Here is a 272688-nt window from a genome sequence, read left to right as displayed (position 1 = left end):
CTACTTAAATTCCAACTTTTGCTTCATATGCTTATACAGATATTGCAGATCATGGTCAAGTTGATTGTATTCACCATTCCTTTGTTTGGGTTCTTTCCTTCATGTAATGTATCTTTACAAGAAAATTTTTGTTTGGACACATTCTCGTACGCACCTGCACGTGCACACACACACAAATACACGCATGCACATGCACACACACGCACACACAATGATTTTTGCTACACATTATGTGTATGTGTATGTGCATGTGCATGCATGCGCGCACACACTATTATTTTTGCTACATGTTATGTATGTATGTCTGTATATTTGTACGTATACACATACACATACATGTAAATTACATATTCATATTTGGTTTATATAATGACTGACTTTATACATTTAATCCACTAAAATATTACATTGCAACCTTAAATATAGGCATGACAAAGCAATGTTACTATTAGCTAAAATAGAGTATTTATACCTAACAACATTTTGTACTGTAAGGTCGAGTCTTATAGTGAGCTATGGACATTTTTACTTACTATTGTGGATATACTTTCATTCGGTAAATTGGTTCACTACAAAAATCAGTGACAACAACATACGCTATCTTTCTATATGGCAAAGAAGTCAAATGTGAACAACACAATTAATTTCTAACCTAGGTGATTGGTTAAGTTCTTTATGAATAACATTGTCAATATTTAACCAAATAGGTTGGTCAAGTTCTTTATGAATAGAAAAATAATAGATAACTAATTGGGTGAATCTCTATAATTTTTTTTTGAGAATAATGGACAACTACTTGGGTGACTAAGCTTTGTTAAATAAGCAAGATGTAGATCTATTGGTTGAATAAAGGAACTCTTAAAGAGAACATAAAATTCATTCTTTATATCTTTATGGCAAGTGAGTTCAACCTAGATTGTTGGCTTTTTCAAAATTTTTAACTATCATTGTGGTAACTTCACGGGCTTATAGTCAGTTGCTATTTTCTCCTAGGAGGAAATCTAGTCCATTGCCTCGTGTGAAACCATCCCTTGTGGTGGTTTGTGGCCAAGATGTGCAGGAGAATGAAGACTGAACTACCTTTGTAGGGGTTTGGTTTGCAGATTTGCCAACCTTTGGCCTTTTCTTCCTAATCTTCACAAATGGGGTTTGGTATTTTGGTGGCCTCGTGTGGCTAGTAAGATTGAGCTTTTATGTTGTGCTAAAGAATTTTTTACAACATTTTTTGTTTCTTTGGATGAATTTTTTTTTGTTATGAGTAAGTTGTAGGCCTAAGATAACACTCACTATATTAAACTCTAGACCACGACTTCAACGCCCTCACCAAACCACTAAATGTGTATCCATGTGGGTTAGGCATTTAAATCTCCCCCTCTAGGTTTGGGAGGAGTAGTGCTATGAGGCCATTGGAAACTCTATTGGCCATTTTTAAAAGGTTGATGATTCCACTTCCTTCATGGGTCATTCTACCTTTGCTCGAGTCTTTGTGGATTTTGACATCTCCAAGCCTCTTAATGGAGATGCGGTTTAGATGGTTGGGGATAGACCTTGGACTCAATTGTTGGATTATGAGGGCCTCCTTTTCCACTGTGACTGCTACTTCACTAATGGTCACCTAGCTCTAGATTTCTCTTTGTTGCATTGGAAAGGCCTTGCTACTTGGTGGAAGAATGTTAATAATGACCACTTGACTATTGATCTTATAGTGGATGGCTCCTTTTAGGATTCCGATGAACCCCTTACTTCTAGTGTGGCTTTGTCGCTTCTTGAGGTTCCTACTAGGGTTACTCCTACTATGTGTCCACATTTATTTTCACTAGTTGCTTCTGCTGAGTTCCAACCTTCTCTTGCGGATTATGATTGCCTCTCTCCTAGTCATCCTATTATTCCCCTGTCTTTTATTGGTCCTCCCAAAGGGGGTCTCCTCTTGTTTACCCTTCTAGTGGGATCTTGGATGATAGTTTTGTTTGGATTATTGCTCGTAGGAGGAAAGGTCCTACTACTTCTCTCTCTCTCTCTCTCTCTCTCTCTCTCTCTCTCTCTCTCTCTCTCTCTCTCTCTCTCTCTCTCTCTCTCTCTCATGTCATGAAAAAGTAGTCATTAGTATTAGGGTTGGGACCCTTGTTTCCGGTTAGTTCTATGCTCCAATCAAAAGAATTGGTTGTTTTAGTTTAGTTTTCTTTGTCTCATTGTTGACAAGTCTTGTCCTCTTGCCTTTATAGATGTTATTGTTATGGCTTCATGCCCTTCCCATTTTATCTAATCAAAACTTCATGGTCTTATAATTATGATTTCAAAAAGACTAACAATTATATATTTATAATTTGGTACATTTAAACAACATAATGCAACTATGGATTACTTCAACTACTAGACTGGTATTTAGCTCCTTTAGGGTTTTCTACACACTATATATGTATGTCTATGTGTATATGTGAACATATACATATATACACATAAGCATACATTACATATCCATAACATGTATACATACTACATGATTAGTGTGGAAGTGAACCATAGAAAGAATGTAAACATGCACCACATAAAACATATCTATAGAGCTACAAGTTATATATGGTATTAACTACAAGATGTATGAAAATAGCCACAAAAAACCTATTAGATAGCTTGAGCAACAAGGCATTATTGGATGTAACTTTGGAAAGAAGAAATCCAACTCGGAAAAGGTGGAGATGTAGAGAGGACTTTTGAATTCAGGTTTAGGCGGGAAGCCCTATGTAGGCCTTGCAATCTAGGACGCAAGCAGTAAGGATGGATCACGAGATGCTCTTGAGATTGCAGATCCTCAGGCGGATGGCAAGGATCCAGTCATTAGGAACCCACAAAGAGGCGAAAAACCCTTGGATCCGGGTGGAGGGGGAACGACACGTGCTGGTGATATCCCAAGACAGGGATCCAATCGGGTGGATGCTTCTTGCCCTTGGTCCTCTTTGTTTGGTGTTAAACTAAGTGGGAAGTCTTCTTTCCCTGAGGTACGCAATATTTCTGACCCTGAGAAAGGGAGATTTGCAATAGAAGTTCTGGATCTTGTGATTGATCACAATATCACTTTGATGTCCCTAACTTTGGTCGGTAAATTCTTGGGTCCTAGACCTAATATTGATATTGCTAGGTGGTATGCTAGAAAAAAGTGGGCTCTTAAGGGACATGTTGAAATCTCTGCTATGCCGAAAGGAGCTCTTTCCCTCACTTTTTCTTGTGAGGAAGACATGACTAAGATTCTTTGTGGCAGCCCTTGGGTGATAGGGAAAACTACTTTGGCACTTCCGAAGTGGTCGTCATTGTTGGATCTTAATGCTTCCTTCTGTGCTCAGGCCCCTGTGTGGGTAAGACTCTCGAGCCTTCTCCTAGAATTCTGGGTTGAAGATGTCTTTAATGGTCTGGCAAGCTCTTTTGGTGAACTCCTATCCATTGAGCCAATAACAACAACTAGAAGAAGGCTCATCTTTGCAAGAATTTGTGGGTGTCGCTCAAGGAATAGATATGCCTCTCTCAATCAAGATTAACTCTAGGCTTGGGAAATGGATCCAACGTCTAGAATATGAGAGTGTTCCTTTTGCGTGTTTCCACTGCAAAAAGACTGGACATATTGCTAAGAAGTGCCCGTTGCAGGCTGAAAAGGAGAAAACCAAAAAAGAGAGAAATATGCAGTGGAAAGCTACTAATTTCAATAAGAAGGCGGAAGAAGAGATATAAAATGTTATCATTCTTGACACCTTTGAGCAAAAGGAAAATGATAATAAGGCATGCACATAGGAATCAAAGAAAGAAGATAAAGAAGGAGCCCATAATAGATTTGAGAAGGAGAAAAGCCTTGTGATGAGTAGAAGGACATAAAGGACTCGAATAGTGAGGATTCTTTTCCCAACTTTGAATATTCCCAACAATGCAATATCCTTGGAGGGGCCTCTTCCTCTGAGTCCCAGAAGTCGGTTAAGTATGTAAAGTCTACCTTTCCGACGCCACTGGCAACTTCTCTTCTCAATATAAGCTCTAAATGGATAGATGAAGAAGAAAAAATTGATGTTATGCATAAAAATACTACTCAAACCCCTCTGGATGATGAAATCCAGATTAATGACGTTATAGAGAGAAAGCATGGAGGGAAAAAGGGCCCTAAATCTACACCCCAAACTACTCCTGTGAAAACCAGGGGAAGAGCCAAAGTTGATGTGGGCTCAAATCCAACAACGCCAGGAAGGAAAGTGGCTACTCAAATGAGGGACCTGGAAGCTAATAAGAATACAGCGGATGGAACCCAACTGACCATCCATGAGGTATGTTCTTTTAAACAAATATGAAGATTATTTCATGGAACATACGTGGACTTAATGGTCTGCATAAACAAGAGACTCTCATGTACCTTGTTAGGGATCACAAACCTGATATTGTTTTGATTCAAGAAACTAAAATGCCCAAGGATAAAGTGGAAAAAATCAAAGTGTTTAAGAACTGTGGGGCTTTGGGGGGTAGTTCAGATGGTGCCTCTGGTGGCACAGTTCTCTTCTGGAACCTCCAGCATGTACATGGGAATCTTCTTTGGCTTGACAATAATATGGTGTTTGTTAGATTTCATCATTAAAGATGGAACTACTTGACTTTTATCTAATATCTATGCCTCGAATACAAGACAATGGAGAAACAAATTTTGGAAAAAGCTAGAATCTATCAGAAATCAATTCAAAATTGAAGGATGGTTGGTCATGGGAAACTTTTGTTAATAAGCTCTGAAGCCAATTGTTGATAGGCCCAATAGTCAACAAGATGAGGGGGGGTGAATCATACAAACTTAATCTTCAATATATTCAACAGATTCAACCTCGGTAGCCTTTACTTCTGAATATAACCAAAACTGTAAAATATTCAAACTCATGAATAGATAACATCACAACACATATAACACTAGATTTAATGTGGAAACCCAAATAGGGAAAAACCACCGTGGGATTTCAGACCCACAAAGAAATATACTCTTCTAGAGTATGCTCGGTTAAAAGCAAATCATGTTAAAGATTACAAACACATTGCTAGATGTGACCTGGTTAAGGGATTTCCCTCAGATCTGTTATAATCTTCACTTTGTTAGAAGTGACCTTGTCAAAGGATTTCAAACACTCAACTAGAATGTCACCTTGCTAGAGGATTTACAAATAAGACTGTTAGGTCCATTCGGTTAAGAGATTTCCTGTCACTTACATAATAAACAACAGTAATAATATATATCTGCAACTTCACATCTAAAATGCTAAAGCAGATTCTATTTGCTCAAAACAATCTAGTCATAAGACTTATCTAGTCTTCTGCTGGGCTTCACAATCTATTCTTCAATCAGATCTTCAAGCTTCAGTGCTTGGTAGTCACTTCTGTAGCATCACTGTGCATACATTTGCTCGCATGCATTGTTCATCAACAATTCCTTTTTTATAAACAATGTATAACCGCTTAATCTCCTTGATCACATTTCCCATGATCAATCTTAGCCATCAGATCTTCAAACTTGACTAGGTTCGTTGTATCCTTCAATCTGAAAAATGTTTTACCTCGCCTTGGAACTTGTATATCTTCCTTGGAACTTGTGCTAGGTAATTGCAATTCAATCTATGCTGTAGATCTAGCTCTTGATTTTTCAAGGCCGTAGATCCTTAACAAAATTCTTGCACGACATACCAATCATCTAATCATCTCCAACTCATCGGCATCCTTCATTAAGTGATGTATCCATTCATTTAATGCATTCTGTTACAACTCGGTTGTTACTCGGTAAGTACTAAACTTCACTCGGTAGACATTTTGCCTTCTTTAACCGATATCGATAACCTTAGGGTTTACCGACTAGGTTCCTTAGGGTTTACCGACTAGGTTCTTTGCTCGATGATCAAAGTACAATATTAAACTTACAATAAACAACATATGTAGGATTTTACAACAATCAAAACAACATGATCTCATCATTGTCTAACTCGGTAATAGTTGCCCATTGAATAACTTATTTCTTACCTCCCATTATCATATTCTTTCTGTGTCACTTACCGACATCTTAATTCTCATCAAAACATACTTCTAAAGATATGGCAACATCATACTGAATCAGAAAATCAATTTCTTGACATCAATGACAAAACAATATTATTAAGACAGTAAACATCCTTCTTTAGTTATATCAATAATCTCCAACAACCTTCTCAATATCCTTAATGAAATGCCAACAATCTCTCATTGCAATTGAAATGCCAACAACTTCGACACACCTCTCAAGGAGAATGAGAAATATGGTGGGATTCCTTCTCAACTTGAGTGTAGAATGGATCTGATAAACTTCATTGATAATTAGGCGCTACATGATGTAGATCTTCAGGGTGCTAATTATACTTGGACTAACTACAGAACTGGCTTTGATCTTATACATATGAGACTTGGCAGGGCCCTTATCTCCAATGATTGGTTCAACCATTACAATTGCTCCTTGAATGCTCTTTCCCATATAGGTTTTGATCACTATTCGATCTCTTTTGTGGCGGACCCTATCTCTGGGAGGAGAAATTTCCCCTTCAGATTCGAGAAAATATGGATGGCCCATCCCAAGCTTGAGGAGGCAATTACGGAATGGTGGAATATCTCAGTGCATGTTTCTGCCATGTTCCGTGTGGCTAAAAAGCTAATACATGTTAAGGATAAGGTCAAGAAATGAAATAGGGAAGTCTTTGGTGATATTTTTGCCTCCAAATCTGCGATCCAGATAGAACTCAAGGATATAAAGGCTAAATTTCAAGCTAATGGGTATGATGAGGTCTCTATTACCTCTGAGAATGAGATTCTATCTAAATATCATGATATCATGAAAAAAGAAGAGGTATTCTAGAAACAACGTTCTCGTTCTCTGTGGCTTAAGGAGGGAGATAAGAGTACTAGATTCTTTCATATGACTGACATGGAACACAAGGCGGCCAATATAATCTAAAAAATGTCTATAGGGGGGCCCTGTCTTTTGAGGAAGAGGAAATAAGGAGGGAAGCTAGACCTTATTTCTCCTCTTTTGTCGGCTGACGGAAATCTGGATAAAGGGGCTCAAGATTTACTCATTGATGCTATCTCAAGTATGACTGGGCAAGACCAAAATCAATTCCTCTCTGCAATTCCCTCTGATGCTGAGATTAAGAAGGCAATCTTCTCCTTTGAAGGCAATAAATCCCCTGGTCTGGATGGTTTCCCGATGTTCTTCTTCCAGTCTTTTTGGCATATTATTAGCGAGGATATTGTCAAGGGTGTTAAATAATTTATTGGTTCTAAGCAGATTCCGAAAGAAATTAATGCCACTTTTCTTTTCCTCATCCCTAAGATTCTGGGTGCTAATGCTCTGGAGCTATTCAGATCTATTAGCCTATGCAACTCCTTCTATAAGATTATCTCTAAGGTTCTCACCTTAAGACTGCTTTCGCTTCTTCCTGAAATCATTTCTCCTCAGCAGACTGGATTCATTCCTAGAAGGCAAATTCTTGATTCCATCATTACGGTCCATAAGAATATTCACTCTCTGGAAGATTCAAAAAATCAAGGATTCCTAATGAAACTTGATTTGTCGAAGGCTTATGATCAAGTGGACTGGTATTTTCTTCTCAGAATCCTTAAATCTTTTGGATTTGGGGAGAGGGTGCTTCAGTTGATATTCCAACTGATTACTATCCCCTCTCTCTCGGTTATTGTCAATGGTTCTCCTACCCCCTTCTTCAAGTCTTCAAGGGGCCTCAGACAAGGGGATCCTATATCCCCTATTTTGTTTGTTATTTTGGCTGAAAGTTTGGGCAGATATATCAGCAAGCTTGTTTTTTAAGGTCATTTGAAAGGTGTGAGACCATTGTCAGTTGATAGGGTCTATTCTCATCAACAATTTATCAATGACATGGTTTTGTTGGGATCATCGACTATAAAGGAAGCTAGAACCCTAAAATCGGCTCTGAATTACTATTGCCAAGCCTTGGGCCAGCTGATAAACTGGATGAAAAGTGCCCTCTTCTTCCTCAACACTCCTGAAGGTAGGCAAGGGAGAATTGCTAGAATCATGGGATGTTAGATCAGTTTGCTCCCTTCTGTCTATTTGGGTCTCCCTCTGTGCAGAAAGCCTCCTGATTCATTTTAGAGCAGTTTGGTGGATAGATTCCAAAAAAAGCTTGTTGGTTGGAACAGAGCCCTACTTAGCCAAGCTGGGAAGATCCAATTATTAAAATCCTCCCTCCAGAGTTTACTTGTGTATGCTTTGAGCCTGTTTAGAATCTCGATCAAGTTTGTTGATGTCATTGAAAAGATTCAAAAGTCTTTTCTCTAGTCGGGGGTTGTGGAGAGGAAAAGGATTTCTCTGATTGCTTGGGATAAAGTTTGTAGACCTAAAAAAGTGGGTGGCCTTGGTTTGAGAAACATTAAAACCATTAATAGATTCCTCCTCGCCAAACAAATATGGAGACCATTTCGAGAAACTGGTGAATGGAGTTCAATCTGGAAAGCTAAATACCTGCATCCTCAGTTGTCTCTCGTAGAGTTTCTTACTTCCTTTGAAGCCCCTGTTGGTTCCGCGATTTGCAATAATGTTGCTCAATATAAAATTATTGCTGAAATTGGTAAAAGATGGACTATTGGTAATGATAGAAAAGTCAATTTCCGGGAGGATATTTGGTTGTTGGAGACCCCTCTCCCGCAAGGATTGTTTTTCTCCTTTTATCCTTGTTTGCAAGGCCACATTTGGAACTAAGGTGGCTGATTATTGGAAGGATAACCAGTGGGTAAATATGAATTGCATAGACCCAACCCTTAACCCATTGATGTTGATGCTTAACTTTGTTTTGGTTGACCCTATGCTTGAGGATAGGATTATTTGGGTTGGTACCTCTACTGGTAGGTTCTCGGTGGCTTCTATTGTTCTTTTGATGTCCCAATCTCAAGAGCTTTCCCCTTGTTGGTCTAAAGCTTGGTTTCATGGTCTAATTCCCAAGATCAATATCTTCTTTTGGATCCTTCTGTAGAATAAAATCCTCACCACTGATAATCTCTGCAAAAGAGGCTTTTATCTCCCCAATAGGTGTTACCTTTGCCTAAATGAGGAAGAGAATGTTAACCATATCTCTCTGCACTGATCCTTCTCCCAATCTATTTGGTCGCAGATCTTGCGGCTGTGGAATCTGAACTGGGTCTTTCCTACTTCTATTCAAGAGTGCTTCATTGGTTGGAGATGCTTCGGCACGAACAATTCTATCAAACAATTATGGGATTTTATTATTCCTCATGTGGTATGGGGAATTTGGAAAGAGAAGAACAACAAAATCTTCAAAGATTCCTACTCCTCTCCGGAAATGGTTTTTACTAAAATCAAGCGGGCCATTTTGGAAAATTTGAATGCTGATGGTAAGCCTCTTCTTTTTAAGAACACAGATGAATTGGATCTGTTCAACAATTGGAATGTTTCTACCTCTTTAGACAAGAATGACAAGAAGGATAAGAGAGATAGTAGTAAGTGGTCTTTCCCTCCGACTGGTTGGATCAAAGTTAATTTTGATAGGGCGGCTAAGGGGAACCCGGGGTCGACTGGGTGTGGGGGAGTGACAAGAAATGAAGCTAGCTATTGTATTGCGACGGTGGCACTCCCAATGAGATCTCAGACCAACCACTTATCTGAAGCCATGACAGCTTACCAAGCTTTTACCCTTGCTAAATCTTTGGGTTCTAAAAAAGTTTGGCTCGAGGGAGATTCAAATAACATCATAAAATGCCTTGAGGGTCTTTCCCCCCCATCATGGACTATAAAAAATATTGTGTGTTATTTCACATACATATAGAGAGACCAATGCCATGGTTGACTGGGCTGCCCAACATGGTTGTTCGTGTTGATCAAATGATCAATTGGAGAGGTGAGTTGGATCTTCCTCATGATGCCCGTGTCATCCTCATTTATGACAGAGTGCATGGAAAAGAGGGAGTGATAAGTGATGATATCAACGTACTTATCAATGAAAGTTTCTATAATGAATCAGAAAGAGAGACACTTGAAGGACAAGTTGGCGTTTAATGCGGACAAGACCTTGCATGTTTTCTGGGTGTCCATTTCTTTTTCGAGGGTTGCTATTCTCTTCACTTTGGCCCTTGTTTTGTCTCTGTTCTACATTGTGAAGGGTGTGAGAAATTTTTTCGTGGATGCAATGGTAGGCAACAAGAAAGGATTGAACCGCTTACCTATGATGAATGGAAGAAGAAGCCACAAGCGTGGGCTATCTTGGAAGATGCTAAAATGACGGGGTATATGGAGCGAATTCTTGGCAAAAACCCTACTGTTACCAGATTATTCAAGAGGAATTGGAAGGAGGGCATAATTACCATAGGCAGAGAAAGGTGGAAATTGATGAGGGGATGATTGTTGAAGTTACTGGGATGCCAATGGAGGGCAAAAAATTCTACAGGGACAGAAAGCTCACAAAGGCGGCTATAAAGTGATTCCTGAAGGAAGACTGAGAGAAAGCCACACTGGTGAAATCCAGCAAGACCTACTACTCGTCGAAAGTGATAAAAAAGGTATGGAGATGGGTTCTGTTTGCAGTGATGCAATATATTACACTTGATGGTAGATACTCTCGTGTTTATGGCTATCATTTTGTGCTCTTGAACCACTTCCGCCATAAAGATATGGTGTCTATTCCTTTCTACCTGTATAGTTCCTTGAATACCAGCATACAGGATTTTAGGGCTAACCCAAATAGCAATCTGCCCATGCATGAAGGGTTAATGCTGCTTTTATACAACCATGTCAAGGCCACCTCTGTTCAACACTCTATCATTGAGCTATTGGACTCAAAAGAGGAGTCTGATAACTTAGATGACAGTGAAGATGAGGGGTCTGATACGGAGTTGGAAGATGATTTTAATAGGGATACCTCCGCTAAAGGAACAAGAAAGGGGAAGGATAAAGATATGGCTTCTAGGTCGGGCAGAAAGACTTCCGACAAAGGGGTTAAAGGAAGTAGGAATAAGGTGCAGGAGAAGGATAACTGGTTTGAAGAAGATGATGAGGATGATGATGATATGGAGACTGAAAGTGAAAATGCTACCCCACCGCCCAAAAAGAAAACCATGCGTAGTCTTGTTATCACTGAAATCAGCTTGGAGAAGGAGGATGGTACCTCAAAGACCCCTTCTACTCCTTTGGATCCTAATAGATGGACTTGTGGTGTTGAGAAAGAGGGGCAAAATGTGGTGGAAGATGTGACTCTGCCTCCTAAAGACAAAGTCATAGTTGGTGATGTGGAGACCCTAGAGAATAATGTTGTTTTTTCACAATTTAATAAAGATAGAAGCGATTCTCCTATTGCCATGCTTCATACTGCGAAGAATGGAATGATGGAGTTTTATAAGATATAAAATGGGTCTACTCGGAGATTGAAAGTCTGAAGACAAAACAAGAGGATTCTTCTAAGAAACTGGACATTCTTGAAGCTGTTGGGACAGGTAACCTCAATTCTTTGCCTAATTATCTAAAGGAATTAACAAAAGCCATCAGCGATGCAAAGGCTATTACTTAAGCTTATGGCTCCCAATTTAAGGTTGTGTAGGCTAGGTTCAATGAGTTGGAAATGAGGATTCACAGTCATGAGAATGCCCTGAAGAAAATTGGAGAACAAAGCCAAAAAATTCCAAAAGCCTCAGTTGATAACTTCAGAGTGATGATTAGTAAACTGGAACAGTTCCAGCTGGAAAAGAGCACGATAGATATTTCTGAGGGTAAGGACTTGACCCTTGAAGGTGTGGGTACTGGATCTGGTAAAAGAACCCGTGCGAGTACGAGGAAGATGGCTCAACAAGCCAAGGATTTGGATGATCTTAAGAGTGATGTTGCCTCAATGGTCCAACCGGAGAAAGAAGCAGTGGAGCTTCTCAAGAATTTTTCTTAGTTTTGTTGTTCTATTCTCTTGGTTGTCCCTTAAAAGTCGTTGTGTTGTCCCTATGTTACTTTTGGTTCTCTTGCTGGCTTTTTGTATCTACCAGCTGTTTTAGTGTGTTGTGTTGTTCTATCTAGCTTGACCTATCAAGTTTTATCTATTTTCTAACTTGATGTAAAGGATTTCAGGGCCCCTTGAAAACCTGTTTTTCACGTAATAAAAAACAAGGCATTATTGGACAATATTTTTCAAAGAGGGTTACATTTTAAAAAGAAACTATTATCTTTCCCTACAACATCTTTAAACCCTTTTACAAAAGAATTCATTCACAACATTCTCAACAAAATATTTAACTAGAAAAGTATAAAAATATTTACAGATCTAACCTGGTATAATAGCTTCCTCAATTTTTTTTTTTGTTCCTTCTTTCTTTCTAAATCCTAGTTGCCTTACAACAACTCATGCTCTCTTTCCTTCAAAATTTTCCTTAATAATCGTCTACATTGGATTTCCTCTTTTCTCTCTAATTATGCCAACATGTTGCATATATTTTCTTCACTTGCTTCGAGTAAATTTTCCACTTAAGTCTATATTATTTTCTTTCCTCTTTACTAGGCATTGAGCCATAACCGTGACGACAATTAAGAGGAGTTGCATTGGTTTTTTAGGTAAGCTTCCATCAATGCAAGAATTTAGTATTTTATGTTTTTATTTTATTTTAAAATATTCATAATAGAATAAAATTTAATTTTAATTTCGTCAATATAAAAAAATAATCACCTAGCTAGAGAATGGATTCTCTATCCTTCCAAACTACCCAATTAATGACCAAAAAATAGGGTAATCATGAAAACAACACATTGATGAATATGATCAAATATATAACCCTACAATTGGAACACTAGAAGACTTTTGACTGCTAATTGCAAATGCCAACAAAGGTACTTGTGCAAGAATCGACAAAAATAAACACTCTTACATTAGATTGACACCTTTAATTACATACAAAACCTTGCCCATGTGTGAGAAAAAACTATTTCTCAAAGGCTCATATGGTTATTTGCTATCTCGATGTGCAACCCTCTCTCCAAAGACACTCTCCCTCCAGTCTCCCTCCTTGAATGCAAGGAGGAAATGCACTATCTTAAATCCATCTCATCATCATAGTGTAGTTAACCTATTAATCATAATTACATCATTTTTACCATAATCTAACTACAAGCAATTAATCAGAAAAAATTATTTCAAAATTTTTACGTTATTAAAACTAACATCTATAATTAACATGTATTTGAATTCAGTGGTTCTATCCACTTTTATCAAAAAAAAAACATGTATTTGAATTCAAATATATATTGAAATAATCAAAATAATAGAAACTATATTATATTCTAGAATCCAGATATTTAATTTGTGTAACTTAATTATCCAAAATAAATACTAAAAAAAACATGATTTAATTGTTTTAATAGGATGTAACATTTTATCTTTCACATTAATGGCTACAAGAGATCTACGGATGCTAACAGAGACGACATCCTAATTTACCAATCCATTGTCTTAAAACTAGAGATTTAATATTAAGTATTCAATAAACATTAGATACAAGATCATAACAAAATTCTCATAAATCAGTGATCATCGTGGTCACAAAGAATGTGTCTAAGATCTAATCCATCGATTATATAATGAAGTGACAAGTGTCAAACTATCAAAAGATTTGAAATATGGTTATAGACTATTGCATAAATATAGGAACTATTATGTAAAATTAAAGATTCTTAAGTTATCTTGTGTAATGCATGTGAGAGAAGAACTTACAATTTAATATTTCATTTCCAGAATGTTTCTTATATATCTAAGGCCACATTTTTTTTTGGTATAGTACCTTTAAGGTAATAAAATATTAAATCAAACTATCCAAACCTACAAAATAAATTATAATTGTGATTCCCAAATTATGCAATGAAGTGAAGTGTTGGGTTGTCAATATAGCTTTGAAATAAATATATAGACAATTGCATAAAGATAAACGATTGTTTTATAAAGCTAAGGATATTGTCTAATGCTATACATTCCAAAGTCCTGTGTTATGCAATTGAAGAAAGATATTCTACCGTGTAAAGCAAATGAGATATAAAGATACTGAATATGTATTGAACATCAAAATTTAAAATTTATTGAGGAATATGTTAATATAATGTTTGAGTAGTGTATTACATGTTATAAAATATTAAATGTATAATAATTTAATATTATCGTGTAATGTATGTATAGTTATTTTTAACAAAAGATGTAATGCATCACGTTTCTATCAATAATATTAAGATATGTATTTAGAGTTAAGATTAGGTGGGATTAGTAGTGTGATGTCATATTCATTTGATGAGGGTGTATAATTTGGAAGTATTTGCTAGCTTGACTCACAATGTCACTACTAAAAATTAAAGTTCTTCAAAGAGCATGTAAATCTATTTTTTTCAATACAAAAATAGATTAACCATTATGAAATTACGTTAGAAAATCATAAAATAGAACACCTAACACTAGACGTATATGGACAACCCCTTGTAGGAAAAAAACCCCACTATCAAAGATAGGCTTAAGTATGTAGTAATATTCAATAAAAAAGTAAATATGCAACATAATTCCTCTTCAATCAAATATAATTACAACAAAACGTGTGTACCTACAAATAACCCATATAACTACTATCTCATGCCTCCAACTTTATAGAACAATGGGAGTAGAAAACCATAAAAGGTTTCCAAAATAATGAAGCAACAAAACCAAGGTTTTATGCAAAAATATATGACCTACATGAAAATCATATTTTGAGAATACTAAATAAAAAATAGGCAACACGTGGCTCATAACTACCTCTTCTAGACTGACCTTTATTGTTGATAGACACAAAATTTGCTCAAACGGATAGCTCAAGTCTCTCACCCTTTGAGGAAGAAATATCATTCTTTTTTTGTGCCATATCTTCCCCCATGGTGGTTTGTGGCCAAGTTGTGGTGGAAAATGAGGACTTCTCCTAGCATGAGGGTTTAGTGTGTAGATTCCCCACTCTGTGACCCTCTCTTCCTGATCTACATAAATGGGTGTTGAATTCACAAAGGCCTCTTGCAGCAGGTAATATTAAATCCTTCCTACGTGCTAAAGGTTTTTTCCATTTCCTCTTTTGTCCCATTTCAGGATAGAGAATTGTTGTTGGGCAAGTTGTGGTCTTGGGGGGAGCACTATCTTTGTGTTAAGCCTTAGTTAGCCTCCTTTAATCCTCTTACTAAGAAACTAAATGTGCATATGGTGTGTGTTATATTTTCTAACCTCCCTCTATAATTTTGGGAGCCTTCTTGTTATGAGGCCATTGGTAACTCTATTGGTCACTTCTTGGAAGTTGATGATTCTACTACATTCATGTTACACTCCATATTTGCATGCATTTATAGTGTATGTTTACATCGTCAAGCACCTTCATAGAGATGCAGTTTTGATGGTTGGGAATAGGCCTTAGAATCAACCTCTTGATTATGAGGGCCTCCCCATTAAATATTATCAGTGCATCCTCATTGGTCACCTGGCTACAGATTGTCCTCTCTCGCATTGTAAGGGCTTTTCTATGTGGTAGAAGGATGCTATTGATGAATGTTTAATTATCAATTCTAATGATCATTTGTGTGACTCCTCATAGGATGATCATGTGTCTCTTACTTCTGGTGCATCTTTAACTCCCTCAGACTCTATTGTGGAACCTTCTACCCTTCTAATGAAAATTGATTAGACATCAAAACCTCCTTGTTATTCCTCTCATGTTAATGGAATCCCTATAGGATTATCCCCACTTGTTTCTATGCATTTGGATAGTCCCTCTTAGTATGTTGATGGGCCCTCTATGGGGGTTTGTCTTCATGTTTCCCCTTGTAATGATCATTTGGATGAAATGTATCACTTGCAATGTTGTTCATATGAGGAGAAAATGTCATCATTCTTCCTCTTCCCAATTTCCCATTTTTGTGTTGGGTGATAGTTCAACTCCCTCTTGACTTGGGTTTGTCTTCATGGGTAGTTGTCTTGTTCAACAAATTGGTCGCATATGTTCCTCATTCTCTTGTTTTTATTGCTTAAGTTGTCTATTTTTTTTTCCCTTGGGGCTCTTGTTGTAAAGGGTTCAACACACTAGTTTTTTGCTTAATTGATCAAAAAATACCCCACATGGACACACCTCCAAGAAATAGTGTCTATCTCCAACAACCAACTCACATGAGACACATCAATATATCAAAGTGTGTTCTACTCTTTCTCCTAGCACCTTGAACTAGGAAAGTGATTTACATGAAAATATGTCAACTTGTAACTATCACCATCGTGCTATATCTCGTTTATGAATGCCACTAGAACTAATATTAAAAGCCAAATTAGAGAATAATTAAATAATTTTCTCTTATCCACCTAAGAGGGCATCCTTGTAACCTTTGAAAGATGTTTGGAGACATTAGATACATTATATATTAGGATTAATATTAAATATCATACTATCCTAACACTTTGCCACTTAATATTATACATTGAAATGGAGGATACGAAACATAGATTAAATAAAGTACAAGAATAGGGCCTATGGCCCCCCTATATGAAGAGAACTTATATGTTCTCACTAGTTTAGTAAAGGAATATACAACATACTCTTGAGTGTCAACCTTCTAAAACATTACCTTACCATTATTTACCATCTCTTGAACAACTTAATATTATATATAAACATGTTTAGTATGAGTGTGGTACATGTGATTCCAATCCAAATAAATAGCACTTTGACTATCAAAATGAATATGAACCACCCTACAATTAAAACCAACTTTGGAGAACAATATCTATAACCATTATCTCTTCACAAGCATGCATAGTAGCCATATAACATACTTAAGTGGCAAACAAAGAGACCATGGGCTTCTTCTTGCTTATCCATATATACTACCAAACAAAGGGAACACGTAGTCACTAGTGGACCTTCAACCATCTAAGCCACTAAACCAATCTACATAAACTAAGTTATGTACATATAATGTATTAACTTCATCATTAATATCATGATAAATAATAGTGATTAGAAGTACTTTACAAATATAAATACCTGCTCAAAATGAGTCCAATGATTTTGACCAGGGTTAGACATAAATCTACTCAAAACCATCACTACATGGGCAATATATTGTCTATTTCAAACCATTGAATACTTTGAAAGATACCAACAACAATAGAAAATGAAAATTATACATATTGTCAAAATCATAATCCAATTTAGGAAACATATGAATAAAAAAAATAGTACCAAAAATAAATAAGAAAAGTTCACAGGTCTACAATCATATATATCAAATTGCTACAAAGTGGTGTCTAATTACTTTGACTCAACAAAAGATTTCTATGGAATCAAAATATTGATTTCCATTCCAAGGATGAAAATTGTTGCCCCTAAATCCTTCATGTCAAATAAACTAGAAAGTTGAGTTTTGAACTCTTTAATCAACCTCTTATTATTACTACTAAACATGACATCCACATATAATACAATGATTAGAACTTGATCATCAATAACTTCAAAGTATACATAGTGATCATATTCATTTTTAGAAATACTCAAATGCAATACAAAAGCTTCAAAATTCTAATACCACATGCAATAAGATTGTTTCAAACCATACAAACAAAATTACGACCTAAAAATTAAATATTTCTCCCCCTAAAAAAAAAAACCATTAGGCTATTGCATATAAATATTTTCTTCAAGATTCTCATACAAAAAAGAAACGTTAGCATCCATTTGCCGAATCTCAAAATTGAAAGTTACAACAATAGATACCAAGAATCTAGTAGAAGATAAATTTGCAATAGGAAATGTTTTTTTAAGAAAATTAACTCCCTCTCTCAACTTTTAGCCCTTGGCCACCAATTTATTCTTGTACCTCTCTAACCATTCATTTAGTCTTATTTACTTTTTATACACCCACTTGAAACCAATGGGTTTTTTTCCCTTGAACAAAATAGTAAGATCCTAGGTGTCACATCTATTAAAGGGAAACATCTCCTCCTACATTCAAGACTCACTATCCTCCAAAGATAGAGCCTTCTTTAAAGATATTGGTTCATCATCAATGATTAAAATAAAAATCTATAGGATTGTACTTTTTGATTGGATTTTATTGTATCACGGATCATCTTGTAACATCTACTCATAATTACTTAATAAAATATTTAAACTAATGATTTTTTAATATAATAGTTACTTAAAGTTAAAGAGTCAAAACACATAGACTATTTTTTAAAAATATAAAAATGATTCTAAAATCATCACAATTAATGCTAGTCCATTTATATAACTTGTCAAAACTATAAAAAAATCCTTTTACATTTAGATGCAAGTACACATACACCTTCTATCTAAATATAGTATCCATGCTCTTTCATAACAAATTTGAAACTTCAAATGATATTATAAGCAAATAGTAAGAGAGGTCTACTCCTTTCAATCAACATATTGCAAGATAAATAAATACATTAATATTTGTATTAAAATCTCTACAACCTAAAGAAGAGAGAATCATTGAGGTGATATCCAACCTACAAAAAACATTAGCTTCACCATACTACTCCTCTAGAGAAGCCCAATTCATTAAAATCATTACAAAGGTTATAACGATATGTGGCCAAAATGCATTATGGAATCCAATTCACTATGTGATTCATTCACAACTAGCATACCTATATGCTCATGTATCACATGTATTTTATATGCTTGTCTATTGTTAAAATATTATGGAAGGAGACATAATCAATAAAAGTATTGCATTTATACATAGAAATTACTGACATTTAATGTTTACAACATAGAACCTCAAGCCTCACAATGATATCTTGACATTCTACAAGATGGATAAAACAGTTTCTAGAAGGAAAAAGACCATATTGACATCTGTTCAATAGTATAATTTCAAAGTAATGACATTTATTGAATATTGTGCCATGAAGGCTACTCCAAATTCCACATGTTCCCTAAATCAACTCACTACTAAGTGATTTTGAAACCAAAGGTCTTATTTTCTTGTTGTTAATTCCCAAGTCTAGAACCCTTCTCTTGAATCTTATAAAAGGTCAATAGATATATACACTAATATTCATCATATTGTACTCTTAAATAATGATATTAACCATTAAATTTGCATTCTTGCATTATGCAAATTGATTCAAAAGTTTCAATTTGTAGACTGCAATGAATAGGGTAATATTTAAACCATAATAACTTTCACATCCCTTAGCCAAAATCAAAAGTTAAATATATTATGGAAAGGTGGTAGAATGAATAATGAAACCTATACATATTTTTCCAAGAATCCCAACCATTTAAGAGTAGTTATTATTTGCAATGCAACTCACTACTTGTCTCCCAGAACAACAATTAATAGAGTCATGATGGCATTTTTACCTCTAGATCTTCCAAGCCATGTGATAAAGTTCATGGAGACCTCTTCTTAATAGTGTCTTGGAATAACAAATAGATGTAAGAGATTAGGTGGATAAAAAGTCTCCCCTTTATTTATTTGACAAACCAACCATTTGACCATAAATTTTTGAGCATCCCCTTTGATCTCTTCCTAAAGTGAGTCTTGCTTGATTCAATGATGTCTTCAAAACTATTGAATGACCATTAACATTGGACTCATGAATTTCTATGATAATATTTATTTTTTAAGAGTAGAATCATTACATAGATGTAATTGATCTTTATAACACAAAGAATTTTCCTTCAAATAAAATGTATCTAAATTGTTAGTATCACTTTGTAACTTTTGAATGAGATTACTTAAACTGACATCATTTTTCCACTTTGCTTTGGCTTTTGCTACCCGATCTAGCTATAATATTGAAATGACACACAATAAAGATCCATCCTTCTCATCATTCCTTGATAGTACACCTACCAAAATATTTTCCTTTCCTTTCTTATATGCAATCTCAAGGTCATATCCCAACATCTTAGTGACCCATTTTCATTTCTCTTTGAAGATAATCTTTGTTACAAAAAATATTTTAGGTTGTCATGGTTTGTATTAACTTTGAAGTGTATTCTTATTAGATAAGACCTCCATTATATTATTACATGAAGAATAGCTAACATTACCTTCATATAAATGCATTTGAGTCGATTCTTACCATTTAATGGATGAATCTCAAAAGCAATGGGCTAACCCTCTTATATCAGAACTAATCCTATACTATCTCCTAAAGCATCACATTTGATAATAAAATCCTTGGTGAAGTATAGAGTAGCAAGAACTTGAGTAATACACATAGCCTCCTTCAATCCCTTGAATGTTGTATAACTCATTCTATTGAAAAGAATCCTTATTTAATTGACTTGTAAGGGACATTGTTATACAACCATAGTTATTAATGAATCTTCTATAATATCCAACCCATCACTAGAAACCCCTAGATTTATTTTGGTTTTGGGAATAGGTCATTCCATGATAGCTTTAATTTTGTTAGGATCAACCTTTTCTCCATGTATAATAATGTGTCCTATTTAATCAACCTCTCAGAGACCAACAACATACTTGGAAGTCTTAGCATAGAGCTGGTGATCTTTGAGAATCTATAATGCTTGAACTATATGATGCATAATTCCCCTTACTATAAATTTTGTGATTAGAGACTATTAATATAAAATTCCTCAAAAAATTCTTAAATATGGAGTTCATAAAACTTGGAAACATAGATGGTGCATTAGTAAGACCAAATGGAATTGCAAAAAATTCATTATGACCCTCATGGATTCTAAATTTTGTCTTAGGACTATATTCTTCAAAAAATTAAATTTGATGATAACTTGATTTAAGATCTATCTTTATAAGAAATATAGCTCCATTCAATTCATCTAGTAAATGACTAGGAATTCCAATTAGTGTTGCATGACACAACAAGGTTATGAAAATAAAACTCATACAATGTGTTTTGTAATTTTGGGGTGGATGACAAAAAAAGATGAAATAATTTTCTGGAGAGATAAGAGAAAAAGGCAAATCTAGATACAACGGTAAAAACTAAAAATTAAGCAACTGCTCTCTAAGGAACAATGTATATACCCTTGTTGGGGGTCTCCAATTGATGATTTGAAGAACCATGGCAAATATGGTATCCACCTTAGCTCTTAGTCTTGCAACCTCAATCTATTTCTGTTGAAACTTCTTTTTCATTTATTCATATAATTGTTTTTTTTTATTTTGTCAGTTCCTTCTCATGTAGCTGCAATCGTTTAACCTATTTCCATAATTTTAATGCAACAAGGCAAATATAGTGTAGAAGAGATATGAGGTACCTATATATTAGCACACTAATGGCTCAATTACTTGTGTAGAGTCTTGACTCAAAATAGTTTCAACTACATCCTCTGTTTCTTTGGCAACCATCTCCACCAACCTATCCAAGTTAGTATCCTCAGGTGTCATAGTTTGTTCTACCTCAATCTCCTTCTCCTCCACATCATGCACCTTAATTTCTTCTTCATCCTAATTCATCTTCCCTGCTACATCCTCTGTTTGTTATACCACAATTTTCTTTTCAATTTATTCTATTACTACTTCATGCTTACCTATAGGTTGTGACATCTCCATTGAAACTTTTGCACCTACTCCTTCTGGACAATCTAGGATAGGTTTGTCGAATGACTTCATATTGGTATCCAAAGAGTCTTCTCTTTCCTCTACATGGGGTGACCATCTTTTAAACAAAAATTATCGCTCACTATTAGTTTCAATTCCAATGTCTAGAATCAAATTAAACATTGCATTTCCCTTAGTGTGTCCTTTCTTCTTCTTCAACCTATGCGACTTCTTTTGCTCCTTAGAAGTGGTTTGTTGTTTCCCATTTCTATTTTCTATCTTACTAGCTATGGATAGTATTTGTCCAGTAATTTAAAAGGTGATAGGAGGAGGTTTTTCTAGAACGATAGTGATTTTGTACCATAAATATGAGGTTTTTTCTAATGTTCAACAAAAAAAGGGGCAGTTTTTTGATCTCCTTCTTTTCTTTGCAATAGTAGCAGGTGCTTCTTCTTGTTCCTCTTAGTTGGTTGTAGGACCCTTGTTGGTTGAAAATTATGTACACTTGGGTAAATATATAAAATTGTGGTTTCAACCACAGTGTGTGAGTAAAACTCTTCTAATTAAGGGAAGGCTCCCCCTATCTAACTACAACTTTAAAAATAAAATAGGATGGGACAACAATCTTTCTTCTTCTTTCAAGAAAGACAATATCCTTTTCTCTTCACAGAAAAGTGATAGCGATTCGATATAAAACAATAGTAACAACTTTCAAAATGAAATGAGAGAAAGGAAATGAAGTTTCCTGAAAGCTCAAAGACTTCCGTCAATTCCTTCGGGACGAGACAACAATATCAAGCTCAAAGACTTGATTATGTGAAGTCCTATCTACCCTTTTCTATGCTAATTTGATTAAGAACAAATTATAATATTGCAAAGATTGAAATATCTCATCCTTTCTACATAAACAATGGGAATTAGTATAAGCTCAAAGACTCACAACTATTTCTCACAAAATCTACTTCTAAATTCTGTTACGAACAAGTGTAAAAACAAAGTCTTACATTTTTTTCCCAATAGAACTTCTACTTTACCTAAATTCATCTTCAATACTTGCAGCTTAAAGACTGCAAATCATATTCGATTAAGTTCTCAAAGAAACACTTGCAAGAAAGGAAATATGGAACACAGACTCAAGAATGTAGCACAAAGACTCAAAGCTTGAGCAATTTTCTTCTATTCCTTTCAATTCTTCAATTTACACATAAAAGCTCAAAGACTTCTTTGCTGCAAATTTGGGAGAGTTTTTTGCTTGTTTTCCAAAAGATAAAAATTACAATAGACCCCTCAAGTATTTATAGAAGAGGAGTCTTGAGAAAAAGGTGGGAGGATCCCAACTAACTTGAGAAATTATCTCAACCACCAAGACTTATTCAATAACTAACTATGACTTATTCCAACTACAGTCCTAACTGAACTCAAACTGTAATTGCCTTACATGTAATTAATATAGACACCCAAAATTGTCCAGTCTAATTAAATAAATATTTTATTTATTTAATTATCTAAGCTTAATTCTTCTATTAATTAAATAAATCTTTATTTATTTAATTAATTCATTTATCCTCTTCTAGCCTTATTTCTCATTTAAAAAAATACATTTATTTATTTAAATTATCCTTTTCCTAAATTAAATAAATATCTTATTTATTTAATTATCCCACTTCTTCTATTAATTAAATAAATCTTTATTTATTTAATTAATTCATTAACCTTTTCTACCCATGACACATGTCATTCATCTCTTAATTCATACACTACCTACCCCTTTCAGTATTTTATTATTTCTTTTACCTACCCTCTAATCATAGACGACCTCCTTTTACACCTCTCAATCTTATCCCTCCATTTCATATAGTGTCTTCTATATAAGAGGATACTTCCTTCATTATCAACCCTAGCTAATCAATTTATGCACTTAACTACACTACGCTTTTGACATATACGATCCTACTTGCAACCACATTCCGTTCTTTGTTGAGCTCTTGTGCACATAAAATCTAAGAGCAAATATATCAAGCAAGATCAATGGAGATAGGAAGAATGGAGATTCAAACCCTATTGGACATGTGATGGTATAATCTTTGTGATTTCATTTGATTTGCATTGTCTTAGGTAATCTTCATATGTTATGGTGGATCTTTGTTGTTGTTAGGCTAGGGTTTTGTGGTTGAATTCATTTAGCCTTTCGATATTATTGATATCCATTTTCACCATATACAATTACAAAAGTGCAAGTAATGACTTATCTTGCATTTTACAAAAAGGCTTTTACATGTAACTTGTCAAAAGAAAAACTACAACTAAAAGATTACAAATCTGGAAAAATACAACTAAGTGTTGAAAAACAATTAAGCTGCAGCACGTGAAGACATGAATCCTTCAAACTTCTGGATAATCATTCATAGTTCATCAGGATCCGGTTCATGGGTGTTCTTGGCAACAACCATGGTCTTCACAATGGTATCATGGCATCAGAGGAAAATAGAGTTGTTCTTCTCCAAGATGGACTGAATTTTATGCAAAAAGATTTGGTGTTTCATCAAAATTTGAAATGAAGCAACTGAGAATTGTTCGCTCCTCCATTCATTATGAATCCTCATCTGTAAATCTGCAAGAACTTCATCTTCTGGTATTAGCTCTCCATCCTGACTTATTATGTTGCAAGAGGCCTTTTCACAATGAGAAACAATATTTTGGAAAACTTTACCTCGTAATCTCATTGCATCATCAATCTCCTCCATGAGGGATTTAAGAACAAGGGCCTTATTTTCCCGAAGCTCTTCAAATTCCAAGTACATGACCCTGGAAGGGATAATGGCATGCTCCTGTAGAACACTCAACTATTGTTGGGGCATGGTGTACCAAATTGTCAAACTACCTTCAACACTTTCCAGATTCTTTTTAAAAGCGTCGAAGGTATGACTTAATTTCTCTTCAATAGTCTCCAACTTAGACATCATCTGAAAAATGTCTTTCAACACTTTTGCACATAGATCATGAAGTTGATCAACCCAGGAATCTAATGCTTGTACTTTCTGAGATGCCCTTTCAACTCCACCAATTGATTCTCGTGCCTCAGTAGAACTTGAAGGATTACTCACTTCATCAGTATGTTTTGTGATTTTACAAACAACTGCAACAAGTTGTTGGTTGTCCTGTTCTAGCTTGTCTTTCTTAGCTAGAAGTTCATCGCACCGCTGTACTAGTGAAGCTACAAAAAAATGAGCATCATGTTTAATCACCTCATGTGTTTGCTTACCCAATTCTACCCTTGTAACTTTGTAATAAGCAACTGACATCTCTTCAAGTGGCTTATCTGCAAGAGGTTCAATAATTTCAGCTACCTTCATCTTGTTGCTATCAACAATCACTTTGGAGATAGTCTTGGCCTTTTTAGCAACCTTGGGCCTAGACTATTTCAGTTGGTGATAATCAAAGGCATTAGGTGAGATTTATTGCTTCTTCCTTTTTGGGGTAAAAGAACTAAGCCACGAAGGTAAAGTCATTAATTCTCCTTTAGTAATAGCTGCAAGCAAAGGAGAAGCAATTTCTGTTTGAACAATTGTAGTCATCCTAGGAGGAGTATCTGTTTGGATGGCGACCATGGTTTGCTCAGTAACCAATGGGTATGAAGATTGCCTCATAAATTATTCAAAGCCAGAAGTGGAGGTATCAATCTCTGATAGCTGGATACATGCAGGAGTATCTTCGAGAACTTCCAGCACACTCTCTTGTTGATGATCAGGAGGTGGCTCATATGCTGAAATAGGAACGACATTCTAAGGAGACTCTTCCACCATTAAGTCAGGAGGAGAAAGGGGCGTCTCAATGGAAACTGAGGAAGGGATCTCATGAGGTGAGTCTGAAGCTGGAGACTTAGGAGCATCATCAGATTGCTGCCCTTCTTCTGGATTATCAAGATCGATCACCTGAACATGAAAACGTGACTTTTCCTTTCCACGAACTGTTGCCTCCTCAAGAGGAAGCACTACTGCCTGAATAACCCGCAATTTGATCCTGGTACCAGAAGATGATGTGCCTTCCTTGTTGTCAAATTTAATCTCAAACTTACGTCCAAGAGGCCCTGTAGAATCATCTTCTTTTCCAACTTTGATTTTGATGAGTCTAACACCATTACTTTTCAGTCAAGCATTGGTGTTAGCCAAGATAGGCTAAAATCTCTCAAGAATGGATATGCACTCCTTGTGTGACCATTGGATTAAAGGAAGTGGAGCTTCCTCAACCCTTCCTAAAATATATTAAGGATCAAGCACATGCCCATCATAAATCATCCCTTGTGGAATATCCTCTAAGTTCAAATCAACAACTTTCTCAACAGTAAGCTTGCAGTAATCCATCTTCAGAATTTCCACTTCTGCACAAAGATCTACCCAGATATCCTCAATACGATGCACGTGCACGAAGGACTTTTTGATCTTTTCCTTCATACCCCGGTAATCAAAATTAGCTCCGGACTTAAACCTTTTGAGCTTAATTTCCTGCATCTCAGTCTCCATAGCCTTGGCTTTGACGAATCTGACAAGAGAATACCGACCAATTTTTCAATGGGTTTGTTATAGAAATCCCCATTCCGACCTTATGTCTGACAGACTAATGGACATGCACAACCATGATCTGTCATCCCAAATCCATAAGTATGATCTTATCAGTCGGGTATCTAGGGAGCATGTATGGCTTCCCACTATAGCATCTGACTCTCATATAGGTAAAGATCGGGAATTGAAGAAACAAGCACCCATACTCATTCACTCTTTCCCATGCCTCATCTGATACCCTTCCATTCTTCAGAGTTCTGTCAAACTGACACATGAAGTAACTAAAGAATGCATCTTGAACTCTTCTGAAATGCAATCTGTTGGGTCTCAAAGGCAGCTGATCATAGTATTCCCATACCGGTATAAGCAAGCGGTCGCCCTTGGTAGAAAGACCAGGGAAATATCTGAGTGACGCTGCCAAATACACTAAGTATGAATTCATATAGAAAGTCATGGTGGAAGGGACTGCTGCAAGTTGATCGCATAAGGTATCACTGATGACTTCTCCCCATGATATATGATGGGATTGCTTTATGAACATGACGAATTGGTACATCCAAGGCTAAAAAATATTCGAATGTTCAAGACCCATCATCCCGTTGAGGAGAGTTAGGATGTCTCCAATCTCCCATTTGAAATCACATCTGTACAACTTAGCCCACCTTGAGAAGGCGGCTCGTGGCTCATGAATCCACTTGTTAATATGACCTTTGTAGCCCTTTTCTTTTTTTACATAGTACTCAGCTGCACTATCTTTGGAGAATTCCATATAAACAGGTGTTGATGGTATTATGAAGACTTTCTCAATTGTGTCTGCGTCAAGGAGTATTATTACTTCACCATCATCATTTTTAATGGTTCTTGTCTCCTTGTCAAAGTGATGGGCGCAAGCGAGAACAAATCTAGGTTCTAGGGCAGCCACTGGAAAAGAAGATGCATGATGGATATGGTTGTCCAACAACCGCTGCATATTGCTATCCTGTGGACCCTCTACCCGCTTGAAAAATTCTGACATGTCCACATGCCCTATCTCTGTATCTCTTATGTGATCCAAAGGAGAAGAGACTTGAGAAGGTGAAACCTCATTTTGGTACTTATCATATTTATACTTCATCTTCTTTGGAATTGGAGATGACGACAAATCTGACATTGAAGGACAATCTGGTATACTGTGATGAAGACTTAAAAGTGTTAAGGCAACATCATAATCAACTGCAACTAACATTTTTCCTTCTTCAAATGGGAAGAACTCCAACCCTTTCACTTCACAATTTTGTGAGAGAAGGAGGGGAAATAAATGGGAAATGCCAGGAATCTTGACTTTGACCAATTTTAGAGCTTGGGGAAAATTTTACAAGTATACAAGTTTGGAAGAGCACACATGCAATCGGATTTTTAAAATCCGAATGCAAGTATACTTGTAAAACGGTAAATGGAGAAATGAGTGAAAAATGAGAATAAGACTTGCGGGAAATGACGTGAACGGAAAGTACAGATATAGGCGTTATGGATGGGTGAAAATGGGATGATTTTGGGAATATCATTTTCATGAAAATGGGAAAAACTTTGAACATGCAATCCAGTTCAAAAAGCCCGATTTTGGAAGGATGGCCATTTTTCATCTTTACAACTTGGAATTCCAACAAAAGATGGTTAAAAATTTTAACCGTAAGGGAAGAACAATGATTTTCATCCAACTTGTAATCGGGATTTAAAATCTCGAATAAAAATAAAGAGGGAAAATGGGGAAGATCAATGCAATTCAAAAATTGCTTTTCAAAGGGGAAAATCTCTCTCACAAAACCGATTTTTGGGGAAAGAAAAACATATATACAAATCTACAACTAGAAAGGAAAATAAGAAAACAAGAAAACAAGAAAACAAGAAAATGAAACAAGAAAAGAAAAGAAATCATACCTTGTTTCAATTTGAAAATGCCTCTCCAAAAGATGTTCAATCTTTGGAAGAAAGAAGAATAGCTCTTAAATAGATAAACCGCAATCCGTAACCCTAGCCATGTTTTTATTAAAACGTCATAAGCAGCAAAACGTGGCATCAAATGAAAGTTTGAAGAGCCAAAATGCCAAAGAGGAATCACGCCTAAGAGTCCCAAAGCAAAACGCCTAAGGGAGAGATGAAAATATGGCATCAAAACCCTCCAAAACGCAGCCTTTGAAGGATAACGTGGGAAAAACATGACGTCAAATGCATCTAAAATGGCACAAGAAGTGACCAAATCTCTTTCCAACTTCAATGCCTAGGTATGGAAGGCAAAAATGCCTTAGGAGATTGCAAGTTTATGGAGTTAAAATCCCCCAAAATGTGGATTCAAGGAACCACATGGTAAACCATTTTTTGCATAAAACAAGGGTAAATCATCACAAAAACAGCAACAACGTGTTCTTTAACTCACATAAATCACCTTGCTAAAAACTCACCTCCTTACTCCTTGAATCTCTCCACAAAATTTGCTTGAAATCTTCAACAAAAACATTTCTCTTGGCTGATCAGGTTTTTTGGATGAAATAACAAGTTCAAAATTGCATGCATTTGTGAAAATCGGGTTTCTTGAATGAAATAGCAAGTTTAAAATTGCACTTTTTCATCAACAAGGCAAAATCGGGTTTTAAAAATGCAATTACAAGTTTAAAATCCTTCAAATTGCAGTTTATGGAGAAAATCAGGTTTTTTGGGCAAAATAACAAGTTTAAAATGTCACTTTATTTCATTCCTAGGCAAAATCGGGTTTTGGTTTTGGAGAGAGATATGCAAGTTACAAATTCCTTGTAAAGGGAAAATAAAATCCCTACAACAAGTTTTAATAACTTGCACACATGTAATAGGGGTTTATAATCCCCATTACAAGCAAAAGACATTAAAGTAGAGGTTTTAGAAAAGAATTACAAGTGACCTTTAAATATGTAATTTAAAATTAACTTGTAACTTGTCCAAAAAATCCCTACAAAGACTAAAAAAGCCAAAAAGCATCAAGGGGGAAATAAAAAGCAAATTACAATTATTTCAATAAAGTGCACTTGTATTTAGCCAAAAAATTCCATACAAAGACCAAAACAAAGGAAAACATTAAAACTTGCAATTCAAGGAAAATTTCCCACTTGCAGTCAGGGAGAAAAAACTCAAAATTGAAGGAAAGACATAGCAAATGAACCCAGAATGCGACGAAATTTGAAACGTGGTTCGAGGATAGATTGAGGATTAAACTGGTCCAAGGATTAGGCAAAATTCTGCCTCGGGAAGTGTGCCACAGAGTAAAATTTTCATTTTTGACAAAATTTTTATGTAATGGTCCTTCATTTTTGAAAGCAAAAATGAGGACAACAACCCTCATCAATTTTAACTTTCTTACTTTTTGAGGGTTTCAATTTTGTTTCTAGGGGAGCAAATTTTTCCTCAAACCCTTTCCTTTTTGCAGAAGGAACCTTATCCTTCCCTTTTTCTAATATGGCAATAGGGATTTTCACCTTAGGGCTTTATTGCTTGCCTTCTGATGGAATTTTCCCTTTCTCCTTACACCGTTTTTCTTTAGAATATTTTCTAGTGCCCTTAGTTTTGGGTTTAGTCATAGCTCTTTGGGCCAATTTTTGACTCCTAGTTTTGGTTGTAGGGGAGGCCTTCCTTTTCTTCTTCTTCTTGAGATGGTTCAAATTCAAGATTTGAGGAGAAAATAGAGGTATCCTTTTTCTCAATGGAATTAGATTCTTCCTAGCTTGAATTGGCTAGTTGTTTACTACTTTCACCCTTTTCCATTCCTCTAAATCTTAATTTTCTATCCATGGGACCCAAATTCAGATGTTAACCTTCTTAATTTTTAAAAATTCATCCCAACTCATATAAGGAAAGTAGATAACCAAACTTCTTTTGAGAAGAAGAGTTATCAAGCAATGATGGAACAATGAAGTGTCCTTACCTTTTTGCATTTCGATTGCCATTCTTGTCAGAAAATGAGTCAAAGAATCAAGGACATTCACCAATTGGTCATGATGCAAATGAATGAGTAATTTAAAAGTGATGTGAGTAAAGCAATGAAATCCTCCCTTCACAAGAAAAATATCCAAAAATGAATTTAGTTGCTTCTACCCACTTGGGGGGTAAAGAAACTCTCTATGTTCCTTGATGAGATGTGTCTAGAGGTGGTTCTTCTGGCCTTGCAATTTTTTGTTTGACTGAAACAACATCATGGTAGTGAGGATAATCCTCACCATTAGTTGAAATGCCTATTACTTCTGCAATAGCCATCATACTAGCTAGCATCAACTTGCAACCCTTTAACAATAGCTACATTGTCTTTTAGGGTCCATGCAAATTTGAGTTTTGTGTGTTAAATTATCCCAATTTATGAAAATACTTAAGTCATCCCGCATTCTCTAACCCTTCCCCACAGTGGCAGGCATTGCCAACCATAGTGTGTACCAAAGGTTCTTTCCTTATGGGATCTTCGCCCATTGTTCTGACTATAAATTCTGCTACAAGAATAGCCTTTCCTCAACAAATCTTTCCTCTTAACACTTTCTTACCCAACTTAGTCCTCTATCTCCATTAGACTCAACCGTTTGTCAATTGTCTATTTTATGTTTATTGCCAGTTCTTTTGCAGGATATCAAGAAAATGCTTAAAAATTCCAAGGCACGAGAAATGAATCGAAAAAAGATGTCAAAAAGATTGTGACAAAATGGAATCCAAAGACTCATGTACCAAATTTAATGAAGAGTGAAGGATAATGATGCAAAAATATTTGATTATCCTTACTACATTTTCATAATCTAAAAACTTTTTGCTAAAAAAAATTGGCATGATTTCATGACAAGATCTCGCCCCCCCCCCTCCCCCAACTTAAAGTGAGCCAAGTGTTCGCACATGCTAATGGAAGGGTCGAGGAGATAAATTTGGCAAGAGCACTAAGAATATGAATTAATGAATCGTTGAACAATACTACAAATGCAATAACAATTATGGAGTACGTGAGAAAACAGGAAAGATCGTTAGATTAGACAATTATGCATATATAAAATAATGATTATGGTACCTACGTTAGATGTTGTTGAAATGACTTGAAGTCTGCTTGCAATCAGAAGATGCATGTGTAAATCATCTTAAGTCACACTAAATTATGATGAGCTGATAGAAAGCAGATTTTTAAAATTTGTTGATGTCATGTGAATGACATGGAATGGAATATGCCATGACTAGAGTGTGAGAATAGTTGTTGAGGTTGACGTGGACGAAAATGGAGAGAGTGTTGAAAGCATGACACCTGGAAGCTGACTGTTTTCTATACAGGTCCCAAGTGCATGGCTATAGGAAATAGGGCCCTCTCACTTGTTTATGGCTTTAACTAACTAGCAGATGGTGGAAATGAAGTATTTTATCATGGCTATGAAATGTTCTGAAATAAATGAGAACTATATTATGATTTCCTACGATTTCCCAATATTGACCTAAGGCAAAACATCAGATGTTCTTAATTGTGGAATATCAGGAGCATAAGATGCTAGCACTGAAGCGACGTGTTCTTGGAAAAATTACTCTTTATTGATGGGTTTGTTATACAATCTGAGTTTGTCACTGGGTCAATGGTTTGCAACCAAACTGCACCATTTGGAAATACTAACAATCTTTGTATGGTCCCAACCATTGAGTTTGTAGTTTGCCTTAGTGATCCCTATATCATGAATCATAAAGCAGAGCCCAATCTCCTTGGTCAAATCTCTTAGTTTTGATGAATGTATCGTGTCACTTGATCTTTTGAGCCTACACCAATTCCATTCATTTAAGTACCTTTTGTTTGAATTCATCCAGAGAATTCAAATTTTCAATTGTTTCCTTTTGAGCTTGTGACAAGTCAATTCTAAGCTGCATTGTTGTTTGCAAGGTCTTATGCTCAAATTCTATAGGCATAATAGCTTTAACTCCATACACTAGCTCAAATATTGTAAAGCCTATAGGAGTCTTCCATGTGGTCATATAAGACTAAACTAATCCTTACAACTTAGGGGTCCAATTCTTCTTATGAAATGATATTGTTTTTGTAAGAATGGCTTCTAGTTCCATGTTAAAGACCTTCACTTGCCCTTGATGATGATATAGTGTAGCTTTTATACGTTGAAGCTTATATTCATTCATAAGTGCTTCAATTAGTGTGGATGTAAATTAAGGATCTTGGTCTATTACAATTTTCCTAGGAACTAAATATCTTGTGAAATTTTTTTCATATAGGAATTCTTCAAATTTGTGTTTCATTGCTCGTACCTCTACTCATTTAGTCAAGTAGTTTGTACAAACCAAGATGTATTCCTTGTTGTTGTAGGGTGGATTGATTAGTCCTATAAATTCCAAAATCCATTTGTCAAATGAGATTGAGACCATTTAGGTTTGCAAAAGGCATTTTATCTAACTTAGTTGGTCTACCCATCCCCTGGCATCTATCACACTACCTTGTGTATTTGATTGAATCACTATGAATAGAAGGCCAATAGTAACTACTATTAATCACTTTCATAGTTGTTAGTTTGGTTGCAAAATGACCTCCATGGGGCTCATCGTGACATGTATGAAGAATTCCATGTATCTCATCTTCTCTGAGGAATTGTCTCACGACATTATCTAGTCCAATGTAGAAGAAGTAGCCTAAGATCCATGAATAAGAAAAACTCTTCTCCACAAGTTGATGCTAATCCCTGGGAGAAAAATAAGAAGGCATCTTTCCAGAGACTAAGTAGTTGGCAATGTTTGCATACCAAGGAATATGAACTTGGAGGGCAAATAGATGCTCATTGGTGAAGGAGTCATCTATTTTAGGATCTAAATTTGCATTTGTTAGTCTAGACAATAAATTTGCAACTACATTTACTTTCCCAAGTTTATAAACTATTCTAATGCTATATTCTTGCATCAAGAGTAACCATCTCACTAACTTGTCAATGACAACAAGTTTATTCATTATATTCCTTATTATTGTGTGATTCATGTGCACAAAAACTTGATAGACCTTTATGTAGGGTCTGCACTTGTTTATAACATAGATGACTGCCAACATGTCCTCCATGAAACTGTAGTTCAATTTTGTTGCTTGCAAGTTCTTACTAACATAGTATATTGAATATTCAATAACCCCTTCTTTTTGTCCTAGCATTGCTCCAACAACATGGTTTGAGACATCTATGTGAATATGAAATGAGAGGTTTTAATTTGGTCCTATAAGAATAGGGGGCCTCTATTAGGACATCCTTCAACTTTTAAAAAGTTCTCTGACAAGCACCAGTCCACTCAAACTCTACATCTTTAGTAAGAAAAGAAAATGGTGGTGATGCAATTTACTAAATTCTTTAATGAATCTTCTAGAGTACCCAATGTGGCCTAGAAAGCTCCTAACATATTTTTTCTTAGAAGAAACATGCGATTTTTTTATTACCTCAACTTTCATATGATCAACTTGTATGCCTATTTAAGAAACTTGATGGCCAAGCACTACTCCCCCTTGCATCATCATGTAGCATTTCTCATTACTTAATGAGGAATTGTGATCCTTGCATCTTTGAAGCACTTGGTTAGATTAGACAAGGCCTCTTCATAACTGTCACCATAGGTGGTGAAGTCATCCATATATACTTCCATGAAATCATGTGTAAGATCTGAGAAAATGCTAAGAACTTCTCTTTGGAAGGTGGCAAAGGCATTACAAAGGCCAAAAGGTAGGACAACATATGCATAGGTGCCCCAAGGACAAGTAAATGCAGTCTTGTTCTGATCTTTTGGTGTTATGCGTATTTGATTATAACCACTAAAACCATCCACAAATGAGAAATACTTCTTACTTGCTAAAGAGTCGATAACTTGGTCGATGAATGGAAGAGGGAAGTGATCCTTTCTTGTTGCTGAGTTGGGTTCTTTGTAGTCCACATAGAATCTCCATTTTCCACCTTTTCTAGGAACAATAACAAGAGTTGAAAGCCACTAGTTGTCAAAGATAGGATATATAAATCCAACATTTAGCAACTTCTACAATTCAGTCTTGACTATCTGCTTAACTGCTAGATTCATCTTTCTCCGAAGCTATCAGATTGGCCTACAATCTTCCTTTATGTATATTCTATGAGTACAAAGATTTGGATCAAGTCCTTTCATATCTCTACAATCCCAACAAAAAAACATCTTTATGTTCCTACAACAAAGAGATTAACTATGTTTGTTGTTGCTAATTTAGCTTGATGTTAATATTAAGATGCTTTCCAAGAGTAATCTCCACCTGAATGGTGAGATGATTCATTGAGGTATCATTCAAATATGTTATCCCTAGATCAATAGTGTGTGGTAGCAACTAATGAAGCAGTTGTGCAATCAAAAGATAGCTTTCATATGAGGTTACAAAAAATAATGAATACAATGGACAGGAAATGCATGCCAAATATGATAATGTCTCCTCATGTCTACTATAATAATTTTGGATTATATAATCCATGATTATATCTCATCTTGTCTCTGCAATATTAGATCTCCCTCTATCATCATGAGTATTTGTAGAGTATCTCCCTCATTTTCTCCAAGATCAAGCCACACAACCTAATCATTTTCTGTAATATTCCCCTTAATTTTTTTTTGTTTTTAAAAATAAGAGTTACAATCAAACACCATAACCCGTTAAGGTTAGAGAAATAATCCAAACTGCTAAAAGGGAACCCTTCCACCTTTTTTTCACCGAGAGCCCAATCTGGGAGGGTGAGAGCATACGGTGTTCTGGGGATTGTTAGCACCATAAATCAAACTGAAATTAGCACAGGCAGCAAGCCGACCCCTTCTGCTTATTCAGCAGGATAGAAACTGAACTCTTGGCGGTAAACCAACCAAGGGAAATAACACGAAACTGAAACTCAATCACTCTACCACATATTTCAGCAGGAGAACATTACATTAAGATACCACTCTACCACATATTTCAGCGGGAGGACAATTGCATAAAACTTATCACTCGACCACTTATTCAGTGGGAGGACCGAGTACATAAACTGAATTACAAAGCAAGAAGGCAGCTAAGCCAACCTCTTCCACTTATGCAGTGGGAATTACAAATAAGAACAACAAGAATGATTGATCAGTATTACTGAAACAATCTTACAAAAATAGAGATATGAGATAAGATAAGAAGCTTAATGTTGATCTCAAACAATCCACTATCAAAATCATACCACACTTGAACACTAATGCTGTTCTAATTTTGCAAGCTAGAAAACACACTATCCAACCACTACCGGAAACACCAAAACACTCATAACTTTCTCAAAACTAACCGGAATCACACCAAATAAAATGCAAATGACTAATATAACATAGACAACCAATCCAATACCTCAAAATCACAATTTGAAAGCCCCGAATGTGTTACACGCATCCCAAAGTAAGTCTAAAAATTACGCTACAACAACAAACTTCAATTTACAAACAAACATTGTGATGACCACCAAAAGCCACACCAAGATAGGAGAATGTTTGTCTTCCCAATATGCTTCCAAAGAGCCGATACCCAGAACGATGCAATCACTTGGTCAAGAGGAATGAGCAAAATATGGTTTCAGCAACTCTGTGACCAACAACAAGGAAACACTCCAAAATCCACACAAAACTCTCCATAATTTGCAGAACACTCACAGACAACACTGGAATTGCAGGAACACAGCTAGGTACTATCTTCCAAGTACGAAACTGAGACTTAGCTAGAAAGCCACACTTCGAAGCTCAGATTTTCAATCGCCAAATTGACAACATAACAATGCAATTTCATAAGATATCCAAATGGGAGGCTAAGCATCTATATTTATAGTTTTTTCCCTCTGAAATTCAAATGTAAATGCTCCCAAATTCACCTCTCCAGTTTGCATTTCCTTTCATAATCACATGGCATCCAAATGACATTTCATTTCATTTTCCAAGGTGGGCGCCCAAGTTGCATTTTTACCAATAATTTTAACAAGTTCGAACTTGCCTAAGTCTTCAATAATAATATAATGCATTCTTCAAATTTCAACACCTAACTTAGGAAAATATAACATTGATATTAGATATAAATATGTCTTTTCCTAAGTCGCCCAATATATCATTAATCAGTAATAAAATAATTAAATATTAAACATTAGGATTAGGAAATAATACTTAATTAAATCACTTATGACTCCAATACTAATTATCAACAAAATTTAGGATGAAGCTAAGCAATGAAGACCACTGAACTGCTACAGGATCAGGACCCTGTCCAAAATGCTAAAAATAGAATTGCTCAATACTGCCACTTACTAAAAATAGTAAGTCATGAAATACTCCTCTTGAAAAACATGATCTTCGCACCTGAATAAAGAGCTTGGAAAGCTCAGTAAGACAACATCATCCAAACAGCCAAACCCTAACTTACTAAAAATAGTAAGTTCTCACTTCACCAAAGAATCGAATGCATGTTATGCCACCCTGGATCTCATGAAAAATCCAGAAGGAAACCATAGACAAAACTAAAGAATTCCCTCTTGGTAAACCCTAAAAAGCTCGAGCAGAACTCCACAAAAGTTGGAAACCCTAATTATCCTTTCCAAATAGCCTATGGGTCTCTGGAATAGGCCAATGGACCACTGAACTAATCACTGTGGAGAAGGGGACATTACAATCCGCCCTTCCCAAAATTGCTTGTCCTCAAGCAATGCCATCGCAACTCCCAGAAATTTTAAACTGATCCGCACCAAAGCAAGTATGATCCCAAGGTCCCATGCCCGTCTCAAGAAGAACCCACCATGCTAATGTTGCGCCACTCTGATGACATCAATGAAAACATCATGCCAAAACTGCACTAACCTCTCTTGTAACTCCAAAATGTTACCATCCATGATGCTCAGATTGAAAAATATTGAAGAATTGACATGACTATCTTGCAACATCTCATGCCCATAAAGCTCTGAGTAATCAATATCAACAATGCCACTATCTATCACAAGCCTGGGCAATAGGAAATAAATTCTACACAACACACAATCAAACTCCACCACATATTTCCCCTAGGTGTCAAGCGGAGCCATGACTGTAAATGTGGCTTCTCCAAATCTCCCTACAAATATGAAAACAATCCTTTGCAAGAGCTCAACAATCTCATCCCCATAGCTCCACATGAATCTACTAGGCCTCAATTGAATTATTCTGATACAACCATGGAGACTTTTGAAATCTCTTATAGTTCCTACTTCAAGCACCTCAGAATGATGAACCATAGAGAGCAAAGGTTCGCTGTCCCAATCATAAGTAGAAGAGAGGGCATGAAAATAACCACTTGTTAGAGCTTGAACACTTCCCATACACAAATACTGATAGCCCCAACTCGCCATACCTCTCATCTGAGACCATAAATCCGTTCTGCCAAGAGATTGTGAAATTTGAAAAAGAGTACACCAACAACCCACCAAGTCTGAAATGATTGACTTGAGATCTGATTTTAAGAAAATCAACATCCAAGAAGATGAACAACTGCTGCAACATAGGAAATCGTCATCCAAAACAACACATTTGGTCATGTCAAAGGCTGGAAAACACCTCCAAGCAATCTCCAATTGAAAGCCATTACCTGCATGACCAAATAAATTGCACCAACTCCCTGAATGAGAGAAAACCATAAAGTGAAGTGGTTAATTTGCAACCAATCAACAAGCCCAAATCTGAAAATCTGATCCATTCATTTCCAAAGAAGATGCCCAAAAGTATGCATTTGTTCAATGCTCCAATTTTGAAACAATATCTCATGGTTGCAAATTGCATCTAGAAACTCTGTAATGTGATCCAAATGGGAGGCCACTGAACTGCTACAGGATTAGGACCCTGTCCAAACTACTAAAAATAGAATTGCTCAATACTACCACTTACTAAAAATAGTAAGTCATGAAATACTCCTCCGAAAAACATGATCTTCACACCTGAAGAAAGAGCTTGGAAATCTCAGTAAGACAACATCATCCAAACAACCAAACCCTAACTTACTAAAAATAGTAAGTTCTCACTTCACCAAAGAATCAAATGCATGTTATGCCACCTGGAGCTCATGAAAAACCCATAAGGAAACCATAGACAGAACTGAAGAATTCCCTCTTGGTAAACCCTAAAAAGCTCGAGCAAAACTCCACAAAAGTTGGAAACCCTAATTCTCCTTTCCAAATTGCCTACAGGTCTCTGAAATAGGCCAATGGACCACTGAACTAAGCACTGCAGAGAAAGGGACTTGGTGAGGCTAATCTGGAGGATATAAAACTAGTTTTTAAGTGATATTCTTGTTTGAAATAATCATTTTCCTTGATTTGCATCCTATGGAAGCATTTGTTGTTGCAAGCCAGGGTCTCCCTAGGATGAGTAGATACCCCCCTAAGTTAGCCTTTGGTTGTAGGATGATGAATTCCATAGGATACTCCCAAGAGTCTAGTGCTATGACTAGATCTTCCACAACCAACTTTTGCTTAACTATTGAGCTATCAACAAGCCAAAGGACCGTGGGTGTATACCTCAAGTTTGGTAATTGCAAATTTTGCATGGTTTCTCTAGTCATCAGATTGATGAATTCCCCTAGGTTAATCAAAGTATTTGGATTAAGTATCCCATTATTTTTGACATTAACCACATGGCTTCCAAGGTTGGTATATTTGGAAACAATGACTTTACCCAACATAATATCCACTAGTTGTCCCACCACATGAATAGTTGTTAGGTCTTTTCTTTTCCTTCTTAGCTTTTTGAGGCACAATTCCTTTATGGTTTTATTATAGATAGGGACATCCTTAATTGCCTAAATTAATAGTATTTTTACATTGACATTCTTTAGATGGTCCAAAAAATCAAAAGTTAGTTTGAACTTAGGTTTTTGCACATAAAGTCTCTTTGAAAATGGTGGTGGAGGATTTTTGCTAGGCTATGGTTTAGGCAAGGAAGTCTTGCTACTTAATGGAGGATGCAAATTAGTTGAGGAGTCATTTGATGAAACTTCTATAAATAATTGTTTGTGTTGGTGTAGTTAGGGTCTTTCCATAGTGAAGGTACACATTATTAATATCTAGTACATAGGCAGGAAATTGTTGAGCACCATTAGCATAAGCATATTGCACTAGATGATTATTGGGGTTAGGTGTAGATTGTGTTGGCAATTGATTGTGCTTTGGAGGTTGTAAAACAAAATTAGCAGGGTTAGGCATTATGGCAAGGTGTGTAGGTGGAACTTGCAACTATTGTGGGTATCTAGTATTAAGATTTCCCTGTGGTTGGTTACCCCTCCAAGGTGGTTACTGCCAATTTTGTTAAGGCATTTGCCAATTAGGGTATTATTTTTTAGCTTGAAAAGGTTGTCACCTCCCAAGAGGATTGTTCTATGGTACTTCCCAAGGGTTCATCTAGCTAAGAGTGGGTTGATTTTGCCATTGATTAAAATTACTGTAAAAGGTATTGTTGGAAAAAGGATCCTAAGGCATACCTGGTTTTTGGTTCCATGGTTTTTGTTGGGAAAGGTAGAAAACCTTACCATCTTCATCTTTTAGGGTCTTAAAATCAAGCATTTCCTCTATATTTGCTATCCGTTTACACTTGCAATCTTTCTTCTTGTAACGACAACGTGGACAATCAGAATAACTTATGCTTCTTCCTACTTTATTCTTGCTTGCAATGCATCCATTTGATTAGCCATGTGGTTGATAAAAGTCTATTTCATGTTTAAGAGCGGGTTGTTGTTTTCCATTCGTGAAACTCCTATAGTTGATTTTGATGTTAATACTCTTATGCTTCAAGTTTTCTTCATTGCCGACCTAGAGTAATTTCTGGCAAACTAGCAGAGCTCATTCAAAGTAGCTTGGGTGATATTTTCTCCTACCATGAGGTTTAATGCATCTCGATAGTCTTCAACCCTTTAAAGGAAGATAAACTTTAGGGAATCTACTCCTAACTTGTTGTGCTTGTATTTCTGTAGACAAAATAAGACCGATGAATGTTGCAAGTTTTTTAACTAAGGTTGTGAGCATAGAGAAGTCCAGATGGTGTTTGAATTCTAGATGCCTCTCGATTCCTAGCAATTGAAATATGATGGTGGTACCCCTCTTGTTGCTCTTGAAAGATGTTTAACAAGTTGGAGATTTGTTAAGGAAAATGGTGTCTCAACCTTGCAATTGTATAAGGGTACTAGTGCATCTAGATGGTTGGATAAACACATATTTTTTTCACTTCAGGTGCATTTTGAGTGTTGGATAAGGAATGCTAGATTTTTCCTACTGGTGCATTTTGTATGCTACAAAAGTTCATCTAGAGTGCTTGATAGTTGATAAAGCCACACTTTATGCTTAACTTACTATTATAAATCTTGATCGTTTATCGTTAGGTCATAGATCTAACGATGGACATTTTATGTGCATTGTTTGCCCTAGAAGGCAATCGTATATTATGAGGGCATTGTATTACGATTATGTATTGTAATGTATTATAATAGTCTGATAGCTATTGAGTTGTCTTTGGATCTCTATTGGTGATGCTCTCGTGAGAAGCTTGCTCTACAAGTATATTGTAATCTGTTGTTGATTTCTTAATAATATATTGGGTGACTTTTGGAGTGTGGGGTTTTTCTCTTGAAAGGGTTTTCCCCACGAAAATCATTGTGTTGTGGTATGCATCCTATTATGTTTATTTCTATCAAGTTTATGTAATTGTTGTAAAAAAATGTAAAAGTTCTACATTACTCTCCTCTCAAGATTAGTGTAGGAAGTTGTTTCGCTACCATAATTTCCTTACAATATTAAGGTTTGAGATAGTAAGACAAATAATAGTTATAGTAAATGAAAGTGAGAGGGATTTGGGTTTTCTCAAAAAAATTGTGTGATGTTGATGTTGACCGGTGTGGTACTATAATATGTATTTGGAAACTAAAGTTTGGAATTAGATTGATATTAGAGATGAAACAAATGAAATATGAGCTTTCTATGTGCTAGGACTTGATCATGTCCAAGATTTAATTCATCTAACATGATTGGGTTTGTTTATAACTCTTATTGATTGTAGAATCTTGTTTGTGCTAAGTGTAATTTTGATTGAATTGCACTAAGAAATATTTTTGTGAGCTTCTTGTGTACAAAGAAGTATGAAACTTCCTTGATTATAGTTAGGCCCTTAGATTGATTCAAGAAAGATTAAACCAAAGAAACATATAATGTTGAATGTTGTTAAGTAAAATGCATTTGATATAAATTGAAATTGATGTCAATTGATTTTATAATGTGATTACAATTTTATTAAATATACAACCCTTAACATTCAATTGATTTTATAATGTGATTACAATTTTATTAAATATACAACCCTTAACATTCAATTTTTTTATTTTTTTTACATACAACCAACTATATCATCAAAATATTGATATTAAAATTAACCATTTTAAAATTAAGATACTAAATTACAAATACAAATAAATAAAAAATTCCTGATAATTGAATCAATGTTAATCTAAAATGAATAAAAAAATTAAGTAAAAAGAAATTTTAAAATAATACATTTATCACTTCTACACAAAATAATGCAAAACGATAGAAACGGGACACCCCTCTTTATCTAATTCACATATTGGGTTTTAGTATTCAAAATCGTTAGTTATTGACAAACGATACTGGTCCACGAATTGTCTGATGATGAATTTTGGCCGTAAGAGATAGTTATTGAAGAGGAAATCTGAGTGCTCGATTGCAAGTGAGGACTGCACAAATACAACCCAATAAATTAGTGATGGCCTTAATGGTTAATTCACAGAGTTCACCATTTATTGCCTATGACAAACTCCCTTGCTGCAAATGCAATAGATTTGAAATAATCTCATCACAAACACGATACTCACCTGGGCATCAATGCAGAAGGAAGAATTTTATGAAGGCCTACAAGTTATTGAGGGATATAAAACATTCGGGAAGAAGAGGAACATTTGGCTGGAGAGGCATTGTTGCCAGAATAGAGCTGTCGAACCCAGATGATTATGAGGTGGGGAGACTGCTAGGAAGCTATGGGTACATGAACATAACCAGGTAGCAAAGAATTTTAGCTACTCTTATATGTTAAATTGGCATTTAAAACTTGAACTCATATAAATACCAACAAGCACCCTAATTGCTTGTACTCCTGAGGTCTAGTGTTATTCTTTTGAACTTGACACCATCGTTTTGTATATTGGGCCAATATACATAGCTTTGGAGATTGGCATTACTCTTTTTTCCACCAAAGTGGCTTGCAAATTTCAAATTTGTGCTTCTCTCATCAAATGAGACCCACCATTGCCTTTGGGAATGCACATATTACCCAACTTGCAAAGTAGCCTATTTTGGATGAAGAAGCTAGCCCTCTCTTTGCTTCTGTGTGCTTGCAAAGCTTGTACTTCTAAACTACATCTTCATATTTAATGAGTAAAAAATTAAACCTCAAAATTCATCACAGTGGAAAGGACTGAAGTAGCTTGTATAGGCCTAGGAAACATGTTAGCACTATGATTAATAGCACCTTTCTTATATTTCAAAACCAAATGGAATTGCTGACGAAAGTCCATTCATTTATAATTTCTAGATAATGAATTGTAGATTTTGGAGATGATGATGATTGGTGTGTATTATGGTTTCCTTGTCTATTAGTCAGTGCTTCCATCTCTTAATCACATTGATAATTATTTATAATTCCATGTCATATGAATGATAATTTAATACAGCCCCACTAAAAAGATTGGAATGAACATATTGGTTTCCGTTCATGTTTCAAAACAATCCCCATAGCATAGCTATATGCATGTACCTCGATCTCAAACGTTTGCTTCATGTTAGGCAAGCAAGGATGGCTTCATGGTGGATTCTATCTTAGTTGTCAAAAGCCCTTTGCTGCTATTTGCTAGACGCAGATTTGACACAGTATGGAAGAGAAGCCATGTATGAAGTTCCTCATCTGCTGAACCACCTCTGCAAAATCTCTCAATCCATGAATGCCAGAAGGTGTCCTCTAAGAAAGGATAGCTGAATTTTGCTTGGGGCCAAAATGAATCACCAACCACTCATATAAACCATTCTACTCTTGAAGATGGTTTTTCGTGTGTCTAGCTATTTCATCTGATTTTGATGATATCGAGATTTCAAGTCAATCTTTGTGAAATACTTAGCATTAATCCAAGGGGTTGAGATCAAGTAGTTAAAGTATTGGGTTATAATTGTGGAGACCCAAGTTCAAATCCCCAAAGTGACATTAAGGTGTAATTCTAAGTGGTCACTCTTGGTGTTTGACACATTTGGCTTCTCATGGTAAGTGGACTATTAGAAAGAGAAAAAAGTTAGCATTATATTCTTGATCAATCGAGTCACCGATTCTTGTAAGTGGATGCTTGTTTTTCATTGTAGTCATACTCAAAGCCTTATAATAATCTTCCATGCATCATCTGTCTAGGACATCAAAATGAAAGGAGAACCAAAAGGAGAAGACCTAGGTCATCTTATCTCTTGTTTCAAGACCTAGAGCTACTGAAGTTGTTTTTAAATGTCATACCTTCCCAATTTAGATTTCCCATAGAGCCCAATATTCAGCAACTTGTTATCTGGTAGCAATTATATATCATGCCTCATTTATCTCTTTGGGGGTCCTCTTGGGTGTCTGCAATATCTCTTGGAATACCTGTAACAAATCGTCCAGTTGCTCATTTGTTTTTGGAACAGCTATTTTGAGAGGCTTCCACTTGGAGTGGGCCTCTTCTGTTCTTGGCTTTTATCAGTAACTTCACAAATTTCTTTCTTGGATTATCAGCCTATTTGTTTGGTGAGCTGAAACTGAAGAACTATTTTGCTTACCTTGGCAAGAATAAATGTGTTAAGGCCTACCATTCTTGATTAGCATCCATTGATTCTTCCTTGTCATGTAAGATATATCCCTATCCCACTGATATTCACTTCCCAACAAAATTTAATTCATATCAATGGGAATAACAACACACAACTATTTATCTCAAACGCTAAATTACAAATGGAAAACTTCAAATGACATTGCTTGCCTGGTTACAAAGCCATTTACCTTAAGATTCTTTGATTTACATCTTGATAAGGAAGAATCTTTCCTTCTCCTCCTCAAAATTGGTATCTTCTTCCTTACTTTTTGTAACTTGCTTAATTGAATTTAAGGTGCGTACCAATGTGCTATTTTCTTCATTTGAAATGACCTCACCTTTCTCTTCAACCTTGTCTGCCGTAGTCTTCTTGCTTTCTTGTTGCTGGTCCTCACCTTTGGATACAAGTGAGGGTTCAGATTCCAACAATTTTCTCAATATGATACACCTTTGAACACTTCCATATTGCTAGGAAACTGATGTAGATGCTGCCAAGTCCAAAAGTGCCAAACAGTCCTTACTAGGACAGTCACTAATCCCTCCAAAACCAAAAAAGATGTAATCACCAATCAGCAAGGATACTGCTGTTAGGTGAAGTGGAATCGGTGACCAATCCGCAGGTGAATGATGGATACCTTCTACTAACATCAAAGGCACCTCTTGAGTAGCTGGCCCACTAAGAGTGTTTTCAATCACAACTTCCTTCACAGGAAAAGAGTAATCAGCAACTAATTTTTCAGAATTAGACGAACTTTGTCCATCACCCAATATAAGATAGTGAAGGTCATGAGTATGTAGGAGATGCTTCTTAGCTTGTTGGGCTGTCAATTTGGCTTGTCGTGCTCTTGCCAACCATCCTTCGTTCAACCTCTGGCACTTGTCTATATCAGCTGTCCCAAAATGTCTGAATTCCGAGCTACTATAGGATGCACTATTATTGGCTTCCAAACTATATGCTGTCATTCCCTTAGGCTTACTATCGGATGAAGCTCTCAACACCACTTCCTTTTCATCCGCTGAGAACTCCAACTGCATCTTTTGGTAATCAAATGTGTATCTACCAATGGATTGAAGCCATTGCATGCTTAGGACCACATCATAATGTTCTAACTTGATTACATAAAAGTCATTAGTCAAAAGATAGGCCTCCAATTGAAGGCCGAGTTGTGGAACTCGTGTACTACAACCCAAGGTCCCACCACTAGCAACTGTTACCTTGAAACCCGGAAATTTCTCAACCTGTAATCCAAATTTCTCCACTGACTGCTCACTCAAGAAGTTATAGGTAGCACCTGTATCTACCAAGCAATCCACTGGCTGTCCCCTAAGAATTCCCTTCAATTGGAAGGGGTAGAACTACGGTACTCTGGACAATGAGTTAATCGTCATGTTGGCAGAAGCCAATGTATCCTCACCACCTGTATCCTGCCTCTGCTCATCCTCACCATCAGAAAAGACTTCTATAAGATGTGCCTTGCCTTTTCCAAGGCACCTATGACCTAGTTCCCAGAGCTCCTTGCATGGGAAGCACAATTTCTTCCTCCTTAATTCGTTTCGTGATTCATGATCCATCTTAGGAGCAGGTGGTGCACTAGGTAACTGTGAAGATGAACTCTGAGAAGGTTTAGAACCTTCGGAAGATTTCCTATTCTGCTGAAATGTAGAAGGTGGAGGAGAGGTATCAAGGTCCAATGTAAGCTGTATGGCCTCCTGTAAAGTCTTAGGCTTTAAAGCCCTTACCAAACCTCAAAGTCTCTCATGTAGACCCTCGATGAAAAGCATCACTACCCTCCTATCGGGCATCTCAGGCACCATCACTGCTATGCGCTAAAACTCATTAATACAAGACTCCACATGTCTTGACTGCTTCAATAGAGCTAAATCCCTGTAGTATAATTCCACATCCTTCTTGTCAAACCTGGCAATCAGTCTCTTTGTGAACTCTAAATATGAGTGAATGAGATCATGATTCCGAGTGACCAGTCCATGGTGCCACCAATCGTATGCAACAACCTCCAAATGCAGGACAACAAACTGAATGACTTCATCTTCAGCCATTGGTTTCAAGGATAAGTATATATCCAACTTATGAACCCACACTCGTGCACTAATGGAGTCACTGCCATCAAAAGTGGATAAAGTCAGCTTATCAGTAGCTTTCTTCAATTCATTATTCCACTGCTGTTTGGGCCACCTGTCATTCTGTCCCCTCATAGAATCTCGGCGTTGCATACAATATTGATGCAAAGGGAAAGCATCTTAAACATGTGCTGGAAGTCGAGCCCACTCATCGCTAGCAGCCATAATTGTATCCTGGAAAGTCATTCCATTTTGTGGATCAGCCAATGGTGGTTCATCTCTAGGAGTGAACCGAGGAAGCATAGGCGTATCTGCTGTCCTCGTATGAGTCCTGTCTCTCCGCGGTGAAAACTTCCTAGGGAAGATGGAGTCCTACTGCTGCCACGACTCCCTGCAGCTGAAACTGTCCTGCTACGACTTCTGCGCCTTCCCCTGTGATTTCCCAAATCCATCCTATCCAGTGTATCATGTAACCTGTTAATAGCCTGGGCAATTCTTGGCTGAGCATCAGCCAAGCTTCTCATGACCTCATTAGGGTCGAGCGGATTCTGTCTCTCCTGTCTGGGAGGGCTCCTGTGGCCTTTTGGAATATCACCCATAGTAGTCTCTAATGGTGGTTCAGTGACAAAGTTCAAATCCACCCAAGGTCCCTTGCGTGTGTAAAATCTGTAGGTACCAAATCTGCCCCGATGCATAGAATTACTCCAATGACCCTCAGGCTGGCAGGATCATCGCTTTGATACCACTGAAAGATGCTGACTTGGTGATGGCTCAATTCTGATTTGTTTTGTCTTAGTATCAAACTTTGACCAGCGTATTGTAGCTCGGAGTTTAAATTGCAAAAGTTTGAGTTTGATGTGTTTTTGGGGGTTTTAGGAGATATAATGAAGAATGCAAATTGGAAATGCAAGCATGAACAATTGACATCAACTGAAACTAAATTTCAGAATAACTGGCTTATTAACAGCAACTAACATTTGCAAGGAATCAAATAATTTCAACACTAAATAGACAAATTTGGCCTACCAGTGGTCCAACGTCTTGCCTGGAGGCTTCATAATTGACCTTATTGAATTAAAATACTGCTACAGGAGCTTCCAAAGTGCACCAACAGCTCCAATGTGTTTTATTCTTCTAGGAAATAATATCAAAAACAATTGAATGGATGGATAGCTAATCTGAGGCTTATTCTGAAATCTTGCTAGGAGAGAACACCAAATTGATCCTATTTTCCCCTCTAATTCGCTGTTGTAGCTCCAGTATGGTGCAATTTCTCCAAACAAACCCTTGACTTATTCTTATTGACTGCTGACAATAAATTCTGATCTATAAAACTGAACCTATACCCTTGCATTTATTTTTAATGGTCCCTAGGCAAGAGATGATGGTATGGCTTACTGCTAGAGGGTATGATCTGCAAGAAAAGCCATCCAATTTGTAAAATTCCTTACTAGGACTGATTGCAAATAAATGTGTATGTCCAGAATATGCAGAGATGCGTTATTTCATTTAACTGTTGGTTATTGAAAAGTCTATGAGTTTCATTCAACAGTATAATCCATGCATCCAAAATTAACTTTCATGCTTAATGATCAACGTAGCATTGATTGAGTGATCAATATTCAATATCATATAATTAAATACTACAAGGTGCACCTGTTGGTTCACAATGATGCAATGCCAAACTTGTTGCAGTGGTCTCCCCCGGAAGCGTTACCGCTTGCTCGTTGGTATGCAGCGTGAAGGACATGATGCCAAAGTGCTGTTGCTTCCTCTCGAACTTCTACTCCACTTATCCTTTATCGTATGGTCAACAAACACGGGTCTGGACACTGCGTGTAATCTGGATACTCACGTGATCTTTGACATTTCTAGATATCGTTACTTGCCGCGGGATCGTGTTGTGTTGGTGTCTTCACCCTGCGTTCTGGAAACACCCCGTCTCTGCATTCGGAAATCACACCAGTACTGTGTTGTGAACCCACACCCGACACTGCATTCGGCAATAACACTTCGCCCTACGTTCGAGAATCATACCCGATGCTGTGCTCGGAAATACATCCCGTTATGAACATAAGGTTTGTGTATAAATACGGGGACTCACGCCAATGCAGTATTCCACGACGTACACCAGCCGGACTCCATCCTACTGCTTAGGCCTCACGTCACCACCAATAGGCCAGGTTTTCCTGACGAAAGGGGAATTGTTCCAATTCGAATCCTGTCACTTAGGAATATAATTCTTCTTCCAGGCATATTTCAAAAGCTTCCGCCATGTCCTTTTATTCACCGCCGAAGTAGTTTTCTGAACTACTTTTATTCATAAAGAGTTTATGATATTAATTATTTATATTAATCCTCAAATTAGGATATTAATATAAAAATTAATTAATATTATGTCATTATTATGTCATATTTATTTTATTCATTTGGGGAACATTACACAATTCGCTGTTGAAGATTAATAAACTGCACAGATTTGAAGTTTAGGCCCTGTAGAAAATGTTATGACTATAATTCTGCAAATTTCGGCACTCAAGGGCCTGATCCTTAGCTTCCCTTCTATGTCGATTTGTTGTTGCAAATGTCTGGATTGCTGATTTGGTCACCAAGCTGCCCAGAATTGCTATAGATTAACTGATATTACTGTAATAGTCCCAAATGCTTCAGAATTGACCCTGAACGATCTGAATTGAAGCTCCCATATGTGCCGCTATGCTAATAGGTGAGAGGGTTTATGTCCAAACACCTGCAACCTGGAGGTTTTCGTTCCCAATTTGCTTAGAACTTCTGCTCTGCTGCTGCAGATCGATTACAGAAAGAGATTACAATAAAAATGAATGTTATGATTCCTAAACTCAACGCCAAATGTGGCTTTATGCTCACAAACCCTAAATCGCACCTCACAATGGCATCAATTAAAGATTCCATTGGAATCGTCCTTCTCCAATTTGGCATCTAACCTTGAGGGTCCACTTACCATGAAACAATTAACCACTTTTAAATCAACATTGGCCTAGGTAGATGTGCCTTGGTCATATTTTACTTTTAAACTTTATAAGTTACCTTTTCAATAAATAATTTTCTATTATTAGAAAATGGCAACTTATAATACTTTATTATAAAGTACACTCTAATTAGCGCGTCTAAGGCCAAAATTGGCAAAGTGTTGACCCCCTCTTGCACTCTCCATCGCCTCCTAATCACTGAATTCACTTGCAGAGGTTTCTAATGGGGAATCTAGGTCTCTTGAGTGATCACTAAAAAAAATGGGGACATTACATTTAGTGGGTGGGTGGGGGGAGGAATTCTAGTGTTGACCACCCACTCTTTCCAATACTCCTAATGCTCTCTCTGGAACCACCACGGGGCACCTCCGGCTCCAACTATACACTGACCATAATTCCTGGGTTGGGTGGGAAACTAATAATTGTAGTTGCTAGGCTGGGTGGGAACTTATAGGTCGAGCCACACATCGCCACCTACTAGTTCTACCTCTACTGTCTCTAACTAAAATAACAGGAACGATAATAGATCAAAAGAGTAAGTGGCTAACATAACACTATAATTCCCCCCCAACTATCTCTAAGCAACTTGCCGTTCTCCCATCTGGGAACCCTATGATTCCCACCCACCTTGTACATGAGTTCCCTTGGGGGGGTTCTCGATTTTAGCTATTTAGGGTTCTTTCGAGCCCATAATAGCATGAGACGTTAACAAACACTGGGTCCAACTGTATAGTCCTTTAGGTATGACTAAATCGCATAGGTTGCTTCAAGCAATAAATGATAACCGACTCTCTATTCTTGAGTGAGCTGCTGCTTGAAGAGGCCGCCATAGAACTATTCTTAGGGTAGTGTGAACCAAATTGAGGAGTTGTGTTTGTCCAATGAGTAGAGATTAGGTGGGATATGAACCCCCACTCTTGGGCTAGTGGTACTATCCAACCAACTAAGCACAAATGTTGGAAAAAATGGGTGGTCCCCAACTATAGAAAGTTGGGATTCTTTGCATCAACAATGTGGCTTGAGATCCAGGTGTTGGGGGAGGGGGGTACTCACCCGAGAGAAATCTTGAGTTTTCATGGGTGATCCTTTATAGTGGATGCCTACCTCTAGCCCCTACCTGAATACCACTTGGCCATTAGGTGGGGGGGCCCTGCTATTCGCCAGGGGAAACTATAATCCCCACCCAAAATTCTCATTATAGTGGCCCAATGAATATACGAGGCCCTTAGGCTATCTCCCCATCCAACACCCTTATCCCACCATGCTGCCTAGGAGTATTATAGGTCTAGTCAGGCCCTTACAACTATAAGAGCTCAATATCGCAAGATTGCTTAGATTGTGGGGAAATCCGTTACTAGTATCTCAGCTGGTCCTAGCAGCACTAAAGAAACCATCCAAGGCATTCAAAGAAGTGGCTAACTGGGAAATGGAAGTAATCATGCTCTATGCATGTTGGCCATTATTCCTATGACAATTCTTTGGAGTAAGATCCCAATTCATCTCACAGAGAAAAGATTGAAGTGGTACTTGGATAGATTTGCAATGATAAGTAGGCACTTGGATAGCCCCTTCCTTTGTGGTAGGATGTTTGCATTAAATTATTCATTACTCCCCTTCATAGACATTAAGAGCTTCCATCGTACTGAAACATTTTGGGAGAATTCTTCTATTCTATTTTGGTGGAAGTTTTGTACTAAGCTTCTCTTTAGCATTCAAGAATGGAGGGATAATGTTTCTAGGTTATTCTTGAAGACAAGAAAAGATTGAAGGTAAATAACATAAAAGATAATGCAATACAAACACAATACCTTCACCTAAAATCCTTGTTTTTCCTTAGATTGAGCTAAAGTAGAGTGCACCCTAGCTCCACTTGATTTGATCCTTTGATGTGGAAATGTGGTTGCTTATGAAACCAATAGCATGACGATAGGATTGATATGATGGGGAATCAAATTGTTGAAGATATTATAGCTACGGTTGGATTCATCTGACCAACCTAGCTAATCCAAATGTCTAATTGGCCTATCGGCCTTAGACATTTGGTTATTCAATTTACTTGTTTCAGTTAATTATGATTCATATTTTAACTTGCAGATCAATTGTGATTACCGATTGCCATGTCATGTTTACTATAGACGTATGTATTCGATTATCAACTTACATTACATAATCGATGTTTGGTTATGATCGGTTAATATCAAATTTGTTATCACATTGATTTATAATTGATTTGTTAGTGTATTGATCAAATCGATTATACATAACCGATTATAATTGAATCGGTTTGGATGTAAACCCGATTACAATTATGAATCGGCTTGTATCCCATTGCCATCAGGACTCTTGGTGTAGAGTCGCGACTTCTTAGGAAGTCATCTGGTATCATATATCAGTATGATACAAATTCCTTTGGAACGGAATAAGATCATATTATTAAGAAGTCAATAATATACATACAACAATACAATAAAGATTCAATATAACAGCAGTTCGTGAAGAGAGCAATAAGTAATAAGAGATGGATATATACAACAGTAAATAATCATTAAGATCGAATTACGTATTCACCCCGCAGATCGGATTACACCTATATGTTGTGGCAATTGATATACAACAGTCTGTGACATATACACACATTAGTTTGTGATACTCACTTACAGTGAATTCAATATGCCTTTTGCAGATTGGATTTCCACCGTGCATAGTTTGAATTGATATCAACCTGAGATTAAAGTTCAAATAAAATTTAAATTACCTACCTATTATAATCTGATCAAAATTTAACATGGTATCAGAGCAGGCTTAAGGAACGATCATATCAGATTTATAGAAGCAAGGTTATCTCCTACTATTGTATTCAAGTTCGACTACTTCTATCAACGTCAAGAAGATGAATGGAATTAGAGTTGAAGACAGACTTGAAGGAGCATGAAACTTTGTATCTTGGAAGTTTAGAATTATGCTTGCCTTGGGGGAAAATGAATTAGACGAATTCGTGAAGAAAGCCATACCGGAGCCAACCGAAGAGGATGAGAAGCTTCAATGGAAGAGAAAGAACCATAAAGCAATGAAAATGTTGGTTGACTTTGTAAAAGATCACATTGTGCCAATTATTGTAGTATCCCCACTGTATTCTGGAAATGTGGTATCAACCTGCAAGAGGAGAAAACAATTCAAACACACACATGAAACATTGCATTAGAGGTTAGAAATCCAAACAAAGCAAGTTAAATGAATCTAAACTCTTTAAAATCGTTCCATGTTCCTCTATCTCCAAGGATCTTCAAGATTCAAGGTGGCTCTCAGCTTGGAAGAGCACTTGATTCTTTAAGATGACAACCTAAAGAACGAGATTTATGATTCTAAGATCTAAATGGAATGCAACCAAGATCCTAGTGATGATTTTAGATATGAAACTAGATGATGATAGGATGCAAGATATTGATATGAAGCTTTAAACTAGTACAAAAATGATACTAAGATGAAGCTAACATGATATATCTAAGATTATAATGCTATCAAAATGATCCAAAATGTTATTCTATCAAAGAGAGATAATATTCTTAATGTTATGAGACTATAAGTTTGATGCACAAAGACTTGATTGTTTTGAAGAAGGAATGGGCTCTATTTATAGGGAAAATAGGGCAATGGATGGTTAAGATTGGATAATCTTATCAAGAGCCAGGATTGAAAGTTATCAATCCATGTTTACAATACTCACCAATGAAATGGTGACAATTTTCAACAAAAGACTGCTTGAGAGGAGATGTAAGAAGCACTAAATGCTTGAGAAGACATGAAGGTTACCTTAGGAGGTAAGGGTTAAGGTTAGGTTAATGGTTATCCATTGGATAAAGCTTTTATCCAAAGGATAAGCTCTTGTGCAAGGGTTAAAGGGATAACCATGGTCAAAGCAATGAATGCTTGATGAGACCCTTGGGTTAGATGAGGGTTGAGTTAGAGAGAAAGTCTCTAATCATGCAAAAAGGTTGAGTTAACCATTAATAGTTAGGAAGACTTTGAGGGTTAACTTGTTGAAGACATAAAGCCTTTAATGGTTTTCAAAGACTTTGGAGGCTTTGAGAAGTGACTTCTCTTTGTTTAGGATTGACAATAATTAGGAGATGGATTAGGCTAAATTGGATTTGATTAGAAGAATCTAGAAGGGGTTTAGGAGACAAGTGGGAGATGTAGGATTTTGCAAGTGGGTGGGGAAAATAGAATTTAATTAAAATAAAATTAATTTATTTCAATTGTGGTTGCAACTTGCATTTGTAGGATTTTGCAAGTGGGGGGATTTAATTAAATGTAGATTTAATTAAATGGGCTAGAAGGGAGATTTAATTAAATTTGAATTTAATTAAATGGGCTAGAAGGGAGATTTAATTAAATGGCTTAGATAGAAGAAGGGTATATTAATTAAATCTTAATTTAATTAATAGGCAATTAAAAGAATAGGGATATTAATTAAATTTTAATTTAATTAATTAGAAGAATTAAGAATAATTAAATGAATAAATTCACTTAATTCATTGTGCAACTTTTAGGTGTCTACATTTTGCCCCTCTTTGAGTCGATATGTGATCACATGTTGATTCAAAGAAAATTTGTCGATATGATGTTGTGTTGAAATGTCGATATGATGCCCTAGATTTGATGAACGATATTGATGATGCCCCAGATATGAAGAATTGATTTGATATGAAAAGTCGATATGAAGCTGATATGAAATTGATGTCGAGATTTGATATGATAATGCCCCCTCGGGAGATCGTTCGTGCACAAAAGGCATGAATGATCTCTCAAAAGAAGAAGAATGCTATTTGAAAGATAGAAGAGTGGATAGTGATGACATGCATGGGTTTGATAAGATTGATTAGATTGATTGGATTGAGATTAAGATTGATTAGATTAAGATCAAGTCTGGTTTTAGGTATAACACCTTCTGTATAAGACATGGATGATCGAGCGTCTGGTTTCAGGAATGATACCGCCTGTATAAGACATGGATGATCGAGTGTCTAGTTTTAGGAATGATACCACTTGTATAAGACATGGATGATCGAGCATCTGGTTTCAGGAACGATATATCCTGTATAAGAGCTGATCAAAACATTTGGTTTCAGGAACAATATATCCTGTATAAGAGCTGATCAAAACATTTGGTTTCAGGAACGATATATCATGTATAAGAGCTGATCAAAAAATCTGGTTTCAAGAAAGAGTCAACCTGTATAAGACATGATAGATACTTTGGAAGAATGATGAAGATATGAAAGTGAAGAAAGATTCCATGATGATGCGATAGATATGCATGCGAGGGATGCAATGATGAATGTGAGTAGATGATGATTATGAGATGTATCTTGAAAATGAGATGTATGATGATGATAATGATGTGTAGCTAAATGCAAGTTAAAAATGATGTGCAACCTAATGCAAGGTTAAGATGATAATGATGTGCAGCTAATGCAAAGCTTAATATGAATTCTCGTTCTCAATGTTGCCATCTATTGTGATCAAAGTGTCAGTGCTTCCTTTGTTTTCATCATCGAGCCTTGATTTGTTGAAAGTTGATACAAACATCATGGTATAATTGAACCATAACGACCTGAGTATAACTTACATGGATTTTGATATTGCAAGACGACACAAGCATCGAGGTATAATTGAACCAAGATGACCTGAGTGTTGCTTGCATAAACAGACAAGAGTTAACCTTTGTCCAATACAAATCCGAAATGTCCTCAGCGATATGCCACCTGATTGCTTCGTAGGACAAATTTTCATGGTAAAAGACTTCACTCACAGATAGAATACAAATAAAACATCACATTCCTTCCTTGCTTCTCTAGTCGTAAGACATCTTTGAGTCACTTAGGAGATATGATAAGCAAAAATTAACAACCATAAGTAAGCATGCATGCTATTTGGAATGTATTCTTGTCAAATAAAACATCTTGCAAATAGATCTTTGTTCAATTGAAATCAGTTCAAGTCTGTGATGTCTAGCCTTCTTGCATTGTCATTTGTCATTTGTTGGTTGTTCTGATCCTTGTTGTCTTGCTATGTGTTTGGTCTGATGTTGAAAACCCTGAAGGCAAAATGCCCCCCAGTGAGGCTAGGATTTTGCCCCTTGTTGTTGATACTACTTTGATATGGATATGTACGCTAATAACCAAGCCATGGTGGGATATGATTTGGATAACTAATTTAGATAAACCAAGGACAGTGACTACGCTAAGTATGTCCAGGATTGATAAGCATTTGTGAATTTCTGGTGATGTCTCAGATGGGTGAATATGATATGTACTATATGATTTGTGAAACATGTACTGCCATCAATTGATAAAGATAAGGCTAACTAGAACAAAATCCAGCAGTCATATTGATCTATGTCATTGTTTTGATTTGTTCGATGATTGATAAGAATGTCTGGTTTCAAAGAGTGAGTACCCCGTATAAAACCGATCTGTCTGGTTTCGAGTGTACCTATCCCTGTATAAGACATGCTGATGTTGATGTTGATAGATGGATTGATTATCAAGACTTGATGATTGATAGGAATGTTTGCTTTCAAAGAGTGAGTACCCCGTATAAGACTGATTTGTCTGGTTTCAAGTGTACATATCCCTGTATAAGACATGTTTGATGTTGATGTTGATTTCGAGTAATGAATTGATTAACAAGACATGTGATCAGTTTGATTGCAGACTTGAGAGTTTTCCTGTTGTTGAATTGATTTGATGGATGGGCCATGCGTTCATGCTTTGATTTTCAATTTTTATTTGATTTTGTCGATTTTTAGTTTTTGGATATTTCAATTTTTTGATTTTTTGGATTAGAAGAAAGATGCATTTGGTTGCCCCAATGTATAGCAAGACAAGGAACATTATGAATGGATGACTAAACCATTGAGGTGGAAATGGATTTTTTTTGTCCATAGTTTTGATTAAGATCAAGGATGGAAAAGGGGATATGGATAGAGATAGGATATGGATAAAGTGAAGCAAGATTGTAGATAGCACTGGGTGATAGAAGCAATGAATAGATAGGATAAGGGATATGGATTAGAGGATATGGATGAGGGGAGGCAAGATTGTAGATAGCACTGGATGATAGAAGCAATGAATAGATAGGATAGGGGATATGGATTAGAGGATATGGATGAGGTGAAGCAAGATCGTAGATAATGATGAAGTTAGATAGGGTAATGGATATTGGAGGAAGGATAATGGGAGATATGGTAGGAAGAATAAAGTGGATGAAATTTGCCCCCACGCATAGAGGTTTCCATTTGCAAAAAGGTGATATGTAATATTGTCACACTATTTAGCACCATCTGAATAAGTGTTCCTGAACTTTTCAAAGATAGAGACCCAACCCACACTTAGAACCTCCGGAAAATTCAACCGAACATTTCTAGCAACTGGGAAGCATACTCAAAAGGGAAGAAGAATCTCAAACTGGATCAAGGTACTTAGTATTTGATTACCCATGTGTGTGCAAGTGGGTTCATTCCGGCTCATATGATCATTGTAATCTTCAGAATCCAGCATGGCTAGCTACATGAGTTACCCTGACTTCAAAAGCATCCTGGATAGAGCCTTGCTGCTAGTGAGTGTCCATAGCCCCGATGAGGTTATCGCTGTAATCTCACAAATATTGCTCCATTGCTAGCTAGGTGTCCATAGCCCCGATGGAGTTATTTGCATGTTCCCATAGCCAAGCATTTTGATATTGCATTTCATTGCATTTTTTTTGATATTGATTTTCTTGCTCATGCTTTTGATATATTTTTTTGCTTTTTATTTTTCTTGCATTGGCTTGTAAGTGATGAAACTTACATGGGTCTAAGAATTACAGTGGCGCTGAAGCAAGATTTTAGATTTTTCACTAGCCATGTCTTCAACTAAGAGATCACAATGATTTAGAGCAATTGATTAAGTGTATGGGATATAGTAATCAAAAGATGTCGAGACCAAGATACGATAAGTGGTTCTTTTCTGGATTGAGTGTGTATCCCAACCAAAAGAAAATGTTAAAGAGGAACAACCTCGGATTTTGAAGCATTTCATGAATAGATATCTAGGAAAAGACTGAACATGAGATTCGAGCATGGGCAAGTATGTAACAAAATGACACAAATGCCTATTTCACAGATGATGAATTTATGCAAAGGTTTGAAGGATAGGGATGGAAGGATGGAAAAAAGGTGTTGGATAATAGATAGAATGTTTGAAGATTTGTGTGAGGATAGATGGAAATGTATTCAGGATGAGTGTTGGTACACAACTTGAGAAGTGATGAAGAGATGGAGGAAAATCAAATTTTGGGACATAAGGACCCAAAATAGATAGAGGAAATGATGGAAGAATAGTTTTGGAAAGATATTTAGATAGAGGGTTGAAAGAAATTCAAGATGTGTTCCTTTGTTGATATTTTCTTTTTGGATCATTTGAGGTGAATGGATTGGTGGATGGATGGAGGTAAGGACCCACGATGGATGGAAGGGAAGAAGAGTTTGATTTTGGAATGGAAGGGCCTAATATAGATTTGGAGGATGAAGAGTTTGGCTTTGGAATGAAAGGACCTAAGATAGATTTGGAGGATGAACGGATTCCTTGATCTTGATCTTGACTTGGAGTAGGATCATTTGAGTTTGTGCTTTCCTCTTGATTTGGAATTAGATTAGTGGAGGAGATGGAAGGGATATCATGCTCTTGCTTAAGAGATGGATATTCAATGAGACTCTGCTCTTGAGATGAAAGGGGATCATCGTGGATGGATTACCAAAATCTTAGGGGATCATCATAAGATTCTTGATAGGTGGGATCTTGATAAAAAATGGGATTAGATTGGAGAGCCATGATAGATTGATCTTGCTTTAGGTTAGGACTCATTTCCTTTGACTGAGTTTCCTTTTTCTTGGTTTGATAATGAATGGTCATATGAATGATCAAAGTTGATGTTTTTGATAGGTTGACGTGGAGAAATTTACTCCTTTTGGTAAGGGCCCTAGGACTAGGTTGTCTCTTCTTTAACTTAGTCTTTTGATGAAGACGACTTCTTCTCAAAATATGAGGAGTGGTCATACACAAATGATCAATGTTAATGTTGATGTTGAAATTGGATACTTCGTTTGAAAACCTCAAGCTTACTTTATCAAGTAGAGGTTTAGTTCGATTCGCCTCCACGACAAAGTGTGTCAAATGATATGGATAAAGTCTCCCGATATGTAAACTTGATTTGACAACTTGAGGACCTAACTAGGTATTGTTTTGATAGGATCTGTTGGATGGTGGAACCTTTGATCATTGTTTTGATACTCTTTAATTTTGTTGGATGAAGTCAGATCTCAAGCTAGTTGATGATTTCAAAACTCGTTCTAAGAGTGCTTTGTTGGATTTGGGAATTTTCTCACTAATGATCCTTTTCGAAGTTTTGTTGCTGGATTTGCTAAAGGACCCGAAAGGGTATTTTAAACCATTGATAAAATTTTCCCAAAGTGACTGATTTGCTCTCTGTTTTTCCTAGTTTTGATCATGCGCTAAAGCAGAGACTGAATGCGCTAATGAATGTTCAGGATGCGCTACAGGATGTTCACAATACGCTATGCTGCCTTTCTAACGCGCTGTCTTAAAATGTTTGAAACTGACTATTCTGGATGGGTTATGCGCTAATATGTCCCGAGTCCCTGCTAATGTTTGAGCTCAAAGCGCTATGATATGTCTTGATTGAATGCGCTAAGCTGGTGTCTGAATGTGCTAGACTGATGCTAAAAAGCGCTACTGAAAATTTCACCAGTATGATATTGGTTATGTGCTAAATTGTTTGATGAAAGCGCTAAGGTTAGGTTGAAATGCGCTAAAAAATGGTTGCTACGCGCTAGGATGTTGCTCCTATGCGCTAATTGTCCTGATTTCTTTGTTTCTACTATTTTTGAATTTTAACACTTGTGATTTTGATAGATGATTTCGTTTTAGATACTCAAGCTTACTAAGTCGAATAGATAAACTCTTGATCACTTGGTTTGATATTCCCCTAATCTTGTTGGATGAAAGTCTTTCCTAAAGATAGTTGAAATGTTGATAACCACCTCAAAAGATGCTTTGTTGGTTTTGGAAATCTTCTCCACTTTATGATTTTTCCTTGGTTGAATTGACTTTTGAGTTTGATTGTTGGATACTTTGCAAGATATTTTAACATTTGTGACAAGAATACATAGCACACATGAAGAAAATGGTCATCCTAATGCTAAACATTGAGTGTATGTTCTTTTGAGGATGTGTTAAAATCCTCGATGTTATCACTGGTTTGATTTACAACAAAAGACACATCAGATAGACTCTTTATTCAAGGTCATTGACAATATCATAGCCCACTAGTCTCGATACTCTGTCAGCTCAAACAACCTTGTCACCTCCTAGAGGGCGCTTGTTTTTTTGCCTTTTGCCAGAAATTAACTCAAAGTGAATTGCTTCACAATTGAGTAGTTATCTTGGGAGATATATGGTGAGTAATCTTCGGCGCGGATTCTTCCCCACCCTTGCACTATGATATTGCCAATGTTTGGCAACTAACTCAGCTCAAAGTTTCTAATGTTAAGGTTTGTAATCAAGCTTCCTGTTCGGTCTTCAGTGATAAACTCCCTCGAGAGGCTTCCCAACCTTTAGAACAAAGGCTTATGTATCTTAAAGATACTGGGGGAAGACTAATCGCTGAGCGAAACCGTTGAAGGGGACTTTCGTCAGCCTCCATTTTTGATTATAGTGGGTTGGAACACTTGGCGATAAAGCCGTTTGCCACTTAGGTCGTTCTCCTCTCACCGACCATGTAAATGGCGTTCTAAGAGCAACTCGGGAGGGCAGGCCTGCTAAAGGTTTTAAGTTCTTGAAATAAAGAAAGCATAAGAGTTGTTTGGCATTTTGGTCACCCAATTAAGGGGAGAGCATATACCTTCCACTTTCGAGACAAGGCAAACAAGATTCTTTTTATCCTTCAAGACAATGATTTGCTAACTTCTATTTGGAGATTTTGCTCCAAAAAGAATGGTGTTCCTTTTAACCCTTCATAGCAATGATTTTCTATCTAAGAAAATGAAATCCTGGTCAACAAAAGAAATCGTGATGTTGGTCAACAAAAGGAAAATCGTGAAGTCAATCTTTAATGAAAATTCTTTTTGCTTTGCACAAGAAAGTGAGATTTTTTTTATTCTTTTGCAAAAATGAAGTGAGTTTGTTTTATGCACCAAAGAAAAATGTGATTCTTTTTACCTTTTGCAAACTGAAAAGCAAGTTGTTGTTCCTTTTAAGCCCAAATGAAGTGTTTTTGCCTAACTTGCAAAAATAAAAAAGTTTGTTTTGTTGTTCTTTTTATCCATGCAATAAAGAAAAGATTGAGTTTTCTTTTAAGCACCAAAAGGAAAGCATGAAGTTCATTTTATGCATCCAAAATAAATCATGAGGTTCATTTTAAGCTTTTGCAAAAAAAGAAAGGTGAGTTCTTTTTACTAACTTTGAAAGAAAGCAAAGAAAACTAAACTAATTCCTTTTGTTTCTGCATAAAAATGTTAGAACCTGCACACAGTTAGTTAGCAAAAAAAAAAAGTCAAATCATGATGGTGGGCTTCACAAGCCTAAATTCTGATCTTGGTTACAAATTTTACAATTCTGATCTTGAAATCCCCTGAAATTTGACTAAGTCTGAAATTTGAAAGATCTTCCAAAACCTAGATTTTGCGTTTAGAGGTCCGAAACCTCTCTCAAACATCCTGACAATATATATGGAATATAAATTTATACTTAAATGTTATATTCCATATATATTGTCCTTCCACAAGCCTAATTTTTGACTCTGTTACAAATTTTTTCCTTTGTTAGATCTATGCATTAAAGTACAGATTAGATGCACTAAGAAATGATGTTTATGCGCTAGAAAAACAACTGGACGTGCTACTCTGAGGCCTAGATGCGCTAAAATAGTGCTCCTATGCATTTGACAAGCATAAAGGGTATGGGCTAAAAGAAAGATCAGATGCGCTGAAAGATGGTTTCTATGCGCTAATATGTGCCATGGATGCGTTAAAGTTTAGCACAAATGTGCTACAGAAAGTTCTGGATGCGCTATTTTGGTATTTTGGCGTGATTGTTGTCTTCTACTTGCATGAAAAACGATGTTATTTTTGAGGACGTGCCCCACGGTGGGCGCCAGTTAATGTATGCTTGGAATGTGGTATCAACCTGCAAGAGGAGAAAACAATTCAAACACACACATGAAACATTGCATTAGAGGTTAGAAATCCAAACAAAGCAAGTTAAATGAATCTAAACTCTTTAAAATCATTCCATGTTCCTCTATCTCCAAGGATCTTCAAGATTCAAGGTTGCTCTCAGCTTGGAAGAGCACTTGATTCTTTAAGATGACAACGTAAAGAATGAGATTTATGATTCTAAGATCTAAATGAAATGCAACCAAGAGCCTAGTGATGATTTTAGATATGAAACTAGATGATGATAGAATGCAAGATATTGATATGAAGCTTTAAACTAGTACGAAAATGATACTAAGATGAAGCTAACATGATATAAGATTAACACGATATATCTAATATTATAATGCCATCAAAATGATCCAAAATGTTATTCTATCAAAGAGAGATATTATGCTTAATGTTATGGGACTATAAGTTTGATACACAAAGACTTGATTGTTTTGAAGAAGGAATGGGCTCTATTTATAGGAAAAATAGGGCAATGGATGGTTAAGATTGGATAATCTTATCAAGAGCCAGGATTGAAAGTTATCAATCCATGTTTACAATTCTCACCAATGAAATGGTGACAATTGTCAACAAAAGACTGTTTGAGAGGAGATGTAAGAAGCATTAAATGCTTGAGAAGACATGAAGGTTACCTTAGGAGGTAAGGGTTAAGGTTAGGTTAATGGTTATCCATTGGATAAAGCTTTTACCCAAAGGATAAACTCTTGTGCAAGGGTTAAAGGGATAACCATGGTCAAAGCAATGAATGCTTGATGAGACCCTTGGGTTAGATGAGGGTTGAGTTAGAGAGAAAGTCTCTAATCATGCAAGAAAGTTGAGTTAACCATTAATAGTTAGGAAGACTTTGAGGGTTAACTTGTTGAAGACATAAAGCCTTTAATGGTTTTCAAAGACTTTGGAGGCTTTGAGAAGTGACTTCTCTTTGCTTAGGATTGTGACAATAATTAGGAGATGAATTAGGCTAAATTGGAATTGATTAGAAGAATTTAGAAGGGGTTTAGGAGACAAGTGGGAGATGTAGGATTTTGCAAGTGGGGGGATTTAATTAAATGGGCTAGAAGGGGGATTTAATTAAATGTGAATTTAATTAAATGGCTTAGATAGAAGAAGGGTATATTAATTAAATCTTAATTTAATTAATAGGTGATTAGAAGAATAGGGATATTAATTAAATCTTAATTTAATTAATTAGAAGAATTAAGAATAATTAAATGAATAAAATTCACTTAATTCATTGTGCAACTTTTAGGTGTCTACACCCACATCTTTTTTCAATTAATTTTCAGTTACAACACAACAAGAACTCGTTAAGGTTAGGAAATCGAAATACAATAATGCTGAAATTGTAACCCTTCCACTTTTTGATCACCAAGTGCCCAATATGGGAAGGTGAGAGCATACGGTGTTGAGGGGATCGTTAGCTTCAAATAATTTGAAATATTATAATGCTTGGGCAGCAAGCCAGCCCTTTCCGCTTATACAGCGGGTGACAGAAATACTGAAAATCACTTGGCGGTAAACTAGCCAAGGACAAGCCAAGAAATTGCAATAACAATCACTCAATCGCTTATCCATCGAGAGGACTGGGAATAAAATTAACAATCAACTCTACCACTTATGCAGCGGGAGGACAGTATTACAAATTTTAGATATAGGTGGCAAGCCAGCCTCTTCCACTTATTCAGTGGGTCTGTTTTTTTTTCCTTTACAATCCAGAAGTAGCTGTTAGTACTACTAAACAACTTTACAAATAAGAGCATGAGATTTTTAAGATAAAGAAGAAAACTGTCCAACTCAGCAAACTGAAATTATGCAATGCCAAAGCCCACGAACAATCCTCACCAAGAACACACACCATACTATTGATTTTCAGATTTTAATATGCAACCCACTCGCTGGGAAACACAGACCAACAACCCTAAAACTCACCAAAATGCTCATAACTCCTTGCGCAGTCAACAAAAAGACCCCAAAACAGATGCAAATGAAGGCTAGAAGCTAGGCGATGAAGCCATAACTGAGAAAATACACCAAACAAACTCCAAACAATAATGCACGCAAACCAAGGCACCTACAACAGGGTACGACTAGGCAAGAAGTTCAATTTGCATTTAAAATTCAATACTCAGAGTTAGGCACTAAAAACTTAGAAATATATTTGCCCATGGCATAAAGGAAGAATGAGCCATTACCCAGAACAAACAGATGCACAGGCAGAGAGATACAAATGAAAATATGCTACAGCCATACCCAAACCAACAAACTGAAAATCCACACAAAGCACTCTAGAATTAAAAAACTAATGCATAAATCTGCAACATTATCTTCAATCCACTCCTCTGAATGAAGAGCAGTCTCTGGCTCGACTAGTTGCTGTATTGCAAGCAAGAAATCAAGCTATGGCTAAGAGGTAAGCGTTCCCCGAAGCTTTCACTCTACATTTCGGCAGCATTTCATTATAAAAATTCTTGGATAGTCCCAAATGAAGGCCAAGGCACATATTTATAACTTCCTCCTCAAGTCGAACTTCTTTTCCCTCCAATATCGGATTAAACAACCACATTCCAATTTCCTTAATTTGCATTTCATTTAATTTCTCCAAAATCGCCCATTACTTGGTGGAAAATTCACTTTATAAAATTTCATTGATAAAGTGTGTTATGGCGTTTAAAGAATAAAGTGAATTATATCATAAAATTGTCTTATTTTTCCTCCTAAGGTGTCCATCTTGCCTTAACAATATATCACTTATAAAATATTTTCCTCAACCAAAAATCGCCCACATATAATTAAGGAAATGACTTAGATATCAATATAACTAAAGCAATCCCTTTTAAATAAATCGTCCAACCTTTGCCTTAAGTTATAATATAATTTAAAACACTATTTTTTCATCAAATACTGAACATGCTAAAACAAGCTCCAAGGATATGGGGAAACAAGTTGAGAGAATTGCCCTGCCAGAAATAGTCACTGAACTGAGCTGAAGAACCCTTGTTAAGAATAGCACCAAAAATGTTGGAAGGCCAACTGCTCAAACTGACCTGCTGGAAATAGCCATTTGAACAGGCATGCTGACATCCTGCTAAAAATAGTACTTAAAATAGCATATTGCTAAAAATAGTAAGTTTTTCCAAAGTGATTTTAACCACATTCTGAGCAGCCGTCGCACTTACTAAAAATAGTAAGTCTGGAAAAAGTCTTCGGATTTGTTTGCATGTCACACCATCGCGAGGCTCTCTGAAAACCCAAAAAAAACCCAGAAAAATAAGTTGTACTCGCCCCCACTTACTAAAAATAGTAAGTTCGGAAACGGATTCACTTGCATGTCACACCATCACGAAGCTCTCTGAAAACCTAGAAGGAATCCAAAATCAGAACTATAGAATTCCAACATGCAAGCCACCAAAACTGCCAAAGCATCCTCCTAGAAAATAGGAAACCCTAATTCTGCCTCTGATTGACCAATGGGTCTTAGAATTGGCCAACAGACCCCAAAACAAACTAGAGTGAAAAAGGGGACATTACATTCCGCCCTTTCCAAAATTGCTTGTCCTGAAGAAATGCCATCATAGCTCTAGAAAATTTTAAACTGATCCACACCAAAGCAAGTACAATCTCAAGGTCCCATGTCCGTCTCAAGAAGAACCCACCATGCCAATGCTGTGTCACTCTGATCACATCTGTGAAAACATCACGCCAAAACTGCACTAACTTCCCTTGTAATTCCAAAATGTTACCATCCATGATGCTCAGATTGAAAAATCTTGAAGGACTGAAATCGATATCATGCAGCATCTCATGCCCATAAAGTTCTGAGTAATCAATATCAACAATGCCATTGTCTATCACAAGCCTGGGCAATAGGAAATAAAGTGTACTCAACTCACAATCAAACTCCATAACATATCTCCCTAAGGGGTCAAGCAGAGCGATGACTGTAAATGTGACTTCTCCAAATCTTCCTGCAAGGAGGAAAACAATCCTTTGCAAGAGCTCAACAAAATCATCCCCATAACTCCACATGAATCTACTAGGCCTCAATTGAATTATTTTGATACAATCATGGAGACTTCTGAAAACTCTTACAGTTCCCACTCCAAGCACCTCAGAATGGTGAACCCAAGGAAGCAAAGGTTCGCTGTCCCAACCATAAGAAGAAGAAAGGGCATAAGGATAACCTCTAATTAGAGCCTGAACACTTCCCATAGATGGATACTGATTGCCCCAACTCGCCATACCTCTCACTTGAGACCATAAACCCGTCCTTCTAGGAGACTGTGAAGTCTGAAAAAGAGTACACCAACAGCCTACTAAGTCTGAAATGATTGACTTGAGATCTGATTTTAAGAAAATCAACATCCAAGAAGATGAATAGCTGCTGCAACACAGGAAATCGTCATCTAAAACAACACATCTTCTCACGTACAAGGATGGAAATATCCTCTCCAATGAATCCAACTCCACATAGAACCATCCTTTGCTCAGAATATCTTCCCAATCCACTATTTGATGAGCAAAAGAAACCATCAAACACATCTGCTGATTAGAATTTGAACTCATGTGTAAGCTGATCACATTGTGGATAGTAGTGCTAACACTCATTGTCACAACTCCAAGGCTCTCTGAAATATGAGCCATAGCATAAAGTTCACTGTCCTGGACCAACTTTGGAGGTAGATTGTTAAAGTTTACAACATAAACCTTCATAAAGAGAACTCCTTGAGTTTGGAAGGTCTGAAATAAACAGTAACTACTGCTGTAAATGATTGAAATCAATGAAGTGCAATCTGATTGAAGTGCTCTACATAGAGGACAACAGTAGTACTAATGAATTTTCCAATTATAAGCATGAAAGTTGAGCATTCCAATGCTCAAAAATAAATCAAAGGTGACTGAAAAACACCTCCAAGCAATCTCCAATTGAAAACCATTGCTTGCATGACCAAAGAAATTGAACCAACTCCCTTGAATGAGAGAAAACCATAAAGTGAAGTAACTAATCTGCATCCAATCAGCAAGCCCAAATCTGAAAATCTGATCCATTCTTTTCCAAAGAAGATGCCCAAGAGTATGCATTTGATCAATGCTCCAATTTTGAAACAATATCTCTTGGTTGCAAATTGCACCTAGGTCCCAAACTCTGCAATGTGATCCACCCTCATCACTTAAGTCAAAAGGAATTCCCACATCAAACTTGAAAAGTGGATTAACAAATGTCCAATCAGCATCTGTATCAAACAATGGATTATCAGCTTGCTGATTACTATCATAGTCATGCTCCACCTAAACATTTTGCTGCTCCAAAATCACTTTTTCTGATCTTAGGGGATAAAGAGCAAGATCATACTCCTCCTGAATGCAATCAAGCTCCTCCATTACCTGATTGATCTCCTTGGCCATTTCTCTATTCTCTTGCTCTCTTAAATGTTTGGCCTCATAGAGCTAATCATTTGCTTCAAGAAGTGTCTCTCGGACACTTTTGAAAGTAAGCCTAGTGGAATCAAGCTCAATGGTGAGCTCACTAACCTCTCCCCTCAATTGCTTATTCAAAGACAAAGTATCATCTGCAAACTTGGTGGCAACATCTCTATCATGCATCATGTGTAAGAAAACCAATTTTATTCCTTCCATTGTGTTCTTGATCATGTGCAAATCAGCAAGGGGAACATTTTGTTCACATTGGTCTCTTGGTGTCATGAAGATGAATTTTTCAACTAGGCTTCTAATGTCATCCAATCTAGATAAAGTGTGTATTTCATTTTCAGCAGACACCAACAATTCATTCTTCCAATCATAATCATGCAAGGCAAATGTATTGCTGTTATAATGAATACCAAAATCACAACTATCACATTGGGCATCAAAGTCTTCTAGGCTGTCACAAATCACCTGTGCCTCTTCTTTATCACCCTCAACAATGAGCTGTGAATCTAGATCAATGAGGCCATATGTCCATGCTCAAGATCAGCAACATGCATTGATAAATCAGTCATGTCATCAACACCATCAATGCCATCTTCCATACAAACATTGTTCTTTAAAACCGATACAATATTAGGATCAAAAGTAAATTCATCCCATGTTGGATCCTCTTCAAAGTTAGTTTCTTTTACACCTGGATCCCAAATGCTAAAAGACTGATTACTTTGTTTAGTTAAAAAGTGCTCACCATAGCTCCAAATATCATCCAACTTAGATCGATCTTGAATTTTCTCTTGGTTTCCACACATTGCTATTTTCACCAAGAGCAATGCTAGAACCAAGTGATGTTCCATCTTCCCACTCAAAAAGTGGATTGTCATATGTCTTCTATATACCCATCTCAAACTAAGGGTTATCATTGGAAACCACAAACTAATTTTCCAAGCTGCTATGATGAATACCAAAATTAGAATCTTTGTCATACCATCCAACAGTGATTCTATGGCTGCCCCAAGTCTCATGTACCTCCTCTTCAAATCTTGTCTCATCATCATTTTTAGCTAATTGGTGAGCATCATCATACTCAACAAATCCCAAACTATGGTTTGACTCCTTGCTAGGATGAGGTGAAGGTGATGAAACAAGGCTAGACTCAATTAGAGGGGAACCAAAAGAATTCAGACCTCCTTGTGGCTGATCTATCATAGCTGGTTCTATAATCTCAATGACAGTATCTTCTATAATCTTCATTTGCTCTTCCTTTGGAAGCACATGAGTGCATTCAACACCATCACTAGCTAAATAAGAAACATTAAGGGGTTCATCATGCACAATCTCAAATATTGATTTTTCTTCTTCTTGAATGACAACCTCATCAATGGTAGGTGCATGCATCACCAAAGAGTCTTCATGAAGCACTGTCTCAAAGTTATGTGTCAAAGCACCAACTCTATCATTTGTCTTTGTATTATAGATATTATTTTCAGACTCTTCCTTATATTTAGATTTTGCAAGAACCTTTACAAACCCCCATTTAATATCTGGATCCTTCATCAAATTAATCAATCCTTGCATTAACTCACACATAGACTTATTTGTGGTAGACATTCTTTCAAACTCTGATATGCAACCAAAAAACCACGACCCAATAGGATGGCAGGAAGAACTTGTGCTTTGATCAATTGAACACACAGGCTGGCAGGAAAACCAACTGTGATACCACTGTAGTATCCCCAAATTTTTTTTCAATTAATTTCCAGTTACAACACAACAAGAACCCGTTAAGGTTAGGAAATCGAAATACAATAATGCTGAAATTGTAACCCTTCCACTTTTTGATCACCAAGTGCCTAATATGGGAAGGTGAGAGCATACGGTGTTGAGGGGATCGTTAGCTTCAAATAATTTGAAATATTACAATGCTTGGGCGGCAAGCCAACCCTTTCCGCTTATACAGCGTGTGACAAAAATACTGAAAATCACTTGGCGGTAAACCAACCAATAACAAGCCAAGAAACTGAAATAACACTCACTCAACCGCTTATCCAGCGGGAGGACTGAGAATAAAATTAACAATCAACTCTACCGCCTATGCAGCGAGAGGACAGTATTACACATTTCAGATATAGGCGGCAAGCCAGCCTCTTCCATTTATTCAATGGGTCTGTTTTTTTTCCTTTACAATCCAGAAGTAGTTGTTAGTACTACTAAATAGCTTTACAAATAAGAGCATGAGATTTTTAAGATAAAGAACACTGTCCAACTCTGCAAATTGAAATTATGCACTCCCAAAGCCCACAAACAATCCTCACCAAGAACACACACCACACTATTGATTTTCAGATTTTAATATGCAACCCACTCGCTGGAAAACACAGACCAGCAACCCTAAAACTCACCAAAATGCTCATAACTCCTTGCACACTCAACAAAAAGACCCCAAAACAGATACAAATGAAGGCTAGAAGCTAGGCGAAGAAGCCATAATTGAGAAAACACACCAAACATACTCCAAACAATAATGCATGCAAACCAAGGCACTTGCAACAGTGTACGACCAAGCAAGAAGTTCGATTTGCATTTAAAAAAATTCAATACTCAGAGTTAGGCAGTAAAAACTTACAAATATATTCGCCCATGGCATAAAGTAAGAATGAGCCATTACCCAGAACGAACAGATGCACAGGCAGAGAGATACAAATGAAAATATGCTACAGCCATACCCAAACCAACAAACTGAAAATCCACACAAAGCACTCTAGAATCAAAAAACTAATGCATAAATCTGCAACATTATCTTCAATCCACTCCTCTGAATGAAGAGCAGTCTCTGGCTCGACTAGTTGCTGTATTGCAAGCAAGAAATCAAGCTATGGCTAAGAGGTAAGCGTTCCCCGAAGCTTTCACTCTACATTTCGGCAGCATTTCATTATAAAAATTCTTGGATAGTCCCAAATGAAGGCCAAGGCACATATTTATAACTTCCTCCTCAAGTCGAACTTCTTTTCCCTCCAATATCGGATTAAACAACCACATTCCAATTTCCTTAATTTGCATTTCATTTAATTTCTCCAAAATCGCCCATTACTTGGTGGAAAATACACTTTATAAAATTTCATTGATAAAGTGTGTTATGGCGTTTAAAGAATAAAGTGAATTATATCATAAAATTGTCTTATTTTTCCTCCTAAGGTGTCCATCTTGCCTTAACAATAGTTCACTTATACAATATTTTCCTCAACCAAAATTCGCCCACATATAATTAAGGAAATGACTTAGATATCAATATAACTTAAGCAATGCCTTTTAAATAAATCGTCCAACCTCTGCCTTAAGTTATAATTTAATTTAAAACACCATTTTTTCATCAAATACTAAACCTACCAAAACAAGCTCCAAGGATATGGGGAAACAAGCTGAGAGAATTGCCCTGCCAGAAATGGTCAGTGAACTGAGCTGAAGAAACCCTTGCCAAGAATAACACCAAAAATGTTGGAAGACCAACTGCTCAAACTGACTTGCCGGAAATAGCCATCTGAACAGCCCTACTGACACCCTTCTAAAAATAGTACTTACTAAAAATAGCATACTGCTAAAAATAGTAAGTGTTTCCAAAGTGATTTTAACCACATTCTGAGCAACCATCGCACTAACTAAAGTAATAAGTCCAAAAAAAGTCTTCAGATTTGTTTGCATGTCACACCATCATGAGGCTCTCTGAAAATCTAGAAAAACCTAGAAAAATAAGTTGTCCTTGCCCCCACTTACTAAAAATAGTAAGTTCGAAAAAGTCCTCGGATTCAATTGCATGTCACACCATTGCGAAGCTCTCTGAAAACCTAGAAGGAATCCAAAATCAGAACTATAAAATTCCAACATGCAAGCCACCAAAACTGTTAAAGCATCCTCCTAGAAAATAGGAAACCCTAATTCTACCTCTGATTGACCAACGGGTCTCAGAATTGGCCATTAGACCCCAAAACAAACTAGAGCGGAAAAGGGGACATTACAATCATCTCCAAGTTGATGAAGGCATGTGACATGTTCATGACATTAGAGGAGATGTATGAGATCAACAACACGAGTCGAGCTCTTGCAATGAAACAACTTCAGCACATCAAGACGACGAAAGGAGAATCCATCATGTCTTTCTTCATGAAGATTACCGAATTGAGAGATCAACTCTCTACCATTGGGCACACTATTGATAGCAAAGAATTAACCATGTTGGCTCTAAATGGTCTTCCTTCATCATGGGAGTCTTTTATTCAAGGGATAAGCGCAAGATCAAAACTCCCTAATCTTGATCGATTGAAGACAGACTGCATTCAAGAAGAGTCAAGATTGGTTACAAGAGGCATTGGCCAAAGCTCCACAAATGAAGATATTCATGTTCTTGCCTCGCACTCCTCAAAGAAGAAAGGTAAGAAAGGACATTTCAAAAGGAAGGATATTTCAGAAATCCAATACTTTAGATGTGACAAATATGGTCACTACATAATGAAATATCCAACCAGGACTATGCCTCAAGCTTCCATTGTGGATGTTGGTGAGACTCTTCCACAAAAGGATTCAGATGGATTCATATTCTGATTTGAAAGAGATAAGTTTTATGGCTGAATAATGTTCATGAATTTCATATTTAGTTATTAATTCATGCAATTACATTATGCGTGTTATTTGTGAAACAACATTGTCAGCAGATGTTCGCTTGCGATAAGCTGCATTTGGATATCTTGTTTTTTAAATTTCTTCAATTTACTACGAGAAACTTGTCCCTTGCATACAAGACATCTTTAGAATCACAGCCTGTTTCTTTTCAGGTTATAGAGTTTTGAAGTTCTATTTGTGATGAAGAGATTGAAATTTAGGAGGAATATGCAGAGGACTTTAGTGGAGATTCTGAGATTTTGCATTTCCAAATCTTTTATAAAACAAATATTTACCTGCAGAAGTGCAACAGTTCACTTGTAATCTCAGGATGGTCATATTCCTCCGTAGGGCACGATCTTATGACAGTAGATCCATGGTGGTTTTGGATCTAGCACTTCCAGCTGTATGAGGATCATACCAGATGATGAGAGTCTCTTGAAGCAAGATATCTTCCATGATTGGGACCTTGGAGTAGGGGATGTTTTCGTGACAGAGGGAGCAACTAAGAGGATGTGCTTCGATTGATATTCGAGGATCTTGGTCATATTGGTTCAGAGGGAGTGGACCATGTCAAGATGGTTTCTCTAGTGATCAGTCAATGGACTATGATTCATGGGATGGAGCCCCATGGCCTTTATGCTGACTCCTAGGTCATGATATTCCTGGATAGATGAATACTTGGTGAGCTTGGAATACACCAAGAGTGATGTAGACTCCAACCTTGTATTTCATGAAAGGTCAAAGCATGTGGAGATCAAGTATCACTACGTTAGAGACATGGTGGAAATGAATGCTATTCAGTTGAGATATATTAGTACCGATGAGCAAATGACAGACATTCTCACCAAGCCTCTCTCCAGGATAAAGTTTGTGTACTTTCGAGGTAAGCTTGGTATGGTAGAGAATAAAGCCCTAGCTGAGATTGAGTCTCAACAACATTGATTTGTTTATATATATATACTAATGTATTCTTCTTTTCAAAAGATGTTTAAAGTGTAAACTCTTGATTAATGCATTTCTCTTTGAGGGAGACTTGAGGTGAAAGCCCTTATCTCCACCCTTTGATATGGCTCATGGTGGATGTCATGTATGTGACGCCATGACAATATCACGTGAGAGAGTCCGTGGTGATTTTTTTCTGTACTAGTGTGTTTACCCTTTGGATAAGCCATGGTGAATATTATTGTGAGGTGACGATCTCACAATGATGAACACTTGTGCATCTTACCATCATTGTGAGGTGACGATCACACAATAATGGTTGATATCTCGTGAGGTGATATCTATGGATATGCCATAATGGTGGATATCATGTGAGGTGATATCTATGGATAAGCCATAATGGTGGATATTACATGAGGAGATATCTATGGTGGATATCACGTGAGGTTACATCCATGGATAAGCCATAATGCTTGATATCACAGTGAGGTGATATCTTTCCTTTCCACATATGGATGTAGCCATTGTGGACAATCATCACAATGAAGTGATGTAACTTGTAAAGGTTAAGAAGGATTCCTCCCTAGCTAAGAGGGAGTGTTGAAGATATTATAGCTATGTTGGATTCATCTGACCAACCTAGCTAATCCAAATGTCTAATTGGCCTATCGGCCTTAGACATTTGGTTATTCAATTTACTTGTTCCAGTTAATTATGATTCGTATTTTAACTTGCAGATCAATTGTGATTACCGATTGCCATGTCATGTTTACTGTAGACGTATGTATCCGATTATTAACTTACATTACATAATTGATGTTTGGTTATGATCGGTTAATATCATATTTGTAATCACATTGATTTATAATCGATTTGTTATTAATTGATTTGTTATCGTATTGATTAAATCGATTATACATAACCAATTATAATTGAATCGGTTTGGATGTAAACCCGATTGCAATTATGAATCGGCTTGTATCCCATTGCCATCAGGACTCTTGGTGTAGAGTCGCGACTTCTTAGAAAGTCATCTGGTATCATACATCAGTATGATACAAATTCCTTTGGAACGGAATAAGATCATATTAGTAAGAAGTCAATAATATACATACAGCAATACAATAAGGATTCAATATAACAGCAGTTCATGAAGAGAGCAATAAGTAATAAGAGATGGATATATACAGCAGTAAATAATCATTAAGATCAAATTATGTATTCACCCTGCAGATTGGATTACACCTATGTATCGTGGCAATTGATATACAGCAGTGTGACATATACACACAGTAGTTTGTGATACTCACAATGAATTCAATATACCTTCTGCAGATTGAATTTCCACCACGCATAGTTTGAATTGACATCAACCTGAGATTAAAGTTCAAATAAAATTTAAATTACCTACCTATTATAATCTGATCAAAATTTAACACAAATAGATTGAATAAGGATACAATAATGGGTGATGAGATAGAAAATTCAGCAGCATAAGTCTATGGAAGAAGTAGATTTAGATATAAAATTGGATAGCATAGCATTATGATGAAAGAAGATATGTAAACGGGATGGGAGGCCTCTCATTTATAGAATTTTCAATGGGAAAATCAAGGGCATAAGGGATGGATAGGATTTAATAAGGATTAGGGCTTTGGATCAAAGTTGTAGTCATGTGACAAGTGTCACATGAGGGAAAAGGGATAGGATTCGGAATGGATTAGGGCAACGTCCTTATGTGAATGATTGGGAATTGAAGATTTAGCATGAAATGAATGAATGAGATGAAAAGTTAGTTTGACTTTTGGCAAGTGATAAGGTTTTAGTTAGTCATGTGAGAGGGACACTTGTCACATGATAGCAAGTTTAGATTGTGATCCATGTGAGTGAATCCAATGGCTATAATTAAATGAACAAGAACTGGGGCATAAAGGTGAAGGTTAAATTAGTTATATAAATAATAAATATTTATTTAATCAATGGTTAGGACATGGTGGGATAAAAGATGAAGGATACATTAATTGAATAAATAAAAACTTTTTATCTAATTAATGGCTTAGGACAGGGTAAAGTCAAGTGAGGTTAGGTATGGACAGATTTAGGTGTCTACAATTCTCTATGGAATAAGAATAACTCTGTATTGAGCCTTTGTCCTGCAAAGAAGTTAGGAAGTGAGCCAACAATTGGAACATATTGCTTAGAAGTGGGTTGACTCCCTCCCTTGAATGTATCAATGGCTATGATCTTGTTGTTTCAAATGAATTTTCCAGATCATGGAAGGCTAGGATGGCCATGGTGAGAGAAATCAGTTCTAGAGTAACCGAAGAAGGTATTGCTACTGCCATTGGAGAATACACAAAGCTAGAAAGACCAAAAACAAAGAACATATAGATGCATTTCTCAAAGGCACTGAGAAACTAGTGAAATTCCAGTCTGGCTATCTTCATTAGGCTCTTTTGGTGTGGTGGGATGACGTATGTATTTCCTTGAAAAATATTTCACCCTTGAAGGATGTTACAAATCCATTTTTTCGGGCTCTTTCTTTCTTCTTAAATATCTAAGTCAAAAAAGATTTATTAGATTCTCTTTTTGTTTTCTCATGTCTCTTGAAAAGTTTGTTCATGATGCCCTGCTTGGAAGAGTTGACCTACCCCTTCATCAAAGCCTTATCTACTAGCTGGTCAAATTTTGAGAAAGCAGAAATTCTCCCACCTAGACCCATGAATTGGTTCCAAGTCATTGAGAAAGACAAGTTGAATAGGGTTAAGTCATGCCCTAACACAACCACTACTAATCCCTCTCCAAAAGATATCCCCTCTCTCAAGGTTGTCAAAATTAAAATCCCAATTGCTAATCAAATTGGACCTAGAACTCGAGAAGATTGCCAATTTTGGCAGTTAGCTTGTCTCTAGTCCAGGATTTGTACAATTCAATCATAAAGTGCTTTTTAACACTTATATAAAATATAGTTTGAGAAGGGGCCTTGGATGTAATTTAAAAGTGGTACATCTTAACAAAACCTTTTGCGTGGGCTCGCCGCGTGTTTGTATGGTTCGGAGAATCTTACTTATCCTATAGTTTGGCGGCTCTCTCTGTCTTTGGTTTCATTGCTTCTTGTTTTGTTTGGTTTAACAATACAACTTATCCCAGTGAATTCTATGGACCTACCGGCCCAAAGGCCTCTCTAGCACAAGCATTTACTTTTCTAGTTAGAGACCAATGTCTTGGAGCTAGTGTGGGGTCTGCCCAAGGGCCTACTGGTTTAGGTAAATATCTTATGCGTTCTCCTACTGGAGAAATTATTTTTGGAGGGGAAACGATGCAATCAAATAAAAATTAAAATAAGTTGAGGGCCCAAGGTAAAGCACCTATAAAAGAGAAGTCAAGGCTCAGTATTTAGCATCATCATTCATTTTCAGTTTTTTTTGAATTTTAATTTCAGATGTGCATTCAAGGATGAAACCCTTGGTTGACAATTTTTGTCCTTGGATTCGAGGACAAATTCACTCGTCTCTATTTGGTCTATTCTATACAAGGATCACAATTGTGCTTCAGCTGGAGAACGATTTAGATTTGCAAGCAAATTCCATATCAGTGACATTATTGAGAGTTTTAATTTTCATTCATCTATCACTGGCTGTCAATATTATTCTATGTGAAAGATTATTATTATCAATTTTTATTATAAAAATTTAATATTATTTGCTGGATATAACAGTTTTAGTATTTAAGTTCGATGCTGAATGTATACGGTCTGTATTTTTGCTGCCCCAAATCCAAGCGCAACTGTTTGAAAACAATTGCTAGCTGCTGTCCCAATTGTTCATTCCAACCTGCTCCCTCAAATAAGCTTATGGTTGTTTTTCATCTAGTTAATTCATAGTAGACTGCCATACTATTGTGTGAGCTGCCGTACGCTTTGGGTTGATAATATAAATAAGGTTCTGCTGTTATGAGTTCTATTGATTGCTCTATTTCCAGCTGCTTTAGTATTTGCTTAGTCACATCCTTACAAATTTGGATCGTACCTTATATTATTGATCACCTCTTTATATATTATGAGATTCCATACTGCCGAGTCAGTATTACTGCTTGATTATTTCAGTTATTTGTGTTTGTGGAGCGCAGCCTTTTGGAAGGTTTAATTGCAGCGTAAGTAATATATTTTGATAGAGTTTGTTTGTGGGGACCACTGTATTAGTCATAGCTTTTCCAGTGCTGCCTTTGGAAAGTATTTGGTATTGTTTAAATAATATTTAGTATTTCTAAGTTTGCTGGCCTACTAATTGCATTCTATATTTATACTTCAAAACTAATATAATTTGTGATTTGTAGAACTGTTCAGTTAGCGTTTTTTCAGTGTTTTATATTTAGTATCAATCAACCTTCAGTCTGAAAATTTTGGTTTTAGTTTTAGTCTGGGGTTTGAATTTCATTGGATTAGTATTTAATTGTAAATTTTATTAATCAGAAAATACCAAAAAAAATGTAACATTTTCCAAAAATTATATTTTACTTTCAGTTAGACACAAGAATATGATAAAAATTGCATATTGTTGAGCTCCCAATTTGGAGGCATTACATTAATTCTCTCTGTTATTACCGTGCTGTGATTCTGTAGTCGAGTTTGGGTTTTGTTGGTGGTTAGTGCAGTGGTATTCTATTTCTTGTCTCTTTTGTGTTGCAATCAATTATGATTTGTTAGATGGTACATTCTACCTTGTTTTGTAATTATTACTTTGTACCTATTTAGTTTTGTATGCATGAGCCTGATTGTATGTGTACTATGCACCCTTTTGAGGCTTGAGAGCCAAATATCAATTGAAGCTACTGTTCTGTAATTCTATTATGTCAATGTATCTTATGCTTTCTGTTGTTCAAATTTTCAGCCATTTTTGGTACTATAGATTAGTCTTTCTAGGGTTAATCAGATAACACAGGTTCTAGTAATCCATTGCACACCTTGAGTGGGTTGTTTCATATGGTATTGATATATGAGCATGGAATTGTCATTTGGCATGTGTATTAGTTTTAGTTAAGTTTATGCTCACTGTCCAAATAACTAGCACGGTAAAAAAATCTTGGCTCCTAAGTGATAAGCACTTGGCCTTAGACATGATCACAAGCAAGCCTTTAAAATATAAAAATGAAGGTAAGGACTTTTTATCTTACTGTACAAGCCAAGCATGTTGATAGTTGTGTCAAAGCTTTGATGCCAAATTCAACTACCACATGACTTCCCATCAAAGAGTTTAAGGAATCAATTTATGAAAATACAAACAAATTTTTAAAAATGTCAGTGGATCGCATTCTTGAAATCTTTGTGAACCACAATCTCCCAACTATCATGATGGGAGCAAAACAGTTGGAACTGGCTCATGTCTCTTTTGACCTTTTGAATTGAGAAGATCAAATGGTTTGTGGACTTCCATATCTACTTGTGGTGCACTTGTGAAGTTTAGACCTTTAGTAGGGCATGCTGCCATAAATATGTCTTGATGGTGTGAATGAGGTTATATATTAACTAGTTCTTAGTTAGAACCTATTCACATGTTAAGTTTACTTAGGACCTAGCTTGCATTTAAGTTAGTTGTCATTAAGTTGTCATTTAATAATGTTCATAGGATCATGTTAGTTATCCTAGGTGGCATTCTAGAGGATATGAGTCATGTCTCACTATTTAATATTTGCTTTAGGCATTTATCATTATGCATCATGCATTTAATGTTTGTATCAAGGGTAGTTGTCATCCTACCTCATCACCTTGCCTATATAAGCAAGGCTCATTTGTACATTGTAACATATCAATTCAATCATTTCCATCTCATTGAGTATTTCAATCTCATGTTCATGCAAGCTCATGTTCTAACATTCTCTTGTGGAAGGCATGTTTCTTGGTTGATCCTTTGAAGTGTGTACAACTTCATTATGGGTTCTTGATCATTCCATCAGTCTTTAGAGCATGCTCACACAATAATTCCCAGCTCAGGTGAATTTGTGGTGGGGCTCACAGAAAGGGGGGCCATGATCTTACTCAACCATATGCGGCTATTGATGGCTGAGAGAAGTTGGCAAGTAATAATTATGTTCTCTCCAAGGTTTCTATCATGCCGTTCCACTAAAAAATAGAAGGGCTAAAGACAATTTTTTTTTTTTAATTAACTTTTGAAACTTCTAAACATTGACTTAAAATTGAGAGAAAAGTGATCAAGTGATATCAATAAAGAACACACATTTCCAGCATTCATACAGTGGTGAAACTTGATTTTTTATTTTTATCTTGTGATGATTCTCTTCACGGTTCCATGGTTCCACCACAATCTCAATTCAATTGGTGAAACTTGAAATGCTGGACTGAGTAAACTCTTCTTACAGATGCATTCAAGAGGGCGAGTATCCACACATCTACTTTCATGCTTAAAAACCGACAATGAGGATTTTGGGCAGAAGCTTGATGAATGAGTTTGCCATTTGTGCTTAGCCATTAAAGTACTCCTTTATCAATACGCGACAAGAAATGGGAAAGTATACCTATGAATTTCTCACTAACATGCCCTGGACCTTTAAACATAATGACCAAATCATAGTAGTAGTGGATAGATTGATGAAAATTGCTAGATTCATTCCTTGTTCAACAACATGAAAGCTTTAGATCACAAACACCAAATTTTTTCCCTAGTATGAATTAGGGAAACATATTGTGAGTGATATAAACCCAAAATTCACATGTAACCTTTGAAAATGAAAGATCCCTGATAGATCTTTGCTGTTAACCTGCTGTAATTTTTTTATTTTTAATTTTGTTTTCCTGTTTATTTAAGTTTTTCTTACAGAACTAGACAGAAGTGCAGAAAGGGTTGTTTGTTTTTGTGTTTTTGATTGTTTAATAGCATAGGAAGGAATAGATAACAGCAAATATGAAGCAATACTGAAATAAATGAGGTATACAGCAAAAGTCAGAATTATTGCAAATCGTACCAGGCAGATTTGTCTGAATTACAAAGCCAAACAATGAATCCAATGTATTTCCCAAGCTCTCATACAAATTCGAAGTCAAACTGGAAGATGAAGAATGTTCTCCAACCCCACATACACTGGAAGTGAATACAAGCAATACCCTATACACCACGTGGTGTATTTGCTGCAAATGGCATTCCTCCAGCTGCAATGAACCACGTCTCCACTGGAAAGATGGTAGGCCACGCTGAAACCCTACTGAGAATTGATGCCTCTGTCCTTAATCACCACGCACAATGCCTTATAAGTCCGGTGCCAAAGATTGCTGAGGGCTACGTCCCAGCCAATCCTAATCCTGGGGTTTGCGTCCCAGTCTAGAAATCGCTCTCCAGAGCAAATTCATACAAGTTGTCAAATATGCAAAAGATGATGATAGAATGAAGCTCCTATCCCCTTATAACCCCTCTCAATTGCAAATCGAACCCTAATTGTCTCCAAGTGGCATGGTCTAGTGGAAATGTTATAATTTCTTATTTTAAAGTGGTCATGTTACTAGAAAATGACCTTTTTCCTCATAGACAGAAATCCGCTCACTGAATTGCCCTGAGACCAAAGAGAAAGATTTAAAGAATTTCAAGATCTTTCCAACGAGCTATCACACAATAGGATGCGCATCCAGATGAGGCCAAAAATCCCCTTATTACTCCAAAATGGCTAACAACTTAGCCTTATTTAATTATTAAACGCTAACTTAGGAAATATTAAAAATATAACCCAAATAGCCATAAAATGCCCAACTGACATTACAAACCCTAAAATCATCCTGTCACCTGTCTGTGACTGAAGTCGGAAATCAAGGATTCACTGGTAGTCTCATCCCTAAAATCTAGGGATGCTCCTAAAATTTAGGAAACAAGCCCAATCTCTCTGAAACTGAACCCAAAGAGGCATCTCATGAAGACCCAACCTTGGGCATGATCAAACCTCCTAAAAAGTAGGAACGGCCTCCTAAAAACAAGGAATGTCTCCCAACTGATCAATAACTGCTAGAACACCAAGTCTCCAACACTGAATAACCATACCGGGTCTCTGTCCAACCCTGTCAGCCTACAAGACCCCATAATAAGCTGACTCACATGTCTCTGCTAGACTGAGCTAGAGTGGGGACATGACAGAAAAGATATAGATTGACATTTGGGAACTCAAACGAACTTTAGTGGGAAGATGAATTTCAATTGAAATGGAAAGATAACAAACACTAATTTTTTTCTTTGCTTAATAATTATGGAAACATATTTTGTGTGATATAAATTCAAAATTCACATAAAAGTTTTGGGAAGATGTTTTCAACATTTGGGAAGTCAATTTAACTTTAGTGGGAGATTAGTTGCAATTAAAAGCGGATAACATAGAGTGAATCTATGCTAATGTTCAATATTATAAGTAGGAAAATACTTTGGGAAGAAAATTTGCCCTCCATAAAGTTTCTTTGTAACAAGAGTATACACTCAGCCATATGGATGAGCCCATTTAAGGCAATGTTTGGATCAATTCCCCCCAATAGGATAATATAAGATTGTCATAGGCTTCATAATGCATAGAGCTCAAGTGGATCTCTCAAGTACTTGTTTAAACATTTTGGTTCAGTTAATTATGAGTCTCCAGCTTATTTGAAGTTTGGTCAACAGATGATTGTAATGTCCTTACTAGTTAGAGATCATTAACCTGCAAAACAGATTGTTAGAACATAACAAATATATATATATATATATATATATATATATATATATATATATAAGTAATCCAAGTTGCAATCTAACTTCAATGCTCAATTAACATAATCATAATTCCTATCTAAAAAAAGGATACAATGCCATACGTAAGTATGTCCTTAGGTGGCCGTGAGGCTCACCTTCTTGGAACCCCTTGGTCCCAAGCCCTCCAGGAAATCGAAGATGAATTCGAATCCTGCCTCTTACACCCAGGCCCTCCAAGGAAGACCCTTGCCTTTCCTTGCCTTGGGTGATGCCTTCATCATCCAAGTGCACAGAGGGGATCGGTCCGACCTTTGAGTCCTGTCTTGGGTATAACCTCTTACACCCAAGCCAGCCAAGGAAGACCCTTGCCTTTCCTTGTCTTGGATGATGCCTCCATCATCCAAGTCCTCAAAGGGGATTGACCCGATCCTTCTCTTCTTGGTTGAGTTTGAGTCAACCAAGCCATGTATTTGCATAACATTTTCAATTCATAAACGATCCTTTATGTTAACATGAATTCTTAATGCATTCTTTAATTAATTTATATATATATATCAACACGATTTTTCATCCTTCACATTTGCAATATGTTTCTTAAAATACCTTGTATTCATAATCCTTCTTGATATGCAACTTATGTATATAAAATTTACAAGATTACATTTTATCCCTATTTTATGACTAGTGAATACTATACCTTACGATGTGTATAAATATTCACTAGACCACCATGAACATTAACTATCAATTGACCTTACCCGTTACCCATTGTTCATTAATTAATACTAACTAATATTAATGAGCCTTTACCCTTAATACTACCTATTAATATTAGTAATAATAAAAACCTTTCATATACTATACCTTTTATTTAATACAGGGCAAGATTCTTACCTTGCTGTCCGCTGACCTCCTTCCTTTTCCCTGCAGTCCGCTCTCCTCCCTTCCTCCTTTGACCACTGCCTCCCTTTATAACCCGTGAGGGGTTGTGTCCCCCCATGGGCCCCTTCCGCATGAAGGGGTGTGGAGGTAACCGTAGCCTAGGCTGCGGTTACCTACGCACCACTTCGTGCGGAGGTAACCCAGCCTGTCTAGGATACCTTGTTCCCCCCTTTCAAGTTAAATATTAATATATAAAATATAAATGTTAATTGCATTTCATATAATATAATATTTCTTTTTAATTATTAATTGCATTTCATATAGTATATTATTTCTTTTTAATATATTAAATATTAATTGCATTTCATATATTATTTCTTTTTAATATATTAAATATTAATTACATTTCAAAAAAAAAATAATTTCATTTTTTTTAAATATATACATTTCTTTTAAATATATTCGATATTACATATCAAGAATATATTTAAATACCTTTCCATTGAAATATTAATTATTTAAATAACATTCCCTTTATTAAATAAATTAAATATATTTCCTTTAGATTATTTATTTTAATTTATTCCTTTACAATATCCTTAACCCCGCAAGTGATTTTACATCTCGTGATACCGTAGGGGTTATCACAGTCCCTCCGTCTCAATTTTGCTTGTCCTCAAGCATCTTTAGATCATCCTCCCTTTCCCAAGTGGCATCCTCATCTGGGAGATTCCTCCATTTTATCAGGTGTTCGGTAATGGTCCGGTTCCTGAGTTCTCTTTTCCGTGTATCTAGAATGATCTCTGGGTACAATGTGAGTTTCCCTTCATCATCTAGAGAGGGTAGTTTGCTGCAAGGAACCACGTGTTGTCCGAGAACTTTCTTAAGTCGGGAAACATGGAACACATTATGTATTTTACTACTCTTGGGAAGCTCAATGTCATAAGCTACTTCTCCGATCCTCCAAATTACCTTGTAGGGTCCATAGAATCGGGGTTTCAATTTTTCAGTCCCATTCTTTTTGAGGGATGTTTGCTTATAGGGTTGCAATCTTAGAAACACTAGATCTCCGACCTCAAATGACCGTTCTATACGCTTCTTGTCAGCATAGATCTTTTGTTGGTTTTGAGCTTGATGTAAATTCTCCTTCAAGGTCTTCATGATGTCCCTACTTTGCTGCACAAAGTCTTGTGCTTTTGGTACTTTGCTCTCTTGGGTTATTAGTTCCCCAAAGCCCGTGGCTTCATAACCATACAAGGCTTGGAAAGGACTCATCCTTATTGACATGTGGTGTGTCGTGTTGTAGCAATGTTCTCCTAAGTGTAACCACTTAACCCAAGCAGTCTGTTGCCCTGTAACATAGTTCCTTAGGTAACCCTCTATCCATTTGTTTACTATTTCAGTTTGCCCATCGGTTTGAGGACGGTAACTGGTACTAGGGGTCAAGTTTGTTCCTGCCATTCTGAAGAGTTCCTGCCAAAATTGGCTAATAAACTTGCTGTCTCTGTCACTGACAATATTTAGAGGGAGTCCATGGAGTCTGAAAATTTCCTTGAAGAATAGATCTGCTATTTGGTAGGCCTTGTATTCCGTGGAGACTGCAAGAAAATGGGCATATTTCGTGAGTCTGTCTACCACTACAAAAATGCTATCCTTTCCTTGTGTCTTTGGCAACCCAGTTATGAAATCCATAGAAATACTCTCCCACTTTTGATTAGGAATAGGCAGTGGCTGAAGTAACCCAGCGGGGTGGGTGAGTTCAGTTTTATTGCGCTGACATGTTAGGCACTCTTGTACATATTTTTGGATATCCTTTTTCTGGTCTTTCCATGCATATCGTTCCCTAACGTGTTTATAAGTTTTGTAGTACCCCGGGTGTCCTGCTAAGGGGTTATCATGAAATTCTTTGAGAATTTTGCCTTTGAATCTAGTCTGAGGACTCAAGTATATCCTTCCTTTATACAAGATGAGATTTCCTTTAACTTTAAAATCTTCGTTTGGAAGATTTCCCACCAAGATTTCCTTTGTTTGTGGATCTTGGTTATATTCATTAAGGATTTCTTCCTTCCAGTCTTTTGAGATACTGGTGATGACGTTAAGATGAACCCGTCGGGATAGTGCATCTGCTGCCCCATTATTCACCCCTTTCACATATTCTATATCAAAGTCGTAGGCTTGTATTTTGCTCACCCATTTTTGTTGTCTATCATTAAGGTCCTTCTGGCTCAGGAAGAAGCGTAGGTTGTTATGATCAGTTTTCACACCAAACCTCCCACAGACAAGGTATTGGCGAAACTTGGCCAAGGCATGCATTATGGCTAGCATTTCTTTGTCATAGATAGAATAGAGTCTTTCTGCTACGGAAAGTTTACGACTCTCAAAAGCTATGGGGTGTTTCTTTTGCATGAGTACGACCCCAATTCCCTCCCTTGATGCATCACATTGTAGTTCAAACGGTATAGAGAAGTCGGGAATGGCTAATACTGGACAAGTGCTCATGGTTATTTTGAGTTGTTCAAAGGCCTGTTGGGCCTGGTCATTCCATGCAAATGCCCCTTTCTTTGTTAGATCGGTAAGGGGTGCTGCAATTTTGGAGAACCCTTTTACAAAGCGTCTATAGTAGCTGCATAGTCCCACAAATCCCCTTAACTGTGTTAAGGTTCTACGGGTGAGCCATTCCTTGATGGCTTTGATCTTCTCTTCATCTACACTTACTCCCGCTTCACTAATTTTGTGTCCCAGGTAAATGATTTCTTTCATCCCAAATTCACATTTGGAGGCTTTAGCATAAAATAATTTAGACTCCAAAATGTTTAATACCTCTCTGATGTGCAGGAGGTGTTCTTCCCATGTTTTGCTGTAAATGAGTATGTCATCAAAGAATATTAGAAGAAATTTCCTCAACTGTTGCTTGAACGTATGATTCATACATGACTGAAAGGTGGCTGGAGCGTTAGTGAGACCAAATGGCATGACCAAAAACTCGAAATGTCCATAGTGACATCTGAATGCTGTTTTGGGAATATCCTCTTCCCTCATTCTAATCTGATGATATCCTGACCTTAGATCGATTTTAGAGAAGTATTTTGCTCCATGGAGTTCATCCATTAGTTCATCTATCCTTGGGATAGGGTACCTGTTTTTTATAGTCTTTTTATTCAAGGCCCGGTAATCTATGCACATTCTCATAGTTCCATCTTTCTTCTTAACCAATACTACTGATGAAGCAAAAGGGCTACTGCTTGGTTGGATGTGTCCCATTTCTAATAATTCCTTTATGGTTTTTTCAATCTCCTCTTTGAACTTGTGTGGGTGGCGGTAAGGAGTGGTAATGACAGGTTTTGCTCCTTCCTCTAATTCAATGGAATGCTCAAATCCCCTTTTTGGGGGTAACCCCGGGGGAATGTCCTCGAAGACCTTTTTGTGTCTTCTAAGGATAGGTTGTATATCCTTTTGAATGACTTGGCCTTCGGTTGGAGATTTGTCCAAGATCATACATTGGGCAACCCACTCTCCTTGATCGTGTCTAAGGATTTTCTCCATTTTGTTGCATGATACTATTTTTGGGGAGCCGTCGGGAATTCCCTTCAATGTTATCTCCCTTCCTTCATTCTGGAAGCATATCTCTCGATTTGGACTATCCATGGTAAATCTTCCCAATGAATTTATCCATGGCATTCCCAAAATGATATCATTCTCTAGGTTTACCACAAAGAAGTTCCTTGTAATGGTATGTCCTCCCAGGGTGACTTCCAATTGGGGTATAATTTGAGTGCACCTGTCCAGGACTCCGTTGCCCATGATCACTTCAAATCCTTCAAATTCTTGGGTCTTTAATCGTCTCTTTGCTGCTAAATGTTTGCTAATGAAGTCATGGGAGGCTCCGGTGTCCACTAATGCGATTACTTTCTGCCCCTTGACAGTCCCTTTGAGTCTGAAACATCTATTCTCACTTCCTTGAGTGATTACTGCCAAAGTACTAGGTGTATTGTTTTCAAATCTGGTTCTTTTATAAGGTCTTTCCTCATCTTGTATTTCTTCTGTGTTATTTAACTATTCTCTTTTACAATCATGGCCTCTCACCCATGGGGCCTTGCATTTGAAGCATAACCCTTTCTCCATGAGCTCGTCTCTTTCCTTGCATTCATGATTAAAGCTCCAAGGTTTTTTGCACAAGTGGCAAGGTTTTTCCCTGCGGTCTCTCTGGGGTCCCTCGTTCCTGTGTGGAGTTTTGGTTGAGGTATTCTTGGGGGCATTAAATTCGACCATCCTGGTTTTCTTAAAGGCTTCTCCTAAGTTTTGTGGTTCTAGGGGTTTAACAAAATTCTTAATGGGGTCCTTCAACCCTTCTAAGAACATGTACGTAAGCCTTTTCTGGGATAGGTCAGGGACCATTACTTACAAGTTTTGGAATCGATCTACATAATCTTCAATGGTCCCTACTTGCTTAAGGTGTGTTAGCTCTTGGAAGAACCATTCGGTATCTTTCTGGTCGAATCGGCTGATGAGCCTTTGGGTAAACTCATTGTAGGTGGAGACGTTTTTGTGTCCTAGGGTAATGAGACCGTTATGCCACCAATTATGGGCATTGCCGGTTAAATGTAATATGGCAAATTTTATAGCATCTCCTTCGGTCATTGGACTGTATGATAGGTAGGTGTCTAATTTTTGTACCCAAGCTTGGGGCACATCCTTCCCTGCCCCATCAAAACAGGGCAGGGACATTTTGTTAATTTTAGCTTTGAGGTCGTTACACATTGGTTTCTTCCTTCTACTCTCATTAGTCTTGGACTCACAGAAATCCCTGAAGGAGACCACCCTCTGAACTTCTGGTTCCAACCTAGCATAAATTTGGGCGATTTCTTCCACCCCAAGTATGGCCGGTTCCTCCTCCTCCCTCACATGTTCTTCCCTAGGGAGAAAGTCTGGAATTGTTTGCCTAGAACTCTGAAGCGATCGTTCGTTGTCAGCATGATTAAAGTGTGTCTCTCTTCTAGGGTTTGACATATCTCTATTGTTGCTATTGGTACTTTGGAGGATTAACTGGCTCATTCTTTCAAATTTCTCATTGGTTTGCTCCATGAAGGTTTGGAACTGTTTGGCTAGTTGATCAGCCATTGCTTTTGCTCCTTTCTTCCTCTGATATGTGATCATAAACAAGGAACGTTTCCTACAGGATGGCATGATTATGCTCTGATAGCACTGTAATGTCCCTACTAGTTAGAGATCATTAACCTGCAAAACAGATTGTTAGAACATAACAAACATATATATATATATATATATATAAGTAATCCAAGTTGCAATCTAACTTCAATGCTCAATTAACATAATCATAATTCCTACCTAAAAAAAGGATACAATGCCATACGTAAGTATGTCCTTAGGTGGCCGTGAGGCTCACCTTCTTGGAACCCCTTGGTCCCAAGCCCTCCAGGAAATCGAAGATGAATTCGAATCCTGCCTCTTACACCCAAGCCCTCCAAGGAAGACCCTTCCCTTTCCTTGCCTTGGGTGATGCCTTCATCATCCAAGTGCACAGAGGGGATCGGTCCGACCTTTGAGTCCTGTCTTGGGTATAACCTCTTACACCCAAGCCAGCCAAGGAAGACCCTTGCCTTTCCTTGTCTTGGATGATGCCTCCATCATCCAAGTCCTCAAAGGGGATTGACCCGATCCTTCTCTTCTTGGTTGAGTTTGAGTCAACCAAGCCATGTATTTGCATAACATTTTCAGTTCATAAACGATCCTTTATGTTAACATGAATTCTTAATGCATTCTTTAATTAATTTATATATATATATCAACACGATTTTTCATCCTTCACATTTGCAATATGTTTCTTAAAATACCTTGTATTCATAATCCTTCTTGATATGCAACTTATGTATATAACATTTACAAGATTACATTTTATCCCTATTTTATGACTAGTGAATACTATACCTTACGATGTGTATAAATATTCACTAGACCACCATGAACATTACCTATCAATTGACCTTACCCATTACCCATTGTTCATTAATTAATACTAACTAATATTAATGAGCCTTTACCCTTAATACTACCTATTAATATTAGTAATAATAAAAACCTTTCATATACTATACCTTTTATTTAATATAGGGCAGGATTCTTACCTTGCTGTCTACTGACCTCCTTCCTTTTCCCTACAGTCTGCTCTCCTCCCTTCCTCCTTTGACCGCTGCCTCCCATTATAACCCGTGAGGGGTTGTGTCTCCCCACGGGCCCCTTCCGCATGAAGGGGTGCGGAGGTAACCGTAGCCTAGGCTGCGGTTACCTACGCACCACTTCGTGCGGAGGTAACCCAGCCCGTCTGGGATACCTCGTTCCCCCCTTTCAAGTTAAATATTAATATATAAAATATAAATGTTAATTGCATTTTATTTAATATAATATTTCTTTTTAATTATTAATTGCATTTCATATAGTATATTATTTCTTTTTAATATATTAAATATTAATTGCATTTCATATATTATTTCTTTTTAATATATTAAATATTAATTACATTTCAAAAAAAATATAATTTCCTTTTTTTTAAATATATACATTTCTTTTAAATATATTTGATATTACATATCAAGAATATATTTAAATACTTTTCCATTGAAATATTAATTATTTAAATAACATTCCCTTTATTAAATAAATTAAATATATTTCCTTTAGATTATTTATTTTAATTTATTCCTTTACAATATCCTTAACCCCGCAAGTGATTTTACATCTCGCGATACCGTAGGGGTTATCACAATGATCCATTAAATCTTCCAAAAATAGAGTTTAATTATAAAAAAAAACTATTTATTTGCTACTTGCTTTTTTGAATGAAGTTTGTTCTAAGATTAGATTATTGTGCTCAAAAGAAGCAATAATCCATGCAATAACCTTACACAAGTCAGGTTTTTATCTTGGGAACACTCAATGTGGAGAAAAGGCTAGTTTTGTGGTAGTGGCAATGGTCTTGATACCTTTCTTTATTACTTTGGGAAGATAATTACAACAACCAGGTATGTATTTACTGTCCTGTACTTCTTTTTGCTTCTTATTATGTGTCGATGGGTGTTTTGTGACAATCTTAAACATAGAATAATATACAGAGTATTGTATCCTCTCTTGAACAAGGAAACCTCAAATGCTAAACAATGTGATCAATTAAGGTAATCCCAACGTTCCTATTGTCAAGTCTTGACAATGCAATGGATACTCAATGAAATGATGTGATTTTGCTGGTATCACAAAGGGACTGATGCTTTTCACTTCTACAAAACAACTAGAACTTGAACATCCGATATAGCAATTTAGGTGATGTTTTCTTTCTAAACTAACTCGAACTCTTCAAACAAAAAGGACAAAAGGATAAGGTTGGAGAAACTAATCTAAGACCTATGAACAATGATGATAATGGATAGTGTTTAGATAGATGGATTCCATAAATCAAGCTTTGCTTCGCCATGATGTGATCTCCAAAGTTAATGAAATATTTTCATACTGTAAACATCCATCCAAATACCCAATGCTGGTGCAATCCAAATGAACATCCACAATCGAACTATTGCTAAAATAAGGTTCAGACTAACCATACACTGCACTTTGCAAGCAACAAACTACAAATGGCATGAATCGGAATTCCATCAAACATCTTCACATTTCTCCATTAAAATCAATGAACTTCAACTAAAACTTGAGAAGTAGAAACCATGCAAAATGTTGAAACTTCAGACAAAGATCCACCATATCTTCAATGAAAATTATGTATTGTTTCCAGCATAGTCTTGGCAACAATCTCTAATCCTCCCCTCTACTACTACTACTAGCGAAAGAACTATTCTATTATTCCTGCCTCTATTAACTATTAACCTTTACAAATGAAAAGGCCAAGCCTTTTATAGACTTTGAGTTACAAATGGAGGGCCTAGATTGATTCTAAATCAATGGCCAAGATAATTCAAAGAAGCCCTACACCTCCTTAAATTTAAATCCTCCAATGAGAAAATTACAAGTCCTTAAATACATATCCTTTTGAGGAAAAGGACCAATGAAAATTAACATAGTCTCAATGGAACAATTTACAAGGAGTAGATGATGACATTTCATTCAATGCATCCACATTTCCACTTGCTCTCCTTTGGATGAGTCAGGTTCAATAAATCCAGACATGTTGACCTTGAATTATTTGATTGGTTGAGATGAGTAGGCACCACATCAGCTTGCATATCTTGTAAACTTTCTTCTCCTATCTCTTTGTTTCAACTCCATTTCTATATCATCATAACAAAGTCTTTGCATCTCCATCGGATGAGATTCTAACTTTGATTAACTCTTTTGAAACTTCAAAATGCTTTCTTTGATCATTCCTTTCACATTTCATCTTCCTCTTTGAAATCCTTTGTGATGTTTTGCATTTCATCTCCTTGTCGTAATCGTATCTTCTATTTTGTAATGTCTTTCTTTGTCATCATCTTGCACATGTGGATCTTGTATTCCATCGAACTTGTTGAGTCCTTTATGATAGAGCAATTCGCTCCCTTGCATTTCTTGGACCTTGACCTCTTCATGTTGTTGAGATATCTTCATCTTACTCCATTGTTCATCAGTATCCCATTCATCATTCCTTGCATCAATCTTGAAAAAAGAGGAAATTTCTTGGATTATAATTGTAAATAAAATCATATGTTAATTTTGAAATCCCATGGGTAAAACGCAAGAAATCTTATGATAAACAAATGGGAGTTCAAAACTTGCATTGCCAATTCATCTTGATAAACATACTTCAATGTGAAATTGTGAAACAAATCTTAAGATGACATCAATAATTCACACAAAAATTGCTTCACAAAATGCTTCCCATAATCTGGAAATGACATTTTCATCTTAGAATATTTTCTGGAAATGATCTTTTTCAAATTTGGAAATACATGAATTTGGTGGAGAGATTGGTCAGAGATCTGCTTGTAAATCACTGGTTTTTCCTTCACAATTTGCCCTCTTCAAGCTTTCGATGTCAACTCCTTATTATCTTGGTTCTGAATCAAACATTTCCTTTTCATTCACCTGACTTGGAATCTGATTTGTATACATAAATCACATTTACTGCTGCTTCTTCTCTGCTGCGAACTGATTTGAGTTGCATTGAAAAATGACTACTTGGATTTCACCTTTATATGCATTCCATGAAGCGATTGTGTTCTTCTTTGATAAGGGCTGACCTTCTTCATGCTTTGGTGTACCTTCACTTGCACTGTTGAACCCTACACTTGCAATTTTTCTTGCACAAATTCACCCTTTCTTCTATGCTTTACTTCTGCTCTGCTCCTTAGTCGCTCTGAATTTGCTCTTTATTCTGCACTTTATTTTGCTTTGAAGGATGTGGAAATGACTTCTCTAATCTTGCTCTTCTAGGCGTTCATCATAATGATTTTAATTTCTTAACTAGGGCCAAACTAGTTAGCATTTTCCTTGTTTTTTATAAATTGCACATTACCTCATCCTCTTGTCAATCTCGCCTTCTTCATGCTTTGGCGTTTGCATTCATTTTTCTCTACACATTTTGGATGGAAATTTATTGTCTTCACCCTAGGTCGGCCTCCTTGCTTGATTTAATTTCACTATGCCTTGAATGATATAGATACAAGGTAAGTGCTCACCTTCTTCCAAGCAGATTTCACATTGCTCATGCATTTCTAAGTGAATTTCTGCCCTGCTCCACAATTTCGTGGATTTTAACTAGTCATGCACAAATTTTTTTTTGGGATTTTTGATGTTCATGTATTGATTTTTCGGGAATTTTGAGTGTTCATGTATTGATTTTCTCGGGGATTTTGAGAGTTCTTGCATTGATTTTTTCAGGGATTTCATTTGTGCATGCATAAAAGTGCAAAATGTAAGGTTGTCTTACACAATGTGGTGAAAATGCAAGGTTGTCTTGCACAAATTTTTCACAAATTTCTTGCAATTTTTTTCCTTTCTTGGAACGATTTTATTAGCAATTTGAGGAGGAAATGCATATGATGCTTTCAATTCCTAGTGAAATTGCAATACAATTTTACAATTTCTATCTTAGTCTTACATTTTGATCAAAATTGCGAAGTGGTTTAACAATGTGAAGTGGAATTTTTAACTTAGGTTTTGTAACTTCAATCGGAACTTCACCTTTTTACTTTGCCATTTTGCACAATGTATCTCATTAATTCTGGAATTCATTGCAAATTTAAACAACTTCTTTCTTCATTCCACATCGCTTATACACTTTTGTGCAAGGAATTTTTAACTTTCAAACTTAGCACTATCAAAATTTCATAACTTTAACTCTTGCAATGAATTCACTATCACAAACTTGATTTTGCAATAAATTTTCTCCCAAATATTCTTTCACAATCTCATTTTTCAACCCACTACTATACTTGACAAAACTAAACCTCTCATTCTAAGGCCAGAGGCTTCAAAAATATTGCCAAGCTAAACAAAGCAAAACACCTAAGCTAACAAGCAAAAACAGGGGTCCCCATTTGCAATGGGGCATGTGTTTACAACACAACACTATGAACAAGTGATTCCTACATTATTCCTCCCGTTCTCAATTGGTGTTTTAAATTTGTCACTTTTGTGACAACACAAAATATAATAGTGAATATAGTAAACTTGTTCTTCAAATTAGAAGGGCAATCTCCCTAAGATCTAATTAAAACTAAGAGAAACCACAATATTTACGTTGTACAAATATTCAATGTGACTTTTGTATTTAATATAAAGTATACTTTGACCTATTGATAACTAATATTATAGTGATATTTTCAGATTTGACAACTCCCGTACGAACAAATGTAACTTCCTACTAGTTAAAATAGAGATCAATGTTCAACCACAAACAAGGTTTTGATTGGAAAACACCAATAGATGCTGTTTATTGGCTAAATAAGAGACCAATTTGTTAGTATCAACACAAGAAATGATAGAATAAAAGAACACATGATTCCATAAAGTTGCCAAGGGAATATGCAAAGTTACTACCTTGATGAGCAACAAATATCAACACAAAGTTTGACAAGATTGTTCAGTTCGATTCAACTCCATAAAATGACAAATAGTTGAATGATCTCCACACAAGCTTTTGTATCATAGGCTTTACATTGACTTATATAAGTTCATTCATTAAACCTTCAAATGACAATTTTTGTAACATAAGTCTAGCATCAACTCTCATTGCATTGTATGTGTAAATGACACATATTTATAACCTTCCAGCATAGCTTCTTGAAGCTTAAAAAATTAATAAAAACAATTCCATCCTTATCTTCAAAAAATAAAATATAAAGTATTACCTTCTTTCCATTTTTGCTTCTTTTCATCTTGAGTGTCCATCTAAATCAAGGGCTTTGATCTTCTGATTTTGTCTTTAATTTGTTTCAGCTGATCTTCATCTTGGCTTGGGCGTCACTTTGAATGATGGGCTCAGATTCATCACTTTTTATCCTTTATTTCCCTTTATTTTCTTCCCTCCCTTCACTCTAGTGCATATACAAACTTAGGTGCCACTTTTCCTTTGTTTCTATCTTCGTTTTCGCAAGAAAAACATGCTATTTTGATGACTAGAAGAACTTAGGCGCCCAATTTTATTTATTTATTTAACTTGACCTTAGCATTTTAAAACATTCTAATTAAATTTTCATTGGGGATTTGCTTTTGTGGATGTCAAATTTGTGTTGATTTTGGTGCTCATTGAAGATGGACGCCAAATTGGAGATTTGGACCACTTAATGTAAAATTGGTGCTCATTGGGGATACTTCTTTATGGATGCCAAACTGGGAATGTCATACCTCAAATCCCAAAATCAAAAGTTGGCACTCATTGGAGATTTTCGTTAATGAATGCCAAAATTTGGAAACCAACGACTTGGACACCAAAACTGAAGATTTTACAATGTGACACTAAAAAATGAACAAAGCATGGGTGCTTGGAGTGCTTTTTAATGAGTTCTCAAATGATTTAATAGAAACTTTTAATCATTCATTAAGCTTTCTCCAATTTTCTATTCTTGAATGTTGCACCCTATAACCTTTGATGATCATTTTATTGCCTTTTGAAACCATTTTTATTTGATGGAGCTTGAATTTTTACAGTTGATCTTTTGCCATCTACAACTTTTTGCCCAAAAAGTAGAAAAATAAAAAAAAACAACTTTCTAAAAATGGGAACTTGTGGTTTTTATGCTTCTCATCAATCTAGGACTGAAAAATCAAAAGACAAAAATTAACTTTCTCTAAAAATATAAATTATCTTTCAAACTGATTGAAATTGCTTGGCTTGAACATTAGACCCTCTAAAGTAACAACTTCAGCTTGGAAGTTGATCCAAATAAATTATTCTGTCTCAATGTGCCAGAGACAATTTGTCTTATCCTAAATCCTTTCTGTTTGTACTTGGTATCTACCATCATAGTCTTTCTTTAAACTTCACCCAATTTTTCCTTTGTTAGTTTTGAAGTTGAAGCCTCCTTTAAGATTCATAGCTTGATAATCTTTGTGACAATCAACTTGCATGTCATTAGTAGATCAAGATAGACCAACACCGAAGGACTTAACCATTTTGATAGGAAAGATAACATAGTCGATATGGATGCAACATGAATGACCTGACATTTGGCTAAAAAAATGATTGAAAACAGAGTTTTCTAGGGGGCACCAAAATTGGTATCAGCTTTCTGAAGGATTTTCAAAATAACCTGTGATTATGTCCTAATGCTAAGTAAAATTGCATAAATCACAATAATGAAAACTTAAAAAATGTGGAAACATACATAAATAATAATAGCTTCATATAGTTTTCCATTCCTTCAAAAAAATTACAAGGTAACCTCCACAACTGATACAACTCATAGTTGCACATAAATCAACAACATGAACTATGCTGTTACATACATTTTTTCAGTCCTAAAAACATAGTCTTTCGTTGCTTCCAAAGACAAATTGTATATTAAACTTCTATCTTGCTCCTCTCTTTATACTATCTGATCTTCCAAAACTCAGCTTTATTTGTAAAAAAGCATGCTTATCACTTATAAGGATGAGATGGAAGATAAGTTTACATTTTTATCTACACTTTGTAAACTCAATTAGCTAAATAAAGGACTTTAACTTTAGTCCTTAAAAGTGAAATGCAAAATAGACCAACTTGAATCACTTGAACATTTCCACACATTCACATTGAACTTGTATGAAATTTCCTATGCGAGCTAAAAACTCAACACAATTATGAACATAATATTTACATGGAAACCCTTAGGGGAGAAAACCACGACAAACTATTGCTTATATAAAACTTCTCTTACAAAATTTGTAGGCACCAACCCACAATAGACAACAATCCCCTCAGTTCATAGGCTTTAACCTGCTGGAGGCATCAACCCTCACAACTAAGCACTAACTTAGCGAGAGACACCAAGCTTTTCTTTAGGAAGCACCAACTTCCAAATCAAAGTTCCACCTTCTTTGTTGCTTCTTCAACGGATGATGGACATTATGATCTCCTTCATATATTCACTCTGCGATACCTAGTGAAAGGATGCATCTCTTGTAAGAGAGATAACCCTTATAAAAGTCACCACCTTTTGATTATCCATTCTTTATCTTAGTCGATTCCTTCTAAAATGTTGTTTATTATCTTCAACAAATCTTTAACTATATTACTGCCTTTGTGCCCTTTCATAGGGTTGCTCCCTTTGAGAAGGATGATCGTTGCCTTTTATAACAAAATGATTACCTTCTAATACAGATTCGCTGCCCTTTAAGGTTAATCTCACTCTTCAATAATAATTGCTGCTTTATCTTTTTAATGTTAACTGTTGCCTTCTAATAATCATGATTGCTTGCTTTATATTCTTTATTTCTCTTTATTAATCTTTACCGCTGCTATTTTAGACTTTAATCACCTCTATTCATATCTCTGCCCATCCTCATATCTTGACTCACTATTGAGCGATTTTATATAAATATATTTGTATGCCATTAAACTAATATACTGTGGTCGGCCAAGCATAGCCTTATTTTAAAATCACTTCCAGGGAAATCAGCCATCAGCATATATATGAAATTATAATGGTACTTGAAACCACCTTGAGGAAATTGGCATCAATGCAATGTTGCCTGGACAATTTAAAAATCTTGTCCTAGCTTTATCTTTATCTTCATTCGAATCTGATCTCTCCTTTGACATCAATGACAATATGTAACATTCTTTCTTGACATCAGTGAGAACTATAATGTTTCCAACACTCTATAGTTTTCTGTGACAGCAGAATTCTCCCAGGCCCTGGAAGATTTTTTTGTGTGCACATCAAGACCAGAAAGCAAGTGTACAGTTGACATTCTGATTTTAAACCAAGTCAGTGTCATGAATGCTACCACAATTGTTGTCCTGACCAGGTCTCTACCACAATTGCAGTGCCCTCCACCTGCACCTTGCTCTGTGTTTCCTGATCCGTTCTTCTTTCTGAGTCTAAATTCACTGTACTGTTCAAGTTTTTGTACCCGTATACATTTTCCAGATTCATTTTGGATTAACAGGTTTGAGGGAGAAAAGGTTCTTGCTTGACATAAAATTTAGTAGCATCCAGTAAGAAATCTATTTTTTTAAATCTGCTTTTACGTATTTTGATTCTTTTTGATTCCATGTTTCATATTATATTCTGGCCTGTCTCATTTTTAAGATATTTGGAGTAAGAGAATTACTTACACTCATTTCAAGCTAACAATATGCATTCAGTAGATGGGGACAATGCTATGAACAAAAAAGGGTATCAACAGAGTGGATTTTAGTCCCATTCAAAATTTAGCTATTATTATTTTTTGGCTTGAAATTGTGTTTCCATGTACCCATTGCTCTGCATGTCTCTATAAGTTTCTCAGTCAGAGTTGATATGTCAAATTTTAGGCTTTACTTAAAGTGCTTTATTAGATTATTTTATTTCTTGATTCTCATCTCAATTGATTTTGAATTTTATGTTCTCTTTTTCTACCTCTGCAGTTATGCTTCTCCCCAAACTGGAGGCCTAGCAGCAGGTGCATTTGAGAATGCTAGTGCAGGACTGTCATTTGAAGACATTGGAAAATTGAGTGGCCAAGAAGTTGGTGAGGGCAATGTACAGATCAGGTGCATACCATGACAAGTGCTCAGTTTGCAATGCAAGGAACTTTTTGGTTCTGATAAGTTATTGATTAGGTGGTTGTTGTTGGCATTTCATGGAAACTGAAAATTTGTGGAGTCAGTACTAGTGCAGGCTTTACTCTGGACGAGTTTCTCGAGGTCCTAGGATGGGAACTCGAGTTATATTTAAGGTAGTGTACATTTGATATTCTTTCATCAATTATGCCTTTCATTTCTTGTACATTTCCATGATTATATTGTCTTGCCTTAGCCAAAGGGAAGTCAAGTCTTTAACTAATAAGTCTTTCTTGCTACTGTATTTATTTGTTAAGAAGGTGTTTCTTTTCATCTAATTGTCCAAAGAGTTCAAGCAACATTCATTACATTACATTTTAATTTTTTTGTCATCCAAAAACAAGTTTAATGTGAACCTTGTCACTAAAAGGTATAGATGCTTGACTCTACTGATAACATTGTGTTTTACTTTTCCTCCATTGAATACTCAAACCAAAGTTTTCATAAAATACCCAATCAACCCAACACGTCATGAACTAAATATTTTGTTCTCAGCAATAGTGAGGAATGAATCATCCACTCAAGATGCTTCTTGTGAAGGAAAGTTCTTTAAATGGTGCTTCTCCCATATGGCGTGAGAGCAAATAAATATCAAAGTCTTTAATTAGCAAAATGCAGAAGGAAGATGCCAAGGACATCCTTGTCTAATGTATCATAACAAAGTAAATTTTTTGACTATATACCAATTTTTTAAATTAAATGTTTATTACACAGACAATTACTAGTTGTGACCCAAAAAGACAGCCCTTGGAACTTAAACTAGAGTAAATGAATCAACTATTTGTGAACTAAAACACTTACAACAAACTTCCCATAGAAATTGTACACATTGTTTGAAAATCTTCTACTAAAAGGGCAATTGATAAAACAAACTACAAAATTTTATAACAAGTTGTGATTGAAAAACGTTTGGAGACAAATGAGAAAATGGACAACATCTGTGACATTCCTATCAACCAGGAAGCTTGCTGCAGTTCCCCCTTTTCCTGGTTAAATCCATGCCCCTTCATATCTCCATAGAAATTAATTCATTCATCGCTCCTTTCGTCTTAATCTTGGCCGATTCAAATACATCATTGTTGTGTCTTTGTCTTAGGCACCAAAGTATGGTTGGCAAAGATGAACATGGGACAGCCAACATTCACAATATAATTAATATAGATCTTATAATCAATTGCCATAGATATGAGTTGGCCATGTTTACTAGGTGTATCCTTGGGGTGTAAACTAGATCATACATATTATTATTGTCTCTTTGCATATTTTGCTTCATTCTAAGAGTTGCTTTTCCTCCATCAATCAACCTTTGACATCAATGACAATTAATCCAATAATATCAATCATACCTTTTGACATCAATGGCAACATTGTCTTCTCACCTTTGACATCAGTGACAATATCTCCAACATTTGCTTAGGCTTCAACTAACTGTGCTCAAGCTTCACATTTTTATGCTCAGATTGTGGGTGTGTTAATCAAAGCATTAGAGGTGTCAACAACTACTCCCTAGGCTTGATTTGAAGGTCTTACATTGTCAATGTCTCTAGGTGGCTTGATAAAGCAACTTGAGTGAATCCTAGTTCGGGCTATCATCCATGTCAATAGCTGCCATGAGCTTAATACCTTGATGCTACAAATTCCCTCATGGACTCATTGTTATCCTTCTTCGCATTTGAGAGTTGAGCATGTAGAACATGACCGTCCTCAGCTGGTTTGAAGTGTGATAAAAATTTAGTGTGCATGATTGCCTTGTTGCTGATGCAACTTGAAGCAAGATGATGGAAATATTTTGCTGCTGCTCCAACTAGGATTTCAATGAAAAGTTTGACTACAATATTTTAATGTGAAACTCCCAAAATGTCTCAAGTTGTAGTGAAGATTGAGATATGTTCATTTGGGTGCTAAGTGCCATCACCATGGAATTTCAAAAAATTCTTTCTCAAACCTTGTGGAAAATCATGGTGAATGGCAAGTGCCAAGGGACCAATTGTGGCTTTTATGGTAGTATGAAGTAGAGTTGGATTGTTGTTATGGGTGTTGTGTCATGTCTCCTTTTGTAATAATTTGTGTTCTAGACCAAAATGATTATTTCCTGCAAGTTTTAAAACTCGGACTCGCCACAGACTCGGCAAACCAAAAAATTGGACTCGGACTCGGACTTGTGAAAGACTCGAGAAAGACTCGGCAAGGACTCGACAAAAAAAACCCCATAGTTTTACAAAAAAACATAAAGAAATTAATGCATTTAGAGAACATAAGAGCCATAATTGAAACATTACACATGTCATATGATCTCCAAACACTCAATATTTGAAATTTCATCATTCATAGTACATTTCAAACTTTAAAATGTATAATAGAAGCATAAGTTTATAAATGTTTATAAAATTACATATAATGATAGGTCTAGATCTTGGGGGAGAGAGGAGAGACTGAGTAGAGAGTGGTAGAGAGAGGGGATAGAGGAAGAGTGATAGCGAGATAGATAGGTCTAAAATTTGAGGCAGATAAAGTGAGTGAGATAGAGAGGGCGAGAGAATGCTAATAGGAGCCTACTGATTACTGAAATTTGACTGTCTGAAAATTTAAAAGATCTTCTAAAACCTAAAATTTGCATTATAATTCCTAGAGATCTGAAACCACTCTCAAACATCCTGCCAATAAATGTTAATGCATTAGTAGCTTTTGCAAGATAAGACTCTCCTAACTCTCTACTCTATTATTAGTTTACTCATTTATGCTTTATGTTTATCAGACTATAACATTGATCATAATTATGATATTGATATTGGATAATGATGGATTAGATTGACGACCTACTTAACTATGTTAAGCGTCAATCTAAATGCTATCGGGGTATTAACCCGATAGCATATAATGCTAACCGTTATTGTTATTGTTTACTTTATATTGATCCATTATTATATGCTTTGATACCGATTCATTATCAGGTATGTTTTATGTCTGTAACAATTAACAAATGCCGATTCATGATCGGATATGTTTATAAGCACTGTTAACACTAACAATGATACCGATTCATTATCGGGTATGTTCATAAGCATTGTTAACATTAACAATGATAATGATTCATTATCGGGTATGTCTATAAACACTGTTATCATTAACAATGATACCGATACATTAATAGGTATGTTTGTAGCACAGATTAGTTATGGATCGGTTAATGTTAGTAAGGGTCACGACCAAGTGACATCTTGGTCGGACATGTCTAAAAGACATGTCTGATCAAGGTGCCACTTGATTGTGGCCATCCTACTACTTATACATCATTCAAATCAAAGGAGATGACATTGAAATCGATACATGTTCATCCTCCTTACCTGCAGTAAAAGAAAGATAGCAATATTAGTGTCATAGTCATAATATCAAAATTAAAATACATCATCCTGCATATAACTTGTCCATTAAATCGGAAATTACAATACATTTACATGGTATCAGAGCCAAGTTGATCGAACTTGAGGCTATTTAATTTCGTGAAACAAATTTAAGAACAAGTTTATATACTACATCACATTTCTTCAAATGGCCAGTGCTATCAGATTCAAAGACAGACTCGGAGGTGGCGATGATTTTTTCAGCATGGAAATTCAGAATTCAAATGATCTTAAAGGAGAACAAAGTGGATTCGTTTGTTCAAACTAAAAATGATCAACCCGAAAATGAACCTGACAAAACAGCATGGATTGAGGGAAATGAAAAGGCAATAAAAATAATAGTTGATGGGGTGAGAAACAACATAATGCCCATCATAAGAAAACATCAGACAGCCTATAAAATGTTCAAAGCTCTTGAAAGCACATTTGAGATATCAAATGCAAGTCGAACTCTAGCATTAAAATGAGAAATAAATCATATCACCATGAACAAAGGGGAGACAATCAACACCTACTTTATGCGGATATCAGTTCTAAAAGATGAACTTGCAACTCTGGACTACGAGATCCAAAGCAAAGAGTTAACACTCATTGCTTTAGATGGGTTGCCTAGTGGATGGAGCACATTCGTCCAACGCATCAGTGCAAGGTCCAAATATCCCAAGTTTGAAAGATTAAGGGATGACTGTCTCCAAGAAGAATCAAGATTGAACAAGATGGGAATGAAACACAAGAATATAGATGAAGACCTACAAGTTCTAAACACCAACTCCACCAAGCAAAACAAGAAAAGGCAGTTTAGAAAGAGAAAAGGTCGTCAAGGCAAGAAAACTTCAAAGAAGGACTTATCTCACATTCAATGTTACAGATGTGATCAGTTCGGACACTTCGTTGCAAAATACCCGGAAAGAACCAAGAAACATGCTACATTTGTCAAAGCAGGAAAGACTAAAGGGGAAGTTGACTCCAGGAAATACGTATTCTACTCAGCACTCACAAGTCAAGCTTCTAACAAAATCAACTCATGGGTGATTGACAGTGGTTCATCCAGGCACATCACTGGGTTTAGAGAAGTACTTGATTCCATGACAGAGGAGAGTGATGAGGACGTAACCATCGGAGATGACTCCACACATCCAGTCAGAGGAGTAGGAACTTGCACCATCAAATTGAAGACAGGCATAACCCTGCAGCTTGAAGGAGTACTATATGTCCCCGGCATCAAAAGAAATCTAGTCTCTATATCGGCATTAGAAGATAACGGATACAGAGTGACATTCATGGACAACAGAGTATTGGCTTGGCCAAGGAACTCCTCCATCAAGAAGGCAAAGACCATTGGATAGAGACGGGGCTATTTGTATGAGCTGTGCACGGAACCCAATCTAGCCCTAATCCATGAAGCCACTAATGCAAATGAAGTTTGGCATAGAAGATTAGGTCATCTGAATTTTAGGGCTTTATCTTCAATGGGAAACCTTGTCACAGGTCTACCGAAGTTAAAGCAAGATCATTTAGGGGCATGCAAAGGATGTGCCCTAGGTAAGAATACCAAAGGTGCATTCCAAAAGAGTACTAGGAAAACTAGCAAAATTCTAGAATTAGTTCATTCTGATGTATGCGGACCTATGTCCGTATCCTCTCTAGGGGGATTCTTGTATTATGTAATATTTGTTGATGACTACTCTAGGAAGACTTGGATCTACTTTCTGAAAAATAAAGAATCAGAAGAGATCCTCTTTAGGTTTAAAGAATTTAAATCACTAACTGAAAACCACTCAGGAAACAAAGTTAAAACCCTAAGAACCGACAATGGGGGAGAATACACATCAGATTCATTTAAAGAATTTTGTAGAGATAATGGGATTAAGAGGGAGATTACTATACCTTATAACCCCCAACAAAATGGGGTAGCAGAAAGGAAAAATAGGACCATAGTTGAAGCTGCCAAGGCCATGATCCTAGATCAAAACCTTAACACAAATCTCTGGGCTGAAGCATCCAACACTGCTGTATATATTTAGAACAGGTGCCCTCACTCCCATCTTGAGGACAAAACTCTTGAGGAAGTATTCACTAAGATTAAGCCTGATATTAGCCACCTTAGGATATTTGGATGTCTTGTCTATACCCATGTACCTAAAGAAAAGAGACTAAAACTAGAGCCTTCTGGAAAAAGAGGATTGCTTGTAGGATATAGTGAAACCTCCAAAGCCTACAAAATCTATGTACCTGGTCAAAGAAATATTGAACTAAGTAGGGATGTAATATTTGAAGAGGACTTGGCTTTCAAAAGAGCTCAGAACTTCATAGAACCTGAGATCTATGTACCTACCTCTAACTTAGATGAAAATCCTGCCCCTGAGTTTCAGAGGGAGAATCTAGATGAAACTGAAAATGAAAATGAAAACTCACCTAGAAATCTCAAGAAAAGACCACTATGGGCCACCAAAACAGGAGAAGAAGCTCAGAGGTTTGCTGCTCCTTCTGGAACCTTCAGAGAAAGCAAAAGACCTAATAAATTCACTAGCTATGTTGCTCTTATGAATGATCTATCTAAAAACGAACTTGACAATGTGACAGATGCCCTTAAACATCAAGTATGGAAGGATGCTATGTCTGAAGAGTATCAATCCATAATGAAAAATGATGTATGGGAAATTGTTCCTAGGCCAACTAAGAAGTCTGTTGTTTCTTCTAAATGGCTTTTCATGATCAAACATGCAGTAGATTGCAGCATTGAAAAATGTAAGGCAAGATTTGTAGCCAGAGGATTTTCTCAAAAGGAAGGAATAGACTATGAAGAAACATTTGCTCCTGTAGCCAGATATACCTCAGTAAGCGCTGTACTAGCCATTGCAGTAGCAAAGGGATGGAAGGTACATCAAATGGATGTAAAGACAACTTTTCTTAATGGAGAGATATCTGAAGGAGAATACCTAGAGCAACCTGAAGGGTTTGAGATCCATCATGCAGAATCTCATGTGTGCAGACTCAAGAAAGCTCTATATGGGCTCAAACAGGCTCCCAGGGTCTGGTATGAAAGAATTGACACATCTCTATCAAAACTAGGCTTCTCTAAAAATGATGCAGATCCTAATCTCTACTACAAATAGAATAAAGGTGATATGCTAATAATAATTTTATATGTTGATGACTTATTAATCTCTAGAGAAGATCACCTTATAGATCAATGCAAGAAAGAGCTATCCAAAGAATTTGATATGAAGGACTTGAGATTCCTTCATTATTTCCTAGGGTTGGAAGTATGGCAGAATCCTGACAACATTGTTCTAAACCAAGGCAAGTATACATTAGACATCCTAAAGAGATTTGGAATGCTCAACTGCAGACCTATGACCGCTCCAATGGAAACCAATCTTCATAAACTTAAAGAAGCAGCAGCAGAATCACCTTCTACTAACCCCACTCTATACAGGCAAATGATTGGGTCTCTTATGTATCTGGTAAATACAAGACCAGATATCTGCTATGCAGTAAATGCCTTGAGTCAGTTTATGTGTGAGCCAAAGGAGATACACCTGGTAGCAGTAAAACACATTATGAGATATTTACAAGGCACCTTAAACCTCGGTCTCAAGTATAAGAAAATCGATCTTAATCTACACGGATTCTCAGATTCAGATTGGGCTGGAAGTGTGACTGATCGGAAAAGCACCTCTGGGTGCTGCTTCAGTTTGGGATCAGCCATGATATCCTGGATCAGCAGAAAGCAGTCTTCTGTAGCGCAAAGTTCCACCGAGGCCAAATACATTGCAGCCTCCATGGCTTCCCGAGAAGCGGTGTGGCTTAGAAAGTTGCTTGTGGGATTGTTTGGTAATCCGATGAAACCTACTATCATCCATTGCGACAATCAAAGTTGCATAAAACTTTCAGTGAATCCAGTATTCCATGATAGATCCAAACATATTGAGATCCCATACCATTATGTACGAGATATGGTAGACAAAAATGTGATCAAATTAGAATATGTTAGTACAGGAGATCAAACTGCAGATATTCTGACCAAACCACTTTCCAGAGTGAAGATTGATCACTTCAGAAAGGGTTTAGGTATGTTAGAAAGGTAATCTACTTTGTAAATAAGATGTTGAAAATGTAAACTTCTTTTGTCATGTTAAGACATTATGGGTTTTACCCCCTGTGTTCATATCTAAGAGGTGACGATCTCTCAGATTATGAACACTTGTATGCAGACATCATAAGGTGATGATCTTATGATTCTCAAACCAGTTATCATGTTGGATCTCTGGTATGTCATGGATGTGCCATGATGGTGTTGTGATAAAACATTTGAATAAAATGTTTGTGCACATATCACAATATGGATAAGATGAGAATTTAACCATCCTCATATGTTTATCCTCAGTGTTGCGTGTTTAGGCAATACTGATATCACGTGTCTAGGTGATATCTTGTTATTATAAAATGATGAATCATTTATATCACATGGTTGGGTGATAAATACTTAGAGTAATGTTTTATATTTGTATCCTATGTCTTGATGATACTTCATATCATATGTATAGATGATATATATTCTTGGAGACTGACATTATGAAAAAGAAATGTGATGCAGGTTACTTTATCTATCTTCCAAAAGCTAAGAGGGAGTGTTAATGCATTAGTAGCTTCTGCAAGATAAGACTCTCCTAACTCTCTACTCTATTATTAGTTTACTCATTTATGCTTTATGTTTATCAAACTATAACATTGATCATAATTATGATATTGATATTGGATAATGATGGATTAAATTGACGACTTACTTAACTATGTTAAGCGTCAATCTAAATGCTATTGGGCTATTAACCCGATAGCATATAATGCTAACCGTTATTGTTATTGTTTACTTTATATTGATCCATTATTATATGCTTTGATACCGATTCATTATCAGGTATGTTTTATATCTGTAACAATTAACAAATGCCAATTCATAATCGGATATGTTTATAAGCACTGTTAACACTAACAATGATACCGATTCATTATCGGGTATGTTCATAAGCACTGTTAACATTAACAATGATACCGATTCATTATCGGGTATGTTCATAAGCACTGTTAACATTAACAATGATACCGATTCATTATCGGGTATGTTTATAAACACTGTTATCATTAACAATGATACTGATACATTAACAGGTATGTTTGTAGCACCGATTAGTTATGGATCGGTTAATGTTAGTAAGGGTCACGACCAAGTGACATCTTGGTCAGACATGTCTAAAAGACATGTCCGATCAAGGTGCTGTTGGCGGCAATATTGTACACGGAAATAAAACTAGTTAATTAAGTTGTAATTGTGTTGGTTAGTTGGCAGCCGAGGGGTGGTAGTTGCGGTGCGACGGTTGGCACTCGCACCCCCTCGGCATCTTTATATACTTCGGAATGTAACTTGTAAAGGGAACGATTATGAATGGAATAATATCTCATATCCTTATCTGATATCTATGGCGTTATTATTCTGCATTACATGCTTTATGTTTTAAGTTATTCACCCGAGAGGGTAAACATTTGGCGCTGTTGCCTAGACGTACTTGGGAATGGAAAACGCGGATGGCGCACAAACACAATGGGCCTACCCGTCGGTGAGATTAACCCAGAGGCCGACGACGCTCACACGGAACAATCGGTGAAGGGGAAATTGAACCCTCTAATAATCCCGGCACAATGTTGAGATAAATTGTGGCCGAAAGGAAAAATAATAAAAGTTTTTTTTTTTTAGTACATGGCGTGTGCTTGCTATGTACGGAAGTGATTTATGCCCAATATGTTAAATAAAGATAGAAATAAAAAATTAGAAACGGATGAGTGGGAGGTCACGCAGAGGGCCTTGATTCTAGAGTAGCAAGTAGAACGTAGACGGAGGCTGAGGCAACTTGCCGAAGGACGACCTGCCGAAGGGTGGCCCAAGGGGAACCAAGGAGGTGCAGAAGCCGACGGAAATTTCTACGCGTTGCCAGAACACCGTAGGGTGCGGAGCCACGAAGAGTTTCTCGCGGAAACAAGGTTAAGGAGAGATCTAGTCGAAGAGACTTGGGATTAGTTTAGAAACTTATCCCTTACACCACAGAGTGAAGATCACCAATGGGAACCAGGAGTGGGCGCGGGTGGGAGTGAAGGGGAGGGCAACCGTACGGGTGTAGGTGCCACACACGACAGGAAAAACACCGTACCTCCAGTCGCCCACGCAGGACACACCACCGGCGCCACCGGAGGAAGCAGCTCAGGGTCACAGACACAGGCACAACCGCCCCTAGGAAGACGACCCGGGATGGTGAGTAAACAAAAATTGCCAAAGTTCATAGGGGACGGCAAGGAAGACCCCTTACGGCATTGCTGTACATGTGAAACCATTTGGTCCACCAACGGAGTGACAAACCAGGATGACTGGGTACAGCAGTTCCCAGCCACGTCACGTGGAGTTGCCATAGATTGGTACTCCGATGTGGACAAGCAAAAAGTGGCCACGTGGGCCAATCTATAGAAGGAATTCACGGAGGAGTTTCGGTTGCTCTGTGATGACAATGAAATTGTAATGGAGATGTATAGTACCAAACAAGGTACCAAGGAGAGAGTACGGGCATATAGCAGGAGACTGAAGGAATTGCTGGGAAAAATGGAGAGTCAACTAGCAGATGGGTTGAAAAAGCGATGGTTCGTGGAGGGACTAAAGTATTCCCTCCGAAGGAAGATGAAAATCGTTCCACCTACATCGTACGAAGACGCATACAATAGAGTGATGGATCTCGAGAGCGAGACCAAGACATCGAAGAAAAAGAAGAAGGATAGCTTGTCTGAGGAGGATGACTCGTCACAGGAAAGTAGCAGCGACAGCGAGGCTGTCAAACGGGTGCAAGCGCTCTGGAAAGACATGGAGCGAATGAGGAGGGAATTCAAAACAATGAGAAGCACCAGTCGGACCGAAGGGGACATATGGTGCATGGAGGGGCACATAGAGGGTACTTGCTCGAAGAAGGCATTTTGTGAGATTTGTCAAGTGATGGGACACTCCACCAAGGAGTGCCCATACAACATGAAAACCCGAAGTACACAAATGAGCCAAGTGTTGTTCACGGAGCAGGCCACAACATTCGCACCAACGGGTACGGCCCAGCAAACCAACACAATGACATCATCTGGAGGTTATCGGGACAACAGACGCTGTGGCGGAAGGAATAGCAACAATAACAATAACGGAAGCCGTATCCAGTATGACGCCAAGGGCCGATCAATTATCCAATGTAGGGCTTGTAATTAGTGGGGGCACTTCGCCCGTGATTGCACGAAGGAAGCCACCCCTCAACACCTCTGCCGATGGTGTGGGCCAGGCGACCATGAGGACGCAAATTGCCCACAAGCAGGGGTTAATCTCCTCAACATTGAGAAGGCTGAGAAGACTGGTGAGAAAGAAGTACTGGCGATCACCCGCACCCAAATGAAAAAAACCCCTTATCCCGACCCCCGTACGGAGAAGGAGAGATTACGGGAGGCAAAGGCCAATATTGAACGTGAGATGACGGCCGAACTACGGGACAACGAGGTGGCGAGCACATCATCCCGTACGAAAGCGGAAAATAACATCATTGGGCAAGTACTACAGATGTAAGTACCTATAAGGGTAAAGGACCTTCTAGAAACAATACCACAGTTAAGAACTGCCATTTTTAGTTCCACACAAACCACTGCGCAGGCACCTTTGCGTGCCACACGGGCGGCAGTTCCGGTCAGCCCCTCGGCTGCCCAATGTTGTTGGCCTTAAATAGTGGTCAGCATCCTGCTGTAGTAGAGATGGGAATTCTCGGGGCTATCCTCAAAGACACCATTGTGGACGGAGGTTCGGGGGTGAATGTACTGCCAGAGGATACGTGGAAGAAGCTGGGGAAGCCAAAACTATGGCCACCCACGTTCAACTTGGTAGGTGCAGACCAACACGACATCAAGCCACTCGACACCCTGATGGCCCAGCCGGTCACCATTGACACGCAACCTTTCATACTAGATTTTGTTGTAATCCCACTCAAGAAGAAGGGGTACGACGCCATCTTAGGCAAAGGGTGGCTGGTTACAGCAAAGGTGAACCACGACTGGAAAAAGATGACCCTTTCTATGGAGAAAGGGGGGCGAAAGTACACCATTGATTTGAGGACCCAGGTTGTTGACGAGGAACTGGCATCATCTTCGGAATCAGAGGATGAAGGAAAAGGCGACTGGGGGGATGAAGGACGGGGCTGCAGGGAGCCCAACGACGAAGGGATTCTCAAACTAGGAGAGTGCTCCGAGGATGAGACAGGGTCATTGAACGGGCTCTTCCATTGGCAAATGGAGGATTACAAAATGTTCCAGAGCTACAGGCTCGAAGTAGAGGAACCAGAGCAAGCAACGGAGGAGGTGTACCTGCCGGAATACAGAGAGTATTGGAAGGGAGACACCCCAAACCTTGATGACGTAGATAATCCCAAGATTATTGGCAATGGTTGGAACCTTGTGTGGAAGGCCACAGCCTTCAAAATCTTTATTCTTCTTCTTCTTCTTCTTATGTACGGGAAGGAGACCGTGGTTGCCATAGAATTTGTGGTTCCAGGTCTTTGGATGGCCACTGAAAATAGACTTGCCACCAACGGGTCCAAATTGAAACCCTACCACGCGAAGCGCGCAGGTGACCTGAGAGGGCGGAAGGACATCCGAGAGGCCGGAGGGGGACCCGAGAGGATGGAAGGGGACTCGAGAGGCCGGGCAGGTGACTTGAGGGGCACAGGACCAACGCGGGAGACTCTTGGGCGAGGAAAACCGAGAAGGATGAAGGGCGATCCCAGAGACAGGGGACCCGAGCCGACGACCCTCTAGACAACTAAATTCGGAAATTTAAAAAAAAAACAAAAACGTACGGTCGTACGGGTCTGTACGGCAGTTGACCGTACGATTGGGAAAAAAAATTTAAAAAACAAAAACAAAAAATAAAAAACGTAGGGTCGTACGGGTCCGTATGACAGTGACCGTACAGTCGAAAAAAAAGGAAGCCACGGTGGGACCACCGTGCGGTGGCAACATCGACAGTGGACATCACCGCCACTAGAGACAAAAACGCACACAAAGGAAAAATACGCAGCCCACGCACGCGAAAAAAAAAGATGTAGCCGCACAACCATGCAGCTGCACAAACACACACGCAGCCACTTCGTCGTGAGTGGTCACTGTACGGTTGAACTGCGTTGGGTGTGCGGAAGGAGGACCGTACAGTGTGCACAGTTGAGAAAGTTGTCCGTACGCTGGAGGTGTGTTCGTACAGTAAGGAGGGTGTCAACCACACAGGCAGGTGGCCGCACGATTGGAGGTGTCAGTGCTGTCGTTGACCGTACGGGGAGGTTGTATGGCCGGGGTGCCATCGGGGACATTACAGTGTAAAAAACAAACAAAAAAAAAAACGACGACCAGATTGAAAAATTATTCAATGACATCTGGAGCCTGGACACTGAAAATATTGGAGTGTAGAAGAAGGGTTTTGACATCATAAAATATCACAGAAATGATGCGCGCCATGGACTTTCGTGTGGTTCTGAAGGTTGTAAATTGGATGCTGCCCCCGGACCCCGCGAGGGGCGCTGCCCCCAGACCCTGTTGGGGCGCTGCCCCTTGACCCCGCTATGGCGCTACCCCAGACCCCGCTGGGGGCACTGCCCCCAGACCCCAGTTTATTTTTGAGCTATAGTACACTTGTTGGAGTTGGACGGAGGGCATTAGAGATGTCATGGTAAGTGTTGTGGTTTTTCGTATTGTGAGAAAGAAGCCTGCAGCTAAGCATTGGCAGGGAAGCCATAAGCCATAGAGGGAGACGGATTTGGAGGTTGGGAACAAACAGAGTTTGAGGGAAGGCATTGCAGATCCGCGCAGTTGTATGACACCAAGGAGTTATTTAGTTCAATTATTAGCCTTTGGGGAGTGTGATGGAGGATTTGAGGTGTCTCCTAGCCTTTGTGCCAGCGGGTTGTGGCCACCTCCAGGCAAGAATGGTACGCTTTGAGGAACTTGGAGTATGTCTCGGCTGGACGTGAGGTTGCCTTGGTGGATGCAGAGAGGGCTCGGGAGGAGCTGACCACCAGGTTGGAGGCAGTACTAGCATGAGACGTAGCTCAGCGTACCAAGGAGTTGGATGCCGCAAGGGCAGCGCGGGTGGCTATCGAGGACAAATTGGCTAGGGAAGACAATATCATTTGAGTAGCAGTTGGTGGAGGCTGAGACTGAAAAGCATGTTTTGCAGACAAGTTTGGTTTAGGCACAGGAGAATTGTGATGCCAAAGAGGCACTTGAGCATCGGATGGTAGCAGCCAAGGGTTTTCAGGCGAGGACGCAGTAGGTGTATGGGTTCGAGGACGCAACAGGTGTATGGGTTCTAGGCTTGACTGGCGTCAGTAGTTCTGTTTAATGTCATCTCTATTTTGTATTAAGTCGTCCAGAGACGACTTCTTTTCTTTTGGGGGGGATGATGTTGGCGGCAATATTGTACACGGAAATAAAACTAGTTAATTAAGTTGTAATTGTGTTGGTTAGTTGGCAGCCGAGGGGTGGTAGTTGCGGTGCGACGGTTGGCGCTCGCACCCCCTCGGCATCTTTATATACTTCGGAATGTAACTTGTAAAGGAAACGATTATGAATGGAATAATATCTCATATCCTTGTTTGATATCTATGGCGTTATTATTCTGCATTACGTGCTTTATGTTTTAAGTTAGTAAGGGTCACGACCAAGTGACATCTTGGTTGGACATGTCTAAAAGACATGTCCGATCAAGGTGCCACTTGATCGTGGCCATCCTACTACTTATACATCATTCAAATCAAAGGAGATGACATTGAAATCGATACATGTTCATCCTCCTTACCTGCAGTAAAAGAAAGATAGCAATATTAGTGTCATAGTCATAATATCAAAATTAAAATACACCATCCTGCATATAACTTGTCCATTAAATTGGAAATTACAATACATTTACAATATATACATGAAATATAACTTAAAGTATAAGAACGGAAAAAGACATTGAAATGCCACTTATACTTAAATGTTATATTTCATGTATATATTTTGATGAAAGGAATGAGACTGACTTGAAAAAAAAGATTTAGATAATTTTTTGACTTGTTTTCCGGGTTGCACGAATCTAGTCAAAAGACTCGCACGAGTCAATTAGAAAGACTCGCGAGTCCATGGCGAGTCGACTCGTGGCGCCATTGGATTGGCAAGTCCGTGGCGAGTCCACGAGTCTTAAAACTATGATTTCTTGATTCTCACATCTCCCTTGATATCTCTTATAATGTTTCTCTAAATGATTTCGTGATTTGTTGGATAAAGGTTCTCTTACTCTTGCATTCATCTTGGCATTCATCTCTGTCTCCTCCATTGTTATAATAGCTTAGATCTTTGGTGAAATTGGATAAAACAACTTAACTGTTAATTATAGTCTCAGTCGTAACACTTAGGAAAATAAATCTGTCTCCTTATTTTTATCAGCGCACAGAAACTAAGTTTGTCATTTGCAATTTAATTAGGATTAAATTTAGTTAGTATTAACTATTAACTAACAAATTTGCTATGCTATGATTAGTTAATGCATCGTTGAGTTTATTTAAGGAAATAATCGCCGGTGTAGAAGGATCGTGGCTCCACACAGGGGTCACGACCCTATGTGGAACCACGTGGTTCCACATAGGATCGAGACCCCCTGTGGAGGCACGATCCAATGGAAACAAAAGATATATATGCGCTACCCTCTCTATTGATAATATATCGGATAGAAGAAAACAATATTGTGATCGGTAGTAAATATAATCGTTTGCTTTTCATCTGCAGAGGCAAATCGATAAGACTAATAAAATCGGTTTTACATTCCTTATATCCTACCCTAAAAATTCGAAACTAGTTGTCTCAGAATTCTGATTGCTCAGAAAGTAATAACAGTCTATTTACATTTACATGGTATCAGAGCCTAACTACTTAAGATCCGAATAGACTGAAAGCGAAGTTTACAAAATTGAAGAGTTCTAAAATGGCGAACACAATCAGATTCGAGGACAGACTCGAAGGAGCAGCAAATTTTGTGGCTTGGAATGTCAGAATTATGATAGTGTTAAAAGAGAACAAAGTAATCAAATTCATAAAAGAAGACAAGCTCGAACCTGAAGGCGAACCTGAGAAAGCTGTATGGAATGAAGGAAATGATAAAGCTGTAAAAATCGTGATAGATGCAGTAAGGGATCACATAATACCACTTATATTAAAATATGACAATGCATATGAAATGTTCAAAACCCTTGAAAGGACGTATGAAATAAACAATCCGAGCAAAACCCTAGCTCTAAAAAGACAGTTGAACCACATAAGTATAAATAAAGGTGAAACAATAAACTCATACTTCATGAGGATAGGTTCACTCAGAGATCAACTGCAAAAACTTGATTATCATGTCGAGAAGCAAGAACTATCAATGATTACCCTAAATGGATTACTTGAATCCTGGGAATCATTCAAACAAGGCATAAATGCAAGGGATAAATTCACAGAATTTGATTGACTAAGGGATGACTGCCTCCTTGAAGAATCAAGGCAAATGAAAGGGGGAAATCACAAAAATAAAGATGAGGACCTCCACATTCTGAATACCAACTCCCGTAAGAAAGGCAAGAAGAGAAAATCCCATCATGGGAAAAGCTTTCATAAGAAAGACATGTCAAAAATCCAATGTCATAGATGTGATCAGTACGGACATATGTCATTTAATTGTCTTGACAAAGTAAAACAACAGGCATCATTCGCCAAAGTAGAGAGGAACACAGAATTTGAATCTGAGAAGTTTGTATTATATTCAGCACTATCAAGTCAAGCTTCAAACAAGTCTAACACTTGGGTGATAGACAATGGATCGTCAAGACATGTCACCGGGTTCAGAGAATTATTAGACTCAATGGAAGAGGGATCAAATGAAGAGGTAACAATAGGGGATGACTCTGCACATCCGGTAAAAGGCGTAGGGACATGTACAATCAGACTAAAGTCTGGAACCTCAATCCAACTCACCGGAGTACTATTTGTACCAGGCATCAAAAGGAACCTAGTCTCTATCTCTGCACTTGAGGATGATGGATATAGAGTCTCATTTATAGAAGGAAAGGTAATGGCATGGCCAAAAACATCCACCTTCAAAAGAGCACAAGTGATTGGTTACAGACAAGGGCATCTATATGAATTGTGTAATGAGCCAAATCAAACCCTACTTCATGAAGTCACAGATCAAACAGAAATTTGGCATAGAAGACTAGGGCACTTACACTTTCGTGCTCTACCCACTATGGAGAAATTAGTCACAGGACTACCTAAACTAAAGCCAATTCATTCAGATGTTTGTAAAGGATGTGCACTAGGGAAAAACACTAAAAGTTCTTTTCCATGAAGCTCTAGGAAAACTAAAGGTGTACTAGAACTAGTTCACTCTGACTTATGTGGGCCTATGTCTGAACCATCACTAGGAAACGCATTATACTATGTAATCTTTGTAGACGATTTCTCTAGGAAAACTTGGATTTATTTTCTTAAAAGTAAAGAATCTGAAGATATTCTTAGGAAATTTAAAGAGTTCAAATCTGTTACAGAAAATCACTCTGGTAGGAAAATCAAAACTCTAAGGACTGACAATGGTAGGGAATACACATCAGAGGTATTTAAAGAGTTTTGTAAAGATGCTGGGATTAAGAGGGAGTTCACTGTACCCTACAATCCTCAACAAAATGGGGTTGCTGAAAGAAACTGCACTTTGGGGAGAAGCCACTAATACCGCTGTATACATTCAAAACAGATGTCCTCACTCTCATATTGGTGACAAAACTCTTGAAGAAGTCTTTATAGGAATTAAACCTGATATTAGCCATCTCAAAATATTTGGATGTCTTGTTTATATTCATGTACCTAAGGAGAAAAGAACTAAACTAGAACCTACTGGGCAGAAAAGGATTTTTGTAGGATATAGTGAAACATCTAAAGCCTACCGAATATTCATCCCTGGTCAAAGACAAATAGAATTAAGCAGAGATGTCATATTTGAAGAAGATGTAGCCATTAACAAAACAAGGAGTTCCAGCACACCTGAAATCCCAACTAATTCCATGAATTTGGAAGAAGATTCTCTTTCTGAAACTCAAAGGGAGCAACATGAGGAAAACACCTTGGAACATGAGAACACTACAACAGAGAATCCCAGGAAGAGACCACTGTGGGCCACCAAAACTGTACAGGAAGCAGAATCCTTTGCAGCACCTAGAGAAACATTTAGAGAAAACAAAAGACCTTCAAAATTCTCTAGCTATGTTACTCTTATGACAAACCTCATAAATGCTGAACCTTCAAGTGTCGGAGAGGCTCTTAAACAACTAGTATGGAAGGATGCCATGATAGAGGAATATCAATCTATCTTAAAGAATGATGTGTGGAAATTTGTGCCTAGATCTAAAGGAAAATCATTTGTATCTTCTAAATGGCTCTTTAAAATTAAGCATGCTGCTGATGGCAGTATAGAAAAGCATAAGGCAAGATTTGTTGCTCGAGGCTTCTCACAAAAGGAAGGAATTGACTATGAAGAAACATTTGCACCAGTTGCACGATACACTTCTGTCAGAACAATCCTGGCTATAGCAGCATCTAAAGGATGGAAAGTTCATCAAATGGATGTAAAAACTGCATTTTGAATGGAACAATTAAAGAAGAAGTATATCTAGAGCAACCTGAGGGATTTGAGGTAAATAATGCAAAAACACATGTATGCAAGTTAGAGAAAGCACTGTATGGATTAAAACAAGCTCCCAGAGCATGGTATGAAAGAATTGACAATTACTTATTAGGGATAGGTTTCTCTAAGAACATTGCTGATCCAAATCTGTATTTCAAAACAATCAAAGGTGAAATGTTGATACTAATACTATATGTAGATGACTTATTAATTACAGGCGAAGATCATCTCATTGCAAAATGCAAACAGGAACTAGCTTCAGAGTTTGAGATGAAGGATTTATGTCTACTCCATTATTTCCTTGGATTAGAAGTATGGCAGAAACTAGATGGTATTTATTTAAATCAAGGTAAGTACACCATTGACATTCTGAAGAGATTTGGAATGATGAATTGCAAGCCAATGTCATCTCCTATGGAAACAAATCTTCATAAACTAAAAGAAGCTATAGCAGATTCCAAATTTGCAGATCCAACATTATACAAATAGATTATTGGATCATTAATGTACTTCGTCAACACCAGACTTGATATATGTTATGCAGTAAATGCACTCAGTCAACACATGGTTGAACCCAAAGAAATACATTTGGTTGCAGTAAAGCATATATTGAGATATCTACAAGGTACCTTGGACTATGGACTTCATTATGAACACACTGCATTGAACCTACATGGATACTCTAATTCAGATTGGGCTGGAAGCATTATAGACAGGAAGAGCACTTCAGGATGCTGTTTCAGCTTAGGATCAGCTATGGTATCTTGGATCTGCAGAAAACAATCATCCGTAGCTCAGAGCTCCATAGAAGCTGAATATATAGCTGCATCCATGGCAGCTAAGGAAGCCGTATGGTTGAGGAAACTGATAGTAGGACTGTTTGGTAAAAGTCTGAAGCCTACAATCATTCATTGTGACAATCAGAGCTGCATTAAACTTTCAGTGAATCCAGTTTTCCATGATAGATCCAAGCACATTGAGATCCCATATCACTATGTGAGAGACATGACAGAGAGAAAGGTAATAAGACTGGAATATGTCAATACAGGAGATTAGACAACTGACATTCTCACCAAACCCCTAGCAAGAGTGAAAATTGATCACTTCAGGAGGTATCTTGGTATGGTTAAAATGTAATTGATGCATATAAAGATGTTTAAAATTTATGTAAATTTCTTGATCATATAATTAAGTATATGAAGTATGTAACCTTTCCCTATGTACATTTCTAAAGGATGACGATTCTTTAGTTAATGAACACTTGTATTTTAACATTGTAAGGTGACGATCTTATAAATGTTTGAAAGATCATATAAACTGAAAATCTGAATATCAGAAATATGATACGTTATAGTAGACATTATGTAAGCAGATTAATGTCAGTGCACATACTATAACAAGGATATCAAAGTGAGTATATCCTTAGTATCACAGGCTGATACTTAAACTTGGATATCAAAGTGAGTATATCCTTAGTATCACAGATTGATACTTAAACCTGGATATCAAATTGAGTATATCCTGAGTATCACACGATGATACTTCACATCTAGGTGATGTAATTCTCATGAGATTAGTGGTGAGCTCAATTAAGTTTTAGGTCTATACTCCTAAGACTAAGAGGGAGTGTTAATTATAGTCTCAGTCGTAACACTCAGGAAAATAAATCTGTCTCCTTATTTTTATCAGCGACAGAAACTAAGTCTGTCATTCGCAATTTAATTAGGATTAAATTTAGTTAGTATTAACTAACAAATTTGCTATGCTATGATTAGTTAATGCAACAAATTTGCTATGCTATGATTAGTTAATGCATCGTTGAGTTTATTTAAGGAAATAATCACCGGTGTAGAAGGATCGTGGCTCCACACAGGGGTCACGACCCTATGTGGAACCACGTGGTTCCACATAGGATCGCGACCCCCTGTGGAGGCACGATCCAATGGAAACAAAAGATATATATGCGCTACCCTCTCTGTTGATAATATATCGGATAGAAGAAAACAATACTGTGATCGGTAGTAAATATAATCGTTTACTTTTCATGTACAAAGGCAAATCGATAAGACTAATAAAATCAGTTTTTCATTCCTTATATCCTACCCTAAAACTTCTAAACTAGTTGTCTCAGAATTCTGATTGCTCAGAAAGTAATAACAGTCTAGTTACATTTACATTAACGATTTTTTTACCAAAAGAATATTGATGTGTCATCAATGATTTATTTACCTTTGACTAACAAAAGGAGGCCAAGAAATGGAGTTTCGTAGGGTACTAATGTAATGTCCCTTATTGGGATATTCCTATATTTTTCTCCAAGCACCTTGTAAATGCATAGGTCTTCTTTTTATGTCAATCTGATCTGCTGCCTATACTCAGATATATATATATATATATATATATATATTTGTGTGTGTGTGTGAGAGAGAGAGAGAGAATCCTTTCTATTCCAACAGATCTGATTCTCTAGTTACTTATTTAATGTTTCCTTTTCTTTTCCTTTGATGCTTGCTTGATTATTCTTTGCAGATTTGAATTTGTGTACTGATCTCTTTGATAAATGTTCATATCGTTCTTCCAGATTTCTTATAATTCTGGTTTAGGTATGCTCCTAAATCTACTTTTAATGCTTCAGATATTTTCTTCTATTCCATGGATCCTTCTCAAATGAAAATCTCTCCCCTTTATATCATCCAATGTGAGGGAGAGTCACACCTCTTCATAATGGTCACAACCTTTTAGCATTACCACCCTTCAAAAGAGTCACGACCCTTCAACATTTCTACCCCTTTGAAAGAGTCACTTCCTTATCTTCTTCCCATAAATGCTTCCTTAATTCCTTTGCTCCCTTCTTTCTTCCTTCATCCCTTTTCTCCCTAAATGAAATTCCATTCTCTCCCTTTTATATCTCATGTTTGAGGGAGTCACAACTTTTCATTTCATGCCTTTTGACCATTCATTAAACTTTATTTCAATTATATTAAATTTTATTTTTTATTCTTTTATATTTTAATTTATTAGTATTATTTATTAATAAATTCTATTTCAACAAGGGGACATTACATCCAACACATTCCCATTGGAAGTCTCAGCCCTTTTAGAAGCTGCACAACTATGAGGGGTGTCAAGAGACTTCTAAAACATAATCTTGGCTCATTTCTCCTCATTTGTGTTGCAAACAAAAGTTTTTTGACAGCAGGTTGAAGAAAGGGTGAACAAAGTTTGGCTTCCAAATTCAAATAGGAGGAGTTGAAGACTGATTTTTGAAGCTTCAACAAGTGTTGCATCATCATTTCCATACAATTGCAAGCTCCCATTGGCTACAAGAGGTAGGTTTTTTTAACATTTTTTTCCAACTATTTTTGTTTCACAAATTGTCAAACAGGAAACATTAATTTTTTTCATTATTTTGTTTTTGTTTTTGAATATGTTTATGTTATTTCTTGCCACAGGAACTAGAATGGCATCTACCTCTTCCTCCGTTGGCAATGAACAAACAATTACAAAACAAAGAAATGATCCGAATTCTCCCTTATGGAAGTATGTTGATATTTTAAACCCACTTCCAGGAGGTGGGGGATTTCGTTGGAGATGTCAAGGATGTGGCATTGAACGTAATAGTTCATATTATCGGGTGGTAGGCCATTTGTGTGGAATAAAAGGAAGAGGCATCAAAAAATGCCTTGGAAAAGATGGTAAACCTATACCAGATGAGATAGTGATGAAATATTTTAGGGAGAATGAGGAGGCAGAAGAGAGAGAAGCCCGTAGATTGAATCAAACTGTAGCAAAGAAAAAAAGGGGAATGCAAGCCCCATCTAATCCCGATGTTGTAGTACAAGACCACCCCTTCTTTTTCACAAATGAACTTGAAAATGAACCACCCTTGACACGCAAAAGAACAAAGGGGCCTTTAGAAACCGCATTTCAAAATGAGAGTAGAGATATTGCTGACCAAGATATAGAAAGGTGCATTTGTGCAAATGGGTTGGCTTTCAATGTTGTTCGCTCCCCATATTGGAAGCAAATAATAAAAAGTGTTAATGAAGCTCCAAGAGGGTATAAGGGCCCAGGTTATGAGAAGGTACATGGAACATTATTGGACAAAGAGGTGAAGAGGGTTGAAGATGTATTGAAACCCATAAGGGATTCATGGGCTGAGACAGGTGTAACAATTGTTTCAGATGGGTGGAAAGATTCTAAAAATTGTCCCTTGATCAATGTCATAGGGGTGTCCCCTAAAGGGGCAATGTTTTTGAAAGTTGTGGATTGTGAGGGCCAAGTAAAAGATGGCCAATTTATTGCAGAAATTCTCATCTCCGCCATTGAGTTAGTGGGACTCCACAATGTTGTCCAAGTCATAACGGACGATGCAAGAAATTGTAGAGCTGCTGGTTTGTTGGTTGAGGAACGCTATGATCACATCTTTTGGACACCTTGTGCGGTCCATTCACTCAATCTTATGCTACAAAGGATTGGGACTAAAATAAAATGGATCACAGATGTGTATGCAGAGGCTGAGGACATCCAGATGTTCATCACAAACCACCACGTGTCTCAAGGGATTTTTAGATCCTTTTCGAATTTGGAGCTATTGAAGGTAAGTGAAATAGTAATTTAATTTTTCATTTTCTGATTTTTTTAATTTCAATGTTCATAATATCATTGTGTAAGCTATATTGTGTATTATTCTTTAAAGTTTGGCTTTATTTTTTAATCATTTTGGCATTAATTTGTGTTATAGGTTGCCGAGACCCGTTTTGCATCAAACACAATCGTCTTAAGATCACTTGTGAAAGTTAGAGTGGCACTATGCAATATGGTGATCAGCAAGAACTGGACTGTATGGAAGCAAAGTAGCAGTGAGAGGGCAGAAAAAATTAGGGAGAGAATATTGAATGAAAAATGGTGGGATCTTGTTACATATCTCCTAAGTATCACTGAGCGCATTATGAGTATGATTCGCTATATCGACATGGATAGGCCTTGCATTGGTGAGATTTATGATGGCATTGACTCAATGCTTGAAAAAATAAAGTTCACTATAAATGCAAAAGAGAATGACCTCGAGGAGAAATTCTTCAAAGAATGAAAGCAATTATTGTAGAAAGGTGGAATAAGATGACCACTCCTTTGCATCTTCTTGCCTATGCCTTGACACCAAAGTACTTTAGCAATCAGTTTCTTGATAAACCAGGAAGGATTCCACCATGGAGAGATCTAGAAGTATCTGATGGGTACAAGGCAACATTTCTTAGACTATATCCTGATGATGATTTGTGAGATATTGTTACAAATGAGTTCATAGAATTTGCAAATGGGAATGGTCTAAGTGTTGCGGCACTTCGTCATAGATCCAAGAAGGATGCTCATAGCTGGTGGTACTTCCATGGTGCATGCTTCCAACACCTACAACCCCTCACTGTAAAAGTTATATCACAAGTTTAATTAATTAAAATTTATTACAAGTTTATTTATAGTTTACTTTGTCTTCATAGGTTTCTAGTAATTTTTAATTTTAATTTTATTAATGTATAACTTTAATTGTTTACTTTGTCTTCATAGGTTGCTAGTTCATCTTCTTCAAAAAGAAATTGGAGCACATACTCTTTCATCCACTCAGTAAAGTACAATAGGTTGCTATCAAAAAGAGCGGAGAATTTAGTATTCCAACCTACGCTTTCTTTCACAAAAACAATGTGACTACACACAAGGGGAAACGAAGATGTGGGATATAGAGCCAGAGCATACCGATTTGGATGCTCCCGCTTCTCAGCTTCTTGCATTGACACTTGATGACTTGGAGGGCGAGCAAACTTATAGTGCAAGTGCAAGTGGCGTTGGATCATCTAATGTCAATGTCAATGATGAGGAGGATGAGGAGGATGAATTAGCTGATCCATTTGATGATTAAACTTTATATTGTTGAAATTTGAAACAATGATACTTGAATATTTTGTCATTTTGATATTAAACTTGATGTATATGATGCTATTATGGTATGATCATGATGCTATGATTACAAGTTTATGTTTGTTTTGTTGTTTATATGATGCTATGTGACATGCTAATCTTAATTCATGCTTATAGGTTGCACAAATATAATATATATATATATATATATATATATATATAATTTACATGTTTTTGTACTAACGAACCCAAACCCCTTTTCAAAATTTTGCCGTACCAGCATACCGGTTCTTCGAAACCGAACCGGTGTCCGAACCTGAACCGACAAGCTAGGAAATTAAAGATTAAAGTTGATTTTTGAAAATCAAAAGTGGACATGGGATTTGGAAAGTAATAAAGATTTAAAGTGTTATTTTATTTGTCAAAAAGGTGGACGTCCACTTGAGGAGAAAATAAAGAAATATTTCAAAAGGCTTGTAATGTTATTTTATTATCTCTATGTTGCCCTAATTTCTGAGTGAGATTTTATAAATGTGAGTTTTGGCTCTCATTTCCATGTGCTGAATCATATTTTGATCATAACTCATGGAGGAAGGAATATTGGCTTTTGGGTATTGTCTCGTTCCTCTTTCCTAGTCTGTGTTTGCCATATACGGGTAAACGATTAAATGCAGAAAGTAATTGCACAGAACATAATGGAAATTTATTAAAGAACTAGTTTCTGTATTAATTCAACAATCCATGTACATCAAGTGCTTATAACATTACACCTAGATACGACTATCATGATGATACTAAGAAGGAAAGGTATGCAATATATAATACCCGAAGGGGTGTGACTAACCGTCGTGTCCAACTGCCCTTCGGGATGACTAACTAACTGACTGCCGTAACTCATTATTACCGACGACAACATGACAACATAACATAATGATTATTCTCGACAACATCATCCCCCCCAAGAAAAGAAGTCGTCTCCGGACGACTTAATACAAAATAGAGATGACATTAAACAGAACCAAGGTAGAGAACTGCAGGAACTGCTGACGCCAGTCGAGCCTGGAACTTATACACCTGCTGCGTCCTCACCTGAAAACCCTGTTCTGTTACCATCCGATGCTCAAGTGCGGATGTCACCATTATTGCTTCCGCAAGGAGTTCTTTTTTCCTTGACATCACAGTCCTCCTGTGCCTAAACCAAACTTGTCTGCAAAACACGCTTTTTAGTCTCAGCCTCCACCAACTGCTACTCAAATGATACTGTCTCCCTAGCCAATTTGTCCTCGATAGCCACCTGTGTTGCCCTCTCCGCATCCAACTCCTGGGTAGGTTGAGCTAAGTCTCATGCTACTATTGCCTCCAACCTGGTGGTCAACTCCTCCCGAGCCCTCTGTGCATCCACCAAGGCAACCTCACGTCTAGTCGAGACATACTTCGAGTTCCTCAAAGCGTACCATTCATGCCTGGAAGTGGCCACAACCTTTTGGCACCAAAGAAACGGGACTCGGACTCGGCTCGGACTCGGCAAGACCAAATCGGTCTCGGACTCGGGACTCGGCGTCAGACTCGGCTCCAGACTCGGCTGGACTCGGGAAAGTGAAAAACTCAAAAAATTTAGAGATTTTTTAAGATTTAAAACTTGTTTCATGCACCCTTTATTGAATAAGACACAATAACATCATCAAACTTGGCTCATTTCATTACATAATACATACACAAGTATACATCTATGATCTGTCACATAAGCATAAACGCAAATTGTAGCTGAAGGAAATAACAAACATAGATATATAAATATTGTCAAATGTATACAATATTACAAAACTCATGGAATAAAAAATCCATGTCATCATATGATCATCATCAAATGTTCCATACAAATAACAAAGGTAAATACATCTACAAGCCTATGGCGCAGAGGAGTCTGCACCCTCCGGCCCCGACGTCGGCTCCGATGAAGGCCCCGGCCCCCTACGAAGGCGTCTAAGGTAGGTCATAAATGATTGGGCAGCCATAGCCGCTCCTCGTGACACCATGCCATGCTCACCAACATCAGGAACATCTGTGTCGCTGTCACCATCTGTGTCACTATCACCATCTGCCTCTGAATCTCCTCTCTCTGCTCGTGCTCTCTGCTCCTCCTCTGCCATGGCTACAGCCTCAGCCTCTATATCTACCTGGTCGATCCAATCAGTGTCATCATCACTAAAGACAGCCACAGGATCTGTCTCAATGGCCCACTCTGCCTCAGGATCAACCTCATCTAGAATGATAGGAGAGATGTCAGCTAATGCATTCTTTCTCATTCTCAGGCGGAGGTTGTAGTGAACAAAGATAAGATCATTCATCTTCTCCACGGATAATCTATTGCGCCTCTTGGAGTGTATGTGTTCAAACATACTCCAATTGCGCTCACAACCAGATGCACTGCATGGTTGGCTCAAGATGCGAATGGCCAACTTCTGAAGATTTGGTGTCGTTGGGTCAAAAAAGCTCCACCAATTATCTGAGTTTGAAATGAGAAAAATAAATAAAATCAGTCTCTCATAAACTCATTTAACAATATACAATAAAACTAAAATTAAGCCTTACAATTTATTTTTACCTGGCATCATAGTTGTCCTACTTTCTTTGGCGATAGGACGAGAAAAGGTCTCCCCTTGTGCATTTGAGAACAACTGTAGCTCTCGCATAAGATCTGTCTGAGTACAACCAACAGGTGCCATCTTCTCCATGACTGAGTATAGCCCATCAAGGACCTCCGCATCAGCCCTGAAAGTAGGGCTAAAATGGAATGTCGGATTCAAATAATAGGCTGCTGCATGGATGGGCCTATGAAGCTGATGATGCCATCTCTTATCAATGATCTGCCAAATGGGACCATACTTGCTCTCATCTCCTACATAGATAGATTTGATGCCCTCTTTCGCCCTATCCATGCCCTCATATATGTAGCCCATTGCGGGCTTTTCTCCATCCGCAACTCGCAACAAAACCACCAAGGGCTTAACAAACTGTAAAATTGAAAATATTGTGTAATTTAAAACATGAGCAAATAAGAGAATATGATGAATAAGTTATAAAACAAAAAGTTAAATAAAAATTGTAGAATTTATAAAAAAATTACCTTCACTATCTCATCACAAGGGCTCCAAAAGCCTCGCTCATCAAAAATGCAGTCTGCCATATCTTTCCCTGCTGGGGTGGCAGCATAGGATGAGGAAGACCACTCCTCACCAACAATCATACGTCTCAAGGCCATCTTACAACGAAGCATGGACTGCAATGTGATGAAGTTTGTGGCAAATCTTGTGATTCCTGGACGAGCTAACTCCTTATGCTCTGTGTATTGTCTCATAAGAGCCAACACCAATGAATGATTATATACAAATTTGAACACATTTCTTGCCTTTTCTACACATGTCTTGACCCATGGAAGTTTTCCAATATCCTCTAACATGAGGTCAATGCAATGGGCGGCACATAGAGTCCAAACTATAGATGGGCGCCTCTCCATCAATAGTCTGCCTGCAACAACATAATTTGTTGCATTGTAATTAATGAGGTTACAAAATAGAAATTAATTTGCAAACAAAATTAGTTTGTAATCAAAAGTTTACCTGCAGCAACATAATTTGGTGCATTGTCAGTCACCACCTGTACCACGTTCTCTTCACCCACCTCATTAATCACCTCCTCTATTTGCTCACATAGGTAGGTGGCATTCTTGCAATGGGCGGAGGCATCAATAGACTTGATGAAAACGGTGCCCCCTGAAATAAAAAAATAAAGCAAGATCAATGATCATTCAATAAATCATTAAATGAAAAATAAAAAATTAATGCCTAAATGAAACTAAAATTAATCAATCACCTGCGGAAGAAACAAGAAAATTAAGGAGAGTTCTATTTCTCCTGTCTGTCCAACCATCAGTCATGATGGTGCAACCTTTAGTGCTCCAGATTTGGCGTTGATCACCCAATTCTTTCTTCACATCATTCACCAATTCAGTCAAAATGGGTCCCCTCAAATCAAACTCAGAAGGGGCTTTGAACCCCGCCCCACAAATGGTAAGGGCATCAACCATTTCTTGCCAATAAGGTGACCTGTCACAAATAATTTTAATGAGATAAGTATGTACTATGTATAATGAACTATATACAACAAAAATTAATACGAACAATCAAATTATAAAAATTAAAACAATCAAACATAAAACATTTACCTGGCTGTGAAGAATGGAATACTGCCATAGATCCAAAATCTGCCAACTGCCATTTTAGCAGCATCATGGACCTCCTTGTTCCAACCCATGCTCTCAAGTGACTGTTGGGACCCAGGAGTAGTGCGAGGTGCAAAAAAGGTATCCAACCTAGATTTACGAATCCTAGGTCCAATGCTAACACTCCCACTACCATTGCCAGTGCTAGGAACATGAGAAGGGGCAGAGGCACTGGCACTGGCACTTATAGAAGCAGAACCGGAAGCATGAGTAGTAGCAAAATGAGTGGGACGATATGAAGGTAAGGAAGAAGGCCCTCCAACACAACCTAATTGTGTCCCTGTTCCTAAAGGTGCATGTCTCCCAATGACTGTGAGATCCTCTTTTTCTTTCCTTTTCCTTTCAATTTCTTCAACCATTACATAGCAATCACGTACGGCCTCAGTGACTGCTTTTGTGCATGGGTCGGCATCATGCCCACGCACACCAGCAATATGGTATTTCAATCTATATATGCCTCCATGGAATATTGTTTTGCAAAATATACACTTTGTTTGCCCTGGAAAATCCTCATGATATTTCCAAGCAGGGTCCTTTCTAATGGGAGGTCTAGAAGAGGACATTGTATGATTGTTTTGTGAAACTTGAGGCAAATAAGAATGTGAAGGTTGCTGCAATAAAACATTACAAATGCAAAAATAACTTAAGACATTCATTCTGTGTTGTGCATTCATAATTTCATTCTCATTGAACATTTTTTTCAAAAAAGCTAAAGTAGGGTTTGCAATTTTTTTTTTTTTAAATTGTAGGGTTTGTCAAACCCTACTTTAAAAAAAATAAAATTACAAACCCTGGGCCTACATAGTAACATAGAAAAGATTTTGGAATAAAATGTAAAACTTTCAAAAAAAAAAGAATAGAAAAATGAATTTTTGCATATAAGAAACAAAAAAATCTCAAAAAAACAATGTTACCTCTTAGAACTCTTGAAGAAAATTGAAGAAATTGAAGAAATCTTCCTTGCTGGTTTTTCTTCAATGCACCCTTGTTATTCTTTTTATCTCACTTTACTCCTATTTTTGCAAATGAATGAAATGAAAGTCACTTTTAGGTATAAAACAAAAATAACACAAAAAAAACAAGTCAAAAAAACCATTTAAAATTGTTTTTTTTAAAACTTTTCATTGACTTCGCCGCCGGCCGAGTCCCAGGCACGGGACTCGCCGAGTTTGGCGAGTTTGGGCCAAACTCGCCAAACTCGGCGAGTCTGGCGAGTCTAGCTCCTGGACTCGGCAGAGTCCGAGTCCGAGTCCCCAGGACTCGGCGAGGGTGACTCGCACTCGGACTCGCCGAGTCCAGGCGAGTCCAGGCGATATTCGTTTCTCTGGGCACAAAGGCTAGGAGACGCCTCAAATCCTCCATCACTTCCTTCAAACTCTGTTTGTTTGCAACCTCCAAATCCATCTCCCTCTATGGGTTATGGCTTCCCTGCCAATGCTTAGCTTCAGGCTTCTTTCTCACAGTACGGAACAACCCCAACACTTACTGTGACTTCTCTGATGCCTTCGCCCAACTCAAAAGTGTACTGTAGCTCACAAATAAACTGGGGGTCTGGGCGCACATCATTTTTGTGATATTTTAAGATGCCAAAAACCTTCTTCTCCACTCTAATTTTTTCAATGTCCTGGCTCCAGACTCCATCGAATGATTTTAAATCTGGTCATCATTTTTTTTTTCACGTGCCATCACCACCGTTTATCTTATCCCTGTCGTGCCGTGGTATTTTTCCTTTCACCATCTGTTAAACCGCCGCCACCGTGCTCCTTCAGGCCTATAGACTGTAATGTCTCGAGCCCGTACAGAGGTTATCTGCCGGACGATGGAGTGAACCCGTACAGTGACTGGGGTCACCCGAAGCTTGTTGTCGTACGGTGGATGAATACCCGCCGAGCTCCACCCTAGGCCGGTGACCTTTGTCGACGGTGGTGCACCGTACGGGGTCCCACCGCACGACGGTGCACCATATGGTGTCCCACCGCACAGTGGTGCACCGTACGGGGTCCCACTGCACAGGGCCTCACCGTACGAGGTCCCACCGCATGGTGGTGCACCGTACTGTGTCCCCCCACACAGTGGTCGACCGTGGTGGTTCCATCGTACGGTGTCCCATCCCACGGTGTTCTCCCTTGGTGGTTCCACCGTACGGTGGCCCCCCGATGGTGGTTCCATCGATTTTTTCCCTTTTTTTTTTTTTTCAATTTCCTAATTTATTTGTCTAGAGAGTCTTTGGCTCGGGTCTCGTGTATCTGGGATCACCCTTCATCCTTCTCGGTTTTCCTCGCTCGAGAGTCTCCCGCTTTGGTTCCGTGCCTCTCGAGTTGCCTGCTCGGCCTCTCGAGTCCCCTTCCATCCTCTCGGGTCCCCCCTTCGGACTCTCGGGTGTCCTTCCGGCCACTCGGGTCCCTTGCGTGCTTCTCGTGGTAGGGTTTCCATTTGGACCCGTTGATGGCAAGTCTATTTTCAATAGCCATCCGAAGACCTGGAACCATAAATTTTACAAGAACCACGGTCTCCTTCCCGTACATAAGAAGAAGAAGAAGAATAAAGATTTTGAAGGTTGCGGCCTTCCACACAGGGATCCAATCGTTGCCGACACGAATGATCTTGGGATTATCTATGTCATCGAGGTTTGGGGCGTCTCCCTTCCAATATTCTCTGTATTCTAGCAGGTACACCTCCTCTGTTACTTGCTCTGGTTCCTCTACTTCGAGCTTGTAGCTCTGGAACATTTCGTAATCCTCCATCTGCCAGTGGAAGAGCCCGTTCAATGACCCCGTCTCATCCTCGGAGCACTCTCCTAGTTTGAGAATCCCTTCGTCGTTGGGCTCCCTGCAGCCTCGTCCTTCGTCCCTCAGGTCGCCTTCTCCTTCACCCTTCGATTCCGAAGATGATACCAGTTCCTCACTAACCAACTGCGTCCCAAGGTCTATGATAAACTTCCTTCCTCCATTCTCCATAGAGTGTTCTTCTTCCAGTTGTGGGTGGCCTTGGCTGCCACCAGCCACCCTCTCCGTAAGATCTCATCATACCCTTTTTTCTTTAGTGGGATTACCATGAAGTCCAATTTGAAGGGTTGCGTCCCGATGGTAACTTGCTGGCCCATCAGTGTCCCGATGGGTTTGATTCCATGTTGATCTGCTCCCAACAGATTGAATGTAGATGGCCACAGTGTCGACTTCCCCAGCTTCCGCCACGTTTCTTCTGGAAGAACATTCACTCCTGATCCAACATCGACGATGGTATCGGTTAGAATGGTGCCAAGGATACCCATCTCCACAATGGCCATGTTCCTTCCAGTGTTAACTGCCAGCAGCATGGGGTCTATTGCAGACCCCCCAGGAACATCTGTGTGGTGGTTGGTATTGGTGCGTGGTTGGAAGAGATTATTCAACAACGCCATTCGTAATTGAGGCATCGTCTGGAGGAGGTCGTGTACCTTCATAGGAAGCTCTAGTTTTAAGATTTGATTTAGTATAGCCTCCTCTGCCTCCAGTCGGCTGGAAGTACCCGCCGTACCCTTCACCTTCGCCCTTTCTCGTATTTCTTTCTCAATTTCTTCCCGTGCTTCCCGTACCCTTTGCTTCTCCATCTCCGGGTCTGGGCACATTGCTTGTCTAGCTTGGGCACGGGTTACGGCCAACACTTCCTCTTCTTTGGTTTCCTCAATATTGAGCAAGTTGATGCCGGACTTCGGGCAGGTGGCATCTTCGTGGTCTCCCGGTCCACACCATTTGCACAAATATTGTGTGGCCTCTCCCTTCGAGCAGTCTCGGGCGAAGTGCCCCCACTGGCTGCACACTCTGCATTGTATCATCGGTCAGCCTTTGGAGTCGTATTGGATCCGGCTCCTATTATTATTGTTGTTTCGTCCTCCCCACCGGTTATCTCGGTAGCCTCTCGATGTTGCACTGTCGTTCGCCTGGGAGCTGCCGGTACCGCCCGATGTAGTTGGTTGTTCCTGCGTAAGCAATACTTGTTGGTTTCATGTTTTCATGTTGTAGGGGCATTCCCTTGTGGGATGCCCCATAAACTGGTATATATCACAATAGGCCTTCTTTGGGCAGGAGCCTTTCGTGTGGTCGTCCGTCTTACATTCCGTGCACCAAAGCTCCCCTTCGTCGGTCTTGCTCGGACCTCCCTTCATAACCTTCAGCTCTTTCATCATCCTCAACATGTCCTTCTGCAGGGCTTGCACCTTTTTGCCTGACTCGCCATCGCTGCTGCTTCCCTCGGAAGAGTCATCATCCTCGGACGAGCTATCCTTCTTCTTTTTCTTCTTGGATGTATTGGTCTCGCTCTCGAGATCCATCGCTCTATTATATGCATCGTCGTACGAGGTTGGTGGAACAATTTTCAACTTCTTCCAAAGGGAGCGTTTCAGTCCCTCCACGAACCATCTCTTTTTCAAACCATCCGCTGGTTGACTCTCCATTTTTCCCAACAGTTCCTTGAGCCGCCGACTATAGGTTCGGACCGTCTCGTTCTTGCTCTGCTTTGTGCCATAGATTTCGGTTACTATTTCATTGTCGTCTCGAAGTAGGCGGAACTCCTTCTCGAAGGCTTTCCGCAACATGTCCCATGTGGCCACTGCAGTTTTATCAATATCCGAGTACCAGTCGATGGCAACTCCCCGTAATGTCGCTGGGAATTGCGTCATCCATTCGTCCTGGTTCATGACACCATTGGTCGCCCATATGGTTTCGCAGGTTCTGCAGTGCCTGACGGGATCCTCCTTCCCATCACTGGTGAATTTCGGCAGCTTCTGCCTATTGGCCATTGATGGGGGTTGTGTCCGTCGCGCACCCGCACTACTCCCTCTGGCGTCGGTGGTGTTTCCTGCTTGAGTGACTGGGGGTACGGTGTTTTGTCCGCCATGTGTCTGCGGCTCCTCCGCACCTATGGTCGTACGGTTGCCCTCACCTCCATTCTCACTCGCGTCCGTTGCTAGCTCTTTTCGGTGGTCCTCACTGTGCGGCGTAAGGGATAAGTTCCGGAACTAATCCCGGGTCTCTTCGACCAAATTCCTTCGTAGCCTTGTTTCCTCCAAAAACTCTTCGTGGCTTCTCACCCTACGGTGTTCTGGTGACGCGTAGAAACTTTCCTCAGCTTCTGCACCCTCCGTGATACCTCCTTGGTTCCCCTTAGGCCACCCTTCGGCAGGTCGTCCTTCGGCAAGTTGCCTCAGCCTCCGTCTATGTTCTACTTGTTGTTCCAGAATCAAGGCCTTTGTGCGGCCTCCCACTCCTCAGTTTGTGCTTTCTTATTTCTATCTTTGTTTAATAGGTTGGACATTAATTCCCGTACATCCCCATAAATACCAACAATACATGAAAATAGAACACTTCTTTATTAATTCATCCCGTTAGATACAATTTGTGTCAATAGTATGACACCATTATTATAGAATGTTCTTTATTCCTCCTGGAGGTTCAGGATTCAATTTCCCCTTGGCCTCGTACCATCACGCTCCGCTTCCTAGCGACGACTGTTTTCTTCATACTGTTGGAGGACTTGTTGGCGTAGCTCTTCACAGGCAATCTCCTCCAGGCGAGTTCGTTGTGCCAGTGATGCTTGTGCAAGCAATCGGGGGAGGTGGTTCATCAACCGATTCGCTGTGGGGCTAACTTCCAGTGCGGTCCACACTGCACTTGTTGGGACGTCAGGCTCTATGGCCTCCCTTCGGACGTAGGTCTCGATGGCCACCTGAAGCAGGATTGAGAATTCCCTCGTTGCAGTGTCTTCTCCATCGTAGAGCTCTGTTTGCGCATCGTTGGCCTCTCGGTTAATCTCACCAATGGGTAGGCCCATCGTGTCTGTGCGCCATCCGCTCCTTCCTTTACCAAGTATGTCTAGGCAACGACGCCAAATGTTTGCCACATACGGGTAAACGATTAAATGCAGAAAGTAATTGCACAGAACATAATGGAAATATATTAAAGAACCAGTTTCTGTATTAATTCAATAGTCCATGTACATCAAGTGCTTATAACATTACACCCAGATACGACTATCATGATGATACTAAGAAGGAGAGGTATGCAATATATAATATCCGAAGGGGTGCGACCAACCGTCGCGTCCAAGTGCCTTTCGGGACAACTAACTAACTGACTGCCGTAACTCATTATTACCGACGACAACATGACAACATAACATAATGATTATTCCCGGCAACAATCTGGGTGACTCATTTTGATTGTCATTTGCTGGGTTTGAGAGGAATCTGAATTCTCTAGTCAAATCACCCTTGGAAGCAGGTCATACAATCCTTTCCTTGGCATGTGGGGTATTAAGGTGCTCAAAACTTTCATTTTCGACTGTTTAAATCTGCTCTTTGGTGGCGCCCAGGTATAATAGAGGTGGGTTTGAGGACATGAAAGGATTGGGGGTACAGAAAATTATTAAAATAATATATAGCCAAATTGCCCCTGCAGATCCAGTGCATCTTTTGGCAAGACAGAAATTTTTGTGTGTTTATTCTTCATCTTATTTTGGGAATTTGGCATCCAAGAAGTTTATAGAACCTTGTGAAGATGATAAAGAACTAACCAGCTTTGGGGCCTTTAAAAGAAAGCTAAGGAGAATGTATTGTTTTAACTTTTTTCAAGTGGATCTGAAATTCTTCTTGATTAGCTTAATTTCCAGGTCTGCAAATGTAATTGCATTCTGATTTTCAGATTGTATGCTTGTGCTTACTCATGAATTCAAAGTGAATTTGCTGGTCTATGCAATTTGCTTTTTTTTTCTTCAAATGCAGTGTTTCCTATGAATGTTCTTAAATGGTGAATGAACTTGCAAAGAAAAAAATAACAATCAGCAAACAGTCATATTGGCGTTCCATACTTGAAAACATTTCAAAAAAAAAATCAGGGGCATACATTACAAATGAGCTCCTTTCCACTAGGTTGCTCACTATAGGGGTTTTGCCTTGTTAGTAGGAGGAAATTTTGAACAATCATCGACTTTATGTCCTCTAGCATAACATTGTTTGCATCTAATCACTGTTCCTTCATAGTCCACCAATTTGTTCCAAATTTTGGTTCCAGCGTTGATTCCAATTTCAGCTAGTAAAGGTTTGGAAAAGTCCACCAAAATTTGTGTGTGGGAAAGAGGAGTGAATGATGAAAGAGGATTGAGATTTTGATCTAATCAACCCTAAAATGAATTTCCTATTGAAGAGAAATAGGAAGAATCCTAGTAATGCAGCAGCATTTTGGATGTCTTATCTAAATTGGAATATCAATAAAGATCTTTGTGAGGTGATTGAATTGTGGGTACCATAATTTTCATGCATAGGTAGGATTTGTCCAAAACTTAGGGGCCTTGTTGAAGCAACATTGCCCTGTCCCCATTAATTTCATAGATCACAAAGCAAAATCTTTTAAAATGGGGGCTGATGCAAATTTCAACCTCCAGGAGAGGTTACCAATTTTTTAGGATCCACTTATCAATCTCCACTGAGCTTGACCAAAATTTGTGAAAGTGGCAAATCTGAGTGTGTTCTTTGTGTATCACTTTGTTCAAAGTATCTTCACCATGATCAACTATGGGAGGATCCTCATGTTGAATTGTGGGTGGAGTCTTCCCAACTTATCATGCACCTCCTTATGTTGACCAAACTTGAGCATTTTAAAATTTTGCCCCAACCTTGCTTCTTGAAACATAAGATGTTTTATCACTTGCAACACATGATCCATTTGAGCTGTGCACATATAGGTTGTCACATTAAGCCAAAGAATGTTGTTTAAGAGAGGGGTATAGAGAGATAGATACTTTATGTTAATTTTGAGATCAGATTAGGAGAAAGTAGATAGAAGATAATTCAAACACAATGGCACAGCATATACCCTGGGAAAACCTTCCAACTTGAAGGTGAAAAAAACCCAGCAATAAATGTTGCTTATTATATTTACAAGTTGTCTTTACAATAGGTTCACTTCACTCCTTGAAGCTAGGCTCAAACACTTGATAACACAACCCGATCTGAAAGTGTTGGTTGATGGTCACAATGCAAACCACAAACTGCTGAAAATATGTTCGATCTGCTGGACATAATATTCAATCTGCTTGTGTGTATCCAAACTGCTATGAATGATATTTGATTTGCTGTAGATGGATATCGAACTGCTGAAGGTAAACACGGACTGCTGTAGGTGATTCGATCTTCTTCACTATGTATTCATTCCATGATTATGGAGAGAGGGAGACAAACTATATATATATACATGTGTGCATCCAACCAACACGTCTATTCCAAGCAACATGACTTCTACCAAAAGTCGGCTCTACTCCAAACATCACGTCTTCTCCAAGGATCTAGTTAATGCCAAATAACACATCTTCATTAAGGGTCAGGTTTATTTGCAAACAACATGATTTTCCCAAAGGTGGCGAGCTTAACAAGTAGTTATATTTCCTTAACAAATCGTTTTATCTATTTGCAAATATAAATGTGTAAAGTCGGCATCATATATTTAATGAATTGGTTCATATAAATGTCTAAGGCCATTAGGCCAATTAGACATTTATGTAGTCTATGTCGGTTTGAAGGAATCCGACATAGCAACATTATCATTAACACTCCCTCTTAGCTAGGGAGGAATCCTTCTCAATCTCTGTTGTGATATCCACCATGGCTACTCCCATGAATGGAAATGCAAATGAACACAAGTTCTCATCACATAATTACTCAATGTGATGTTGTCATCTCATCATGACATTCGCCATGGCTACTCCCAGAGGGTGAATAAACACAAGTGCTAAGTCATGGAGTCTCTCAGATGACATCCACCATGGCTACTCCCAGAGGGTGGATCCACCATGTCTACTCCCAGAGGGTGGAACAAGGGCTTTCACCTCAAACTTCTCTCTCACAAAGAAGAATGCATTAACAAGGGCTTGCACCTCAAACATCTCTCACGGAGAAGAATGCATTATAGTACATATCAAGAAATTACTGATGCTGTGTAATATTCCCACAAATTTTATTTTTATTTTTACAGCAAGACAACAATCACACCAACCACCTGTTAGGGTTAGAATAATGTTATCCAAACAACTAAAAGGAACCCTACACCTTTTGATCACTGAGAGCCCAAATTGGGAGGGTGAGAGCATACGGTAGCAGGGGATTGTTAGTAGCAAACTGTTGAAAGTATTGATTACAATAACGGGTGGCAAGCCAGCTCCTTCTGCTTAACTAGCGGGTAAACAAGATACTTGGCGGTAAACCAGCCAAGGCAACAAGAGCACACTCAACACTAATCACTCTACCGCAATGTTTCAACGAGAGGACTGAACACAACAACAAAGCTCAACTCGATCGCTTATGCAGCGGAAGGACAAAATTACAATTATCCAATGAAGGCAACAAGCCAGCGTCTTCCACCTTTCAGCAGGAAATACAAGTATAAAGTAGGAATAATTGATTGTTCAGTACTACTGAAATCAGCCTTACAATAAGTGTTCCTACATTACACTGTTAGCATCCATGAAGCATACATTCTCAATGTTATCAAAGAAATGATCCCAATCAACTACAATGAGAACTACGGAGATGACAAGCCAAAACCACTACTAACACCAATTCTGAAATTCTGAAAATGCATGGAAAACTCACCAAACCAACAAGCTATGGACACACTAATATGCTAACAAATCATCCAAATCAACTCTGAATTGCACGAGAATGGAAGCAAATAGAAGGTATAGCATAGACGATGAGATCCAAACCTCAAACCAGCCACACGAACACCACAAACGCTCAGCACACAACCCGAGGCACCAACAAAATGGTACAGCCAAGCTGAAAATTTCGATCTGCGACTAAAAATATGAATCTCCAAATCTTAATCTGCAAAATTGTGAACCTTATCGCCCAGGGAGTACAAATAGATAGAGCTGATACCCAGAATAATGCTCTAAACACATAGGCAGCTACAAATAAAACTCACTTCCAGCCAAGTATGCATCAGCAACACCAAAAACACAGCAGCAACATAGAAACTCCAAAACACACACTGAAAACTGAATCAAGCACTCCCAAAAATGTCACCCAAAATAGACTATCTAGCTAGGTGTTGTGTCTCAAGTACAAAACTAAAGCAACTAGGAAGCTCTTCCAACTTCGAAGTTCAGTCACTAACCATTCCAACAACATAACAGTGTACATTCTCAAGATGATGAAATGAGGAGCCCATACCTTGTATTTATAGATTTCTCCCTCTGAAATTCAAATGCAAATGGCACCCAAACTCATCTAAAACTCACTTCATTTCATTTCATGTCACCTCAAGACATGGCGTCCCCTTTCCAGCTTCCCTAGTCGAACTTTATCAAGGTGCACAAGTTCGAACTTTGAGAAAATAACATTAAGTGTTAAAATGACTTCATTTGGACACCCACCTGACTTAGGAAAATAGAATGGGATTTTGGATAAATAACATAATTTTCCTTCCTAAGTCATTCCTCCAAAATATAATCAGTTGGAATAATTAAATATTAAACTTTAGAATTAAGTAATAATATTTAATTAGCAATTAAAATCAACCACTGATTGCTGCCAAATCAACCATGTGAACAAAGGTGCCAAAAACACTAATGTGAACTGGATTGGAGCTCTGCTCAAGACTGCCAAAAATATCACTGCCTGAATTGACACTAAAAATAGTAAGTCATGAAAACAACTCCGAAAGACATGCTCGTCAGACCCTATGAGAGAGTTCGAAAAACCCAGAAAAACTGTACTATCCAGTCAGCTCAACACCCACTTACTAAAAATAGCAAGTTCATATATCTCAGAATTGAATGCATGTTATACCACATGAAACTCTTGAAAAACCCAGAAGGAACCCACGAACAGAAATGTAGAATTCCCACTAGACAATCCTCAAATGGCTCGTGCAGAACTCCACAAAAATAGGAAATCCTAATTCTCCATTCCAATCAGCCTACGGGTCTCCCAAATAGGCTAATGGACCACTGATTACTCCTCACTGAAAGGGGACATTACAGTCCGCCCTCCCCAAGATTGCTTGCCCTCAAGCAATCGCAAGCTTGGATGCTGCAAAATCTACTCATTCTCCCAAGTAGCATCCTCAACTGGTAAGTTCTTCCATTTCACTAAGTATTCTCTGATGGTTCTCCTCAAAAATCGTTCTCTGACATCAAGGATTTCCTTTGGAATGAGCACCAATTCTCCCTCTTCATCCAAAGGAAGCAAATCTGTGGAGACCATAACATTGTGTCCAAGCGCCTTTTTGAGGTGTGACACATAGAAGACATTATGTATTCAGTTACTCACTGGTAGCTCCAACTCATAAGCCACAACTCCAACTCTCCTGATGACCCTGAACGGACCATAAAAACATGGCTTGAGTTTTTCCACTCCACTCTTCTTAAGAGTACACTGTCTGAAAGGTTGTAGTCTCAGGTAAACCATATCTCCAACCTCGAATGAGCGCTCAACTCTCTGCTGGTCAGCGTACAACTTTTGTTGGTTTTGCGCAATCTGAAGGTTGTCCTTCAATGCCTTCAGAATATCTTGACATTGCTGAACCATGTCCTTAGCCTGAGGGGCTCAGCTATCACCAAAAACCAAATCGGCAAAGCTAGGAGCCTCATAACCATATAGCGCCGTGAATGGTGACATCCTGATGGACATGTGATAGGTAGAATTATAACAATATTCACCCAAGTGCAACCATCTCACCCATGCTTTCTGCTGGTTTGAAACGTAGTTTCTGAGATAGCCTTCCAGCCATTTGTTTACTATCTCCGTTTGTTCTTCAGTCTGAGGGTGATAACTCGTGCTCGGGGAAGCACAGTACCACACAATCAGAAAATCTCCTGCCAGAAAGTGTTTAGGAACTTGCTGAGGCAGCCCATGTAGCCTAAACACCTCATGGAAGAACACAACAGCAACCTGTGCTTCTGTAAACGAGTTGGTGATAGCGAAAAAGTGAGCAAATTTTGTTAATCTGTCTACCACCACGTAGATACAATCCTTCCCACTAATTCTAGGCAACCCAGTGATGAAGTCCATAGAGATGCTTTCCCATTTCTGACTGGGAATCAGCAATGGTTGCAACAAATCGGCAGGTGCAGTGTGCTCGTCCTTGTTCTTCTGACATGTATGGCATTCCCTGATGTACTTCAAGACATCTTTTTTAAACCCTTTCCAAGAGAATCTCTCTCGGATCTGCCTGTATGTCTTGAAAAACCCTTGATGACCAGCAAGGGGTATGTCATGAAAAGTTTGTAATACCTTCTTCAACTTAGATTCAGGTGGAAGAAGGATTCTACCCTTATACATTATCAAACCATCCACCAAACTGTACTTTTCATCATGAAAAGTACCCTCAATAAGGCTGGTTGCAAACTGATTTTTGGCATAATCAACCAGCAACAAGTCTCTCCAATCAGCAGTGAGCTCACATAAAGAGCTCAGATGTGGTCTCCGTGAAAATGCATCTGCCACTGTTATTTTTCCCTTTGACATACTCAATGTCAAAGTCGTAAGCCTGAAGCTTACTAACCCACTTCTGTTGCCTCTCATTTAGATCTCTCTGGTGCATGAAGTGCCTAAGATTGTTCTGACCAGTCTTAACAACAAACTTACTCCCCACGAGATACTGCCTGAACTTCGCAAGAGTTTGCATTATGGCAAGCATTTCTTTATCATATATTGAATATAATCAGGTCCTCTCAACTTCCTACTTTCAAAGACAATAGGATGCTTGTCTTGCATAAGGACTGCACCAACACCTTCTCCTGATGCATCACACTGAAGCTCTAAGGGCTTGGTGAAATCTGGTAAGGCCAAAACAGGGCATGAACTCATAATTTCCTTGAACCGATCAAACACAGTTTGTGCCTTTTCTGACCACTCAAAAGCTCCTTCCCTTGTGATATTTGTGAGGGGGGCAACCAATTGAGAATATCCCTTCACAAACCTTCTGTAAAATCCACATAGACCCAAGAATCCCTTCAAGTGTGTTATCTTATCAGGTGGTGGCCAATCAATGATTGCTCTAATCTTCTCAGGATCCACCTTCACGCCTTCCACACTGATGATGTGACCAAAGTAGAGTAGCTCTCTCATTCCAAATTCACATTTGGACTCCTTAGCAAATAGGGATTCAGACTCTAGTATGCTGAGCACTTCATCCAAGTGCTGCAAGTGCTCCTTCCAAGACTTGCTAAAAATGAGGATGTCATAAAAAAAATATGAGCACAAACTTCCTTAATTGCTTTTGGAAGATCTTGTTCATGCAAGACTGGAATGTGGCAGGAGCGTTAGTCAGCCCAAAAGGCATGACAAGAAATTCGAAATGCCCAAAGTGGCATTTGAATGCGGTCTTCTCAACATCTGATGCTCTCATCCTGATTTGATGGTAGCCTGATCTGAGATCTATCTTTGAGAAAACCATTGCATCATGTTGCTCGTCAATGAGCTCATCAATCCTCAGAATAGGGTACCGATTCTTGATGGTTTTCTGATTTAGTGCTCGGTAATCCACGCACATACGCATGATCCCATCCTTCTTTTTCACCAATACAACAACCGAAGCAAAAGGGCTCTTGCTTGGCCTAATGTAACCCATGTCCAGCACCTCCTTAATGGCTTTCTCAATCTCTTCCTTCTGCTTCTTTGGGTATCGATAAGGAGTAGTCATAATAGGCTTAGTGCCTTCTTCCAACTCAATGATGTGTTCAGTACCATGCTTAGGCGGTCCACCAGGAGGTGGACTCTCAAACACCTTACTCCTTTTTGTAAGCAAAGCTTGAATGTCATCAGGATAACTTATCTTTTCTTCAGGTGAATTAGATGGCATGATCATACACTCAAGAAATCTACCAAGAGGTGGTTTCCCAAAGACCTTACTCTTATCTATGATTAGTGCTTGAATGTGTGCAGAGTAGCTTCCCTTGTCTTCAAGTGAACTTGACGACATTATCAAAGACTCTATTGCCCACTCCACTTGGTTATGGTGGATCAGGCTCTCCACCCTCTTCAATGAAACAACTCTAAGACCACCATTTGACATTCCTCTCAATACCACCTTCTTCCCATCAGACATAAATTTCAGCTCCATGGTTTGCAGTTTTAATGTGATCTCAGCCACTGAATCCCGAGGACTGCATCATCAGTCCTTCCAATGTTAAGCACAAAGAAGTCATCTCTAATTTCATTATTTCCCAACTTCAGAGACATGTTGGAAATCATTCGGTTGCATGATATAGTGGAGCCATCAACTACCATGACTTTGAAACCTTCTACTTCCTCAGCCACTAGCCCCCTCTTCGCAACAATTCTCTCATCAATGAAATTGTGAGTCGCTCCTGTGGCAATGAGAGCAATGACACGATGTTCTCCTATCACTCCTCGAACTCTAAAGGACTTATTTTTGTGAATGCTCGAGAGTTGAGCAACCACTCCTCTATCTTCTGGCTCACTTTCAAGCCCTTCTGGAGCCTCTTCATACTCGCTGTCCTCATTTTCAGTCCGCTATTCTGAATTTTCAAAATCTGATCCATCAGTTGAATAGGACTCCATTTGGTGTAAATTGCCCTTCCCATGACATTTATGTATTGGGGCCCAAAGTTCTCTGCAAGAGTAGCAAAGATTCTTCCTCCAGAGCTCATCATCCATTCGAGAAGGGAACTTCTTGTTCTGATTTGAAAACTTCTTCTTATCCTTCCAGAAAGGAAAAGGCTTGGACTGAAATTTACTCTTTGGGGCAGCCAACTCCATACTCCTAGATTTCTTGATGGCCTCCACCAAGGTAGGCAGATCGAAAGCTTTGACCCATCCTTTCAAGGGCTCTTCAAGACCTTCTGTCAATAGAACAACTAGCCTCTTCTCTTAAATGCTACTAACCATAACTGAGAGGTTTTGGAACTCAGTTATGTAATTGTCCAAGGAGCCTTGCTGTTTGAGATGAGCAAGCTCTCTAAACTTCACCTCCGGATCCTTAGAATCAAACCTTTCAATCAGCTTGTTGGTGGATTTAGCATAGGTGGTTATCAAGTTATGACCAAGGGTGACCAACCCATGGTACCACCATTCGTGAGCAACTCCATCCAAGTGTAAGGTGGCAAACTTGATGGCTTCTTCTTCGGCCATAGGCCTCAAGGACAAATAATTGTCCATCTTCTGCACCCACGCTCTAGTTGTACTCTTACTACTTCCATCAAACTACAGTAACCCTCCCAAGAGCTTGTTGATAATCTCTTGGAGTGGAGTATCGATTATCATACCTTCCTTCCCTCCTCTTCTTTTGATTCATGTATTGGTCAAGAGACAAGACATTTCGGATCTCTTGGGGAAGTGATGCATACTCCACAAAATTAGCCCGGATCTCATTAGCCAAAGGGACTTCGACTTTATGAGGCGGTGTTTCACTTGGAAGGAAGACTAGTTGCAAAGGTCTTGTTACCGATCCAATAGGCATTCCACTATCGTTGCTACTATTGTTGCTGCCATTCCCATTACCACCAAAGTTGTTGGAAGTGCTGACATTATTTCCACTAGTATTTTGATTCTGGTCTTGACTATGTCCTCCTCCAGCATTCTGTCTAAAGGTGGCTATCATCTAGGACATCATGTCCATCATAGTAACAAATTTTTTCTCCATTTTCTCCACAGCCACAGTTGCATCATTCTGACCAAATATTCTTTCTCCCATTGAATCCATTGAATCTACTGAATCAACTTCCTTATCTCTGTTTCTCAGAATCTCTGAAAAGGTCTCTTCAACTGACACTGAAGGAATCTGATACTGCTGTCGTCTTTGTTCTCTATTGTAGTAGCATATGTCTCTGTCACTCATGGAGAACTCTGATCACTTTGAATTCACAGGCTAGCAGGAAAACCAGCTTTGATACCACTGTAATATTCCCACATTTTGTTTTTTTTAAATTTTTACAGCAAGATCACAATCACACCAATCACCCGTTAGGGTTAGAATAATGTAATCCAAACAACTGAAAGGAACCCTACACCTTCTGATCACTGAGAGCCCGAACTGCGAGGGTGAGAGCATACGGTAGCAGGGGATCGTTAGTAGCAAACTGCTGAAAGTACTGATTACGATAATTAGCGGCAAGCCAGCCCCTTCCGCTTAACCAACGGGTAAACAAGATATTTGGCGGTAAACCAACCAAGGCAACAGGAGCACACTCAAAACTAATCACTCTACCGCAATGTTTCAGCAAGAGGACTAAACACAACAACAAAGCTCAACTCGACCGCTTATGCAACAGGAGGACCATTACAAACAAATATCACTTGACTGCTTATGCAACGGGAGGACAAAATTACAATTATCCAATGAAGGCGGCAAGCCAACCTCTTCCACCTTTCAACGGGAAATACAAGTATAAAGTAGGAATAATTGATTGTTCAGTACTACTGAAATCAACCTTACAATAAGTGTACCTACATTACACTGTTAGCATCCATGAAGCATTACATTCTCAATGTTATCAAAGAAATGATCCCAATCAGCTACAATGAGAACTACGGAGATGACAAGCCCAATTCTGAAATTCTGAAAATGCACAGAAAACTCACCAAACCAGCAAGCTATGGACACACTAATATGCTAACAAATCATCCAAATCAACTTCGAATTGCACGAGAATGGAAGCAAACTTAAGGTATAGCATAGACGATGAGATCCAAACCTCAAACCAGCCACACGAACACCACAAACACTTAGCACACAACCCGAGGCACCACCAAAATGGTATGGCCAAGCTGAAAATTTCGATCTGCAACTAAAATTCTGAATCTCCAAGTCTTAATCTACAAATTTGTGAACCTTATCGCCCAGGGAGTACAGATAGATAGAGACGATACCCAGAATGATGCTCTAAACACACATGCAACTACGAATAAAACTAACTTCCAGCCAAGTACGCACCAGCAATACCAAAAACACAATAGTAACATAGAAACTCCAAAACACACACTGAAAATTGAATCAAACTCCAAAACACACACAGAGGCTGAGTTATGGGACTAGAAGACTTTTCAAACTCTTTTTGGTCTTTTAGTGCTTCCGGTTGTCCTTTATGGCTATGAAGTGTGGGGCAGCAGTACTTATATCTTGCAATGGAAACAAATTGAGAAAATTCAAAAACATTTGATTACAAACAAGTTCAAGCTTAAAAATTCAGTATCTTATGACATTATGTTGAGTGAAGTGGGGGCAGCACCCATTGAGGCTATTGCTATGACGAGATTCATAAGATATTTATAAAGAATCGAGAAAATGGATGACGACTGATGGCCTAGGATTGTCTTTAATGATACTCTATGAATAAGAAAGAAGACTTGGATGCAACAAAATAACAAATGGTTAAGTAAATGGAATATCTACTTGAACGCGTGCCCCACCAATAGCAAGGAGATAAAAGCATTTGTTATAGACAAGTTTCGCAAGTGCACTTGGGATAAAAACCTTGGGAGAAAGAAAAAATACTATATTGAAGAGTTTAACCCCACTTGTAATTATCAGCAAAAGACGTACATAGGGGCCAATATTCCTTGGAGAACCAAAATCCTTATTGCTCAATTAAGAACTAATTCTCACCAGCTTCATAGTGAAACCGGTCGTTGGAAAAGACCTAAAGAAGATTGGGAGGAGAGAGTGCATTTTCTGCTCAACAGGTAAAGTGGAAACGGAAAAATGCTTCATTTTAGAATGTGAAGCTTTCAAGGACAGTAGAGACAACTATATTAACATCTTGACAGCTAACTCTTGGGACAATCTTTTCAGTGAGGGAATTGTTGAGAAGCTGGGAGCACTTATCATCACACTGCATAAAAAGAGAGCTGAAATGCAGAAGGCAATCAGTGCTTAATTCAATGCGGTTGGCAGTTTTGTCCCATAGGCTATATTTAGTCTCGTGGACGTTAAAATAATTTTTTCTTCTTCTTCTCCAAAAAACGTCACTCGAAATCAACTATCCAGGTAGGTACTTGTGCGTTGCACACGCTCCCTGTCGCCGACAAGGTCCCCTTTCCTTTTTTTGGGCCTTTCCGTCTTCGCCCTGTTGAGTTCCGCGCAGAGTATCTCGCGTCCTTTTGAGCGGGCCTGTGATCAGTCCGTAAGATGATGATGTTGAACGGAGGAGCTTGTGAATCCATGAGGTCAGTTGAGCCTTCAGGAATGAAAATTCCAAGAGATTGTCTAAGCTTGTAAAATTGCCTTAGATAGGCGTGGGATGATAGAGACTGGCGAAATCCGCCAAGTAAAGGATAAAGCGTCTGAAGGTTGCATGAGGACCCAAAGACGCCGATTTTCGCATAAGGATATAAGAGAGATAAGAGGGTGCAAAGGTGTAAATTTTCAAAAAACCTCCTTTGTATCCTGAAATTTGCACTAAAAGGGAGGGATTACATGATGTTTTAGAAGTTTGCAAGATTTGTATGAATTGCGATTTTCGCCAGCTAAAAGGTAAAAGGGGGGCGAAAGCCTTAAAGTGCCCCAAAGTGCCAAAATTGACAAAACTCACCCAAGTGCCGAAACTTGCACTTTTTAGTGAAAACGCAGTAGATTTTAAAAGTTTGCAAAATGAGCAGAAACCCCAAAAATCGCCATATGGGGGTAAATTGTCAAAATGATAAAGTTGGCAAAAGACCCAAAAAGTTCGAAATTGGCAAAAGGCCCAAAAGGTCCGAAGTTGGCAAAGCACTTGAAAACTCCGAAGTTGACAAAGTGTCATCAAACGCCGAAAATCGAGATCCAAGCATTAGGTAAAGATTTCGAAAGGTTTGAAAAATACTTCAAAGTGCCGAAAAGCGCTATTTGGAGGAGAAATGATAGAAAGGTATTAAGGTTCAAACTTGCAAACTCCTTCAAAAGTCCGAAATTTGCCATAAAAGGAAAAGTGCGTGAAAGAAGAAACTCGCAAAACTCTCCAAGTTTACTGAAGTTCGCGTGAGGGCAATTGTGAAATGTAAAACCTTGTGGAAATGCCCCAAAGGGCCGAAATTCGGACTTTTAAGTGAAAATGTGAAAAGGTAAAAGTTGGCCAAATGCCCCAGAGGGCCGAAATTCGGACTTTTAAGTGAAAATGTGAAAAGGTAAAAGTTGGCAAAATGCTCCAAAAGGCCGAAATTCGGACTTTTAAGTGAAAATGTGAAAAGGTAAAAGTTGGCAAAATGCCCCAAAAGGCCGAAATTCAGGCTTTTAAGTGAAAATGTGAAAAGGTAAAAGTTGGCAAAATGCCCCAAAAGGCCGAAATTTGGACTTTTAAGTGAATGTGAAAAGGTAAAAGTTGGCAAAATGCCCCAAAAGGCCGAAATTCGGACTTTTAAGTGAAAATGTGAAAAGGTAAAAGTTGGCAAAATGTTGTAGGATTTGAGAAATACAAATCCACAGAACCCAAAGAAACCTGCATGCAAGAAACCTGTCACAAAGAAAGAGAGAGAACGAATACAAGGGTTTTGGCTCTGACAAAGTGAAAAGATTTATTATCAGAGAAAAATGAATCAAGAATATATGAAAAATACAAGAGATCAATCCTTATAAAGGAGATCAACACCGAAAGGAAAACCTAACCCTAAGGTGAGAGCATTTAATAATTAAATATTAATTATTAAATGACTAACATATGCATAAAGGGAAATCTTAAGAGGAGAGTAAAGTTAATTAATTACTTTACTCTAACACCCCCCCTTAAGATGAGCTACAATGCAGCTACAAACAATGCAGAAGAAAGCAAAGGAACTACAATGCAAAAGAGGGTCCCGGCAACAAGGCCTGATCAGGTACCCGAATACAAGAAAATCTCTATAAAGCGGAGTAAAGGAGAAAACCCAGTGGGAAAAAACTCCTCTCCAAAAAGAGATAAAGAATCATGCTGAAAAGAAAACATGAAGGAAGGAAGGCCTCACTGAGACCCCCCAAGGACAACTTCCTTCACCCCAAGCATGGAGCGCAACTGAAGATAGCGCGGAGATGCCAAAGGTTTAGTGAAGATGTCTGCAACCTGCTCCTCTGTAGGAATGTACTCCAAGATGAGAGAACCATCCTGAATCAACTGTCTGATGAAGTGCATGTGGATTTCAATGTGCTTTGTTTGCTGTTGCGAGAAATGTGAATGGCACTCTGATTGTCACACCAAAGAATAGTGGGACAATCTGGAGGAAACCCAAACTCTGTCATCAACTGCCAAAGCCATAAAACCTCCTGACTGGCTAACACTACTGCACGGTACTCAGCCTCTGTAGATGATAATGTAATAGCAGACTGCTTCTTGCAAGACCATGTAATAGGACCAGAACCAAGGCAAAAAACGAAGCCAGAAGTAGACTTTCGATCATTGACATCACCAGCCCAATCGGAGTCAGTGAAGCCAATGATGTGAGGGGATCCTGAAGTGTAGTGAATGCCATAATGTGTGGTGCCCCGAATGTACCTCAAAATACGTTTGGCTGCTTGCCAATGGCTCTCATGAGGATCATGGGAGAACCGAGAGACAAGGCCAACCGCAAAGGAAAGATCAGGACGAGAATGTGTCAGGTACAACAAACTGCCAACCAACTGCCTGTATAAAGTGGGGTCTACTGAAGGAGTAGAGCAAGTGGAAGACAAAACAACACCTGACTGAAATGGAGTGGGGGCAGACTTGCAATCAAGCATGCCAAATCGCTAAAGCATATCAAGAGCATACTTCTCCTGAAATATGGAAATCCCATCCGAAGACTGAATAACCTGTAGACCCATAAAGAAGTGCAAGAGACCAAGATCTGTCATCTCAAACTGCTCCATCAAAGCTCTCTGAACACTCTGAATCATGGAGGATGAGCTACCTGTAAGGATGAGATCATCTACATATAGCACAAGAATCAAAAGATCACCCTCCTGACGCTGAATATACACTGTGTGATCGGAATGATAACGTGTGAAGTGAGAGGAAAGCAAGAAAGAGTCCATCTTCTCATACCAAGCCCTGGGGGCTTGTTTGAGACCATATAATGAACGACGAAGTCTGCAAACCAAAGAAGTGTCCTGCACAAATCCCTGAGGCTGCTCCATATAGATCTCCTCATGTAGGTCTCCATGCAAGAAGGCACTCTTCACATCTATCTGAAACATTGTCCATCCCTGTGAAGCTGCAAGTGAAAGTACCAGGCGTATAGAATTCATCTTGGCGACAGGAGCAAAGGTTTCAGAGTAGTCAATACCCTCTACCTGAGAAAACCCCTTCGCAACAAGACGGGCCTTATACTTATCAATAGAACCATCTGCAGCATACTTGGTATGATACACCCACTTGCACCGAACCAACTTTCTTCCCTTAGGAAGAGGACAAAGATCCCAAGTATGATTCTTCATCAAAGAAGAATACTCCTCATCCATGGCCCTATCCCACTCAAGGTGTCCTGTCGCCTTTGAAAACTTTTGAAGATCATTTGAAATGGCATAACTCAAAAGACTAGAACCAGATGTCTGAGCACGAGTGCGACGAGTATCTGAAGGATCACTTGCCAAAGAACCAGCTGCATCAACAGTATCACGGGCCCATCTCGGCAAAGACGGAGCAACTGGTGGTGGTGGAGAAGGTGGATCATCATCTACATCATCCTCAAGAGATAAGTAATCCTCAAGAGATGAAGAGGAAGGAGTAGGCAATGAGGGAGAAGCTGGTGATGGAGAATCCATCGGAGGATAGCGCTCATCAAACTGGACATCCCGCCGAAACAGGACCTCTCTTGAATTAGGATCAAACAATCTGTATGCCTTAACATCCTCACAGTAGCCAACAAATATGAGGGGTCGGCTCTTCCTCTCCATGGCGTCCGCTGAGCATCAAGAATAAATGCCCAAGCCTCACTACCAAAAACTCGGAATGTAGAAACATCAGGCTTGACATGGGTCCAAGCCTCCTCAGGAGTCATATGTCGCAATGCCTTATGAGGCATCCGATTCTGAATATAATTGGCACAATTGACTGCCTCAGCCCAAAATGAAGAACTCATAGCTCGTGACTGTATCATACAATTTGCCATCTCCCGTAAGGTTCTGTTCTTTCTCTCAGCAACACCATTCTGCTGAGGGGTGTAAGGAACTGTAAACTGATGCTGTAAACCATGCTCAGTGCAAAAATCTTTGAAAACCTGATTAACATACTCCCCCCCATTATCTGTGCGTATCCTCCTGATAGAAAGTCCAGATTGCTTCTCCACAAATGTCTTAAAAATCCTGAAGGAGTCAAAGACATCCGACTTGTACTTAAGAAAGTACACCCATGTACGTCTGGAGAAGTCATCAATAAAAGTGAGCACATAACGGGCCCCTGAAAAGGAAGAAGTCGGAAAGGACATAAGATCACTGTGTACCAACTCTAGGGCTGCCCTAGCACGAGAGGCTCGACCCTTAGGAAAAGGATCTCGATGATGTTTGCCAAGGACACAACCACGACATACACCATCCGTACAAGAAATCTGTGGAAGCCCAATCACAAGTGCCTGTGTACTCATCTGCTGTAGATATCTGTAATTGACATGGCCAAAACGCTCATGCCAAAACCTGCTCACTGAATCTGCATGGGCTATAAGAGAGGAACCCACAGTGTCTGAACTCTCAAAGCCATCAAAACTATATAAGTGAGATGCAAAATCCACACTCCTAGTAGCCACGACCAAGTTAGGATCATGAAGATCTCGAATAACCACATCATGAGGTGAGAACTCAACTGTCTTACTAGAGCCAGAGTGGCAAATCTGATAAATGGATAGAAGGTTTGTTGAAATGTCAAGAACCAAAAGCACATCCTGAAGACAATCACCATCCAATGAAACAGTACCAGAACCCTGAACGGAAAGTTGTGCTGAGTCACCAACTGCAATATGTCTAGTGCCGGTAGGGGCAAGAGTGGTGACCAAATCCTCTGTGTGTGTCATATGGTGAGAGGCACCAGAATCTAGAATCCAAGTGGATGCTGAGGACAATGCTCGTGCAGAAAGAGCATGACCTTTCCCTGTGGGCTGTGAAGGAGGCTGAGGTGCACTGATATTATGCTGCTGCATGGCTTCCTCCAAAGCCTCTAAACGTTTCCAACACCTGGAAACGGGATGTCCTTCCTTGCCACAAAAACTGCAAGGATCACCAGATTTTTTCTTAGTCTTGGAGGAAGACTCACCAGACTTTGAAGATTTGCCCTGTTTAGAATTGGACTGTGGTTTTGAATCAAACTTAGGTGGTGGCTTGGAGGGATTTTCACTAGCCTCTGAATCTTTCTTAGGCTTCGGTTTCTGCTTCTGTTTTCCTTTGGAGGACTGGGCTACCAATGCTTGGTTTGTGAACCTGAAAGTGAATCCAACTGCTTAAGCTTAGCTTGCTCACGAGTCAGACGATCACAAAAGACCTCAAAAGAAGGCATGACATGTCGAGCACCCAAGGCATCCATGGTGGAATAGAAGGTCGTAGAGAAGATCTGAAATGGACCCCGAAACTTGGAGAGGATCAGGAAAATGCACTCTGTATCAGTCTTAGTCTTACCACAACCCTGCAAGATAGATCGTTGTTGTTTGAACTTCATCAGAAAGTCCTCAATAGAGGGAAACGAATCAGGTACCAAGGAAGTTAACTCTGCCTCAAGCTGCAAAGCTCTGAACTCGTTGACAGTACCAAAAAGTCCATCAAACTTGGTCCAAATGGCTCGAGGAGTGAGGCAACCCTCAAGATGAAACTGGAGACTGTCGGAAATGTGTAAAACCATCAATCCCATAGCCTGATCCATATTGTTCCTGTGCTGCATAACCTCAAAAGGACATGTCAATTGAGGCTGAACCTCATCCAAATAGGACCATAACCCTCGAGACTGGAGAAGAGTCATCATGCGACCCTTCCAAGTGTGGTAATTATGCGGTGTGAGAGATTCAATAGGTCTGTCGGCCATCCTGTGAACTGTGCCTCAACTGCTCTGAATTTTTTGAATTATTATTAAGTGGTCTTTCAGAACTAGACAGAAGATGCAGAAGGGGTTTGGTTGTTTTGTTTTGGTGTTTGTAGATTCTGGTTTTCTGATGTAAATAACAGAAAGGAAGAAAAAACACCCCCCCACAATGCAAAAAACCAATCCCCAGTACAAACTGAAAGCCTAAAAATGATAGAAAGCAGTAACGGGTTGAGACAAAATTTTGAGCACCTGAAGAATTTACTGATGAAATAGACTGTAGATCTGGAAAGAGCACAGAACCACCTTTCCGACGCCTATTCGCTTTCGAAAAACGGAGCAAAAACGAGCAAGTTATGCCCCTCGGAGTGCAAAAAGGCTCATCAGACTTTGACTGCGAAAAAATGCAATCAAACTGGAGAAATATGAAAAAATTCCTGCACCATTAGAACGGGCTCAGAGTCAGCTTTCCAACGCCTATTCGTTTTCGAAAAACGGAGATCGGATGCCCGATTTATGCCCGATTTTGTAAAACAGCTCCAAAAAGGCCTAGATGGGCCCTTATAGCCCTCAAGGGCTTAAAAAAAGGAGGCCCCTGATCCTCTGGGCGACCAGGAGCTGGCAGCGCGGGGGCGGCGCAGGGGCGGCGCCGCTGGTTCCGGCGGAGAGCGGGAGGCGCACGGGCGGCTCGGGGGCGGCGGGCTTCGCCGGCGGCGCGGCGGTGGCTGCCTGGCCGCGGTCGGTGGAAACAGCCGGTGGCGGTGGCCGGGCAGTGGCCACCGGGCTGCACACCGGTGGCGCGCTGTTTGAACTGGCGACGCGTGTGGTTTTAAAAACTGCGCTTTGTTTTTTAAAAAAAATTTTAATTTTTTTTGCCTTGAACTGCGTGCCCTGGGGCCGTACGGCCTTGGGGCAAATTTTTTTTGCCTTCTGAAGCAATTGTGTCCGAATCGGACGAATTTTATATGAAAATAGGGGTTTTTGGGCGCTGTGAGCACAACGGTGAGGTCCATTTGGGCTCAAAGTGCACCGAAAAAAAAATACCCCCCTATTCCAAAATAAAAAACAGAAGACAAACACAGATCTGATGCAACCAAAACCTAGATCTCAAAAACTTTCAAAAGTCTGAACAAGCTGCAGCAGATATGGCTTTGATACGATGTAGGATTTGAGAAATACAAATCCACAGAACCCAAAGAAACCTGCATGCAAGAAACCTGTCACAGAGAAAGAGAGAGAACGAATACAAGGGTTTTGGCTCTGACAAAGTGAAAAGATTTATTATCAGAGAAAAATGAATCAAGAATATATGAAAAATACAAGAGATCAATCCTTATAAAGGAGATCAACACCGAAAGGAAAACCTAACCCTAAGGTGAGAGCATTTAATAATTAAATATTAATTATTAAATGACTAACATATGCATAAAGGGAAATCTTAAGAGGAGAGTAAAGTTAATTAATTACTTTACTCTAACAAATGCCTCAAAAGTCCGAAAATCGCATTATGGAGGAAGACTGAAAGAAATAAAAAGTTTGAAATAGCAATCCAAATGCCAAAATTCGCACAATAAGGGTAAAAGTGCGAAAAGAATAAAGTTTGCAAAGCACCCTAAAAATGCCGAAAAGGGTGAATACTGTGAAATGTTTTTAACTTGACAAACTCCTCCCAAAAGGCCGAAATTCGCATGTTAAAGGGTAAAAGCTAGAAGTCGAAAGTTTAAAACTTTGAAAAATACACCCAAATGCCGAAATCGCATTATGAGGTAAAAGTGCGAAAGAGTTTAAAAAGTTTCCAAGAGCCTCCAAACCCCGAAATCGCGCCATACAGGTGAAGTCGCAAGGTTACGTAGCTTGCAGAAAGCCCCCAATCCCCGAAGTTCGGCATCCATAGGAAGATCGTGGAGTTTTAAAAGACCTTGCAATCACTTTCAATCCGCCGAAGTTCGCGTGAAGCGAAAATCCCGAAATGTAAAACCTTGCGGAAATGCCATAGACCCATTTTTAACGCCATAGGGAAAAACGCAGAGATAGAGTTTTCAAAAAACATCGCAAAAACCCCCACTTTCAACACAGGAGGTAAATCGCCAATTCCAGCCCAGGTAAAAATTGCTAAGTTCTAAATTTCTAAAACCGCACTTCTCTCTCCAAATTTTAGGCACAAAAATCTAGAATAGGGAGTTAACCGTAAAAAATTCAAAATTGCAAGTTGTGCGGATTCGCGCCATTCATTTTCGCCAGGTAAGTGTGCTTCACCTCTCTCAATCATTCGAAATATTTGCAAAATCAGATAGATGTATGTGCAAAATAAATTAAACTGATTAAATCCGAAACCGCATCTTTTTCCGTTTATAGGGCGTCATTCAAAGCAATTAGATCAGAGTCTGTTCCTAAGAATCAACTAGAAAACGCATTTTCAGACTTTGAAAATTTCTCAAGCTTTTGTCCATTTTGAAATTAATGCCTAAGTATAAATTCGCAATCGAAAAGCTTCATAAATATTCATGTTTAAATCAATCAAGCTTTTAGCTAAAGATGTCATGTTGTTCTTTCAATTCGGTTTTTCAAATTGATCCTTGTACGTTGGCATATCCTTTATCTAACCCACTTTACTTCCTTTATAAATTGCCTCGTAATCCGCGTCTAGCTGTGTAGGGTAAATGCCTAAATCGGCGGTAGAATCATCAAAGACGCCTGTTGTAGCCGAGACATCTCGAGCATCCAAATTAGATATCCCTCATAGAGTCGAAAGGATGAAGTATCAGTATCAAAGAGGGGGATTGTGGGAGTCAAAAGTTCAGAGTGTCTAGGACAATGTCGGTGATACTGACTTGGGCCATATTGATATCCAAGATTTCAGAAACCGAGTCTTCTCCCCTGACACCTATGTGTTGACGTGTATTTTGTACACAATCATACACAGAATAAAATACCGACAGGCATCTTATTCTCTCTTGAGAAAATAGTCTCTAACTGCTGAAGATCTGCAAAAAGGATCAGTTAGATAGACTCCAAGGTTCTTTTAGTGGGGTCTCCACGTGTGGACAAGCTTTTAGTGGTATGATGTGATTTGCTGTTTCCTTCAAGGCTTCTTACGGATTCAATAGTTCGAAGATTTCACTAATATAAAAAGAACTTTCAAAAAATGGAAAAAGATAGGGTTTAAGAGGTCTAATCTAGCCTAACCCTATGAACGACTTAGCATGAATGAGATTTGGCAAGACTCAACCAACTTCAATTTTGCCATAAGATAACAACTTAATTGAAATTAGTGCGATCTTCTAAGGTAATAATGGTATTCAATGCATCAAAGACCAAGGACACTACTACGAAGGTACATATCCTAGATGCGAAAATGCTTGAAGGTTAAGGACTCAAAATGTTTTCCAGTCGACCACGCAAGGCGTTCCTACAATCAGCAAGAAGCTAGTGGTTTGGATTGCGAATCCTACCAAATATCAAATCTCACACTTAGCCTTTCAAATTAACAAACTACTTTGATTGAGCGAGATTCAAGTACATCCAACAACCATGAAGATAACTTAAGAAATTTGCAACAAAACACCATAACTTCAATATTTTATTGATTTCCAAGTCATCATATACAACAATTGCTTGAACTTCTCTCTTCAAGACTCAATCTTGCTACAAAATAAAAATTGCTTACAACTCTAATTTCTCAACTCTATTCTCTATTTCTCTATTGACTATTCTGTTACAAATGAAATGAAAAATGGGGGTATAAATAGCATCCCCAGTTACAATGAAAGGTCCAGATTGAAAGTAAATCAATGGACAAGATCATGACACCTAAACCCTAATTAGGGTTTGTTACAAATGACCTCCCTTTTACTGAACAATATTAAATACATAGCCAAATATTAAATTTGGCACAAAAATCTAGGAGGTATCAGCCAATGAGAAATAAGATGTCATGTCATCTGTAACAACCTTTCATCTAGAATCTTATTCCCTTTCCAATTCTCTTTCTTAGCATATGCAATGAATTTTGTCACGATTCCTTCGATTTCTGTGCTTGGAATCTCGGGAAGATTCTTGATACTCTCTTCTAAGTGGATAACCTGATCAAATGCATCTAGAAGAGCTGTGTCCCAAGTAGGTTCAAGTTCCTTTGTTCTATCAATCAGGAGCATGGTGGCATACATTTGATCATACTGCTCATCTGTAACATCTGCGTCCTTGCGGAAGATGATCTTGATTCTATCTTCAAATTCTTGTAAATCCACATCTGTCTCGACCTCGATCCTTCTGCCAAGAATGGTACGAAGTACCTCAAATACTCTGTCCTGGATCGGATTGATCACCTCCTCAACTTGACCACATCTAATACTGATGTCCTCAAAGAGAACACTCTTTATATGGAGTAAGGTTGACCACTGAAACAAACTGTGAGAATCGCCTTCCAAGATCTTCTCTTGTGCTAAAATTCTTCTGGACGTATGTCTTATAACTTTCAAGACAGGAATGACAACGTCCTTGGTATGGGCAAATGCAGCTACTGTTGCCATCAATCTGTGGATTATCTCAAGAACTTGGATAGCCTGGTGGGTGATCTTCGACATCCTTGTAATAAACTCAATGGCCACCGTGTGAGATCTATCCATCCAATTACATGTACGCTGGACCATATTCCTGAATCTTTCTGCTTCATTGATTGATTGAAGGGGCAATGCCTGCAATGGTGATCTAACTGGATCCTGACGTCCCAAAGGTTCATTGATGTGACTGAAATATGTTCTCCATGCACCGACCTCTTTCTCAAGCTTTCTATTCTTCTCTACTTCTTCTCTAAATTTATCCTTCAATGCCTCAAATGTGTCGGTGGCATCATCTAAAGTCTGCTCTGCTGTGGATGGTCCTAACTCAATAGTTTGTATATGATAGTCTTCTGCTAGGATCTCACCCTCATATTTGTCTGCCGCCGGTGTAGCTATCTGCAGTTTTCTAGATCCAGTCTCATCTCGAATCATCTTGGACATCTTTGTAGCCTTCTTCTTCTCTGTTGTCATATGTGAGCGTCCAACAAGGCTCTCTAGATCGATTGCACTGTCCTCGTCCTCAATTACGATCACCTTAGTCAATCTTTCCTTCAACCAATCTGGGATATTTGATCTTGTCTCTTGAACTTGAATTTCTTTGTGTACTACTTCTTCTTGTCTGGGAGGAGATGTTACTTCATTATCATTATCTAAATCATAGTCTTGGAGAGATCCATCGGATGAGACATGCTGTGCCTGTTCTTCCTCCTGTCTATCATTCTGTACCATCGATTCCATGGATTCTTCCACTCGAACTGTTCTATCTTCTGGCCTGGAAGAAGTACCTGGTGTTTGATCTTTGTTAGCACCTTGCTTTTTCTTGGAAGGCTCTTTCTTTTCTGATCTTTCCTTTCTCTTTGAACCTCTCGGATGGAGATTGCCCTCACTGGCACATCGAAGGTTACCTTCTCCTGAATTCCTAGGATTAGGATTGCCTTCACTAACACTGGCTCCACCTTCGGCTGGCTTTTCTTCCAAAGTAAAAGACATGGCTATGCCTTGTTCTCTCAACTTCTGATGTTGAATGTCTACCCATCTGCGAGTACAAGACAAGACTGGTGCCATCAAATCATCTAAATCCACGGCTTCGGGCTCATTCCAATTCAAACTTATTGTTTTGCTCTCCCTATCATATGAAGATTGGATGTGCCTGCCGTTGTCCTGAGCTTGGTCGGCTACTCTGTAAATCTTACATTTCCTGATGAAATCCAAAGGCAATCTAGAATGTATCTTGCGTTTTACTTCAAGATCATCTAGGAGATTCATCATAAAATCTTCAATTTGGTACTCATGTCTAAATCTTCTACCGACTGTCTCCTCTAAATGTCCATGTGGATCAAAACTATTCCTCCAAGCAAAAGATGAAAAAGGATACAAGGCTAACTCCCTCTCTGCGTCATCCATGGCTGAGACATTGGGACATACCTCAACTGAATTACCCAAAATAATAGGTACCTGAACTCCATTCTGATGTCTGTGTCTGAATGCCTTCACATATGCTGCCAACTGCCTTGTTACTTCAAGTAACACAATCCTGTCTGTCGGGTATCTCGGCAACATATATGGAGGTAAAGGACATCCATACACTCTAATGTAAGTGAACTTGGGAAACTGAATGAACCAAGCACCGTACCTCTTGATTAACTCCTGGGCATCCTGAGATAATCTATTGTGAATCCCTCCTTGCAACGTCCTTGTGATGTTCATCGTGAAAGTATCATTGATTAACTTGTAGTTCTTCCCTGGTGGATGATGCAAGTGGGTATAGGATTCACAAACTCTGACCTCGCCGGGTCCTCTTCCAATCACTCCTCTGTGGGGTAGTCCTGCGTACTCAACGCTCCTGATTAAGGCATAGATGACATATGAACTCATGTGGAAGGACTTAGTAGCCCTGAGTCTTCTCAACTGTACGTCTAAGCAATGGCTAATTATCCTAGCCCAATGTATTGTACCCTTTCCTTGAACAATCACCTGGATGAAATAAAACATCCATTTCTCAAAATAGAAGGCATGAGGTGCTCCTGTAACTCTGTTGAGCATGGTAATCAAATCTCTGTACTCCTCTTGGAAATCGATCCGGTGTGGTGTGTTCGGTACTTTGCTCAGACGGGGACGACTCTTGAGTAGCCAGTTCTTGTTGATTATGCTTAGACAAGCATCTGGATCATCATCGTACACTGATCTGGCTCCTTCAATGCTCTTGTATATCATGTCCCTGTGCTCTGGAAGATGGAAGGCTTCACTTATGGCTTCCTCTGAAAGGTACGCCAAAATGTTTCCCTCATTGGACACAATTGTCCTGGACTGTGGATTGTAATGACGGGCACACTCGATCATCACCTCGTGGCACTGAATAGCTGGAGGAAAACCGGCCGCCTTGATAATGCCACTCTCTATTATTCTCCGGGCGACAGGTGATGACTTGCCGATGTAAGGGACCTCTCGGAACTTCTTCATGCTAAAGTTCCCCAAGTTTGTATCTCCAATGTTGCTCCACTTGGACACGATCTTGGTCTCCACCTCTTCAGTCTTCTGATCTTCTTTCATGAGAGCCGAGCGACTGGTGGATGCTCCCGCCTTTGGGGTCGCCATACCTACACAACATTTCATTATAAGAAATAGATTTTGCAATAAATAACGTAGATAAGAGAGATAGATTTTAGGAAACCTCATGATAAGTCCCTAAAGTTATCATTTCCTACAACGATTGAGCTAAGAGATTTTAAAATTCAAAATTTGAAATATGACGATGAATGAATAAAACAATAATAATTAAATCGCCATACCTCGATAGAGAGCTAACTCTAGAATGCAAAAACAAAATTTGCCTAAGCAAAATTGAGGTATAAAGATAATCTTCAATATGATCCCCTCAAATTTGATTTCGCCACCTCTGGAGAGAATGTGATCTTCAATTTCGCACAAATAAATCACCAAGTCCTTAGCAAATTCGCCTTAGGCGTGGTCTTGGATGGATCTTCAAATTCGCTCTACCTTTGATCTCCAATGCAATTCGCACCTCTTCCAACACACTTCGCACGCCTCACACCACCTTGGGAATGTCTACGCCACCTTTGGTTTGAAGTCGCACCACCTTTGGAATGTCTAAGCGCGCCACCCTGGGTCTTCAATGCAATTCGCACCACCTTTGGAGTGTCTTTGCCACCTTGGATAAATAAAACTCGCACTATATTCGCCTCTTGTCAACTCGCATAAAGGAAGGTAAAAATAATGATGTAGAAAATGATAATTCTACCCCCTTTATATAGCGCTTGCATCCTTTACCCCTTAGGCCGACTTAATAAAAACAAAACCATTTTTTAAATGATTTGAAATGAAATAACAAGGCCGACCTCCATATATGAGCGCTCAAATCGATTTTTTTTTATTAATTAATTAATTAATTAATTACTAATGCCTTGCGTTTTTTAATTGCAAATTTCGATTTTCAAATAAGGCAAAAATAATTAATAAATGTTAACGCCACATTAAATGCCAATAAAAATGGATTTTTTAAATTTTAAATTGATTTAGCATTTAAAGTAAATTCGAATTGTTTAATTTGGCGCCCAAAAATATGTAAATAGAGGGACGTACCTCATCGCTCTGGTCCCTTGATGAGGGACAGGAGCGATTCACCATCTTTGGCATGATTCTTGTGTTTTCGACGTTTAATTCCTTCATTTCCACGTCCCAAATCGATCATCTGGTGGTCTTTCGAACTTGAATTTCTTCCTTGTGCGAGCAAGTACATCCTAGGACCATTATCGCCCTGGTCCCTTGGAGAGGGACAGGAGCGATCTCCATGTTTTTATGTTCATCTTGTATCTTTGACCTTCGAAAAATCATTGCTTGTGTCCTTTGCGCTTATTCCCATTCGCTTCATTATGTGTTTGGACGTATTTAAAGGGACCATCGCCCTTGTCCCTTGGAGAGGGACAGGAGCGATCCATGTTTTCTCCTTGACCTTGGCAACTTTACACTTTGATCTCCTTTGCAATGTCCTCCAAATGTCGTCCTTCGCATTTCCTATCTTCATGTCGCCTTGATCTTTGAAGGAACGTGAGTGTTTTTAATGATATCGCCCTGGTCCTTGTCCAAAGGACAGGAGCGATGGGAGACTTTTACCTCGATTAGCAATGTTTGGACGTTAAAAACTCTTGCAAATTGTCTTCAAACGATGCCTTGGACCATATGCTATCTTAAGACGTCTTGACTTAGCTTGATCTTGAAGCAAAACAAGGAATCCAAAGCAAATCGCCCTGGTCCCTTGGAGAGGGACAGGAGCGATCTAGTCTCCATGCTCAAAATGATGATCATTTCACGTTCAAAATTCTTGTTTATCATCTTTTTACCATACCATGGACCTTCCAAAACATTGCAATGTATGGTCCTTACGTAAATTTTGCATGGATTAATCCAATATATCAATATCGCTCTAGTCCCTTCCTGAGGGACAGGAGCGAAGTTCATCATAACATGCTTGTTCTTGTTTGTACCGACTTGCAATCATCTTCATTGCGTGGAATGATGTCCTTTCGACCCTCTTGGTAGCTTGAAACTTGCTTGTCTTTTGAGATCGGTGCTTTAATAGAAATATCGCTCTGGTCCCTTAGAGAGGGACAGGAGCGAACTAGGTCTTTATAGTGCAAATCCTTCCATGTGATGACCTTTGCAACGTTGCGCTTGATGGAAATGCCTTGAAATGTCCTCGCCACCCTTCGTCCTAACTTGGATCGGCCTTGAACCTTGGAGGGACGACCTTGAACTCTGGAGGGACGCATCATCACCATTGTATCGCCCTGGTCCCTTGGAGAGGGACAGGAGCGATCCTTCCTTTGTGGCCTTCATCTTACTTTGCCAGGTTCCAAGTTTATATTCAACGGAGTCGTCCTTCTTCACTCTATCCGCCCATGCCTTGACATTGTTTGTAATTTTGCAACAAAGGCAATTATATCAAAAATCGCTCTGGTCCCTTGGAGAGGGACAGGAGCGAACTAGGCATTTAATGCTGGTATGGACGTCCCAAAAATCTTCAATTTATATTCAATGCATTCATCTCATGTTCTCCTTCGTTTTTGAACGTAAACTTGCCTTGACCCTTGTCTGGATTTTGCAAAATGGAGGAAATCGCTCTGGTCCCTGGGAGAGGGACGAGAGCTACAAGGTACCTCGCCCTGGTCCCTTGGAGAGGGACAGGAGCGATTTAGTCAATATAGGTCATTTTCCTTCGTTTTTTGCATCTCAAATTATATTCATTTGGCAAAGTATCTTCCTTCGGACATCCTCAAATCATTAAGTTTTCAAAATCTTGCAAGGACAAGGCGAAATTTGAATTGTAGCTCCGGTCCTTCACTGAGGGACAGGGGCGATTTTCCTCCTGGAGGCATTTCTGTGCTCATGAAAATCTTCAATTTATATTCAAATGAAAGATCTTGTCGTTCTCTATCATTTCAAACGTAAAATTTGTCTGGACTCTGTAGGGACGATGAGATATTTGAAATTGAGCTCCCGTCCTTCACTGAGGGACAGGAGCGATTTTGCTCCTACAGGCCAAAATAACAAGATTTTTCACATTTTAACACTTCACGAGGCAAAAACAAATCAATTCCGATGCCCAGGATCAAACTTCAAAAAAGTCAAAATTTGGTCAAAATATTCAGTCAGACAAAAATTCATATTGACGGTCATCATTTAGACAAGTTTAAGCTCTACATGAACATTCCAATTGAAAATTAGACCATTTTGGCGAATTCATTGCATTCAAAATTTGCATTCTAGAAAAGAAGCTCAAAAAAACTCTTAAAAGTGACTGGATTTTGGCTTGAAAAGGCAATATTTAAAACCCTAAGGCTTAGCCCTAAATCCAGACAACTAACGGACTAACAAAACCCTAAAAACGAAAGCGAAAACAAGCGAAAAACAAGCAAAAAGAGGGGGTCCCCATTTGCGATGGGGCGATGTGTGAAATGGTCACAACACTATGGCAGGCCTAGGCAGATGATGGAAAGTAGCATTGCCCAAGCGGCAGGATTTCCTCCGGCACTACAAAACTATGAGTTAGTAGTAGAGGCTGCCCAACATTACCAACCAGGTTCCAGATTGGTGCTCCTCGAGGACATGGTCCTCGCTAACTTCACTCTTGAAGCCATTGGTGACGCATTTGACATTCCCTTCCCAAACAATCCCATAGCCATGACTATAGATGAAGCGTAGAGGGCGTATGATATGAATCCCGCCAGATGCAGAACACTGATGAATGAAGAGTGGTACAAGGAGAAAAGACCTCCAAGCATCAAGGATTGGGAAAAAGAATGGATGTTTTACTTCATAGAGTAGGTCTTCACTGGGAAATCCAAGTTTGACTGGGCCTAGATCATAAGCGACAACATCCACACTCAGCTGATCGAACTTGAGACAAAGAAATACTTCACTATGACCTCCTATTTGGTCTACATGTTCGCCAGGAACCAGCCACTGCCAGGTTTGATAATGAAAGGTGAAATTTGCAAATGGACCTGATCAGGTAAAAGTATGTGATTGTTATCCACAGCTACACTATCAGGATATAGCTCAAAGAGAAAAGAACAACCCTGCCTATGCAATTGGTCAGCATGAGCGTGTCAATGACGCCTTCACAATGCGTCTGGTCAGGCTAATGCAGGGAGGACTACACATAGGGCTCTTAGAGCAAGCTACTATTTTAATACAGAGGTATGGGGCTTGGTTCATCCAATTCCCAAGGTTCTCCTACATCCGGATAGTTGGCTTTGAGGGTGCCCCTCTCTGACTTCCACTGTACCCAACTGACAAGATAGTTCTTCTGGAGGTCGCAAGGTAGTCACGTCCGGCAAGCAGCTTACTCAGGGACAGGAAGGAGGCTGGATTCGCATTCCCCATGATTATAGGCAACCAGGATGTCCATCTAAAGAACCCATCCCAAGCGGAGGAATCCTTTGCAAAGCTGACCTCCTATGGCCTACAAGAGCATTTTCCGAGGAAATGCTTTGATCACGACAATCTGGCTAAGAGGGCCTATGGCAGGCGATACAAAGCAAAATAATCAGTTGAAGATTATTGGAAGAACTGCTCTGATGACTATGAGGTTCGAAGGCGCGAATATTCAAGGCTGATTGTGCAGCAAATGCGACTTTTTGAATACCGTCGGATCCCAGATCAACTCATAGATTCAGGAAATTGCCTGCAAGCCCGGGAATTTGAGCCAGTAAGGCATCTTTTGCCAGGCATCGATTGGTCGCAAGACCCGATCACTGATTTTGAGGCGGTTATGGCAGCCCCAGGAAGATATACTGACCAATGGTTGCACCAGCAGATTGAGCGACTGATACATGAGGGAGTCCAATTCACCTACCACTTAATGGGTAACCTTGATTCTCAGTCCTCCGAAGATGAGGGAACTTCTAGTGCACCTAAGGAAGAGATCGAAAAGCCTGAGAAAAGGAAGAAGGCAAAGGCCAGCAAGGGAACTCGGACATCCAAAAGGACAAGAAGGGAAAAGATCCCTATTAGGAGACCAGAGGTCACTTCATCGTCAAAGGACCCTAGTTCGTCCGATGACGTGGTTGAACTAGATTATATACCTGCTCCGCCTTCCCAGAGTGATATCGACGCATTTGGAGCTGATGATCCTCTTGCACTCGACATACTGGATGCCGAGCTAAGAGCCATTGGATCAGTCGAACCAAATAATCAAATTGAGGAAGGAGAGATTCCATACACTCAGGGGATCAAAGTGCATGAACCCACCCAACAGAGCCGCCATGAATTGCTGCTCCAAAATACTACCAAGGATGACTCCACTGTTGAAGGAGAGCAAAGGACAGATGATACTCGCAGGCCTAAAAAGACTGAAGAACAACCATCACATGAAGGCACCAGACAATTGTTCAATGAAGTGGGAGAAAATTTGGCTGCGAGCAAGGAACTTGACACTTTCTCTACTCCTCTTGTAACAAAGCAGCTGCAAATTTGTGATGAGACGGCTAAGAACATCAAAGAATAGAGTGCGAATTTAACCATAGCATCAGCCCAGATTGTGCCTCAAGAATGGTTAATTGCCCGAGCTCAGCGCAAGGCCGCCACCAAGCCACCCATTGATTTGGAGGACATCTTCTCACGCATAGACCAAGCTAAAGCCAAGGGGAAGAAAAAGCCCAAGGCATATTCCAGAATAACCAAAGATGAGCAAAGGAACCCTACTCTTCACATCACCACCCCGCCTGTAGACAAGCCAGCAGATCAGATTACATTGGCTGATTATAGCATCACAACTGTCCCCATCGGATGAGCCACTAAGGAACAATAAAAGGAGGAATTCAGGGATTCAGTACAGAACATACTCAGGCAACTTGAAGGGATATCAGCTGAAAAGAGCATGTATCAAGCTCGTGCTGAGCAAGCCGAGGGGTACATTGACCAACTCCTAAGACCATTGCATAATGCCCTTGAATCCCATATTCTCCCGACAGCATTGGCACAGAGGACCACGACAAAATTTGAAGGAGTACAGGATACAGCCAAGGCTGTTAGGGAATGGATTCGAAGTCTCAAGGAGAAGGGGGAGCTAATCATTAAGGATGTAAAGAAAATGGCCCACCACCGAGAAACCGTTTTGGTCAAATTGTACGAGATGAAGCAGGAATGCCTCATAATTCATGAAGCTGTTACTACAACTCTTCCCCTCATGACGACTCTTTTCTGGACGCATCCGCGGATTCTTGCATTGCCCGACATCTTGGAACCCCACGACATTAACACTTTCAAAGAATGGTACTGGCCCATCAGCATGAAGAATGACAGAAAGGCCACTATTAACAAAGAGCAAGAGATATGCGAGGAAATTCTGAAGAGCACAAGGGACCTTGGTGGAATAATCCTCCGATCAATGGTTTTGGGTTGTCAAAATAGTTTGTCCGATCCCATAATCCATCCAGACTGGGAGGATAGATTAAAAATAGATAAGGTCGCCTACTCTACAGAGGACCTAGATTTTGCTAGTAAATTACACTCTGATATTTTGAGCTTTGAGGCTAATTGATATTTTGAGCTTTGAGGCTAATCGGTCCAGCTGGCAGGACGGTTTGAAACGCATAGATCATCATTTGGAGAGCATGCAGTATAAAATTCATCATCCCCCTATGCCTCAGTTCGGTTTGCTGTTCCAGTTATGCATCAAGTTCCAGAGATATGTTAGTGAAGAACGTGCAGCAGGTCGAGACTCGTGGCAGGAATATTTGCATGGAGAGGATCAATTTTTGGTAAAGGGATATGAAACTGGAAAAGAGAAAGTGCTTTCCTAAAGTGCTTTTTTCTTTTGAATTTTGAAAAGTGCACTTTTTGGCCAAAGGGTCATATTTGACTTCCAAGTCAACTATTAATGTAAACTTTATGTGTGTGCACCTTTTTGATTTATTTTGGATAAGTTTTAATTACCTTCTTGGGTAGTGTTGACGTGTATTTTGTACACCATCATACACAGAATAAAATACCTAAGGGTATCTTATCCTCTCTTGAATAAAGCCTCTAACTGCTGAAGATTCGCATGAAGGATCAGTTAGGATGACTCCAAGGTTCCTTTTGGTAGGGTCTCTACATGTGGACAAGCTCCAGTGGTATGATGTGATTTGCTGGAATCACAAGGGGACTTACATTGAACTTCCGATCTGCTTTGCTGGACACAGGCTCTTACTAACTTAGATTAAAAAAAATGGAAAAAAGATAAGGGTGAAGAGAGGATCTAATCCTAATACTAAGAATGTAGGAGCAATGATTGATCTTTGACAAAACTCTAACTAGGTCTTGTTTTGACATCAATAGAACATCTACACAAGACTAGTGCGATCTTCTATGGGAAGCTTTATGATGTTCAAATCATCACCGCAGACATAGATACCATCCAAGTTGATGCATATCAATGAAGAGGCAACAAATTGAAATTGAGCTTAGGCTGAATGATTCCAGTTGACTACACGAGGCAAGTCTGCAATCAACAAACTGCTAGTAGTATGGATGTACGAATTCCACCATCAATCAATCACATTTCCTCCATTCATCTAATCATCTACCATCTAAGATTGAAGACTCAACAAGAAACCATGCAAATTGCAAGAAAAACGACATATTTCACCATTACTTCAATGAAAATGGAGTTTGTTTACAATCAATGGCAACAATTTCTTGCCTTGTCCTCCTATTCTACTCTAATTGCTATTCTATCAACTATATTCTAACTCTTCCAACTATTTACAACTTTCTCTAATCATCTAAAATTAACCCTTACAAAATGAAATGCCTGGGCTTATATAGTGCCCACAATACAATTTGATGGCTTAGATCAATTCAAGATCAATGGCCAAGATTTTACAATGAAAACCCTAATTAGGGTTTGTTACAACCATTACATAACATTTAATGCTTGACCAATGATAAAATTGTATTGCTTGGACACATGTCCCTTTTAGAAAAATCGACCAATGGATAGTCGGGGTAGGTACATCGGAGTTTGTGCCACCTTCCATGAGTTAAGTACATTGAATCTGGACATGCTGAGATGGACTTCACTGATTGGAGAAATGATGACTGGGATGCCACCTCATCTGACACTTGAAGCTTGCTAGATATTCAATTTGATGTCGTTGAGAGGCTATCTTTAATTAACTCTTGTTCTAACTCCTTTTGCCCTTGATGTGCAGGATGATGTACCTCGCCTTGGAACGCTGGATTGGAAGAGGTCGCCCTTGTCCTGGCTTGATCGTCCTGGCGAAGACCGTCCTTGATCCGGCTTGATTTTCCTTGAAGAGACCTCCATTTGATGCCTACACAACATTTCAAAATTAGTACCATGATTTAGCAATACATAACATAAATTAGAGAGCAATTTTTTAGGAAACTTAATGATAAGTCCTTTATTAATCATTTCCTAAAAAAACGATTGAGCTAAGGAAAAACAAAATTTCAAAATTAAGGCAATGACAATCAAAATTTGAAATTAAAACAAGAGATCTTGCCATACCTTACTTGAGAGCTTAACTCTAAAATGCAAAATGAATAAAATTCGCCTAGGCGAAATTGAGGTATAAATAGTCTTCAATGTTATCTCCTCAAAAGATCAATTTCACCACCTTTGGATTTCAACGTGATCTTCAAGTCTTGCCTCTTTGACAATTCGCTCAAATGGATCTTCAAGTTCGCCTTAACAAATCCTCCTAGTCTCGCACCTTTGACGTGGTCTTCAATCCTTGACAAATTCGCTCCAACGAAGTCTCCAAGATATCGCACCACCTTTATTAGTAAACTCCAAATCGCACTTCTCCCTTGTCTTCCTTAATTCGCATGTAGAAGGATAAAATGATGATGTGAAAATGAAATCTTCCACTCCCCATATATAGCGCTTGGATTGTATTTATCCCTTAGGCCGACTTGAGGATATAAAACAATTTTTTAAATGATTTTTAAATGATTTAGCAAGGCCGACCTCCCTTTGTAGCGCTTCAAATTCGATTTTTATTAATTAATTAATTAATTATTAATGCCTTACGTTTTTAATTTGCAAATTTCGATTTTTAATAAAGGCAAAATAATTAATAAAAGATCAACGCCACATTAAATGCCAAATTAAATAGGATTTTCAATTTTTTATCGAACTTAGCATTTAAGGAAAATTTGAATTGCTTATTTGGCGCCAAAACTATGAAAATGAGAGGGATGTACCTCATCGCCCTGGTCCCTTGGAGAGGGACAGGAGCGATCCTCCTTTTGTAGCCTTTATCTCACTTTGTCAGGTTCCAAGTCTATATTCAACGGATTCGTCTTTCTTCACTCCATTCGTTCATGCCTTGACATTGTTTGTAACTTTGCAAGAAAATCAATTATATCAAAAATCGCTCTGGTCCCTTCCCGAGGGACAGGAGCGAACTAGACATTTAGGACCTTTGTGGACGTCCAAAAAATCTTCATTTTGTATTCAATGCGTCCATCTCATGTTCTTCCTTGCTTTTGAACGTACACTTGTCTTGACATTTGCCTGGATTCTGTCTAATGAAGGAAATCGCTCTGGTCCCTGGGAGAGGGACGAGAGCTACAAGGTACCTCGCCCTGGTCCCTTGGAGAGGGACAGGAGCGATTTTGCTCTTGTGGGCCTCATTTCACTTCATCACCTTCGAAAATTATATTCAACGGATTCGCAATGCCTCCTTTCATTCATTCATGCCTTGAGATCGGTTGAAATTTGGCGAGAAAATCATCTACAACAAAAATCGCTCTGGTCCCTTCCTGAGGGACAGGAGCGAACTTAAGCATTTTGGTCCTTTGTTGACGTTTGATAATCTTCAATTTGTCTTCAACGGGTTCGATTGACCTCCTTTCTTGCCTTCGAACATAAAATTTGCTTGATCTTTGCCCAGATCGTACCTTATGAAGAATTTCGCTCTGGTCCTTCAGTGAGGGACAGGAGCGAATTTGACCCTCTAGGCAAAAACTTCATCATTTCGTTGTTTTTGATCAAGTCTGGATGCTCTATCATGCTCATTTCGTCCTTCACCATGCCTTTGATGTCTCGATTCGTCCAAACAAGGTCAGGAATGGCTTAACTAAGCATTTTCGCTCTGGTCCCTTGGTGAGGGACACGAGCGATTCGCCTTGGTCCCTTGGAGAGGGACAGGAGCGCATTTCGCTCTGGACCCTTGGAGAAGGACACGAGCGAAATTTGACTTTTCGCACTCTCAATCAGGATAATTTAAGTTATATTCCATATATACTTTCAGGATGTTTGAGAGTGGTTTCAGACCTCCAGGAGTTATATTGCAAAATCTAGTTTTTGGAGGTTTTTTCAGTTTCCAGACTTAGTCAAATTTCAGGGTCAGGACATTCCAGACTTAGCCAAATTTCAGGATCAGGACCTCACTCAAGCCGGACTTGCTTATCCATGTGATCTCCCCGACAGCACTTCAAGTTATATTCATTTGATAAAATGTACCTCTTTGGACCTTTTCACATCGTCAAGACGTTAAAATCCTGCAAGGACAAAGCAATATTTGATTTTAAGCTCCGGTCCTTCACTGAGGGACAGGAGCGATTTTGCTCCTGGAGGCATTTCTGTGCCCATGAAAATCTTCAATTTATATTCAATGGAAAGATCTCGCCTTTCTCCATCACTTCCAATTCGTAATTCATCTTGACCCTGCAGGAATAGTAAGATATTTGAAAACGAGCTCCCGTCCTTCACTGAGGGACAGGAGCGATTTTGCTCCTACAGGCCAAAATAACATGATTTTACACATTTTAACACTTCACAAGGCGAAAACAAATCATTTGAGATGCCTAGGATCAAAAATCAAAAATGTCAAAATTTGGTCAAAAATATTCAATTGGACGAAAAAATTCACATTTCATCTTCAACACTTAGACAAATTTAAGCTCTGCATCAACATTCCAATTGAAAATTAGACCATTCTGGCGAATTCATTGCATTCAAAATTGGCATTCTAGAAAAGGAAAATCAAAAAGCTCCCAAAACCGACTGGATTTTGGCCTGAAAAGACAAAATTTAAAACCCTAAGGTTTGACCCTAAACCCAGACGACCAACTAACTAACAAAACCCTAGAAAAAGCAAAGTGAAAACGAGCAAAACGGGCAAAAAAAACATGGGTCCCCATTTGCAATGGGGCGATGTGTGAAAACGTCACAACAGGTAGTTATTGCTCCCTTTGGGGTAGTTGCTGATATTTACCCTCCATTTATGGGTATGGGTACCCTTTTGTAAGGATGAATCTGGGCCACTTGTTTAGATTAGATCTTGGCCATTCATCCATTATTGAAGCTTATTTAAAGGGACTGGTTTTCCCTCATTTTGTAAGAAGTTCATGGATTGTTGCTGAAGCTTTGGCTAAATTTACAAGCAGAGTTCCCAAACTCACCGCGAGTGAGGCAAGTTCGCCGAGTTGGCGAGTCGAGCCAAGCTCGGCGAGTTTTGACCATAACTCGCTTGACTCGCGAGTCAAGTGAGTTATGGCAAAACTCGCCGAGTCCAAGTTCCAAGACTCGGCCACGACAGGTCAATGTTTTCACTTGTTTGACAAGTTAGTCTCTCCGCTAGGATTCATATATGGAATATAACATTTAAGTATAATTGACATTTCCTTATGTCTTTTCTCTTTCTTATACTTTAAGTTATATTCCATATATATTGTCAGGATGTTTGAGAGTGGTTTCGGACCTCCATGAGTTATAATGCAAAATCTAGTTTTTGGAGGATCCTTCAAGTTTCCAGACAGTCAAATTTCAGGCCATTTCAGGATCAGGATGACATTCTAGACTTTTAAGGCAAGTTCACTCTGACCTTGAGGTAAGGGACGAGACCTAGGAGGACACTATGCATTCAACCAAGGTTTGATTTAGCAACTTGAAGCGTGACCAAATAGTACACAAAGACCCTAGGAATGATCTAAATAACCCCTAATCACTCAATTGACCTAACCTCCTTCACTCCACCTTGAGGAGATCCACCTGATTTGATGACCTTTGAGAAACTCAATCCCTTCAATGCAAAGGTTAAGACACTAAAACGACCAACAACAAAACTAAAAGAGCTAACCCTAGAAAGCAAAAAGTGGGGGTCTTCATTTGCAATGGGGCAATGTGTGAGTACCTCACAACAGGGATGTTTTTTAAAATTTTGAAAAAAGGGGGTGAGTTGGAGACATTTCCTACCTGTCCCCACATCCCAAAAATTCCCCCATGGGGCACAAGGTTATTTTTGGCAAGGGACATGTCTCTGAGGAGCATATTTTCAAACCCTTCTGGCCTCACAATTCTCCCTTCCATCCAACATATATATAGCCTAAAAACTAAGAGGTCCAAGAAAGACCAAGGTCAACTATAGTCCCAAGGTAAAACCTAAGTTCAACAAGCACACTATTTAATGCTAGCATACACAAGCACTCCTTATAGTTTCCAAGTGAAGATGTTCATGATGTCTCATGTTGGTGCTCCCAAAATTTCAATTTGGCCAAAGAAAATACTAAACAGAAGCCCCAAACCAGTAGATACTCTACCAACATGCCTTTCATGGCATAACAAGCTAGCACACTTTATTTGGGCTTTATTCAATAATGGGTGCATGAAACAAGTTTTAAATTGTTAAAAATCTCTTGATTTCAAGGGTTTTTTTATTTTGCTGAGTCGTTGCCAAGTCATAGCCAAGTCACGAGTCGAGTCGGCCTTGCCGAGTCCGAGCCGAGTCCGAGTCTGGGAACTTTGGTTAAGGCTGTTTCAAGTTTCCTTGTGAGTGCATGGTCTCCTTCATTAATTTAGAATTTTCAGTTATGTTTCTTTCATTTCTCTATAGCATTTTCTAGATAGACATTTGATAGAATCCTTGTTGTTCATACCATTAGGGGATGACTGATTGTCTTTCCTTCTGTATGGTTAATCTGAACCTTTCATATGCTTAGTTCGGTTATTGAATATTCACTGAATGAATGTTAAAGTTCTGATGTTGTATTTAGTAGCATGAAAACTCAATTTTCCATTGAAGATCTCACTAGATTGATACAAGTATTGTGCTTAAATGGCTGGTAATTTTTAGTCTAGTTATTTGGAGGTGTCTATCTGTTTTCTGAATAGGCTATCCTAGTTAAATAATTTAGACTTTCTGTACCTCTCTTTACTTATCCCTTTTTTTTCCCATATTTTTTACCAAGAAGAATCCGCAGTCCTGTTGAAACAGTATCATGCAACTGAAACCAATCGATAACAAAACTGTCGAAGTTTTAGGGAACTCATCCAACAATTATTCATATCACTATAAGTCCCCTTTGTGTTTCCAGCAAAACACATCAAACCACTGAGTAATCCCACAGTCAAGACCTGACAATCGAAACCTTGAGGTCGTCCCCTTTGATCAAATGAAAAACAGCATTAGGGATTTCCTTATCTCAAGAGAGGATAGGATACTCAGCGAGTACATTCTATTCTGCGTTGGCTGGACGGAGTTTGCACCAATGCGACTTTAGACACATCAACAGTACTATGTGTCAAGTAGGAAACTGAAGCAACTAGGAAGCTCTTCCAACTTCGAAGTTCAGTCACTAACCATTCCGGCAGCATAACGGTGTAAATTCTCAAGATAATGAAATGAGGAGCCCATACCTTGTATTTATAGATTTCTCCCGCTGAAATTCAAATGCAAATGGTGCCCAAACTCATCTAAAACTCACTTCATTTCATTTCATGTCACCTCAAGACATGGCGTCCCCTTTCCAGCCTCCCCAGTCGAACTTTATCAAGGTGCACAAGTTCGAACTTTGAGAAAATAATAATTTTTAAAATGACTTCATTTGGACGCCCACCTGACTTAGGAAAATAGAATGGGATTTTGGATAAATAACATAATTTTCCTTCCTAAGTCATCCCTCCAAAATATAATCAGTCGGAAAAATTAAATATTAAACTTTAGAATAAAGTAATAATATTTAATTAGCAATTAAAATCAACCACTGATTGCTGCCAAATCAACCATGTGAATGAAGCTGCAAAAAACACTAATTTGAATTGGATTGGAGCTCTGCTCAAGACTGCCAAAAATAACATTGCCTGAACTGACACTTACTAAAATAGTAAGTCATGAAAACACCTCCGAAAGACATGCTCATCAGACCCTGTGAGAGAGCTCGAAAAACCCAGAAAAACTATACTATCCAGTCAGCTCAACACCCACTTACTAAAAATAGTAAGTTCAGACATCTCCTCATAACTGAATGCATGTTATACCACTGTGAAACTCTCGAAAAACCCAGAAGGAATCCATGAACAGAAGTGTAGAATTCCCACCGGACAGTCCTCAAATGGCTCGTGCAGAACTCCACAAAAATAGGAAACCCTAATTCTCCATTCCAATCAGCCTACGGGTCTCCGAAATAGGATAATGGACCACTTATTACTTCTCACTGAGAAGGGGACATTATATGCTGAGACTCCCTCTCAGCAAGTGCTTCATTCTCCACAACTCCAAGCTTGTCTGGAAAGTGCACAAACTTTACTTTGGCAAGAGGCTTGGTGAGAATGTCAGCTATCTGTTCATCAGTACAAATGTATCTCATCCGAACAACATTCCTCTGTACCATATCTCTGATGTAGTGGTATTGGATCTCAACATGTTTTATTTTGTCATGGAATACTGGATTGATAGATAGCTTCACACAACTTTGGTTATAACAATGAATAATTGTAGGCTCCAACGTTGTCCAAACAATCCTGCAAGGAGCTTCTGAAGCCACATTGCTTCGCGAGTTGCCACACATGCTGCAATGTATTCAACCTCTGTGGTGCTTAGTGCCACTGAAGGCTGCTTCCTGCTACACCAGGAAATCGTAGCAGATCCCAAACTAAAGCAATAACCAGAGGTGCTCTTCCAATCAGTAACACTCCCTGCCCAATTAGAATCAGAATAGCCTCGCAGATTCAGGTCCACATTGGAAGAATATTTCAAACCATATCCAACTGTGCCACACAAGTATCTCAAGATATGTTTGGCTACAACTAGATGTATCTGCCTTGGTTCACACATGAACTGACTAAGTGTACTCACTGCATAGCAAATATCCGGTCTAGTGTTAATTAGATACATCAAGGATCCAATCAACTGCTTGTACATGGTAGGATCCACAAGATCTGAACTAGCTGCAGATTCCCTCGATTTCTTCAAGTTAGTTTTCATCGGGGTAGACATAGACTTGCAATCTAACATTCCAAATCTCTTCAAGATGTCAATGGTGTATTTTCCTTGACTCAGGATAATTTCATTAGGCCTCTGCCATAATTCCAAACCTAGAAAGAAATGCATGAGTCCTAGGTTTTTCATCTCAATTTCTGAAGTCAACTGCTTCTTGCATCTAAGGATGAGATGATCTTCCCCAGTAAGGAATAAGTCATCAACATATAGAACCAAGATTAAAACTTCAACATTGAATACCTTGAAGTAAAGATTCGGATCAACATCATTCTTGCAGAAACCCAAACTCACCAAGTATTTGTCAATCCTTTCATACCATGCACGAGGAGCCTACTTAAGACCATATAATGCTTTCTTCAACTTGCATACATGAGACTCTTTCCCATGAATTATGAAACCTTCAGGTTGCTCAATATAGACCTCTTCCTCAATTACACCATTGAGAAAAGTTGTCTTCACATCCATCTGATGTAGCTTCCATCCCTTAGCTGTTGCGATGGCAATGATGGTTTTGATGGAAGTATAGCGAGCAACTGGAGCAAATGTTTCTTCATAGTCTATTCCTTCTTTTTGAGAGAAACCACGAGCCACAAATCTAGCCTTGTACTTCTCAATGCTTCCATCAATTACATGCTTAATCTTGTACAACCACTTGGAGGATACAACTGACTTTCCTTCAGGTCTAGGAACAATATCCCGAACATCATTTTTAATAATGGATTGGTATTCTTCATCCATAGCATCTTTCCATACTTGCTGCTTTGAGGCTTCCTCAACATTGGAAGGTTCAGTCTCAATAAGATTACACATCAATGCAACATAGCTAGAGAATCTTTGTGATCTATTACTTTCTCTGTGCCTCTAGGGGCCGTGAACTTTTCTGCCTCTTGCATAGTGTTCCTTGCCCAAAGAGGTTTCTTTCGATTCACAACAATATCTCTAGGCCCATCAGTAGGATCCAAAGGTTCAATTGGATCATCATCTGCTATAGGTTCAGCAAACTCCCTCTGAATCTCAGGAGTATGATCAATGTCCATGTCTTGAGGAGTCTCGTGATTTTCATCATCTATCTCCATGCATGAACCTTTAGATTTTTTGAATGCAACATCTTCCTCAAATGTAACATCTCTACTCACTTCTATTTGCTAACTAGGAATGTAAATTCGGTAGGCTTTAGAGGTTTCACTATAGCCCACAAATATTCCTCTCTTGCCAGAAGGTTCCAACTTGGTTCTTTTATCTTTGGGTATATGAACATACACTGGACAACCAAAGATCCTCAAGTGACTGACATCAGGCTTAATCCCGGAAAAGGCTTCTTCTAGAGTCATATTCTGTAATATCTGATGAGGACATCTATTCTGAACATACACTGTTGTTCTAGAAGCTTCTGCCCAAAGAAAGGTTTGAAGCTCTTGATCATGGATCATGGCTTTTGCAGCTTCAACAATGGATATGTTCTTTCTTTCTGCAACCCCATTTTGTTGTGGGTTGTAAGGGACACAAAACTCCCTCTTTATCCTTGCCTCAATATAGAAATCACGAAAGCTACCAGAGGTGTATTCACCTCCATTATCAGAGCTTAAGACTTTAATTCTCTTTCCATATAAGTTTTCTACATGAGCCTTAAACTCTTTAAATCTACCTAGAACTTCATCAAACTCTTTAGACTTTAAGAAATAAATCCAAGTCTTCCTAGAGTAGTCATCTTTGAAAGTTACATAATACAAAAATCCACTTAGGGATGATATTGACATTGGACCACATAAATCAAAATGTACAAGATCTAAAATTTCTTTTGACCTACTTTCATTGCTATGAAATGGACTTTTAATATTTTTACCCATAGCACAACCTTTACAAGTACCATCATGTACATGACTAAGTTAAGGAATACCTTTAACCATCTTCTCTAATGATGGAAGAGCCCTCAAATGTAGATGCCCAAGTCGTCTATGCCATAGTTCGTTAGAACTGGAAGAGTCATGTAGAAGAGCTTGAACTGGATGAGTGGAAAACTTGTACAAACTCTCATGACGATTCCCGATTACACGAGCAGTCTTGATGCTGGAGTTCTTTGGCCATGCAAGAATTCTCCCTTCTGAAAATGCTATTTGATAACCTTTATCCTCCAAGGCTGAAATAGACACAAGATTTATCTTGATTACTGGCACGAATAAGACATCGATTAGATGAAGAGAAATTCCAGATTCTAGGTTGAGTGATGTAGCACCAAATCCTTTCACTGAATAGCATGCATCATCTCCAATGATCACTTGGAGATTAGACTCCCTTTCCGCCAAATCTGAAAGATGTTCTCGATAGCCTGTGATGTGTCGAGAAACTCCACTATCAATTAGCCAAGTGTCACTTTGTGTGGGAGCATTACTTGATAAGGCAGATATGAAGAGGAATAAATTAGAGTTGTCTTCTGCTTCCTTTTGAGTTGAGACTTCATTAATGTTTGCCATTTGTTGCTTAGGCCTTGTCAAACAATCTCTTGCATAATGACCAAACTTGTCACATTTAAAGCACTGAATGTGAGAGAGATCTTTCTTCTTCTTCTTTGAATCAGGTTCAGAATCTGATTTTTGATCTCTATTCCTCTTGAAGTTGCCCTTCTTCTAATTTCTTCCTTTCTTGGTAGATTGAGTGGCAAGAACATGAGTGTCTTCATTTTGAGAACTTTTGACAATTCCCCTCGCAACCAATCTAGATTCCTCTTGGATGCAATCTGCACGAAGACGATCAAACTTAGGCAATTTGAATCTCCCACTTATACTTTGAATAAATGGCTCCCAAGAATGAGGACGGCCATTCAATGCCAACATGACAAGATCTTTGTCTGCCACTAGGTCTCCAATAGCGCTTAGTTGATCCCTCAGTTCTGAGATTTTCATGAAGAATGACATGACTAATTCTCCTTTCGCCATCTTGACTTGATGAAGTTCTTGCCTCAATGCAAGAGCCCTACTTGTGTTGTTAATCTCATATAGGCCTTCCAAGGTTTGGAACATGTCTCTTGCAGTTGTCATCTTGGAAATGAGAGGCACTAAGTGATCCCTCACGGAGTCAATCAATATCTTTTTCGCTTTTATGGCATTCTTCTTGAATTGAAGTTTCTCCTCTTGATCTTCTAGCTCAAATAAGTCTTTTTCCTCCACAAATTGAAGAAGATCATTTTCTTCAAGTGCAATAAGCACTCTAAACTCCTATGAAGTGAAGTTTGATGTGCCTTCAATCCTATCATCGACTTTAAGTCCATTCACCATTTTCACTTGCAAGAAACTACTCCTTAGAATGAGAATAAATTGCTGCTTATAGAACAATCTGATCACGATCTACTTCACCATGGCTCTGATACCATGTTAATTTTGAGATCAGATTAGGAGAAAGCAGATAGAAGATAATTCAAAGTTCAAACACAATTGTATAGCATATACCCTAGGAAAACCTTCCAACTTGAAGGTGAAATAAACCCAGCAATAAATGTTTCTTATTATATTTACAAGTTGTCTTTACAATAGGTTTGCTTCACTCCTTGAAGCTAGGCTCAAACACTCGATAACAAAACCCGATCTGAAAGTGTTGATTGATGATCACAATGCAAACCACGAACTGCTGAAGATATATTTGATCTGCTGTAGATAATATTCAATCTGCTTGTGTGTATCCAAACTGCTATGAATGATATTTGATCTGCTGTAGATGGATACCGAACTGCTGAAGGTAAACACGGACTGCTGTAGGTGATTCGATCTGCTTCACTATGTATTCATTCGATGATTATGGAGAGGGAGACAAACTATATATATATCCATACATGTGTGCATCCAACCAACACATCTATTCCAAGCAACATGACTTTACCAAAAGTCAGCTCTACTCCAAACATCACGTCTTCTCCAAGGATCTAGTTAATGCCAAATAACACGTCTTCATTAAGGGTCGGGTTTATTTGCAGGCAACACAATTTTCCCAAAGGTGGCGAACTTAACAAGTAGTTATATTTCCTTAACAAATTGTTTTATCTATTTGCAAATATAAATGTGTAAAGTCGGCATCATATATTTAATGAATTGGTTCATATAAATGTCTAAGGCCATTAGGCCAATTAGACATTTATGTAGTCTATGTCGGCCTGAAGGAATCCGACCATAGCTACATTATCATTAACACTTTAGAGGGATTAGAATTGTGTGTTGTGTAATGTCCCCTTCTAGCATGTGAGCAATTTTTTAACCATTTCTTATTTTCCAAAGTTTTCTCATAAGCTGATTGGCATTGGAAAAGGGAAAATAATTTAAATATTATAGTTGTCAAAAAGTTACTATTCAATATTTTAATTGAGAACTTACATTTAATTATATTTTAAAAAGGTGTTTTAAGTGTGTAGATAAAGTGTCGCTAGACTCAAGGTGATGAAAAGTGGTCATAAGGATTACATTATTTTACTAAGAGAAATGCATTTTCAAAAAAGCAACAAAAAACAAGAAGCTTTTTTATAAGAAAAGTAACGAAAAAGGAAAAAAAATTTTTTGGAAAAAGCAATGAAAAGTTTTGAAAAACCAACAATAAGGCAAAATGGGTTTTTTTGAAAAAATAGTGAAAAGTTACAAAAGGAGTTTAGGTCTTGAGAAGAAGGGTTTCTGATTATTTTTCATTTTCATTTGCGTAGAAAGCCCTCTTGGAATACTAGTTTTAGGGACAAAAACCCTCCTAGCCAGTAAGGTGATTTCATTGTGAGATTACATTTGTGCTACAAGTTGAGTTCTCTCTATATGTTTGGTAAATTGAAAATATTTGATGTATTTTGAGGAAGTTTTGATTGCTAAATGTTATTGATACAATTTTGTTGAAGATTTTTACATGTTCTAGGAGGATGGTTGAGATTTGTGGGCCGTACCATTAGTACTTGGCCATACCATGAAGATGAGGGTGTGGAAATGTGGGATGTGAAGCGCTCCATTTTAGGAGATCATTCTATTTTTTTTTGTGGCATCTAAGGGTTATTATATGACGCCAATCCTTAAAAAGGTGAACATTGGTGATTTTGGTGATCTTTTATTGAATTTGTAACTGCTGTACCTTCTATACCAGTAGCATTCGTCCCTATTACAGACCTGCAAATAGCCTGATCTCTATTTCAGTCTGATATCAATTTGTTTCAAACTTTCATGTGTTGGGGGTTCAGTATATGCATGATTTTGGGAATTACATCAGTTCATACTTGTTGAGGTGTGTGCTGAGCACATTTGTGCTGGTTTTTTGAGTGTTTATATTGCTGATCAGACCTGATTTTCAGTGTTTATCAATCATAGAGGTAGTTTGCCACATTGTATTTAAGTTTGGGCAACCTACATTAGCTTGGTCATGTGTATGTCAATGATTTTCAGTCTACAATTGGTGAGCAGCTTGTTGTTTATGCTTTCTAAGTATATTGAGTTAATCCTTGTACTTGTAGCAGTTCATACTTCTGATCAGAATAATAAATCAGCTTGTTTTTAGAAGTAAACTTCATTTTTATGCCCTATTATAATGTATTTCATACCCATATTGTAAGCTCCAGATGGTAATACCGCTGAAGTAATATATTTGTATGCATTTTTTTTGGTAAAGATGGATGGTTTACCATTAGTTCATATGCATACTATGCTGATAGGTCTCGGTTGGTTCATTGCTAGACCCAGTGTATTTCATTAGCCTGTTTTGGAATTGAACAAGCTAGTGTAATCAATCACTTTTTCCAGTGGCTTGCATTAATGCACGCTATCCCTTGAAAAAGTGTTGATTGAGGTTGGTTGTGCCACCTGCGTGCTATGGTTGGCTTGCTGCCATTTCATTCTGTTTGCATACGTGTAGTTATTAGTGTGGTTGAAGCAGTGCATGCTATCACCTTGCACACTCCAAGATCTAGGTGACTAGAAAGTGTAAAGGCATTGCATATGCATTTTATATCTGAAAATTTTCAAAAAAAGGGGTGGTTTGTTACATGCTGTCATTAGGGAAGGCTTGATTGTTGAAGGAGAATCCACAATCTTTGCAAATGATGCCCAAGCAGAATTGTTGCTTGCTGGAGGATTGGAAAAGACAAAAACAGGAGTTGCCTAAGATTAGAAGTGTGGCGTATCATCAGGAGCTTTTTGTCCCAAAGCCCTAGGTCAAACTTGTCTATCCTACATACCAAATGCCCACAAAGCCAACCTATCATAATTCCTAGGCTAAAGGCCTTGCAAAGCATCCTTAGAACCTTGAGTGAAAACTAAAGAGGAGAGCCTATTTCTTGAGGAAAATAAACGAGTACCACATGAGAGATTGTTGGGAGCACTTGAAGCCATTTGTATGTATATTAAAAAGACATTAGAAAATATAATAAAGTGAATAAGACAATTATCTATGTTGGCGGCAATATTGTACACGGGAATAAAACTAGTTAATTAAGTTGTATTTGTGCTGGTTAGTTGGCAACCGAGGGGTGTGTTGTGACCATTTCACACATCGCCCCATTGCAAATGGGGACCCCTGTTTTTTTTGCTTTTTTAGGGTTTGTTTTTAGGTTTTTTAGGGTTTTGTCAGTTAGCCTTTGCATTTTGAGTGTCGCCAAGGGGATCACCTGGATAGCAGGTCCTGCTTGAGTGATTTCCTGATCCTGAAATTTGGCTAAGTCTGAAAGTCCTGATCCTGAAATTTGGCTAAGTCTAGAATGTCCTGATCCTGAAATTTGACTAAGTCTACAAATTGAAAAACCTCCAAAAACTAGATTTTGCAATATAACTCCTGGAGGTTTGAAACCACTCTCAAACATCCTGAAAGTATATATGGAATATAACTTAAAGTATTCACTTATACTTAAATGTTGTATTCCATAAAATTATCCTGACAGAGAATTCAAAAAGTCAAAAATTGCTCCTAACCCTCAGAGAGGGCCCAGGGCGAGATTTTGATTTACTTCATTTTGCAATGGAAAAGGACTAAGTTTTGAGCATGAAAGGGAAATGAATGACTTTCTCCACCCACCTGAAGAAGTTTTGGCTAGAAATGATGAAGGACCTTGTTGAAAAGTCAAAAATCGCTCCTGACCCTCAGAGAGGGCCCACAACGAGAAATCTTATAGGGGTCATTGCTAGCCTTATTTGGTCGATTTAAGATGTCAAAAGCATGGTGAAGGATAGAATGAGCATAATGAGGTATCTAGACTTGATCAAAGATGATAAATTGAAGGAGTTTTGCCCAGGAAAGGAAAAATCGCTCCTGACCCTCAGAGAGGGCCCACTGCGATTTTCTTTGTGTGCACATTTTTGGACCTTTCTTGGACATGAATTTTTATTCATAGCAAAGAACAAGACGATATCTCCCTTGGCAAAGTGATTTTTAGATGAAAAGTGAAACATTTTGGTCCAGGTAGCAAAAATCGCTCCTGACCCTCACTGAAGGCCCACAACGAGAAATCGCTCCGGACCCTCAGAGAGGGCCCACAGCGAGAAACCTATAATGGGAAATTTTCGTCCAAGTTTGAGGAAAGCTAAGGTTAGGCATGGGTTTGAAACGATGTTTGAAAAGCCTTGAAGTGAAAAGAAGTCGTTGAGAATCAAAATTTTGAAGGCAATTACAAAAATCGCTCCGGACCCTCAGAGAGGGCCCATAGCGATTTTCCAGTTTTCTCTCCTTTGTTTGAAGAATTGAGGCAAAATCTTGCTTGGACAGGAGGAGGACGTGATATGTTATGCCTTGGAGGTGATTTGAAGATTAAAAGATAAAGGAATTTGCCTAGAACCAAAAAATCGCTCCGGACCCTCACTGAAGGCCCACGGCGAGATTTTCAAAAAATGCATGTTTTCTTCAAAATGGTGCTAAGGCAAGGTTAGGATAAGGGGAAGAAACCTCCAAAAGCGTGATGAATATTATTTTGCCTTTGAAACTTGATGATTTTGGTTAGAAAATGAAAAGTTGCTCCGGATCCTCAGTGAAGGCCCACAGTGAAAAATCACTCCGGACCCTCAGAGAAGGCCCATAGCGATATTGTTGAAAATCCTCATTTTACCTTGCAACAACAAAGCAAATTTGGATGGAGTGGATAAAGGAAGGATGTTGCTTAATGACGAATGAAGTTTCAATGAAAAATGATGAAGAATCAAGCCTAAAATCAAAAAGTCGCTCTTGACCCTCAGAGAGGGCCCATAGCGATTTTTCAGGATCCTCTCCTTTGTTTGAGGAATTGTGACCAAATCTTGTGTGGATAGGAAGAAGAGATGATATTTTATGTCTTGGAAGCACTTTGGAATCCAAAAGATGAAGGATTAAGAGCAAGATTGAAAAATCACTCCTGACCTTCACTAAAGGTCCAGGGCGAAATTGGTGATATCCTTCATTTTTTATTGAGCGTTGATATTCCTTAAAATTCACCAAGTTGCTAACTTTGAGGCCTTTGGAAAGGCTAAATCAAATTCACATTAAATTAAAGGCATTTTAATTTAATAAATTAATTTTTAGGCCTTGAAATAATCAAAAATCCACTTTGGAGGCATTAAAATTAATTTTCAAATTTTAAATGAAGGTGAGCGCTCAAATACATTTATTTGCTTTTACAAGCAAGTCGGCCCCCTTTTTTGGAATTTTATTTATTTTAAACCTTTTTTTTGCCAAGTCGGCCTAGAGGGAGCAAAGGGGTGAGCGTTGTATATATTGGGGGTTTGTTTCATATTTCAAATCATTCATTCATCCTTTTTCAAGTGCAAAGTTGAAGTGCGAATTGGAGGAGCGAAATCTGGCTAGATTGGAGCGAATTTCTACTAAGTGTTGAAGATCAAAGAGGGTGGAGTCTATTCTTTTTGAAGCTAGAGGAGGTGCAATTCATCCAAGGGAGAATTTTGATTTAAATTTTGCTTAGCAAAATCCATTTTTTTTACATCATTTCTTAGAGTTTAATACTCAAGAGGAGGTATGGCAAAATCATCTTGACACCCTTGTTCAAGGTATGATTTTTAGACACATTTGTTTTGGAAAATCTAAGTATTGCAGGGTTAATTAGGAAATGATAACTCAAGATTTATCATGAAGTTTCCTAATTAAAATCTTAAATCTTCCTTTTATGTCTAATTTCTACACTTCAAGATATAATGCTTAGGAACTAATTTTGAAATGTTGTGTAGGTATCAAGATGGCGACTCCAAAGCCCAGAGGATCTACAAGTCGGCAGGTTCTCATCAGAGACGATCAAGCAAGGATAAGGGCAACCTCCTCCAGTCTAGCATCGACAAGACGGCCTTCTTCGGTCAACTATCATCAGGAATGACTTCTTCCAATCCAGCATTCCAAGGCGAGGTACATCATCATCCTGCACATCAAAGACAAAAGAAGTTAGAGCAAGGATTCATTGAAGAAGCAGATAGTTCCAGAAGAGTTAATTAAATCTAGCTTCTCAGCATCACCAAATTGGATATCTACCAAATTCCAAGTGTCAAATGAGTTGGCATCCCAATCATCACTTCTCCAGTCGGATTGGTTCACCTCAGCATGTCTAGATTCAATGTACCTAACTCATGGAAGGTGGCACAAACCTCTATGTACCTACCCCAGCTATCTATTGGTCGAATTTTCCAGAGAAGACATGTGTCCTAAAGATGTAATTTTATCATTGGTCAAGCATTAAATGCTATGGTTGTAACAAACCCTAATTAGGGTTTTCATTATTGAATCTTGGCCATTGATCTCAAATTGATCTTAGCCATCGAATTGTATTGTGGGCACTATATAAGCCTCGGCTCTTCATTTTGTAAAGGAGATATAGTTAGAAAGGAGTTAGAATAGAGAGTAGTTAGAAGGTGATTAGCCAGTTGATAGAATAGCAATTAGAGTAGAGTAGAGAGAGAAGGCAAAGATTGTTGCCAAGATGTTGTTGTAAAAGACTTGTAACTTCATTGAAGAAATGGTGAAATTTATGAGTCGATTCGACAATTTGCATGGTCTCTATACTTCTCATATTTGATTTCATGTTATTAGATGAGTGGAAGAAATGTGTTTGATTGATGGTGAAATTCGTATATCCATACTACTAGCAGTTTTTTGATTGCAGACTTGCCTTGTGTAGTCAACTGGAATCATTCAGCTTAAGCTTAACTTCAATTGTCGCTTCTTCATTGATATGCATCAGCCTGATGGTGTCTATGCCCACAGTGATGATTTGAACATCATAAAGCTTTCCTTCGAAGATCGCACTAACCTTGTGGAGATGTTCCTGGGATGTCAAAACAAGACTTAGTTAGAATTTCATCAAAGATCATTCATTGCTCTTACATTCTTAGTATCAGAGTTGGATCCTTTTCTCACCCTCGTCCTTTTTCCTTTTTTTTCAAATCTAAGGCAGTGAAATCTTGTGTTCTAGCAATATTCAAAGCAAATCAGACGTTTAGGTCGACAAGTGTAAGTCCCCTTGTGATTCTAGCAAATCACATCATACCACAGAGAGCTTATCCACACGTAGAGACCCTACAGCGAAGAACCTTGAAGTCACCCTGATTGATCCTTTTTGCGATATCTTCAACATTCAGAGGCTTTACTCAAGAGAGGATAAGGTACCCTTGGGTATTTTATTCTGTGTCTGATAGTGTACAAAATACACGTCAACAGGGTGGCAGTTGCGGTGTGACGGTTGGCGCTCGCACCCCCTCGGTATCTTTACATACTTTCGAATGTAACTTGGGAAGGACAATTATGAATGGAATAACATCTCTTATACTGTGTCCGATATCTATGGCGTTACTGTTCTGCATTTCGTGCTTTATGTTTTAAGTTATTCACCCAAGAGGGAAAACATTTGGCGCCATTGCCTAGACGTACTCGGGAAAGGAAGACGTGGATGGCACACGGACACGATGGGCTACCCGTTGGTGAGGTAAACCCAGAGGCCGACAACGCGCGAACAGAACTTTACACAGGAGAAGACACCGCAACGAGAGAATTTTCAATTCGGCTCCAGGTAGCCATCCAGACCTACGTCTATGGTGCGACGGTTGGCGCTTGCACCCCCTCGGTATATATACTTTCGAATGTAACTTGGGAAGGACAATTATGAATGGAATAACATCTCTTATACTGTGTCTGATATCTATGGCGTTACTGTTCTGCATTTCATGCTTTATGTTTTAAGTTATTCACCCGAGAGGGAAAACATTTGGCGCCGTTGCCTAGACGTACTCGGGAACAGAAGACGCGGATGGCACACGGACACGATGGGCCTACCCGTTGGTGAGGTAAACCCAGAGGTCGACAACGCGCGAACAAAACTTTACACAGTAGAAGACACCGCAACGAGAGAATTTTCAATTCGGCTCCAGGTAGCCATCCAGACCTACGTTCGACGAGAGGCGACGGAGGCAGAAATCCCACCAAGTGTTGTGTGGACAGCGTTGGAGGTGAGCCCGGCAGTAAATCGGTTGATGAACCAACTTCCCCGGTTGCTTGCACAAACATCGCTGGCACAACAAGCTCGCCTAGAGGAGATTGCCCAGGAAGAGTGATGCCAACAAATCCTTCAACAGTACGAAGAAAGCAACCGACGGGAAGCGGAACGGGATGGCGCCAGGCCAGGAGGGAATTGAAACTTGAACTTTCTATATTCAAATAAAAGTGTCATTGACACGAGTTGTATCTGACGAAATGAATTAATAAAGACGTGTTTTTCGTTTTTGTATTGTGAATTATGGAAATGTGCGGCAATTAATGCCCAACCTATTGAATAAAGATAGAAATAAAAAAGCAGAAACGGACGAGTGGGAGGCCGCACAGAGGGCCTTGATTCTGGAGCAGCAAGTAGAATGTAGACGGAGGTTGAGGCAACTTGCCGAAGGACGACCTGGCGAAGGGTGGCCTGAAGGGAACCAAGGAGGTGTCACGGAGGGTGCAGAAGCCGAGGGAAATTTCTACGCGTCACCAGAACACCGTAGGAGCGAAGCCACGAGGAGTTTTTGGAGGAAACAAGGTTACGATGGAATCTAGTCGAGGAGACTCGGGATCAGTTTAGGAACTTATCCCTTACACCACGAAGTGAGGATCACCAAAGGGAGCCAGGAGTGGGCGCGGGTGAGAACGAAGGGGAGGACAACCGTACGGCTATAGGTGCGACACACGGCAGGCAGAACACCGTACCCCCAGTGACCCACGCAGGACACACCACAGGCACCGGAGGGAGTGGTGCAGGGGCTCAGACACAGCTACAGCCACCTCAGGGGAGACGACCCCCATCAACGGCGAGCAAACAGAAACTATCGAAGTTCAACGGCAATGGGAAGGAAGATCCTGTCCACCATTGTCGAACGTGCGAAACCATATGGTCAGCAAACGGTGTTACCGATCAAGATGAATGGGTAACACAATTCCCAGCAACCTGGAGGGGAGTGGCCATAGACTGGTACTCAGATATGGATAAGGCCAAAGTCGACACATAGCCCGACCTGAAGAAGGAGTTTGGGATAGAGTTCCGCCTCCTGAGAGATGACAACGAAATAGTCGCCGAAATCTATGGAACAAAGTAGAACAAGAACGAGACTATCTGAGCCTATAGTCGACAGCTAAAGGAACTGTTGGGAAAAATGGAGAGTCAACCAGTGGATGGGTTGAAAAAGAGATGGTTTGTGGAGGGACTGAAACACTCCCTCTGAAAGAAGATGAAGATTGTTCCACCGACATTGTACGAAGACGCATACAATAGAGCGATGGATCTCAAGAGCGAGACCAAGACATCGAAGAAAAAAAGAAGGATAGCTCATCCGAGGAGGATGACTCTTCACAGGGAAGCAGCAGCGATGGTGAGGCTGACAAACGGGTGCAAGCACTCCAGAAGGACATGGAGCGAATGAGGAAGGAATTCAAAACAATGAGAAGCACTGGTCGAACCGAAGGGGACATATGGTGCACTGAGTGCAAAGAAGAGGAGCATACAAAGGGTACTTGCCCGAAGAAGGCATTCTGCGAGATTTGCCAATTGATGGGACACTCCAAGGAGTGACCATACAACATGAAAACCTGAAGTACGCAAATGAATCAGGTGTTGTCCACAGAGCAGGCCACAACATCCGCACTAGCAGGTATGGGCCAGCAAACTAACACAACAGTGCCATCTGGAGGATACCGAGATAACAGACGCGGCAGAAGAAATAACAACAATAACAATAACAGAAACCGGATCCAGTATGATGCCAAGGGCCGGCCAATGATCCAGTGTAGGGCCTGCAATCAGTGGGGACACTTCGCCCGCAATTGCACAAAGGAAGCCACTCCTCAGCACCTCTACCGATGGTGCGGGCCAGGTGACCATGAGGACGCAAATTGCCCTAAGCTTGGTGTAAACCTTCTAAACATAGAACCCACAAAGGTAGAAGTATTGGCAATCACCAAGGCGCAAGCCAAAAAGGGTGCATACCCAAACCCCCGCACGGAGACTGAGAGAGTGCGGGAAGCAAGAGACGAGATCACAAAGGAAATGGTTGCACAAGGGCAAAACAACCACCAAACTGCAAGTCCACTCCAGACGAGGGGAGAAGAGGAAATCTTATGGCAAATATTGCAGATGGATGTACCCGTGAGAATTCAAGACCTCTTGGAGACCATGTCGCAGCTAAAAACGGCTATCTTAAACTCTGTACCTTCACAGGTGAAAATGAGGGAGGTCGTGAGCCCCACAGCCGACTCTGCGTTAAGGGAGGTCTTAAGCCCCACGGTCGACCCCATGTTGGTAGTCAACAGCGGACGCCAACCGGCGGTGGTAGAAATGGGCATACTTGGGACTACCTTGACAAACACTATTGTGGACGGAGGGTCGGGAGTAAATGTGCTCCTAGAAGTGACATGGAAAAAATTGGGAAAGCCTACGTTGTGGCCCCCCACGTTCAACCTACTAGGGGTAGATCAGCATGGGATTAAACCCCTTGGTACCCTAATGGGCCAGCAAGTGATGATTGGCATGCAGCCATTCGTGCTGGTTTTTGTAGTAATTCCCCTGAAGCAGAAAGGGTATGACGCCATTCTCGGGCGTGGGTGGCTCATTGCAGCAAGTGCAAACCATAACTGGAAGCGTAATACTCTTTCCTTGGAAAACGTGGGGAGGTAGTACGTGATCGATCTCCGTACGCAGATGGTGAGTGACGAGTTAGCATCCTCCTTCGACTCGGAATCGGAGGGAGACCAGTTGGGGGAGGGCGGAGACGGACGCCGCATGGAGCCTAGTGACGAAGGGGTGTTAGAACTAGAGGCATGCTCAGGGGACGACGGGGACTCCTTGAATGGTCTCTTCCATTGGCAAATGGGAGACTGAGATTTTTACACCCTCGTGCAATGTATTGAGCATTGAGGAAGAACCAGATGTATTTCCCCGAGAATATGGCAAGTACAAGGAAAGGGAGGCCTCGGTGAACGAGACACCGGCACACCAATTCCTGAAGGGGGAGCCCATTAAAAACCAGGAAGCCAATTTAAAGGAGACAAACCTCGGGGGGATGAGTGACCCCAAGATCATCCTTGTCGGAGATGACTAGAATCTAGTGCTGAAGGCTACAGCCTTCAAAATTTTCCTTGAATACAAGGATGTCTTTGCATGGACGTACAAGGACCTGAAGGGCGTGCCCCTAGAGTTATGTGTGCACCGAATAACATTGGTACCGGGAGCCCATCCGGTAAGGAAACGGCCTTACCGTATGAACAAGAATTATGCTGCACAGGTGAACGACGAAATTGAGCGGATGTTGGAAGCAGGCATAATCTTCAAAGTTCAGACAAGCGAATGGGTGTCTCCCATTGTGATTTCCCTCAAGAAAGAGGCCAATCAGATCCGGATCTGTGTAGACTTCCGGTGTCTGAATGCTGTCACTATTAAAGACCCGTTTCCCATACCCTTCACCGACAGCATCTTGGAGGAAGTAGCTAGATATGAAATCTATTCCTTCATGGATGGGTTCTCTGGGTACAACCAAATATCCATCGCGGAGGAAGATAAGTTGAAAACAACCTTCGTGGTGGAGGACGATGTGTATGCATACAACCGAATGCCCTTCGGTCTATGCAATGCACCGACCACCTTTCAGCGCATCATCTTGCACATCTTCGACAAGATGTCGGTGGGGAACTTCAAAGCCTTCGTGGACGATTGGTCTATTTAGAGCAGACATGAATCCACCTAAAAGCCCTTGGGGAGTGCCTAGAGAGATGTCAGAGGGCACGGTTGGCCCTCAATCCGAAGAAATGTAGATTCATGGTACCACAGGGAAGATTGTTGGGACACATTGTGTGTAAAGAAGGATTGAAAACAGACCCGGACAAGATTCGGGTAATAGTAGAAATGGAACCGCCTGCGGACGTCACAGGGATAAAATCCTTCCTTGGTCATGTGGGGTACTACAGGAGGTTCATCAATAACTTCGCTCAGGTGTCCCACCCGTTGGATAGGTTGACACGGAAAGGGGAACCATACATCTGGACAGAGCCACATAGCAAGGCCTTTGAAGAGCTAAAGACGAGGTTGATGGGAGCACCCATACTGGCATACCCGAATTGGGATAAGGAATTCCACGTTCATGTGGATGCCTCAAACTATGCCATCGGGGCTACATTAGCCCAGGTAGGAGGACACGGGTTGGACCACCCCGTTTATTTTGCGAGTAGGTTGCTCTCGAAGGCTGAAAAGAACTACAATACCACGGAACGCGAAGCCCTCGGCATGGTCTATGCCGTACAGAAATTCCATCATTACCTACTGGCTACACCATTCACGTTTTACATAGACCACCAGGCACTCATGTGCTTGGTAAACAAGCCTATTATCCAGGGGAGGATAAGCCGTTGGCTATTGCTACTACAGGAGTTCACATTTTCAATTGTGGTAAGACCGGGGCAAAGCCATGTCATAGCTGATTAGCTGTCTCGGATTAAGTCGAGGGAACCGCCAGAGGGAGTAAATGATGATTTTCCGGATGTGCACTTGTTCCAAATAGCCATACTCCCTTCGTGGTACAAGAAAATTGGAGAATACCTGTCGATGTCCCGATTTTCGGAGGGTATGGCCCCAGGGGAACGGAGAAAGCTCGTATTAAGGAGTAGGACTTTCTCTCTCATCAACGATTTACTCTACAAAATGGGGCTAGACCAGGTATTAAAGCGTTGTGTCATGGAAGAAGTCCTGAGTGTATTAAGGGAGGCACACGAAGGACCCACAGGTGGACATATGGGCCCAGACACTACAGCCCGCAATGTGCTTCTGGCAGGATTGTGGTGGCCAACCGTACATCACGACGCTAGGGAGTGGGTCGTGGGGTGCGACACTTGCCAACGGGTGGGCAAACCTCTAAAGCGGTACTTCATGCCCCTCAACCCCTCGCATGCATAGGAACTCTTTGAACGATGGGGACTCGACTTTGTAGGTCCTCTTAAGGCCAGCCGCACGCAACGGTGCCGGTACATTGTGGTTGCGACAGAATACTTGACTAAGTGGGTGGAGGCGAGGGCTCTCCCGGATAACTCGGCAGTAAGCACGGCGAAATTTATTTACGAACAAATCATTACGCGATATGGTATACCTATTCAGTTGACCAGTGACCAGGGGGGCCACTTCGTGAACCATGTCATACGGCTGTTGACCTTAGAGTTTAAGATTTTTCACTCATTATCGAGCCTGTACTACCCACGTGCCAATGGCCAGGTGGAGGCCACAACCAAAATATTGGTATCGGTAATTTACAAGTCCTGCGGGGTAGAAAAGGAAGATTGGGAGGAGAAGTTACCCTCTGTACTATGGGCCTACAGAACGACTTACAAGGTGACCACGGGTCAGACTCTGTTCCAGCTCATGTACGGGCAGGAAGTGGTGGTGCCAGCGGAATTCATGGTGCCAAGTCTTCGCATTGCAGTAGAGAACAAACTCGGGGATATGGAGAGCCTGAGGGAGAGACTGTATGCCCTAAGTAAGTTGGACGAAAAAAGAATGTTGGCACAATGGGCCACAGAGGCGTCCCAGCAAAGACGGAAGGTCTGGCACGACAAGCATCTTCGACGAATGAATTTCACTCCTGGGCAATTAGTGTTGAAATTCAATGGGAAGAACGAAATCAAACCAGGAAAATTTAAAGTGCGATGGCTAGGGCCCTTCAAGGTACGCGAGGTCAATACCAACGGGGCGATTAAGTTGTGGGCGCTGGATGGGAAGGAGGTGCCAGACGCCATCAATGGATCGAAATTAAAATAGTACCATGAACGGGCTTCCAATCCTGGACCCTCTAGAAGAAATAATTAAAAATAAAATAAAAAAAATACGTACAATTGTACGACATTCGACCGTATGGTAAAAAAAAAGAAGGGGGGGCCACGGTGGAACCACCGTACGATGGGACCACTAGCAGTGGTAACCACCGTGGTGCGATGGTATAAAGCCCGCACTTAAAACAAAGCCCCGCAAACACAAAACGCACCACGCAGCCCACGCAAGGGAAAAAAAAAAGGAGAAGGAACGCAAGAAAAAAAAGAGAAGGAGAAGGAACACAAGGAAAAAAGAAGGCGAAGGAAACCCACAACCGTCATGCACGAAGAAAGACACGCAGCCCAGCCCGCACAGCAACAACCATACACAACAGAAGAAGGTCGTTACGAAGGTGTCTGACGACCAAAATCAGTTATACCAGAGATTAATGGATTCAGCAAGGAAACGAAGTTGGAAAAAACAACTGCAGGCTTCCTCCAGTAGCAGCCAGATAGATAGCAATACCAGGGTTTTATCGTCAGGTGTTCGTGTTGCAGGCAGCACCATGGATGCCAGCGCCCGACAGAAGCAAAAGCAGAAAGCACCACAAGCTGGCATAAGTAGAAAAAATACATTAACACCCCAGAATATCACCTTTGAAGGCCTGAATGGGTCGGAATGCTGGAAATGGTGGCAGGACACTCTCGACAATGATCTGGTGAAGCAAAACCTCCGTAAGGCAGAAGTGGAGTGGGCTATTCGGATGCCCGTGTTTCCTATCCGCGAGTATGAGGGTACCCTACGGTTCATGGTAGACACCTTCGACAGACACACACGTACCAGTACTTTTGAATACCTCAGGAGGGATGTTACCATATCCTTCAAAGCGGTCGACTTCACGAGAGTATTCGGCATTCCAGGCAGGCAGGGCAGGAAAATAGAGTTGAAGGCCAAAAAGATGAAGCAGGAAGAGGAGCGGTGGATTAAATTAATCTCCAGGAACTTGACGGCAGCAGAGTTGGACAGTGTGGCTAATGCCACAAAGGGTCGAGGAATCTGTAAGACCTTTGTTGCAGAGGGCCACTGGCAGTGCATTATGGATGTCATCAAGAGCAGATTGACAGGATCGGGTAGGGCATCGGACATCGCCCTCCCTCAGATTATGCTCATGAACGGGTTGATGAATGGCATTGTGTATGATTGGGCCGCGTTACTAGCAGAGCGCATGTATGAGTTCTTGACGATGCAGCATCGCACATTCTATATGCCCCACTATGCTATAGAGTTGTTCCTAGAGGCCACGCGGGAAGCAGTGCCGGAGGCAGAATTGGAGGTACGGCCGCAGAGACCATTGGCAGCGGGTGAGCCTCCTATCATGTATTGGAGACACTTGGACATTGGGCACTCTTCTGCGAAGCGGAAACGGGCGGTAGATATGGCCTCAGGAGAACCTGACAGCGGGAGGGATTCCAGTAGTACAGAGGATTCAAAAGCGGAAGATGAGGAGGATCATAGCAGCAAGGCGACGAAGGAGCGGGTCCTTTTTGCCCCACCCCTGCTACCGATGGGCATGCCTGGGATATCATCTGGAGTAGGCAGCACCTCTATTCCGGCCTTTGGGCAGAGCCGCACGCCAGTTACACTTGGCCCCATCCAGCAACAGGTAGCATCACCGGGACCTAGCCCAACCACGACGGCACTTACCGAGGACATGGCAGAGTCAGGGACGGAGGAGTCACCGCATCGGGTAGTGGTCGCTAAGGAGCAGGGGCTAAGAGAGGTGGTGGATACGAAGCCTCAGGTGCAGTTGGACGTTGTGGGGACTGAGGCAGTGGTGACTGTTTCTGCGTCTTTGTTGGAGGAGCCGATGATAGTGACCCATCCCCCGGTCGTAGAGATGCGTGCCGACCTGTCGGTTGTGGCTATGGAAAGCTAGCTCACACAGCGATTTCAGATGACATTGGCACAACGGAGGGAGCTGTTGTATTCTCACCGTGTCGGGAGACTAGAGCAGAGGTAGTCGACTTGGACGATTCCTCTAGCGAGACACATGTGCCAGCAATTGGGCACATGGTAGGAGAGGTCGTCTCTGCCATCCAAGCGCTAGGGGATGGTACACCTCTAGTGGCGGAGGAGATACCTTCACAGCAGGATGCGGTTGTATCAGTTCCGCCAGAGACTTCACAGCCTTCGAAGCAGGAGGGGGAGGACAATGAGGCCTATCATGCTAACATGGTGACGAGGGGTAGGTAGGTGGTGGCCACTGCCCAGACGCGAGCGTTGCAGCAGGTTGTGGTGGAGTTGGAGAGGGCCCTACGGTTTATGCAGGTGGGCTGCCTCGCAGCCGTTACTACATCCTTCGAGTCTCGGGGATGGCCGACTATTGAGACGGAGGAGATGCTCCAGGCTTGGATGGTGTGTCAGCCCGTTGTGGAGAGTCGGGTGACGACAGTTGTCCGAGAGATTGAGCAGGTCTACCGGGACGCCTACTATGCACTACGGCATACCCAGCATGAGTCTGCGGTCCACGAAGATGCTAGTCGCGTTGGAGAGGGATATGGCCACTCAGCAGGCCTCCTGGGCAGCGGAGAGGGCCTAGTTGTTGGCTCAACTAGAGATGACCCGCACAGAGAAGGCGGAGGTAGAGACTCGCCTGTCAGCAGAGCAGAGTGTGAGGAGCCTCGTGCAGTAGGAGTTAGAGGCAGTCACTACTGAGAGGAGCCTGTTGCAGACTCGGTTGGTCGGTATGACAGCGACAACGGATACCAAAGAGAAGGAGGTGTTGGAAGCCGCGCATATGGTGAAGACGGCTTTGGAGAAAGTCTTGGTGGCAGAGCGGGATGTGACTGCACGTACTCAGCAGGTTTATGAGCTCCGCGCCCGCTTGGCGGCCTAGACACCGGCGTCTCAGCCTTCTACTTTAGGGACGCTTCCCCAACCCCCTCCTTAGTTTTTTCTGATGTATATTTTGTATAGGTTGCATTGTCTCTGTTTTTGTTGTTAGTCGCCTGGAGACGACTTTTCTTTTGGGGGGGATGATGTTGGCAGCAATATTGTACACGGGAATAAAACTAGTTAATTAAGTTGTATTTGTGTTGGTTAGTTGGCAACCAAGGGGTGGCAGTTGTGGTGCGACGGTTGGCGCTCGCACCCCCTCGGTATCTTTATATACTTTCGAATGTAACTTGGGAAGGACAATTATGAATGGAATAACATCTCTTATACTGTGTCTAATATCTATAGCGTTACTGTTCTGCATTTCGTGCTTTATGTTTTAAGTTATTCACCCGAGAGGGCAAACAATCTACAAATTAGTTTGAATTATATGGTGCCCCTAAGGCTTTTCATTATACGAGGGATTCAATCATCTGCTTTTCATTATACGAGGGATTCAATCATCTAACGTTACCCTTTATTCTAAAATACTGATCTCCATAAGTGATTTTTGAATTTTTCCTTTTATTGTTTCAAGCATACAATGCCAGATTCTACATAACTCCAACTCTCATGCCGAGGATCAAAATACAACAGACAGCATTATGTTTCTTGGTACCATATGTGGAGAGTTATGTGTAAGAGAAAATCTTTCAGTCATTTGAATTAAGTACAAATTTTGCTTTACAAAGTTCAGTAATGGCTAATTCAGGAGAGCAGCTAGCTAACAGTGAGTTTCTTCTAAATATTTTTAGTACCTGGTATCAATTTGCATGGGTGTAATTTTCTGTCTTTTGACAGTTGTATTTGCATTTGGTGCCATAATGCGATTTCAAAAATTCCCTTACATTCATTTTGGTTTCAATATATTTGTGTATAATATTTTATAATCTTTGCTATCTTGTAGCTTATCTCTTAGCCATTGGTTCAAAGTTTTAGAATATTTCAGCTCACAATCTTTGTTTCCATGTTTATTTTTCATGGATAAGCTAGAACTCGAACTTTGGAGCTCCCATGTGCTTTGTCATTGAGATACTGGTCCTCTTTGTGATGGGCTTTTTAGTAGGCTCTTTATTAAGGTTTAGGTGTTGCTCATTTCTTCAACACCTCTCCTTGAGCCATACTTCAGCACTTGGACTTTTATTCTGACTTTGATACCATGTTATTTTGCACGGACCAACTAAGATTCAAATCCATGACCTCCCATGTGTGTGCTAGGGTGTTCTACCATTGAGCTACTGGTCCTCTTGTTGACAGATTTTTTGGTAAGCTGTTTATTATAGTTTGGGTGTGGCTCATTTCTTCAACACATCTAAGAGCTCTTTTAATCAGAAATTAGAACTTTCATTGAATCCACTGGTGCCTTGAGAGTAGAATCTGTAAAATCTTAGCAGACAACCACCGCCTTTTCAATGGCTTTAGTATATTTAAAAGCTGAGAAGTTGTGATCATGTAACTTGTGATGGCAGTATATGATTTTTAAAGGCGTCATCACTAGATCCTTAAATAATTTTAACTGGGAAAATTTAAAATACTTTGCAGGACCTCTAGATTTCTAGATTTTGGAAAATTATCTTTTTCTTTCGATTCATATTTAACATGGCTGCAAGTTGAAAACTTATTTGTTATTATCCACTTCTTAAGTCAAATCTGAGTGAATGACAATGAATGGGCAGTTATAATCATGGCTTCTGTATCATTTTTCTTTACAAGCTTTAATGTCACAGTTGTCACTTATAACATGATTTTCATGTTGTCTGGATTTCCAGCTATCTAATAAGTTTTAATGCACAGGCTTATCCTGGACGACTGACAGGTGGAGTTGAAGCCGATGTGATGGCTGCAAATGAGCTAGCAACTCATGCATTTCTTCAGGCAAGCCACTTTATTTTGTTTGTTTTCAAAATAAAAAAATTTGGCTGATAGACAGTATACAATGAACTTTATTGCACAATATCAATTCACATGGTCATCATCCTCTTCTTAGGTAAATTTATCTACACCAATGAAGCCATTTTCTTTTTCATCTTCTCCAATCTATGCAATTTTGGTAATTTATTTATTTTGACCCATTCGCTACACTCATATGCTCTTTTTAGAGTATCTAATTAAGACTGCATCCATTCTATGTCTTCAATCAGTATAGAGAAAAAGTGGGTAGATAAGGTGGATGGTTAAATGTCTAGATTTATTAATTTATTCATAATACTCCATTGCAGAAACTGTTTAAGGCTCATAATCTGGATGTAGTTAACATTCTCCATCAACAACAAGTGAGCTGTTTACAGGCATGGTCAGTTTGGGGAGGTGTCTCTACTAATAGCTTGCAAGTATGGCTATTGAGAAGCAGCCAATATTTTGCCACAACACATGCCATTATACATGGTTCTATTGCTGAGGGTTGATGACCTAACAATGTTGCAACTTCTAGGGGACATTGTTAAATTTTGAAATAATGTTGCCTTCAATATATCGGTATTTTGTTTTATCCTGAGATATGGCATCAAAGAAGAGTTGCCTCTGGCATTTACAAGGGGCTTTCTGTGCAATCGGGCTTTGAGCTTTAAAAAATAAATTATCATGATATGATATATGTTTATTTAAAGAAGAAAAGATTTAAAATATATTTGAGATTTTTTTCCTTTATACATTTCTTGGAGAAAGGCAGTGTAACAGTCTGTCTTCTGTTTTTTTTTTTTACATGCATAGTTTTTCTTTTCTTTTTTAAGTTGAGAAAGGTCAATATTTTGGGAGGTCTTGTACCTCAGATTTGTGTGTTGCCGCTCCTTACACATGCATTATTTTCTGTGTGTTAGTCAAATTTACCTCCAAAATGTGCTTTAATACACGTAAGAGATTTATATTGTGAAAAAATATTGATGATAACAAAACATCCCTATCCAAGTTGGTATATAATTTGATATAATATATATTTAATTATGCCAAGAGGTGCTCTATAGTGGGAGCTAGGCACGGACCAAAACATAGCCAACATAGAAAAAAACGGAAACTACAAAACTAAAATTATAGCCAACATAATTAAAACACAACATATAAGTCTATAATATTTACTACACTTTTAAAAGTAAAATCAAAAGTTACATGCAAAATCAAAACAAGTGTATTACTGAAAAAGTAAGTCTTACAATAAAAATAAATAAAACAATGTAGATAAAATAAAATTTATGTGTCCATGTATGTAGTACATAAATAGTTCCAAAGTAAAATTAAATAACTCTGAAGCTAGGTTACCAAATTCGACCCCCTAGCCCCTTGGTCCTGGTTCGGTCCGGTCTGGTCCGGGCCCGTGGTTCTGGTCCAGTCCGACTATGCTTCGGACAGGGTCCATTTTCCACAGGCCGGGTTCAAGCCAGAACAGCCCCGGGCGGACCCAGGTCAAACCCGGGCAGCTGGCCAACCCAAAATACGTTTTCTATTTCAAAATTTAATATTTTTTTGAAATCCGCTAGTTAAAAAGTGAAAAATAAACCCTAAAAGTGACTTCTAAAACATAAACTCGGCTCATTTCTCCTCATTTGTGTTGCAAACAAAATTTTTTTTGCTAGCAAGTTGAAAAAAGGGTGAACAAAGTTTGGCTTCCAAAATCAAATAGGAGTTGAAGACTGATTTTTGAAGCTTCAACAAGTGTTGCAGAATCATTTCTACACATTTGCAAGCTCCCATTGGTAGCAAGAGGTAGGTTTTTGAACATTTATTCAACTATTTTTGTTTCACAAATTGTCAAACATGAAACATTAATTGTTTTTCATTATTTTGTTTTTGTTTTTGATTTTGAATATGTTCATATTATTTCTTGCCATAGGAACTAGAATGGCGTCTACCTCTTCCTCCATTGGCACAAATGAACAATCAAAACAAAGAAATGATCCAAATTCTCCCCTATGGAAGTATGTTGATATTATAAGACCACTTCCAGGAGGTGGGGGATTCCGTTGGAGATGCCAAGGATGTGGTATAGAACATAATAGTTCATATTATCGAGTGGTAGGCCATTTGTGTGGAATACCAAGAAGAGGCATCAAAAATGCCCTAGAAAAAATGGTATACCTATACCAGATGAGACGGTGATGAGGCAACAAAAGAGAGAGAAGCCCGCAGATTGAATCAAACTGCACTAAAGAAAACAAAGGGAATGCAAGCCCCATCTAATCCCAATGTTGTAGTAGAAAACCACCCCTTCTTTTCCACAACTGAACCTCAAAGTGAAACACTCTTGACACGCAAAAGAACAAAGGGGCCTTTAGAAACCGCATTTCAAAATGAGAGTCGAGACATTGCTGACCAAGATGTAGCAAGGTGCATTTATGCAAATGGGTTGGCTTTCAATGTTGTTCGCTCCCCATATTGGAAGCAAATGTACCCTTGACACGCAAAAGAACAAAGGGGCCCTTAGAAACCGCATTTCAAAATGAGAGTCGAGACATTGCTGACCAAGATGTAGCAAGGTGCATATATGCAAATGGGTTGGCTTTCAATGTTGTTCACTCTCCATATTGGAAGCAAATGTTGAAAAGTGTTAATGAAGCTCCAAGAGGGTATAAGGGCGCAGGTTATGAGAAGGTACGAGGAACCTTATGGGAAACAGAGGTGAAGGGGGTTGAAGATGCATTGAAACCCAGAAGGGATTCATGGGCTGAGACAAGTGTATCAATTATTTCAGATGGGTGGAAAGATTCTAAAAATTGTCCCTTGATCAATGTCATAGCGGTGTCCCCTAAAGGAGTAATGTTTTTGAAAGTTGTGGATTGTGAGGGCCAAGTAAAAGATGGCCAATTTATTGCAGATATTCTCATCTCCACCATTGAGTCGGTGAGACCCCGCAATGTTGTCCAAGTCATAACGGACAATGCAAAAAATTGTAGAGCTGCTGGTTTGTTGGTGAGGAACGCTGTGATCACATCTTTTGGACACCTTGTGCGGTCCATTCACTCAATCTTATGCTACAAAGGATTGGGAATAAAATAAAATGGATCACAGATGTGTATGCAGAGACTGAGGACATCCAGATGTTCATCACAAACCACCACGTCTCAAGGGATTTTTAGATCCTTTTCGAATTTGGAGCTATTGAAGGTAAGTGAAATAGTAATTTAATTTTTCATTTTCTAGATTTTTTTAATTTTCAATGTTCATAATATCATTGTGTATTCTTCTTTAAAGTTTGGCTTTATTTTTTAATCATTTTGGCATTAATTTGTGTTATAGGTTGCTGAGACCCGTTTTGAATCAAACACAATCGTCTTGAGACGACTTGTGAAAGTTAGAGTGGAACTATGCAATATGGTGATCAACACCAATTGGACTATATGGAAGCAGAGTAGCAGTGAGAGGGCAGTAAAAATTAGGGACCGGATATTGGATTAGAAATGGTGGGACCTTGTGGCATATCTCCTTAGTATCACTGAGCCCATTATGAGCATGATTCGCTATACCGACATGGATAGGCCTTGCATTGGTGAGATTTATGATGGCATTGACTCAATGCTTGAAAAAATGAAGTGCACTATAACTGCAAGAGAGAAAGACCCCAATGAGAAATTCTTCAAAGAAGTGGAAGCAATTGTTATAGAAAGGTGGAATAAGATGACCACTCCTTTGCATCTTCTTGCCTATGCCTTGACACCAAAGTACTACAGAAATCAATTTCTTGATAAACCAAGAAGGATTCCACCATGGAGAGATCTAGAAGTGTCTGATGGGTACAAGGCAGCATTCCTTAGACTATCCTGATGATGATTTGCGAGATATTGTTATAAATGAGTTCATAGAATTTGCAAATGGGAATGGTCTAAGTGTTGATGCTCTTCGTCATAGATCCAATAAGGATGCTCATAGTTGGTTGTACTTCCATGGCACATGCTTCCAACACCTACAACCCTTTGCTGTCAAAGTTTTATCACAAGTAAGTTTAATAAATTAAAATTTATCACAAGTTTATTTATACTTTACTTTGTCTTCATAGGTTGCTAGTAATTTTTAATTTTAATTTTATAAATGTATAACTTTTACTGTTTACTTTGTCTTCTTAGGTTGCTAGTTCATCTGCTTCAGAAAGAAATTGGAGCAAATACTCTTTCATCCACTTAGTAAAGCGCAATAGGTTGCTATCAAAAAGAGCGGAGAATTTAGTATATGTGCATTCCAACCTACATCTTTCACACAAATAACATGACTACAGCCAAGGGGAAATGAAGATGTGGGATATAGAGCCAAAGCATACTGATTTGGATGCTCCTGCTTCTCGGGTTGTTGCATTAACACTTGATGACTCGGATAGCAAGAAAACTTATAGTGCAAGTGCAAGTGCAAGTGGCATTGGCTCATCTAATGTCAATGTCAATGATTAGGACGATGAGGAGGAGGAGAATGAGAATGATGAATTAGAAATTTAGAGAATCCATTTGATGATTGAACTTTAAGTTTAAATTGTTGAAAGTTGAAACAATGATACTTGAATATTTTGTCATTTTGATATTAAACTTGATGTATATGATGCTATTATCAATTATGGTATGATCATGATGCCATGATTAGAAGTTTATGTTTGTTTTGTTGTTTATATCATATGTGATGCTATGTGACATGCTAATCTTCATTCATGCTTATAGGCTGCATAAATATTAATATATATATATATATATATATATATAATTTACATATTTTTGTACTAATGAACCCAAACCCCTTTTCAAAATTTTGCCGTACCAGCATACCGATTCTTCGAATCTGAACCAATGCCCGAACCCAAACCGGCAATCGAGCTCTTAAGTACATCAAATAAGTGTCTTGATCTGGTTAAGGATTCTCCTTCCTCTTTGAGTACATTTTCTAGTCGCCTCATAAGTTGGGTTGAATTTTTCGGAGGTTCTAAGTGTCAATTGGGTCTTTATCTCTGAAATGTTCAGGAACATTTATGCAAGGTGGCGCAAGATGTTGTGACGTATTCACACATCGCCTCATTGTAAATGGGGACCCCTACTTTTTGCTTTCTAGGGTTAGTTTTCTTTGCTTGGTTGTCTAGTCTTGGCTATTAGCTTTTGCATTGGGGAGTTGTCAGAAAGATCATTAGGATAGCAAGGTTTGCTTAAGTTGAAATTGGTCAGTAGGTGGTCTAGGTCAGGGTCTCTTTGAAAGCCTTCCCTAGGTCGAGATTTGCTCTTGTTGATAGGTTATGTCTTGTTTGAGTTTGAGGAAGTCAATGAAGCTTTGTGAGTGAGTATCATCTTTGAGGGTTTGAGATTGGTCCAGTTGATGAATGATGAAGTTCTAGGCATTGATTGATGTGAAGCTGACCTATTTATCCTTGAGAAATGCCTAATGATCAGGTCTAGACTTGTAAATTTGGAGAAAGGTCAAGAATTTGAACATTTTTGCAAATTTCGCTCCTGGCCCTTCCAAAGGGTCCAGAGGGAAATCTTCCTTAGCTCCCTTTTGACTCCTATTCTAGACAAAACTTTCACTTTAAGGCATAGATTTGGGGGAAATAAGCTTGAGTTCACCTTTGGAGACGCCTTGGATAAATTTGGATATGAAAATTTAATGAAAAGGTCAAGATTTGAGCCTAAAAGACAAATTTCGCTCTTGACCCTTCCAAAGGGTCCAGAGCGAAATCCTTGGAAAGACCTAATTTGTCATCAAAAGCATAGAATTGACATCACCTTGAAGGCAAATGGACTTGATTAAGATGAAGGAAGGATCTAAAAACCAAGTCTAAGAGCAAAGTTGAGGGAAAAATGAAGAAGTTGAACCTAAAAGACAAATTTCGCTCTTGACCCTTCCAAAGGGTCCAGAGCGAAATTCCTGGATAGGTCCTGTCCTTCTAGGGGTACCTAGGCGAAATGGTTAAAATGCACTTTTCATCCAACTTTTGAGCCAGGAACTCCTTTAAGGTGGTTTGTTAGCATGTCTTGAGGTAAGAGCAATGTGATTGAGGGAGAAGTTTGAATGTTTGAGTGATATCCAAGGCAAATTCCTCAATTTCGCTCCTGACCCTTCCAAAGGGTTGAGAGCGAATTTCATAATATCTCCCGTCTTGGTCCTAATTTGTATCAAAAAAACCTTGTCCTTATGATGTATGAATAGAGAATTGATGTGTGAAACAGAGTGAAGTGAGGAAAAGTGAGGAATTTGTGCAAAAAGCAAGATTTTGCTCCTGACCCTTCCAAAGGGTCCAGAGCGAAATTTTTTCAAGCTCCTGACCCTTCCGAAGGGTTCAAAGTGAAATTACCGAAAAGACTTATTTCTTCACTAAGGACATTGAATGGTGGTCATGCATGGCAGAGAAAAGGATCAAAGGTCAAGTTCAAGGCAAAGAAAGGAGAAAAGAAGTGTGAAATGAGCCTAAGGAAGAATTTCGCTCCTGACCCTTCCAAAGGGTCCAGAGCGAAATTTCTTAAAACACTATTTTCCTCCTTATTCAAGCCATGATCTTTGTTCCTAGGACATGGTGGAGAGAGGATGGATATATACTTTCCTTAGGAACTGAATGGAAGTAAAAGCAACGATGGATTTGAGGGTAAAAGACAAATTTCGCTCCTAACCCTTCCAAAGGATCTAGAGCGAATTTTTATAGAATCCTCCCTTTGCTTCAAATTTGAACTAAATTTTGTGCCTTGAAGCCTTAGTTAGGATGTCATCATGCCTTGGAAGCAATTAAGGGGTGAAAAGGTGGAAGATTAGGCCTAAAATGCAAATTTCGCTCCTGAGAGCGAAATTCCTAAAAACTCCTTTTGCTCCCAATTTTGTATCAGGCCTAATGTTGATTGAGGTGGATTGAACTTAGAGGCATCCTTAGGCATGCATTTGAGTAAGTCGTGGTCACAAAATGTGAAGAATTTGTCCTAAAATGCAAATTTCGCTCTTGACCCTTCCAAAGGGTCCAAAGAGAAATTCCTTATGTCCTTGGCCAAGGTCCAAAGCGAATTTTCTTAAAACACTATTTTGCTCCTTGTTTGAAGCCTAGATTTTGTCCCTATGGCGTAAGATTGATGTATTCTTGCCTTAAGAAGAGATTTGAAGCAAAGAAATGATGAAAATTGAGCTAAAATGCAAATTTCGCTCCTGACCCTTCCAAAGGGTCCAGAGCAAAATTCCTAGGAGATCTAAAGTTTTGACTAAGTCCTTGAGCAAAACCCATTCCTAAACAATTTTGGAGGCTAATGATTTGATCTTGGTAAGGTAAGGTTGAAAATCAGGTCTAATTGAGCAACTTTGTCCAATTTTGCTCCTGACCCTTCCAAAGGGTCCAGAGCGAATTTCACTATAGGGCCTGTCCCTAGAGGGAATCTTGAGCGAATTTCATTCTAGTGCCTTCTTGTTGATGATTTAAGGTGAGAAATATCCTGTTAAGACAAATATATTATGTATACTTAATCATCCTTTGTTTGTTTTGCAAATTAATAAAATCAAGATGGAGGAGGATCAGGCCAAGACAAGGAAGACCTATTCAAGTTCCATCATCATCAAGGACACTTCAAATGCATGGAGGAGGACTCAAGGTGCTACTAGATTGAAAGACTTCGAACGAGCAACAATTGCAAGCTATCCTCAAGATCTTCATTTTACCACATGGAAAAATCATAGGATGACAGAGAAGAAGGATCTTACAAGCACTTCAAGGCGAAGTATGCTACCAAAGGAGGAGTGACTTGACCGTGAAGAGGCCTCATCAAACACATGGGAGTCAAGGAGGTACATCATTCATCGTATCAAAGACAGAGGAGGATCAACCAAGGCGCAAGCGCCAGACAAGGTGGCATCGCAGTCACTATTCCTCCGGTCAGATAGCTCCACCTCAGCATGTCCAAATTCAATGTACCTGACTCACTAGTGATGGCACAAACTTCGAGGCACCTACCCCGATTTCCTATTGGCTCACAAATATTGAATGTAATTGTTTCATTGGCTAAAGGAGTTTGTTATTACAAACCCTAATTAGGGTTTCTATCTTGTAATCCTAGCCATTCATTCTAAATCAATCAGAGCCATCGAATTGTAAAGAGCTCCCTATATAAGGCTCTGGCTCTTCATTTGTAAGAGTTGTTAGTTAATAGTTAGAGATCAGTTAATAGCTAAGAATTAGTGGCTAGAATAGTAAATAGAATAGCAATTAGAGTAGATCAGGAAGAGAAGGCAAGAAATTGTTGCCTTGATTGTAAATGAACTCCATTTTCATTGAAGTTATGGTAAAGGGTGTTGTTTCTTTGCAATATGTATGGTCTCTTGTTGAATCTTCATTTTAGATGGTAAATAATTACATTGAATCAAGTTATTGAATGCACTCATGTGGAATCCGCCTAGTCCAAACCACTATTGTTTATTGTAAGTGCGCCCTGCGTGGTCAACTAGCATAGAATGAGCTTAATCTCGAGTCGTTACACATCTATTGTTCATGCATTATCTTGAATGGTGATCAGTGTCTAATGGTCTACGATTTGAACATATTCGAAGCATCCCTTAGAAGATTGCACTGAGTTGATGTTGAATTGTTCAGCCTAATGGTGAGACCCAGCCTTGTAGGACTCCAACTAGTCATTCATCCATCTTCTCGCATTCTAGGTCTTAGAGTAGACTTTCTGAGCCCTGTATCTTTTGATGTTTCTTTATCTTCCAGCTAGTAGATAGGACTTGAGTTCCAACAGATTAAACACTCAAGCAGTCGAATGTAAGTCCCCTTGTGATTCCAGCATAACCACATCACACCAACAAAGAAAATCTTCAGCATTCGAATAACTTTGTTCAAGAGAGGATAAGATACTTAAGGTATTTTATTCTGTGTTCGCATGTGCATGAAAAACACATCAACACTAAGGTACAAGGTAAGGACTACATATATGTTGTGGTGGACAAGTTAACAAAGTTTGCACATTTCTTTACCATTTCTGCAACATACACAGCAGTGCAAGTAGTTGATTTGTTCTTGAGGGAGATTTTTCAGACTTCATGGGATATTGAAGACTAGGAGTATAGTCAAGAATAGGGACATCAAGTTTCTGAGCCTCTTTTGGCAAGAACTTTTCAGATTGAGTGGAACTTATCTGACTCCTAGCACTAGTTACCATCCACAGATAGATGGGCAGATAGAGATAGTAAATAAATGGGTGGAAGGGTACCTCCGGAATTGTATATCAAGACAGTTTAGAACATGGGTTAAATGGTTGCACCTCAAAATATTGCTAGAATTATACATATCATATGTCTATCAGGATGTCACCATTTATGGCATTGTACATGTACAAAGCTCCTAATTTTGTTGATTTTCTCTTTGGGGATAGTAGAGTGCCTAAGGCAAGAAATTTGCTACAAGAGAGTCAAGATATCATGAAATCACTGAAGGAAAACTTGCAACAAGCACAAAATCAGTAGAAGTTGTATGATGATCAACATTGTATAGAGTGTAGCTTTAAGGTGGGTGACATGGGTTTATTTGAGGCTCTTACCATACAAACAATTCACTCTCAAGAGTGAGTCAGAGAAGCTCAAACCCCAATTCTATGGTCCTTTTAGAGCCTCCAAAAGGATTGGAGAAGTAGCCTATGAGCTAGAGCCACCAACTAGCAATAGAGTGCATAATGTATTTTATGTGTCCAGGCTCAAGTAGGCACTTGGGCATAATCAAGTTCCTTCATTAGATTTTCCACCATTAGATGAGGAGGGGAAGTTAATCTTGATTCCAGAGGCCATTATTTACTACAAGGAACATACTCTACAAAAGAGGATCATTAAAGAGTACTTGGTCAAGGTGAAGAATTTGCTAAAAGTGGATGCAACATGGGAAAATGAACATATCTTGCAGCATCCAGAGAATTTTGGGGAGGGTAGACTGTAATGTCCCCTTCCTAAGCACTATTAGCTTGGTGATCGTTAGCTTATTTAGCAGTTTCTTGTACGCTAATGAATTAGGGTTAGGGAACTCAAGGTTACTGTTCAATTAAATTTAGTTGGCAACGATAGGTGTTGCTTTGAGCTCAGTCAAGTGAGATTTGCATCATGACCTTGTTTGGGGTGAATTTGAATAATTCGTCCATTTTTACTATTTTTAGTTACAGTTTGGACACCAACTTGGCTAGTTGGCAGTGTTACTATGTTTGGTAGGTCGGTAAATGCTCTTGATGATGTTATTTGGGAGATTAATGTGGTCCAAAAGATTTATTTTAAATAACATTAGATTATTAAAGTTAAATTAAATACTTACCTTAAAGTTATTTAATAAAGTGACTTATGTGGGCACCTAGGGAGTAGGTGTTATTTCAAATTATTAAATAAAGTGGACACTTAAGGTGGGTGCCAACTTGAGGAGACAAGGTGATTTAAAAATTAAATTAAAAGTGCATAACCCTAAAAGTGTTGGGTTTTGGAGGTCTTTAAAAGGCTTTTTGAACTCATTTTGCATTCATGCATGGATTTGATATTGCATACAGAACTTGTTGGATTGAACTTGCTCATCTAGTGGCTTTGTGAGGATGCAAACCCTTGCATAGAACATCTTCGTTGGTGAAAGATCTAACCTGGGAGATTTGACTGTTGGTTTCGTCCAAAAACAACATTTGTATGACCTTGTCTATTTTCTTCGGCTGGTTTGAATACAAAATATTAGAAGATTGTTTGTAAAGAAGCAAGAAGAGGACATTTAGGAAAGATTGCTTATTTAATTCTACTTTTTTGCTAACTATACCATTTACTCTTAGCTGGTCATAGAAACCTGAACGTGGTGTGGGAATTTGTGAAAAGGGTGGCTAGGGTTTGAAGGGGGTTTTCTGCTGTTTGGAGGCATTTAGGGCCAGCACATTCAAAGATATTCAAATCATGGCCTTTGGAGGAGATATTTGAGGGTGGCATCCAAGCTTATTGATGCTAGTTTGCAGATCTCAAAAAATCAGACCTATGTATATCCAGATTTAATGTGTACGCTTTTATTGTATATTTTGTAATATACCTGAACCGATCATCTCACACACTTCCAATTTCCCCCGACAAGATGTGAAGGCCACAAAGAAAGGCGTATGGTCCAAATGGCTGATACACCAAGCGCTGTACATTGGAACCATCAACCGTACGGTGATGTTTGGTCCCAGCCTTACGGTATGTACGGTCAATAGTCGCACGCAGGTCAAACCCCTTGGGTCTGTATGGTCGGGTGTGGGTCCATGACACAGTTGAGCCACCGTACGGTGGTGTTATGTTGCCCATACAGCAAGAATGTGACTATACGATCACTTCCTTCTACCTAGCATACGGTCTAGAGGTCGTACGACATCAATTCCCTTCCCTCCATGCAATGAATACGGTTGTCGATTCACCACCAGCTACTTTCCTTTGTGTATAGACAACTCCAATATTAAGATGCGAAGGGGAACACAAAAATATTATGTCGTGTAGTGCAAGGTAGACAATAGAATCAGATTAACACAATTTGGCACAGGAATGAACACACCAAACATGCAAGTAGAAATTCAGATTCAATAATGATAGCACTTCAAATTACAATAATCTCGGATTGAGAGCAGAGAAGAATAGGTGAGGAGTTACTCCCACCGAAACTACGGATGTCAAGTAGGGAGGATCTTCCACCTCCGAAATGGCTGACAACTGAACTCCAACAGGAATTCGCACATACAGAGAAAAATACCAAATTCGCATACCTACAACGAAGCCAAACTTGGCCATATAAATGGGCTCCAGAAAACTTCCCGAAGGGTTACAAACAGGCCAACAGAGCAAGGTAAAAACTTAACTAATAAAAGGGGCCCAAAAGATTTTATTATTAAATTCGGGGTCATACAATAGTTAATTAAATTATTTAATTATATCGGGGACAGCACAATCCTCCCAGCCGAAGAATTGCTTGCCCTCAAGCAATTGCAGACTTGGGTGCTCCAAGATCTGTTCACCTTCCCAATTGGCGTCTTCAATCGATAGATCCTTCCAATGAACTAGATACTCCTTGATGATATGCGACCTCATCTTTTTCTCTCTGATGTCGATGATCTCTACAGGCTCCAGAATAAGTTTTCCTTCTTCGTCCATGGGCAAAAGTTCCTCAGAAACCGTGACACGTTGTGCGACTACCTTTTTAAGGCATGAGACATGAAAGACATTGTGAATCTGACTTCCCTCGAGAAGTTCCAGCTTGTAGGTAACTTCACCCACCCTCTGAACCACTCTGTAGGGTCCATAGAAGCGTGGTCACAACTTCTCGGCACCACTTTTCTTCAGGGACAATTGTCTGTACGGCTATAGCCGGAGGTAAACTAAATCTCCTACCTCAAAGCTCCGCTCTACCCTGTGTCGGTTGGCATACATCTTCTAGTGGTTCTAAGCCCTCTACAGGTTGTCCTTCAGAGACCTCGGGATATCCAAACTTTCTAGTAGCCAATCCTTGGCTCTTGGTGCACGATTGTCGCCTATTGCCAGATCCACAAAAGACGATGGGTCATACCCATAAAGTGCTTTGAAAGGTGACATACCTATTGACATGTGATGGGTAGTGTTGTAACAGTGTTTGCCTAAGTGCAACCAATGGACCCACGCCTTTTGTTGTGCTAAAATGTAGTTCCTGAGGTAACCCTCCAGCCATTTGTTCACAATCTTTGTTTGACCGTCCGTCTATGCGTGGTAGCTCGTTCTCGGTGACAACTTCGTTCCTGTCAACCGAAATAACTCCATCCAGAAGGTGCTGAGGAAACGGCTATCCCTGTCACTGACTATGTTCCACGAAAGACCATGCAAGCGAAACACCTCCCAGAAAAACAACTCAGCCACTTGTGCTGCTTGGCATCCTGTGGGAATGGCAAAGAAATGGGCATTATTAGTCAAACGGTCCACCACGACATAAATGCAATCTCTCCCTTGCACTTTCAGAAGCCCAGTGATGAAATCCATCAAAATGCTCTCCCATTTCTGTTCAGGTATTGGCAAGGGTTGAAGTAACCCTACGGGCAGGGTATGCTCGGATTTATTCTGTTGGCAAGTGGAACACTCCCGTTCGTACTGTAGGGCATCACCTTTCAGTCCCTTCCAGGAGAACCTCTCCCAAACCTGCCTATATGTCTTGAGGTACCCTGGCTGACCTGCGAGAGGCGAATCATGAATTTCCCTCAAAATCTTCTCCTTCATCTTCGATACAGCTACCAAATAGAGTCTATCCTTGTAGTAGATGATGTCGTCAACCACCTCGTACCTGTCATCTTGTATTTCTCCATCCATCACCTTGCACGCAAAAGAATTCTTGGAGTACTCTACCAGCAGATGTGCCTTCCAATCTACCGAGATCTGTGACAACGAACATATAGCTGGTCTTCTTGACAAGGCGTCGGCAACCACATTATTCTTGCCCTTCACGTACTCAATGTTAAAATCATATGCTTGAATTTTGCTCACCCATTTCTGTTGCCGCTCATTCAAGTCCTTATGTTCCAAGAAATATCTCAAACTGTTGCGATCTGTCCGCACAACAAATTTTGCTCCAATGAGGTACTGCTGAAACTTGGCAAGGGCATGCATGATGGCGAGCATCTCCTTGTCATAAATGGAGTATAGTTGTTCCGCTCCTAAGAGCTTCCGACTCTCGAGCGCAATGGGGTGGCGACCTTGCATCAACACCACTCCAATGCCTTCACCCGAAGCATCGCACTCCAGGACGAAAGGGCGAGTGAAGTCTAGTAGTGCCAAAACTGGACACATACTCATAACTTCTTTCAACTTGTCAAAAGTGTGTTGTGCGTGCTCATCCTAATGGAAGGATCCTTTCTTCGTCAAATCTATCAGTGGTGCACCAAGCTGTGAAAATCCCTTCACAAACCTTCTATAATAATTGTACAATCCAAAAAATCCATGCAGCTCCGAGAGAGTCTTGGGTAGAGGACAGTCCAGAATTGCTTGAATCTTCTTCTAGTGTACCTGTACCCCTTGGGAACTGATGACGTGACCAAGTACAAGACCTCGGCCATTCCAAACTCACATTTGGACCTCTTGGCATACAATGTTGCGACTCCATGATCTCCAATACTTCGTCCAGATGTCTCAGATGTTCCTCCTAGGTCTTGCTATAGATGAGTATGTCATCGAAGAATACCAACAGGAACTTACTGCTTGTTGAAGATGTGGTTCATGCAGGACTAGAAGGTGGCCGAAGCATTGGTTAACCCAAACGGCATGACCAAGAACTCATAGTGTTTGTAATGGAAACGAAAGGCTATCTTCTCCACATCTTGCTCCCTCATGTAGATCTGATGGTAGCCAGAGCGGAGATCAATTTTGGAGAAATAGACTGCGCCATGTAGTTCGTCCAGTAGCTCATTGATCCTAGGGATGGGGTATCTATTCTTGATAGTCTTATTGTTCAATGCACGATAGTCGACACACATTTTGAGAGTTTCGTCCTTCTTCACCAGTACCACCGAGGACGCAAAGGGGCTAGAGCTGGGCCTGTCCATCCTTTATCAAGGAGTTCCTGGATCGTTTTCTCTATCTGTTCTTTGAACTTCTTCGGGTGGCGATAGGGTGTGGTAATAATAGGTTTTGCTCCTTCCTCCAACTCGATGCTTTTCTCAAAGCCTCGATGTGGGGGTATACCAAGTGGAATATCAGCGAAGACCAAACTATGCTTATCCAAAACCATCTAAAGTTCCTCATCCTGGTAGTAAGTCGGTTGCCCTTTCACAGGTTCTGTCGAGATCAAGCAATGTGCTGCCCAGACGACTTCTTCATGTCTGAAAATGGCTTCCATTCATTTGGCCGAAATCTGCCTCGGGCTGCCATCCTACATTCCCCTCATAACCACCTTCCTGCCATCCACCTCGAATGAGAACTCCATCCTTTTGAAGCTCTGCATGTACTAGTCGAGGGTTTCCATCCATTGAATGCCCAATATGACATTCGTGTCATCCAGATCTACCACAAAGAAATCATCTGTCACTGTGTAATTTCCCATGGTGATGCTCAGTTGCGGAACCAGGTGAGTGCATGTTAGGAGATTTCCTCCCGCCACCTTGACTTTGAACCCTTCATGCTCTTCAATACGCAAACCCCTTCGAGTGACGAGTGATGAGTTTATGAAGTTGAGTGAGGCCCCATTGTTGAGCATAACTAAGACTCATTGCCCTTGAAGCGTACCGCGTACCCTAAACACACTACACCTTGGGGTACCCGCCAGTGTGGCAATGATGCCTCCCCTCCGTACCAGTGTGGAAATTCTATCCGCCTAGCTTGTTTCTTGTATAGGCTCTTCTTTTGGTGGCTCACTTTCCTCATGCTCCTCCTAGCCATCAGACATTACCTCAATATAATGAATCTTTCCTTTGCCCAAGCATCAATGCCCCGGCTCCCATGGCTCCCTGTAGGTGAAACAGAGCTTCTTCCTTCTAAGCTCCTGTTTTGTGGCATCATCCAATGATGACTTCTTCGGAAAGTTTTGTTATCCTTCTCCTTCGGGGCGAAGGGTGGTTTGGCATGAGGAAAATTTCTGGAGGAAGAAGATGTCACCATGTCACGCGCCTTCTTAATCGCTTTCGTGAGCGTGTTGGGATTGAACCCTTTCACCCAACCCTTCAGTGGTTCCATCAATCCGTCCATGAATAAAACCACCAATCTCTTCTTCGAGATATCTGTCACCAACATGGACAATCTCTGGAATTCTGTAATGTAACTGTCCACGGGCCTAGATTGCTTCAATTGAGCCAATTCCTTGAAGTTGAGTTCTGGATCCTTTCCGTCAAAACGGTCTATAACCTCTCCATGAATTCGGCATATGAAGTTATTTGATCGTGGCTGAGGGTGACCATTCCATGATGCCACCATTCGTGAGCGACTCCTTCCAGGTGAAGTGCTGCAAATTTGATAGCTTCATCTTCAGGCATCAGGTTGAGCTGGAAGTAGGTATCTACTTTTTGTACCCAATCTCGTGTCGAGGTTGCTCCGGTCCCATCAAAGGATGACAAATTAATCTTACCAACCTTTTGTTGATATCATCGTTGTAGTAGCCATGACTTCTATCGCCCGAGTATTTCATCCGAAGTTCAACATAATCCTTGAAGGATATGTCTCCCTCGAGATTTTCATCCTTCCAATCTTGATTCAGCTGCTCTTGCAACTCCTGGAAAGTGGGCTCTTGCTCCCTGTGAGGTGCTTTTGTTCTCTGGGGAAATGTCGGCATCAGTGGCCGGGAATGGGAGCGTTGTGGGTTTGACCTTCCAGTGACTGAATTATCGCCATGATCTCATTTTATTTTACCCACGGCCAATTGTCGCAATGTCTCCTCCATGAGTTTTTATCGTTGTTCCCCTCTGATCATTGTTTCATTGAGTTGAGTTTGGTTTCTGGTTAGCTCCCTTAACAGTGTCACAAATTCCTTGGCAAGATCCTATGGTTCCCCCATTCTGTCAGCAAAACGATACCTCCTTCTGGTGTACACATACATCCACTACCCGACAGGCTGGAAAGATTACCATCTCTGATACCACTGTAATATACCTGAACCGATCAGCTCACAAACTTCCAATTCCCCCTGACAAGATGCAAAGGCCACAGAGAAAGGTGTACAGTTCAAATGCTTGATACACCAAGGGTTGTACGGCTGATCCATCAACCGTACGGTGGTGTTTGGTGCCAAGTCGTACGGTATGTACAGTCAACAATCACACACAGGTCAACCCCCTTCGGTTCGTACGGTTGGGTGTGGATCCACGGCACAATCAAGCCACCGTACGGTGGTGTAATGCTGCCCGTACGGCAAGAATGTGACCGTACGGTCACTTCCTTCAACCCGGAGTATGGTTTAGAGGTCGTAGGACATCAATTCCCTTCCCTCCGTGCAATGAATTGTTGGTTGAAAATTTTGTACACTTGGGGAAATATGCAAAATTGTGGTTTCAACCACAATATGTGAATAAAACTCTCCTAATTAAGGGAAGGCTCCCCCTATCTAACTACAACTTTAGAAATAAAATAGGATGGAACAACAATCTTTCTTCTTTCAAGAAAGACAATATCCTTTTCTCTTCACAGAAAAGTGATAGCGATTTGATATAAAACAGCAGTAACAACTTTTGAAATGAAATGAGAGAAAGGAAATGAAGTTTCCTAAAAGCTCAAAGACTTTCGTCACTTCCTTTGGGACGGGACAGCAATATCAAGCTCAAAGTCTTGATTATATGAAGTCCTATCTACCCTTTTCTATATTAACGCTATCAAGAACAAATTATAACAGCTCAAAGACTGGAATATCTTATTCTTTTCTACTTAAAACAATGGGAAGTAGTATAAGCTCAAAGACTCACAGCTATTTCTCACAAAATCTGCTTTTAAACTCTCTTAAGAATAAGTGCAAGCACAAAGACTTACAGCTCCTCTCAAAAGAATATTTATTCTAATTTATATTAAACTCAAATACTTGCAGCACAAAGACTGCAAATCAAATGCGATTAAGCTCTTAAAGAAACACTTGCAAGAAAGATAATATTGAACACAAACTCAAGTATGTAGCACAAAGACTCAAAGCTTGAGCAATTTCCTTCTATTCCTTTCAATTCTTGAATTTACACATGAAAGCTCAAAGACTTCTTTGCTGTAAATTTGACAGAGTTTTTGCTTGCTTTCCAAAAGATAAAAATTACAATAGACCCCCTCAAGTATTTATAGAAGAGGAGCCTTGAGAAAAGGGTGGGAGGATCCTAACTAACTTGAGAGATTCTCTCAACCACCAAGACTTATTCAATAACTAACTATGACTTATTTCAACTACAGTCCTAATTGAACACAACTTGTAGTTGCTTTACATGTAATTACAAAAGTGCAAGTGATGAGTTAACTTGCAATTACAAAGTTATTTTTTTACATGTAACTTGTCAAAACAAAATTACAAATGCATAACTAAAACTATTCCATGTGTCTAAAGACACGACTCTAACTGCATCATCCTTTGTCTCTGGTGATCTTCATGTCGCTTCAAGATGCTAGAACTTGCAGTATTCTAGATTGGTAAAGACATCTTGAAGCGGAATGGGAACTTGCATCCTTGTCTTCTTGCTTGGGGTAGTACCATCTTTTCAGGAGGGAAAGGGTTGCCTTCCTCTTTTCATGGCATGACCATCTTTGTCTTGAAAGCATTCTATGCTCTCAACCATGAATTGTTGTTGCATCTCTTCTTTGTATCATCCTTCATTCTTGAAATCTTCTTGCAAAGTAAACCCCATGCCTTAATCCATGGATTTGGTAGATCGTGTGTGCAAACTGAACTGACAAGGGAAGGGATAAATTGATGCAAAAATGGGCTCACAAGTGAATTTCGGGTTTTGGAAGTTGCATTACATGTGTGGGAAAAACAAGAGCATTAACGTGCAATTGTGGAGAACAAACATGCAACTTCATATGTGTAATGGGTAACTACAAGTTTGCACTTATAATTGGACCTTTAGAACTCATTTTCAAGTGTTTTTTGAGTGCATTTTGGACCAATTTTGGGTTTTGGATGGCTGACTGCAAGTAGACTTCAAATGGGGAAAATGAACAAAGGTGTGAAATGAGTGGATGAAATGGTGGGAATAGGGATCTTGATATGAGAGAAATGAAGCTTATGACCAAAATCAACAAGTGCGGATGGTTATGAATGGATTTTTGAAGAACTTTTCCATGTTGATCACATGAAAAATGGGAAGACCTTTTACTTGTAATCAAGTTTTAAAAACCCAATTTTGAAAGGATGAATATTTTCCAATTTAGAAACTTGGAGTTTCACCAAAAGATGATTAAAATATTCCAGCCAAAGGGGAAGATCAATTATTTTCATCCTACTTGTAATCGGGATTTAAAATCCGAATACAAGTAAAGAGGGAAAATGGGGAAGAACAATGCAATTCACAAATTGCTATCAAAGGGAAAATCTCTCTCACAAAACCGATTTTTGGGGCAAAATAATCATATACAAATTTACAACCAAAAAGGAAAAACAAGAAAATGAAACAAAGAAAGAAAAGAAATCAAACTTTGCTTCAAACTGAAAATGCCTCTTCAAAAAGATGATCAATCTTTGAAAGAAGGAAGGGAAACTCTTAAAAAGAAATTAACCGCATTCCAAAACCCTAGCCACGTTTTAACAAAACGCCTTGGGCAGCAAAACGTGGCACCAAATGCAAACTTAATGGCATGAGAAGTGATCAATCCTCCATCAAACCCCAACGCCTTAGCATAATAAGCAAAAACGCCTAAAGGAGAGATGAAAACGTGGCAACTTGGGAAAGAAAATCGTGGTTTTGGCAAAAAAACGTTTTTGCTGTTAAAACCCCATAAAACCAGCGATAATGTCTTCCAAATGGCATGAAGAGAGTTTGAAATGCATGAAAATAGCAAGGAATCCAAAACGCCTTCCTCCTTGAATTTCTCCACAAAAATCGTTGGAAATCTTCAACAAAATCCTCCAATATTGCTGGTCGGGTTTTTAGAAAAGAACAAGAAGTTTAAATTGCATGCAATAAGGAAAATCGGGTTTTTGAGAGCAAACAAGTTTAAAATGTTACTTTTCTCTCAACAAGGCAAAATCGGGTTTTAAAAATCCAATTGCAAGTTTAAAATTTCACTTTTTCCATCAACAAGGCAAAATCAGGTTTTAAAAATGCAATTACAAGTTTAAAATTTCCCAATTTGCACTTTATGGAAAAAATCGGGTTTTTTTGGCAAAATAGCAAGTTTAAAATGTCACTTTATTTCAATTCTAGGCAAAATCGGGTTTTGGAGAGATGTGCAAGTTACAAATTACTTGTAAAGGGAAAATAAAATCCCTACAACAAGTTTTAATAACTTGCACATATGTAATAGAGATTCTAAATCCCTATTACAAGCAAAAGACATTAAAGTAGAGATTTTAGAAAAGAATTACATGTTTACTTGTAACTTATCCAAAAAATCCCTATTTTAACTTAAAAAGCCAAAAAGCATCAAGTGGGAAATAAAAAGCAAATTACAAGTTCTTATTTTTCAATAAAGTGCACTTGTAATTAGCCAAAAATTTCCCTTCAAAGACCAAAACAATGGAAATCATTAAAACTTGCAATTCAAGAGAAATTTTCCACCTGCAGTCAGGGAGAAAAAACTCGAAATTGAAGGAAAGATATAGCAAACGAATCCATAACGCGACAAAGTTCGAAACATGGTTTGAGGATGGACTGAGGATTAAGCTAGTCCAAGGATTAGTCGAAATTTTGCCTTGGGAAACGTGCCATAGAGTAAACTTTTCATTTTTTTGACAAAAATTTCATGTAATGGTCCTTCATTTTTAAAAACAAAAATGAGGACAACAATTGGCTCTGACTTGGGAATTCTTTCATTTATCCTTCAAGATTGTGAAAGAATAGAAACCAGATTTCTAAGTGCCTTCCTTTTATCCATTGTGCCACAGAGTCAATCAAAGCAAAAACAAAAAGATTCAAAACAAATAAAAGACACAGACGACAAGGAGGATGATATGACTGACGCAAAGCAACTAAGTAAGATTCTAACTTGTGCAACTGCACTTATTGAATATGGAAACCTACCTATCCTAAACTAGCCACAATGAAAACCTTTCAAATGAAACCATTCACTGGCTCAGCATAATAATTGCCTTTCTTCAACATCTTATAGTACCTTGCATGATCATGAGAAGCCACAACCAATTGAAGAACAAACAATTGTACCAGAACTTGATGCAACACTCCTTGGAAAAGATGAACAAATTCACCTTTCTCTTGAAATAAATCATACGTACTGCTGCTCCAAAGTAGATTTTTGAAACCAGACTGCTCTTGCTTAGCTGAAAATGCATGTTTGACCTCTTCCTCAAGTGTATCTACCAGCTCAGGAACAAGTGAAACTTTTGTCCTCCCATTGGCTTCCAACCAAGCAAGATGTCTGATTGGACATCCTCTTCATGGGATAAAAACAAAATTCTTCTTGCTGATTACATCTTTATCAGCTGCTTCTTCAGCCATAACCTTATGCTAGACAAAAAGATCTTCATGTGATTCAAATGAAAACATGACTGCATTGCATTCCTCAGTATGTTATTTACAAACTTTTGATTGGAGAGAATCATCAACAAGATTTGAAAAAGACTCTTCTATAGAACTTTCTTGAGGACTTGAACAAATATCAAAACCTCCATCTTGGAAAATAGACTCTTCATTTTCATCTTTCTCAAGCTGCTCATGATCTTCTAACTTATGGGATACTGGTTTGACATCAAAGATTGAACAAAACAGTTCCATCTCATCCAAAAATGAATCCTCTTCAATATCTTCTTTACTCTTTTGAATAGGAAAGCTGAAATTTGCTTCATGACAACTCTCATCAAACTTTCCAAACTTCAAAATAGAATTGTCTTTATGTTCATAAAGCATCTTTTCACATCCCATGGCATGATTATACTCCTTTACCGACACTTTGGAAGAATGGCCTTCAACCTCTTGTTGTGCATTGTCCATGGTATCTAACATGGTCCATTCTTTTTGTTCATCAACTTTCTGGAACTGCATAAACTAGATTTGAGAGTCGCCAGCTACGTCTGCTTCCTCTTCGTCTTGGAAGAGACCAGCAAGATCAATTTCAAATTCAGAATCTTCCACTGCTGCATTTGTTGGTGGTGCCTCAAGAGAAAGCCCTTCTGGTGTTGAAGGAAGCTTCGCTTGATTTTCAGCTACATAACTAGGAGCAATATTTGGGTATGGCCTCCTTGGAATGTCTTCATAAGGGGAAGAGAATACACCTTGAGCTATTTGCCTTTTGAAGGCAACCAACTCATTAGCCAACTTCTGCACCATAGGATCTGCTCTCTTGGTAGCCCATGATCCTAATGAAGAGACTTCTTTGGACCCATTTGGCTCTATCTTTATCTTTCCAGCAAGGATAAGATCATTTTCAATATCAATTGCCAAGGCTTGCACTGCTGCAATGTCTCTTGGAGCTTCCCTTCTCAATAAGAAACATACTTTTGGCACTTGAGCATTGATAAAGAAATACTTCAAATTTGCAGCGGTAGGCTGAGAAACAACGGGAATTTTGTTACACAACTTATTGAATTTAGCCACAAAATCTCGCATGGGTTCATGTGACTCTTTTTTCATTTGAGCCAACTGAGCTAACAATGCATGCACATCTTCTACAAGCTTAAATCTCTCTTCAAACTTGTCTTTAAGTGTGGCCCAAGATATAATCGAATCGATAGAAAGGTTATAAAACCAATCAGCTGCAATACCTTGGAGGGTCTCCACAAATAGCCTTACAGATACATCTTCGTGTTCAACACCATGAACACCACATGCAATGTAGAAAGCAGCAATGTGATCGTCAAGGTGTTGTTGTCCATCTCCGAAGAACTTGGGAAAGTTCTTCCTCGAACCATCAGGAAGAGCATGTAATGGCGGAGTCAGATTCAACAGACCAAAAGCATTCCCCCAAGGACCTTGAGCAAACATTTAACATATCCTTGGTGAAACTACGGATGCCAAGTAGGGAGGATCTTCCACCTCCGAAATGGCTGACAACTGAACTCCAATAGGAATTCGCACATACAAAGAAAAATACCAAATTTGCATACCTACAACTAAGCCAAACTCAGCCATATAAATGGGCTCCGAGAAACTTCTCGAAGGGTTACAAACGAGCCGACAAGGCAAGGTAAAAACTTAACTAATAAAAGGGGCCCGAAAGATTTTATTATTAAATTCGGGGCCATACAATAGTTAATTAAATTATTTAATTATATCGGGGACATTACATATTTGAAGCAATTTGGCTATTTGGGTAATGTTCATTTTGATGATATATTGTAATCAAATTTCTGAAATCAAATCTGAAAGCTATTTCCAGTTGTGGGTTAATTTCATTTTAAGGATTATTTGAAATATTTCTATTATATTGTTGCTGAATATTTTATCTTTGCATTATGTATTTGCATTGTGTTTCAATCCAAAGCATATACAAGCAAAACAGAAAAAACCGATGAAGAAAACAAGGGTGTATACTACAATTTTAGTAAGATAGACTATTTCTTGTAACAATATATCATAGAGACAAAGGTAGTGTTGGGGGTATAGGAAACAATAGAAGTATAGTGAGGGTGTGGGTAAAGATGTGAAGACATAGCCATTGATTGATGGACCACATTATAGGAAGTATTGGTCATGGAGTGAGAATGAGGAATAGTATGAGCTATGGATTGGGAAGGAGGTGTAGTATGAAACACATGGATGGAGGGTATAGCATTAGTAGCAATGTGAGTGGAAGGATGGGGTGTAAAGGAAGTGCTAGAGGGGAGGGAAGCACTAGAAGTAGGCATGAGGGGATAAGCCATGGTGAGGAACAAAGCCAATGGGAAAGGTAGGATGGAAGGTAGAGGTAAGAGCCACAATGGGGGTAAAAACAATGTTTGTGGAAGTGGTAGGGGTAAGGTTTCGATTAGAAGAATAGGAGGAATGAAAGGAAACATCATTAGAATTCAATAAAGAGCCAAGATCATGAAGAATATATGTGCCAAATGAAAACCTCTTTAATGTTTTATAAAAAACAATTAGCTAACTAGTGGGGAAATTTAGCTTGAGTGAATGCATCGATAAGCACTTTCTTGGTGAGTGAGGTATCTTGCTTAGCTAAGTGTGCCCCATGATTATAGCCTTGTTGATTATCAAGTGGTTCTCAACATGAGCATCTGAAAATATTTCATTATTATCATAATGGGGCCATAGTGGGGTTTAGGTCACGTAAATCACTCTTAGATTTAAAAATCGGTGATTTATTAGATTTGAAAATGAAACCCTAAAGAGGATTTTAAGTGTGGATAATGCAAGCAAACACAATGTCACCCAATAAGACACAAACCCTTGAAGGAAAGATATAGCAATGAAATAGTAATACTTAAGAATACAAACCCTTATAAGATTTGAGAAATCATAGAGCAATCAAAAAGTATAGATCTAAGACCCTAATTGCAAAAAAGGTACTAGTTTATAACCCTAGGGTGAAACCTTATGGAGTGTACAAGATGCAAGTTCAGTATAATATAGGGGAATATAGTAACCTTATGGATTAACCTAGGCTAATTAAACAAATCTAACAATAAAAGAACCATTAACTTAGGTAAATCAAAGGAGCTAGGATTTGATAATCAATGAAATCAAATGCAATGAATGCAATGGACACCCCGGAATGCCCAAAAACCATACGAATTGCTGCTAGGAATTTTATCAAACAGTTTGCATCCAACTCCTTATTTCTCCGTTTAATGTTTTAAATTCCCTTATGGCTCCAGAAATGAAATGTTGGTTTGTTTTACATGGAATTGAAATCACAAAATATGGACAAGAATGAAACTACAATAATATGCAAACTGAAAATTGAACTACTGCTGATAAGATGTTATTTTCAGATTTTAATAAAATCAAATACATGGCAGATTATCAACTCACTAATTATTCCAGCATTATTGACATAATACTCCAGCAATCATTTTCAATCTTGCTGCTACAGTGACATGAATAGTACCCACGTGAATAGTGTTGCAGCAATATTAATTTGTCTTCAACAGGTCCAATATCTTCATAAAATCATCTCCTCAAAATGGCATAAGCATCGGACAAGTAGGGAAGAAGATATGAACAAACATTAAATCTGCCTGTAGCTGGAAATGCACCCAATCTGCCTGATACTGAAGCTGATAGCAATGGATTCCAAAGGCCAAACCCCAGGGGAATGACGTCTAGAATGTCACAAGAGAGGATAAACGTCCTCTAATGCCAAGAACGGATCTGCAACTCACACATACCAATTCTTCTCATATTCAACATATCTAATGAAGCCACAAACGCTTTCTTTTATTCTTTTTCCAAGGGTCCACTCAACTCTCATGGGCAATGTGGGATAAAAGATGAGCAATATAAAACATATATTAAAATATTCACTTATGTCTCCCTTGGGTACAGATCCCCATAAAATAAATATTAGAGTAACACTTTAATATTTTACAATTAAATTAAATGTTACTTTAATAAAACTTCAGGCATTAAAATGTATTAGCAATCGGACTCCGAATAATGCGAGTGATAGCTCGTCGGGAAGCTCTCACCGAGGAGTATCAAATCCAAACACCAAAACTGGCCTCCACTATGTCCTGCTAACTTACTAAAAATAGTAAATATGCCTGAAACTGAGTAAATCAACTTCGTTTTGGCCCAAACTGGAAATGACTAGGCCAAAACACTCCAGGATCCCCTTAAACCCTTCGTTAGCCCTCGGGACCATGTAGAACAAGGCTAACGCACACACACTTGGTCAACTGCTAAAGTGGGGACATTACAATGAATTGGGTATTTAGTTCTTGAAACAACAATGAAGGATGGTTGATAATGCAGCATAGAACCGATTTATTAATAGTAAATACCCACAAATTAATGCTCTGAATTTCTCATTGCCTTGGAATTGTAACAGCCTAGATCCTTTTGTTTGTTGAATACACATCTCATGGGGTTGAACTTGACTGATTGGAGATGATCTAATCCATGGGATTGATCCTATAACTCATGGGTGTGATTTGGCTGACTACATGCTTTTGTGGCCTATTTCACTTCGTTCATTGATTTTTGAGGATGTGCAAAGATTAGAAGTATTTAAAAATACCTTTTGAAAGCTGCAGAATTGTGAGGATCAAGTTCTCCTCGGTCAACCCCTTGATACAATGGCTATACAATCTTAGGTGGATATTGAAGACAACACTCTCAAACATGTAGGTTTTTTAGATGCAGAAATCAATGCAGATGTGCTCCAATTGAAGTGTTCCTATGTATGAATGCTCCTTTTGATTTGGATGGTATTTCTTGTTCTTGGATATTTCTATGATGTTTTTGAATGCACAAATGAATGGTATTTAAATACCAAGACATAACAAATAGTTGCACAAACATGTAGCAAGTTGGCTCCCAGTGCTAGTGGGAATTTGCAATTTGAAATTTAACATTTTGAATTTGGGGTCAATTTTGCATGGCTTGAGATCAAACCCCCTTGCTGCAAGATTGACCCAAGATGGGAAACTCAAGATCTTGAGATCAGGAATTGATACATGGAAATGTGGGTTGATAATAAGGCAAATGTGTGGAAACATGTGCAAATAGGGCAAGGATAAAGTTGAATCTGTGGAAGTGTGTGTAGGTGAGAGTAAAAAGGGATGGATAAGGATTGGTGAAAGAGCTAAACTTAACACAAGAGTATGCCATGTGCTGTTATGTAATTATATTAAGACAATTTCCCAAAATGGACCCAAAACTAAATGGGCATTTGCATGGGTACACAAATTAACCTTTACAAATATATTGCTTTAATCTTTTTGACATGTTTAGGATTCCCCTACTTTGGGTTCACCACTCTTTTTGTTAGTTGGACTTTTAATTGTTTCTTTTAGTTAAGTTTTAGCTTGTTTTGGGGTTGTTTATCTCCCTCATGTTATCTCTATTGTTGATTCATTAAGTTCCTTAACCTATTTTTGTCATCTATGGACATTGAAAGAGATACCTTTCTTTCAATCTTTGTTTAAATCACAAATTTCTTGTGTTTTGTGGATTTAAGATTTTAATAGTTATCTAGAAGTGTCTCCGGTTCATCTTATTACCCGAGAGTGACAACCCACTTAATAAAATTAATTAATACATTGTCGGGTAACCATAATTATCAAACATAACAACATGCGTTTTATGCCAACTATAGTCTCCAGTTCATCTTATTTTTAAATGTTTTCAGAAAAAAAAGGGTACTTATGGTTCTACTTGTAGATTGAGGACACTGAGTACTCGGTAGGACTCGCGAGACTCAGGAATCCTAAGGTCGGCCGAGTCGACTTGCCCAGGATTCGCGAGTCGAGTCCTAGTAAGTCTGATCAAGTACTCAGCTGAGTCCTAGGCAAAAACTCACCGAATCTCAGGCTTGAACTTGTGAGTCTTGAACCTAGACTTGGCCATGCAAGAATAAAAGGATGTTTGGCCAAAAAAAGTTGGGAAAAACAGTCAAGAAAGTCAAATTTTGCCCTATAAATGCATTTTTTCATATCTGCTTCATCTTTTCAATTGTCCAAAAGAAGAAAAATTTGAGGGCGCAGTCTCCAAAACCCCACTTACAGCCCCCGGGGGAAGGGACCCATTCTCCCGCACCCCCTCAATCGTTGGTTTTTTCTCACATCTAAGACCTTGTGCAGCTTGCCATCATTGCCCCTCAAACCCACTGGGGTCTTGACTCCCAAACCCTCACTAGTTATTGGAATCTCTTGTCATATAAGAAATTTGATTTCAATGAGGGGATCTTAGAGTAGACACCTAAGTTACCGGTTCGGGTTCGGATTCGGGTACGGATTCACGGATTCGGCAAAAAAAATAAAATCTTGGGTACGGGTACGGGTTCGTCCGTATATATATATATATTTTAATTATATATATATACCCATATACTATATATATGGTCAATATATACAATCCATACAAAAATAAAATATACAATGTGACGTTCCATACATAAATCATAAATCATAAATCCATAATTATTAATTGCCAATGCCAATAAATATTCATATATCGCAAATGTAATTAGTAAACTAATAACTAAAGTCTAATATCATATTCATAATTTGCAAAAAAGATAATATTCAAGTTTCAAGTCTTTTTTAAAAAGTCATAAAGAGGCGAATTAGAGTTTTATTATAAAAAAACTATTTTAAAAAGTCTTTTTTTATTGTTTTTTATTGTTTTTTTGACCCGTGGGCCCCGTTTTTGGGAAACCACGGGCATGGGTTCACGCGGGTCCTCCTGGGTCCTCCTGTGTTCAACCTGGGTTCCACCAGGGTCCTTCCCAGGTGGTCGGGTTCCCTGTAGGTCCTGCGATGCAGGACCCACAGGGAACCCGGCCACCTAGGAAGGACCCGGGAGGAACCCAAGGAGAACCCGGGGAGAACCAGGACCGGGCAAGAACCAGAACCGTAACCCAGGCCAAAAGGGGAAGAATCGGTAACTTAGGTGGAGACCAGAATTGAGAACTTAGACCCACAGGGAACCCGGCCACCTAGGAAGGACCCGGGAGGAACCCAAGGAGAACCCGGGGAGAACCAGGACCAGGCAAGAACCAGAACCGTAACCCAGGCCAAAAGGGGAAGAACCGGTAACTTAGGTGGAGACCAGAATTGAGAACTTAGACAACTAATTTTATCACTATCGTAATATCATTGATCAATGATGAAGTATCATACTATCAATATCAACGATTTAAATGCGATTATTAGAACCTCTCCTCAAGTTTTCGCTACACCAAGGAAGAGGAAGATGTAAAATGTTGTAATATGCATTAATTTCTTGTTTTTGTGTAATTCTAAAGTTTTTTCTTTGCCGAGTCTTGAGTCCGATTCAAAATTTTGGGCTGGAAAGGAAATTAATTTTCAGGATATCGCAGAAGAAGAAATGTGCCCATCTTTGTTTCTTTCTCTCTGTTGGAGTCAAGGAAATTTCTTGTGTTTTATGGAATTAGAATTTATCCATATGTGGAATTGTCTTTGGTTTGTCTTATTTGCCAATGTTTACAGATAAAATGAATACTCATGGTAATACTTAACTGGAAAAAAAAACTAATTCTCAGGATGTTCCAGAAGAGGAAATGTGCCCTAACCTTCAGATCCTCCTTGGAGGTTTTCAGACAAGTACAGGAGAGCAGGCAAGTCAAGTTCTTAAATCTGGTATTTTGTTTACTTTTAATGTCTTGTTTGGAACACTCATACAGACATAGATGGTGCTGATTCTTTTGTTTGTTACTGTTTAGTGGCTTGTTTTCCGAGATGATGGGAAATCAACTGCAGCAAATTATGCCACAATTGCAAGGGAAGCAACAACAGAGGGGCGGGCTGTTGGGGAATGGGAATTTTGGGATCGTTTCAATAGGGACTTGCCAATCAAAAGACGTCAAGTATTCATAATCAAGTTACTACGTGGTGCTTTTAATGGCCTTTCCTACATGCATACCCATAATAGACTGCACCAGAGTCTTGGACCTGCTTCAGTTGTCCTGAAGTATGAAAGTTGAACCAGGCATGACTATTTGTTTAATTTCATAATTGATGAATGAATGTTAATATATAAAATTATTTACTGCCACTTTATTTGGAACTTGACAGCATAATAGAGGAAAGAGATGTAGGTTACCTGGTGCCCCGTCTTCGTGATTTAGCTTTTGCAGTTGATATAAGGTAATCCGCGTGTATTTAAATGATGCCCCAATTTTGTGATTTAGCTTTTGCAGTTGACATAAGGTAATTTAGTTGCATTTTCCTTGCACATCAATGATAGTGTGGGATTTGGTACTCTTGCTTACTGTCTTCTCTTCTACTCTATAGTCTGTTCTTTTATGAATGCTGCAAGGAAAAAATCAATCTGGTTACAAAACCAATGCGAGATGCCAAGTTCAAGCAATGAGTTCTCTTGTAATAAAATGAAGAGATCCTGGTCCTAGTAGTATATAGGATTACTGTGTAACGGCAATGATCCCACAATCAAAATGAACATTGTCAGTATTATTGTTACAATGGAACTGCAGGAATTTATGATTAATAAAAGACCAAAATCTGTCTTGCAGGACCAACATCTTAATTTTCTATCTTGCAGGACCCACATCTCTTGTCTTACAGGATACACATCTTTTCTGTCTTGCTGGACACATCTTTTTCTGTCTTGCAGGTCTCATTTTTGGATTATTGAAGTATATCTGTTAGATCACTTTACAGGAGATGGGTTTGATGAATAGATTTGGACCCTTTTATAACAATCCAGCAAAAGTACTGTCATGCAAATCATTGAGAACAATTCTAAATTTAATTTGAAAATGAACCTTAAGTTTGAGTGAAAGCCTCAAAATCAATCAACAAGACTGATAGGATTATGTTGGCATTTTCAAGGTAAACGGTTATTTCACTCATTTAACTAAATTCAATATTTACTTTTAGAATTTAACAATTGCATTAGTTTAACCTATAATTATAAGTAGTGAATTTCTGAATTTCAGCAAAATAAGTTGTGGTTTTCCTGATATACTAGATACAAAAAATCCTGCATTTGTAATGCCTCATGCTCTGAGATGGGAATGAGGCACATATATGGTCCAAGGTGGTTCTATGTTTTATGAATCTAATAAAACCTCATCCATATTATTCTCTTCCAGCATAGGATTTCCTTAAACTAAAAGATTCTTCCTTTTGTCAAAGTGATCGGGCAATTTTTGGTTCAAGGGATCTGCCTTTAGATACAGCTTCAGAAGCACTGTCTGAGGGTTTATGGCGCAGAGCAGCAAAATCTGGTGCTTCAACACCACTAGAGAGAAAAGCCTTTGGAATTGCAGATGACATGTAAAGTTGTTCATTGATCTTCTATTTAGAAATAATCTTCATTTCTATATATTCCAACAATTTAAATATTTTTAATTTTATGGCTTATCTTCTCTTGAGTATCTATGTTTTGGTTTGCAGTGCAAATCTCAGGTATGCTTGTGTGCTGATTAGCACTTTTTTGGCAGATATGCAGCAGGCCTTCTTTTAGCATATATGGCATTCATTCCTTTCTGTGAAGCTGGAAGTATTGATGGTCCATCTCTGCAGGTTATACATATCTAAGACAACTAGGAGAAAAAAATTTAACATTTGATAGCTTATCTGATATCAATCTTTGCTGAAGAATGTAATTAATCAGTAACAGCTTTTCCCGAAGACGGGAATTAATCATACTTTCTCATCATTTTACAGAGGCTATTAGAAAGTACTTTTCAACTTGATATGGAAGCAGTAAGAGAGTATGGTTCTACTCTCCTTAAGCTTTTATCACTTGTGGTTGGCTGAAAGTTAAGTTCAATGATATTTGTTGTATATTCATATTTATGTCATCAATTCTAAACTTAATGAGCTTTTTCATACAGGTACTGTAAAGCAGATGATCGCTGGACAGAAGGAGTGAATTTCCTTGATCTTGGTGATGGTGCTGGCTGGGAACTACTCCAGGTATCTCAAAATTTTGTTCCTAGTTCTTTTTTCAGTTGTTGCTGGCCTGGAACTACTCAAGGTATCTCAAAGTAGATTGGTTTCTAGTTCTAATTTGAAATAGCTCAGTCTAGGAGCTAGTCTAGGTAGCTCAATATATAATTTTGTTTCTGGTTTTTCTGATTTGAAGTGGAGCTGTTAGAGTCTCAATTTTTTAGTTCCCAGGTGTATTCTTTCTATGGAGCTGCGTTTCCCTGGAATGGAGTCTTATCTATTATTACTTTATTCACATTAATTTTGTTGCAATATAGTTTTGTCTAGTTTCACAATCTCAAGTTTTAAGCTCATTAAGAATGATGCTTTAGGCCATGAATCAATGACTTCTATATCGTGTTTTTACAATTCATTAAATTTTTATTTTTTGAAACCTTTTTTGTTCTTTTCATTCCCATTGCTTATAAATGTTCACTCTTGTTCTTGCACATTGCTTTACATAATTATCATAATTATAATTTCACTGCAGGACTGTTGTCTACAGAAATGGATATTGTAATTCAATTTCACTACTTTTTTTGTTTCAGATTCTTATTTATGGCTTCCATTTTCACAGGCAATGCTAAATCCCAATTATCGTTTACGTCCAACAGCAAAAGCTGTCTTAGATCACAGATTCATGACTGGAGCTGTTCTGTGACTTTGCTTCTGGAGTACGAGGATAATGTTGCTTCTTGCTTTATATAAAAGAGGTTTGTTCAAGAGGTTGTAATATGTTTTCTTCACTAATAGACTTCTAAGATGTACCTTTCTTAGATTGGGTACAAAAGATAAAAGATAGGAGTGTTCATTCATCGCAGTGCATTTTGTTTTATGGTCATTTTTTCTTTTATTTTTGGGCAAGAAAGGTATGCATTATATTTACAAAATTTTCAGTCTGCATCAGGCATGGTTCAGAACTGTAGCATGTCCACTTTCTGCCCGAGCAAGTAGAGCTACTGTTTCTCAATGAACTCCATGCCAGTAAAAGCAATATACATTCTGACAAGTGACTTAGGATGTACCAGATTTGCTACTGACATGATTAGTATACTATTTGCATGTACTAAGAGTTTTCTTAATGACAATAATTTTCAAGGATGAAGAATTCTTAGGATCCGTTCCCCTTCATGGATGAAGTACTTTGATATTACTTTGTGAAACTTGTAGCCCTTGTTTATTGCTGTTGCAGTTGGAACCAATCACTCTGTAAGTCGTAACCTAGACGATAGTTTAAAAACTCGTGAGTTCTCACAAGCCAAAAGTCCTAGCAAGTTACTCGTCTAAAAACTTGGCAGCAATTTTTTGAATAACTTGTGGCAATTTTTGATAAAAACTCATCAAAAACTCACTAGAGACTTTTGATTTTTCATTAAAAAATCGCTTGAAAAGTATGATATGTATTAAACTCTAATTTTGATATATATATGATGGAAATCAATACTATATTTTACAAATTTAGTAATATGTGTTTTTAAAGAAAAATTTTATAAAATTATGTATTTTAAAATGTTTGATAAAATTGCTGAGTTATTGTGGAGTCCCAATTTTTTTTAAATTTTGGGCATACTGAGTAATTGCCGAGTCCAATTCTTACAACTATGACTTAGACTATGCAGCTAGATATGAACTCTGAATGTAAAATTTTAATAGCAAAGATGGTGAGTCAATGTTATAACTAGCTGAAGCTTAAGTAATTATGCTGATGGTTACAATTTTGATGGTTTTCAGTTCACATTTGGAGAGCCATCTACTTACCCAGTTTATTGAATTAACAAAAACTAAGTCTGAATGTGTTCTCAATCTTGAAATATATGAGAGGTGCTTCACTTGTTAGGATACTTTGTAAGTGATGATAAAGCATTGGAATGCTTACCATGAGTCTGAACTTATCTGGATTTTGGTCTTTATGAAAGATAGTACTATTTACTTCCCAATAACTTTTTACCATTAGCGTAGCAGTTCTGTTGATGGTATTCATTTTGAAAATAACCCTATTGAGTCTATGAGTCAAAATTGAAATCGGGATGCCATAACAAATTTACAAATATTGTCACATCATTACACTAACCATGACCATTAAAATAGAGTTGGGTGATCATCTTGGACATGATGAACTTTGCTTGGAAATCAACCTTGAAAACCAGAAGAATGTGAGACTTCGGTCAAACCCCATCTCATTCTTGTTATCTATGGTGTTTGGTACGTGGTGTTTATACCAGAAGCACTAGTAATTGAGTTCCAACTTCCATAGCTGATGATTCTTGTTATTATGCTCCATTTTTTTGAAGATGTCCAACAAAAACCTTTTAAATATGGCTTTGAGCTGAATTTAAATATTTATTTAATGCTCTCCTCACTTGATGAGGAACTCTGCTCAGGTACACTTGAATGATTAGGGGAAGCTGTAAATTTTATTGCACAAAATTTGGTTGACTGCAATTGGGTCCCCACGGAAGTTGGCAAGCAAAAGTACTTTTCGTGCCAGCTTCTCACTTCTCAGCTTAGGAGAGATGAGACATTCTTTTCAAGATTGTTTTGTTTGTCAGAGTTAAAATCAAAGTTTTCACAAAGACGTCAAGTCATTGTCTCTTGCGACATAAGCTTAAATGTTTACCTTTTTAGCTTATATACAGAGAGAAATTCCTCGTACCCCTTATTGCTAGATCGATGTAATTATTTTCTCTATGTAGTAATTACTATAAGATGCATTTCTACTAAACAAAAAGAGAGAGCTTGAGATATGTTAGGAGAGCACTTGATTCCATGCAAGCTAGTAGCCTGCATTTATGGAAGGATAATGAACTAAAGAATAGCTTTTTTGGAGATAAAGCTCATTATACTTGCATTGAAACCCTTGCTACACATTCTAAAATGCTATTCAATCTGCATGGAACTCTCTGGAAGTGGGAAATGGAGGGCAAGATGCATTCACTTACCACACCATATGATCAAGGGAAGTTTTGGGTCTGAGGTGATTACACAATTAGGATCTTTTGTTGGTCCCTGTCCAATAATAAAAAAGTTGTTGGGGATCGAAGTCCTCATTGGGCATATTTTTGGTTTGCCTTCAACACATTGCAAAAGTTCTCATTGATAAGTTTCCCAGAGTCCATCACTACAATACAAAATTAGTTGTGAAAAATTCATTAAACATGAAGTTGTGCATGTAACTTTCAGGATTCTGGTGCTTTAATGGGTATATGAAATAGGAAGTCAAAGAAAGTAATTGTCTAGCTTGGCATTGCTGAGAGGCTTTGTCCAAACGTGCTTGGCTATTTAATTTCCTTCCATCTATTTTACAATGTAATAATACGTCATCTACCTTTATGGATGATTTGACTGCTAAAATGTATGCATTCTTTGCATTAGTATGATGACAGAGCAGAAGCCATTACAGTGGTGGATATTAAACTGTCTGGTAACTTGACATTTTATCTGGTCTAGCAGGCTGCAAAGTAGATTTCCAAATGGCAGAGCATTCCGCTGGCATCAGTTAGCATTCTGGAGTTCTTTTGGATAGCTTGCAGTCTTTCATCAGAAGGTTAACATGATGTCCATACTTTTGGTACTTGAGGAGGGCCAAATTAGTTAAGTTTGGTTGAATGCAGGACAAGCCCTAAGCTTACATGCTAATTTGTTTCATTTTTCAGAGATGCTCCTTATAGATGGCAGAGTGGTGTTCTTTTCTTACAACTATATTTTTCAAAATATTCCATTGGCTGGCTGAACTCGACTTATAAGAAGCATTTCTGAAGAAAAAAAATATTAACTTCTATTTTTCAAACTTTTCTGGCTAGAGTGATTCTATTCTTGAACTCTGCAAATGATTATGAAGTGAATAGGTAGTGAAGAGGATATCGGTTAGAAAGGTATTTGGAATTAATTTATCTTAGGTGATGAAACATTTCTTTTGTTCAGTTTGGGCACTTGCTCTCTTTGTGTTCAAAAATCAAATTATCTAGCAGCTAATTTGAGTATAGAGTAAAACAAACTATGTATTTCAAACGGTTGTAACTGTATCACTTTTGGGTATCTTCAAAGTGCCTATCATGGTTCACAATATTCGAACATGTAATCCAATAGATATTTCTTATTTCTCAAACTTGAAATACATATTCAGTACCTCAAATATGTGGAAGAACATCATTCTCAATTGCAAAAGTCTAAGGAGAATAATTGCATTCATATTCTTTTTAACTCGTTATTGGTTCAGTCTTACAGTCAAACTTCTGAATACAAGTTAATATCTCAGAATATATTAGGAGAATTACTTTCGTTTTGAGTTTTCATGGTGCATAGTTGCTTCCGCTTCATATACATTAAATTTGATGACAATTGTTTGAATTTTGTTGACATTGTTTTATAAAAAATTATAATACAATATCGGTTCGCCTCCATCCATCTCTACATCAACTAAAGCAACATCTTTTACAGAAACCATAAGATTTCTCCTATTGGAATAACAAGGTATCCCAAAGGTAAAAAATAAGATATACTAGATCAGGAATTTATTAGATGTAAAGGACATCTGATTAGATCAAGGAAGACAAAATATTCACAAGAGGTTAGGGGTAATTCTCATGTCAAAAGATCCAATAAACAATTATAAAAAAATTTAGTAAAAAAATAAACATGTAACGTCATCAAATGGAAAAGAGGCATCTATAAGAAAGAAAAAGGAAAAGAGAAAAAGAAATTCTTTTAACATCCGTGAGGCTAAACATTAAATAGCCTATGGGACAGTCTATCTTGCCATCTTCAACTTTTGCAATTCAATGTTTTTTCTATACAAGATGATAATGAGCTCCCCTAATTTCTCAACAACCCCCTCACTGGAAAGGCTATACCAAGAACTAGCTGTCAAGATATTACCACAATTGCTCCTGATGTCTCTATAAGCATTACAATCCAAAATAATAAAGTGTCTTTCAGATTCAACTGCCCCAAACGTGCAAAAAATATACACCCTTTCTTCCCAAGTTTCTTTCATCCTTTTCCACTGCCTTTTTCACAGTGGAGTTGATGAGAGTTAGTTCTTAATTGAGTGGTAGAATTTTGGCTCTCCATGGAATACAAGCTTTTATGTACACTTTTTGAAAAAGAACACATGTGAGATTCAACTCCTCGATATAATATTTATTTTTTCTCCCTAGCACTTTACTCCAAGTATGCTTACTAAATTTATTTTGTCTCATTCAAGTCTTCTTTCTTTTGCTCAAGTTGTCACTGAAAACAACCTTAGGCCATTTGCTTGCTTCATTTGTTCAATTTTTTTTAAATATCTTATGAGACGCATCATGGCTTCAGTAGGGATTGCTCCCACTTCACTCAGCATAATGTCAATAAGTAGCTAAACTTTTAATTTTGAACTTGCTTGTGATCAAATGCTTTTGTAATTTCTCAATTTATTTCCTCTTTGATTTAGAAGTGTTGCTAGCCCACAATTCACATCCATATAACACAATTGGGAGCACTAAAAGACCAAAAAGAACCTAGGTAGTTTTCCAATCCCAAAGTTCAGCCTTTCTACGTCTATTTTGAAGAGCATATAACACTTTCTATCCTACCAAAGTTTTTTTTTTTCTTTTTGTTCTGCAGCCCTTCCAAATTAGCTACTTGAAGTCAATCTCAAGATATTTGTACTCTGTACCTTCTCCAAGAATATTGGCTTCAAAGTTGAACTTATATTGACTTTGCTTTCTTTTGTTAGAGAAAACCATGACTTTAGTCTTGTTGATGTTAACTTGCATCTCCACTACACTACAAAAATGTCCAGGGGCATATAAGTGCTCTTACAAACCTTGAGTTGAATTTGCATTCAAAATAAGGTCATCAACATAGAGAAGAAGCCTTATCACAAACTCCTCCAAGCAAACCCTATCTCCACCTTTTGAATTTAACCATTCCTCAAGCTTGTCAATATAAAGACCAAAAATAGTAGGGGATAAGGGGCACTCTTGCTTGACCCTAATTTTGTTCCTAAATCTTTTTGAAATGCTTGTTGAAGTTATGATTTTAACTTTAACCTCTTCATAAATCCTATGGGCAGTTGCTCTAAGATGCAAAGGAATCTTGATTTCTTCTATTATATGCTATATTCTATCCCTACGAATGGTTTTGAAAGCATTTTTGAAGTCAACAAAACAACAAAAGGCATCTTCCTCTTGTTGGTTGAAAATTTTGTACACCTGGGAAGACGTGCAAAATTATGGTTTCAACCACAGCATGTGAGTTAAAAACTCTCCTAATTATAATGGAAGACTCCCCCTTTCCTACTATTACAAATTAACTATAACATATAAACACTAATCTAACTTGGGTGAGACATTTTTTTCTCTTTTTTTCACAAAAGATGATATTCTTTTCTCTTTTCAAAAAAGAAACTATAACCAAAGTAACAAATATAGAAACTTAGCAAATACCAACAACTACAAAGATGCTTATATAAAAGGAAGCAAAGTTTCCATGAAAGTGCAAAGTCGTCGGTCACTTTCCCAAGATGGGAATGTAGAAGCAAAACTCAAAGTCCTTACTTTTCTATTGTCCTATCTACCTTCCAAATGATTAATATGATAACAATATTCAACATACAACAACTCAAAGTCTGTCAATATGATGCACTCCAAACTACTATAAAGAGGGACAATTACAAGCACAAAGTCTTGTAATCTCTCTCCATTATGAACACTTAACTACACTAATTCAATCATCAATATTTGCAGCACAAAGTCTGCAAGAAATTAGATCAAAGCTCTTTCCATTAACCTCACTAAAATCTCAAGTATATGTAAAAAAATATAAAACTATGACATAAGAACACAATGGATATATGAATAAAACCTCAACACAAAGTCTAAAACTCAAATGTCCTCTTTATATTGCTTGAGAATCCAATTTACAAGTTTAAATCACAAAGTATCTATCACTGTAAATTTCTGCAAAGTTTTCTTAATGCTTTCCAAAAAGATAAAAATTACACAGAGCACCCTCCAATATATAAGAGAGGGGTTAAGAGCAAAAAATGGGAGAAGTCCAACTAACTAAGATTTATTCCACAACTAACTATAACTAACTATGACTTATTCCAAATTACAGTCCTATTGTCTTTCAACTTGTAATTTGTTTACATGTAATCACAAGTTACAAGAATACAAGTAATGTGGCTAATTGTAATTACAAGTTTAGATATCACATGTAATTTTTCAAAAAGGGAAAAACAATCTACAACAAAACAAAAACGCAGCTCAAGTGTCAAGAGACACTTCTTGTTCTTCTCTATTCTTGGCCATGAAAGCTTGGAATTTGTTAATTGTTTCCTACAACTCGTCAAGATCTGGACCTGTTGTATTCTTTGCAACAACAATAGTTTTAGTGATGGCATTGAAATACCTTATTGTTGCCACTCTATGTTCCCCAAGAATAGTTTGCATCTTATGAAGGTCTACCAATTTAGAAATCTATTGATTGAAGCCACCGTAAACTGTTCAAATTCAAGCTCCTAATGAAGCCTCGACACCAACTCGAGGAGTATTACATCTTCAAGAAGTAACTCCTCGTCTTGACTTACTATCTTGCAGGACATTTTCTCAAAACTAGAAATGATATCCTACTCCAATTCACTACTCATTTTTTGAGCAGCTTCTATATCTTTAATTAGGTCCTTGACAACTAAGGATTTATTGATCATAAACTCTTCAAATTTAACATACCTTTCTCTGTTGGGTATCACGGTGTTGTTGAACAGGATTTCTAATTTCACTTGATCCATTTCATGCCAAATTTTCAAATATTTTTCAATGGATTCCAGACTTTGCTTAAAAGCTTCTAAAGTCTGATTTAACTTTATTTTTGTTGCTCTCACATTGCTCAACACCTATAAGACTTTCTTCACCACTTGAGTACTTTGATCTGCCAGTTGATCTACCCAAGAATCAATAGCATTGGCCTTTTGCGCAACTCTCTCGACCTATTTGATAGATTCCTTAGAAGTGGGGGAAGTCAAAGGATCGACCTTTTTTGAAGATTTGGTGATCTTTAAGATCACCGAAATAAGTTGTGCATTTTCTTCTTTGAGCTTATCCTTCTTTGTTAAAAGCTCATAACTTTGAACTAATGAAGCTACAGAGTCCTGAGCATCATGCATTGTTCCAGCATGTGTCTGCTTTCCTAATTCTGCTCTTGTGAACCTGTAGTCAAATAGTTGCATTTCTCCTCATGGCTTATCAATAACAAGTTATGCCACCTCCTCATACTTCATCTTGTTACTATCCACAATCACTCGTGAAACTATTTTGACTTTCTTGGCAACCTTTGGCTTGGATTTTCTAAGCTATCGAAAGTCAAACACATCAAGAGAAATCTCCTACTTCTTCCTCTTAGGATTGATTGAACTCAACCATGGGGGCAAATCTAATAAGCTTGCCTCAGTAACAACAACTGCAATTTGTGTAGAAACATGCTCAACTTGTACTGCAGTTGTCATTCTAGGGGAGGCCTCAGTTTGAACGGCAACAAGTGTGTGTTCAAATGACAAGTCATGGTGGGCTTCAAACATGAACTTATCAAAGCTTACATCAAAGGTATCAATGTCACAGAGTGACATACTTGAGAGGATGGCATATGAAGGATTTGCATAAAAACATTCTCCAAGTTGTCATGTGAGGCATCCACAGGTATCTTTGTTGCTAATGATGAAACAATAGTGCAAATGGATACACTTGGCACAACAGGACCAATGTGAACTGTAGAGAAGGAATCAACATATGTGTCTATCAGAGACATAGGGACCTCCAAAGACAATTTGGGAATGCTCGTATGAGGAGAATCTGAGTTCTAAGAAGTAGAAGATTTTGGAGCATTCTCCTCTTGTTGTTCATCCTCGGGGTCAATGACCCAAATTTGCACTTGAGGCTTCTCTTTTCCCTTTGACAATACTTCTTCTGGAGGAATATCCAAATCTTTGCTAACTCTAAGCTTGATTCTGGTTACGGAAGAAGAAGCACCCTCTTTGGACTTAACTCTTACTTCAAGCTGACACCCAACAAGTCTCGTTGAGTCATCCTCTGCTCCAACCTTAATCTTTATAGTTTTAACATTATTGCTTTTCAACCAAGCATTGGTGTTAGCAAGGATAGACTGAAATCTATCAAAGATTGAGGTACATTCCTTCTATGACCATTGTACAGATACAAGAGGAGCCTCCGCGACCCTTTGTTTTGTGTATTCTGGATCAAGCATTTTCCCATCATCTACCATGCCTTCTGGAATCTTGGTTAGATTCCAATCTACAATTTGCTCCAAGTTAAGCCTGTTATAGCCCATCTTTCTGATGTCTTCCTCTTTACGAAAATCAACCCAAATATCCTTAAGGCAATGAACATGTGTGAAAGCCCTCTTTATTTTATCTTTCATCCCTCGATAATTAAAATCTTCCCTTGTCTTGAACTTCTTCAACTTGATTTCTTGAAGCTCTGTCTCCATTTCCTTAGCTCTTTATGAAGTGGTCAAGGAGTATCTACCAATCTGAAGTGGATTATGTGAGGATATATTGATCCCTGACTTATGTTGAGCTAATTGGATTGCATGAACTTTCATCAACTATCTAGCCAACTCCATCAAGATTAGACTTCATACTCTTGTTTGAAGGGGACACTTGTTCTTATGTCATCGAGCAAGAATCCTTAACATTGTGATGAAAAATCCAAAGAGTTAAGACATCATCATAGGCTATTGAAGAAGCCATAACACCTTGAAATGAAAGAGCTTGTAAAACAATGTCTAGTTCTTGACCTATCATGATATTTATCATGGTAAAGGGAAAATGAATGGATAAGCTTGTATGATGTATTATGGACGAGACACCAATGGTGACAAGGGCAAAATTTTAAATTTTAGGAGGCAGAATGCAAGTGGATCACAACGAACTTGGAAAAGTGGAAATGATCAACACAAGTTAGGGAAAAACCTTGACACTTGCACTTCCAATCGAGTTTGAAGACCCAAATGCAAGTAAGCAAGCTTCATGATAGGTATTGGCTTGCAATCGAGTCTTGAAGACTCGATTGCAAGTGCAAGATAATTGCAATCGCATGATATATATGAGCTTGCAATTGGGTTCTAGGGACTCGATTGCAAGTGATTAAACTTGCAAGGAAAATGATCCTTCAATCACACTTAGCCATAGAACAACATAGACCTCAAGTGCAAATGAAACTCGAAGGTTTGATAAGAGGGAAGAGAAAATGCATGGTTGGACTACAGAAATCCCAACACATAAAGCACTCAAAAACATGCAAAGGCAAAAGCACGACAAACGTGTATTCACAATGGACAAAGATTAAAACAAAATGAAGTCAAAAGAAAGAAATTCAAACGTTGAAAAGAGACATACCTAGAAAAGAAACAAGGATGCTAGAAGAAATGCCCAAAACACAAACGCGACTTCAACGAGCTAAATGAAGCTTTAAAGATCTATCCAAAGACTCATATAGATGATTTGAAAGGACATTCCTTCGACAATGCAACCACCACACCATTAATGAAACTCCACCCCAAAAATGCGGGCTTGCATAAGAGAGAGAACAAACCGAGTTTTAGGAGCACCGATACAAGTAAGGGTAAATACCTCCATTTTCAAAATAGGACTTGTAATCGGGTTTCATTAGCCCGACTACAAGTGAGGAAAGATGCCTTTTATTTTGCTTGGCCAAAACACACTTGTAATTGGGTTTCTAGAACCCGATTTCAAGTGGAAACTTTATAAGAGTGGGTTACCTTGTAATCGGGTTCTAGAAACCCGATTGCAAGTAAAGGTTCTTTTACTTGTAATGTCCTCCAAATCTCCCTACTAAACCCGAAATTGATCAAAAAGGAAGGAGAAAGAAAACAAAAACTGACCAAAACTTAAACTAAGATGGAAAAAACACCCACTAACAATTAGACACAAACAAATACGAGTTTTGAACCTTGTAAAACATGCCTTAGAGAAGAAAACTACAAATTTTAAGCAAAAATTTGCAAGGATTGTCAATTTTTTAAAATTCAAAAATTAAGACAACACCTCTTTCTACCAAACTTTTTTGGTTAAGTGCCTCAAAGTGATGCCATGGTCAACTGTAAAATGTTTAGGCTTGAGACCTGAAACCTAAAAGCCATAATGAAGGAAATAGTAGAAGATGTGATGATTATCAAGAAAACAATTTTGTACGTGGGAAGGGAACCTATGATTCTGAAATGTTTTTAAAATTGCACATTACAACTCCCTAAGTGATTTGGTTTTAGTTTTAGGAAAAACAACCCATATGGGTGGTAGAAATAAGAAGTTTTCAAAAATTATTTTGATGAGTGACCAAAGCGTCTTTGCCAAACTATTTACGGTGTAATAGTAGATGAGTAACCAAGGTGGTAAAGTATGTTCAAAACAATACAAAATCTTCCTTTGACATGTGTTATCTATAATCTTGAAATATCCTAGGAATGTTAAATTTGATGTTTTGTTAAAAAATAAACCTTAGATTTAGTTGAACGTTTGAAATTATTTGCATGTGATTTAGCGATTGATTACAAGGAGATTTTTATGCTAAGTAACTAAGTTCAATAAAAGAAGAATGTTGTTGGGTGGAGCAACACAATTTGGTTGTCATATTCATCACATGTATGCAAATAGGTGTTTTTTTAACAAAATATGAATTGAGAATTCTATATGGAGAAATCACAAAGGTTTTGTTATTGGAGAAACAGAAATTTCGATTAATGAGTGTTGCACTTCTATTTAGACATTAAAGTTAAGCAAGAAATCATAAAGCTTACATGTCACAAATCAAATATCTAATAGTATCCATTGAAAGTTTTGAATTCTAGTCATAATATCTAAATAATTAGACTAAGTTCTGAATTGCCTATCCTACCAAAGGAATAAGTCAGTTTCATAACTCCATTTGTCAAAGTGTTCAAATTGTTCAACTAAATAGAAGTAATCTAGATGTACTTAGTATTTCTTAGTTAGTAAGTATCTAGAAGATTTAGAAGATTCAACAACTATTCACAAGTGGATACAAGAACATAATCACGATATGTACATATTGTATTCGAATATAGAAGATTAAAAGGTTAATTCTTATATTTTTTATGTTTTCAAACAAGGGTAGGTCCAAAAACTTTCAATTTGGGATGTGTGATGTATAAATGGATCTAAATCATCATCTAGATCAATTGTTTGAGTTTAATGATTGTTTGGAGTAGTTGTCTATAATTTTGGCCTCTCAAATGAAATTGTATTGTAGAGAAAAATATTACTTTGATGGCATTCAAAGCTGATTTTTTTTTACAAATTTAGATTCCTCTCAAAAAGTTATGTGCTCTCAAAAAAATGGCACCTTATTTCAAGTTTGTATGCAAAAGTTATCACTTCTAAAATATAGAAGAGAAATTGAGCACTCAAGTGATGGTTTGATAAATGTTGGGGTGGCTCCGAAATTATTGTGATAGATTTGTAATCAATGATTAACTATAAACCACTTATTTCATCTAGATAAGTCAAGAAGTCATTTTTTGTATAATTGTTGTTTGGGCTACCAATTTAAGCCTAAAACATGTTTAAAGGGTAATGTTATTTCCGAAGAATGTATGGGATAATTCCAATCATTTTCATAGCCATTGGAGTGTAAAATAAGCGTTTTAGGGGGTTTGGACTAATTAGTTGAGTGTGCATAGTGCTAGTTGGTGATTTATGTGTTGAGATTAATATTTCTTCATTGTATAGTAGAGGTTATTTAAAGGTGCCTATATGTTACTGGTTGTGATTGGCATCCCAATGAGCTTCATGAAGGCAAAAGATTGTAAAATTACATGTTTATAATGGATCATAGGAAGCTAAACATCCTTTTGTTGGGGCTTTCTTCTAATTGGATTTCTCTAGAGTAAACCTTGTGATCTCTTTAATTTGTGAGTGTGTTTAAATGATCTTTTAATTTCTTTTTCAATATTTGTACTTTTATAAATCAAACTACTACAAAGAATATAGGTAATTCCACTCAAGAAGTGTGAAGGAGTGTTCAGTTGGCTCCTAACAAGCAAAGTACAACATACTAGCTTCATGGTAAGAAGATTTCACTTATTTATGCAATGTATGTAACATGCTTTGAACATGTAAAGGGTTTCATAGTGTGTAAATTAGCACATGGAAACCATTAAAAGGTTGGAGAAAACATTTAAATTTAAGCATTTTTGTTGTTTAATTGCCCACAAAATTGGAACCTTTAAGAGTAATGATTTGTTAGGGATGAACTAAGCAATGGAACATCCATGCTAGTCATGGATATCTCATAACCTAGTCTAACCAATTATATCATCTAGATGTAACCCTATGTAGTTAACTAAAGAGATGTCTAATGAATCTTGGGAAGTCACAAAGGATATTTTTGCATATCTAGAGGAAATTGATAGTTTACTACCTTGAGAATATGACACTTGCATAATTTTCTTCTTACAATTGATTCAATTTTAAAAATAAATGCATTCAATTTGATTGTTGAGTTTAAATTTAAATTAATAGAAATTGTGTTCGATCATTTGAATAGAAATTATTATTGGGAAGTCTTACACCATATATTGTTTGTGTAGGTACCTATAGTAAATGGACTTGAATCATGTGGATGTGAGAGCAAGTATGGGAGATGTGACTTTGACAATCCATCTAGTTAAAAGGAGCTTGGATTTATGGTAGCTTAAGCACCAATGAGTGACAACTGAGATGTGTGAATAACAATTGTTTGACTTTTGAACCTTCCTCAAGTATGTGATTATTATAAACATTAATTTTTAAGTAATTTTTTTTTTGTATATTTTAATTTCAAGCACCCCCCATTTGGGCCAGCTTGTTCTGTATTGCAAGAACTACATTTGCACAAGTGAACATGTATAGGTGCATTTGAAATACTTTACTTAGCTTTTAATTTTCGTGTATTGGTAATTGTGAAGGATTTAATTGGGGGGTAAGGTGTATCACACCATGGTGGCTATTGGGACATGGGTAGCTATTCAATCCTTTCCCCTACCCTTTATAACTTCTCTTTTTTAATTTTATATTTTTTATATTTTAATATTTAAAAATATAATTAATTATCAATTTTAAGCCAAAATAAATTATTATCTAAAAATTAATATTTGACAATAATGAGTTAGATTAAATATCAATTAATAATAAAAAGTTATCTTTAATTAAAAATTAGATTTGACAAATAATCTACAAAATCTGATAATTTATTTGTTTATCTCAAGACAAGGCAATCTTTGACTCGAGCAGAAACAACTATTTCTAACTTCAACTATGACATATAAATAATTGATTTTGATGATGAACAAGTATCATGTAACATAATCAATTTTAAGATTAGGTACAATATCAAGCACCCAATGAATCAATATTTGACTTTACTCACTAAATTTTTTTAACTTTGGAGATAGTAATCATCTCATATGAGCTCGGAAAATATACATGTTTTGAATTTTATGTTTAAGCACTCACACCATGTTATCAATTGGTTATTGTGCAAATAAATATAATTTGGACTTGGGAGAATGCTTGTAAGAGGGCTTTGGAGTTGGAACAAAATTTTCAATATAATCAATAACTATATACCCTCTTTCACTCAATCACCTTTGGCTTCCAAATCTCAATTGATTAATTATGACAACCAACTAATGCAACCTTGTCCTAAAGAAATGTATCCATAAAGTATAAACATGTATGGTTTCCAACAAGGTCAAATGGGCTACTTCCCCCAACAAAATAAAATTGATAACCTATTTTATCAAAGCCAAATGAATATTATGCCTCCAATAAATCAATGAGCTTATCTACAATATTTGTGTAACAAATGTAAAACCTCATGGAGCATATATTATTATTCCAACTATCCATAGTGAGAGTAAACAATCCTACTCATTTGAATAAAATGACTCGAGACTATAAATGCAACCAAGCTAGGTAGAACCCCTCCAAAAGTGATTAAAAAGAACAAAATAGTGGTTGATGTACATATCTACAATGACATTCAAGGTGAAGAAAGTGAGGCAATGAAGACACATGCACCCAAATATAAAGAGGACAACAACGTAGCCATGCCTACTCATTGTACAAATGAAATGGATGCATATGGTAAGATTCATGACACTATACTTAATCCTAAAATGGATGGTTTTTTTATTGCAACTTTTTTTTTTGATTAAATAAGTAGCAAACCAGGGTGTTGAGCTTGTCAACCAAAAGCCCCGAGGGAAAAGTTACATAGGCCTATAACATAGCACCTATAACATTATGTAGGCCATTAACTTATCACTTACAATACACAAACATCATTACTAACAATCCCACATCAAGAGTGGGTTGGACTTTCACCCACAACTTGAGGATAAGTTTGGGAAGAGGGGGAAAAAAGAACTTTCTTTTGTCAACTAACAATAGTCCAAGTAATAATATCATCAATAGCACCAATACAAGGGGAAGCATGAGGGGAAACCCCCATGAAGGGCATGTCAACACATGAAGAGGTAGTAGGTTGATGAGGTGAAAGTGGAACATCCTTCACCGTAGGTTGGAGCTGAACATGAGCAACATGCAAAGTAGGTTGCAAGCATAGGGTAGGAGGTTCCTCAACAAGCAGGGCATGAGAAGATCAAACCAACATCAAGAGGCTCTTCATCATCCTGAGAGGAATCATCACAAGAATTAGAATCCTAAAGAGTCAAGTGGTCACCATTAGCATCCTTCCACCAAGTAGAAACACCTTTATAAAGAAAGAGAGAAAAATCAAGTGGCCAGTTGAGAAGAACATCAACATAAAAAAGGGAGGCCTTTGTAATCCAACTATAGAGTCCACGGCCCATATCCAACCATCCAAGCCACATCCCCATTGATGAGCCTATAAATTTACCTATTTAATTGATTGGTTATGACACTTTACCTCATTTTTATAATGTCCTTATAATACATTTCCAAACATTACTTCGATTTCATAAAGCATTAACTATGATTAATGATTATGAATTTTTATTTGTATGTCTAGTTAGTTAATGCTAAGTAATGGTAATATATTATGATGAATGGCTATTATTAAATGTAAAGTATTGTGGAAGGATGATCATGTTGTTTTTGAGAGGTTTGAGTCATTCATGCAGCTAAAAAGAAGAAGGAATACATTAGCAATTGACAGATGTAGTTGTTGACTAAAAGTCAAAAAACTAGTTTTAGTAAAATGAGCATCTCCCTCATTTCTTAACGAAATTAAGATCTTCAAAATGATTTAAAAAGATTAAAATAATATCTAAAACACCATTAAATTATTTGATCTTATTCACATTATTTAATGAGAATCTCACCAGAAGTTGACTGAGACAAAACTAGCAGATTTGGAGGCAACAATGAAGGAATGAGTTCTAATTCAATTTGGACTCTTCCACCTCTTAATGATCTCATGGATTTGGAGTTATTGAAGTTAATGAAAAAAGGAGAAACCTATGGGAATGATATAGCATGACTCATAATCATTCTGACATGTTTTGTACACATTTTTAGTCATAATTGTATTTTGTTGTTGTAAGAGTTTGATTGGGATTGTGACACCATTAACTCTATTTTTTTAAGATGCCAAAAAAAAAACCTCTATTTATTTAAGTCTTTATTATTATTTTTTTGAGGAATAAATCATCTCCTTGTTATTGTGGGATAACTGACATTTGTTACAAGTTGATTAGAATCTGTAATTAATCGAACTCTAGAATTCTCTTTACAAATATTGGATCTTGTTGAGTTGAGAAAGAAGAGAGAGTATCCAATTAGTGTTGAGTCTTGTTAGTAGTTTCTTGTTTCTTTGTTCAATTAGAAAGTATGGCATTAGTCCATGTAATATTGCAATAAGAAAATTATTTAAACAATAAAGCTTGTGTATTGGATATTGAGTGCTAATGACTAATATTGAAGCAACTCAAGCAAGGGCCACTTGAGGAATTGTGACTCCGTTGTAGTTTAAATCTACAATAGTTCAAATTATTGTTTATTATCCTTTACTGTTAATAATGAGTTGTTTAGGATAGATTTTGTTTCAACATATTTATTTCCATTAGTTTAAGAACAGACAGCCTGCAGCCACTGCTGTGTCAAATAACCAATCAACCCACAACCACTATTGTGTAGTTAGATTTATTTTCAACATTGTTATCTTTTGAATTTATTTTATTTCTTTTAGTCTATTTGTTATATACAACTGATAGAACAACTTAGAAGGATTCCTAGTGCACATATAGTGCTAAATCATCGAAGAAGACATGTCCCTAGTTGATAATTAAATGAACCTCTACTTAGGACATTAGGTCACCACGTTGTGCATTCCAACCGAGTTGAGTGTATGATTTACTATGCCAACCTTATGTATATAGTGGAGACCAGTCAAATTTAGCGTCGTTGTCGAGGATGGTGTCATGCTAGGAGATTCTTTAGTTTTTTAGAATCTTTTTCTTGTTTTCCTAGAACCATAGTTTTCATTCAAAGCACTTAGGATTGTTAGAATTTTGCAAGTACTACAAGAAGATCTAGCAGCAGAAAAATAGATTTTGGATCCATGAAGCACAACAACAAAAAGCCAAAGTCAGTAGCTATGAGTTTGGAAATTAATGAATACATGTTCTCTAGCATCAAAGGAATTTTGTTCTTGTATCAATGACAGGGTGTTGGTTTATGGGGAGGCAAATGAAGACAACCTTGTTTTACAAGATGAATAAATTAGCATACACAAGGTTGTTGATGAACGTGATATCAAATTAGAACTCCTACAAGCCAAAATGAATCCTCTCATGCAGAAAAGTAAAGAAGATATTGAAGAAGACAAGTTTTGGGATGACGTAGAGAAGTTTTGCTTAAATTTGGATGCTAAACTAGTATCTTTTGCAAAGCAAAATCATGAGCAACAAGAAAAAAGTGTAGAACTTTCTACATTTATGTCAAATCAGTCATACAAAATAGACTTAACAAATCAACGAGAGGATGAAGAAGCAACCCATCAACATAGAATGAACAATGAGGGTTCTAAATTTGTTCTTTCACAAGGATGTCCTACTATATATCTAGCTAAGATGGAAGCAAACAAAAAATCACAAGTTATGTTTGCACTCAAGTATGAATAAACAATAGAAGATTAAGCTAAATTTCCAATTGCAACTAAAGAAGAATGGTTTCAAATCTCTTATCCACTTCAAAACAACAGTAAATATTGTATGTATGAAGTTATTAGTGAGTCTGTTAGTGTCTTTCCAAAGTTATTGTAGTTGTCTATTAAGTTTCTATTGATATTGCAACTCTTTTTGGTTGCTCATAAGTATGTGAAGTTGTAAGTTGTTGAGAAAGGGCAAATATTTCACAAAACCAATGAATGGTTTTGTTTGAGCAAGTCTTGTTTGTTGATTAGGTTTTTCATTCAAGAAGTATTGTTGCACAATGTCTTAGATGTCTTCTTCTTTAATTGCTCATGCAGTGTTAGTTAAGTGTTGTCTAGTGCAATTTGTTTCCCCAATTCTTGTTGTTTAAATGAATCTTTCAGAGGTGTCCATAGCTGGTCGGTTGGTCATATTTCAAGGTTTCTTATTTTTCAAGGTTATTATTTAGTCATATCTTCAATTTTGAAAAAGAGTTTGCATATGTTGTCAAAAGAAAATTCATTAGGTAGTTGGATTTTTATAGGATAAAAAATGTCTATCCAAATGATCTAATTAGATTTTATTCAATGGTAATGGACTAAATTTAAATTTGTATCAAAAGTTATTGGATGGAGATAATTCTTTGTAGTAATTGTTTAGGTTACTCACAACAACTGTTGTATAATTAAGTAGTTAGACTGTAGCAACTACTATGTGATTGAACAGTCAATCTCCAACAACTATCAGAAACCTACAACAAGTATTGATGATAAATATGTAATCACTCTTAGAGGAACATGTACACTCAACTCTACAGGGACTTGTGTATTCATCTCTTCACCAAATTTGTAGCATTTCACAACATCACCATAGATACTTACATTTATGATTTCCATTTATTAGCAATATTTATTATTTTTAATGAATTGACTATCTATGCATTACAATTTGTTCATCAATTATCATTGTTCTAATTACATGCTTCATAACTTATTTACTATGCCACCTTCATCCTGTAATGTGGAAAAATGGTGAATGATAGATCAAGAGGAAAACTACCCTTTCCCTCAAAGAGAGATGAGAGTTTCACTATTGATTGCCCTTAACACTTTTCACCATGTGACATTAGGAAGAGGAGAGAAGAATTCACTAGATTCAACCTTCAAAGATGAAGATTGAATTCTGAATGAAATGGGAATGTTAAGATGGTCTCCTCTTCCTTGTTTGAAATGGAAAGGAATTGATTGAATTATGTAGTGCAAAAGTGACAAAGAACTGATTATAACTTGAGATCGGAATATGGGATGAAGTTGTGCACTTCGATCTGGCAGTAATATGTTGAGACAAAGTTGCCCTGTGAATTTGAGGAAAAGTTGCCCAGACTGTGGCGGGAATGTACACGGTCCTCCAAAAAATCCGCAAAATGAAAAGGGTTTTTCTGCCTCTGCAAATGGAGCCTGAATCTGAAAGTACAGTTGCACACTTGCAACCTACACACAGAAAAGAGAAGAAAATGGGTTGGGATTTGGGGTTTGTCTTTAGGTCAAACCCCAGTTTTGGAACCAAGTAATGAAAGAAAGTACTTGCAAGTAGTTGTAAATGAAAGACTGAACTATAAATCACCTCAAGGGAGGTTGTGATAGCAATGTTGATAGAAATTCTTGTGTGGAATTGAATATTGGAATCAATCTCCTCTTCAATGGTTGAATCCTTCACTTGAATGCAACACCTAGCCTTGAAGGGAGACTTGAGAATGCTCAATGCTGGAAAAGAATGCTTGAATGCTCTTGAATGCTTGATCTCATGTAAACTTCCACCCATCCAACTTATGAAAATGAGAGGATGAATTCCCTCTTAAATACATGTTAGTGGATTTAATTTTCGTCACGGGCTGACATCGGGGGAGTTTCCCGCCTAATGCACAACCAACAATGTAACCCTAGGAAGGGTCATGCCCCAAAATAGGGCAGGGACAGGGGCACCACGCCCCTACCCTGGGAGGACAAGGGTTCCATGCCCCTGTCCAAAGGGGAACAGTGGCACCATGCCCCTTTCCTACCCCTTTATCCAAGGCAGAGTGCGGACGGGGTGATGCAGAGGCCAAGGAAGAAGCTGTTTCTGAAATCTGAGAAATATTCGGTCTCTAATCAGGCTAGAGGATTCGAACTCGCATGCGTGAGGACCCTAATGCAATCAAAAATTGCTAGGGTCGCAATTTTATGACACTACACATCCATACATTGTTATTTGAGGACAAATGACCTTTAAGATGGGGGAGAATATGCATGCTTTGTATTATTGGCTTAGACCATGGGAGTATTACCTTTTTTGTTTATCTTCATACTTACCTCCTACTTTCATTTGAAATGATTTTCAATTGCTTTCCCTTTTCCATTATTGCCTCCAAGTGACAAAAGAGAAGAGTATTTAGGGGCAGAAATACTAAACAAGAATGACATTGTTAATACAATAGGAAGGCACATCAAAAGATAAAAGACAACCTAATGACAGTGATAATGAAGATGAAGAACTCTAAGAGCCTTAGTGGACAACAGGGACATAAATTTATAGAGATGTGTAATGGATAAAAAGTAAAAGAATCATGATACAAGTACAAAGAAATTGAAAAGAGGTGAAGAATTTCAAAATTTGTAAAGTTCAAGATTGTAATAGAAAATCATATTGTAAAATGTTAAAGTGCAGCAATCAACAATGAAAAAGAACAATGAAAATAGATTGTCCTATAAAGAGACAATGAGGAGAAGAAAGAATGGTAGTGTGAAGAGTTTGAGATGGCATAAAACAATGACAAGAAGATTTGATGGGATAATAGATAGAGCGGAAGGAAACGAACCATAGTCATGTCAAAGGCACTCCTCTATAATGATCAAATACACAAGCATGACAAGGTTTGTGAAGAGTTGGAGTTGATGCAAAATACCATGAAAATTTGACAAATTTACAACAAAGAAAGATGAAGAATATAACAATCACAAGTGGTAAAAAGAGAGTAAAGTTTATGAAGGGATTGTTATATGTCTTAATCATCTTTCACTACTTCATGTTTATGAAATAAATGTAGTATATGTAGCTGAACTTTGGATTTATGTGCCAACTTTCTCAACTCCTTCATGTTTCACTACTTCATGTTTGAGTTTCTCACCCTATTTTGGATTTATGTGCCAACTTTCTCAACTCCTTTCCTATCTTCATGTAAAGAGTTTATGCCACGTGTTTTGACATTTACCAAGTAGGTAAAACTTCCCACCTTTTACGAGGAGTGAGATTTAATGCACCTCTTGAATGTATAGCTTGATGAGATTCTTCTCAAAACTCTCTTCTTTGTCTCTATTTTTCTCTCATTTCAAATTTCTCTTCATTTCGTTATTTTGATCTTCGATCATCTATTGCTTGGAGTTACACATGTAGCTGAAGTATTTTGCTACTTGTCCTTATATTAACCACTCGTAATAACCTAAGAAAACTTAAATAATATGTGTAGGAAAATAAATACCCCATAACATAAGGAAAATAAAAAACCTACACTAACAACCCCCCTTAAGCGTAGCTTAGGTGGGTGAAAAGATGGGTCCTGAAGATGAGGCCATGTTAGGTACCCATGTATATAGAGATCCCCCCAAAAGAATAATCCCTCCCCAATAAGAGGAATAGCCCGCCTGAACTACTTATGGGTGGTTGAGTTACACACCCTCTTTTGGCTTGTTGTGCCACCTCACATATTCATGATTTTGTCATTTCTTAAGCGGGTTATGGGATAGTTGGGTTTCTCACCTTATTTTGGCTTGTTGTGCCAACTTTCTCAACTCCTTTCCTATCTTCATGTAAAGATTTTATGCCACATGTTTTGACATTTACCAAGTAGGTAAAACTTCCCACCTTTTATGGGGAGTGAGAGTTAATGCACCTCTTGGATGTATATGCTATTATTTTTCTATACAATAAGGACTATACTCTCAGCTCCACTAGTTCAATGATAGCTTGATGAGATTCTTCTCAAAATTCTCTTCTTTGTCTATATTTTTCTCTCATTTCAAATTTCTCTTCATTTCGTTATTTTGATCTTCGATCATCTATTGCTTGGAGTTACATGTGATTTACAACCAACATCAGATCCTATCTCAGTTCTCGCTTCTCGTAGAATCCAACATTTATTATTCTTTACAGTTAGTGGTGAGTTGTTTAGGATAGATTTTATTTCAGCGTGTTTATTTCCATTAGTTTTAGAATAGTTATTCTATAGCCATTGTTGTGTCAAATAACTAGTCATCCCACAACCACTATTGTGTAGTTAGATTTATTTCCAACATTAATGTCTTTTGAATTTAATTTATTGATTTTAGTTTATTTGCTATACACAACTAATTAAAAAAACTATAAGGCTTCCCTAGTGCCTATACAATTTGACACAATCAAAGAAGACATGTCCCTGGTTGATAATTAAATAAACCTCTACTTATGGCATTAGGTTACCTCATTGGGTATTCTAACCGAGTTGAGTGCATGATATAGTGTGCCAACCTTATGTATATAGTGTGGACTAGTCACCCATGAAGATGTTTGGAGATGCTAATATCTACCAAAATGCGAGAAAAATTAGAATGCCCCATGAAGGAAGTGAAATCATCAACCTTCAGGAAGCAACCAATAGAGTTGTCAATGGCCTAGTAACAAGAGACCTTCCAAAATTAGAGAGAAATATTAGAAATTCAAACCCACATTGGATGCACATTGAGTTGTTCGATAAGAGGGTTAAAGAAAGTCATCCAAGATTTGATTGAGAGAGAATGTATTCCCCAATCCCACAACTTATTCAACACCAAGTTTCATCTTCAAAAGAAGCAAAAGAAGCAACGAAAAAATCCTTAGTACAGGGGAAGAGCTCAATCTCATCAGACACTAAGGGCTTCCAAGCATCCAACACCAATTATTAAGATTCAAAAGAGAAGGCTAAAGACCAAAGAACCTACACACCAAACCACCACATTGGTAAAAATTCACATTTTCCAGCACATCTTGGCCACACAGCACAAAAGGGGAGGTTTTGACACAAAGAAGAGAGTGAATCCTCCTAAGAGGATGAACAACGACAACATTGGCAACACACAAAAAGATTGGTTCTAGCATAATAACATGTCTCAAAGTGTGGGCACAACCATTTATGACCCCAATAGAAGCACCAAGAGCAAATCATCTTTTATCAAAAGGAGTAGAGCCAATTGAATTGGGTAGGGTTGACCCAAAGCCCCCACAATGTCATAAAAATGGGGCAATGAAGAACCCACAAGTGGTGAAACCTCCCATTATCAACCCCCAATAGTTGGGGGGCATGAACACAAGACCTAACTATGAATGACACAATGGGAAGTGTCACGGTAGTCTCCTCCAAACATTTACAAATGACACAAGAGAAAACAAGAACATAGGAAACTACAAGCAAGCAAGAAGAACATCAGGCACAACAAGGTAAAGTTTGAAACTAAGGGGCATGGGAGGGAGTTGTTTCCATCAAGAGAATTGCTAGAGTAGTTTTATAGAAAATATTAATGTCCAAACATGTGATGATACTATTGTGAAACCTAAGTAATTTCACTTGCTAATGCCAAGTTTAGAATTGAATATACTAAAATTATTGACAAGCTAAACAATTAATATGATTTTAGGACTCATGGGTGCCTTAGAGGACATGAGTTCACATGATAGCTATCAGCTTCATCATAATAGGAAACATGGGGAAATTATTTTTTCCCTATTTATTACAAAATTAGACTCACCCTTTAAGGAAATGATAAGTTAAGTAAGGATAAGTTAACAAATGAAAATGTTGAAAACCAAAGAATGATATTACTTCACTTAAAAAGGAAAATAGTAAACATTACCTAAACTAAAGAAATGGAAGAATATAATAAGTACATCGACCCATTGAACAATAGTGATGACCCAATCAAGCTTAAAATGGAAGGTACAATAGCCCACAATATTGATTTACCTTGTTTTAAAGTTGAAAATAAAGTCATAGTGAGAGACCTTGATGAGGATTGTCTATCCAAAAATTATTAATAATGGTGAAACCTAATCTATATAATCTTCTAAGGAAAAGGTGGAGGTAAGTAACCTATATATGATTAATTTTGAAATCTACATGATAGGCATGTTGAAAATGTTGAAATTGAAATGATAAATATCTACAAGAATGAAAATCTATAATCACCACATGTACTTGAAGTTAAAGATTAGAGAAATAATACTAACTCTAAAAAAATCTACTTTAGTAACTAAATATGATATCTAATTTGTAATCCAAATGTATGAGTGCATTTAAGATAATCCCAATTTTATCAAGTAAATCTATAAGATCATTATATACAAATGGTACATATCATTTTGATATGACTAAGAGTAACTCATTTGGTATGCTTGATTATGTAAAAAGTGATGATGACATTAATGAAACATGCATGCTACTTTTAGAATAAGGCGTGTTGGTGTAATTAAGGTGTTGTACCTTGGTTAATCTTCAACTAGGTCCTAATTATATGTCACTTAAGCTTACTTAGGGACCACATAGGAGCTTTTAAGAGCATTTCCACTTTAGGTGGTGATATCATGTTATCATTATCCATTTTATGTGGTGTCTCCACATTTAGTGGATTTATCACATTATCTAATCCACCTTTTGTGGTTTTACTTTTTCACCTTAGGTGGGTGATCAACATTTAGTGACGTTATCACATTGTTACTTTTCCACTTTAGGTGGTATGATAGGCTATCATTTTTTTCTCATGTCATAATATTAAGACACTTGTCATAATCTTAAGCACTCCTATGTTCTCACTTTGGCCTATATAACCAAGGGGTCTCCTATGTACATTCAACAATTCATCCAATTCAATCTAGTTGAAGATTCTACTGCATCATTGATAGGAATATAGTTTATTCTTGTCATATTGATTCTCTCTTGTTATTTTTCTTTCCATTGGGCCTCTAGGTTTTGGGTGGATACGTTCATCGCCAAATCTTACAAGGTGATTGAAGTTGTAAGGCTTACATCATTTTGGATAATAATGAAAGGGCTGGAATATTTTACCCTTTATATCATGTGAAATTGAGTGAACAAGATAAGCATGGAACTAAATATTTAAAGGGTTTCAATGACTCAAGTGGTGTTAATATGGAAGTTCACACAAATTTTTGGTCAAGGTTACATATTTGGTTAGAGTTATATTGATTGGATTGGTGAAAAGATCAATCAAACCCATCAAGTAATTGAAATTTAATACTAAAAGTAGTTCTTACAATAACAATCCTAACTTAGATCATGAAAAAGATAAGCTATTTATGTATTATTAATTTAGTAAATGTCGATGAGAAAATATGCATACTCTTTTTTATTTTAGCATGAAAATAGAAAACCCTATTTAGCTGATCTAAACTTGTCAAATGCATTGCTAACTAATGGTTGTGTGTATAATGTGCAAACACCTAAGGAGCATGGTGAACATGATGGAGAGAACAAAAATGCTAATAAGGATAAATTCTCTGAAAATAAATGTACACCCCTAGTGAATGATTCTATAATACATGATGCCTATTCATCTTTTGCAATGCATGGTCCTATTTACTTTTTGCCTTACGATGATAAAGGTGAATAAAAGATTTTTTTTTTCCTAACAAGAGGGATAATAAATATCAACAAATAGATAATATTGATGCTTATGATAATAACTCAAATAATTAAATAAGAGATATGCAAAGAAACTAATTTAAATTTCATAGCTCCCAAATATCCAACTCCTAATTCATTTGAAACGATTAAAATAACTCATATAACTTTCTTTCCAATATTGGGGAAGAACAAGACAATTCAAACTATAAAGGAGAGCTATACATTAGTAGTATATCACCCCAAAATGCCAATAGAAAATCCTATATCTAAATTCTAACTCTTGGTATAGCTTAAAGAGGTGGTGGAAGTGAAAATTTTGAACACTCTTGGTATATAATTTGTAGGAAGGTGAATACGTTTCTAAAAGGCTGATAAATTCTTCGCCCAACGTTTAGTTAGGTTCTTTCTCCTTGGAGTGCTTGCAAAATCACTCTTCCACATTAGAGGAGTCAGATATTGATGATATGCTTGACTCTCACCCATGAATTACTCTCTTGGAATGTTTGAGGTCTCATTGACCTCTGCAAGAAGTATTCTATACAGGATAGTAGTAAAAATCATTCTAGTTTAGATGTTTCCTATTTGCAAAAAGTTAATATTTTTGGTTTTCATGTTTTCTATAGCATGTCATTTTATTTGGCATGTTGGTATGATGTTTTGCACCGATCACAAAACTAGTTGTGGATAGGTGGTCACCTTTCTTTCTCTATGATGGAACTCCAATGTGGTAGACCATGGATTTGATATGACTCATCGTCTAATCTGGGTCCTCATGAATGATAATAATAATTATTTTAGAATTATTGAATTTTATGCATCCAATCATGTCATCGAGAGATCTCTTTTGTGGCAATGGATTGTGGATTCAATGTTGGTTGTTGCTTGGTTTTGTGCAAACACTCTAATTTGGCTCAGTTGGCTTGTGACAAGGATGTGCCATTTTTTTGTTGAACGATTGGAAAGCAAGATGCATGGTTTAAATGCATCATACATTGGGTTTTTATGACCCTAACTTTGACAACCACCACAATCATCCTATTTGGCATACATGAAATAATTTAGAGGTTATTTTTTATAGTCTTTAAATGCCTTGATTGTGTGATGATATCCATACAATATTTTCTCTCCACTTCTAGTTACTTTCCTCTTTCAATTATGTTGATGCTAGATGCACGACCTTGTTAAACCACTTTCCAATCAACTTCAACATTAAATGGCGAGTGGGCCCACCCTAGCCTTGTAAGTCCTATTTTTTTAATACTTCCTTAATAATTTATTACCCCAAGTTTTCTTATTTTAGAAAGTTTTTGGAATCTTGTTGCCAACCCCTTCTCCCCTACTTTATCAATTAAAGTAGTGAAGTTGAGGTAATAGAAGACAATAACAGATGATCATTCTACCAAAGATGCATAAATCAAAACTAGACTCCACTAGTTGAAAGTTGGTGATAGGGATTTAAAGGAATTTTTATAGGATCTTAGAGCTTTTCATACTTCTCATGGCATCAAAAAATAATGGAATTCCAACATGTTCTCACAAACTTACCATATTTTCTTCAGGCCTCTATCAAACATTATGAGAAGTTTTTCATTGCTCGAGTTTATTCTCCTAAGTGATAGTTTACCCTTCAAGAGTTCCTTTAGGTTGTTTCATGTCTACTTTATTCAACTAAAATATATTTATATGATCAATTTCTCTCCATTGTAGATCTTAAGGAGGCTATGAGCACAATGGCTGATGAAAAGGCCACTAGGTATGATGGGTTTCCACGTAAATTCTATAATGCTCTTTGGGACTGCGTTGGAGAGGACCTACAAAAAAGTTAATCTAACAACTTTCTATTCGAATTATCTAGGAAAAATTATTAACAAAGGAAATATCAAATTCATAACTAGAAAGCTATCAATACTAAAGACATTTACAATTAGAGGCCCATCACATTGCTTAATGTGCTCTATAAAGTTATTTCCAAATACTTGGGTTTGAAATTTCACCATCTTCATCCTCGGATTGTTCACCCTAAACTAATGGGTTTCATTAAATTCATGCATATTTTGGATAATATGATTGTTGTTTTAGAAGGCATGGAATGGGCTCAATGCTCTCAATAGAAGGCCATTTTCTTGAAAATTGATTTCATTAAGGCTTATGACCATATAGAATGGCCTTTCATCTTTTCCATGATTCAAATCTTGGATTTAAATGTCGCTTCTTTCAATCAATTAGCATGCATTACCATCAATAGTAATTATTCTCATTCCTTTAGTCTATTTTTCTTCATTTGTCAAGGATGTCTTCTTGCCCCATCTCTTTATCTTCTAATTGTTGAAGACTTTGGATATCTTTTAACCCACTCAGTTCAATGTGGAATTGTCTATGACATTGTCTTTCCTAATTGCCATTTTGTTGATGACTCCTTCCTCACTCTCATTGAGGAGGAGAGAGAAATATCAAAACAACTCTCAAATGTTTGGATATCTTCTATCAAGCATTGGTTTGGACCAATCAATGGCATAAGACTCAATCTTATCATCAAACTATTCTTCCCATGATTCCTTGGATCTAAGCATTTGGCCAGAAGTGGATCAATCATATTGAATATTCATATTTCTTGGCATTCCCTTTTCTCTACAAGCTTCTCTTGTGGCCTTATTGCATGTAGCTCTCTCAAAAAATGAAAATAATCTTGCATAATTTCTTATGAAGCTTATTTCCTTGTCTGGTAAGTTTCAGATTTATTGAAAAAATCTTTTGGCCATATTATTCCTCTTGTTGGGCTCCTAAATCCTCTTATATCTAAAGTTGGAAACAATTCTCTAAGATTTTTTATGGGCTTCCTTTGAAAACCAAAAGGTTTTTCATCAAGTTCTTTGGAATTTTTTCTTCCTTCCTCGCAAGTCTAAAGGATTGGGGCTATTACCCACTCAATGACAAGGGTTAGATATGTGTGTCAAAAGGATCATTTGTGCCCTCACTACCAATAAAGTATGAAAGTTAATCAACTTGCCTGGAAGGGGTTTGGCTTTCAAATCCTTCTCACTATGAAATATGTGGTTCACATCATGGGCACTTTTATGGCCAAAAGCATTTGTGTGCCTAGGAAGATGTTAAGACTTTCCTTCAACATAATGGATCTAGTTTCAAGGATTTCCTTTCCCTCAATCAACATAATATTTGGTGGTCCCCTATTTTGCAAGATCAAGGTTGCTCTTTGGCCCATATTCCATAATATATCCAATGTACACAAGATTTATTTTCTAGAACCTCCATGAGTCTTATGTCTTGAGATGAGCTTAAGGAAAAAACTTTCCTTTCTCATCCAAATAGTGAAACTTTTGAAGCTATTATAGGGGTCATTCTTGTCGATGTGTTCACAAAATTAGTATTCAATCTTCCAGATCATGGTGAAAAGATTGGAAGTAGATTCCAAACGCTACTTTCCATAACTATAAACTACATCTTGGTTATCGTTGGCTCTCATTGCATTTGTCACAGATGGTGGATGACATTTGCAATTATTAGACTTAGTTTTCTAATGCAAATTTTTCAATATCTAATCAAATTTTTTTAGCCTAAATTATCCCATTTTTCTTAGTGTATTTGTTTCCAAAACTATCTTGTGGGGTCGAGGTTAGTCTATATGGGAATTTTAGACCCTCATTTTATATATAGATAGAAAGACCTATTCTATTTTTCTCTCGAGCTCAATAGCTCTAGACTTTGATTCATGGTTTCTATTATCCTTTTTGACTAGTCTTTTTTGTAGCATATGGCTCTTTTGAGGGATTGACCTCGCATTCCCCAACAATTCAACTAGATTTTGCACACTTCAAGGTGGAGTTTCTTTTGAACAACATTTGGAAAGAGAAATCTGGATATTTTTTCTCATTATATTTTTAAATAGAAAGTTTCACTTTTTTTTTATTATAAGCTATGTGGCACTGCGGGGTCACCCCTATAAATTAAGAATAGAATGTATCACTTTACTATAAAGCTATTATCTTCTCTAATGTATTGTTCTAGATCCAAGAACAAACCAATTAGGTTTCCCTAGAGGTTGGTCACCTTCATTAATTGGTTGTTCACTAGGGGAATGCCCCTTGTATTGTGGCCAAAATTCCTTTGTCTCCTTCCTCTGGGGGTCGTTCACCTTCTTGTGAGCATCAATGAGGAAAAATTCTCTCAATTCTTGATAATCAATTTGCTCAACTTGTGATAATCAAGTTTCTCAACTCCATGATTCTCCCTCACCTAGCCAATAAGATTAAGCACATAAGAGTGCATCATGGTCTATTTGGCAATGCTCTGCTTTGCTTCCCCATCAAATTGCTACTCCTAGGTAGCCTATAGGGGTTCTTTTATGTAGAATTTTGGTGGTTCTTCTAAGTGTTTGTCTAGTGACTCTTCTAAATGGTTTCCTTGACTAGCATTGGCTATTTCTCTAACTCGTTATGAAGACAAAGATAAAGATAAAGTCGATGAGGGTTGGGAACCCCCAATGCCACTTTAGACCCCAGTGATGCATGGAGTGATTCAATTCATTAGTATGCCTCCTCATGTTGTTGTTGCTGATGCTTCTTAGTAGTTTTTAAATTTATGTTGTGTTTCTTTTATTTCGAGCTCTGCCTTTTTTTACTCTAGGGGTGTGATTGTATATCCACTCGTCTTTTTTGTGAATATGTGTACTATGATTCTCTTTTAAGTAGAATTATAACACGTATTCATATATTAATAATCATAAGGGTGAACGAAGAATAATGAGTCCCACTTTTTGGCCAAAGTAGGATATTGAAATTAGCATTTTTCACCAAATTTCTACTTTCTAACACCTATAGCAACTAAACTATTAAGAATTTGAAGATGACATTAACTAGTGATTTTTTAGATTTTGTCTATAGATTATAAATATATTTAAAATAAATTAAAAATAATTTGTAAGTTTTTTTATGAAAAATTTAACTTACTTTTTTATAGTAAATAATATTTTTTTTAAATGACATTTATTCGATACATATAATACTTTATTATACAAAGGATAAAATTTTAAAAATTTAAATATATATACGTAACACAAGTATCTACGAAATGAATATTTTTCCATGATTTATGTTGTATAAGTTAAATTTTTAGAACTTTTTAAAGTGAGATTAGGTATAATTCAAACATAGGTTCATTCGATATTGCATAATTTTTTTTCTATTTGTCTGAATTATTTTTTTTGGGTTGATATAAGAACACCAATACCCAAAGGATAGTTATTTTTCAATTCTTTGTATATATTTTTCTATTTTTATATGTGTGTAGAATAGAAACCTTCACAGTTGTTGAAAAAACTATCTTCACTATAACCTAGAAAATAAATATACTCACCAGTATACTCATTGGAAAGCTTATTTTGAGTCCTACAATCCTATAAAATATGTTTTTATATTTATTCCATTTTCCGGTCCAACCCAAGGTTGGAAACAAGAGAATTTGAGGCCTAAGATGGGAGGTCATTTTTAGGGCCTTCGTTTGAAGGTCCTTCAAACAAAGGTAATTTACATAAATGAAAAAAAGGTACCTTCAATTCAAGGTCCCTTTTTATTCCTTTTATGAAGGAATAAAAGGGGACCTTTGAACAAAGGTCCCTTTTTTCATTTTTGGAAATTACCCTTGTTTGAAGGCTTTTACATTTTTAACTTTCAAATGAAGGTAATTTTTGACATACCTTTAAATGAAAGTACCTTCATTCAAAGAAATACCTTTAAACAAAAATGCTTTTAACTTTTCATCTCCATCTAAAAATATGATGCCCCACAAGTGGGATCCGTTAAACCCATAACTTAGTGACTAAACACCCTATTTGTCTCTAACAAGAGAAGCTAGGTTCTAACTCTAGTTACTCCATGAAAAGGTAAATAAAGAAAGTAACATTAGTAGACTTTCGTGTTTACCTAATAGCTATGTTAAATCCCAAATATATCATATAAATCTAAGACACCAAATATATGTTGCATAAAGGATTATGAAAGCTACATAAAATTTCAAACATTTAAAACCATAAATACATGTAAAAATAAAATAATTCACACACAAAATAATTTTGAGTGCAACACTATATAACTACAAAATCTATTACAACTTCTACATTCTTCAAATGAACAATCGTGAGAAGTAGTATAATGAAGTTTATATAAAGTCTGCATATTTTGATCCAACATAAATAACAAAAATATATTGTGAATATCAAACGAAATATAACTATGACTAGAATGGGAGCCCTCCCACCTTGAATATCTAACTGGAGCTCCACCACAAGTACCACTATATACATATGTTATTTGACCTAACACTATTATCGACCATGGATGATAAATTTATCACCATTGCAGACCCAACTAATCCTCATCCCAACCAATTGAAGATAAGATGGAAAATTAAAGCACATTTAAAGATCGCAAACATGATAAGTAGCTCACCTTGTGATTGTGAAAACCTAGGGAGGGGGTAACTCTTTGTGAAAGAAAATAATTGAGGAATTGTTCACAAGGAGACTTTTCTTGTTGCCTTTACCATTTCATCTGATCGGCATAAGGCCTTAAGAATGGGTGCTACAAATACATATGTCACAATGAGAAGCAATGTTGTTGTATTTAATATAACCAATGAGCATTCCAAACAAAATGTAAGCATGTCTAGTTTTCTTGTTCCAGCATAAATTGTTTCTACTACACAACATTAAAAATCTAATCATTGTAAAATTTACCAAAAAAAAATTAAAAAAAAAATAGTTTCCAATGCACCATTATTTCTAATTCATATAGATGAAAATATTAATCCCCGCTTAAAACATTAGTTCCCCTTATAAACATGGGCTAAAAAGAAATGGTGAAAAAAATGGCCTTTCATAGTTCCTAGCGATAAAATGGTACCATCTATTTATTTTTTAATATGTAAATAATTATGATAGTTTGCAGCCAAGTGATTTTATTTTTATTTATTTTTTCTATAATGTTTGCACACTCTAAGATGTACATTTGAATTACTAAATAATTAAAAATTAATAAAAATTAATTGAATTATAATTGACTAAAAAATTAATCTTAATTGTCCACTTTATTTCCTTTAAAATTTTATGAACAAATGTTTTAGCATTGTTCATCACCAAATGCATAGACAAGAAATGAGATTCACATCCTTCAATTTGTGCGCCATCTAAACAATAGCCACTTTATCACATGTCAATTTCAAGATCAAGGTAATCAAGCAATGTGTTTTTTAGGTTTTTTATGGCTTTCCTAGATCATTGTTATTTGAAATTTACTAAGCTTTAGAAATACTTTCTCAACACTTTTATTATAAGTTTTTGTTGTGTTTTGTTATAGTAAATAAAAAAGATTGTAATATATGGATCTATATTTGTAAATCACTTAAATAAAAAATAGAGAAAAATGATTATAATATTTAAAAAGATAGGGGGAAGCATAAACACATTTTTCATTTGTGGGTCATATGTAATTTAAAAAATAGCATGTCTCAATCATGGGATATATAATCATGGAATATATAGAAGAAGATATTAGCTTCTTTGCAAATGATGTTGCTCTTGTGTGTGAGAGAGAAAAACATTATATGTGGTGCCTCATGTCCTTTTACCTCTAGAAATCACATGGAAGTATTTCAATGCATGTATAAACTATCAACCCAAATAAAAAACAAAGTCATTACAACATAATTTGTCATGAAAATAGTCCCAATAGCAATATTTTTCTAAAATATATATTTTATTTATTTTCTATTTTCTAATGAACATAAGTTTATTAGGAAAAATAAAGACCTATATATTGAACACATATATGCAAAAATACTAAGTCCAATGGAATAAATATTTAGAAAAATAAGATTATGTTTTTCATTGATGTCCTTTCAGTCAAAATAATAATAATTTAGGTTATATATAAAAGAACTATGCAAGAAAATAAGTATCTAACGTATAAATATTTTCATTTAAAAAATTAATAATCTATAAAAATAAGCAACAAAAAATATATATGCTTTTTTTTTTATGGATAATAGATCATGGCCGAATAATTGTATTAATAAAATGAAAATACTTGAAAGTTTACAGCCCGATCCAGTGTGGGCGCTGGTAGGAAAGAATTGGGCGAAGAAAACCTCTGGCCTTGCCCAAGGAAAAATAATTCCTAGAAATAATAAGATAAATACAATAAATGGCCATATGCCATTTCAAAAAATTACAATTGATAATTCATGTTGAGTACACCATACTCGTTCCATCGATGATAGATGCATAGTTTGATTGCAGTGGAGTCATATTCTGCTCATATTGAGATGGGGTTGTTCTGAGTAAGACATGTCGAAGACCTCCACCTGAATCCTGCAAAGTCAGATTGCCAAAACAGAAACCACATTCTTCCTGCACACTATTAGGCTAGTTTCAATTAAGAATTACGAGCAACTGTAACCAAAAATTGATAAATTCCCCTGTTTTATCTTAATACCAACATTTCCATAGATTTCCAATGTGAGAACACACTAGAAGATTCCAAAACAAGATAGATCAATATACTCTCACACCTGCCTGACAAAAACTTACCAATGCATCGAAGAGAAATCAAGGTAAGAATGACCCAAAGCAAGATTTAGCTGCTAAATCTAAGTATCCATAGCATAACCCAGTCTAGGGCCGTGACAGCCATAAACAAATTTAAGAGACCCGGCCACGGAAAAATTAATAAAGGAAGCAAAAATTACAGCCTACATCTACCTACAAGGACGAAAGGATATAAACATATATATACATAAAATAAACGTATATATATATATATATATATATATATATATATATATATATTGTATATATATGTATATATATATATATATATATATGTATGTATGTATGTATATATATATATATATATATATATATGTATGTATATATATATATATGTATGTGTATGTATATATATATATATATATATATATATATATATATATATATATATATATATATATATATATATATATATATATATATATATATATATATATATATATGTATGTATGTATATATATATGTATGTATGTATGTATGTATGTATGTATGTATAGATATACATACATACATATATACATACATATACATACATACATACATATATACATACATATACATGCATACATACATATACACATATATATATATACATACACACACACACACATGTATATATATATATGTATGTATATCTATATATTCACACACACACACACACACACATATATATATATATTTGTATATATATGTGTGTATATATGTATATGTATGTATGTATGTATATGTGTGTATATATATATTTATATTTATATACAGAAAAGAAAAAGAACTGTGATTAAGAGCAAATACAAGCATGCGGGGGAACACGCCAGAGCAAGAGCCGAAAGGGTTAATAAATAAAATTTTGAATATATCTACATGAATCTATATATTCACAAAATCATACACTTAAACCCAAATGCGGGGCCGACTATATCAACCATATATATATATATGCAAACTCTAAGAATGCACCCAAATCAAAGAAGACCATTAATTAAATTTGAGGCCGAAGAGACACAAAGTTGAATAATAAACAAACTAACAACACAACTAAGCTAAATATAATATTATCATAAACATCCATATGTCTATATTACCTTCAACAGAACTTAAGGCAAAAGTAGTCTTTAGATATCAAAGGTGTCCTGTCAGAGCCAAGAGAGACAATATAGTTAAGAGTAAACCAAAAGAAAAGAAAAAAACTACCCTGCAGAAAGCGAGCAAGTCCTAGGACTCAGGAGAAGCCTGACTCCTTTTCAACCGAGCCTTGCTTGCCGGTGGTCCTGAACTAATAGAGGATTCTCCTAGTCTAAAGGCAGGGGCAGATGGGATCTCTACATCGTCAGGGACTACTTCAATGCCTTCCGCCTCAAGATAGTTAGCAAGCCATCTATTACAAGGCATTTTTTTAACATGCAGAAGCCACATGAGGAAGAAGAATTTTCACTGCCTTATCGGATTGTAGGCCGCAAAGGCAGCCTCATCTTCTATTTCCAAGATTGGAAATCTTGGCACCGGTTTGTTCTTCCATATGAACATATCATAATTTTGAGGCTTAGGGATAGCTAAATCACCATCCACATTGATGACAACCCTATCCAATTCGCCCAACAAGTCCTTCTTGAAGACACTTCAACATAATTTCATAACCACCTCCCTATCCTTCTCATAGTGCATGGCCACCGCTAGAAACATTGCAGCTATATCAGAGTTGGCCCTAGTTTGGTCATCATTCTTGATATATTATTCCCCTAATATTTTCTTAACTGCTCGAATAACCAGGACATTAGGGAAGATAAGAATACTTTCAATCTATCTTCTTTGATATCCCCTGAAAATGCCATTTGTCTCTTGAGCCCAACTAGCCTCAGCGGTGTGTCCATATTGAGCCCAACTCACTCAGATCATCGGACAACCCAGATTACACTGGAAGGACCAACTGCTCTATAGATAAATATATAGGAAGCCGCTGCTTTAGTAATCGTGCTTAGAAAAGTGTTGTAAAAGACAGCTCTGCTAACTTGAAAAATGGCATATTTAATCGATTAAGAGTGTCAAAGAGGGAGGAATGAAGGGTCACGATGCAAAGAGAATGATGAAAGACAATCTCCGAGATCAAGGTAATTAATACTAACGATGCTAATTGAACTCTCTGCGTATTGATAACAACTAGCGCGCGAGACAAGGAAGGTTAAATCAATGCCTCTATAGATGCCACTAGAAAAAAGGTTTGAAATCAAATAGAAGAGAAGGCTATGTAAGAATAAATATATGCTTTTTATATTAGTGTTGATATTATATATAAAAAACATAAAATTGTTTTATTTATATTGAAATTATAATACATTATAAACATAAAATTGTTTTATTTATATTTGAAATTATAATACATTATAAACATAAAAATGTTTTATTTATATTTGAAATTATGCATTGCATTATAAGAAAGTGTCATTTTTCAAATATGCTATAATTATGACAATCATTTTATAAATAGATAGATTTAAAAAAGAGAAAAATTATTTTTAAAATTTTAAAAAATAAATAAAATTTACATAATATATTTTATAAATTATAAATTTATATTATCTTTAAATTCTTGACCATTTTACAAAAATTATTATTTTTAAATATTTATTTGAATAAATCACTTAAACCAATAAATGAGACATTCCTTTATGTTGACACCTAGATAATTGAATTATTCATTACATTAAATCAAGAAGTCGTTATTGGGTTAGAAGTACTTGTTGGCTTATTTACCATGAGTACGTGTGCATTAACATCTTTTCAAAGTCAAAGTAGGTAGAATAAAAAGACGGGTTGTTTGTTGTGAACTACTTTTCAAGTCATGTTGCAATCATTTTGTCATTTATAATTGTTGTTTGCATTGGTTATTGTATATCTCTTTCAAAACATTTATTATTTCTAAATCAACCTTTGATATAGGGAAGAACTATGCTATGAGATTATAGAGTTTAAAAAAATGAATAATTAAGAGAGAATTATTCATTTAATTCTATTGTATTTTATGTTTATTTGTCATTATATATTCTTATTAATTTATGCATCATAAAGTGAAAATTTAAGTGTTAACAAGATTATTCAAATTTATATTCATATTATAAGTAGGTTTTTTTGTTTTTTTTTTATAAAGAACAATTTCATTTGTTCAAATCGGCGAGCACAATGGTCCAGCGAAGGCACAAGGCAGTAGGGATTTGAACCTTGGTGGGGCTTCACCAACGAAGTGTTTAAAATGTAGACAAAAGTAGGTTTTTAATAATGATGTTTATCTATTGTCTAGTTCAAATAGAGTTATTCTATTCATGTAAAAATCATCACAAAAACAATACTTGTATTTGCATACCATTTACAATAATCTTAAGTTTTTGTGTGTAATGTCACAATTTGCAATTACTTTAAATTGTATTGTACATGGCTTACACATGTATGCCTTTTCATTTTCACGTTCAGAATTAGTAGAATATGTGATTTTTTTTTGTTTTTTCCATTTATAGAAACATACTCAAAATACTCAAGAAATTACATCTTTACGGCAACACATGCATATATCATGTTCTTCATGTTCAATATTTTTCTTTCTACAAGGTTTGGATCATTTCATAACCCTAAGTATCTAATAAAAAAGACAGCGCATTATACATATTTCAGTAACTTTATGTTTGTATTATGATCATCTATATTGTTAAAAATACACTTGACCTTCTTTAGACTTGTCAAAATGATCTCTAACAAGAATTAAACTATATTACAACTTTTATTATAATAAAAGTTATTATGAAATAAATTAAAAAATATATAATAAGATTATAATATGAAAAATTAAAGATCTTTGAAAATCAAATGGTATAAATACAATAACTTGACTGTTTAATATAAATGAATTTAAATTTATTTTTATTTAAATGCAAATGTCAGATATAAGAAATTTTGATAAATCAGAACTAAAAAATATCTTAAAAAATCATTAATTTAATAAAAAATAAAAATCAATATATTTTGACATCTTTTATTTTGTTCCATCTACTTCACAAAACAAATCCTAACCAGCTATTTTTAAATATTAATCGCTTTGTAATTTGAATGGTTTAACTTCAAGATAATTTGAAACCATCAAAGATGAGGACCAGAAAGTTTGACAGAATTCTGATTGAAAAAACATTCCACCAAGAACATTTGCAGAGAGAAGAACTCGAAATAAATTCATTACAGAAAATCCATTGTCTACTGCATTAAAATGGGTAAGTGATAAAAACAACCATTATTTTTTTAAGATGAGAAGATCTCATCAAGCATAGAATGGGAGATGAAGATGATTAATGGAAGCGCCTCTGTAGTGTGAAAAAGAGAAAAAACTGAAATGGAAGGGAATACAAAAGACAGGAATAATGAGATCGATACAGAAAAATACAACTCAGAAAGCAATCATCAAGACCGTGTATCTTGAATGACGTCTATATAAATTTCAGAATTGAAATCTGGGCAAGTTAAGCTGATCAGCTATCAGAATTTAACTGTGTAGTTTTCGAGTCGAATTCATTGATCCATATTTCATGAATAGTGGTTTACACGAACCCATCTCTCATGAGAATGAATGGTACTCTTAGCACTCATTGCATCTAGGTGATGCTCACAGAGGTGAAGCATTGGACCTTCTCCAGAGGTCACATCCCAGTACTACTCCAACTCAAGCACGCTTAATCATGAAATAGTACCCAAATGAATTCTTAATCAATGAATTTGACTCAAAAACTACACAATTTGAATCCTGATAACAATATCATAAATTTAAAAACTCTCAATTGATATGAGAACTAGCACTACCACTCACACCCAACTGCAAATCTAAACACACATCTTCATGATTGTTCTTCTTCATATTCCCATCCGATGGAGGAGGAGGAACAGGAATAGTAGCGGATTGCCTCATTCTTTGCTGGAATCTGAGCATCCCATAATACATCTGCCTCTCAGTCATGCCTAAAATTCTAGGATACCCAACAGGAAATGAGGTGCAATGAAGCTGCTTGGCGTGCTGTCTCTCTGTTTTATGAGCATTCTGATGCCCTCCCAGAGCCTGTGCAGTGGAAAACCTCTTGAGGCAGTAATTACACTCGAACTGGTGCACGCTTCTGGGTTTGCCTCCATCATCATTATCATCCAAATTAGACTCTCTTTTCTCTGAAACTTCTATACCAAATAGCTTAAAAGACTTACAAGTATGAGATAAGCCCTTATCATTCTGACCACCATGATCTTCTCTCCTCATCATTTTTTGAAACCAGTTGTGTATTACCAAGTATTCTGACTCTGCTCTTCTTACCATCTTCCCATTTATAAGAGAGTTACTTCATTGAGAACACAAGGGGTCCCATTCATGAAGGTTCTTAAATTTTATCACCAACTAATACTGAGCTTCCTTTATATTAACTACTAAAGTTGATTGATGATGTTTGAAATTGTTTTCTTTTCAATATTTTAGTTAATATATTAATCAAATTATGTAGGGCAGATTCATTAGACAATAGATGAATGTTTAATCAAATTCATTCAACAAGCTAATCAAACTTCAAAGTTTAATTAGTCTGCCCATCAAACTAAACGAAAGTCAGTAGAGTAGATTCATTAGACAATGATGACATGAATATGTAATCAAATTGTTAAATCAATTTCAATTTCATGTCTTTTTATTTGTACATTAAAACAAAATGAAAAGTTTTAGTAATGTCTATGAGACCAAATGATCTATTGATCCAATTATAAAAATTATGTTGCAATGCATATAAGTTCCATCTGGTCGGTTGTATGCCTCATTATATCCATTTCTTTTTCAATCTTAGGTCTTCTATTATGAATCTTTATCAGACAAGGGATGCATCACATCTCATTGTTGGTTATGATTTAATGAATATAGTTTAAAAGAGTTAGTTTGTTACATAGATTGTATTTAGCTATATTTTTAGGATATTGTTATTACAATTGATACTTATATTTGAAATATAATCAAATGTACAATTCAATTGCAATGTGCGACAATTCAATTGCAATGTGAGACAATTTTCCAAACGAAAATTGCTAAAAATAGATTTGCTTGCCCGGTTCCTCCAATAGATCCTGGGGAGCCCCATGTTTCATACAATCTGCTTCTCATCCCCAATGAGTGTTCCTTAAGATATGGACAGTGCTCCAATCATCCAATCCATTAGTAAAATTGAAATTTGATTCAACAACTAATCCACATTCAAAATATTAATAAAATTGATCTACTATCTTTATAAACTAACCCTTTTCCAAATTTATTTTCTAAATAAATCTCTATTTGCCATGTTTGGCAGTACAAGATAATAAAGAAATTGTTCTACTTTGAAGAGCCACGTTGATCATGCTCAGCTCTGCACGCTGTTGCAAATAAATACTGATAGTGATATTGGTCGAGACCAATTAAGTAAGTCAGTACTATTTTCTACTAAAGGTTAGATTTTCATTTAACGTAAAAGGTGTATTCTTAGAAGTAGAAAGACTATTTTAAGTAACGTAAGAGCTTTCTAGTTATAGCTATGAAAGAATAAAATAGTGAGGTACAGAGTAGTGAATGACTGGTAGCCGTCAGAGAGTAGATGGACATTACAGAGAGAATGCGAGTACAATAGTTATTAATGAATTTTAAATAAAATTCTATGGAGCCTTCGTGTCAAAACCTGGTTCATCTATTTTGCTTCCTACTTTTCAGCAATAATGAAACTCCAGTTGGATAAATTTCAGTTCCAAGTCACCCTTGCAGAGAATTTGTTTTTGACATCAATCAAGGCTTACATAAACATAATTTTTTTTAACTGTATAGAGATGTATAAGGAAAGAATATTGTTCTTCTACGTTCAATCTTTTAATTATTAATTTATTAAAATTAAAAAATAAATAATTAAAAGTCTATTAATAAATTTCTTACGTACTAATAGTTGTTCATTTTTAGCATTTTTAATCATAATTGATCTATTTGTGCAGCTTTATTAGTACTCATGTCTATCCATCAATTTAAAATGTAAAAGTTATCAAGGGCGGGCTTTTTTTAACACCTCCTTTATGCAAAGGTATGGTTTATTTGTGGGGATAGCCGTTCTTGAGCATTTGTCCATAAGTATTGGCAATTTTAAGTGCATGGTTATTGGGGCATATTTAAAGAGGGGTTGGACGATACTTTGAAGTATGTACTTTTTGGGTATTGGACGATACTTTGAAGTATATACTTTTTGACCCTTGCACGCATAATTGATCGCACAACGTGCATCATTTTACTATAATGACTACTAGTACACTTGTGCATTTTAGGTTTTCTTATTTTGTAAGAATTTTATGTATATTAATATTTGTTTTGTCTTAAATTATTATTATTATTTTTATTTTACTAAGTTTTTAATTATAATTTTGATATTATTTAATAAAAAATAAATTTTAATTTAAAAAAGATATATGATATTTATTTGTGAAGGTATCTTTTTATTTTATAATTGTATTCATGTTATTGTATATATGACTTTCATATTTATTAATTTAGCTAGTGTGCAATGCATTTCATTGGTTGAATGATAGGAACACTTACATACATCATAATAGTCATTTTCTTTTGTGAAGTGACAAGGTAAATTAATATGAAAGTGACTTTAATAAAGTTATAGTGTTGACTTTAAAACTCTTTGGATGACATTTCTAACATCACCAAATCTATACAGTAAGATATATGCAGATAAAATATAATATTCATTTTTAACAAATAAACACATTTTGTAGCAGCGTTCACTTAAAAACTTGTCTCGTACCAAAAAAACCAACTTTTAGGAGTCAAAACATTCCTCACTACAAAAATATTGTCTCAACCTATTGGCTCTAAAACCTCAATATTTTCGATCTAATTTATGTTTCCTTTAAGTATATTGAAGTTGCAGTTATAGGGAGATTAGTTTTTGTTCATCACATTTTAAAAAAAAATCTAATTTGGTAGGGTTTTATAATATTTTTTTGCAAATTCTACTACATTTTTAGCATTGACATCATTAGTAGCACAATGCAATTTGTGCAAAAATCTTGAGGTAAGTTACTTGTCATGGTTCTAGTGAGTTTTTCTTAGGAATTTGTATGTGATCAAATCACTTTTTGTTGTATTTTATTTTATTCTAAAACAATAAGTTTATTATATGCTTTTTTATTAGAGCAAAAATGGGTTTTGAAGGGATCCCAAAACCCTTTAACATGAGAGAAAGTTTTGACTTAACAAGGCATTAAGCCAAAACACAGAACTGAACAAAAAATCCCCACATAAACATATAGAACAAAACATACTAGGGGCAAGACAAAAAAGGATGAACTAAGAACTAAATAGAAAAAACCAGCAAACCAACTAGCAAAGCACTAGCACAAGGACAATATTAATCCAGCGGTTGCATGGACTGCTCCATATCTTTTTCGATATCCCTCATGGTACTGGTGATTTTTTTCAACCTTTGAAAATCAGGAGGAGGAACCGCCACCTTTCTCTTCAGAATACCTCAGGTCCTTTTGCTTGGTCCAGAAGTAGCATCCTACTTAAAAGTATTAGTCTCCACACCCTCCTTCAGTTGAAACTGGTCCTCGAGACTACTTATCATGTTTTTAAAGCTTTCAATAGTGGCACTTAACACTCCATGGCTATTACTAACCACAGTCTTAATGGCTTCCTTGATTCTTTTCACTTGATCTTCCTGTGCGGCCATCCTAGTCTCATAGCCCTTTTTGAAATCATCAAAAGATTCCATGGTAGATTTGATGCAATCAATAATCGAAGCCTTGTCTTTCAAAGATCCAGGTCTAGGTTCATCCACAATTTGAGACTTCTCCAATTGCATGATTTTGTCTTTCATCATGTCAATATTGTTGCTACTCGCCCTCTGCTTTAAGTGCACATCCTTAATCTCATGGAAAATCCATTTGAAGATCTTGAACGTATCAATGGCCCCATCTCGGGCTAAAGTTAACACATCAGTGACCACCTCCTTATCAGAGCAGAGCAAATTGGAAGAAGGATCAAGGCTATTAGGGAAGGGTTGGCGAGTCTTAGGGTTCTGAATAGGATGAGAATCAGAAGAGGCAGAGGGAGAGAGAGCTTTTCTCTAAGTAGCTTTCCCCTTATTTTTCTTAGGAGTCAACTTGGGGGAGAAATCCTCATCCTCTAAGTCAGTATAGAAGTCATCCTCTTGGGATTGGGTCTTCTCAGAGTCAGAATTAACCTTAAGAGGGGAGGAGGGCGCAGGCGAAAGGGCTTTAGCATGTTCAAATATTAACAATATAAGACCAAAATGTAACACAAGATACTTAACAGGGTCCTTATTATGGCTGGCTAAACTATCCTTTAAAGAGTTGACAAGAAAGAAATGGAAAGAAATCCTCACCTTGTGTCTGAAGTGATTCAATAGCGCAAAATGGTATCCAAAAGCCCTAATATATATTCTATCCAAAGTAATATATTCCATCAAAACCTTCAGCACATTAGCCCAGATTGTCTTAATGTTCGTCGTGTTGTAGCCGGTTGACCTGTCTCTAACTAAATTCTGCTTTTCCTTCTCCTCCTTGGGGAAAAGCTTCATGACATTCTCAGAAAACTTCCTATCTTTGTAAAATTTCACACCATCAATCGAAAGCCCAATGATTTCAACTATGAGATCCTTATTGATCTTGAAGTCCCTACCAAACAAAGAAACAACACCTTTGTTGTAATTCTTCACAACTAGTCTGATTATTTTGTCTTTGTCCTCATGTAGTTTCTCGATATAGGTGGTGAGACCACCTTTTTCCAGGATCTTCCAAATGGTAGCATTATTCTTCCACACTGTACAATCCATGGGCTCCACTCTCTTGAGGTCCCCCCTCATTCTTTCAAATCTGCCTATACCAAAAGTATGTCTACAAATCATTGTCTCAGAGTCACTCTTCACCCTGCGAATGGACCTAAACTGAAAATTTTCACACATTAAATCCAAATGCACCTAAAAAGCATGCGAAAAGAAATCTCTAGAAAGGTAATAAATGCCTTTCTCCTAGGAGTTGTCCTTCGCATGCCTCACATGACTTACATTCATAGAAGAAAAATGTGGAGTTGAATAAGTAATTATGAAAGGCATCATTAAACCTTAAGTTCACAGTTGGCAATATAATCCAGCCTAATTAATCCCTTAACATATTCATCAAGATGATCCCCTACATTCCATGTAGTATTTTCAAGGGTTCCAACTCCAATATTTCCAAAATAGTCCGCTACACCATTATTTTCCCTATAGGTATGGGAAATTTTGATTTCCTCAAAGGAATTAATAATAGAAAAGGAAGAACTGATCCAATTTGAAATATTCCAAGATGGTTTGATTTTCTTTTTAAGACATTGAATGATATTCTTGGAGTCTCCTTTAATCCATACTTTGGCAAAATTACATCGCTTGGCAATCAAAAGAACTTGATAATCCCCTATAGCTTCAGCAACATGATTAGTTTGATTGCCTAAGGGAAGAGCCACAACAGAAATAAATGATCCATTACTCCCTCTTATCACTCCTCCACAACCTGTAGGACTAGGGTTACCCCTAGCAGCACCATCAAAATTTAGTTTAACACAACCCTCAGGAGGCACCAACTAGCTGGGACCCTCTCTGGATCTTCTCAAGGGTTTGAAGACTCTTGAAACCTCCAATTGGATTTGACAGATGGAAGAAATCTTAATATCATACTCAATATAACTCTAGGTTTCAACTCTCAAATTATCACCATTAAGAACATTGAGGTTTCTCTAATACTTCTTTGAATATTATAGAAGACAGTTTCAGCAGAAGAAACCAAGTCTCTGAAAATCCTATTATTCCCCTCGTTCCAAATTCCCCAGACAAGATGTGGAAGGATATAAGACCACAATCATCTAATGACTTGATTTTTACTAGGAACCCTCCACTGAGAAAACAAATCCAGCATAGATGAAGGGAAAATGCAGCTCAACTCCCAAGATTGGAGCACTCTACCCCAAATCTCCTAGGCAAAGAGACAACCAATAAAAAGATGGGGAACAGTTTTAGCATCACCTAGACAAAGAATACACACATTAGGGAGGATAAATCCTCTTTTACAAAGGTTATCGGTAGTAAAGATTTTATTTTGAAGCATAATCCAGCAAAAGATATTAACCTTAGGAGTTATATTCTTGAACCAGGCTTTATCCTAGACAGGGGTAGATAAGTGTTGAAGCTGAGACAACAAGAGAAAAGCAGAAGACACATAAAAATTACCAGAGGGGTCATCTTTCCACACCATCTCATCTTCCAAGTGAGTCACACAGGCAGAGTTCAAAAGAGCTTGCAAAGGGCAAAGGTCCGGACTAATTCGAATCAGATCAACCGAGCAACTATTTCTCCAATAGTCAACAACCATATGTCCAAAACTCCTTATACAAGCATCCATAAAGGGAAGAAATGAAGGATTAAGACATAGGAGATCTAAACCCAGCCAAGAATCTTCCCAAAACCGAATACTGGAACCATTGCCAACCTTCCAACCATCACCTTTTAAAGCTAGATCTCTAGCCTTAACAATACTATTCTAGATAGTTGATCCACGAGGAATCCTGTCAGAAGTGATGAAATCTTTGAAGGAATTGATTTGCCTTAAATATTTTTTGTGTAAAATTAAATTCCATTCCATTCTTTTGGAATAAGTTCTCCACACCTGTCTGGCCAAAAGCATTTGATTAAAAGACCTGATGTCTCTCAATCCAAGTCCACCAAGCTTCTTGGGTTTGTACACCTCACTCCAAGAAATCAATAGGATTCCTTACTTATCCTCAACCCCAAACCATCATAAACAGGTAGGTCTTGTAGAGTAGCCTTCAAAAGCTAAATTTTGCTAGCGTGACTAAGGATAGCACCTTTCCACCCAACCAACTTCTTATGAAATTTTTCCACCAAAGACATCCAAAAAGATTTAGGTGGAGTAGTACCTAGAGGAAGACCAAGGTAGATAGAGGGAAAATCCCCAATGGAACATCCCAGGATATTATCAATTCTTTGTTGTCTCTCCTCCAGAGTGTTAAGAAATAAAAGAGAACTTTTACCTCCATTGATGAATTTACCTAAGGCTTCTTCATAGGTAACAAGCGCCTTTTTGGTGTAGGAGCATCGGTGTAGTTCTTACCGATTTGAGTAGTTAGCTATGGAATTGCTTGGAGATAATGGCATTCCTTCATGTTTGAGAGTTTAGCATTATGGATTTGGATTTATCCCTTTGAGTTTGTGGTCTTTATCGTGTTTGAGATTCATAGCATTTGGATTTGATTCCGATGAGATATCGATTTCGGTATTGGCTCGGTTGATGTGTTCTTACCGGTTTGTCTTGCAGTGTGTTGAGCAAAGTTGAATTGGGTTATGGTTGATTTTTGTGACTTGCGGATCATTGGAGATGTTTCTTTGGGCCTTGGCCGATATTTTAGAAGGTTTGTGCATCGTTTTAAGCCTTTTGATGATATTCTTAGTGATTTGAGCCGACATGTTACCGTTAGCATGTTTCATTATGAACTGGTTGGTTTTTGGGCCGACTTGATCGAGTTATTATTATTTGTGGATGGTATAAAGAGAAGTTTTGCGAATCATCTTGAGGGACAGAAGACGGAAGATAGAAGATAGAAGAGAGAACTTAGAGAAAGAAGAGATTGAGTGAAGATTTGTTTCCAGGAAGATTTTGGTCTAGGGGGGACTGAAGTCGGGATCGCTAAGGTCTGGATCAGTGCAGACTGTTACCGGAGGCCGCACCGATGATTTCTAGTCCGAGGAGATTGAAGTCCGGAAGGGAAGAAGTCTGGATCAATGTAGAACAATGCAGATTGTTATTGGAGGCCGAACCGATGAGATTTTGGTATGGTAGGACTGAAGTAGGGATTGCTAAGGTCCGGAGCAGTGCAGAACAGTGGAAGTTGTTACCGAATGATGATTTGTTGAGAGGATGATCTGTGGATCATAGATCTAAGGTGTAAGAGTTGTCTTGTAATCTTGGTTTGTGGTCCAACA

General features: G+C 38.0%; 2 protein-coding genes across 8 annotated transcripts; one reads left to right on the top strand and one right to left on the bottom strand.

The window, feature by feature from the left end:
* Positions 1-41772: 41772 nt before the first annotated feature.
* Positions 41773-229029, top strand: LOC131038040 (uncharacterized). 7 transcript variants are annotated; one of them, XM_057970320.2, is made up of 14 exons: positions 41773-42230; positions 97091-97216; positions 97344-97401; positions 193859-193939; positions 222710-222784; positions 222890-223137; positions 223242-223313; positions 224325-224465; positions 224633-224714; positions 224859-224905; positions 225029-225110; positions 225700-225835; positions 228570-228666; positions 228776-229029. In XM_057970320.2, the coding sequence occupies exons 1-12, from the start codon at positions 41938-41940 to the stop codon at positions 225781-225783; spliced, it is 1389 nt and encodes a 462-aa protein (XP_057826303.1). In that variant the 5' UTR covers positions 41773-41937; the 3' UTR covers positions 225784-225835; positions 228570-228666; positions 228776-229029. The 7 variants fall into 7 exon arrangements, with proteins under 7 accessions (XP_057826303.1, XP_057826302.1, XP_057826301.1 ...); XM_057970319.2 differs by having other exon boundaries at positions 225700-225848; positions 228573-228666; XM_057970316.2 differs by having other exon boundaries at positions 41774-42230; positions 228573-228666.
* LOC131873661 (uncharacterized) lies at positions 123950-124765 on the bottom strand. The gene is made up of 2 exons (XM_059216717.1): positions 124530-124765; positions 123950-124416 (listed from the first exon to the last, which is right to left on the bottom strand). The coding sequence occupies exons 1-2, from the start codon at positions 124758-124760 to the stop codon at positions 123991-123993; spliced, it is 657 nt and encodes a 218-aa protein (XP_059072700.1). The 5' UTR covers positions 124761-124765; the 3' UTR covers positions 123950-123990.
* Positions 229030-272688: the final 43659 nt, after the last annotated feature.

This window comes from Cryptomeria japonica, chromosome 2, assembly GCF_030272615.1.
Source record: "Cryptomeria japonica chromosome 2, Sugi_1.0, whole genome shotgun sequence".
In the NCBI taxonomy this organism is placed as follows: Eukaryota; Viridiplantae; Streptophyta; class Pinopsida; order Cupressales; family Cupressaceae; genus Cryptomeria; species Cryptomeria japonica.
Note: the sequence above shows the minus strand (reverse complement) of the source record. Positions and strands in the feature narration are given on the sequence as shown.

Bases quoted from the DNA above. Each gene is read 5' to 3' on its own strand.
- LOC131038040 (XM_057970320.2), top strand. From the start codon at position 41,938: ATGGCCTTAATGGTTAATTCACAGAGTTCACCATTTATTGCCTATGAC. The intron at 222,785-222,889 runs GCAAGTCAAGTT...GTTACTGTTTAG, and splicing joins AGACAAGTACAGGAGAGCAG to TGGCTTGTTTTCCGAGATGA. The intron at 223,314-224,324 runs GTAATCCGCGTG...CTTTTGTCAAAG, and splicing joins GCTTTTGCAGTTGATATAAG to TGATCGGGCAATTTTTGGTT.
- LOC131873661 (XM_059216717.1), bottom strand. From the start codon at position 124,760: ATGAGACAATACACAGAGCATAAGGAGTTAGCTCGTCCAGGAATCACA. The intron at 124,417-124,529 runs GTAATTTTTTTA...TCAATTTTACAG, and splicing joins CTTGTGATGAGATAGTGAAG to TTTGTTAAGCCCTTGGTGGT.